The sequence below is a fragment of the Ranitomeya imitator genome, chromosome 1 (genome assembly GCF_032444005.1).
Source record: "Ranitomeya imitator isolate aRanImi1 chromosome 1, aRanImi1.pri, whole genome shotgun sequence".
Lineage (NCBI taxonomy): Eukaryota > Metazoa > Chordata > Amphibia > Anura > Dendrobatidae > Ranitomeya > Ranitomeya imitator.
Window position 1 is genome coordinate 762,536,805 of NC_091282.1, and position 288,358 is coordinate 762,825,162.

Below are 288,358 nucleotides of genomic sequence, written 5' to 3' on the forward strand. Positions count from 1 at the left end.
GAATACAATATCACATAAGGTAAGTTATTCTATGGCATGATATTATGTAGTACAGTAAAATATATGGAAGGATATGGCAGAATATGATACAATACAATATGATATATGGTATGATATGGGTGATAGAGCATTATATCATATGATATGATAGACTGTACAATATGGCATGAGGGTTTCTAATGTGATATGATATATGACGTAATATGAAATGATATGATATAATGCAACATGATATATGATATTCAATTGTCTAGTTGATATGAGTTAATACAACATGATGAATGGCACGATGTGACATAATATTATACAATACAGTATATGAGTTATTCTATGGCATGATATATTTTACTGTAAGATATATGGAATGATATGACACGGTCTGGCCTGGCTACAGTATAGTATATGGTACAATATGGCATAATATTATATAATATGATATATAGCACGGTCTGGCACAAATTTATATTATATAAAACAATATGATATATGGTACCACAGGTCATGACCTTAGAGATTACAGAGTGACATATAGAAGTATATGGCAGAATATGTTACATACAATATGATATATGGCACAATATGCTAGAATACAATGATATATGGAAGGATATGGCACAATATGATATAATACTGTGATATATAGGAGGATACGGCAGAAAATGATATATGGCACAATATGCTATAATACAGTGATATATAGAAGGATATGGCAAAATTTGATACGTACAATATGATATATGACAATATGCTAAAATACAGTGATACATAGGATGATGTCACAATATGATATATGGCACAATATGATATAATACTGTGATATATAGGAGGATATGGCAGAATATGATATATGGCACAATATGCTATAATACAGCGATATATGGAAGGATATTGCAGAATGTGATATGATACATACTATATGATATATGGCAGAATATGCTATAATACTGTAATATGTTGAAAGATTTGGCAGAATTTGATACAAAAAATATGATATAATACTGTGATATATAGGAGGATACAGCAGAATATGATACATACAATATTATATATGGCACAATATGATATAATACTGTTATATATAGTAGGATATGGCAGAATATGATGCGTACAATATGATATATGGCACAATATGATATAATACTGTGATGATAATAATATAGAGAAGGATATGGCAGAATATGATACATACTATATGATATATGGCAGAATATGCTATAATACTGTGATATATTGAAGGGTATGGCACAATTTGATACATACAATATGATATAATACTGTGACATGTAGGAGGATATGGCAGAATATGATATATAACAAAATACAATAATATGATATATAGCACAATATGCTATAATAATGTGATATATGGAATAATACGGCATATTATATAACACTGGCATACATGATGATATCCGGTATGATATGGCACAGGATGGGAGATATGGCATGTGATATAATGTGGCATGGTACGGATTACCCAGAAGTATATAAGGGTACAAGATTTCACAATATGAGAATGTAATCCACCATCCCTTCCAAAATTGGCACCCAGAACTATAAGACACACATATATGGAATAAGAAAAAAAAAATAACTATAGTAATAAAAAAAAATCACCGCCTCTATTATTATACTGTATTTGACATGCAACCCCCAAAATGCAGCAAAGCAGCACAAGAGAAACTAATGTGCACCATCAGGGACTGAAACCACACATCTCCCCAGACCAAAGTACTGAAGAAGACATCTGCAAAACACGACCGGCCTTTTTTATTTTATATCAATCGTCACAATGAAATGAAATAAAAACATTTCACGTCAATCTGTTTCCGTTTTTGAAAAAATAAAAAAAAACTGAAATATTTAAAATATATATATATATATATATATATATATATATATATATATATATATATATATATATATATATATATATATATATATATAGAAAAATGAGGTAAAATCTAGAAAAAACAAAGCAGTGAAGAGAATAAACAGATGGAGGGTCGGGCGCGGACATTATTTTGTGTGTATTTAAGATGAAGTGAAGCGATGCAGGCGGCAGAATCACCCGTTCCTAGTTCCACTTTCTACTTCATCATGTGTGACTGCTCGGGTAATGGGCAGACTTGGATGTAATAATTAAAAAAAATGAATGTTTCCACGTAGACGACAATATTGCAAGTGGTTCCGAGCGTCTCTAATGTATCTGAATGCGCCAACGACAATTAAGCAGTTTAACCTCTTGCAGGATGGAGACAGTAGGATGTCCTCCGAGGAAGGGAAAAGCTGCGCCTCACTGTCTAATCTGCTACTTTGTGATGTATATGACGCCGCCGCCATATATGAGCATTATTACCATATACATATTCATGGATGGCATCGCTCGCAGTAGCTGTAGGCTCGGGCACGCCATTAATTGCTATTTTACATGTATTTCCAACGGTTAAGCCTTTGCCGGTTACTCAGATGGCACGGACAGATGTTGCCGGAGCCGGCGCCGTCCTTTTTTTCTTCTTTTTTTTTGTTTCATGTCATAAATTAGGTAAAGCAAATATTAATCTAAAGTGAAGGAATATAAAGAGTGAGGTTTGCTGCTACTGTATGGGGAGCACAGTCATGTGGAGCCCGCCTGGAGGATGGGAGGATGGAGCTGAGCAGCTCACTACTTTACAAGATGGGCAAAGAACGCAGCAATGGAGGCGGGTTAACCCCCTTTATTCCAGATGACGTCTACAGTACATAGATATTATCATACGCACACATGACATTCCCGCTCCTCTCTGGTAGATTGTAAGCTCTCCAGGACAGGGTGCCTTAGGTATGGAGCGTGTATAGTGCGGAGGAATATGAGGCCGCTGTGCAAATCACTGGACAGATAGATAGATAGATAGATAGATAATAGGTAGATATAGATAATATAATATATAGATAATAGATAAATAAAAGATATAGATAGATAATATAATATATAGATAGATAATAGATAATAGATAGATAGGTGGATAATATATCGATAATAGATAGATAATAGATGATAAATAAATTGATAGATAATAGATAGATGATAGATAATGGATAGAGGAGATAGATACTAGATAGATAGATAATAGATAGATGATAGATAATAGATAGATAATAGATAGATAAGATAGATAGATAATAGATAGATATATGATAGATAGAGAGATAATAGATGGATGATAGATAAGATAGATAATAGATTTATGCTAGATAGATAATAGATGATAGACAGATAATAGATAATAGATGATAGGTGATAGATAATAGATAGATAATAGATAGATAATAGATAGATAAGATAGATAATAGATAGATATATGATAGATAGAGAGATAATAGATGGATGTTAGATAAGATAGATAATAGATTTATGCTAGACAGATAATAGATAATAGATGATAGACAGATAATAGATGATAGATAATAGATAGGTGATAGATAATAGATAGATAATAGATGATAGATAATAGATAGATAATAGATGGATGATAGATAAGGAGCCCCATTCATCTTTTCCCCCAGCTCTTCCTTTCACAAGTGTTAACCCTTCACCAGCTGCCACTTGGGTTATAAAGGGTTAAGCCATGTGTCAAACAACAAGTGCCATCTCCCCCTGGTTTCTCTTGCTTCCCTGTTCACAGCCATTAACCCCCTCCGCGCCAGTGCCTAGTGCGGGGCAGCGGCTGGCCGCAGGGTGGGCACAGGCCAGGTGCGGGGCAGGCAGCAGGCATCATGTGCTTCCTCTGCTCCTGCCTTGTGTAGATGCAGGCAGGGTACAATGTTAAAGAGCCACCACTAGTCGCCCCCAGTGCTCCTCAGTCTCTGGGTCTTTTTGTCTCTGGTGCAGATTAAACGTCACGTCCGTACTTGAACTTGAATTTTATCCCATTGTACAGAGGCAGCCCCAGCCATAGAGAGACAGAGAGCTCCCAGAGAACCAGGACTCCGCCATCTTCACCATGAAATAGTCCTCCCCCCAGTGCCAGCCAAGTGGAGCAGTGCAAAGTGCTGGCCAGTCAATTGCAGGGCAGTGCCAGGCTGACTGCTAGCAGCAGCAGGGTCAGCTCCCCCTCTGGCATTCTTCTTCTTTTTTTTTGCCCAGTGATTATTATTATTTTGCATTTTTTATTTTCTGTTTATTATTCTTTTTTATTTTGCATTTCTACCATTTTTGTGTGCATTGCTCTTTTTTGTTGTTGCATTGATGGGAGAAGTGCCATTGGAGTGGGCACCGGCATTTAGTAACTTGGAGGAGAAGTGCTGCTGCTGCTGCTTCCTGGCACAGAGGGGGCACCCAGGGCTCCTGCTCTCCTGAATTTTTTTTTTTTTTTTTTTTTTTTTAATTTTAAAAAGAAGAAGAAGAAGAAGGCACCAGGAGGAGGAAGAAAGATCAGAGAGCAAAGGAGGAGGAGGAGGAAGAAGGAGACGAAGGTGCTGGGAGAGGAGGAAGGAGTCCCCCGGTCGGCTGCAGATCTCCGGGCGATGCCACTGTAAATGCCACTGCAATGTCCCGTCGCAAGCAAGGGAACCCTCAGCACTTATTACAGAGGGAAATCATTACACGTAAGTGCCTGCATGGGCAGGGGGCACTGCCAGGCTGCACGGGAGCCTGCAGGAAAAAGTTTTGCACTGGGGGCAGAGGAGCTGGGAAGTTGGGAAAGTTGCAGGAGGACGCATGTGATTCGCTTTTCTGACAGTCTCACATTCCCAGGTCCTCTCTCCATTCATTCTGATGCCTTTCCCCTTGTATTTTCACCCCAGAAGCTGCAGATCTGATGAAGCCCATTGGCCTTTGTCCCAATCAGATTGCACCAATGCGATCGGATGCCATTTACCAACAATTAGCATTCTATCTGTCTGGTAGTGTTGTATGTGGTGACTCTTGGCACCTAGGACTTCTACTGTCATGGCCACATTGCTTGTATCACTTTCTACAACGCATTGATTATTATTATTAACATCCATGCAATCAGAGCTGTGCGTCATTATGCAATATTTGTGATGCCACATGGGGTCAAACCTGGCACTGGCACAACCTGGTTGGTTTTCGCTTAGATTAGACTGACCAGATTGCATTTATCGCTGTGTGATGCAAATGCCTCGAAATTAGGGATTTGATGCAGGTTTTGGGCATCTTGTATAGGACCAGATTGCACAGATCACAATCTATTACAATTATTAAAAGATTGCACTGATCATTTCATGCAATGCAGTCTATTACAGTTATTGATAGGAGAGGGCACAGATCACTTTATCCAATGCAATCTGTTCTAATTATTTAATGATTGCACAGATCACTTTATCCAATGCAATCTGTTCTTATTATTAAATGATTGCACAGATCACTTTATCCAATGCAATCTGTTCTAATTATTTAATGATTGCACAGATCACTTTATCCAATGCAATCTGTTCTTATTATTAAATGATTGCACAGATCACTTTATCCAATGCAATCTGTTCTTATTATTAAATGATTGCACAGATCACTTTATCCAATGCAATCGTTATACTTATTAAATGATTGCACAGATCACTTTATCCAATGCAATCTGTTCTAATTATTAAAAGATTGCACAGATCACTTTATCCAATGCAATCTGTTCTAATTATTAAAAGATTGCACAGATCACTTTATCCAATGCAATCTGTTATACGTTATAAACGATTGCACAGATCACTTTATCCAATGCAATCTGTTCTAATTATTAAAAGATTGCACAGATCACCTCATGCAATTCAATCTCTTACAGTTATTAATAGGAGAGTGCAAGGATCAGATTGCACAGGTCATTTTATATACAATAAATCAATATCATTATTATTCCTGCCTGCCGCAAAGAATATTGGAGGATTGCACAGCACTGAGGGGCTGTGCAGTACAAAGTTGGAAGGGTAAAGGAGGGGATCCTAGGGAGGTAGGACCTGGGCAGGACAGGCTGGGGGGAAAGCTAATGACAAACACATGGTTATAACAGAATTACAACTGCCTGGTTGTAAAATGGAAATGCAACCAAACTGGCAGCAGAGTCTGGGGAGGGAGAGGAGGGAGCGAGGAGGGGTGCTGGATCAATTTATTAGGAGGGAGGGAGACTGCACAGTGGAGATGGGACAGAGATCTCTCTCCCATGGAGCTGGCACTCGCTTGTCCTGGGCGCCCACTATGTGAGTGCCGCAGACCTGGCAGAATAAAGTCACCGGACAAGAGACTGTAATGGGGCCCGTGTGAAGAATGCGGGGAAGTGGGCTTCTAAACTTTTCCTACCAATCGTCTGCAGCCCATGTGTGTGCCATGCCACCTACAAAAGGGCGTAAGACACCTGGAATGGGATAAATTGGCGCACTTTTTATATGCGCGACGTCGATTTGCTAACTATCAATGCGGTGAGCACGGTTACAATTAGGATAAACGTATATTAGGAAAATATCCATGCCCCATATGTAACCACAGCGAAAGACCCAAATAATGCAGGGAGACCCCCGAGCCACCAGCTTATCTAATTGGGACTTGAAAAGTAGTAAAACCCCCATGTATGCGAGCGCAGAGGCGGCCTGGCGTCATGTATGGCCCGTCACAAGTTTAGGCTTGGTGTTTCGTCATGTCGTTGGTGCGGTGTATAGAATGTAAAATAAAAGGCAGCACATGTTAAAGTGTGACTGTCATGTATTAGTATAGTGCTGCACACATGGAGGTGTAGTGCGGCATCGCATGTAGTTAGCTTGGCTTTATGCTATATGGCCAGGCATCGAGCAGTAATGTTGATGTGTACCTGCTGGGACGATTAACATGGGGAGATGGCAGGTCTGTAATGGCGGATTGTAGTGAATAAATTCGGTGGTTGGTTATTGGGGTCATGTTCATTCAGGATGGGGGACATGGGGACAACATTGAGTTCATACATGTGGACATGGTGGGGTTCATGCAGGATGGAGAACATGGGGACAACATTGAGGTCATACATGTGGACAGGGTTGTGTTTATACATATGGTACATTGGGCAACATTGAGGTCATACATGTGGACAGGGTTGTGTTCATACATATGGTATGTTGGGCAGCATTGAGGTCATACATGTGGACAGGGTTGTGTTCATGCAGGATGGAGAACATGGGGACAATATTGAGGTCATACATGTGGACAGGGTTGTGTTCATACATATGGTACATTGGGCAACATTGAGGTCATACATGTGGACAGGGTTGTGTTCATACATTTGGTACGTTGGGCAGCATTGAGGTCATACATGTGGACAGGGTTGTGTTCATGCAGGATGGAGAACATGGGGACAATATTGAGGTCATACATGTGGACAGGGTTGTGTTCATACATATGGTACATTGGGCAACATTGAGGTCATACATGTGGACAGGGTTGTGTTCATACATTTGGTACGTTGGGCAGCATTGAGGTCATACATGTGGACAGGGTTGTGTTCATGCAGGATGGAGAACATGGGGACAACATTGAGGTCATACATGTGGACAGGGTTGTGTTCATACATATGGTACATTGGGCAACATTGAGGTCATACATGTGGACAGGGTTGTGTTCATACATATGGTATGTTGGGCAGCATTGAGGTCATACATGTGGACAGGGTTGTGTTCATACATATGGTACATTGGGCAGCATTGAGGTCATACATGTGGACAGGGTTGTGTTCATGCAGGATGGAGAACATGGGGACAATATTGAGGTCATACATGTGGACAGGGTTGTGTTCATGCAGGATGGAGAACATGGGGACAATATTGAGGTCATACATGTGGACAGGGTTGTGTTCATACATATGGTACATTGGGCAGAATTGAGGTCATGCATTTGGATCTGACTTGGTTTATACTTGAGATACATTTTCATATCTGGTCTACATGGGGAAAAAACTGTCCCTACATGTGTACATGACTGTGTTCCTACATGGACACTTGACTGCCCCTGTGTTGTTACTCATTCATTCTTGAGGGTCCATGGGCTCGGGATTGTTCTCATACACAGACTTGGGATTGTGTCCATACATGGTGCACAAACCGACAGGACCGTGTTCATACATGGGGTCAGGGTTGTGTTCATACATGGGCAAAATAGGGACAAGGATCCGGAGGCTCTGAGTACCAGGAGACAGGAGCCTAGGGTTCAGCTCATTTTCCCGCCCCCTGCTCGGGCTTCACAAGCGGCTGCATCTTCTCCTTTTCATCCTGGCCCCTTCTACCTTTCAAAAATAAAAGTGTAAAGACTCCCATGGCCCCTGTCTTCTCTTACAAGCATCCCTTAGGTGTCTGCTGTGTCTGGGGGACTGTAGCGAGGGGAGAGCCGGGGACGGCAGAATATTTATGGAAGATTTTAACAAATTTAAATAAATAAATATATATAGGGATATATAAGGGACTCTCTCCCCTCCCCTGGCTTGCAGGGGAGAGCTGCCTGCTCCGCTACCATCCTTTCCTTCTCTCCCTGTTCCATATTTCTTGCCCTCTTATTTGGATTATTTTTTTGTTTTTATATATTGCAATATATATAGATTCTAGATATATTTTTGGAGATAGGATTGTTTCTCCTCCGTGGTGGATTTTTGCACCTCTTGGTGTAGAGATCTGCTCATTCATTCCTGGGTGCAATATTTGGCTTTAAATTGTAACATTTTTCATTTATTATTTTTGCAATTTTTTTTTTGTGTATTTAAATTTTTTGATTTCTGGATGGTTTCATAGATGGAAGCTTTGAATGCACAGGCCTGTCATTGTTTATTGTTTTGTTTTTTTAAATTTTTATTAAACCTCCCCACCAAATATGTCTTGGATGCAGGAGGACGTGAATCAGGTAGGCACATATTTTGCTGTTTACATCTCTCCTGATCTTAGGACTATTGATCAGTGATCCAGAAATGACATCATTGGAGGTATTTGAATATTCATGAAGTTGGCGTTGGCAGACGGCGTAACCCCTTCTTTGCCACAGTCAATCATGGTGCGTGCACCCTTGGTCACGATCTAGGTTAATTAATTCTGCTCTTGATTGAAAAACATTAAAAAATATATGCAACATTGTTGCAAAATTTTGAGTGATTTTTTTTTTTTGCACATTTTCTCCAAATGTATCTTATATCCCTTTTTCCTGTTTATATGATATTTGATATAAGCTTTTTATCCTATATGAGTGCAAGTCTTTGCATTGGCACTGTAGTTTTGCATAGGCATGCGTGAAGATTTTTGCAAATTTAGAAATGGGTTAAGTGGAGTTGGGGTTCCCCCCCACTCCAGTCCCAAGGGATTAACAAATTATGCAAAAAAAAAAAAAAAAAATGACAATGGAATCTGCGTACCTTATGTGGAGTCCTAATTGAAAAAAACAAACAAAAAAAAAAAAGACGTGTTGGGGTTTGTGATACATTTACAAGTTACTGAGACTTTTAAAGGGACCTGCTAGGTGGGATATCAGGAGCTGTAGTATATTGATTGTATACGGCGTACGCTGCTGCCTGGCTCCCTTTATTGGATTCTGCTGTGGATTAGCTTGACATCTCCTGAATAAACAAGGCAGCGTTACTTACTGGCCAGAAACCTGAAAACAAGTGATCCCAAGCAGCAGGCGGCCGGCCCTACTGGTGCAGACCCGAGCGGCAAATAATATATCACCAGACCGATATGTAATAATCATAATAAGAAATAAGAAAGAAATCTGAAGGGGTGAGCGAGGGAAAGCGTCCATGTTGTAGCATGAAAATACCTGCAGATGTGGTGGAGAGAGAGTAGTCAAACCAGTTTTTATTGTTTATTGTGTAAAAGCCCTCTGGTTTGTGTTATATAGGAATCTGGTGACTGGGACGAGCGCACCGCATCAGATGCCTATCACCTTATAGGCTCGCAGTGAATATGCACAAAAAAAGAACGATCTTCTACCTGCATACGATGGGGATGGCGGATTGTCGTGTTTCGTAGTTAAGAACAGCAAACCACAGGGGTGAATGGTGACCTATCTGCAATAATCGCTGAGGAAGGATTTTTGTTGATACTCAGGCCTACGTCCTCATCACTGCACTGAGCACAGATCGGCCTGGATGATAACAAACAAGTTATGAGCAAAGTTCCCTAGTTTACATTACACATATGACGTGGGAATAGGGCAGTTTATATGTGGTGTATAGTGTGTAGATGTGTACGGTACATGTGCTTGTGTGTGTAATGTGTGTAAGGTACATGTGCTTATGTGTGTGTGTGTAATGTGTGTAAGGTACATGTGCTTATGTGTGTGTGTGTAATGTGTGTAAGGTACATGTGCTTATGTGTGTGTAATATGTGTACGGTACATGTGCTTATGTGTGTGTGTGTGTAATGTGTAATGTGTGTACGGTACATGTGCTTATGTGTGTGTGTAATGTGTGTAAGGTACATGTGCTTATGTGTGTGTAATATGTGTACGGTACATGTGCTTATGTGTGTGTGTGTGTAATGTGTGTAAGGTACATGTGCTTATGTGTGTGTAATATGTGTACGGTACATGTGCTTATGTGTGTGTGTGTGTAATGTGTGTAAGGTACATGTGCTTATGTGTGTGTGTGTAATGTGTGTAAGGTACATGTGCTTATGTGTGTGTGTGTAATGTGTGTAAGGTACATGTGCTTATGTGTGTGTGTAATGTACATGTGCTTGTGTGTGTGTGTAATGTGTGTAAGGTACATGTGCTTATGTGTGTGTGTGTAATGTGTGTAAGGTACATGTGCTTATGTGTGTGTAATGTGTGTAAGGTACATGTGCTTATGTGTGTGTAATGTGTGTAAGGTACATGTGCTTATGTGTGTGTAATGTGTGTAAGGTACATGTGCTTATGTGTGTGTAATGTGTGTAAGGTACATGTGCTTATGTGTGTGTGTAATGTGTGTAAGGTACATGTGCTTATGTGTGTGTGTAATGTGTGTAAGGTACATGTGCTTGTGTGTGTGTGTAATGTGTGTAAGGTACATGTGCTTATGTGTGTGTAATATGTGTACGGTACATGTGCTTATGTGTGTGTGTGTAATGTGTGTAAGGTACATGTGCTTATGTGTGTGTAAGGTACATGTGCTTATGTGTGTGTGTAATGTGTGTAAGGTACATGTGCTTATGTGTGTGTGTAATGTGTGTAAGGTACATGTGCTTATGTGTGTGTATAATGTGTGTAAGGTACATGTGCTTATGTGTGTGTGTGTGTGTGTGTAATGTGTGTACGGTACATGTGCTTGTGTGTGTAATGTGTGTAAGGTACATGTGCTTATGTGTGTGTGTGTGTGTGTAATGTGTGTACGGTACATGTGCTTGTGTGTGTGTGTAATGTGTGTAAGGTACATGTGCTTATGTGTGTGTGTGTGTGTGTGTAAGGTACATGTGCTTGTGTGTGTGTGTAATGTGTGTAAGGTACATGTGTGTGTAATGTGTGTACGGTACATGTGCTTGTGTGTGTGTAATGTATGTACTGTACATGTGCTTGTGTGACTAATGTGTGTAAGGTACATGTGTTTATGTGTGTGTGTAATGTATGTACTGTACATGTGCTTATGTGAGTGTAATGTGTGTACAGTACATGTGCTTGTGTGTGTGTGCGTAATGTGTGTACGGTACCTGTGCTTATGTGTGTGTAATGTGTGTATGGTACATGTGCTTGTGTGTGTGTAATGTGTGTACAGTACATGTGCTTGTGTGTGTAATATGTGTACAGTAGATGTGCTTATGTGTGTGTAATGTGTGTATGGTACATGTGCTTGTGTGTCTGTAATGTGTGTACGGTACATGTGCTTGTGTGTCTAATGTGTTTACAGTAGATGTGCTTATGTGTGTGTACAGTACATGTGCTTGTGTGTGTAATGTGTGTACAGTATATGTGCTTGTGTGTGTACAGTATATGTGCTTGTGTGTGTGTTCAGTATATGTGCTTATCTATGTGTATGTGTGTAATGTGTGTACAGTACATGTGCTTATGTATGTGTTTAATTTGTGTACAGCATATGTGCTTATGTATGTGTGTGTAATATGGGTACAGGACATATGTTTGTGTGTGTAATGTGTGTACAGTATATGCGCTTATATGTGTATGTGCGTACTGTACATGTGCTTATGTGTGTGCAATGTACGTGCTTGTGTGTGCATAATGTACATGGGCTTGTGTGTACAGTACATGTGCTTTTATACTGTGTGTACAGTATATTTGGCTTATTTATGTGTGTGTATGTACAGTTGAAGACGTAAGAAATGTGAAGATTGTTGCAGCTCCTTTCCGATTAAAAGTCCTTTATTGATCCATATCCTTAAAAATCATCCCTGCACAAAAGGGAATGTGAACAGCGACAAAAACCTGCTAATAGCAACGCGTTTCGATCTAAACGATCTTCATCATGTACAGTACATGTGTATATGTACATGTGTACATGTGTGTACAATACAAGTGATTGTATATGCGTATGTGTGTACAGTATGTGTCTGTGTGTACAGTACATGTGCATATCTATGTATGTGTGTGTACAGTACATGTGATTTTATATTGTGTATGTGTGTACAGTATATGGGCAGTAATGTGTATATGTACAGTATATGTGCATACATGTGTGTACAATACAAGTGCTTATATATGTGTATAATACATGTGATTTTATATGTGTGTTTATCTGTGTACTGTATATGTGAATGTACATGTTTATGAATATCCATGCGTATAGTATATCGATCAGTCTACTATTATAACTTTCAATCTTTATTTTTCTCTACTTTTTTTCTTTCCTTTCTTCCTTCACTCTTTCTTATTTTTTTCCCATTTTCTTTATTTCAAGTCTCTCTTTCCTCTATTTCTCCTTTTCTTTCTTTCTTTCTTTCTTTCTCTTTCTATATTTCTCTCACGCACTTTCTCTCACACCTTTTTTTCTTACGTTTTTTTTTTCTTTCTTTTACCTTCTCTCGCTCGTTCTCTCACACTTTTTTCTTTCTTCCTCTTGCCCTTTCTCTTTATTTCTTTCTTTCAATCTTTCTCTCTCACACTTCTCTTTCTTTCTTTCACGCTTTCTTTTCCTCTCTCTTTATTTCTCTTTCAATCTTTCTCTCTAATTCTTTCTCGCACATTCGTGTTATACCAATGCTACCTCTCGACAAGCCATTAAAGGGCCCCGTCTTCCTTTCACTCCTTCCCTCTTTATTTAATATAGACTCAACACTTCAAGTGTTCTAGTGTATAAATGACATAATCTCAACCATAGGATTTCATCAGTCAGTGCGCGAAAAGATGGCAGATCTTCCCGTGAGATGACAGGTGGCAGGCGTTCCACTGTGCGGTTTGCGTCATGTGAACTCCACGCGTTTCGTGTATTAACCATATATCCTAATAGTCGTTTTTGGTGAAAAAAAAATGATAAATCAAACAGCCGTGAGAAGCGGATTATGAAGGTCGCTAACCCTTTAGTTGCCAACAGGTAGCGTTGCACAGGAAAATGATTGTGGTTGGGCGTCTCTTGCAGTGCAGGAAGGAACCTCACTTGTACGCACTAAATATCTATGCACAGATTAATATTTTACGTCTGAGTGCCCTGGTCGCTCGTACTTTACAGAATCATATTTTCAGGCCTTGTAAGATTTTATATACCACCCGAAAACATTCTCTGAAATTTAGAAAAATCATTTTTATCATTATTTATTTATGTAATTACCAATTTGCAAGGAGCTTATTCTTTTAAAGGGGCCACAGCAGGGTTCTGCGTCACAGTCTCGGCGTAGTTTTTGAGACCTAATTTATTTACTATGGCGTGCAAAAATGTGACTTTGCGTAGTGAGATATAGGCAGATGGGGGTTTCGATGATAGAGATTGGTCTTAATGCAGCGCTATAAGGAAGTAGATTTTTTTTTTATTTTAAGGGTCAGCACTTGTTTGTGGCTCTTGCCCAGGTATGCAGCATTACCGGTGACAGCGCACAGGCCATATATGTTGTTTTTTCAGATCAATTTCTGTAAAATAAACTTTTCTCAACGACTTATGTTTCTTTTTAAGCTGCACATTTCAGCAGTGCCCTGAAGGCAGACAAGTGACAGATTCTGGCTACTAGGGGGAGCTCCGAGCCTGCAGGATGGGGAGTCGCTGGTTGCAATTCCTTCCTAGTATTTTAACTGTGAAACGCTGAAATCCACATACAAGTCTGTTTACTGCTGCAGCATCCGAGGCACAAAGGGAACATTTTATTTATGCAAATCTTTAGAGGCTTTTGTCCGTACCTTTAATAAGTCCACTCACCTCCTATGTTAGTGGTTATGGGGGGTGCGGCTGACGTTCATAAGTACGTCTCAATCAGCATAGGGCAGATTCTGCGGATAGGTTTATCCAAGTATGTTCAAGTTCACGCTATAATAATTTTAGGGGTTTTTTAATTTGTTTTTAAATAACTGTTGATTATTTATTTATTTTTTTAAATATTTTATTACTTTAAAAAAAATTCATTTTTTTCAATAGGCCGACCCTTAGTTTGGGTTAGGTTTAAATTCACTCATTTTTCAAGTTTCCGTCTTATGATGACCCATGATAAACTTGCTGGCTTGTGGCAGGTTACAAGATGCTACAGCCCTAGTGCATTGCAAAGTAGACGCTCTCATGGTCAGTATCCCGTAGGAAAAGAGTAGTATGCAGTCTCACGTGCACTTTATGCTATGGATAGGCAGGAGTATGCAGTCTCACGTGCACTTTATGCTATGGATAGGCAGGAGTATGCAGTCTCACGTGCACTTTATGCTATGGATAGGCAGGAGTATGCAGTCTCACGTGCACTTTATGCTATGGATAGGCAGGAGTATGCAGTCTCACGTGCACTTTATGCTATGGATAGGCAGGAGTATGCAGTCTCACGTGCACTTTATGCTATGGATAGGCAGGAGTATGCAGTCTCACGTGCACTCTGCTATGGATAGGCAGGAGTATGCAGTCTCACGTGCACTTTATGCTATGGATAGGCAGGAGTATGCAGTCTCACATGCACTTTATGCTATGGATAGGCAGGAGTATGCAGTCTCACGTGCACTTTATGCTATGGATAGAGAGGAGTATGCAGTCTCACATGCACTTTATGCTATGGATAGGCAGGAGTATGCAGTCTCACATGCACTATATCCTATAGGTAGGCAGGAGTATGCAGTCTCACGTGCACTTTATGCTATGGATAGGCAGGAGTATGCAGTCTCACGTGCACTTTATGCTATGGATAGGCAGGAGTATGCAGTCTCACGTGCACTTTATGCTATGGATAGAGAGGAGTATGCAGTCTCACATGCACTATATCCTATAGGTAGGCAGGAGTATGCAGTCTCACGTGCACTTTATGCTATGGATAGGCAGGAGTATGCAGTCTCACATGCACTTTATGCTATGGATAGGCAGGAGTATGCAGTCTCACGTGCACTTTATGCTATGGATAGGCAGGAGTATGCAGTCTCACATGTACTATATGCTATGGATAGGCAGGAGTATGCAGTCTCACGTGCACTTTATGCTATGGATAGGCAGGAGTATGCAGTCTCACGTGCACTTTATGCTATGGATAGGCAGGAGTATGCAGTCTCACGTGCACTTTATGCTATGGATAGGCAGGAGTATGCAGTCTCACGTGCACTTTATGCTATGGATAGGCAGGAGTATGCAGTCTCACGTGCACTTTATGCTATGGATAGGCAGGAGTATGCAGTCTCACGTGCACTTTATGCTATGGATAGGCAGGAGTATGCAGTCTCACGTGCACTTTATGCTATGGATAGGCAGGAGTATGCAGTCTCACGTGCACTTTATGCTATGGATAGAGAGGAGTATGCAGTCTCACATGCACTTTATGCTATGGATAGGCAGGAGTATGCAGTCTCACATGCACTATATCCTATAGGTAGGCAGGAGTATGCAGTCTCACATGCACTTTATGCTATGGATAGGCAGGAGTATGCAGTCTCACGTGCACTTTATGCTATGGATAGGCAGAAGTATGCAGTCTCACGTGCACTTTATGCTATGGATAGGCAGGAGTATGCAGTCTCACGTGCACTCTGCTATGGATAGGCAGGAGTATGCAGTCTCACGTGCACTTTATGCTATGGATAGGCAGGAGTATGCAGTCTCACATGCACTTTATGCTATGGATAGGCAGGAGTATGCAGTCTCACGTGCACTTTATGCTATGGATAGGCAGGAGTATGCAGTCTCACGTGCACTTTATGCTATGGATAGGCAGGAATATGCAGTCTCACGTGCACTTTATGCTATGGATAGGCCGGAGTATGCAGTCTCAGGTGCACTTTATGCTATGGATAGGCAGGAGTATGCAGTCTCACATGCACTATATCCTATAGGTAGGCAGGAGTATGCAGTCTCACATGCACTATATCCTATAGACAGGGCCGGACTGGCCATTTGGCAATTCTGGCAAATGCCAGAAGGGCCGGTCTGGTTGTGGGCTGCCTTGTGTGCTACGTTGTTAACAGAATCAATGTTCTCAAGACATGCACTATATCCTATAGGTAGGCAGGAGTATGCAGTCTCACATGCACTATATCCTATAGGTAGGCAGGAGTATGCAGTCTCACATGTACTATATCCTATAGGTAGGAGTATGCAGTCTCACATGCGCTATATCCTATAGGTAGGCAGGAGTATGCAGTCTCACATGTACTATATCCTATAGGTAGGCAGGAGTATGCAGTCTCAGGTGCACTCTATACAATAAGTAGTAGTCTTCAGACTCACGGGCACTCTATACAATTAGTAGTAGCCTTCAGACTCACGGGCACTCTATATAATTAGTAGTAGTCTGCAGTCTCACGGGCACTCTATACAATAAGTAGTAGTCTTCAGTCTCACGTGCACTCTATACAATAAGTAGTAGTCTTCAGTCTCACGGACACTCTATACAATAAGTAGTAGTCTTCAGTCTCACGTGCACTATATACATTAAGTAGTAGTCTTCAGTCTCACGTGCACTATATACATTAAGTAGTAGTCTTCAGTCTCACGGCACTCTATACAATTATACAATAAGTAGTAGTCTTAAGTCTCACGGGCACTCTATACAATAAGTAGTAGTCTGCAGTCTCACGGGCACTCTATACAATAAGTAGTAGTCTTCAGTCTCACGGGCACTCTATACAATAAGTAGTAGTCTGCAGTCTCATGGGCACTCTATACAATAAGTAGTAGTCTTCAGTCTCACGGGCACTCTATACAATAAGTAGTAGTCTTCAGTCTCACGGGCACTCTATACAATAAGTAGTAGTCTGCAGTCTCACAGGCACTCTATACAATAAGTAGTAGTCTGCAGTCTCACAGGCACTCTATACAATAAGTAGTAGTCTGCAGTCTCACAGGCACTCTATACAATAAGTAGTAGTCTTCAGTCTCACGGGCACTCTATACAATAAGTAGTAGTCTTCAGTCTCACGGGCACTCTATACAATAAGTAGTAGTCTGCAGTCTCACGGGCACTGTATACAATAGGTAGTAGTCTTCAGTCTCACGGGCACTCTATACAATAAGTAGTAGTCTTCAGTCTCACGGGCACTCTATACAATAAGTAGTAGTCTTCAGTCTCACGTGCACTATATACATTAAGTAGTAGTCTTCAGTCTCACGGCACTCTATACAATTATACAATAAGTAGTAGTCTTCAGTCTCACGGGCACTCTATACAATAAGTAGTAGTCTGCAGTCTCACGGGCACTCTATACAATAAGTAGTAGTCTTCAGTCTCACGGGCACTCTATACAATAAGTAGTAGTCTGCAGTCTCACGGGCACTCTATACAATAAGTAGTAGTCTTCAGTCTCACGGGCACTCTATACAATAAGTAGTAGTCTTCAGTCTCACGGGCACTCTATACAATAAGTAGTAGTCTGCAGTCTCACAGGCACTCTATACAATAAGTAGTAGTCTGCAGTCTCACAGGCACTCTATACAATAAGTAGTAGTCTGCAGTCTCACAGGCACTCTATACAATAAGTAGTAGTCTTCAGTCTCACGGGCACTCTATACAATAAGTAGTAGTCTTCAGTCTCACGGGCACTCTATACAATAAGTAGTAGTCTGCAGTCTCACGGGCACTGTATACAATAGGTAGTAGTCTTCAGTCTCACGGGCACTCTATACAATAAGTAGTAGTCTTCAGTCTCACGGGCACTCTATATAATAAGTAGTAGTCTGCAGTCTCGCAGGCACTCTATACAATAAGTAGTAGTCTGCAGTCTCACGGGCACTCTATACAATAAGTAGTAGTCTTCAGTCTCACGGGCACTCTATACAATAAGTAGTAGTCTGCAGTCTCACGGGCACTGTATACAATAGGTAGTAGTCTTCAGTCTCACGGGCACTCTATACAATAAGTAGTAGTCTTCAGTCTCACGGGCACTCTATATAATAAGTAGTAGTCTGCAGTCTCGCAGGCACTCTATACAATAAGTAGTAGTCTGCAGTCTCACAGGCACTCTATACAATAAGTAGTAGTCTTCAGTCTCACGGGCACTCTATACAATAAGTAGTAGTCTTCAGTCTCACGGGCACTCTATACAATAGGTAGTAGTGTGCAGTCTCACGGGCACTCTATACAATAAGTAGTAGTCTTCAGTCTCACGGGCACTCTATATAATAAGTAGTAGTCTGCAGTCTCGCAGGCACTCTATACAATAAGTAGTAGTCTGCAGTCTCACAGGCACTCTATACAATAAGTAGTAGTCTTCAGTCTCACGGGCACTCTATACAATAAGTAGTAGTGTGCAGTCTCATGTGGACTGGATCCTATGTGAAAGTAGTAGTATGCAGCACTGTTCTATCGCTGACCTATGTATTCATTTTTTAGGGTCCGAGTAATAAAAGGAGAGGTAGACGGGGGGAATTATCTTTTGCATAGAATTCATGCTAATCTGCAAGAGAAATAAATTAGGTCAGACAAAAGACCATTGCTGTCAAAGGAGCTCTCAGCCTTAAACATAGGGTAGCAGAAATGTATCCGACAAGTCTTGTACTTGCGTTTTGCAATAGTGTACGCTGGAGACCTGCAGTCAGCGTTCACATCTTTCATATGGGAATGGTGGGGGTTCCTTTTCCATCACACAAGGAGAATATTGTAATTTTGCTCATCACACTTAATTCCTCAGTGTGTATATAATGTGTACGGGATGATTGCTAAAAAAAAATAAATAAGATGAATGACTCCATCCTTGCATTTTTGTAAGCGAATCACGCTGCCCAGCCATGAAATAGTTGAAAGAAGTTGTTCCAAATTGTATCTTATAGTATATATTTCTGAAAAGCAGTTACCAACTCGTTGAGTTACATTCAATATTTTCAAAACATTATTTTTTTCTTAAATTTACTTTAAAAAAAAAATTGCATTTCTTGTGTGCAGAACTATAACAAGGTATCATTTTTTTCCCTTTCTTGGTGGATCGTGTCTTTCACGATTTGCATTATTCCCCCCCACACCTCCTGAATATTTATAGGTTCAATAAACGCTTCTCAATAAAGTATATTTATATTTTCAATAAACCTTTAGATGCTCCAGCAACTGGTCCCAAACTGTGAGAGAGACGAGACCCTTTTATAATGCATCGCACTAAATCACCAGATCTCATCACCGATTACTTATACAGATATTTTTCTATGTAAAAATGAAAAAAAAATGTTTTAATTAATCCAAAATAAAGAAATAAAAAGAAAAGAAAATGTAAGTGCATAAATTAAAATTGATTGATCCAAAATTTGGGGGGGTAGAATTTTTGTGAATTAGTGAAGAATAAGATTTGATATTCAGCTAGAAAAAAAAAGAAAGAATAACGGAGGAATATAAATTAGGCTTTGTTATTTCAGATGAAAAAATTGACTCTAGTTTTATGTTACCTGTGAGTATTAAAAATTTTCCCAAAAAATAAAATATATATTACATATACCGTTTGTGTGTATCTGTGTGCATGGTATATCTATGTACCTGTCTAGAATAACAAAAAAATAGTATTATTTTAATATTTTTTAATTATGTTTTTTGTATCCGTACCCAATCGTCGTATTTACCTCTTTTTTTCTGCTTTATACAATGCGTCTAACATTTCATCCGCCGCGTTCTGGGCTTCGATACCTGTGAAGCTCATGTGACATTTTTCTTCTCAGGTATTAGAATTTGCATTTATTTGGCTTGTCTACGTTGCGGCAGCTCGTACTGGCATACATATGTACTGATATTTGTTTTATTTATTTTATTTTTTTCATTTTTTATTGTACTTTTCAAAAATATCCTTATTTGCGATGACAATGTAGGAGAGAATGGAAATAATTAGACTTGGTGCGACTTAATATTCCAGATTTATTACTTTTCTCTTTTTTTTTCCATCCTCTTAATTGGTTAAGTGGCGTGCAGTATATTGCTCGGTGTAATCTGCGACAAGTCCTTCAAAGCCTGAAGTGGTCAGGAGTCTCATTTTTCAGGCAAAGCAGTGGAAAATGACTTTTTTTTTTTTTTTACCACGTCGACTGCATTCTTTATGTAGATTCCTGTATTCCGATATATCCCCCCTCCGCGTCACTTGTCTGTGAGCGACTTGGGCTTATAAAACAGTTTTACCTCAATGCACTTGGATCATGCAGCGTGTACAGTATCTGGGGAATGGGGCTGATCTATTATTGGAATGTGTTCAGGTGTCGGAGAGCTGGGTTTGCAATGTGTAGTAGAGCTGAGTTTGCAAGGTGTAGTAGAGCTGAGTTTGCAAGGTGTAGTAGAGCTGGGTTTGCAAGGTGTAGTAGAGCTGGGTTTGCAAGGTGTAGTAGAGCTGGGTTTGCAATGTGTAGTAGAGCTGGGTTTGCAAGGTGTAGTAGAGCTGGGTTTGCAAGGTGTAGTAGAGCTGAGTTTGCAAGGTGTAGTAGAGCTGGGTTTGCAAGGTGTAGTAGAGCTGGGTTTGCAAGGTGTAGTAGAGCTGGGTTTGCAATGTGTAGTAGAGCTGAGTTTGCAAGGTGTAGTAGAGCTGGGTTTGCAAGGTGTAGTAGAGCTGGGTTTGCAATGTGTAGTAGAGCTGAGTTTGCAAGGTGTAGTAGAGCTGGGTTTGCAAGGTGTAGCAGGGCTGAGTGTGCAAGGTGTAGAAGAGCTGGATTTGCAAGGTGTAGTAGAGCTGAGTTTGCAAGGTGTAGAAGAGCTGGATTTGCAAGGTGTAGTAGAGCTGAGTTTGCAAGGTGTAGTAGAGCTGGGTTTGCAATGTGTAGCAGGGCTGAGTGTGCAAGGTGTAGAAGAGCTGGATTTGCAAGGTGTAGTAGAGCTGAATTTGCAAGGTGTAGTAGAGCTGAGTTTGCAAGGTGTAGCAAAGCTGGATTTGCAAGGTGTAGCATAGCTGTGTTTGCAAGGTATAGCACAGCAACGTTTGCAAGGTGTAGCAGAGCTGAGTGTAGCAGAGCTGGTGTAGCAGAGCTGGATTTGCAAGGTGTAGTACAACCGAGTTTGCAAGGTGTAGCAGAGCTGAGTGTAGAGCTAGATTTGCAAGGTGTAGCAGACCTGAGTTTTCAAGGTGTAGCAGAGCTGGATTTGCAAGGTGTAGCACAAGCATAGCTGAGTTTGCAAGGTGTAGCACAGCTGCGTTTGCAAGGTTTGGATATAATGTGTTATATATATATATATATATATATATATATATATATAGATTTACCTAAGACTGCACCAGTAAGTATTAGGCCCCCTTTTAAATAGCCTGATATCACATTATCCTAACGTAGGAGTTAAATGACAAATTCAGCTCAACTACATGTGTGAAAATCCAGTGTGCGAAACAGGAGAAAGCTCTAAACGGTCAGATTCTTGGTGCAGGGTTGGGGTAAATTAGGGTAAATGAATAACGACTTGGGCTTAAAACCAAAAAAATAATTCAGGTTTCTTGGATACCCGAATTAGCCACTTTTTTTTTTCTGACCTGTGACTGATAAATTACTGATAAATTACTGATAAATTACTTAGGATATAAGTAAGAATATAATGCGAGCGGCTTAAACCTATGAACGTCTTTGGAGAACACGGCGCCGGGATACCAAGGTGTAGCAGCGCTGAACTTGTCATTTAACCCGTTTGTGCATGGATGCGTAGAACTACAATCAGTCCTATGTAAAACAAACAAAAAAAAAGAAACACACTCTGCTTCATGTATAGGAAGCGTGCGGTGAGGTGTGGGGGGGGTACACCTCTCTTTTTCAGCTCATCCTATTAGCAAAGATTTTATTATGCCGAGAGCAACCATCTGATTGGAAGCTGAAACTGGCAGCAGTTTTTTTTTACGCTTTTTTTTTTGCATATTATCGAGAGGAGGGATTGCGTTACTATATCATCAGCTTATACTGTTAGTAATCAATCAGCCCTTTACATTTCTGTAGGGCCCAATAAAGCATTATTTTTATTTATTTATCCCAATTAAATCTAATTATTTCAGTTATTCATGTTTTTTTAATTCCTTTTTTCCCCTTTTTTTAGCCACTTTTCGAAAAGGTGCGCGGCAACCAATTTCTCTGGCTTTCTTACTATACGAATTTGGAAAAGCTGAGTGACTAGTGCTGACTACCCCTGCCTAATGGCGGGCCTATAGCATGTCACCCAGCTTTCCTAGAGCCAGATACATCCAGGGAGCAGCTGCTGCATTATATAATACTAATGAGCCCGGTGATATTACATGACATATTGATTGTATCCGCCATGAAAACTAAACTTGTGAAGCACCTTGTCTGCCTCGTGTGAAAATATGACATATATTACCAACATGGGAGCCACACTTTACATTTTTTTTTGACAGTTTTGTAGGAAATATGTTCAGAAAAAAAAACAAAAAAAAAAAACCTACAGCGCAGAACGGGGTAAACAAAACCTTATTTCCGGGAATTTTTTTTTTTAAATAATTAAAAATTATTTCTTAGGCAACCTGTCAAAATTCTTTTCCTAACAATTCATTTAAATTTTCGCAATGTGAGCCTACTAATATATGTTTGGTATAACGTTCTCACTTAAACTGCAAAAAAAAAAAAAAAAAATAAGATAAAAAATAATTTGCATTTGCCACATTTTTCTACTTTTCCTTGCAATTAATTACAACCCTGCGTAATCTCGCCGGCTGTTTGTTGCCTGGTACAATACACGTTACAGTTTGCAGAGGACGTGGCTATGGTTGACATTTTGATGGCTGACGCAGTGAAATTTTTAAAAATATTTATTTTTTCCTTTTTTTTACAATTTTATTTTATTGTGATTTTTAATTGTTATTTTTTTTTTTTTTTAATACAGTGAGACATAGTGGATGTATATAATTCATCCGACTGAGAGGATACAGGTATGATCTGGAGTGATATGTACCGCCAAGGGCAAGCTGCATCTCCTGTGATGGGCAGGATGGAGCGGGGGAGGGGAGCGTTACAGGAATCAGCGTAGTTATTAAGAGACGTTATCTGTTTTTAGACTTGTTTATGCCATTGATAGCTTTAACACAAATATCCTCAGGTGCGCTTTATGGGGAAAAAAAGGTTCAGTTTTTCCTGGGTAGGTTAACACTCAGGTATCTAATACGCAGAGGCTGAATCTGTAGCTGTTAAACATTTAATAGGTTGTTTCCCTTTAAGGATATATACCTGGCAGCTATGATGGCTGTCACCCAGCTTTCCAAGACCTCTGGGTGATAAATCCACTTAGATATAAGAGGGTAGAGATGTATAAATGGGCGGCTATGATGCCTATACAACTTTGTGATAAAGCTCTGTTCACATCTGCTTTGTGATTTCAGGGAATAGACACTAGTGGAGCCTGACGTACCCGTTTGAAATAATGGGGCCCTTCAGGTTCCTTCAATCTATTCATAATTGTAAGGGGAAGATTACAAGAATTCCGATTGCAACACTATTTTTCCCATCAAATATGCCAGAATTAATGATGGCCTTAAAGCAATGAGCACATGGCCTAAAACGGAAGGGAACACACCAATGAGAACACGGCCTTACACCAATGAGAACACGGCCTTACACCGATGCGAACGCGGCCTTACACCGATGAAAACGCGGCCTTACACCGATGAAAACGCGGCCTTACACCGATGAAAACGCGGCCTTACACCGATGAAAACGCGGCCTTACACCGATGAAAACGCGGCCTTACACCGATGAAAACGCGGCCTTACACCGATGAAAACGCGGCCTTACACCGATGAAAACGCGGCCTTACACCGATGAAAACGCGGCCTTACACCGATGAAAACGCGGCCTTACACCGATGAAAACGCGGCCTTACACCGATGAAAACGCGGCCTTACACCGATGAAAACGCGGCCTTACACCGATGAAAACGCGGCCTTACACCGATGAAAACGCGGCCTTACACCGATGAAAACGCGGCCTTACACCGATGAAAACGCGGCCTTACACCGATGAAAACGCGGCCTTACACCGATGAAAACGCGGCCTTACACCGATGAAAACGCGGCCTTACACCGATGAAAACGCGGCCTTACACCGATGAAAACGCGGCCTTACACCGATGAAAACGCGGCCTTACACCGATGAAAACGCGGCCTTACACCGATGAAAACGCGGCCTTACACCGATGAAAACGCGGCCTTACACCGATGAAAACGCGGCCTTACACCGATGAAAACGCGGCCTTACACCGATGAAAACGCGGCCTTACACCGATGAAAACGCGGCCTTACACCGATGAAAACGCGGCCTTACACCGATGAAAACGCGGCCTTACACCGATGAAAACACGGCCTTACACCGATGAAAACACGGCCTTACACCGATGAAAACACGGCCTTACACCGATGAAAACACGGCCTTACACTCATGTGAACACGGCCTCACAGCGATGCGAACACGATGTTCTCACAGTCTTAAACCGATGTGAACACTCCCTTATACAGATATGACAACGGCCTTAAAGGGGCTGTCCGAGACTTACATTGATATCCGGCACCCCTGCTGACCAGCAGTTCTCGATGTCAACAGCAGCTGGAAGTATTTAGGTGCACAGTTCTGTCAACTGTATAATGGCCGCAGTCGGGTAGTACACGCCGCCGCCAGCACTGGAAACAGCTGATCGATGATCAGATATTGATGGCCTATCTCAAGGAAATTGGTCAGCGTTTCATGAGTGTTTTTTTTTATGCGTTATTAGTTTTGTCAGCGTGAACAGCCCCATTCACTACTATAGGTGCAAGCGCTGTCTGTGAAAAACATGGATAGCACTTGTACGAGAAAAACTGATGTCTGAATAAGACCTTATTTATTTATTATGCATTGCTTATATAGCACTATCATATTCTGCAGCACTTTACATACATTATCATTGCTGTCCCCAATGGGGCTCACAATCTAAATTCCCGATCATCCCTTAAACCGATGTGAACACAGCCTTAAACCGATGTGAACACAGCCTTAAACCGATGTGAACACAGCCTTAAACCGATGTGAACACAGCCTTAAACCGATGTGAACACAGCCTTAAACCGATGTGAACACAGCCTTAAACCGATGTGAACACAGCCTTAAACAGACGTGAACACAGCCTTAAACCGATGTGAACACAGCTTTAAACCGATGTGAACACAGCTTTAAACCGATGTGAACACAGCCTTAGGCTATGTTCACACTTTGCGGATCTTGCTGCGGATCCGCAGCGGATTTGACCGCTGCGGATCCGCAGCAGTTTCCCATGAGTTTACATTCCAATGTAAACCTATGGGAAACAAAAAACGCTGTGCACATGCTGCAGAAAAATCCGCGCGGAAACGCTGCGGATTACATTCTGCAGCATGTCACTTCTTTTCTGCGGATTTTCACCTGCTCCAATAGAAAACTGCAGATGAAAATCCGCAGAAGAAAAAACGCAGTAAAAACCGCGATAAATCCGCAGTAAAAACCGCAACGGGTTTTCACTGCGGATTTTGGAATTCTGCTGCGGAAAAATCCGCAGTGGAATCCGCAAAGTGTGAACATAGCCTAAAACCGCTGTGAACACAGCCTTAAACCGCTGTGAACACAACCTTAAACCGATGTGAACACAGCCTTAAACCGATGTGAACACAGCCTTAAACCGATGTGAACACAGCCTTAAACCGATGTGAACACAGCCTTAAACCGATGTGAACACAGCCTTAAACCGATGTGAACACAGCCTTAAACCGATGTGAACACAGCCTTAAACCGATGTGAACACAGCCTTAAACCGATGTGAACACAGCCTTAAACCGATGTGAACACAGCCTTAAACCGATGTGAACACAGCCTTAAACCGATGTGAACACAGCCTTAAAAAAAAAAACAAATTGGTCACAGTTTATTTAGAAAAATGTTTTTAAAACAAAAATATTCTCACGATTTCTCATTTGTTCTATTTCAGCCGAACAGCACCATGTCCAAACGGTAATCACGGATGAAGACGACGGGCTTCCCATCCCAGAGCTGGGGACCATTAGCCTATCCGGCAGCGGGAACGATCCAGACTTGTTAACATGTGGACAGTGTCAAATGAACTTCCCGCTGGGAGACATCTTGGTTTTTATAGAGCACAAGAAAAAACAGTGCGGAGGTCCGAGCGGAGGCTGCTATGAAAAGAGTCTGGATAAAAGTAGTCCTCCGCCCCCATCTCGCTCCGAGCTCAGGAAAGTGGCAGAGCCGGTGGAAATCGGTATCCAAGTCACGCCCGATGAGGAAGACCGTCTTCTCACACCTACGAAAGGAATTTGCCCGAAGCAGGAGAATATTGCAGGTACGGTGCCATTTTTATTTTTTTTTCAGCGACCCAAATAGATGGACATCCAAGACCAGATATGGTCAAATGTTATAAACATCTTACATCGTTTTTTTTTTAAACATTATCATTGATAGATTTATAATTTAATAAATTAGAAAATTCTATTATTTTAGGATTTGGCATTTTCTGTAGTGATGAGCGAGCATGCTCGGATAAGGTGTTATCTCAGCATGCTCGTGTCTTCGGCATGTTTGAGTTCCTGCGACTGCATGTCTTGCGCTGTTTGACAGCCGCAGCACATGCAGGGATTGCCTAAGAGACAGGAAATCCCTGCATGTGCCGCGCTTGTCGAACAGCCGCGGGGACCTGAACATATTTTTCGAGCACTCGTTGGGACCTGAGCATGCTCAGATAACACCTTATCCCAGCACGCTCGCTCATCACTAATCTTCTGCGGCCATAAACACCGCCTATATTCACAGATTACCATGGGCCATAGCGTTTGTAACACTAGAAAGAAAGGCTGCACCCCAACAGGAGTGTACAGGTGAGAGTGCCCCCTAGTTCTCAGTCTCGGGGTGGGATTACTGAGCGTAGTCGGAGGCACTGACCTCTCCTCTTCTCCGTAGTTATATGTAATAAGCAGTCGTTTAATCATCAGATGAAAGCGTCGCTATCTGGGCTGCTATCATGTGAAGTTGCCGCTTTCATCTGCCTGGCGCGGAGCCGCTCGCCACCTTATGAGTCTGAAGTTGCATTGATTTGCATGTTAGAAGTCGGAGGATTAGCGCTAATCCTAAACCTATTTATCCTGAAGTCGGTGTGAAGGAGAGATCCTTTTTAACGTTTTCCTAGAATGCAAAACTTGTCGTCTTCTCCTCCGCGGCCTAGGAAGCGATTAACCACAGGTAATTGGAGATAATTGCCCCATACAGAGAGCTCGTGGGGAAACTACAACTCCCAGCAATCCCTCACCACTGCTGCGCAGTTCATTACTTGGGATACAAGTTGGGAGTCGAGGGTTGCAGACTACTTATGACGTCTCATCTTTTTGGTCTGCAAATCATGCTGGGTGTTTTAGTTCTACAAAACCTGAAAAAGTCATAGTTTTCTGACTACTGATTACAACTCTCCTGTTCTGACATGCTGGGAGTTGTAGTTCCGTAAAATGAGAAAATCATCACAAGTTGCTGATTATAACCTCGTCTGATCTCCGCATGTTGGGAGGAGTAGTTGCACAAAACTAGAAAAGTCCCAAGTTGCAGATGGCATGTTATAACCTCTCCTGTTCTCAGCATGCTGAGAGTTGTAGTTCTAACACAGCAGGAGAGCAGAATGCGGAGCCCTGATTCCAAGTCCATGATGGGAGTAGTTGTACTACAATAAACAGAAAGCTAAAACAGGAGAGGTCGTCCTTATTCGGCAGCTTTTAGCAGGCTATGCTAGGAGTGGTAGTTCCGGACCAGGAGGAGGTTGTAGTTTGCAGACTACTCTTCGCATCTAGTTTACAGTAAGCCATGCTGGGAGTTCTAGTTCTCCAATATTAAAAGGTTATTAGGGAGCGGAGCGATGGCGGTGCTGGGATTTTCCACATCCGGAGGTGCCGCAGCAGCAGCACAGTCTATCAGGACTCGCAGCTGCGGTGACAGCGGAGCAGAGGGGTCCGCTCTCCCAGCGCGCTTTTTGCAGATTACTATTGTTAAGCAGCCGCCAAAACACAGCGTCAGATAATAGAGACGTGCATTAGCGAGCGGTATTATTTGTGCTCGCATATGACGGATATTCTGATTTCCTCACCGTACTGTCTGGGGGTCTTGGCTTCTCCCTCCTTCTCGGAAGCAAGAACCCGCCATGTGCTCACAACACTTTATTTTTTTTTTTCTTTGTCAGGAGTTTTCTGGCAACGATTTGCTCACCAAGTTTTAAAGCAATTATAGGTTAATCCCGAAAATAGTAGCAGGGACTTGCTGCGTCAGCCGGAGGGAAAGTTTCTCTTCGTTTTTTTTTTTTTTTATGGAAAGTGCAGAGAAATTGCAGTTTTCCTATGGCGGGAGGAGCAGGTCTAAAGCAGCATCGCATGTAGCAGAGCTGGGTGGGTGAATTGGGCAGTGTTTCCTCTCTTATGAGTTGACTACATTGCAAACTCAGCTCTGCTACATCTGCAGATGTTAGGGTTGGGGTTTTCGGCAGAGGATGTAGGTTGGGTTCACATCGACGCTATCATTTCATAAGAATAGACACCCGCAAATGAGAGCCAGTGGGGTCTTCTAATATTTTTCCAGCAAATATGTTGAAATCTGGAATAGAACCTTAAAAAATAGGTGTAGTTAGATGTAGCAGGGCTGTATATGTTAGGTAGTAGCAGAGCTGTATATGTTATGTAGTAGCAGGGCTGTATATGTTAGGTAGTAGCAGAGCTGTATATGTTATGTAGTAGCAGAGCTGTATATGTTATGTAGTAGCAGAGCTGTATATGTTAGGTAGTAGCAGAGCTGTATATGTTATGTAGTAGCAGAGCTGTATATGTTAGGTAGTAGCAGAGCTGTATATGTTATGTAGTAGCAGAGCTGTATATGTTATGTAGTAGCAGAGCTGTATATGTTATGTAGTAGCAGGGCTGTATATGTTAGGTAGTAGCAGAGCTGTATATGTTATGTAGTAGCAGAGCTGTATATGTTATGTAGTAGCAGAGCTGTATATGTTATGTAGTAGCAGGGCTGTATATGTTAGGTAGTAGCAGAGCTGTATATGTTATGTAGTAGCAGAGCTGTATATGTTATGTAGTAGCAGAGCTGTATATGTTATGTAGTAGCAGGGCTGTATATGTTATGTAGTAGCAGAGCTGTATATGTTATGTAGTAGCAGGGCTGTATATGTTAGGTAGTAGCAGAGCTGTATATGTTATGTAGTAGCAGGGCTGTATATGTTATGTAGTAGCAGGGCTGTATATGTTATGTAGTAGCAGGGCTGTATATGTTATGTAGTAGCAGGGCTGTATATGTTAGGTAGTAGCAGAGCTGTATATGTTATGTAGTAGCAGGGCTGTATATGTTATGTAGTAGCAGAGCTGTATATGTTAGGTAGTAGAAAAGCTGTATATGTTATGTAGTAGCAGGGCTGTATATGTTATGTAGTAGCAGAGCTGTATATGTTAGGTAGTAGCAGAGCTGTATATGTTATGTAGTAGCAGAGCTGTATATGTTAGGTAGTAGCAGAGCTGTATATGTTATGTAGTAGCAGAGCTGTATATGTTATGTAGTAGCAGAGCTGTATATGTTATGTAGTAGCAGGGCTGTATATGTTAGGTAGTAGCAGAGCTGTATATGTTATGTAGTAGCAGAGCTGTATATGTTATGTAGTAGCAGAGCTGTATATGTTATGTAGTAGCAGGGCTGTATATGTTAGGTAGTAGCAGAGCTGTATATGTTATGTAGTAGCAGAGCTGTATATGTTATGTAGTAGCAGAGCTGTATATGTTATGTAGTAGCAGGGCTGTATATGTTATGTAGTAGCAGAGCTGTATATGTTATGTAGTAGCAGGGCTGTATATGTTAGGTAGTAGCAGAGCTGTATATGTTATGTAGTAGCAGAGCTGTATATGTTATGTAGTAGCAGAGCTGTATATGTTAGGTAGTAGAAAAGCTGTATATGTTATGTAGTAGCAGAGCTGTATATGTTATGTAGTAGCAGAGCTGTATATGTTATGTAGTAGCAGAGCTGTATATGTTGGCTAGTAGCAGAGCTGTATATGTTATGTAGTAGCAGAGCTGTATATGTTATGTAGTAGCAGAGCTGTATATGTTATGTAGTAGCAGAGCTGTATATGTTATGTAGTAGCAGAGCTGTATATGTTATGTAGTAGCAGAGCTGTATATGTTATGTTGTTCCTGGGTGTACATCATTTATGTACAGCATAGTTTAGCAAATAGATTTGCAGGACCCTGGCCCAGCAGTCACGCTGGTGGTCTGAGGTCACTGGGCCAGAGCACTAAGACCCTCCTCCTTGGCGCCTCTAATATGGATATATTATGATGCAATGACAAACTCAGCCCTGCTACATTTGTATTTTTTTTATGCTGAGTTTTATGGAATAGGATTTGGAGTGGCTTTGTTTCTAGATGTAGATGTAGTAGAGCTGAATGTAAGGCTGAGGACACCTGCAGTCCTATCCACAATATTGAGATATTATGACATATGACAAACTCAGCTCCGCTGCATTTTTGTACATTGTAGACAGAGTTTTGTTTGAAAGAGTGTATATATTGATTTAGCAGAGCTAAATATGTTACTCTGGTTCGTGGTCTACATCTGTAATAGGTGTACTGGCTTTTTTAATGGAGAATATTGAGACATTCTGATAAGATGGAATATGACTAACACATCTCTGCTTCATATGCTGAGGCTGAGTTTTGTTGGAAATAATGACAATGGTTGTATATATGTAGCAGAGCTGAATATCTTATTCACATCATGTAATAGGTTAACTGCAGTCCTGTGTAGATTATTAAGATAGGATGATATATGACAAACACAGCTCTGCTGCATTTATACCTTTTAGGTATAGGCTGAGTTATATTAGAAAGAAAATAATACAATTATTTTTAGATGTAGCGGAGCTGAATATCTTACTCAGGTCCTGGGTCTACGTGGGAATACTTGCATTTATGATAAGATGACGCATGACAAACACAGCTTTGCTGCATGTATACATTTCAGGTTGAGTTTTACCAGAAACAATTAAGAGGACGGCTGTATGTAGGAACAGCAGAGCTGAATTTAGTTAACTGCAGTCCTGTGTAGAATATTAAGATATTAGGATAAGATGATATATTGCAAACACAGCTCTGCTGAATTTATACAGAATGGATGTATATATTGATGTAGCAGAGCTGAATATCTTACTCAGGACTTGGATCGATATATATATATATCATAAGCATACCTGCTTTTTATGCAAAACATTGTTATAAAATGAAATATGACAAACACAGCTCGGCTGCATTAATATATTTCAGGCTGAGTTTTATTGGAAACAAGAGAACGGTTGTATGTAGATGTAGCAGAGCTGAATGTTCTCATTACATCACCACTACTGACAATATATGGTCAAATTCCTTTAATCTGGCATCTGATTATCCAGAAATTCTGATCATTTCCAGGAGTATCCCGTTAAATGACCCAGAATATCCGATGCCGGATTATAGGAACTTTTAATTGATTGATGTTAGATATTATCCATCCTGCGTTTTTAGGAGAAATGATCTGATAGTGGCGGGATGGCGGTGCAGAGTGGTGGCGGGCATTCTGGGCACAGGAGATAAACATTTGCCACTAGCGCATAGAAAAGCGTTTTTAATTATGTTATTACAAATGGAGATTAGTTAACGCTGTTTATAGCCACCATTGATTGTTGAATGGGACGGCCGGGATTATTGCTTTTTTTTAAAGTTATGACAGCTAATTATCAACGCTGTCATTGGCTACATATGTCCCCGTCATTGCTGTATACCACGATGGGCTTTACTTGTAACAAGGCAGCTGCCTGACACTCCTTGCATCCGCTTAGGACTCTTCTTCGGTTCCTCTTGCTTCGCCTGTGGAAGGTTTGCACAGTCATCTGCAGGAGAAAAGCTGTGGTGACACCTGCGGTCTAATCATCGGAAGGGCAGATCACCGAGAACAATTTATTGCTCTCTGTTATCAGCCATTTCAGGTTGGAGAGAGGATGACTGGCTAACAAATCACTAAGAATGTGTGCTACATTTTCCATTTCTCCAAACTTTTAAAAAAGCTGTTTTAATAGGTAGAGCGCTTTAAACACTGCTGACATTAATTTTACCGTCCCTTTAAGGGGGCGATTACAGGTACATGGGGCGAATCCGTAATGACCATACATTTACAGTTGGCCACCATGGCTGATCATTTGTGCTGTGATCTACTAAAATGACCTTTTTTTTACATGATACAAATGGTAGAAAACATGGCAAACATTTAAAGGGGAAGTGGCTCATTATCAGCGTTTCGGTGAATGCGCAGGCGTGTACTACGGAGGACAGAGAATGAACTTCAATCCAATATTGCGGCCAGCATGCAGCCAGTGGGTAAGGAAAGGGTGAATCAAACACCCGAAAACTCCGCCCATATGACCCAAAACCAGTCCCGCCAAATTCAGGTGACAGGTTCCCTTTAAGATGGTCTGAAGAACCTGGTTTCTCGGTTCCAGAGCCCTGAGGAGGAGTCCAGTAGTTAGACCCATATCTATGAGGATAGGATATAACTTGCTGATCTCTTGGTGGGCGCTGCGCTTGTTTTTTTTTTTTCAGCAGTCTCATAGACAGTGAATGGAGCGTATGACAAGTGTGTGCACCTCTGCCCTATTGAAGACGAGTCCGTAGAGTTTGGCTCCTCCATTCCAGAACACTGAGGATCCCAGTAGTTAAACCCTTATTGATCAGGATAAGAGATAACATGCTGATCTCTGGGTGGGCACTATGCTCTGTTTTCTTTGGCAGTCCCATAGACAATGAATGGAGCGTATGACAAGTGTGTGCACCTCTGCCCTATTGAAGACGAGTCCGTAGAGTTTGGCTCCTCCATTCCAGAACACTGAGGATCCCAGTAGTTAAACCCTTATTGATCAGGATAAGAGATAACATGCTGATCTCTGGGTGGGCACTATGCTCTGTTTTCTTTGGCAGTCCCATAGACAATGAATGGAGCGTATGACAAGTGTGTGCACCTCTGCCCTATTGAAGACGAGTCCGTAGAGTTTGGCTCCTCCATTCCAGAACACTGAGGATCCCAGTAGTTAGACCCTTATCGATCAGGATAAGAGATAACATGCTGATCTCTGGGTGGGCACAATGCTCTGTTTTCTTTGGCAGTCCCATAGACAATGAATGGAGTGTATGACAAGTGTGTGCACCACTGCCCTATTGAAGACGAGTCCGCAGAGCCTGGTTCCTCCATTCCAGAACCCTGAGGATCCCAATAGTTAGACCCTTATCTATCAGGAGAGGAGATGACTTGCTGATATCTAGGTGGGCACTATGCTTTTCTCCAACAGGCGAATACCAACGAATGGAGTGTGTGCACCTTCATTCTATTAAAAGATGGTCCGCAAAGCCTGGTTTCTTGGTTTCAGAGACTGGAGGCTTCCAGCGGTTAGACCCCTATCTATCAGGATTGGAGATCATTTTCAGATCTCTGGGTGGGCGCTACTCTCCATTTTCTCCGGCAGTCCAATAAACAATGAATGGAGTGTTTGTGCCTACGTTTCATTCAAGATGGTCCACAAAGCCTGGCTATTCGGTTCTAGAGCCCTGAGGGTCCCAGCGGTTAGATCACTAGCGACTAGGATAGGGGATAATTTGATATTTTGGGAATAGCCTTATCTATTCACCTGCAGAGATACATGAAGATAGATTAGAGTAAAGGCTTAGTGAACCCTTTAAATGTGTGGCCCTAATAGGTGTTGTTACAGATCCCCAAATTTTTTTTAGATCCTATTTAAGAAATTATTTTTAGAAGTGACTTTCTGGCCACCCTGTACAGTCCAGTAGCCAACCACTTACATATGTTTTCGCCAAAGTACTGAAAAGCTGACATTCCTGGTATATTTAGAGTAAGGTATGAGGTGTGTCAGCGGCCATCTGTCACACTTTTACAGTTCAGTTCCATGGAATAGATTAGATAAGGGGCCCGGGTCATCACAAGACAGCATTCTTCACAAGGAAATAACTTGGGCTGGATGGTCACTGTTCATCAGGAAACATCTCACAAAGTAAATCCAGTTTATATGCTCAGTTGCTCATGCTGGTATTTTTGTAGCCGGGTAATATAGTCATCGTCCAGAGATCAAGGACAACGCGAAAGTTCACTATATCTTCTCTTTTTTTTATCATGGAGGGACTGAAGGTATTTTAGCTCTTTTCTAAGCTACAAACACCCTCTAGTGTCCTATATGATATATATATACTAATTTACTTTGGAAAAATTTTGGTAAAATTTTGTCAAATCGTGGAAGAAAAATAAGACCTCAAACAACCCTGTCTTGGCTTGAGTGAAGTCCATGGCAGGATGACTGAAGGTAGAGATGGCATTCGAATCAGGTCTTATTGGAGTTTGTGATGCCTCAAGAGGTTGAGTAGAAACATTGACCAGGTTGGGTACCCACAAATTTTCAATTTTGGTAGAAATTAGTGAATTGGGTAGACAGATAGGAAATCAGATATGCTCCGGTTAGAATAGATAAGGTGGTACCTAATGTCCGCTACTCAGTATCAAAAATGAGATTCCCACTCGACTTTTCTCATCTCCCACAGTCCGACTTTCTCTTCTTGGGAAATAGGAACTGTTTTTTGAGAAGGTCCTGGTAGTCATGTTACATGGAAAACTTAGAAGACAATGGGAAAAATGTACAAAAACTAGAAAGTTTGCTACTGATTGTCCAATCTCACCATTTTCCAGGAGCTTCATATACGCTACGTAGATGTCCGACCAAACATTAATGGGGCCAAAAAATTATCAGCGATAGGGACCATGTCCAAGAACTGTAAGCTCATAGTATTGCTCTCGGAGATTATATAGTCTCTGAAAGCGCCGAACCAGGGTCTTCACTTTAGTTTTTTACCACTTAAAAGGTCAACGGATAGATGTCTCACAGCGTCTCCCCTTCTTGTCTACCTTCACCCTTTGTAAAGTTTTGTCCATTGTTTTTTTTTTTATTGTCCAATGCCCATTAATCCTGTAAAAGAATCGTGTAGAGCTATGTTACATTTCGTGACTACACCTCTCCAGGATTTTAAGGGCAGGGGTTTCTGAAGGGGCCAGAGTGGAAAAGAATGTAGCACATGACGTGTTATTACTGATACGAACCACCTGCACATTATCTATATTATCTGAGTCCAGTCCATTTTTTTAAATTATCTTTAGCAACTATTCAAAAAATGTACTGTGTTATTGTAAAAATACATTTCACACAGATTCTGAGAATGTATTGTTTACAGCAAGGTCAGAGCCGGGCAGAACCTCGAAACTGTACAACTTTGCTAAATCCCTCCGGCCGGATTAACCTGTTGAATACACTGTACCGGTTTCAGGTGTTTGTGCGAATTCGGGAAATAGATTGAATTTTGGTTGAAGTTCATGAGCCCAGACCTAAAAAAGTTCTTTTAGAACTACTCAATGCAAATATAAAAATAAGGCCCCTTTCAGCAGCTGCCTGACGCTACCACCTCGACAGGAAGTTATGGTGCACCACATTTCACGTTCATGACATAAGTACATTTTCTTCGACCTTGTTTGCAGCACCAGTGGAGAACACCTGCCAACGTAGGTTCTCACTACCCACTAACATGGAGACAAAGCCAAACTGGAATGGTCCTACTGTCTCCAAAGGCCTAATAGCCAAAGACTAAGCAGGAGGCAGGCATGCCCTGGGGGGCAACAGACCAATTTTGTAAATGTTATCATTCGCTGCTTCTACTGCAAACTCCAGCATGGTTTCGTTTCCCACATGTGATATCAGACTCAGAGGTTGCAGTTAGTGTTTCGCAGGGTGAGAGTCATGGGTTCCTGTCTTACCAGGGCAATATCTGCATAAAGTATGTGTTCTCATGGGTTCCCTACGGTTGCCCTACTTTACTTTCAAACCCAAAAACAGATTTTCCCGTGATGTGTGGGAAAATTAGATGGTGAATTCGTCCAACTGTTGGGATTGACTGATGTTGGAACATTGATAAATCCTCCTCTCATGGTACACTAACGCCAACCCGCTTCCTGCAGCATGGTGCCACCTTAACGCTTCCTGCTGTACAGCATTGGTTTCCTACTCTTTTCGACACCCCGCATTTTGTTACTATCAAATTTCATCTGGGCCTTGTGCTGGTGCGACCATGCAACATACTGAAACATTATCACACCTTCTGCTGTCTCCTACTACACCAGCATCACTCCTCCTACAACACGCCAGGACGAGCAAGATTCACGCCTACTACATGCCAGTGCCTGCCAGCATCACACCGCCTGTTACCAGAGCTCTAAGCCAAAAGATAGCACCGCACCGCCGTCACACCCTGTACGGCAGAGCCTGGACAGCTACTGTCACATGTCAAACTACACACCCTGAGATCTCTGTCTGTACAGGGTCATCTACCTAACAAGCAATGCCACTACTATCCGTCACTTATCTACACTAGTACAGTAACGATCTCAAGCCTATTATATCCTATCTATCTATTATCTGTCTATTATATATCAATCTATTATCTACCCTATTATCTATCTATTATCTATCAAACATCTATCATCTATCTATCATCTATCTATTATATATCTATCTATTATCTATTATATATCTATCTATTATCTAGCTATTATCTATCTCATCTATTATCTATATATAAATATCTATTATCTATCTATCTATCTATTTTATATATATATATATTATCTATCTATTATCTATTAATCAAATATCTGTTATCTATCTATTATCTATCTATCTATTATTTATTATCTATTATCTATCTACCTACCATCTATTTATTATCTATCTATCAAATATCTATTATCTATCAATCATCTATCTTTTATATATCTATCTATTATCTATCTATTATCTATCTATTATTTATTATCTATCTACCATCTATCTATTATCTATCAAATATCTATTATCTATTATATATCTATATATTATCTATTATATATCTATTATCCATTATTTATCTATCTATCTATCAATCAAATATCTGTTATCTATCATCTATCTATTATCTATCTATTCTCTATATATTATCCATCTATCTATCAAATATATATTATCATCTATCATCTATCTATTATATATCTATCCATTATTATTATTTATTATTATAGCGCCATTTATTCCATGGCGCTTTACATGTAAGGAGGGGTATACATAATAAAAACAGGTACAATAATCTTGAACAAGACAAGTCACAACTAGTACAGGAAGAGAGAGGACCCTGCCCGCGAGGGCTCACAATCTACAAATCTATCTATTATCTATCTATCTATCTATTATTTATCTATCTATCATCTATTATATATATATTATCTATCTATCTATTATTTATTATCTATCTATCAAATATCTGTTATCTATCTAGTATCTATCTATTATCTATCTATTATCTATTATCTATCTATTTATTATCTATCTATCAAATATCTATTATCTATCTATTATATAGCTATCTAGTATCTAGCTATTAGCTATCTATCTACAGGATACAATTCAAAGTACTTGTTCTCACCCACAAAGCTCTCCACAGTGCGGCACCCCCATACATCTCTTCCCTCATTTCTGTCTATCGGCCTAACAGACCGCTGGGCTCTGCAAATGACTTTCGACTAACCTCTGCACTAATCCGTACCTCCCACTCCCGACTCCAAGACATCTCCCGTGCTGCGCCAATCCTCTGGAATGCTCTACTCCAAGATATTAGGACCATCCACAATTTGCATAGTTTTAGGCGCTCCCTCAAAACACATTTGTTCAGAGCGGCCTACCACGTTCACTAATCAAAGTCATTTTATGTTTGTGTGTGTGTAGCCCATTCACTATCCCCATCTATTCCCCAACCCCTGAAGATGGCTGGACCATCATTGTAAATACATCATTGTAAATACACACCTGTGCTTTGTATCTCCCCCACCTCATTGTAGATTCTAAGCTCTCAGGAGCAGGGTCATCTTATTTTGCTTTAATTATTGTATTGTTAACGTTGTTACTTATGACTGTTGTGTTTGAAACTGTTAAACTGTAAAGCGCTGCGGAATATGTTGGCGCTATATAAATAAAGATTATTATTATTATTATCTTTCCTTTTTCTTTCTTTCTTTTTTTCTTTCCTCTTTCTTTTTTATTTTCTTTTTCTTTCTTTCCTTCTTTGCTATTTTTCCTCTTTCTTTCTTTCTTTCTTTCTTTCTCGCTCTCTCTTACACTTTTTTCTTCTTTGTACTTTCTATTCCTCTTTCTTCTTTCCTTTCTTTTTCTCTATTTCTTTTATTTTCTTACCTCTTTCTTCTCTTTCTTTCCTCCCTTCCTTTATTTGTTCCTATCTATCTATCTATCTATCTATTATTATTATTATTATTATTATTTATTGTTATAGCGCCATTTATTCCATGGCGCTTTACATGTGAGGAGGGGTATACATAATGAAAACAAGTACAATAATCTTAAACAATACAAGTCATAACTGGTACAGGAGGAATGAGGACCCTGCCCGCGAGGGCTCACAATCTACAAGGGATGGGTGAGAATACAGTAGGTGAGGGTAGAGATGGTCATGCAGCGGTTTGGTCGATCAGTGATTACTGCAGGTTGTAGGCTTGTCTGAAGAGGTGGGTCTTCAGGTTCTTTTTGAAGGTTTCGATGGTAGGCGAGAGTCTGATGTGTTGTGGTAGAGGGTTCCAGAGTAGGGGTGATACGCGAGAGAAATCTTGTATACGATTGTGGGAAGAGGAGATAAGAGGGGAGTAGAGTAGGAGATCTTGTGAGGATCGGAGGTTGCGGGTAGGTAAGTACCGGGAGACGAGGTCACAGATGTATCTATCTATCTATCTATCTATCTATCTATCTATCTATCTATCTATCTATCTATCTATCTATCATACATTTTCTATCATCTATATATTATCTATCTATCTATCTATCTATCTATCTATCTATCTATCTATCTATCTATCTATCTATCTATCTATCTATCATACATTTTCTATCATCTATATATTATCTATCTATCTATCTATCTATCTATCTATCTATCTATCTATCTATCTATCTATCATCTATCCGCAGAGACCTTCACATTTGATGTGGTTGATTAAGGTGGTATTATTCATGTTCTACCTCTCAAAATCTAAAACTAATCCCACAGTATATAAGGACCAGTACCCCCAGTATTTCACCAACTTCTTTTGTATCCTCTTCTCTAGAGCTAATTACGTCTCCATCGCACAGGGGAGAAAGCTAAAAAAGTGGGTGGAGAATCTGGGGATTTGGAATCCGGAAATCCCTGAGATGTAATGAAAACAGAACGGACTTTTCACTCGCGCTGTGTCTTGCTGGCAGCGAGTTCCCTTTCACGAGCCAATGTTTTTATTGTTGGTGTGCTCTAGACAAGTAGTGGAAACGACTCGTTAACCCTTCTCACTGGCTTAAAAATAGATCTATATCGCCAAACGTAGCAAATTTATAAAAAAAAATAAAAAATGAGCATTTAACCCTTTGGCCACGTGCACACGTTGCGGAAAGTGGTGCGGATTTTTCCGGACTGATTTTGGTAAATCCGCAGGTAAACCGCACTGTGGATTACCTGTGGAATTACCCCGTTTTTTTTTACAGATTTTGTGCGGATTCCACCTGCGGTTTTACACCTTCGGATTCCTATTATGGAGCAGGTGTAAACCGCTGCGGAATCCGCACAAAGAATCGACATGCTGCGGAATAAACAATGCTACGTTTCCGCGCGTTTTTTTTTCCACAGCATGTGCACTGCGGATTTTGTTTTCCATAGGTTTACATGTTACTGTAAACTCAGGGAAAACTGCTGCAGATCAGCAGCGTCAAATCCGCTGCAGATCCGCAGCAAAGTCCGCCACGTGTGCACATAGCCTTTATGTCCAGACCGAATCTGCGGTGCATTGTGGGTCCTTTCAGTCATGCAAAGGGTCAGCCATATGCACAGCAGATGTTAAAGCCTGTGCGGACAAGGCTTCTTTTTTTGCAGCCATTAAAATACTGGCCGTGAGGACTGTCACAGTGTATCACCACTTTGCAGGCATAATTGGTATATGAATATATTAGCATATTTTACCGAGACGCTGCTAAAAATAAAGTTCCCACGATGTCATTTTCACATATTTATTAACTTGTTCCAATTGCTGGACGTCCATTCCGCTCGTTATATATATTTTTTGTGGTCTGAAACTTATTGTTGTGTTTCTGCATTCAGGATAGACTCGACCGTCATCGGATTCATTAAGGGCCGGAGTCCATCTTGGTCCAGGATCAAAAGATGAGGAAATTACCCAATGGGTCTTATGGAGCTCAAACCGAAATGCAACAGCTTAGTCAGTAGCAGAAGCGGCATCTTTGGGTCATGGTTTAATAAAAAGCCAATGCAATGTAAGGGAAATGTCTGTGTGGGTGTAAAGGAACTCAACCTGAAACGCAACAGTTCAGTCAGTGCCAAAAGCTGCACTTTTTGGGTCTTGTTACAGCAAAAAATACAATTATATTTTTGCGTTTAGGGTAAGTTCACACAGGGCGTTTTTGCTGTTTTTTTTCTGCAGCAAAACCCGATCTTCTTGGCAGGAAAGAAGCTGCGTCAAAAACCCAGGTTTAGGTGCGTTTTTTGTTGCATATTTGATGCGTTTTTGGTGCGTTTTTTTTCTCTTTGTCCATGCTAATGTCCTCCAATTTTCAGCAGCAAATAATGATACCTGCTTTTTTGCTGCGTTTTTGCAGCGTTTTTTCAACACCCATTCAAGTCAATGGTTACAAAAGGCTGAAAAAACGCAGAAAAAACACTGAAAGAAGTGACATGCTCTATGTCCATAAAACACAGCACAAAATACTGATCACACAAAAAACCAATGTGTGTGCATGAGATTTCTGAAATCTCATAGGCTTTGCTGGTATTGTAAAAAGCAGCTGAAAATTAGCATAAAAAACGCAGCAAAATCGCCCTGTGTGAACTTACCCTTAGGTTAATAGACAACAGATCAATAGGAGCTTAGATCCAAATGCAACAATTTTATTCGTTCCAACCATTCTTGTTAGGCCGGTTTCACACGTCCAGATAATTCCGGTACCGGAAAAAAATCGTTGGCTGTCGCTGCTTCCTGTCCTGGCCGCATCTTCTCTTGTATGCGGTCACGTGGGGCCGCCGATTACAGTTATGAATATGGGGCTCCACCCCTATGGGAGGTGGAGCCGCATATTCATTACTGTAAATGAGCGGCCCCACGTGACCGCATACAGGAGAAGATGCGGCCAGAACAGGAAGCAGCGACAGCCAACGAGGGAGCTTGGTGAGTATTTTCAGATCTTTATTTTAAACACTAATATTCATATCTTCTCTGCAGCAAACGCTGCTGCAGGGAAGATATGAATGGGGCTTCAGCACCAGTGGGGGGGACAGCGCTTACTGTAGCGCTGTCTCCTGCACGGCACACGGACCACGTCCGTGTGCGGTACGTGTTTTACACGGACCCATTGACTTTAATGGGTCCGTGTAATACGTGCGCTCCCACGAACACTGACATGTCTCCGTGTTTGGCACATGGAGACACGGTCCGCAAAAAATCAATGACATCTGCACAGATGCATTGATTTTTATGTGTCAACGTGTGTCAGTGGCTCCGGTACGTGGGGAAACTGTCACCTCACGTACCGGAGCCACTGACGTGTGAAACCGGCCTTACAAATAAAAAGCCATTTTTTTTTAGATATTTACGTCAGTGAACAACAGATTGGACCCAGGTTCGCAACTTCTATTTTTCATCATGTTGTATAGACATGCATTTTCTGTTAAGTTAGCCAACTGACCCTAATGACCCTGTGAGCCTAATGGGGCTGAAACCGAAATGCAACAGTTCAGTTAGTTCCCAAAAAACAATACATTTAGAACAACAGATTGGACAACGGATGCACAAAAGACATCGGTTTTGTAATCAATCGTCCAATCTGTTCCATTGGGGGAAATATTGATACAATGGATTTTTTTTTTTCCCAGTGACTTTAATGGTAATTTATTTAAATTATGATATAGGTTTTTCAATCTGTCTGAATTAGTTATTAAAAAGGCTATTTTTTACATTTTAGTTAACGGTAGACAGATTGGGCAACTTCTATTTTTGTCATCTTGATGTTTTGACATATATTTTCCAAAATTAGGAAAAAAAGCTAGGGAGAAATGATCTAACGAGGCTCCAACCAAAATGCAAGTTTGAAAACTGTCTTTAAAATTAAAAAAAAGACTTTTTTTTTCTTACATTTAGGTCAACGGACGACAGATTGGGCGATGGATGCACAAATGAGATCCGTTTTGTAATCAGTCTTCCAATCTGTTCCAATGGAGAAAATCTCAATTCTTACAATGGATGTTTTTGAGTTTTTTTTCCCCATTGAGTTTAATGGTCATTCTTTTTCTTACTGATAATGTTTTTCAATCTATTTGGATTAGTAATTAAAAAAAAAAAAGTGTGATTGAACCGAGCCTAATCTTGTCTTTCAAATCCGAAAGTTGCAATTAAAATCATTTACACCTTTCTCCGGATCCCATAGCAAGCTGGCATCCTGGTAAGATTCCTGGAATGTTCAAGTCTGCGCATAATTTGGGGATAATTGCACAGCTGCTCTTGGGGTCTGCATCTCTGTGTTGACCTTGGTCAGTGCGTCTGCCCCTGAATACATGTTTGCCTTCTCTTCCCCTTGTCTTTTTGTTTCACTTTGACAACCCCCCCTCCACCTCCTCCTCAACTCCTTGTCTGTTCTCATTCCATAAACACTGGGATCATTGCAAATCAGCTCCCATAGTAGAGCGGCCAGCTCCTTTGTGATCCCCCCTGTCCTCTGTCTCAGAGCTAAAGGATGCTAACAAAATAAAAAATCCCCTCCAAAAAGTCTGCAAACACCAAATGTAGAATTACTAAGTGTAGGGTGGGGGCATGTGATAGGACAAATTATTACAATATCGCCGCAGACGGATTATGGGAACTGCTCCTCCCCCACACTAAAACCTACTAAGTTAATTACTGTGTCATTTCCATGTCTGAGAGCATCAGTGAGACACGACTTCCTAGGAGACACAATGCCATTTTCTTTTACACTCCTAGAAAGCCGGAGTACTCCATCCACATGGACAGATTTATGTATTAACACCAGGGAGGCAGCAGCACCAAGTCACTCAATATTATACTTCTTTCTGTCTTTTTCTTTCTTTCTTTCTTTCTTTCTTTCTTTCTTTCTTTCTTTCTTTCTTTCTTTCTTTCTTTCTTTCTTTCTTTCTTTCTTTCTTTCTTTTTCTTTCTTTCTTTCTCTCTTTCTTTCTTTCTCTTTCTTTCTTTCTCTCTTTCTTTCTTTCTTTCTTTCTCTCTTTCTTTCTTTCTTTCTCTCTTTCTTTCTCTTTTTGTCTGTATTTCTCTCTTTAGTTTTTTCTCTCTTTCTCATATTTATCTATTAAATATCTATCTATCTATTATCTATATATTATCTATCTATCTATCAATCATCTATTATCTAGCTATTATATCTATTTATTTATTATCTATTTATCTAAAAAAAAGCAAAAAGCAGCAACAGGCAACAGTACCCCCAAGGCAACAACCAAATCTCTATGTAGGAGATAAAAAAATGGAGGCAGCACATCATTTAAAGGTGAATAAGGTGCTTATTTAATAGCCCAAAGTGGCGATGTTTCAGCTCAAAACTCTGAGCCTTTCTCTTTCTTTTCTTTCCATATTTATCTATTAAATATCTACCTATATGTCTTACTTTCTTCGTCCTTCCTCACAGCTTTGTTCATCATAGGGTCTCTCTCGAAGACCTGTTGATCTGATTGACCCACCTCCTGTGTATTACACAATTTTCATTTGCTTTGACTTGTTTGTTCTTGTCACTTTGGTCCAATCCTTTTTTGTAGATTCACACCTTCCAGCAACATCGTGCTAATTAAATCTTTGGGCCCTATTCATTATTGCACTTTCACTTTTTGTTTCTGTCTAGTGTTTGGTGGCTTTTCACCTGATTTTCATTTGCTCCTATTCTTTTAATTTGAACCTTTTTTTGAGGGTATGTTTCCATGGGGCATATTGGCAGCGCTTTGAACGCAGCGGATACCCCGCTCTGCCCAAACCGCCGCCCCCTGTTGTACGCACGGATGTGTTCATTGAACACATGCGGAATCACAGCATCATATTCATAGACCGGGTTATTTATCTTGCGGAGACTGAGTGTCTCCACCAGATAAATAGACATGTGCGATTGGTAAAGACACGCCACGGCCCTGCGCGCATAGTGGAAACAGGATTTCATAAAATCCCCTCTACTATGCTGTAGCATCTGGCCGCTGCAAAAACTCAAGCAAAACGCCCCATGGAAACATACCCTAAGGCTTCTCATATCTGTTTGCCTAACCTTTTTTTTTCCTGTTTGCCATTTTAGGCAGGGTTTTTGATTTTCTCATATTTTCAGCTGATTTATCAATTGTGACTTTTTTAAAAAGTTCCAAAGTTTGGTCAAAGTGTACTAAAGTCCCCCTTCCCTAAGTGATTTTCTGTATGCCAGGTGTTTTGGCAAAAATGATGAACCATTTGGCAAAACATTTGTGTTTTTGAGCTAAAAAGTCTCAAAACAAGTGAATGTCAAAATGAAGACCATTTTTGATTTTGTGCAATAGTCACGAACTGCGTGCTCCACTTTGAAGAATTTTGGCGTAAAAATACCTGACAATGACTATCACAAGGCAAAAAGGTAAAGGAAAAGTGGCTTATAAAACCCTGCAGACGATAACTTGGTTCCTGCAGATGATAACTTGGGTCCTGCATGATTCCTGCAGATGATAACTTGGGTCCTGTATGGGTACCTTTACTCATTCTTGCTCGGAAAACCCGAGCAACGAGTACACTCGCTCATCACTAGTCAGGACGGTGAAGTGTCAGCCTGAGACTCCTGCAGCCTCGGCCTTCATTGACTTTCTCGGGTGGGCTGTTACCAGCTCGTAAAGAATGGATATTGAAGGGAAGTTTCCGAAGCAGGAAGTTTTGTTTATTCTTTTTTTTCCCTTTCTCTTTCCCCAGTTTCACGGGTGGCAGCCAGACTTGGCACCCAGCCATAGTATCTTTTGAAGGAGCAGAGAACTATTCCAAGTTGAAATTTATAGAGCGCAGTGTAGTAGGTTCAAGGGCTGGAAACCGCCAACAACTTCAGCCTCTTTTGTTACTAATCAGTCCTGCGAGCGGTTAAGCCGGTTTGCTCACTTGTACCTCATTTTACCCAGCAGACACATTTTGTTCCTTTAACAATTTTAATTCTGATATTTAACACCAACAAAAGTTAAGACATTCAGGGTTGTGGGCCAAAAATACATCCTTGGGCTTCCTATCAGTGCATTTGCCCCATAATAAAATATCTAATATATGATATTTATACAGTGGGTACGGAAAGTATTCAGACCCCTTTCAATTTTTCTTTCTTTGTTTCCTGACAGCCATTTGGTAAATTCCAAAAAAATCATTTTTTCACATTAATGTACACCCTGCACTTCAATTTGACTGAAAAAAAAACAAATGTAGAAATTTTTGCAAACTTATTAAAAAAGAAAAACTGAAATATCACATGGTCATAAGTATTCAGACCCTTTACTCAGACACTCATATTTAAGTCACATGCTGTCCATTTCATTGTGATCCTCCTTGAGATGGTTCTACTCCTTCATTGGAGTCCATCTGTGTTTAATTAAACTGATAGGACTTGGTTTGGAAAGGCACACACCTGTCTATATAAGGCCGGTTTAACACGTCAGTGGCTCCGGTACGTGAGGTGACAGTTTCCTCACGTACCGGAGACACTGACTCACGTAAACACATTAAAATCAATGTGTCTCTGCACATGTCAGCGTGTTTTCACGGACCGTGTGTCCGTTTGGAAAACACGGAGACATATCAGTGTTCGTGGGAGCGCACGGATCACACGGACCCATTAAAGTCAATGGGTCCGTGTAAAACACGTACCGCACACGGATGCTGTCCGTGTGCAGTCCATGTGCCGTGCAGGAGACAGCGCTACAGTAAGCGCTGTCCCCCCAGCTTGTGGTGCTGAAGCCCCATTCATTTCTTCTCTCCAGCAGCGTTCGCTGGAGAAAAGGAATGAAAAATCTTTTTTTTTTTTTTTTGTTGTTGTTAAAATAAAGTTCCCGGTAATCTCCCCCCTCCCTTCCCCTGTGCGCCCGCCCGCTGGCATTACAATACTTACCCAGCTCCCTCGAAGCTTCCTCTCAGCGTCGCAGCTCTTCCTGTATGAGCGGTCACGTGGTGCCGCACATTACAGTGATGAATATGCGGCTCCACCTCCCATAGGGGTGGAGCCGCATATTCATCACTGAAATAAGCGGCACCCCGTGACCGATCATACAGGATGAGCTGCGAAGCTGAGAGTAAGCTTTGAGGGAGCTGGGTTTGTATTTTAATGCCAGCGGGCGGGCGCACAGGGGGAGGGAGGGGGGAGATTACCGGGAACTTTATTTTAACAACAACAAAAATGATTTTTCATTCCTTCTCTCCAGCAAACGCTGCTGGGAAGAAGGAATGAATTCTGGATACAGCACCCAAAGCAGGGGACAGCGCTTAACTGTAGCGCTGTCTCCTGCACGGTGCGTGTGCTACCCAGTCGGCACACGGCTGCCGCACGTGTGCCACACTGATGTGCCACGTGAGCACACGGACACGGAAAACTCTGGTACCAATTTTACCGGTACCGGAATTATCTGGACGCGTGGGACAGGCCTAAGACCTCACAGCACATGTCAGACAGAATTATGGCAAGGCACAGATCTGGCCAAGGTTACACAAGAATTTCTGCAGTACTCAAGATTCCAAAGAGGACAGTGGCTTCCATAATCCTTAAATGGAAGAATTTTGGGACCACCAGAAGTCTTCCTAGACCTGGCCATCCAGCCAAACTGAGCAATCGTGGGAGAAGAGCCTTGGAGAGAGAGGTAAAGAAGAACCCCAAGATCACTGTGGCTGAGCTCCAGAGATGCAGTAGGGAGATGGGAGAATGTTCCACAAAGTCAGCTATCACTGCAGCCCTCCACAAGTCGGGCCTTTTGGCAGAGTGGCCGACGGAAGCCTCTCCTCAGTGCAAAACATGAAATAGAGTTTGCTAAAAATCACACATGGAAAATAAGATTCTCTGGTCTGATGAGATGATAGACCTTTTTGGTGATAATTCTACGTGGTATGTGTGGGGAAAGCCAGGCACTGCTCATCACCTGCCCAATACAATCTCAACAGTGAAACGTGGTGGCAGCATCATGCTATGGGGTGTTTTTCAGCTACAGGGACAGGATGACTGGTTGCAACTGACTGAAACATGAATGCCGCCAAGTACAGAGATATCCTGGATGAAAACCTCTTCCACAGTGCTCTGGACCTCAGACTTGGCCGTAAGTTCACCTTCCAACAGGACAAAGACCCTCAGCATACAGCAAAAATAACAAAGGAGTGGCTTCAGAACAACTCTATGACCATTCTTGACTCGCCCAGTCAGAGCCCTGACCTAAACCTAGTTGAGCATCTCTGGAGAGACGTGAAAATGGCTGTCCACCAACGTTCACCATCCAACCTGACAGAACTGGAGAGGATTTGCAAGGAAGAATGGCAGAGGATCCTGCATCATTCCCAAGAATATTCATGGCTGTACTACAGAGGCGTAGCTAGAGCTTTTGCCGCCCGGGGCTGTTCCCGAGTTTGGCGCCCCCCCCCCCCTCCCCTCCCCCGGCTCAATACACACAAAGGTTACCAAAAATGGTTTTCCTGTTTTGTAGAACTTAAACTGGGCCTAATGGTGTCACCCCCACATGCCAAACCTGTGACTTAATACCACCACACCATGACCAGGCCACATAGTGACCGAATAATACTACATACAAGGGACAAATACCACAACACCATTTCCAGACCACATATTACCACCACATAGTGACTGAATACTACAATACTGATCAGTAATAAAAAACAACAACACAATACTATCACCATAAGTGCCAGTATTCACAGGAGATCTGTACTTAGTATGCAGTGTCTGTGTAGAGGTAATACAGAGATCACTGGTGACATTATACACAGGACCTCTATATAGTATACAGCAGGGGTGGGCAATTAATTTTGCCATGGGGCCGCATGAGAAATTTGGATGGTTTTAGAGGGCCGGACTAATATAATTAACTAATTTTTACCCAATACTGTAGTATACATATGCTATATTTTCATGAACAAACAGTATGTTAAACAATGCAGAGATTATCCAGGCCCCATAATGTCCAGATTTCATTAGTGCCCCCATAATGTCCAGATTTCATTTGTGCCCCCATAATGTCCAGATTTCATTCATTAGTGCCCCCATAATGTCCAGATTTCATTAGTGCAGATAATAACCCAGTGCACAAGTATAGAGGAGCAGATAATAACCCAGAGCACAAGTACAGAGGAGCAGATAACCCAGAGCACAAGTACAGAGGAGCAGATAACTCAGAGCACAAGTACAGGGGAGCAGATAACCCAGAGCACAAGTACAGAGGAGCAGATAACTCAGAGCACAAGTACTGAGGAGCAGATAACTCAGAGCACAAGTACTGAGGAGCAGATAACCCAGAGCACAAGTACAGAGGAGCAGATAATAACCCAGAGCACAAGTACTGAGGAGCAGATAATAACCCAGAGCACAAGTACTGAGGAGCAGATAACCCAGAGCACAAGTACAGAGGAGCAGATAACTCAGAGCACAAGTACTGAGGAGCAGATAATAACCCAGAGCACAAGTACTGAGGAGCAGATAACCCAGAGCACAAGTACAGAGGAGCAGATAACTCAGAGCACAAGTACTGAGGAGCAGATAACCCAGAGTACAAGTACTGAGGAGCAGATAACCCAGAGCACAAGTACTGAGGAGCAGATAATAACCCAGAGCACAAGTACTGAGGAGCAGATAACCCAGAGCACAAGTACAGAGGAGCAGATAACTCAGAGCACAAGTACTGAGGAGCAGATAACCCAGAGCACAAGTACTGAGGAGCAGATAATAACCCAGAGCACAAGTACAGAGGAGCAGATAACCCAGAGCACAAGTACAGAGGAGCAGATAACCCAGAGCACAAGTACGAGGAGCAGATAACCCAGAGCACAAGTACTGAGGAGCAGATAACCCAGAGCCCAAGTACAGCGGAGCAGATGACCCAGTGCGCAAGTACTGAGGAGCAGATAACCCAGAGCCCTTACCACCGACCACCGGCACCGTCCGACTCCACAAGTGACCTCAGTACAGCGCTGCAGTGCCACACAGAACACCGGCGCAACGGAGCAGAGCAGCAGCATGTGTCACGCTGAGGGACGTCACCTGCTGCTGGCGCTTCCCTGATGCGGAAGTGCCAGCGGCGGTCAGCGCCTCTCAGCGGACAGGAGTTTGAATGCAGGGCGCACAGGCGCAGGCGTGGCTGAAGGGAAGGGGAGCCGAGCGGTGCCTCGGGCGGCAAGGGAAGGGGAGCCGAGCGGTGCCTGGGGCGGCGGGCGGCAAGGGAAGGGGAGCCGAGCGGTGCCTGGGGCGGCGGGCGGCAAGGGAAGGGGAGCCGAGCGGTGCCTGGGGCGGCGGGCGGCGGGCCGTTTACAACCGTCAGGCGGGCCGGATGCGGCCCGCGGGCCGCATCTTGCCCAGGTCTGGTATACAGTGTATAGTGTCAGTGTATAGGTAACACTGACTCACCAGTGACGTCTCTAGGTGAAGTCCTTCATCTTTCATCCAGCACAGACCGCCATCATTCCTTCCAGCCAGGACTCGTTTCTGCTGGAAATAACACAGTTATCTCGAGCTCCGCTTGCAGAACACATTACTTAATTTTTCACAACTTCTACATTACATCACATGAAGAAAAAAAGGTGATATAGTGTCACTCTGCACAGTAACAGGACCGCCCCCCCATTTAAAACAGTATACTCAAAAAATAAAATAAATACATCACTGCAGTAATAATATCCCTTAATTAGCCCCTATGGTAATACTATTCCCCACCCTGGCCCCGTTTATCTCATTCCTGGCTCCAGCCATATGTTCTCGCATCCTGCCCTCATGAGTATCCATTCTACCCCATATGATCTCCCCATCCTGCCCCACCAGCCTCCATCGTATCCGTCCTGCCCCATGATCCAATCCTGCCCCGTGTCTCCAATCATGCCCCGTATCTACATTCTGCTCATGCCTCAAGTCCTGCCCCCAGTGTGTCCAGCAATCTGCCCCAGTGTGTCCAGCATATTACCCCCATGTTGTCCAGCAATCTGCCCCAGTATGTCCAGCACTGCCCCCAGTGTGTCCAGCAATCTGCCCCAGTGTCCAGCAGTCTGCCCCAGTGTGTCCAGCATATTACCCCCAGTGTGTCCAGCATATTACCCCCAGTGTGTCCAGCATTGCCCCAGTGTGTCCAGCATATTACCCCCAGTGTGTCCAGCAATCTGCCCCATAGTCTCCTGTATTGCCCCAGTGTGTCCAGCATTCTGCCCCATGGTCTCCAGTATTGCCCCAGTGTGTCCAGCAATCTGCCCCATGGTCTCCAGTATTGCCCCAGTGTGTCCAGCATTCTGCCCCATGGTCTCCAGTATTGCCCCAGTGTGTCCAGCAATCTGCCCCATGGTCTCCAGTATTGCCCCAGTGTGTCCAGCATTCTGCCCCATGGTCTCCAGTATTGCCCCAGTGTGTCCAGCAATCTGCCCCATAGTCTCCTGTATTGCCCCATTGTGTCCAGCATTCTGCCCCATGGTCTCCAGTATTGCCCCAGTGTGTCCAGCAATCTGCCCCATGGTCTCCAGTATTGCCCCAGTGTGTCCAGCAATCTGCCCCATGGTCTCCTGTATTGCCCCAGTGTGTCCAGCATTCTGCCCCATGGTCTCCAGTATTGCCCCAGTGTGTCCAGCATTCTGCCCCATGGTCTCCAGTATTGCCCCAGTGTGTCCAGCATTCTGCCCCATGGTCTCCAGCAATCTGCCCCATAGTCTCCTGTATTGCCCCAGTGTGTCCAGCATTCTGCCCCATGGTCTCCAGTATTGCCCCAGTGTGTCCAGCATTCTGCCTCATGGTCTCCAGTATTGCCCCAGTGTGTCCAGCATTCTGCCCCATGGTCTCCAGTATTGCCCCAGTGTGTCCAGCATTCTGCCCCATAGTCTCCAGTATTGCCCCAGTGTGTCCAGCATTCTGCCCCATGGTCTCCAGTATTGCCCCAGTGTGTCCAGCATTCTGCCCCATGGTCTCCAGTATTGCCCCAGTGTGTCCAGCATTCTGCCCCATGGTCTCCAGTATTGCCCCAGTGTGTCCAGCATTCTGCCCCATAGTCTCCTGTATTGCCCCAGTGTGTCCAGCATTCTGCCCCATGGTCTCCAGTATTGCCCCAGTGTGTCCAGCATTCTGCCCCATGGTCTCCAGTATTGCCCCAGTGTGTCCAGCATTCTGCCCCATGGTCTCCAGCAATCTGCCCCATAGTCTCCTGTATTGCCCCAGTGTGTCCAGCATTCTGCCCCATGGTCTCCAGTATTGCCCCAGTGTGTCCAGCATTCTGCCCCATGGTCTCCAGTATTGCCCCAGTGTGTCCAGCAATCTGCCCCATGGTCTCCAGTATTGCCCCAGTGTGTCCAGCATTCTGCCCCATGGTCTCCAGTATTGCTCCAGTGTGTCCAGCATTCTGCCCCATGGTCTCCAGTATTGCCCCAGTGTGTCCAGGAATCTGCCCCATGGTCTCCAGTATTGCCCCAGTGTGTCCAGCAATCTGCCCCATGGTCTCCAGTATTGCCCCAGTGTGTCCAGCATTCTGCCCCATGGTCTCCAGTATTGCCCCAGTGTGTCCAGCATTCTGCCCCATGGTCTCCAGTATTGCCCCAGTGTGTCCAGCAATCTGCCCCATGGTCTCCAGTATTGCCCCAGTGTGTCCAGCAATCTGCCCCATGGTCTCCAGTATTGCCCCAGTGTGTCCAGCATTGCCCCCAGACAGAGTCAGACATAAAGAAAAAAAAAAAAAGTTAAATCCTCACCTCTCCCGTTCCTAGCGCAGGTCCGTTGCAGCCAGTCAGCGTCTCTCCGGCTCTGCGACGCTCAGGACAGAGAGGCTGAGCAGCGCGCACAGTAGTGACGTCATCGCGCCCTCTGCTCTGAGACGTCGCAGAGTCAGAGGACGCTGAAGCCGCAGGAACCAGGAGAGGTGAGTATAGAGCGGGGGGCGGGGGCCCGGGGGTGGGGGGAGCCTGGTCGTGGCGGCGGACGGCGCCGCCCGAAGATTTAAAGGGGCGTCTTTTTTTTTTTTTCTCTTTCTCCTCCTGCAGCGCCGGCCGCCCCCCGCATTGTGCCGCCCGGGGCGGACCGCCCCCCCCGCACCCCTCTTCCTACGCCACTGCTGTACTATCTCAAAAGGGGGCTTCTACTCAATACTGAGCAAAGGGTCTGAATACTTATGACCATGTGATATTTCAGTTTTCCTTTTTTAATACATTTGCAAAAATTTCTACATTTCTGTTTTTTTCAGTCAAGATGGGATGCAGAGTGTACATTAATGAGAAAAAAAATGAACTTTTTTGTATTTACCAAATGGCTGCAATGAAACAAAGAGTGAAAAATTTAAAGGGGTCTGAATACTTTCCATACCCACTGTAATTACATAATTCATACTATGTATATTATGATGAGGACAACCCCTTCCTATAGGCCCTTTTACAACATATGATTGACATATTGGATGGTTGGAGACCCCCTCCATTAGACAGCAAGTAACACCTCTGGAAGACCTGGTAAAGACGGGCCCCAATTAATTAGAATGGGCACCATGTAACACTACATTTCCCATACAGGGACAACTGATTAATAAGAGTTCTAAGGCTATGTGCACACGATGCGGATTTGATGCGGATCCGCAGCGGATTTTTCCACGCAGAAACGCTGCAGATCCGCACTGATGTACAGTATAATGTTATTCTATGGGGAAAAAAAAGGTGTGCAGACGGTGCAGAAAAATCAGTGCGGAATTGCTGCGGATTTCAAAGAAGTGCATGTCACTTCTTTTGTGCGGATCTGCAGCGGTTCTGCACCCCTCCATGTTAAAATTCCGCAGTGGCCCCAAACCGAGGCAAATCCGCAAATGCGGATTCTGCCAGGAGATGCGGATTTTGTGCAGAAAATTCTGCACCTCTTTTCCTACGTGTGCACATAGCCTAAGAGTTCTTCCCTGATCTGCTTAGGAGAAAAGTCAAGATTGTGATATTGAGCAGTGACACTTAAGGTACCGTCACATTCAGCGACGCTGCAGCGATATAGACAACGAGCCGATCGCTGGAGCGTCGCTGTTTAGGTCGCTGTAGAGACGTCAAACACGGCAACACCAGAACGATGCAGGAGCGATCCAGTGACGTAACGGCGACTCACTTATCGTTCTCGCTGGTTGTTAGCTCCATGTAAAAACATTTCTGGCATCATTGCTTTTGATATCAAACATGACGAATCACGCCGACCTGACGACCAAATAAAGTTCTGGACTTCTAGCTCCGACCAGCGATGTCACAGCGGGATCCTGATCGCTGCTGCGTGTCAAACACAACGAGATCGCTATCCAGGACGCTGCAACGTCACAGATCGTTGTCGTTCTCGTTGCAAAGTTGCTGAGTGTGACGGTACCTTTAATAGTGACTGACATTTCTGTGAAACTAGTGATGTCACAGCGATAAGTGTCACTTTGTGATTGTTTGTGTCCTCTCACTCAGGGGACACTGGTACAACTAGTTATGAATATCTTGTGTCTTCTGTAAGTAATAGTCTAATCAAATAGACTCAAATTGAAATTTTATTAGACTGGTTAAAGGTTAAAGTTAGGGATCATCCATATCCGGTCACCTTGGTGCGGTTGGATGGCTTTTATGCTTTTTGATAAAAATGTTAACAAAATATCTCACATTTTATATGAATATAGCAATAATAGAAATCATATATTCATTAATCACAGTAATATTTATCTAAATCCCAACCAATCTTTCTAACATCTGTCCACGATCCATCAAATATGTCTATTTCCAAATACGTTTCTTCCTTCGCCTTGACTTTTTTAATTTCTTTGCTCTTTTACATCATTTTTTTGTTTTGCTCTTCCATCCACTTCATCCATCCCTCCCAGCCACGCTTCTTCCCACCTTCCCTTCCTCCCACTTCAATATCCCATCTTTACTTCTTCCTTCCTCTCTCCCCTTCCTTTCTCTCTCCCTTCCTCTCTTACCTTCCCTATTCTCTTTCCTTCCTTCCTTCCTTCCCCTTTATATCTCCCTTACTTTTTTCTTTCTTGCTAAACCTAGTTCTTTAATTTCTTTGCTCTTTTACAACATTCTGTGTCTTGCTCTTCCTTCCACTCATCCTTCCTCTTTCCCTACCTCCCTTCTTCCTTCCCTTCCTCCCACTTCCCTTCCCATCTATACCTTCCTTCCTCTCTCTCCCTGCCTTGTTTCCTGCCTTCCTTCTTTCCTCCCTCTCTATTTACTTCCTCACTCTCTTTCCTCCCTCACTCTCGCTTTCTTTCCTCACTCTCGCTTTCCTTCCTCGCTTTTTCTTTCCTTCTTCACTCTCTTTCCTTCCTTTCTTTCTTTCCTTCCTCACTCTCTCTTCCCTTAATCACTCTCTTTCCTCCCTCACTCTCTATTTCCTCCCTCACTCTCTATTTCCTCCCTCACTCATTATTTCTATTTCCTCCCTCACTCTACTTTTCCTCCCTCACTCTACTTTTCCTCCCTCACTCTCTATTTCCTCCCTCACTCTACTTTTCCTCCCTCACTCTACTTTTCCTCCCTCACTCTCTTTCCTCCCTCACTCTATTTCCTTCCTCACTCTTTTTCCTTCCTCAATCTCTCTTTCCTCCCACACTCTATTTCCTTCCTCACTCTTTTTCCTCCCTCACTCTCTCTTTCCTCCCTCACTCTCTCTTTCCTCCCTCACTTTCTCTTTCCTCACTCTCTCTTTCCTCCTTCACTCTCTTTCCTCCTTCACTCTCTCTTTCCTCCTTCACTCTCTCTTTCCTCCTTCACTCTCTCTTTCCTCCTTCACTCTCTCTTTCCTTCCTTCACTCTCTATTTCCTTCCTCACTCTCTTTTTCCTCCCTCACTCTCTCTTTCCTCCTTCACTCTCTCTGTCCTCCCTCACTCTGTTTCCTCCTTCACTCTCTCTTTCCTCCTTCACTATCTCTTTCCTCCTTCACTCTCTCTTTCCTCCTTCACTCTCTCTTTCCTCCCTCACTCTCTCTTTCCTTCCTCACACTCTCTTTCCTTCCTCACACTCTCTTTCCTTCCTCACACTCTCTTTCCTTCCTCACACTCTCTTTCCTTCCTCACACTCTCTCATTGATTCCTCACTCTTTCTTTCTTTCCTTGCTTCCTTCCCTTCCCTATTTTCTGGGGTCTTTTGCTCAGCATGTGACACACAGAATCGCTAGTGGTGTGCCCGGTCCTGCATATGAACTTGGCCATCCTTGGTAATTGGACATTTGGGAGAGACACACAAATACTGTAATCATTTGGCAAGAAAATGGAAGAGTGTGATATTAGCAGTTTTTTAGTTTTTTCTAATTTGAGCGTTAAAGGACGGCAGTGCGCCTCTCCAAGAGTTTCACATCTGCTGGAGCTGTGCATCATTCCCTGGGGTCCCATTTATAACAATCTAACAAGATAGGATTTGCCTTTGAATATCTGTAAATATGGCTTAAGATCACAAAACGAAACTCATCATTGTTGAAGACTAAAAGGCAGAAAAGCGTCGTTTGATGAATGTGCATATTGTCGCTTCCTTCACACACACACAGGAGATAAAACACTTAGGAAAGTTGCTCTTTCCCTCAAACATCTGCATTTGCACACATTTAATTGCCGCTTTTCTCCGTCCTGAGAGTTAAGATTTGTCGTCGGGCAGCTGTTTTTATTAGACTTTATCATTTGTTAACATTACAAGGAGAAGCGTAACCCTTTTTGTGCCGAGACAACGTGGACACCTTTTTGGACCTTTTTTTCCCCTAATCCTTTGATTCTAGCTACTTATGGTATGATTATTTTTATATTGGAAAGCACAATTATTTAGGCACTGTATGACAGCATTACTTAAGCACTGTATGGCGGTATTACTTAGGAATTGCGGGGGTAGTATTGCAATTTATTATACGTATTTAGGCACTTCATATCAGTAATATTTGTATACTGATGATACTAACATTTGGCTACTGTATGAGAGCATTGTTTAGGCACTATATGTCGGTAATAGTTAGACATATCGGTCACGGGTATTTGATTATTTTTTTATGTATATTTTGGCAGTAAAAGACACTTTTGTGGTATCATATGACAATATTACTGGCATACTGTATGGCGGTATTATTTAAGCATTGTTTTGCACTAATATTTGGGTACTTATTACATGTTTTTATTATGCATAGTTGGGACAGTCATGAGAGCATTATTTTTATATAACAATATTTGGGCACTTAGTTGTGACAGAATTACCTTGACACTGTTTGTCAGTATTATCTGTCACTAGCATTGGGGTATTTGTGCATTTTATTATGCATAGTTAGATAGTGGTTATGTCACTACGTGACAATATTACTTGGGCACTGTATGGTAGTATTATTTTCACATAGCCTGGCACTAGTATGGGGGTAACTGTGCATTTTATCATGCATATATTAGCAGTTTATGACACTATTAGTTGTGTATTAAATGTAACTAATTTGTGGGTGCTGTTTGACAGCATTGCTTAGGAACGTTATGGCGGTGTTATATAAGCATTGTCCGGCACTATTATGGAGGTAGTTGTACACTTTATAATACATATTTGGGCGGTGTATGACACTAATAGCTGGGTTCTCTGAGATAGTATTTCTTAGACACTGTATGACAGCATTATTTGATCATTGTCTGGCACTAGTATGGAAGTACTTCTTTATTTTGTAATGCACAAATTTATCAGAATGTGAAAATATTATTTGTGCTTTAAATAATACTAATGATTTCACACAAAATTACAGTGTTGCAGTATTTTTATGTGTTGTGAGGCCCTAGTATTTGTGCTATATATTATCCACATTTGGGTAGTGTATGAGGCCATTATTTGTATGTTAAATTACTCCCAACATTTGGACACTATATGACAGTATCACTTAAACACTGTATAGTAGTATTCTTTAAGCATTTCCTGGCACTATTATTTAGGCATTTTATTATGCATATTTTGGCAGTATATGATGCGATGATATATGTATTAATTTGAGCCAATATTGAGCACTGTATGGAAGTATTACTTATGCACTGTATGGCAGCATAGTGAAAGCATTGATGTATTTTCTTATGTGATTTTGGGCAGTGTAAGCCAATATTATTAGTGCATTAGTTGATGCTAATGTTTGTACACTACATGGCAGTATTATGTAGATGCAGTATGGCGGTGTTATTTGGACCTTATATTCCACTATTGTTTATGAAAGTAATGATTGCGCGATGTGTGGTTTATTATTTGAACACTCTGTGGTAGTATTATTTGATTAGTTTGTGGTGTAAATCTTTGAAAACCAGGACTATATGGCAGCATCAGGCTGCCTTCACACATTACTTTTTTGCCGTCAGGCCGGCGTCACACTGGCGTTTAAAACGGCCGAGTGCAATGCGATAAAAAATCACATTGCACTCGGACCAATGTTAACATATGGGGCCGCTCCCAGCAGCCGACTTTTTGTCGGCCGTTTTCCTCGGTCCGAGACACTCGCAGCATGCTGCGATTGTCTCGGACCGAGGAAAACTCTCAGCTCACTCGCCCCATATAAGCCTATGGGTGCGAGTGAGACAGCGCACACCACTCGGATATCATCCGAGTGCTGTGCATTATAAGCGGACCCCAGCAATGGAGGAGATGGAGAAATTCATTTCTCCGCCTCCTCCGCAGCTGTGCTCCGATCCTCCCTGTGCGAGAGAATCGGAGCACAGACGCATGACACTGGGCTCCTGTTCTGCTGCGAGCAGGAGCCGAGTGTCATTAGCATATCGCATCCAATGATCTCGCATCGGATGCGATACGCCAGTGTGACGCCGGCCTCAGGCATAATCCGGCAAATTTTGGAAAAAACGGATCCATCACAAACTGTGAAAAACTGATGCAATGGATCCGTTTTTTCCCCGGATCCGAGTATGTGGATCTGCCGCCTATTTTGGATGAGAGAGAGACCCCAGAATGGAAAATGCAAAAATCGGTGCATGCTCAGTGTAAAAAAACGGAATCCGTCGCCCAATTCCATCATATGACAGATCCGGCGCCATAGAGTTCCATTATAGCAAACGACGGACGGCGCCGGATCTGTCGCTGTCCGTTTTTTCGACGGACACAAAAAACGTTCCTATGTCCGTTTTCTCCGGCCGCCGGAAAACAAATTTTCGACGGATCCGGCGAAAAACGGATGAAACATGAGGCTATTTGTTGCTAATACAAGTCTATGTAAAAAAAAGGATCTGGCGGTAACTTTTGCCAGATCCGTTTTTTTTTCAAAATTCGCCGGATTGTGCCTGATGGCAAAAAAACTGATGTGTGAAAGCAGCCTTATTATTTGTACATTGCATGGGACTGTGCTTAAAGTAGCCGGGAAGATATTTGCATTTATAAATGGCTTTTATCCTCTTTCTTCCTAAGCCACTACCTTCACATGCCGTAAGATCTCTTTACACCCTGTGCTATCTCCATGAGTTGTGTTTAGCTGGGCCAGCGTGTAGAAGCCGAGCTTTAGTACAACAGGCAAACTCAGCTCTGCTGCACTTGTACACGTCGACCCGCCACGTGTTCAAATAATTGCCGAATCCTTGTATCTGATTGGTCGCTGCGGGTAATTATTATTATTTTTCTTCTATGCTTTGCTTATCAATCAGCACTAATTTGGCTCACATCAGCCTTTTCGACGGACGCCCATGTGGATGCAAGACCCCATGTGCGTGTGCGGTTAAATAGCGCCGGAACCACATAAGTATTGTTTTTATTAGAGGGACCCTTCATCCTTTGTTTGCTGTGGTATAATTCTCAGCAGATTATTTGTATACGGGTGATTTTTTTTTTTGTTTTTTGGCTACGAATCCCATAAAATGATGGTATAAATACTCCATGATCATTTCTTTTTCTTTATATGGCCTACTTTCTTCTAATTGCTCCTCTCGTTCTAGAGTTTGGTTGCTGATCTATTAGACGAAGGTAAATAAATCAGATTTACATTTGGCATTCCTGGTAGTGGAAAGAAAAAAGAAAAAAAAAAATCACTTGGCTGTTTTTATTTCCTCATTTCTAAGCATTTGCTTCCTACCTGTTTTTGAGCGAATGCCCAGAAATAGTAGTTTTTTTTTTTCTGTGAAAAGAGAGGATAATGCCAGGCTTCCTCACTCCTGCCAAAGAAACTGCTGGATTGCAAAACTCTGTGACGTTCTTCAGCTCAGTTCGGATTTCCTGAGAAGTTTTTTTTTCTTTTTTTTGCAGATATTTGAGGTTGGTGAGCTAAGGAGCATTGTGGATTCTGGAAGCCTATATGTGTGCTGTCTGATGTAGACCACCCCTGGATTAGCCTCTTTGGGGTGTGCTCTTTTCTTCTAGTTTTTTTTTCCCAATCTAGTGAAATATTAGATTTTTTTTTTCATTTGTTTTACGTGTTCAAATATTTAATTGACTTCATTTTTAATTATTTTTTGTTTATTATAGTGTTTTTTTGTAATTTCTTTTACATATTTAGGCATTTCATAATCCACTTATTTCTATTTTTTTTATTATATAGTGTTTTTTTGTAATTTCTTTTACATGTTTAGGCATTTCATGATCAACTTATTTCTATTTTTTTTTATTACATATTGTTTTTTTTTTGTAATTTCTTTTACGTGTTCAGATATTTCCTAATTGACTTAATTGTTTTAGTTTAATTTTTTTTTTTAGTTATTATTATAAAGTGGTTCCTGAGATTTTTCTAGTTCTATGTGGCCAATCTGCCTAGAAAATGAATGCTTAATTCTAACTTTTATTTTTTACAATTTTTTTTTTTTATTTGATGTCTCTGAATCTTCATAAAACTAAAGAAAAAAAATGGCTATAAAGTCATTAATCTTTTTCTTTTAAAAGGGAAAAACATCACAAGTGCAATTAAACAAAAACAAATAATATTTCAATTTAATTTACTTTTTTTGGGGGGGGTCAAATTCCAGCAATGTGCGAATGGACTCTATGGCCCCCGAATTATCGTTTGCGTTTTTTTAATGCTTTTTTTTACGCTGATGGCTTTTTCATCAATGTTATCAAAATGGGCACGGAATACTGGACGCATTGGTGCAGATTTTTAAGTAAAAAGTCACATTGTCATTTCAATCAGTCTCACGTCAATATTAAATATAAAAGAACATGCAAATTAAATACTTTAAAAAAGTCCCTATTGGAGCATTTTTGCTCCAGAAAAAGGCACAAAAGCAATGATGATCCAGCTCCTGAGTGTCTGAAATCTTTTTTTGGCCCCCAGGCTAAAGTATAGTGTCTGCGCCATGTTTAGGCTGTTTTTAGGTTGAAACACAGGATTTATTTTTTATTTTTCTTAGAATTGTATGCATTTCCTTGGAACCTGTTGATAGTTACAGCTATTCTTTGTGCCGACCCCTCAGCATCTACATGAAAAAAGAAATAGAAATTACATAAAGATCGATCACAAGGCTCCACCTTCATGTTTAGGGAATCTGTCTGCAGGAAATGACTGTTCAAAGCTAGCACAGGCCTTAGGTGCTTTTTTGGCATGGCTGAACAGTTCGGTGCAGCTTCCTAGTTACCGTACTTGTTTTACATCTATCTCTACCTTTCTCAGGCGCCTAGTAGGATGGAGTTTTCAATTAATGAAGAAGGAACAGATGTAGATAGAAACCAAGAATTAAGTAGGTGGCAAAGTGCGCTGAGCTGCCACGCAGAGGGTGCGCTGAGCTGCCACGCAGAGGGTGCGCTGAGCTGCCACGCAAAGGGTGCGTTGAACGGCCACGCTGAACTGCCACGCCGAGGGTGCACTGAACTGCCACGCCGAGGGTGCGCTGAACTGCCACACCGAGGGTGCGCTGAACTGCCATGCCGAGGTTTCGATGAACTGCCATGCCGAGGTTTCGATGAACTGCCGTGCCGAAGTTGCACTGAACTGCCGTGCCGAGGGTTTGCCGAACTGCCATGCCGAGGGTGCTATGCTTCCCTGTGCTTGGTTTGAAGAGTATTTTTCTGCTGACAGACTCCCTTTAACCAATAGAAATTTTAGATGAGATCTAATAGGCTGTAAGTAATGCCCCTATTTTATGTCAATAGTCACTTGTGTACATGGAGTCCTTAGCTTTTATGTATTTGAGGTGTGACCATATTTTATGGGCCAGTTTTATTTTTGTTTTTCATATTCACACAAGCCTCATGGCTTCCTTACTTAAAGGAACAGAAACATTTTCAAATTGATCCCAATGAAATCTGAAATATTTCTTGTGACACTTACCTGACGTCAAAGAAATACTTCTCTGGGCGTCCTATGTGTTTCGTAACAGCCGTTAACGCCGCATTGCTAGAGCGCTGCTCTGTATCTGCTTGCTTTCGGGCTATGCATTTTGGCTGTGTCCTCAAAAGATTTTCTTTTTTTTGTGCCAATTTATCAAGGTTTTCCAGATGCAAACCAAAAGAAATGTTTCCTTTGATATATTGAGTAATACATTTTATCTCGACGGTCTAGTGTACAGTTGAGCAGTAAGATTTGCAGGTCCAGCGGCCACATTGGTACTCTATGGCTGCCGAACCTCCTACCACCTGCCGCGGCTGATTGTCATTATTGCGGTGTGGCGCACATGTGACGCCACAGCGTGCTACTAATCAGAAGAGGTGTCGGGGATGCCGGTGGGTAAGAAGAGGTTCGCAAAGGTCGGACTACCGATGTTGCGCTGGACCAGAATCTATTTTTTTTCCAATCTGCACCATTCTATGAAATAAATGGAATCAAAATTGTGCTGAATGCCAAATCCTACATTTTAGATATATTCATATTATGCCGCTTCGTCTAAAACGATTGTAATTGCGGACAATGTAAATCGCTGTATGGAAAAGCCCCACTGTCCAGACAGTTTACCGAGACTCGGCCTTTATGGTGACTTGATCCAACCAGACAGTCCCCATTTAATGTGAATATTGCCTTAAGCTCGCTGAACGTCGCCTCATCCTCTCTATTAAAATCTGACTCCCGATCTTATGACTCCTTCCCGGCGTTTATAACACCCCTTCCCTTCCTCATTTCCTTGGCGGAGTATGTTTATCATCATCTTTTTCTTATTTGTAGTTAATAACCTATACCGGTAGACACGATACGTTCACGTCTGGTAGACCGCCACGCCACCTCTTCCTTTTCTTTTCACATGATGATGATTTCCGGCAAGAATTATGCCAATGAGGTTTTTTCTTTCTTTTTTTTTTTTTTTTGTTTTAATAGATTTTTTTGTCAGGGGTGGGAATAAAAGAGAGCAGATGTGGCGGAAAAAAGGCTGATGTGTTATATATTGTAACTACATCTCGTGGTTCATAGGAGATGAAAATGTATCATTGAGGCGTTTACGGGCTGCTTGTAATATTGCTCTTCATCTTGATTGGGATTAGAGTCAAATTTAACTACTGCTAAGCCAATTAGGGGAAAGGAGTTTTATTTTTTATTTTTCACATTTTTGAAACAAAAACAAAGGATTACAAGATGCCTTCACATCGGGTTTTCTTTTTGCAATGATTTTGCAAAATCGGGGTAGTTTTACAGCAAACGTGATAATGATGGAGTTGACCGATCGACAGGTTTACTGCTTAGTCTGCTGCAAGACTGCAAGCTCTTGGGGCCAAAATAATGGCATTTACTTTACTCTTTACCTAATAAGTAAATGCCAAAAAAAAAGTCATCCCCTCTCCCGTCAGCTCTTTATTCACGGATCGCTGTATACTTCATTAGCATTTACACAATGCCTTGGATGTAATTATAAACAAGGGCAACGACGAATCTAAAATTAGACGTGAACCAATAATTATTTGACAGTCGTTGGAAGCGTCTTATTCCTCGAAACAAAAGGAAATTTAGAAAACACTTTTATATTTTCATATATTATCCTGTTCCCCCCCCCTCTCCCCCACCAATACACAAGGTGCACTATTTTACGGGCAGATCGGGGGCGATCTATCGGGGGAAAAAAAAGAAATCTGGCTCCTTGAGTGACTCCCAAACCTTCGTCGCGTCTATTTCCACTGCTGCATGCTTGTTCTCTGTTAATCACTTGGCAAGCGCTTATTTGAATATTAAAAATTTCTTTAATCATCAAAGGCAGGAGCGCTGCTTCATGAATATTCATATTTCTCTTCTCAGACTAGATTCTAGTTCATTACCCTGCAGTAAAGCCAAACAGTCATCAATCGCGCTCATTACAGCCTCTGGCGTTTTGATTGGCTGCCTGCTGGTAGGAGCTTGTTTTTTTTGTTTTTTTTGCTTCCCCCTCCTTTTTTTTTTTTTTTTTTTTCTTTTTACCCCTTCCTACTTTTTAGTGCAAGTTTTTCTGTGTACCTGCCAAAAAAATAACAACAAATACAAAAAAAAAATTTGCCATTAGGTTAATAGCAGTAATAATAAATAAAAATAATAATAAAAAAAAAACTTTACAAATTTGGGCAAGTGTAAAAAAAAAAAACACATATAAGGGAAAACGAGCTTTGTAGAAGAATATTTGTCAAGAGAGTTGACGTAAGTTTCATTTGCATAATGACTTTGTACTTCTGCATTAATAAAATTTGCATATGAAGCCATGTTAATTACTCCTGATCATGCTTTTTGCATTCATGCATAGTAATTTTCTCCGACTTGTGAGAATTAATGTCTTGGCTTTGGGGGTGGGGGTTGGTGTTGGAGGGACACAGTACAGTCGGTAATATGTTTAGCGACTATCCCCTTTGTAACCCCTGCGATTCTGGATCAGACCGAGAGGGGTCAGGGTTTGCTGGTAATCAATAATGGCGAATTTAAAAAAATCTAAATAAGTTGGAAAATCTTTTACAACTTTTTTTAATAAGGCTGTAATTGGGTGGGTCAATTAAGCAGATGTTTATGCATGTATTTATTTATTTAAATTAGCAAGGGAAGAAGCTTCACTTTTTTTTTGTTATATGATGAATTAGAGCTGTTCAAAGTAGGCAAATCGTTTGTGATTCATTCGCTGACCACTAGGGGGCTTCTGGGATTTTGGTGCATGAAAAAAAAACAAAAAACACTGCCCACCGCCTTAATTTTTTTTTTACCAGCACATGCCCAATAAAAGAGCAAGCAGGGCGCTCTCTTACTGATTCAATTTTATTTATTTTTTTTTTGCCATAATTTTTGAAATTTTGGAAAATTTTCAATTTTTTTTAACTCTTTCTTTAATTGTTATTTATCTTTTTTTTTTTAAATACAACAGTACAATTTGATTAAAAATGTTGGTGACTCTTTATCGGTTGTTCTTATCCCCAAATACATATAAAGGCGCCCGGCCGATGATTATCTCTAATCAATAATCGGGCCTGACTGATAGAAATCTATTTTCTGTGCCTATGGCCTCCTCCTATCTATACTGCCCTACTAAAGAGCATCATAGTCACCATCAATACCCTCAAAATGCCTGATAACAGGGAACAACAGATTTACTGCCCTGCGTCTCTGGATAGTCCAGAATCTATACTTCAACTTCATCCCCTTTTTTTTTGCAAACAAGAAAAACTGAATAATTTTTGGTCTGTGTGTGTTTTTTTTTTTTTTTTTTTTTTTTTACCATGTGGCATTCATTTTTTTTTCTTATATGCAAAAAAAAAAAAAAAAAAAGATACAATCCAATCCTCTCATAGCCATTAATTATTAAAAAAAACACAGCACTCTTGGGACTGGAATATATTTGAGCCAAAAAATTAGAGACTTAAAAAAAAAATAAAGAAGTCACAAATAATATATCGGCAGCAAACATCTGGATTACAAAAATCGAGGCCGCAGTGGAGATGAAGAAGTAGAAAATAGACTTCAGAAAAGAATGTGGCACAAAAAAACTGCTAAAAGAGGAAAAAATAGACAAAAAAAACCCCTAATGAAATAAAGAGAGGGGTCCTTAGCTCTGCTACATCTGTCCCCAGGACTTTCATGGCAGCTGTATTCAGGTTGCACATAAAACCACTGGGCCTGCACCCTCGGCACCCTTCCTTTTTTTCCCTCCTGCGTTACTGCTGTGTTGCTCCTCACATTTTTCTTCCTGACCTCTTTATTTCACAACTGGAAAATCCAGGCAGATCTTTTGCTGTGAGCTGTGTCACCTCTGACGCTCTACTCGACTGTTTTGACAGGGACTCGTTCTGTCTCATAAAAGTTGCACAGAAGGTAACATCACCCAGAAAACTCCTGCCGGGGACCAACTTATTACAGGCTGACGGCAAAGCTGATTTTTTTTTTTTTCACTTCTCCAAACTTTTGCAAAAAAAAAAAAAAAAGCAATTTCTAAGGGTCATTTGCCATTGCGACTCACACTGGGCTGTTTTCCTCCCTCTGATGTCTAATTGTGTTATCTGGAGATGTAGCAGAGCTCAGTGTGTCATTTAGTACTTGCTACATATCTAATAATTCTGCAAGGTCATGTAATTGCGGCCGGTTTGTTTCCAGCCCTATAGAAAATTACATATAGTACATACATAAACCATGACTGTTGTCAAGTGACAAATTCAGCTCTGCTGTGTAAGCAGAAAAATGCAGAATATGACCCATGATATCCGTGACGTAACTTATAGGTCATGCGACTGAAGGCAAAATCTCCAATAGGAGGCCCAACTATCCGATTTTCTTATTGGGGCCCCTAAGCTGGGGGCTCAGGTGTGAATGCGCCGCTAAAAGTCTAGATTTCTTCCACATGCTGGATATAAATTGCAGATTCATATATTATTAATTAAGTTGGGTCAATGACCTCAACTACAACTCCCAATTTTTATTATGATGGGAGTTGAGCCTATCACATGGCAAAACTATATCTCCTCGCTTGTGCCAAGTGACAGTTTCAGCTCTGCTACATAGCTGTATATCTGTCCCAGTATTTCATGTAATTTGCCATAAAATTACAACCCCCTCGCTTGAATTGGGGGCAAGAGATAATCTCAGCACTGCTACATCTGTAGCTAAACTGTCCTCATTGATTTTGCAAAACTACAACTCTCCATATCAGCTCTGCTACATCTAAAGTTTGGCCTAACTAAATGGCCTTATTGTATGTCACTGGACTTAAACCCGTGGCTCTCCATGCCTTGTAAAACTACAGCCCGTCTCTTGGTCTGCGTCAAGTGACAAACTCATCTGTGCTACATCAATAAAACAAACCATAATCCTATTGAATATCAGTGTTTCAAACCTGTGGCCGTTACAAAATCGCAACTCCTGACTTGAGTTGTGGCTAGTGGCAGTCTCAACTCTGCTACATCTACAGGCTAATAGAGGACCTGTCCCTTACCATAAATTTGTCCTTTTCAACCTGGTGTAAACGCCGCTCTTCTCCTGAATCCGGCGCTGTTTTTCTTTTTTTCCTGCACCTCTCCATTCCTGAGGTATGGCCTGCATGTAATTCTAGTTTTTTTCCAAGTGGGCATGGTCCTCAAGAACACACCCACAGAGAAGAGTTGAGAACCACACCCACTTGACTAACAAGACTTGATTTATGTACGGGGAACAGAGGGCCATATCTCAGGAACGGAGAGGCGCAGGAACAAAAGAAAAACAGCGCCGGATTCAGGAGAACAGCGGCGTTTACACCAGGTAAGAATTACATATATATAGCAAGAGGCAGGTTCTCATTATCTATCCAATATCCTTACACAAGTTTTGGCAATCTCGGCTCTGTTATGTCTATAGTTGTAGAATTAATTAAATCTAACTTTCAGTTGTCAGGACATGCTGGGATTTGTAGTTTTGCAACAGCCGAAGAGCCACATGTTGTAGATTTCTCCCTAATAAAGAAGGATAGTCCGGACCTGTTTGTTGTGTTGCGTAGCCTCTAATGTGTTAGATTAGGAAGTGGATCAAAAATGTTGATGACAGGAAATGAGCTTGTGCGTAAACTTCCCTTGAAGATCAGACCTCACAAAAGAGCACTTAGTGTCGACTTTTTCTCCTTCTGCGCACAGCCCGAGTATTTACATAGGGAATTTAGACTCCTTTACTTGTGGTTTTGGCAGCGTCTTCACACAAATGTTTTGCACTGGTGGTCTCGTAGCCATTTAAGATAAACGACAAAATCAAACGCAGCCCTTCCGAGATGAGGAGTGGGTCCCGTGCCAAGGATGAAGTAGTATTCCTAGTTGGTTTGCAAGTGGAGACGACAAACCAGTCCATCAGTAAATGAGGTCTACTATATGTATAGAAATAGATTTTATTAAAACATGTGTTATTATTTTTTTTACAATATATTTATATTTTTAAAGCAATTATTATAATATTTACATTATTATTTTTTTTTACAATATTTCACTATATTATTATTTTTTTACTGGTTTATTTTTTATTCTAGCTACTTTGAAACAAGAAATACATAAAAAAGGGAAATATTATTTGAAGGTTTAAGGGGTAACAAACTGGCCAGTTTCCTACAGCTCCTATTTCCTAGTAACCCCCACAAACTGGACCTGAAGGAGTGATGTCAGGAAACACTGTCAATGGAAGGCTGGTGGTTCATAATAGGGATTCCACAGACAGGCTTTGCGCTAGCTACTCTGTCTAGCAGATCCTAGGGAGTGCCATGGCTTTCACCGTTTAATCTCTATGGAGATCTCTCTCTCTCTTACACATATATATATATATATATATATATATATATATATATTCCCCTTAGTTGGGTCTTTGGAGTGGCAGAAGATGATCAGAAAGTCGGGTCCATACAAGTAGGTCAGAGACAAGTACAGAATAGGTCAGTTTGAAGAATAGTCTAATCACGGGCTGAGGTCAGAAACCGGAATTAAACAGACTGAACAACAGTTGACATCAGGAGTTAACCAGACCATGTATAAACTATAACTGGCAACGTTCAATAGTATGCTGGGAGTTTAAGTAGGCTGTGGTGCTGTCACATTGGCCACAGCAGGGAGCTGATTACTGCTACTGGACTTACCTTGACAAGCTAAAGCTGGTATGTCACTCTCCATAAGGAGAAACGTTACCCCTTAGACCCCAGTCCAGAGCCTCTCACCTAGCCAAATCAGTTCTCATGCGTCGCACTGACGAGGGCCAACAGCCCGAAACACCGTGTCTGCGAATTGAGATACTGATTTGGCTTTTATCCTAAGTCATATTGCACGACTCGTTAAAGAGTTGATTGTGACTTGTAGGATCGCTACTTCCAATAGGTGGCGCTATAGAGTTAAGTCCTCTTTTTCTCAGAAGAGGCAATTTGCATACTGGACAGTACACACCCATACCCATACTGCCAGATGAGGGCTTCTGTTAATGACGTTTCCTTCATCACCAGCAACACCCAAAGATTGAATATGGCGGTGCCTGGTGACAACAGTCACTGCAGCAGGTCCAGGTGGATATGTGACAAGCAACTTTTGAGCAGAATATGAAATTGAAGAACTAAAAACTGTCTTCTACTTATTCGCATGGACCAATTTTTAAAAAGTCAGTAGGTAACCCAGCAGCAGGCAGATGCTCCATCTAATTTATGGAGAATCTGAATGGGAAACTTCCCTTTATTAAAGGAGTGGGTCCGGTGCCTCATATATGCTGTCCCACATCTGGGACCTGCATGATGTCCGAAAGGGGGTCCTAGAATCTCGTCTCATCAGGTGAGGTGGCTACCAGAATACCCATAATAGGATGCCTATTTTCTATTTCGGACAACCCATAGTGTACAAGTGAAAGAAAAAGTTCAATTAAAAAGTCTAACAATAAAAATCTACATTTTAGCCCGTATTGTTGTGGATCCGTCTGTGCATTGTGTGTAGTGGGCCTGTGTAAATATGACCAAAGTGTTGTGTTTGATTATTTTTTTGGAGAGGTACTGTACATTGGGACCCTTGTAGAGAACGTCATTGCACATTTTGTTCCTAACTTCCATGTCCAGGAATGGATTGCGTTTTTGGGTCTAGTGATTGCATTCTGCAGTATTTTGGGTAAGGGGCCCTGGATTGACACGCAAAGACATCTGTTTGGGTGTTTTTATCTTAAGAAAACTAAGCCGGGCGGCACCCCCTCATGTCCTGTCTTGTCCTCCAAATACCAATAGAATCCCACCACTTATCCACCTTCTTCTTGACAATTATTGATTCAGCGGAGTCCGGTTTACTTCCTGATTCATGACAAAGGAGACGGCCGAGAGCGCACACCTGCATTTTTCACCTTCATTCTTCTCACACAGGCGACACAAGTATGGGATAAATGTCTCATCGCGGACATTTTTGGATTGTAACCAAGTATTTGTTTTCTGATTTTTGGCATGGTTTTGGTGTTTGTGTTGGGTGTGGTAACTGGACTTTGTTCTGAATGGTTTCAGCAGCTTCGAGATGACGAGTCTCCATCCCATAATCCCTGGTGAATTCCCAGAAGGAAGGTACGCTGGGATTAGAGTCACACAGGCGTGCACTATTTCTTCATATTGTTTCAATCTTCTGACATTTAAAAAAACAATTAGGAAGTCATCATCATCAATACTGTATTTTGACCCCCCAAATTGGATACTGACCTGACCATGATTTTCCTATCATCTGATACAGACCGGTTGGTATGAAAATGCATTTTAGAAACTACATTGAAAAGTGCTTACTTGCTACGCATTATGTTCCTAGCAACCAAGCTGTCAAACAAAATTCTGATGATCTTCTCATGAAGAACCCCTGCGGTTCCAGCGCAGTGCTTTTCCGCAGCGGCTCCGGAACCAGTGTAAGTCACAGCGCAGGTGACTATAGGATCGGCTCGTTGGATGATACTCTCTAGTCACCTGCCCGGTTTAGCTCATTTCAGACGTGGCTTTTGGAGCCACCGCAGACTTCTTGAGTGGGGCTGTGTGGCAACCGTGGTGGACTTGGAAGACGAGTATACCTACATTTATTATTTTTAATCAATCCATGTATAAAAGAAAATTACTGTCGGAAAATCCTTTTAACATTAAAGCCTTTAATTTTCCATTTTCTCCATTTATCTGGCGGCGCCACTACAATGCTTCATTTTGTTTTTCAAGTTCACCTTGTGTCCAGGTTCTCCTTGGATTTACATAAAGTGGAGCAGCCATGGCATAAAGTTGACCAAGATGGTGTTAAGGGAGTTTTTACCCCTTGACATTGGCGGCGAGTGTGTGCTGAAACGTCTTACCATTTTTGTTTAAAAACATTTTTAATTAAAAACCTGTCACTTGCCAGAAGTACATACTTTTTAACCTGATGTAAAAGCCACTGTTCTCCTGAATCTGGTGATGTTTTTCTTTTATTCCTGCGCCTCTCCGTTCCTGAGATATGGCATCTTCTTCTCCATATGTAATTCTAATCTTTTTAGCCAAATGGGTGTAGTACTCAACGCTTCTCGGTGGGTGTGTTCTTGACGACCACTTCCCATTGGTTAAAAATATTAGATTTCTATTCAGGGAAGAGGAGGCCGTATCTCAGGAAAGGAGAGGCGCAGAAACAAAAGAAAAGCAGTGCTGGATTCAGGAGAACAGTGGCAATTACACCAGGTAAAACAATTATTTACCATATGTACCAAGACACAGAAACATGGGCAAAAGTGGAGATAGTTCAAAATAAAAAAACAACATTTTTCCAATCCATTAATATTCAAATTTGCAAAGTTATTTGGACATGGAAAATCATGTCAGTGTCCATTATTGCGAGCCTGAGTCTTGTTTTGCCATGATATCTTGCGCTGAGCGATCTCCCATAAGGACGCCTTTTCCACCTCTCTCCACGTTCATCCATTGCCTTCAGACCGGATTGGAGTAGCTTCATTAAAAAAAAAAAAAAAAGTAACGAGGAAAAAATATTTTTTTAATTTTCTCTGGTCTGGTTATTTTTTCTCCTGTTAGTTCTCAAGTGGTCTGTTCCCTGGAAAGTGATGCCAGCTTTGCGGAGAAATCGACTTGTTATCATGACTTTCCCATAATTACTGCTGCAGTCTACAGCACTTAGAGAATAGGGTATATCAAAGAGCATGTTAAGTGTTTATGGCAGTGTTTGGCCAAGTCCTGCCTGAAAGAAACATTATCTTCTCTTCGAAAGTAAATGAAAACGCGCTTAACCCTTACTATGCCAAAAGGAAATCTTCTGCCACGGTTTATGCTGATGTAGAAAAAGTCAAAGCGAAACGGGAAGTAGATGTCTATTGCGGCCATCAAATTTCAAAGAGCATCTGGCTGATATGTGCAAAAAAAAATAAATAAATCTGTTTTATCTTCTGTGCTGCCGACCTCCATAAACAGCGCCACACCGTCCGCAGGTCGTGTGTGGTATTGCATCTCAGCTCTATTCACTTTAATGGTGTTGAACGGCAATGCAGGACTCAACCTGTAGACAGATGTGGCGCTGTTCTTGGGACAAAACAACCATTATTTTTTTACTTTTTTAGATTTCTGAGTACGGTAACTCCTTTTAGCTGAATCTTGAGGATTTCTAAAGATCTTTTTTTTTACTTGGTAAGAACATTGACCCCTATTTACATTCATTGTTTCCCCGGCATTTATTTTAGCATTACTAAGGGTTTCCCATCTTGTTTTTGGAAGCTGTGGACTTTGATGATATCCCCTATTTATGCAGGTAGAAAGTTCAGCTTTTATTGTGAGCTAAGATGCCCAGATAAGAGCGCACACCTCCAGGTTGCGCTTCGGTGGTCAGCGAGTACAAAGATATCAGGTAGCACTTGTGCGAGGTGCGGTTGTACCTTTTTGTTTTTTAGGGTTTGCAAATACAGAAAAGTTGAGAAATCTCATTGAGAAGCTTCAGTCTGCTGTGATGAATTGGGGACATGGCACCACCTAGAGCTTCACGGCCTAACACCGCAACACAAGAAAGCAGCGCCCGTAGCTCCTGGAAGGCAAAGTACCTCTTATTGAAGGAGGCGTCTCCATTTACAAGTTGCAGCTAACTCAAAACTGTATCTTCTGAACAAAGGAACTAGGGTCTTCCGTAATGGCAACTTTCTTTTTTGCTCTTTTATTTTGTCCCTCTTTTTCTTCCAAGAGGCAGAACTAGGAAGGAACTAGGGTAGTCTGACAGCTGAAAAATGTAAATTCTGACCTTCCAATTTTCTTTTTCCGTTTTACCTTTATGGGTTAAATAATTTTACATTTTGGTAAATTAGACTTTTAAGAATGTGGTATTACCAAATTTGCTTGATTTTTTTTAATTTTTTTATTATTTCTTTATTTTGGATGGTGAAAGAAGAAGAATCAATCTTTTATTTTTGTTATATTTTTGAAAACTTTTTTTTAAACCTCACTTTTTTTTTCAAAGGAATGTCCTAACAAGGAGAAACTGTTCAAAGTAGAGAACATCCTTTTACACTGATGGTGCAATATCAATTTATTTCAGCAAAGGTGGACTTCTTTTATTTGCTCCCCTAACGTGCATTGACTAATGTGAAGATATGGCTTCACATTAAATCACTTCTTCATTAAAACAGACAATGGGATTTATTATTTCCTGAGATGAGCAGACATTAGTGATGAGTGAGCGTGCTCGGATAAGCATGCTTGGGTGCTGAGTGTCTTCATTGTGCTCGAAAAATGTGTTCGAGTCTCCGCGGCTGCATGTCTCGCGGCTGTTCGACAGTTGCAACACATGCGGGGATTGTCTAACAAAAAGGCAATCACTGCATGTGTTGCGGCGGTCGAACAGCTGCGAGACATGCAGCCGCAGAGACTCGAACACATTTTTCGAGCACGCCTAAGATACTCGTTTTTGACAAGGCCTCATTGATCCTTGTTGTTAGAATGGTGACCAATTCCAGCTCGTTGATGCTTCTTCTAGGCTCTTGTAATGAAAAGATGTGATAATCCAAATGGTTTTTAGCATCATCATTTTATGAGACAGCCCCACATGGGGTTAACCAGACTCCACCATTGGTAGTCGAGAGACCTTATGGGAGTAAAATCAAAGTCCCTTTATTCATATTTTATATAAAATGTTCTTGTTTTCCGTTGACATTTGAAGCAGTAAGATGGGCTTTCTCTTCCAGCTCTCCTCTTTTTTTTTTTTTTTCTTTTTTTTATGGCCGTCTTATAAAAGAGTTTGGATATTTAGCACAGCTGGTGCTCATTACATTATGCACTATCAATAAAATAACATGTGTAATTAATTTTTAATGCAATGCTGTATGCATCTATTTAAAGTAGTGGATGATGGGAGCTGACACTGGTCATTACTATATGAAAACCTGTAAACAAGATCCTTTGATATTGAATTTTTTTATTCAATCCTAGTAGACTTGTCTAATAAAGTTGTTGTAATGATCATGTAATGTACAGTCATCTTGGACTATGAATCAATAGAAATATTGCTATCTTCAATTGACCCTTATCCAAAGTCCACGCCACAGTGTCGGCTACAGCAATGGTGGTGACTTAGACGTATTGTGTGATGTTTTTGACTACCTCGATCTTTTTGGTTGGTATAAATTTTAGTGCGGTTTTTGGAATAAATCTTAGTTTTGATATGTCTATGGGAAGATTGGTCATCTATATCAAGATCTATGGAAGTAATTATCTTCTGAAGAGAAGAGGTGATGGAGAGAATCTATATCAAGACCTATGTATGGCGTCACCTTCTACAGAGCTGAGGTGGTGGAGGGCATGCATATCAAGATCTATATGTGTAGTCACCCTCTATAGAGACGATGTGGTAGAGGGCATCTATATCAAGATCTATTTATGTAGTCACCTCCTATAGAGATGAGGTGGTTGAGGGCATCTACATCAAGACCTATGTACATGCGAGATGGTGGAGGGCACCTATATGAAGACCTATGTATGGAGGGCATCTGTATCAAGACTTATGTATGGAGTCACCCTCTGTAGAGACAAGGTGTTGGAGGGGTTTGTGTTTTCTTAGGCTTCTTTCACACTAGCGTCGGGCTCGGCCCGTCGCAGTGCGTCGGGCTGAGGTTACCGACGCTAACGTTGTAAGCGCCGCACAACGGGTGCAGCGGATGCAGATTTTCATTGCATCCGCTGCCCCATTGTGAGGTGCGGGGAGGTGGGGGAGGAGTTCCGGCCGCACATGCGCGGTCGGAAAAAGCGGTCCGTCGGCAGCAAAAAACGTTACATGTAGCGTTTTTTTGTGCCGACGGTCCGCCAAAGCACGACGCATCCGTCGCACGACGGATGCGACGTGTGGCAATCCGTCGCAATGCGTCGTCAATACAAGTCTATGGGGAAAAAATGCATCCTGCAAGCACTTTTGCAGGATGTGTTTTTTCTGCAAAACGACGCATTGTGACGGATTGCAGTTAACGCTAGTGTGAAAGTAGCCTTATATGTATGGTATGCCATAGCCAACAAGGAGAGATTATCATAGCCTGTATAAAAACTAAGGTAGGGAATGCAAGAGTTGTTTTGTGGTGAATCTGGATAGAGATGGGAAGAGAAAGACAAAAATCATTGTATAAACATTACAGATGCGTGTGACCGAAGAGCAGTGATAAACCACTTCCATCTACAACGCGTTCACTTTGACATGACCAAGGATGCATTTGTGTTTAAAAAGCTTACCTCAAAGTGTTTATGGAAGTGTTTTCAAAATTTGCAGAAGCTGGCAAATTTAATCTTCAAAAGATTTGCTCAACTTGTGTCTTGTTTGAAAAAGTGTTTGCCTCCTTCCTGATTTCCTATTCTTTTGCATGTTTGTCACACTTAAATGTTTCAGATCACCAAACAAATGTAAATATTCGACAAAGATAACACAAGTAAACACAAAATGCAGTTTTGAAATGAAGATCTTTATTATTAAGGGAAAAAGAAATCCAAACCTACAGAGCCCTGTTTGAAAGTGATTGCCCCTAAACCTAATAATGGGTTGGGTCACCCTTAACAGCAACAACTGCAATCAAGCTTTGGCGATAACTGTCAATAAGTCTTTTGCAACGCTATGGAGGAATTTAGGCCCACTCATCTTTTGCAGAATTGTTGAAATTCAGCTACATTGGAGGGATTCCAAGCATAAACCACCTTTTTAAGGTCATGCCACAGCACATCAATCTGATTAAGTTCAGGAGGACTTTGACTTGGCCACTCCAAAGTCTTAATTTTGTTTTTCTTAAGCCATACAAAGGTGAACTTGCTTGTGTGTTTTGGATCATTGTCCTGCTACATAACCCAAGCGTGCTTCAGCTTGAGGTCATGAACATATGGCCTTACATTCTCCTCCAGGATTTTTTGGCAGACAGCAGAATTCATGGTTCCACTTACCACAGCAAGTCTTTCAGGTCCTGAAGCAGCAAAACCGTCCCAGACCATCACTTTGCCACCACCATATTTTACTGTTGGTATGATGTTCCTTTTCTGAAATACTGTGTTACTTCTACGCTAGATCTAATGGGACATACACCTTCCAAAAAGTTCAACTCTTGTCTCGTCAGTCCACAGAGTATTCTCCCAAATGTCTTGGGGATCATCAAGATGTTTTCTAGCAAAACTGAGACAAGCCTTTATGCTGTTATTGCTCAGCAGTGGTTTTCACCTTGGAACTCTGCTATGCAGGTAATTTTTGCCCAGTTTCTTTCTTATGGTGCTGTCATGAACACTGACATTAACTGCAAGTGAGTCCTGGAGTTCTTTGGATGTTGTTGTGGAGCCTTTTGTGACCTCTTAGATAAGTCGTTGTTGCGCTCTAAGGATAATTTTGGTCAGCCGGCCACTCCTGGGAAGGTTCCTGACTGTTTAATGTTTTCGCTATTGTGGAAAATGGCTCTCACTGTGGTTCGTTGGAGTCCCAAAGCTTTAGAAATGTCTTTATAACCTTTTCTAAACTGATAGATTTCAATTACTTTGTTTTTCATTTGTTCCAAAATTTCTTTGGATCTTTGCATGACGTCTAGCTTTTTAGGAACTTTTGTCTACTTCACCTTGTCAGGCAGGTCCTATTTAAGTGATTTCTTGATTGAGAACAGTAGTGGCAGTAATCAGACCTGGATGTGGCTAGGGAATTTGTACTTCCCTTCCCAAAGATGTGATAAACCACACTTGATTTATGTTTTAAGGGGTGGGGGGCAATCGGTATTTCACACTGTGCCTTTTAGGTTTGGATTTCTTTTTTCCCTTAATAATAAAGACTTTCATAATATTTAAATTTGTTTGGTGAACTGAAACATTTAAGTGTGACAAACGTGCAAAGAATAGGAAATCAGGAAGGGGTATATATATATCTATATATATATCTATATCTATATATATATCTATATCTATATATCTATATATATATATATATCTATATATATATATATCTCCTGCTGTAGCACTGGCTTCCATTTTGTTATTTTGAGAAATTATTTTCAGATCTCTGTGACTGGCGAGGTGATGAATACAATGTTTTCATGAGTATTTCGCCTCTGCTGTGCTGTGCTCCATCTGTTCTAAACCAGGAAATACATATTGTTCCCTGACTCTTCCTCGAAGACTTGTTGCATGCATGTGTCATTGGCAGCGGCTCGTCTTTATATAGCTCCTGAAGGCAGCAAGTAACTACTTTTAATTCTATAAAAGCAAAATGAATCACAGCTCAGAAAAGTTTTTAAGATGGGGCGGAGAAAGTGTGTTATGAAGAGCTGTGCAGCTATACGACATGTATAGATTCCTTATACTATGTGTCTTCCCTATAGTGTCTGCATGCACAGTGTACCCACACACATAGACACGCTGTGTACAGACCCTTACTCCACAGACATACACAATGCCATCTGTAGAGAGTGTGTGTACAGTATGTTCATGAATAATATGCTTGTGTGTCTGTACAGATTCTGTCTAAAGGATACATTTTTCAAACAACTTGAATTTGATTTTATGAAAACAACATGAATTTTGTGGATATGCTCAGATTTTTATTTGTGAAGCAGCCATAAACTAAAAGAGACAACAAATAAACTCATCCTTTGCTTGTATTCCCACCTATCACCAATGGCTTCATCTCCAAAAACCAGTGATGTCATCAGAATGTATTTAACTAAGAAACAGTGATGTCATCAGAATGCACATAACTAGAACCAGTGATGTCATCAGAATGTACATTACTAAGAACCAATGATGTCATCAGAATGTACATAACTAAGAACCAATGATGTCATCAGAATGTACATTACTAAGAACCAATGATGTCATCAGAATGTACATAACTAAGAACCAATGATGTCATCAGAATGTACTTAACTAAGAACCAACGATGTCATCAGAATGTACTTAACTAAGAACCAATGATGTCATCAGAATGTACTTAACTAAGAACCAATGATGTCATCAGAATGTACTTAACTAAGAAACAGTGATGTCATCAGAATGCACATAACTAGAACCAGTGATGTCATCAGAATGTACATTTCTAAGAACCAATGATGTCATCAGAATGTACATAACTAAGAACCAATGATGTCATCAGAATGTACATTACTAAGAACCAATGATGTCATCAGAATGTACATAACTAAGAACCAATGATGTCATCAGAATGTACTTAACTAAGAACCAACGATGTCATCAGAATGTACTTAACTAAGAACCAACGATGTCATCAGAATGTACTTAACTAAGAACCAATGATGTCATCAGAATGTACTTAACTAAGAACCAATGATATCATCAGAATGTACATAACTAGAACCAGTGATGTCATCAGAATGTACTTAACTAAGAACCAGTGATGTCATCAGAATGCACATAACTAGAACCAGTGATGTCATCAGAATGCACATAACTAGAACCAGTGATGTCATCAGAATGTACATAACTAAGAACCAATTGTGTCATCAGAATGTACATTACTAAGAACCAATGATGTCATCAGAATGTACATAACTAAGAACCAGTGATGTCATCAGAATGCACATAACTAGAACCAGTGATGTCATCAGAATGTACATAACTAAGAACCAATGATGTCATCAGAATGTACATTACTAAGAACCAATGATGTCATCAGAATGTACATAACTAAGAACCAATGATGTCATCAGAATGTACTTAACTAAGAACCAACGATGTCATCAGAATGTACTTAACTAAGAACCAATGATGTCATCAGAATGTACTTAACTAAGAACCAATGATGTCATCAGAATGTACATAACTAGAACCAGTGATGTCATCAGAATGTACTTAACTAAGAACCAGTGATGTCATCAGAATGCACATAACTAGAACCAGTGATGTCATCAGAATGCACATAACTAGAACCAGTGATGTCATCAGAATGCACATAACTAAGAACCAATTGTGTCATCAGAATGTACATTACTAAGAACCAATGATGTCATCAGAATGTACATAACTAAGAACCAATGATGTCATCAGAATGTACATAACTAGAACCAGTGATGTCATCAGAATGCACATAACTAGAACCAGTGATGTCATTAGAATGCGCATAGCTAGGAAACTGTGATGTCACTTGAATCTGTATAACCAGGAACCTGTGATATCACTAATGCACTTGATTTTTAGTGACTGTGCCCTTTTGTGTCTGAACTGAGCTTTGTGTGTTGTCGTTTTGAGCGCCAATACTTTGCCATCTCCTTACAGAACTTCAAAACGGGGCCATTATCACCACCTTTGCCTTGCATGAATGTTGTGATATTTATGCATTATCCAAACCCTGGAGAAATCACAAAAACCCCATGAGACTGCAGCGTCACTTTTTAATTTCATGTTGAAGCAAAGCCACGAGTAATTTTCTCCTTGTCTATCCCATTGCATCCGCCACAATGATTTTCCAGGCTTCGGAGATCAGGATAAAAGGCTATTTTTATTGCATTGCAAGATATAAAAGCAGACACATGAACTGTCAGTGGTGCCCCGTCCTCCGCCCCTTGAGGAATGATTATTTTGTGGCACTAAGCTTAAAGTTTTCAAAGAAAGCTTGTTGTATGACATGACTGGAAATAGGATTGTAGCCATTTCTAGGCAATGTGGGCCTGTTATTACAGCATTGTATGAATTCCTCATATTATAAAGGTATATTAGGACTTGCGGTTTATCGTCAGACTTAGTGACTATTCGGGTCCACTTAAGAGATGCTTTTTGTTGGAAAAGTCCTTGAGTGCGTGCAGTGAGTGCGTGCCGTGAGTGCGTGCCTTGAGTGCGTGCCTTGAGTGCGTGCCGTGAGTGCGTGCCTTGAGTGCGTGCCTTGAGTGCGTGCTTTGTATGGATAAGGGGGTTTGAATTGCAGAAATTTTCAATTTGAGATGTGAAAATCAGGTGTCAAAGATCTGTAGTGGTGGCGGTGGTAAACTGTCCCTTCAGAATGGGACTACCAGAGATAGCCAAGTACAGTGTACCATTCCAACAAGGCACTGCTGTAGCTCCATGGGGTATTTTGGAGCACCGTTCTCCTGTAACATGGCACGGGGCGGTAGCCATGGGCGAGGTGCTCATCTTCTACGCCCAAGCACGCTACATGAAGATGCGGGTCCTGGCTGGGTGTGTGGGCTTTGTCTACGGAGGCGCTATTCCTTTGCAGGCTGCATGATGCCGGTGACTTCGGCTGGCCAGGACCAGATGGTGTAACGTTCAATGAGAACGGCCACTAACCAAGCATCTTCACACACGGTCTCTCTACCTCTACCAGGCTTGCTGACAACCCAAAACAGTACTACAGTCCAGTAAGTGGGATTCCTGTCCTCAATCCGCGGCTCTGTGTCCTCATTTCCCATAGGGGAACTACTTTGTCACTTGCTTCTTCTTTGCTTGCTGACACCTTGGAATTACTGCTTGGGGCACTTTCTTCATCTCACTTTGCCTTTTCCGTCCTGGCCTGTTCCCTCTCTGTCTTGCGGACTCGAGACCGTACTACTAGGCGTTCTGTCCCAGGAAACATCTCCGATGAATCTCTCCATCCTTCTGTCACTTTTCCTTTCTCTACTCCGGACATCCCTATCCACTGCCTTGGTCTCCACTCGCGTCAGGGACACTCACATCACGCTGCTCTGTTGATTAGTCGGGCCTTATGTTTGCTTCTGTTGCATGCTGGGCCCAATCTGACTTCCTGACTGGAAACTGTCTCTGTTCTGCTACTTTACCCCTCCCACTTTGGGCTACTCCCAAACATTAACCATAACTCACCCTACTGTCGGGCAAAATACAATCTATCACTAATAAAGCATATCACAATACACATTACACAATACAGCAATATGCATGTCTTTCAAGGGGGAACGTGGGCAGTATGTCCATCTCCTTCCACTCCGGACCGGTGACAGTCCCAGTGGTCTCGGATCCGCAAGTTATCTCCTATCTTTGGGTAGGTAATAACTTTTAATGTTGAAATTAACCTTTTAAAAGGATGAACCCAGACACTTGCTCAGATCTTTTTGTAACCCCCATAGATATCACCTCTGGTGGCAGGGGTCAACGGGGCTTTCAACAGTCCCATAAAAATAGGCGATGGCAGCACATGTGCATCATTGCTCCATTCATTCTCTAGGAGACTATCGGAGATGACTTGATACATTGTTCCATTCCGAAGGGGCACCATACTAGTCCCATTGAGGTATTTCATAACCCCCGTTCTTAAGATCAGTGAGGGTCCCAACCCATCCAGAAGTGGGATCACTTGCCCAGTATGTAACTCGCACTTGTCTTATGAGGGTCACCACACTCTCTTTCTTCCTACAGGTGGGACACACACCAGTCATCCATTTATGGGACATCCTGTGGATATTGGAAAAAAAACAAACAAACAAAAACTCCTAGGAGGCAATTGAAACTTTTTTTTAATCATTAGGAGACTGGATTTGTGTCTCTATGTAAAGTTTTTGGTTAAACATTCAGATCCTTAAAATGCCTGTCCTGCTGCCACCCTCTCAGCTCCATCCCATTTCAGCAGCAGATGTTTTTGTTCCGAAGAGTCTCCAATATTGGAAAGAGAAAAAGGCTGCAGAAATAAGAGCGCTGTTCCTTTAATGGACACTTTACTGGCAATTTTTACTGCGCCTGGTTTCATTTACAGTGGAGCCAGTCGTACTGTGTAAGAGCCGCTCGCATGCTGAAATTAGTCCCGAGCCCGCTTCTGTGGCCATGCCAAATTTCATGTTTGTGTTCTGTTCCGAATTCTTTTCACAGCCAGTCAGCTCCGTCCAGGCGCACATACGCGCTGTTGTACCCCACGATGAAAATAAGCAATGGTTGGATTTTCTTTGGCAAATAGATTAGCCACAAAAAAAAAAAAAAATTGTGGTATGTATAAAAAAAAAAAAAAAAAAAAAAAGAGAATTTTTTTCTCCTTTTTATTAAAAAAGAGGGTATTTTAATCAATAGCACATGTACAGAACAAGCTGCGCATGTCAGCATCCCACATTTTTAATTAAAAAATAATTACTGCTTAATGGGTTACTCTCTACAAATGTGGATGAATGGTGGGTGACATTATCTTAGCATTACTTCATTTTTTTTTTTTCCTTCTTGGCTGACTGAACAGATAAAATTAAAAGAAGATGCAGATCGATCGGGAGGGATGTGGCGGCTTTACAGAGACTTAAAGGCTGTATTTATTTATTTCATACTATGATTATGGCAAGTGTAGACTGCTTTGTGTGGATGCAACAGATAATTGTAAATAATTGCGATAAAATTTTCTTTTTTTACATTATTTTATTGTCATTTTATAATTTATTTAAAAAAAAAATTAAGGCCATTGTGAAAAAATTGTCTAACTTAAAAAAAAAAATCGCAACGTATTCAAACAAGTTCACATCACAAGCACGATGTGTGAAGGATAAAATATATTTTCACTAATATTTTGGTTTTGCATTGTGTGAAAGTGACACTAATTTTTTTGGGGGGATCTAATAACCCAGAACTTGCAGAGTTAAATCAAGTCTCATTTCACCGTGGCGCCGAACCACGCAGCCATACGCCCCTTTTTTTTTTTTCTGAAGGATATTTGGGAGCGATTCAGTTTTGGGCATCAGAGAGGAATGTTTGGCTGAGGGTATATTTGCCGTTGGCACTCTCGCCTCTTGCCTCCCTCTGGATCAATCTGCTTGATAACAACATATTATATTCTAGATTTAGTCAACAGATTGAACCTTATTGATAGAGAGTCTTCTGCTCGTGAACTAAGCTGCAGAGGGGGCCGATGCCAAATTTTAAGCACGTACCAAGTTCGGTACTATGGGATTGTCTCTGCAGCACTCTGGTATCGATGCGAATTTGATAATAGTGCCAACTACTTATGACGCCCATTGGAACTCTCACCCGTTTTTCCTTTAGAATGTCGTGTAAATCTGCAGCCTTCATTGTGGTCCGTTGCGTCCTGAACCAGGAAGGTCAGGATGAACACAGCCATACGCCCTATTTATTTACACCCTATATATTTTTCCTTGATTTTTTTTTTCACTTAGAATAACTTCAGTTGTGCTAATTAATTGATTTTTTAAATTTATTTATTATTTAGTCATCTAGAATAAGTTCACTTTCGCGAGTGATCTCCTTGCTTTGATTGCTGCGAGTGAGGCTATAAATGAGGCTAGAAGCCATGGCGGACTTCTAATATTTGTTCATCCAGAGCCACCTGCTGCCTGGAATATATAAGTTATGTTCACACTTGCATTCTTGTTTCTGTTATGTATGGAAAATATGATAAAATGACTTCTTCGCATGACAGACCCCAGTGACTTGGGGTCTTGATGGGAAAAATATTGGAGCTGTAGCCTAACACCCCTACTAGTCACCTGCTTCTGCGACTCCGTCTTTGGCAAAACCCTCCCATTCTGTTGTAGTTATTGATTGAGAGCTGCAGTGTGCAGCCCCCTTCTTGGAGAAGCCCGGCTGATTTTGCAGCTCCACGTGGGGATATAATACCGTCTGCAGGATAAATCCGCGCGGCTGACTGTGTGTGTGTGTATTATTGCAATATGTTATGCTCGGAACAGTACAGCTGGAATTGTGCAGCTAGCCAGATATCAAAAGGGCTCTTGTATTCCCTTGTTGTGTCTGCCAAAACCGATCGCAGTTACTGTGTATCTGTTGCCTATTTTTAATGTAGCAAATCATGTTTCTCACTTGGCACACACAGTCTCCCGCTTGCGCCCTCCCTCCTTTCACTCTCCTCTTTTTTTTTTTTTTCATTCCCTCTTGCCCTTAAAAAAAAATCCAGTTCCTAAGCAAGCTAGGGATAAAGTCATAAAACCTATTAAGGTGGGTAGATCTATAAAATAAAATCTTTGGTTCAGCATTAAAGGGGGCATTTCTCAAGATTTTTAAATGCAAACTCAACGCCCCCTTCTGATTCTGGGACCATTATTATTTTTCTTTTGCGCCACTCCGTTCCAAAGTTATGCCCCCGGGTAATAATGGTGTACACTTTTTTTTTCCTACAACCAACTGGGCGTGTACCATAGAGCTTCCCTATGGGTGTTGTGTTTTTTTTTTTCAAGCTGACAAATCAAAACAGATCCACGCCCACGAGGACGTTTTGTGGTATACACCCAGTTGGTTGGTTGAATAGTTGCTTCTTTATTGTTAGGGGACATAACTTTGGAACAGAGGGTCATAGAAGAAAAAGAAAAACCGTTCCAGAATCATTGGGACGCTGGCAATTGGAAGAGGGACTCCAAAGGTCTTCTTTAATAGATCAGCCAGCATTGAGTCCAGTATATATAGGAGAGCAGGGTCTATGCCTTGCTAATTAGCATGGGTGACTCTGTGACAAAACCATAGCACCATAGCTGTTTAAAATGTCAGTTATAGTACAGCAAAAATGGAAAGGAAGTGTTCCAGTAAAGCTGGATTTTGATTTAGGAGCCCAGACGTACTTAATCACATACACCAACTCTGTTTACAGTAATGTAATATGTGGCCCAAGCTGTAGCCTTGAGCTGGGACGAAATATCATTATATACTCAAATTAATTTTACCTATATTTAATTATAGAGCCATTCATTAAATTAGTCCTGACACCTGCCAGTTCATTAGTCCGCATACACCGTGGTGTACTTTATGGCGCGGCTTCGAATAGTCTGACTTTTTGTCTCGTTGCTTAGTCTCCTGCTAAATTGAGAAATTAAAAATGAAGTGTCTTTTGGGGGTTTAGGCCTGCAAGGCATAAGCCACACCGTTATGGATCGTGTGGATCATTGGGATGGTCAGATGACTGATGGCACTGTTCTATGGGACTAAACAGGTCCATGTTCAAAAGTGATGTCACCAGAAATTATACAGGGCCCAGTTTTTTGAGTTTCCAAATTGAAGGATCTGCGCAAAGATTTCCTGAAGTTCACTACCCAAGCGAGCCAATCTAACGAGTAGGGGACCACTTTGGGAAAACAATTTTTTCAATATTTATCTTGTTTTTCATTGGTGGGTGCATCTAATGGCAGCTGTGTATTGGCCATTATCTCATAAACATTGAAGGGGTTCTCCCCTTCGCACATTTACTACTAGTTAAGAATTCTTTAATATGAAATATGCTTTATGATATTAATGACTTTTCCATAGGATGGGGTTTGGGTGGTGGGTGGCGTCCAGATGGAAACAATGAACGTGGCTGGAACAGCAGCTCCACAGATCAGATGTTTTCAGCTCTGACTAAACTGGATGTAAACAGCGAACGAGGCCAGAACAGCACAGCTCCGACACCCAGCACTCTCACCAGTCAGTGTCACCTTTCAGCTCCAGCTTCGGTAAGGTATAGACAGTGAATGGGACCAGAGGAACGCGACTATGACACCCGGCGCCCAAACCAATTAGCTGTTCTCAGCTGCGGCCTTATCTGGATAGTGAATGGGGCAGGAGCAGTTCTGTGCAAACACCCAGCACCTCAACTCATCAGCTGTTCTGGCTGGAACAGCATGCCTCAGAAACCCAGCACCAGCCCTGGCCAGAACAGCATGCCTTAGATACCAAGCGCCAACCCTGGCTGGATGAAAACAGTGAACAGGGTCAGAGCAGCCCAGCTTCATATGCCGGGTAGTGCCCCTTGCCAAAAAGTGCAGCTCATCTCCTATTCGATTGAATACAGTTGATTGGTTTGGGAACCGAATCACCACTGATCTGAAACTGATAACCTATCCTAAAACCGAACAAGCTTATTAAGTTGACCACTATGTATCCCAATAATGTATCCATTATGTATCCCATTGTGAAATTCCACACGTTCAGGCATAATCTATTTGCAATCCTGGCAGTGTTTAGTTTCCCTGCAGCACACCCACAGGTGAAATGAAGAATTACAGAGCGAATATTGATTTCAGTGGAATGTCTTTGTAATGCAGGACAGGATAGGTCCTCCAGAGAGTGAGACGCTCTTGAATGGAGGATTTCCCTACAGAGTGTATGAAAATACGTTATCTATATCTTTATTTTTTTTTTATATAGCGCTAACATATTCCGCAGAGCTTTACATTTTGCACACATTATCATCACTGTCCCCGTTGGGACTCACAATCTAAATTCCCTATCAGTATGTCTTTGGAATGTGGGAGGAAACCGGAGTGCCCGGAGGAAACCCACGCAAACACGGAGAGAACATACAAACTCTGTGCAGATGTTATCTATACTGTAAAACCCCTTTAAAGGCCTATGTGACTTTTATATTACTACTTGGTAATTGCCCAAAAGATTTCTAACATGGTCAGAAGAACTTGTTTGCTTTCCCCTAGATAACAGGACTTTTGGGACTATTATAGGCTCACTGTTTGGATATATACAGTATGTACAGCTGCCGATGTCCTTGTAGTGTGAGCTGGACCAAATTGTCACCAGGTTAATATAAAAAATGTTCTGCTCTTCCTATTCTGAGTGAAATGACGGCCATTTTTTTCCAAAAGACACCCCTATAAGACACTTTGCATTTGCTCAGTGGTTTATGGAAATTCCCCTAATATTGTTTTGTTCTTATGCTAATAGCCCTTTGCCTAGGCCATTTGGACTAATTACATTTTGATTAGCAAAATTCTTCGACTTTCAGAGTAAATGGCTCTGCGAAAGCACAAATGTACGGCGGTAATATGATGAAATTGGGTTGCCGCTGACATTTGAAGTGGACTCTTATATCATATTTTCTGGGTTGCGTTCGGAGATTAATACAGATTCCCCTATCCGCGGAGGTTTATTGAGGTTTACAAATGATCATTTATCGGCCTGTGGCCGCCGCATTCTGTTGCTCTCTCCAGTTCTGTCGGGAGCAGCTATTTTTTTTTTCTTCTTCAGTCTCGAATGTTTCCTCTGAATGTTCTGACATTTATTGTCTCGACACAACATTTTTATTTATACAGCACAAGATTATTTTATGCAGCGAGGAAGCAATATTGCGTGCAATGCCACCGCTCGCAGGGCCTTACAAAAACGGTGGCGTCGGCATTCTATTTCAGGGGACGTGATACGATTGTGGAGGTGGACGGTCATTTTTTTTTTATAAACCAATAATGTCAATCAATTATACATGAAGAATATCTTCTGGTTGTGATGTATCTAAGCTTGTTAGGTGTGATACCGCCTTTTTTTTTTCTCTCAAGAAGTGAAGTGACTAAAAACAGTGATTTCTCTTTCACCTCAGCAATCACCACATGGGACAAATATTATGATATTTTAATACTACAGACAGTTACTGACGCAGGGATACCAAATATGGTGTGGCAAAATGGAGGGTTAGGGGGTTGTATGAACGTTTGTAGGTTTTTTTTATTTTAAACATTTTCTATAATTTTGAAAAAATGTTTGCATTAGTTTCCTCATGGGACGTGTACCTGCGATCACTTCTACAATGCATTGCAACATTGTAAAATGACCGATCTGTGATGAAGCTCGGTTACAAGCATACAAACATGTTAGGTATATAATAGTATGCAGGTACTGAGTGTGTCACCACGGAACAGACAGACCAACAGTTGAGGGGTTTAATAACAGGAATCAGGTTCTCCTCGCAGGGAGGAAGCAGTAGAATATAACTAACAATAAAACAGTGCAAAAATATGGGAGTCAAACAGTGTAACAGAAGTAAGCAGGATTTCTTGAGAAAAAGACACTTATCAGTCTAATGAGGACTTGCTTGAAGGGTCGTCTTCTCCAACGTAGGCACCGGACAACAGAGGACGTCCCTCTGTTGTCCGTGGGCTGAGTAGTATGCACAGGCTTTGAGTCTTTTAGCTTTTACAGCACAGCCTATCCCGGGGAAACGATGGTCAGTCTATTATAAAGTCTCTCACCAGGAATCAGGGGCTCTGCACTGATACCGTGGGTACCAATGGTCACAGTCACTGTACTGATACCGCGGGTACCAGGGGGTCGCAGTCTATGCACGGGCCAATTTCTCTGCACAGGTCTCAAAGCTCCCCTCTCCAGTCACAGCAGAGTCCGCTTTCAAGTACTAACAAGATGCAGTCTTTCTGGGCAATCTCCCTGTATTTGTCCTCTGACCGTGAGCCCTCTCTCTCTCCCGGAGCGCAGCTTCACCCTGCTCTGACCGCTGCTTACGCTGCTCTGACCCTTGCGCGTGTGCCTTTCCTGCTCTCTGCCTGGCTTCCTTCCTGTCCCAGTCTCTAAGTCTGCCCCCTGGGGAACCTGTAGCACAGCTCAATGGTTCCAGGCACGGAGTCGAGAAGGTAACCGTCCCCGGACTCTTCTTGTGCTTCACCTCCTTACAGGTATACAAACATCGCGGGCACGTGGGCCTTCAGTAGGACCCTGGCTGTCATGAAAATGTCATCGGCACCCCGCAATTGTGATGGGCTGTTGCTCATTAGAAGGGAAACCTCACCGTTTTCTACTCATTAAATATTGTCGCAATTGACAGCGACGTCCACGGGTGTGTTCACAGTAAGTCTTTTTGCTGCATTTTTGGAGCTGAAGCTCTCCAAAATCCTCCTCAAAAATTCAAAGTTCCTCAAAAACTAAGGGTATGTTTCAAAGTTCAGAAAACTTCAGCGTCCAGATTTTATGAAATCCCGTCTCCACTATGCATTAAAAGACGCATGCGGCACACCCGCAAAAACCCACATGCGGCGCGTCTTTTAAGAACGCAGCATGTCCTTACATTGCAGAAAAAAACCCAAGGACAGCGCAGGTGACCTGCCAGTGACCTCGGGTGCAGATTTGGTCAGGATTTTACTTGCATAAAATCCTGACCAAATCCTGATGCAATCCTGAATGTGGACACATACCCTTAGGGTACCGTCACACACTGCCATTTCGATCGCTACGATGGTACGATTCGTGACGTTCCAGCGATATCGTTACGATATCGCTGTGTCTGACACGCAGCAGCGATCAGGGATCCTGCTGAGAATCGTACGTCGTAGCAGATCGTTTAGAACTTTCTTTCGTCGCTGGATCTCCCGCTGTCATCGCTAGATCGGTGTGTGTGACACCGATCTAGCGATGCGATCTAGCGATGCGTTCGCTTGTAACCAGGGTAAACAGCACATACTTACATTCCGGTGTCCGTCAGGTCCCTTGCCGTCTGCTTCCCGCACTGTGACTGCCGGCCGTAAAGTGAAAGCAGAGCACAGCGGTGACGTCACCGCTGTGCTGTGCTTTCACTTTCACTTTACGGCCGGCAGTCACTGAGTGCGGGAAGCAGACGGCAAGGGACCTGACGGACACCGGAATGTAAGTATGTGCTGTTTGTTTTTTTTTACGCTGGTAACCAGGGTAAACATCGGGTTACTAAGCGCGGTCCTGCGCTTAGTAACCCGATGTTTACCTACCCTGGTTACCCGGGGACCTCGGCATCGTTGGTCGCTGGAGAGCTGTCTGTGTGACAGCTCCCCAGCGACCACACTACGATTTACCTACGATCACGGCCAGGTCATATCGCTGGTCGTGATCGTAGGTAAATCGTATAGTGTGACGGTACCCTTAGGGTACCGTCACACTAGACGATATCGCTAGCGATCCGTGACGTTGCAGCGTCCTCGCTAGCGATATCGTCCAGTGTGACAGGCAGCAGCGATCAGGCCCCTGCTGTGCTGTCGCTGGTCGGGGAAGAAAGTCCAGAACTTTATTTGGTCGCTGGACTCCCCGCAGACATCGCTGAATCGCCTTGTGTGTGACACCGATTCAGCGATGTCTTCACTGGTAACCAGGGTAAACATCGGGTAACTAAGCGCAGGGCCGCGCTTAGTAACCCGATGTTTACCCTGGTTACCATCCTAAAAGTAAAAAAAAACAAACACTACATACTTACCTACCGCTGTCTGTCCTCCAGCGCTGTGCTCTGCACTCCTCCTGTGCTGGCTGTGAGCGTCGGTCAGCCGGAAAGCAGAGCGGTGACGTCACCGCTCTGCTTTCCGGCCGCTGTGCTCACAGCCAGTACAGGAGGAGTGCAGAGCACAGCGCTGGAGGACAGACGGCTGTAGGTAAGTATGTAGTGTTTGTTTTTTTTTACTTTTAGGATGGTAACCAGGGTAAACATCGGGTTACTAAGCGCGGCCCTGCGCTTAGTTACCCGATGTTTACCCTGGTTACCAGCATCGTTGGTCGCTTGAGAGCTGTCTGTGTGACAGCTCTCCAGCGACCAAACAGCGACGCTGCAGCGATCCGGATCGTTGTCGGTATCGCTGCAGCGTCGCTAAGTGTGACGGTACCTTTAAGGTACCGTCACACTTAGCGACGCTGCAGCGATACCGACAACGATCCGGATCGCTGCAGCGTCGCTGTTTGGTCGCTGGAGAGCTGTCACACAGACAGCTCTCCAGCGACCAACGATCCCGAGGTCCCCGGTAACCAGGGTAAACATCGGGTAACTAAGCGCAGGGCCGCGCTTAGTAACCCGATGTTTACCCTGGTTACCAGCGTAAAAAAACAAACAGTACATACTTACATTCAGCTGTCTGTCCCTTGCCGTCTGGTTCCTGCACTGACTGCTGGCCGTAAAGTGAAAGTGAAAGCACAGCACAGCGGTGAGTCACACAGCGGTGACTCACCGCTGTGGCTGTGCTCTGCTTTCACTTTACGGCCAGCAGTCAGTGCAGGAACCAGACGGCAAGGGACAGACAGCTGAATGTAAGTATGTACTGTTTGTTTTTTTACGCTGGTAACCAGGGTAAACATCGGGTTACTAAGCGCGGCCCTGCGCTTAGTTACCCGATGTTTACCCTGGTTACCAGTGAAGACATCGCTGAATCGGTGTCACACACGCCGATTCAGCGATGTCTACGGGGAGTCCAGCGACGAAATAAAGTTCTGGACTTTCTTCCCCGACCAGCGATCTCCCAGCAGGGGCCTGATCGCTGCTGCCTGTGACACTGGACGATATCGCTAGCGAGGACGCTGCAACGTCACGGATCGCTAGCGATATCGTCTAGTGTGACAGTACCTTTAGAGTTTCTGCTTAGTTTCCTCTCCAAAAGCTCAGCAAGAAGACTGAGTGTGAACACACTCCTTGGGAGTTAAATTGATTCAATCAGAGCTATCTAGATTCAAGTGTCATGTGTATAAGGTTACGTACACACACAGTTAATTTGATTTAGTCAAAAATGGGTTTTTCAGGAGGAAATGTTTCCTAGACGCTTTTTTAAAGTCTTGAAGTGTTTTGTTAATATTTCTCTGAAGTGTTTTCTGTGACCTTTTTTTTAATCAATGAATAAAGCGCTAGTGTTTTATGAGGCAAAAATGCCTTGAAAATACGCCCAGGCCTCAAAAACGCTTGCAAACCACTAAAAAAGACCATGCATCTTTGTGGCATTTTTGTAGCCTTCCAATTGCCATTTATTGTAAAGTACTAGATGGTGGCCCGATTCTAACGCATCGGGTATTCTAGAATATGTATGTATATAGCAGCCACATAGTATATAGCACAGACCACGACATATTCTTGAATACCCGATTCGTTAATACAGGCCACGCAGTATATAACAGTGGACACGCAGTATATAACAGTGGACACGCAGTATATAACAGTGGCCATGCAGTATATAACAGTGGCCACGCAGTATATAACACAGGCCCAGCTGTATATAACACAGGCCCAGCTGTATATAACACAGGCCACGCAGTATATAATATTGCCCACATAATATAAACACTGGCCACATAGTATATAGCAGCCATGCAGTATATAACGCAGCCCACACAGTATATAACACTGCCCACATAGTATATAACACTGCCCACGTAGTATATAGCAGCCATGTAGTATATAACGCAGCCCACGCAGTATATAGCATTGCCCACATAGTATATAACACTGCCCACGTAGTACATAGCAGCCATGTAGTATATAACGCAGCCCATGCAGTATGTAACACAGCCCACGTAGTATAAAGCAATGTGGGCACTATATGCGTGGTTAAAAAAGACTTAAAATAAAAAATAAACATATTCACCTTCCAAAGGCCAATTGAAGTCCTGGCGCCTGTGTGCGGTTCAGCGGCAGGGTTGGTATGAGCGCAGGACCTGTGATGACGTCGTGGTCACATGACCGTGACGTCATGGCAGGTCCTTCTCGCATAGCATCCTTGGCATCGGAACCTGCCGCTTGCACTGCCGAGGACACCGCGCCACGTCGAAGGGTGAGAATAACCTTTTTTTTTTTTATTATTATTATTATTTGTAACATTAGATCTTTTTACTATTGATGCTGCATACGCATCATCAATAGTAAAAAGTTGGTCACACGGGGTTAATAGCTGCGTTAATGGAGTGCGTTACACCACGGCATAACGCGGTCCATTAACGCTGCCATTAACCCTGTGTGAGGGCTGACTGGAGGGGAGTATGGAGCAGGCACTTTTGCCGCCGGACTGTGCCCGTCGCTGATTGGTCGTGGCAAAACGCCCATGACAATTGCCACGACCAATCAGTGACTTGGGTTTCCATGACAGACAGAGGCCGCGACCAATGAATATCCGTGACAGACAGACAGACAGACAGAAGGACATACGGAAGTGACCCTTAGACAATTATTGTAAAGTTTGGAGCGACTTTTTAACCCTTTGCACTTTCGGAAACGTGAAGCGGTTGAGAAATGATCAAAATGCCTGAACATATGAATATCGATGGCAATGAATAGGAAGAGTCTTTTTGAATGATGTTTCAGGCGTTTTTTTAGGGGGCCCACTCACATAGTGCACATAGCCTCACACAGCTGACACCTGTGGGCTCTGCTAAAATTTCTATGAACACACCGACCCTCCTTGCACATTCATTTCATTAATTTGGGGTGAGTAGGGCGGGACGCCATTTTATTTTTTTTGCCTCGGAGGGAGTGAGGGGTTTATTACAATAGAGTAACAAAAGGATGTTTTGTTTGTCTTTTCTCGATATTATCGCTTTATGAAAAATAATTTTGAAGCCGTAGTCTCCAGACCACAGTCGCTGAAAATGCCGGAAACCAGGAGCCATTTTACTTTGGTGTCCTTTCTGCATATGTGAGCGTGTGCATTGTAAGATGGGGTTTCTTTTCATGGGTGTGTTGTTTCCTTGTGGTGAGGTAGATTGAGGTTACTTTCATGCGTCTGCTCAGGTGAATTTCTCTGTAAAATGTCTGTATAACACATTGTGCCCTTAGAGACTGCAATAAACAACGTCCTATTCGACTCCTAGAAAGAGTCACATTGAATAAGTAGTATCTGCTCAGGCCTCGTCTAATAAGTAGGCCTCATGTAATGGAGGCAAAGAGGTTGCCCCTAGCAACCAATCATAGTCTAGCTTTCATTTTTCACTGAAAAATTGCATTAAAACTTTATTTATAATATGGCGTACAAAAAATAAAAGGCATAGGGACAAATTCATGTGTAAATGTCTCAGTGGTTCAATATTTTTGTGGGACTGAGCCACCATTAATCATATCTCCTCCCACCATTGCTTTTAGGCCGGAGTCACACTACAGCGACATATGGCCGAGTCTCGCAGGTTAAAAACAAGCTCTGGCACCGGCACTCCGGAGTGGAGCGTGCGGCTCCATGTATTGCTATGCGGCTGCACGCTCCGCTCCGGAGTGCCGGTGCCAGAGCTTGTTTTTAACCTGCGAGACTCTGCCGTATCTCGCTGTGTGTGATCCCAGCCTTACAGTGCAACTTAGGAATTGAAATGAATGGAAAGCAATGTTGTCCATTAGCACTGGTGCCTGCGGTGTTATGCAGCTGGCACCTCAGTCTAACTACTGTGATCAGAGCTAGCTCCGATCATAGCAAGTTAATCCCCTAAGTGCCAATGTCAACTATGACAATGGAATTCATGAGGTTGGAAATGATGGAAAGCATCCCCTCTAACACTCATCGATACCCCTGCAACATGATTGCCGATAGCATGTCATTGCAGCTTTGTGGGAGGTCTACTGAAGACCCCATGTATCAGATGTGATCATTAATTTTCCTACATTATTTCAGTGTATTGTACAAGCGATCATAAGGTCAACTCTCCTAAGGAGACAAATAAAACAATGTAAAAGAAAAATCTGAAAAAAAGTATAAAAGCCCATATTACTCTTCACTATGCAGAACATATCTAAAAAAATAAATAAAAATAACTGACATATTTGGTGTCTGAATTAATAAAATATCAATGTATTTATCCCATAAAGTGAAAGGTTGACATTAAAAAACATCTTCAGAATCGCTGTTTAATGGTCACTTTACCTCCCCAATGATATAAACTACAGCTCAACAGCTTGTACTGCAAAAAAAAAAAAGCACGACTTATAGAACGCTATTGATTTAAAAAAAATGTATAGGAAAGCAAAGAAACTTAGAAACAAAATTCCTGGCTGATTTTGAGTGAATTTTTTTTTTCTAACATTTATCACCTTAAAGATTCTGAATGTTTCTGACCGGAATACTTCTTTACTATAAATAATTTTTTTTAATTAAAGGGGACCTGTTACTAGGTCCGAAGTGAGTAGTTTTTGCTATTCTCACTCCTGTTCTGAGTATTCTGGTTTTTATTTTATTTAGATCCACCATTCGGTTATAGAGAAATTGGGCTTTTTATTTAGTGCAAATTTTTATGGCCTCTATTAGGAGGGCGTGGCTCACTGGACCCTCTTGGGGCGTGTCTTGTGTGATGTGAGCCACGCCTCTTTGGTAAAGACCATTAAAAATTAGAGCTAAATAGAAAGGTCAATATCTCTGGGTCTGTATGGCGCATTTTAAAGAAACTAAAAAAGGATTACTCAGGCGAAAAGTGGGAATAAAATAAGAACAAGAACTGACCACTTTTAACCTGATGGAGGGTCCTCCTTGAAGAGTTAAATATTTACAATCCACAGCAATTTTCTCTAAAGTCAGGGCCTAAATGAAGCTATATGACTTCTGATAATATAGGCTAGTTGATGTCAGTTGCCCCCAGACTCAAACTGTGGAGCCAGATCACTTTGTGACCTCCTTTTAATCGTTAAGGTTCAGCTCATAAGCGAGGTTAGATAGGATTTCATTTGGAGTAACGAGCTGACCCGCCATCATTGCCCCTCTAAGTACGTGTAAGCAGATAGTGCCCGGCCCGGGCCATTCATTTTATTGACAGCAATCATGATCCGAAGGCTGTTGAAACTTCCCCTCTAATTGAACTGGGTAAGGTAAACCAGTTTCAGGGCTCTGCACACTGTAATTGCAATAATTTAATTTAGCTATTTAACCTGTAATTCAGTGGTATTTATTAAAGTGCATGGAAGAAAATGAGGCCATTAGGAGCCCGAGATGAATACATTGAATTGAAAATGAACACTTCTCGCTGCTAGTTGACCTTCGTTTTGTCGCGGTTTTTATTAGGCTGGTCATGGTAATTACTAGGAAGTGAATCATAGGGAAAAGTGAATAATTCTGTAATGAATGATTTTTATTATTTAACGTCGCTTTCCCAAAGACTCTGGCAGGAGACTACAGGCTGCCGGTTTGTGTTTTAATTTTTGGACCAACCGTAATCGGTTGTGGATATTCCCAGGAACTTATGATTCGTATGGATGGATTGGGAGATCGGCTAGGTGGATTACAGCACTGGGAATGATAATATGAGTAGAGATGGATGAATTAATAGGTATATAGATAATATGCTGACACATACTTGTGGGCTGGAAATGTATGTCGACTGATGGATATATAATGAGATCAGGTACGGACTGGGGCTGAAATTCAGCCCTGGCATTTGAAATCGCACAGGCCCATGTTATCCCCATCCCCATGAACCAGATGGGATATAGTACTAATATTACCTCGGATGGAGGAAAGGAAGATTTACTACAAGACCAATATTTCTAATGATACTTGTGACCAGTTGGGGTAAGTGATGGAGTCAGCGACTTTGTGCTCCATCACAACTCTTAACAGTATGTGTGTCTTTAGAACACCAATTCTGCTAACAATGTTAACAGACAAGGCGGCCCATGACCAAACAGGCCCTTCTGGCATTTGCCAGAATTGCCAGATGGCCAGTCCGGCCCTGAATGAGATGGATATAGAATGTAAACATATTGTCTGAGGAAGAGAGGAGGGGAAAGGGAAAAGTTGGAGCTTGACACGCTGAGACATGCATTTGTGAGCCGTTGCCAATGAATATAGCTGGTGGGTGCCGTACCTGCTGGTGATTTCAGCTGAAGTGAGAAAGGAGGAAGGGAATTTCCAGCACGTCCATCCAGTGTACGTAAAATTTCCAAGTGTATTAGAACATTTTAAAAAAACAGTTTTTAAAAAAGAAGAGAGAAAGACTCTCTGCCTGACGCGTTTCTGGTGCACCACGGAGCCCTTAGTCATAGGAGCTAATACAAAGTGAATGGACAGGTTTATATATGACAAGGAACCAATCACAAGCATGGCAATTAATTACATTGGAAAAACTGCAGCTGAACAAACATAACAAAATTTTCTTCTTGATATGCTTTCTCTCTTCTTTTTTTATACAACATATTAGATGGACGGATAGATCATTTGTTGAAACATTGGTAGCTACTGTAAGTAGAAAGAGATTGATTTGGAAGTAGACTTGTATGAGATTGATTGTTAAAAAGATTGGCCAATAGATCAATATAAATGGGATTGATAGTAGATATAAGATAACTAAATGCATAGACAGAAAATGATGAGATAGAATTGGATGGTGGAACAGTAGATGGATGGATAGGTATGGATAAATAGAGAAATAGAAGTTGGAAATATTGATCAATGGATAGATATATAGACAGATGATTGATACGTAAGAGAAAATAGATATAAGATACCGATAGTAGATAAATGGATAGCTAATGAACGTTAGATATGAGTCATAGATAGCTGATAGATAATAGAAACATTGATGAGTTGAACCAATAGATAAATAGGTAAGTAGATAGATATGAGATAAATAGATTGATAGGTAGAATTGGAAAAATAGATGCAAAGCCTCCCCGATGCTGCTTTATTTTTTAAGCTTGAGGAAGGTTCACTCACTTGAAGTGAAACATTGCCATAATGGGCCTTAAAATAAGTAATTTTTCGGTATTTTTCGTGTGCTTCCACAATGTCATTTTTTTTAGATAGATAAATATGAGAGTCTAAACATTGCATATCGGTGAATACAGAAACCTGTGTTGTTTGTTGTTGTTTTTTTTTTTTTGGGGGGGAGGTGATGTTGATGGTGACTGCCTTGGACCAGAGGACTGTACCCAAATTATTGCTTGACAGGTAGGAATAGAGATAAATGGTTAGATAGCTAGCTAGATAGATAGATATGTGATAGATAGATAGATATGTGATAGATGATAGATAATAGATAGATAATAGATATTAGACACATAGATATGTGATAGAAAGATAATAGATAGATAGATGATAGATAGATATTAGATACAGTAGATATGTCCCTGATAGCTAGACACTCAGTTTGCCATACACGGTACAATTCTAAGAAACAAGTACTAGACAGCCTTGAGTGTAATACAAAGAATAAGACGTTTAGTACAGGATACTGACTCCGGAATGGGGTCTCTTCGCTGTCAGTGACGACATGGTGCTCCCCCCATGCACAGGCGTCCTGTTAATTTTATTAATGAGCACAGCCTGGATCCCGGGTCCGCCGCTTTGTCCCTAAATGATCTAGAGGTAGAGACATCGCCTTGTGCTGGAACTTTAAATCCCCTCATCTGCTCAGTTGCTTGGAAACAGGATCATTTGTCATGTATTTTATAAAAAAAAGAAAAAAAGGGGAAAAAAATTGCATGTTCTGTGGAGAATTACGCCGAATACATTCGATCCTATCTAATTCCCATTCCTATTGCCGTGGACATCCTCACTGCCCAGCTGCCCTCTAAAAGACTCCGAGCTGTGGGGATTTTGTCACGGATGAATGAATACTGGGATATGGGCCAGGCCTCTGCTTATAAGCCTCTTCATCATTTATTACCTTCCAGTTTTAATTGTTTTCCTAGGGTTTTTTTTCCCTTCGATATTTATCTAGCAGAAATAGGCCTTGCTGGCGGTGCCCACACACTTTCTACAGCTAAGGATGAAATGTGATGATTACGTCGAGCAACGAAAGAAAAAAGCTTATCGAGTCATTAAATCAACATAAAACGGGGATATTTACCATTGCATCTGCATTGTCGAGCACCCCAGCTCACGGGCCTGTATCTGAGGTTGGCATGTCGACATGAAAAGAACGCTAAATGATGGATTTCTTTCTTCTGTCATCTTATTCATTTGTAGAAAAAAATAAAACAGCCATAACCCAGGTGAACCACGCTGGAAGACTTACAGTAAATAGCGACTTTATGGCTCTGACCTTCCCTGCTCGGCACATAAAACTCAAACGGCTTTCGTAAAAGACGTCCTGCGATCAATGCAATGCTAGGAAGTACATCAAGGCCCATCTTAGGTGGAAGCTGAAAGAAGAAATCTAACAGCTTCATTTTTTTTTACATATTTTAAGGAACAGAGACTGGATGTCCATTGATGTTAATGATGATCCTTCCTTATTAGGGAGTTCAGGGTCTTATATCATTTTTTATTGTTTTACACTTTTTAGCACATCAGGGCTTGCAATCAAAATCCTGCATCATACATGCCCCATTGTATTAGAAGTCAGCAAAAGCTTAAAACAATGTACCTAAAATGGCAAACATGACCATGTAGAGAATGTACAATTAGGTGATAAAATGGTTGGTCTCGAACCCATGACCACAAGGTTACTACTAGGTGATGGCCTCATCGTAAGTCCATATCCACGCTACCATCATGTACTCTGTCGACCACCGGTTAGATTTGTCACAGCCCGGTGATCATTTCGATTCATTGAGCCCCAGAGTTGTCACAGATGGGTGATCATTTGGATGTAATTGGTGACCGAGTTGCCACAATTTAGAAACCATTTTGTTCCATTGGGCAGTAGACGTGTCACAGCCCAGTGATCAATTTGATCATATCGGCAACTGAGTTTTCACAGCCTGATGAGAATTTCACTCAGTTGGGTGATAGATAATCTATCACCCAACTGAGTGAAATTCTCATCAGGCTGTGAAAACTCAGTTGCCGATATAATTCCAATTGATCACTGGACTGTGACACGTCTATCGCCCAGTGGACCAAAGTGACTTCCAAATTGTGGCAACTCGGTCACCCATTAGATCCAAATGATCACCGAGCTGTGTCAGCTCTGTTACTCAATGCATCAGAATGATCACCAATCTGTGACAACTCTGGGGCTCAACTAATCGAAATGTACGCCATGCCATGACAACTCTGTCACCTAATGGTTCAAAATGATCACCAGGCTGTCATATCTCTGTTGCCTAACAAATCAAATTGATGACCATACTGTGACAAGTTTGTTGCCCAATTAATCAAAATGATCACTTAGCTGTGACAACTGTCATCTGCAGATCAAAATGATTACAAAGTTGGGACAACTCTTAAACTCATTAGATCCAAATGATCATCAGTTTGTGAAACCTCTTACCAAATGGATTGAAATGATTACTGGGCGGTGAAAATTTTGTCTCCCAATGGGTCAAAATGGTCACTGAGTTGTGACAGCTATTTCTCCCAGCCGAACAAAATTACCAAACTGTGAAAACCGTCACCCATTGGATCCAAATGATTACCGGTCTGTCAAAGCTGTTGCCAAACAGATCGAAATAATCACCAAGTTGTGAAAAGTCATAAACCCATTAGATCCAGATGATCACAAATCTGTAACCCTATGGACTGAAATGATCACTGAGCTGTGACAACTCTGACACCCAATGAATCGAAATAATCGCCGAACTAGGAGCTGTCAGAACCCTGTTGCCTTACTGATCAAAATGATCATCAGGAATTTTCTACCCTGTCATCCCACCAATGAAAATGATCACTAATTGACCCCATTGACTCTACGAAAGAAACTAAACTGAAGACCTTGTAGACCTAATATCTACCTAAATAGTTTTTGTAAAGGCCTTGAAGACCAAATTAGGATCTAAACTGATCACAAATCTGAAAACCTAATACAAAATGAAAACTGTTCGTGTGGCACGCACAACAGCTTTTGCATGAGGTTCATTGTATAGAAAATATAGAACAACAATGGTGAGTGAGACCTCTGTCTACGTTTAGCCCACTTGGGGTTTACTGTTTGTGAAAAGGGAGATATAATAATCTCTTTTGCTAGTGGATCCATTGTTGTGATGCCACACATATATATGTGGTGTTCCTGTACGTGGCGGAACCTCTTTTTAGGAACAGAGAAGAAACAAAGGGTAAAACTAAAAACGAAAGCCGATTAGGATGAGATAAATAATATCTGGTAATGTAAAATTACAGGAGAAAAAGTTTAAGATGGCATTGATCGCCTGTAATGATGGAATTTAGAACTGGCAATGCATCCTGAGAAATTTCTGTCTCTTCGTTTTTTCGTTTTGTTGTCACCATTTGTTTATCCCGTCTTTTTAATAGTAAAGTTTTCGAGGGCATCGTCTATCTCAAAGATAAATCCGTATAAATATTGTATGGCGCAGATTGTACAAACCACCAGCTGTGATCCTCTATGAACCGCAGAAATCCAGAGATTCACAGGATTGTCAGAATATTTTATAGTTTGGCCAGAAGGCACACGATTTGCTTCATAACTGTGGTGGAAAACCCCCAGCAAATAAAAAAAAATTGAGACGGGAACATTTGCCAAGAATGGCGCTGTTACATTATAAGAGAAGAATGGTTCTAGATTCCGCTGCTTCCTCGTAGCTCTGCAGCCGTTGACGTTCTGTAGGGTTCTGTCTGTTTGTTTCCTCTCCGGTAAGCTGCAGTCAGGAGGATTTCGGCGCTCTCGCTGTGCTATTAGAGAACGCGTGGCTGGGACGGTTGAAATGAGAGTGCTACTGTATTGCAAGAGAGATATTCACCGTGTGTTATCCAAGGAAAGCCTGCCAAGGCAGTGTATGAACGAGAGCCAAACAAAACACAGGCGCTTTCCAGTGAAAACCGGCGCACTTCTGCAAATAGAGGAAAAATTGACTCTCATTCCAGTGTTTCTATTGCTGCACTGATTGTTTTAAAAATAGCTTTTAGGCAACGTGCTCTCCTAGGACTTTAGATTCTTTGCATTCCTTTATTCTGTCTCTTATGTAATGAATTTGGATCCAAAGGAAAGCATTCTGTTTTTTTTTTTCTTTTTCTTCTTCTGCTTGGATGCTTTTTCCCAATGTGTTTCACAATACAGAAAGTAGAGAGAACTTTGTCCTTTGTGTGCTTCATGTCATTAATGAAGGTGAACATTGTGCTGCCAAAGAGACCTAAATACTGTAGATAACTTTTATATCTACAGCTATCAGACAAATCTGTCTAAAGATCTATCTATCTATCTATCTATCTATCTATCTATCTATCTATCTATCTATCTATCTATCTATCATGTATCTATCTATTATCTATTATTGATTATCTATCTATCCTCTATTATCTATCATCTGTCTATTATCTATCTTATCTATCATCTATTTATCTGTCTTCTATTATCTATCATCTATCTATCCATTATCTATTAATCTTCTATTATCTATCTCTATCTATCTATCTATCTATCTATCTATCTATCTATCTATCTATCTATCCTCTATTATCTATCATCTATCTATTATCTATCTATTTATCTACCTACTGTATCTATTATCTATCTATTATCTATCTTATCTCTCATCTATTTATCTGTCTTCTATTATCTATCATCCATCTATCTATCCATTATCTATTAATCTTCTATTATCTATCTATCTATCATCTCTGTATTATCTATCTATAGATCTATCTATCTATCTATCTATCTATCTATCTATCTATCTATCTATCTATCTATCTATCTATCAGTTTATCCACCATCCATCCACCTATATGTTTTCTGTCTATGTTGTAGGCCTTTTTCTTTCTGTTATATATGCATCTATCTATCTGTTTATCTATCTTCTTTCTTTTTCTCTTTCTTTTTCTTTCTTTCTGTATGTATAGTAAATGTCTTATGTCCAATCTCTCTATCTATCATCTATTATCTTTCTTCTTTCTATGCTGTAGATATTTTTCTTTCTGCTATACATGTCTTTCTGTTTTCTATCTATCTATCTATCTATCTATCTATCTATCAATCAGTTTATCATCCATCCACCTATTCTATGTTTTCTGTCTGTTGTATGTCTTTTTCTTTCTGTTATATACGTATCTATCTATCTATCTTTCTATCGATCTATCTGTCTATCTTCTTTCTTTCTCTTTTTCTTTCTTTCTTTCTTGTAAATGTCTTATGTCTGATCTCTCTATCTGTCATCTATTATTTGTCTTTCTTCTTTCTATGTTGTAGATATTTTTCTTTCTGCTATACATGTCTTTCTGTTTTCTATCTATCTATATCTCTATCTATCTATCTATCTATCTATCTATCTATCTATCTATCAGTTTATCATCCATCCACCTATTATATGTTTTCTGTCTGTTGTATGTCTTTTTCTTTCTGTTATATACGTATCTTTCTATCTTTCTATCTATCGATCTATCGATCTATCTATCTTCTTTCTTTCTCTTTTTCTTTCTTTCTATCTCTTTCTTTCTTTCTTTCTTTCTTTCTTTCTTTCTTTCTTTCTTTCTTTCTTTCTTTCTTGTAAATGTCTTATGTCTGATCTCTCTATCTGTCATCTATTATTTGTCTTTCTTCTTTCTATGTTGTAGATATTTTTCTTTCTGTTATACACGTCTTTTTATTCTGTCTTTCACACACATCTACCTATCGATCTATCTATTTTTCTATCATACTATTATGCATCTGTCTATTGTATATCTATCTCACATACATTTACTCATATTTTCTGCATACACAAACATGAATATATAAATATTCACAAACACAAGCTATATATATGTATACACCCTGCACATACACACACTCCTAAATAATCTGAAAGTGTGATACTTGAGCCCCTTACAGAACATTCATGGGATACATAGACTCGTCATGTACAGAAGCCGAAGGAGACCATTACTAAAAAAAAACATCGTCAACGTAGCGGCGATTCATTGAATATATTAGCTATTTTACATACTATTATCTCCATGCAAAACAATACAACCCCACACACCCAAGTGACACATTCATCTCTGTGACTTCTGTATTACATGGGTTGCGTCACTATTATATGGGTATTTTGATCTGATTCATTTAGAAAATATCTGGCAAATCAATGGCCAGCAATGATGTATTGCAGCTGAGTGAGCCCAGGTTGTGGGATAACTACAGATGAATCCTTTTCCAATTCACTCCAGTGATTCAGTCCCTGCAGGAGCCGCCTTGCACACAGGGACTTGTAGAAGAGAGGAACGCATGCCGGCATTCCTGTAGGATCTTTATTCATTCCATCAGCCAGCGAGCTTTAAATTCAGGCAAGGGTGAAAACGGCAATAACATTCAGCCTGGCGAGATTGACCAGCGCGCCTTTCTATTCCTCAGTCAGTCAGATGAGGGAAGTTGGCATTGTCAGCGACTGAAAGCTCTGCAGAAGTGCCGCAGGTTTTTCATATGGAAATGTGAAATAATGGGGTGATTAAATAGAGCTGTATATTAAAGTACATCTGACATTAGAATTAGCATAATGTGCTCTAGCCTTAGGCAGAGTACTTTATTTGCCATCTGCGTTGGACCAAAATCCCCCAGGGAAGCTCTAAAATATTCTGAATAAACTCAGCCCGAGTTCTTATTGAGAATAAAATACCATTTGTGGCACGTCGTATTGATTCGTCTTAATTGCGGTGCAGGAAAGAACATTCAGTCGCTGATGACTTTTGTGCTCGGTGACAAGTCTACAGGAGTTATGCTTATGCTGTGGTTGGTTAACCTCAACAGACTGTCGTAATTCAGACAAGGTGAAAACCTTACCTCTCCCGACCCACTCTCACGAGATTACCTTGCCATCTCCCTGTTTTTATTTTGTCGCTGGAATTTTTATTATTTTATTTTTTTATTATTGGTCTATAGGCATAGCGGAGGAATCCAAAAGTCCCTGTCACATTTTGGGAGCTGTAGTTCCTTATCTTTCAGAGACCAGGGATTAGCTGTCCCTTCGTTATGGAAGACTAGGTGTTTTTTTTTTTAATTGGTCAACTGATTATTTTTTAACTTTTTGGTCCATAGACATGACTCCTTCTTTCTTATGGATGATTCTAAAAGTCCCAGTCATATGTGGGAGTTGTCATACCACATCTGTCGGAGAGGAGGGATTAGCTGCCTCTATGGTGTGCGACACTTTTTCTTATCTAGTTCCTCAAATTATTTTTTTTTAGTTTGTTTTGTCTTTTTATATTGACCCGTTCCTTGTTTTACATCAAGCTAAAAGTCCCAGCATATACAGTGTAAGTCTACTTGTACATGCTGGGAGCTAAAGTAGCACATCCACCTGAGAGACGTGATTAGGTACCTATTTATTTATTTTTTTACAAATTGGTCAATGTAAATTTTTTTTTACCATTCTATTTGTGCGAATGTGCGAAAACACTGGTAAGAGTAGTTTCAAATGTGTTGGATTATTTTCATTTTTACCTGGAATATTTTTTTTTTTAACTTTTTCACACACAGACCTGATTCACATTGTTCACTGTTATGCACCATTCCCACAGTCCCAGGGTGTACAAAGCATGCTGGGAATTGTAGTCTTATATGTTAGAGAAAAAAAGGATCAATTGGGAGAGAAAAGATTAATTTTTCAAAAGCGTTATTATATATATATGTGTGTGTGTATACATATTTATATATATAGTACAGACCAACAGTTTGGACACACCTTCTCATTTTTAGATTTTTCTGCATTTTCATGACTATGAAAATTGTACATTCACACTGAAGGCATCAAAACTATAAATTAACACATGTGGAATTATATACTTAACAAAAAAGTGTGAAACAACTGAAATTATGTCCTATATTCTAGGTTCTTCAAAGTAGCCACCTTTTGCTTTGATGACTGCTTTGCACACTCTTGATGAGCTTCAAGAGGTAGTCACCTGGAATGGTCTTCCAACAATCTTTAAGGAGTTCCCAGAGATGCTTAGCACTTGTTGGCCCTTTGTCCTTCACTCTGCGGTCCAGCTCACCCCAAACCATCTCAATTAGGTTCAGGTCTGGTGACTGTGGAGGCCAGGTCATCTGGTGTAGCACCCCATCACTCTCCTTCTTGGTCAAATAGCCCTTACACAGCCTGGAGGTGTGTTTGGGGTCATTGTCCTGTTGAAAAATAAATGATGGTCCAACTAAACGCAAACCGGATGGAATAGCATGCCGCTGCAAGATGCTGTGGTAGCCATGCTGGTTCAATATGCCTTCAATTTTGAATAAATCCTCAACAGTGTCACCAGTAAAGCACCCCCACACCATCATACCTCCTTCATGCTTCACGGTGGGAACCAGGCATGTAGAGTCCATCCGTTCACCTTTTCTGCATCGCACAGAACCAAAGAACTTAAATTTGGACTCATCAGACCAAGCACAGATTTCCACTGGTCTAATGTTCATTCCTTGTGTTCTTTAGCCCAAACAATTCTCTTCTGCTTGTTGCCTGTCCTTAGCAGTGGTTTTCTAGCAGCTATTTTATCATGAAGGCTTGCTGCACAAAGTCTCCTCCTAACAGTTGTTGTAGAGATGTGTCTGCTGCTAGAACTCTGTGTGGCATTGACCTGGTCTCTAGTCTGAGCTGCTGATAACCTGCGATTTCTGAGGCTGGTAACTCGGATAATCTTATCCTCAGAAGCAGAGGTGACTCTTGGTCTTCCTTTCCTGGGGTGGTCCTCATGTGAGCCAGTTTCTTTGTATCGCTTGATGGTTTTTGCCACTGCACTTGGGGACACTTTCAAAGTTTTTCCAATTTTTCGGACTGACTGACCTTCATTTCTTAAAGTAATGATGGCCACTCGTTTTTCTTTACTTAGCTGCTTTTTTTCTTGCCATAATACAAATTCTAACAGTCTATTCAGTAGGTCTATCAGCTGTGTATCCACCAGACATCTGCACAACACAACTGATGGTCCCAACACCATTTATAAGGCAGGAAATCCCACTTATTAAACCTGACAGGGCACACCTGTGAAGTGAAATCCATTCCCGGTGACTTCCTCTTGAAGCTTATCAAAAGAATGCCAAGAGTGTGCCAAGCACTCATCAAAGCAAAAGGTGGCTACTTTGAAGAACCTAAAATAGAAGACATAATTTCAGTTGTTTCACACTTTTTTTGTTAAGTATATAATTCCACATGTGTTAATTTATAGTTTTGATGCCTTCAGTGTGAATGTACAATTTTCATAGTCATGAAAATACAGAAAAATCTCTAAATGAGAAGGTGTGTCCAAACTTTTGGTCTGTACTGTATATAAATAAAATATATGTAAAAATTAACAATAATAAAGATAATATATATATATATATATATATATATATATATATATATATATATATATATAACATTTTTATTAGTAGTATTTTTACATATATCTTCTGTACATTAGAGTTAATACTATTTGGCTTATTCTGTACCTATTCCAGGGTAATTAGAAAATAAATTTATCCACAAGGATGCTCATTTCTTGTCATTCATTAAAAATCTGTCTAATCTGTATTTTACTTTTACTGGGAGCTTTATTTTTGGAAATCTGCAGCCAAAAATATGAATGATAGGCACGTCGACAACCTTTATTTTTTTTTTACCGCCAGGGCACGATTGGAATTGATTCAGAATCCAGATTAGAGGCCTTGAGAAAAACAAGGTCTTGAATAGGCTTTTCTTTAGGTTGTGCTGAGACTTGTAGTCCCCGGATGACTTGCTTCCTCTTCTTGGGTATAAGAGCAGGTGGTATGAGAAGAAAAGCTACAGCCACGCGACGTAGATAACTGCTGCGGCATGACGGGGACATGTCTGCGTTGCCACCAGCAATTAGCAGGTCCAGTTTTTACCCTGCAATTTTCTGTTATTATATGCAATTTAAATATTCAAACTTTCTCTGACGACCTCGGCCTATTATGTTTTATTATAGATTCAGATCAAGGGAATAACCTTTAACTTCAGAGACAAGTGAGGGAAATTTACAAGTACATGTCTGCTGTATCCCGGTGTTATATAAATCCCCGCGGAGCCGATCACTTTTCTATAATGCCACTCGGAAACAATATATGTATATTACTTCTTGTTGGTACTGTGCCGCTAATGAGTCCCCTTTGTATTAGATAACCTATATAATACTGCCTCGTGTCAATTATCTCCACACAGCTAAATGTACATTGCATTTAAAGAAGATTTACAGCGTTTGGAAACATGTCCTGGCTTTAAGGAGCCCAGGAACAGACTTGAGACTGTCCACAGAGGAGATGTGTAATACGCACTTAGTTATAGTCCATTTTGGTGACATTTTATAGCACACTGGTTTATTTCTTGCTTATTGATGACAGAAATCTGTGTATGATGTCATAGCTAATAATGAATCAGGTGTCATGTCATTGGGTTAATTAAAATCAACTTGAGTCCTCTTGATCAAGAGTTTCTGCAGCAGTTGGAGTGTATGCAATACACACCTTCCAAATTATTTGTGTGGGTGACAACATCGTAGTACATCCATTAGCTTCACAAAAAGATCCCAGCTATTGCAGAATCTCATAACATACATTGTGCCTAGTGCAGATCCTCATAACACACATGCTGCCTACTATAGACCCTCATAATATAATAATAATAATCTTTATTTTTTATATAGCGCAAACATATTCTGCAGCGCTTTACAGACATTATCATCGCTGTCCCCAATGGGGCTCACAATCGAAATTCCCTATCGGTATGTCTTTGGAATACATCCTGTCTACTATACAATGTCATAATATAGATCCTGCCTACTATATAGTATCAGAATATACATCCTGCCTGCCATGGAACCTCATAACATACATCATGCTTAGTGCACAACCTCATAATATACATCCCACCTAGGGCTGAACCTCATAATACACATCCTGCCTAGTGCAGAACCTCATAATACACATCCTGCCTAGTTCTGAACCTCATAATATAGATCCTGCCTACTATACAGTATCAGAATATATGTCCTGCCTACCATGGAACCTCGTAATATAGATCCTTCCTACTATAAAGTATTAGAATATACATCCTGCCTGCCATGGAACCTCATAACATACATCATGCTTAGTGCACAACCTCATAATATACATCCCACCTAGTGCTGAACCTCATAATACACATCCTGCCTAGTGCTGAACCTCATAATACACATCCTGCCTAGTGCTGAACCTCATAATACACATCCTGCCTAGTGCAGAACCTCATAATACACATTCTGCCTAGTGCTTAACCTCATAATACACATCCTGCCTAGTGCAGAACCTCATAATACACATCCTGCCTAGTTCTGAACCTCATAATATAGATCCTACCTACTATACAATATCAGAATATACATCCTGCCTGCCATGGAACCTCATAACATACATCCTGCTTAGTGCACAACCTCATAATATACATCCCACCTAGTGCTGAACCTCATAATACACATCCCGCCTAGTGCTGAACCTCATAATACACATCCCGCCTAGTGCAGAACCTCATAATACGCATCCTGCCCAGTGCAGAACCTCAAAATACGCATCCTGCCTAGTGCTGAACCTCATAATACACATCCTGCCTAGTGCTGAACTTCATAATACACATCCTGCCTAGTGCAGAACCTCATAATACACATCCTGCCTAGTGCTGAACCTCATAATACACATCCTGCCTAGTGCAGAACCTCATAATACGCATCCTGCCTAGAGCAGAACCTCATAACACGCATCCTGCCTAGTGCAGAACCTCATAACACGCATCCTGCCTAGTGCAGAACCTCATAATACGCATCCTGCCTAGTGCTGAACCTCATAATACACATCCTGCCTAGTGCTGAACCTCATAATACACATCCTGCCTAGTGCAGAACCTCATAATACACATCCTGCCTAGTGCAGAACCTCATAATACACATCCTGCCTAGTGCAGAACCTCATAATACACATCCTACCTAGTGCTGAACCTCATAATATACATCCTGCCTAGTGCAGAACCTCATAATACACATCCTACCTAGTGCTGAACCTCATAATATACATCCTGCCTAGTGCAAACCTCATGATATACGTCCTGCCTAGTGCTGAACCTCATAATACGCATCCTGCCTAGTGCAGTACCTCATAATATACATCCTGCCTAGTGCAGAACCTCATAATACGCATCCTGCCTAGTGCTGAACCTCATAATACGCATCCTGCCTAGTGCAGAACCTCATAATACACATCCTGCCTAGTGCAGAACCTCATAATACACATCCTGCCTAGTGTAGAACCTCATAATACACATCCTGCCTAGTGCAGGACCTCCTAATACACATCCTGCCTAGTGCAGGACCTCATAATACACATCCTGCCTAGTGCAGAACCTCATAATACACATCCTACCTAGTGCTGAACCTCATAATATACATCCTGCCTAGTGCAGAACCTCATAATACACATCCTACCTAGTGCTGAACCTCATAATATACATCCTGCCTAGTGTAAACCTCATGATATACGTCCTGCCTAGTGCTGAACCTCAGAATACGCATCCTGCCTAGTGCAGTACCTCATAATATGCATTCTGCCTAGTGCAGTACCTCATAATATGCATCCCGCCTAGTGCAGTACCTCATGATATACATCCTGCCTAGTGCAAACCTCATAATACACATCCTGCCTAGTGCTTAACCTCATGTTATACATCCTACCTAGTGCTGAACCTCATCATATACATCCTGCCTATAAAGTGATAAAGCATTGGCTGTGTATTTTGAAGTTCTGCAGCAGCAGGCTTGTGTATTTGGAGGCATGAGAATTCCATGAAAGATCACTTTAAATTTAAAACATTACAATGTACACACATTGGTCATTTACAGCAATGGTCCATCTTTCTGGGAAAATAGAATTTGTCTTGGTTCCATGTACCCTGCCAAGGTCCTATTTGCTTATTATGTGAGAAAGGCAATGTTACATATCTGCCACAGAGCGCTACCCCTGTTATTAGCCTTGAAATTGCTTCTATTGAACCCACTGCATCTTTCTACGTTGTACCTGATGTCCTTTCATGACACGAACCGTAGAAATCAAGGCTGTAGACCTGTTCTGCATGTTTTAGAGAAAAGAGACAAAAGATCCGTGCATAGATACATCCATTCAGCAGGGTGACAGGGATCAGGCATTGAAAGGACGAAGGCATGCTCTCGCAGTCATTGTTTTAGAGACATTGCAACCTCTCTGCAGCTGTCATTCTCCCTCCCCCACAAATTTTTTTTATTATTATTCAAACCAGATTTGTCCTCCTCTCCAAGCCTTTATTAGAAGAACCACAAACCATAATGGACTTGGGACGCTGCATCATTTTCCTTCTCATCTTGTGATCCAGTGATCCTGCTACCCTCCTCCAAACTTGATGCCCTACTGATTACTCCTAGTCTTTGTAGGTCCATCCTCATTCTAGCTTTTGATAACCTACAGATCACGAAAAGCAGGTTTATACCAGCTCCCTATAAATATACTTATTTTTTTGGGTGCACTGAATAAGCGCTTACCGTAAGTCATGCACTGTCAGACATCCAAATTAGTCAACTGTGCTTCAGAAATGTTTTGGCAGTGTCCGTGCACTAGGTTTTTATGGATTTTATGGCTATGACTGAATAAAGAAGTTTTTCATCTTGAGTACGGGATAACTCCCCCTACAGATCACTCCCCATCTTTGTAGGTCCACACTCATCCTAACGTTTGATACCCTACAGATCACTCAGTCTTCATAGGTCCATCTTCATCCAAACTTTTGATACTCTACAGATCACTATTAGTCATTATATGTCTATCTTTCATTATACTGCAGATTATTCCTTGTCTTTGTCGGTCCATCCTCATCCTTACTTTCAATACCCTAAAGCTCACTCCTCTCCTTGTCTTTGCTTGTTCTCATCGAATCTTTTGATACCCTACAGATCATTCCCAGTGTTTGGATGAGAATGGACGTACAATCTATTGATACCCTTCAGATCACTCCTAGTCTTTATACATCTATCCTCATCCAATCTTTCAATGCCCGACAGATCATTCCCAGTCTGTGTAGGTCCATCTTCATCCAATTTTTTGATAAGCTACAGATCACTCCCAGTCTTTTTAGGTCCATTCTTTACCAATCTTTCAATACCCTACAAATCACACAGTCTTTGTACGTCCATTCGCATCCATTCTTTCAATAACCTACAGCTCACCCCCAGTCTTTGAAAGTCCATTCTCTTCCAATCTTTCAATACCGTACAGATAACTCCCAGCTTTTGAAGCGAATGCCATAAAAGACATCATCACAGAAGTTCTTCATAAACTTCATAAACATGCGATGACAACCAAACCAGTGGTGGCTAAACCACACGCTCTTCAAAAATAGCTTCAAAATAGGTTACACTCTATAATTTACAATTGCATAGAAATTCAGTCACAGTTTCTCATAGATGTTACTACTAAGGGTGTGAAACCAAAATGCCCTGAATACATCCTATGGTTAGATGATTCCACCAATACTTGAACACAAATGCGGCAGGACTCTAACGAGAGACAATTGTGCGTGATTTCCTACGGGTAGCAATGTACAAACTGTTTGGTACATACTCATAAACTATATTCTAACAAACTCATGTATTTTGCTGTATTTGATGAATCACAGAAACAAAAAAGGCCAGGACAGAAAATATTCCTCCCATCTCGCTCAACCATCTATCAGTTCTATCAATCACATTTAATGGCTCCACAATTCCTCCAGTCTAAAAGTCTCCTGCATCTCGGAAACCTATGATTCTGACCTGTCTTTCAAATCCCACATCCAGGACATTATCACCACCCACTGCCTCCAGTTAAAAACTTTTTTTGTACCGGTGCTTTTCCCAACCTTAAGTCAACAAAAACGGTAGTGCATGTCTTTGTCATCTTTGACTTAGACTTAACGCTGATGCCCAGCTAATCTACCTCTTCCCTTGTTCCTTCCTCAAAAGTGACTTTGTCTGTAATCTATGATTTAATTTCCTTCTACCTCCCCACATGGAATCTCCAGTCCACAACCTATATCCTACAAATATCTCAGACCTAACCTTCTGCTACCTGCCCAAACATAATCTTCTGTCCACAACCAGTTCTCTCAATACATCTCTGACCTAATCTTCTACCTCCCCAAACACAATCTGTACACAGCCTGTCCTCTCCATACATCTCTGAACTAATCTGCTATCTCTCCAAGCATAATCTGTCCACAAGCAGTTCTCTCAATAGGTCTCTGACCTAATCTTCTACCTCTCCAAACACAATCCATACATCTCTGACCTAATCCTCTATTACTGTACCTCCACAGACATACTCTGTTCACAACCTGTCCTCTTCATACATTTGACCTAATCTTCTGCTACCTTCCCAAACATAATCTGTACAATCTATACAGAGTGTCCTCTCCATACATCTCTGAACTAATCTTCCACCACCTCTCCAAACATAATCTTCTGTCCACAACCTGTCCTCTCCATACATTTCTGACCTAATCTTCTGCAAAAACTCCAAAAATAATCTGTCAATAAACAGTTCTCTCCATACATCTCTAACCTAATCTTTTGCTACCTCCTCAAACATAATCACCTGTCCACTCATACATCTCTCACCTAAACTTTAGCTACCTCATTATAATAATAAGTAAAATCTTACAGTAGTTGTAGGATGACCTCAGTTGCGTGTCTTGGTGATAAGTAGATCTATTGGCGTGAATTTGCTTGGTGTTTTTTGGTAATATCTACTGTAGCTGCTTTCATATATTCATGTGACATTTCTTTAGCTTGTATTTGGACTGTCCTGCTATTGTATAGAACAATGCCAAATCTTCACAGGGTGTGTAGTAAAAATTAGCTCCCTTTCCTAATTCCACCCCCCTTTTGATGGTTATATATGACTTTCTGAACTAGAGCTTGTAAATCTCCAAGCTTGGCCTTAGTCTACATTCACTTGTTGCGGCCACGTTGCGTTATTTTGCCAAATCATTTGTTGCAGCAAATTTTTGAAAATCATGGCAAAACTATGTGTTTTTGCTGTCGTTGCGTTAAAACATAACTACATCGTGACCGCAAGGGTGTAAACTAATTTCCGCACCATTAGCACAGCATTTCTTTTTTCCTATTGATTTACATTGTACTGTTAATCACTTTACGGATCTGCAGGGTTTCTGCGCGGAAAAAAAACGCTGCGGATCCGCAGTAAATCAGCATTGTGTGCACATAGCCTAACAGTCACCTGGTGCTGCAGTGGAGAATCAGCACTGGACCCAGGGAAGTTGAGAAACTCCTTGTTTTTTTTCTTTTTTTTAAATGCTTGTTAATGCTGTAAGAATTATATGAATTATTATTTTTTTTTACCAAGTCTGGGGTTTATTTTTTATTATAAATAATAAGAAAATTAAATTATACATCTATTTAGTTCTTTCTAGCTTGTAGTCTTGTAGCTACTCATGTAGGTCTCATGAGTTATATGATCAGAAGACATCAGGTAAAAGAGGTCAAATTCTTCACAGCAAGTCCCAGCGTGTGATTGTGTGCAAACCTGCCATTTAAAACGACCAGTTCACTTGAATTAAATAGCCTCAGTAATCCAGGTTTACCTGAATAGAACTTGTCAAGTATACACAAGTTCTCTGTCTACTAAATGTTCAATGTGCTATAAAAAATGCAGACTCTCTGAGCAATGACCTCACCATAAAGCCTAATAAAACTCTAGAGGCACAGAAAATGTAACTGGGGGTTCCAAAAATCCAGCTTTTCCCGTCTCGACTTACATAAAGGTATTTGACAGTGTTCTTACAAGTCCTTGGGCGTCCAACAAGATCATGCAGGATGAGAATATTAGACTGACCTATCACTTGTACAGGAGGAGAGCTGGATTTTTTTGAGGCAGATCGAATAGAAATTTTACCTTTTAGTTTTCTAGGAATGAGTGGTATAATTGAAGCAATACAGATTTTTTTTATCCTTTGATAGACTATCAATAGAACATCCTAACTTTCCCACATTGCTTGGTCATCAACCTGTAAATGGTCAAGCAGTGTAGACTTTAGAAATCATAGACCACTCCTGGAACCAATGCAGCTAGTTTACTTGACCAAAAACAAGAACTTCTGTAAGCATAAGTGGAAAATATCCCAAAAAGATAGGTGGTAAGTGCCAATGTTCACAGAACTAGCCTTTAAAGGTGTTGTCCACTAATAGGACAATCTTTTGTCACTCTGAATGTTTGCCTCTGTTAAATTAAAAACACCTATACTCACCTCTTGTGTCAGCACTGTCCCAGCGGTGATGACACTCATATCCCCAGGGCTCACGAGGTTGTTATGTTACATGAGCCTTGTACCCAATCAATGCTGGCACCAGTGTCCCGCCTTCGGATGTATGGCCTCTCACTTCCTCTTCATTACTTATACATCCAAAAGTGGAGACAGCGACACTACTGCTGGGCGCAGGGCTCACCTGACGTAACAAGCTCACATGTTCCCCAGGAATGCAAGTGTCGGCATCACTGGAATAGCGCCAGCACGGGTGGCGAGTATAGGTATTTTTATTTTAAGGGGCAAACATTTAAAGTGCGAACGGGTTGTCCTAGTAGTGGACAACTTCCTTAAACTGGCCATACTCAAGTGGGCCAATCCTTTCTTTCTTGAAACATTTGCCGTCATGGATGAGTTGGAAAACCCATCGTATACAATCAACCGATCACTCCATTCACAACAGATTCTGCCAAAATGAGCATGGTCACTTTTACATAGACGATTTCCTTTTTGACAAACATTTCTCTATTGTTTCTTATCTTCTAAATTAATAGAAAAATTTCGAACAGTTGCCACATGTTCGGGTTTCCTTACACATTAGATAGCGATCGCCCATACATACGAATGCTCGTCTTGACTGAGTGCTTCTGTGCTCTCACTGAGAGAGCCGCTGCCTGACTTCTCTGGTGGCATATTTTCTCCAGAGACAAAAAGGGATCATCTGCTTAAATTTAACCATCATGTGTCGAGGAAGAATCGAAAGGCCACTCACATGCAAAGAATCGAACGATTCCGCTGATATCGGAGGATTCCGCTGACTTTAGTCTAATGTTTAACTAGATTACTTGGGAAGAACTCTCATATCTTCTAAATCATCCTAAACGCAAGGTCATTGTACCTATGGGTGATCTCATGTAAATCAAGCGATAAGTATAGATATTTAGTAACAGATAAGCCTTAATGTCGTACTCAACACAACTATACTGTTACAGCCTCCCATTTGTAGCATATTACAAAATCAATACCAACACGTTTCGGTGAAGTATTTTGAAGAACTTATTGATTAGGTATTGTTTTTCTACACACTTATTCATTAGCCTGCCATGCTGTTATAATAGTGTATTACAAGTATATTAGCAAATATTCATTACTGTGTTGTATATTGAGCCGCAGACTGTAAATTTGTACAGAGGCGAATAAGCCGAGTGTTCCAGGACATTAATTACGTGTCGCGATTGAGAAATGTTTAGAAGTTTGTATGGAAAGGTAGAAAATGTAAGACAAATATTGAAACTTTTATTTATAAATGTCATTTTTAATAAAAAAAAAAAATATAGACTTCATAATTTCAATGTTTTTTTCTCTTTTCTTTTTAGGTAAAGATGAGCCTTCAAGCTATATTTGCACAACATGTAAGCAGCCTTTCAACAGCGCCTGGTTTCTGCTTCAACATGCTCAAAACACACATGGATTTCGCATCTATCTGGAGACAAGTCCAACGAGCAGTTCCCTTACTCCCCGAATCACTATCCCTCCTCCTCTGGGACCGGAGACTGTTGCACCATCCCCCCTGATGAACTTTCTTGGAGACAGTAATCCCTTTAATCTTTTGCGAATGACTGGACCCATCCTACGTGATCATCCAGGCTTTGCTGATGCTCGGCTCCCAAACACGCCACCACTCTTCAGCCCACCCCCTCGCCATCATCTGGACCCGCACCGCCTTAGTGCCGAAGAAATGGGGTTAGTTGCCCAGCATCCCAGTGCCTTTGACAGAGTAATGCGTTTAAATCCAATGGCAATTGAATCTCCAGCAATGGATTTTTCTCGAAGGCTACGAGAACTGGCAGGAAATAACTCCACTCCTCCTCCGGTATCTCCGAACCGTGGCAATCCTATGCATCGCCTGCTAAATCCCTTCCAGCCAAGTCCTAAATCCCCTTTTATGAGTACACCACCATTGCCACCTATGCCCCCAAGCAGTACAACACCACCACAAACCCAGGCCAAGAGTAAATCCTGCGAGTTCTGCGGGAAGACTTTTAAGTTCCAGAGCAATCTTATAGTGCACCGTCGTAGTCACACGGGGGAAAAACCTTACAAGTGTCAATTGTGTGACCACGCTTGTTCGCAGGCAAGCAAATTAAAACGCCACATGAAAACGCATATGCACAAAGCTGGCTCAATGACTGGCAGGTCAGATGATGGACTATCAAATACAAGTTCGCCAGAGCCAGGCACTAGCGAGTTAACGGGAGAAGGTGGGAAATCCAACGAGACAGATTTTAGAAATGAAAGTGACCCTTCCTTAGGCCATGACAATGAAGAAGAAGAAGAAGAGGAAGAAGAAGAGGAGGAGGAACTGGAGAATGAGAGCAGACCAGAATCCAGTTTTAGCATGGACTCAGAAATGAGTCGTAATCGTGAAAACGGTGCAAAGTTAATGCATGATGAGAAGTCCCTAGTCTTAGGTAAAGTGATGGAAAACGTAAACTTGGCAAGCATGCAGCAATATAATGACATGCTCAATGACAAACAAAAGAGAAGTCACTTCATGAAACGCTCTTCTGATCCACGAGACCTTTGTCGGAGAATTCCAGGTGACGAAGATGTGGTAGAGAGAGAGATCATTCGAAACGAAGAAGGGACTATCAATGGTAGAAATTTTGGCTCAGGTGAACCCTTTCCAGGCTTACTCCCTCGAAAACCAATGCCCATCTCTGGCAGTGGTCTCAATAACTCATCGAAAAGGATAAAAATTGAGAAAGACTTGGACTTACCACCAGCAACGATAATCCCTTCAGAAAACGTTTACTCACAGTGGCTGGTTGGATATGCAGCATCACGGCACTTCATGAAGGATCCATTTCTTGGATTCACAGACTCTAGACAATCCCCTTTTGCAACGTCTTCTGAACACTCTTCAGAAAACGGAAGCCTGCGGTTCTCCACTCCACCAGGTGATATGCTGGACGGGGGTCTCTCAGGGCGGAGTGGGACAGCGAGCGGGGGCAGCACCCCTCACATAGGTGGACCAGGCCCTGGCCGACCCAGCTCGAAAGAAGGGAGAAGGAGCGATACCTGCGAGTTCTGTGGCAAAGTATTTAAGAACTGCAGCAACCTCACAGTACACCGTCGGAGCCACACTGGGGAACGGCCTTACAAATGTGAGCTCTGCAACTATGCATGTGCACAGAGCAGCAAGCTGACGCGCCACATGAAAACACATGGCCAGATAGGTAAGGAGGTGTACCGCTGTGACATTTGCCAGATGCCCTTCAGCGTTTACAGCACCCTGGAAAAACATATGAAAAAGTGGCACGGAGAACACTTGCTGACAAATGACGTGAAAATTGAGCAGGCAGAAAGAAGCTAAGGCCCCCTATATGGGTTAATTCATTTAATTTGTACAGATTTAACTATTGCCAACTGAGAAAGCCGACCTTACTTGCCTCCTTAAACATAACTTAGCGTAAACATGTTAGGTGTCACAAAGTGGCACTTAAAATATATCCTGTGTCTGCAGTTCTTTAAACCTGAGGGTTGAATAAGGCAGTAACAATTGTGGAGCCTTTTAACTGTGCAATAATTTCTGTATTTATTTGGGTTTCATTTGTCTTTTTTTTCTTTTTTTGGCATGTGCAGGTATTTTTTTTTTGCTGTTTTTTTAAGTTCCTTTCTATATTTTTTATATTTTTTTTTTGTTATTGCGCATCTTTGTTTTTTTTTTTAAAAAACAACAAAAAGGAAAAACCCTCTTGTGCTGCGGGGACTGATAACTTGTTATAGGCAACAATCATTTTTCAGTCCCCTTCAGGACAAAAAAAAAGGGGGGTTAATCCCACCTCTCCCCCTCCTAACCCGTAGTAGTAGCCCCTCTCCTTCTCCCCTTCCATCCCTCCCGTTTCCCCTGTTGTCTTAGTGGAGAATTGTATTTTAAATTATCATTTTTGGGCTGCTACATTTCTGGAATTTAAGCTAAAACTTTTTGTAATTTCTTGCAAAGAAGCCATCAGCTATTTGATTTCATTTGTTACCGATTTTTTATGTTGTATGGCCATTCTAAGATGGGGTCAGGATTGTTATATTTACACAGCGGATTACAATCTTTTAAATATGTTTAGCACTTAATTTTTTATTTTTTTTTTAATTGCATGGTAGGATCTCATACGCAACAGTTAAAATGCAACCTAAAACCCAAGAAGTCTATATTTTAGGAATCTTGGGGGTAGACCTCAAAAAGACCACAAAAAAAAGTAAAAAAAAAAGAAAGAAATTTTTCAAAAACATAGTCCCAACTTTTAACATAAGTGGGAAATTTTGTCAGAGGCATATCTCGAAGAAGTGTCCCAGATTGATAATTGAGCAATCTGCTTCACGTACAAATTGTTTTTGCTGCTTTAAGTGGTCTGCAACCCCAGCTCGGTGGGCTTCGCGTTGCGAGTCACTCTTGGCCGGCAAATTTCAGAGAGATGCACGGTTATTCTTGAAATTCTGAACCCACCTGCAGCGTTTTGCAGGTCACCCAGTGCTGAAAGGCTGAAGGGTCATCATTGCAGTTCATTACCGTTATGTTATTGTAATATTGTGGACTATATATTTGAACTTGTTATTTATTCTAAATATTTGCTAAAATTCCGAATAATGACACCTGCCTTTAAGATCCTTTTTCCATTTTTGTTTTCTTTTTTTCTTTTGCGTGCATCAGGAGGACAGCAGAGATCAAAAGGTTACCCGTTTTAATTTTGTTGACCGCACTTTAAATCAAAAACAAAAAAAAACATACAAATACAAAAAAAAAAGCAAAAACTTGAGTTTTCCATGGCTTCTGAACAAGAAATTACAGCCTATTCTCCTACGCAACCTGATGGCGGGTTGAACTCTATAAGGGAACACCTGAGATTAAGTGCCAGCGTTGCTAAGCATGGCATTCACAATGCTGGCACTATAAAAAAAAAAAGAATATATATATAATTTATTGGACGGTTTGTCTACTGCCATTCGAATTTGTTGTGAGTGCCTTGAAAACTGATCTTCCTATGTGAGTCTCTTGAGACAAAATGCAAAACTTTTTTTTTTTTTGTGAAACGAAAAAAAAAAAAAAAAAGGACTTTTAACATAGTAATACAAGAAAAGTACATTTCTTTTTAAAAAAAAAACAAAAAAAGTCAAAAGCCACATTTACTTATTAAAAAAAAAAAATTTCTGGTTGACGATAGTGTGGACTCGATAATGCCATAAGACCCCAAATCTAACGAAGATGTTTACTCAGCACAAGTTTGAACCTTCTACCGGCTGATTTCTTATCAGTCAATGTTTCTTTTCAGGACGACGCTGCTTAGAAAATAAAAAATGGAAGCGAAAATTATTTACTGCTGAATTGAAAACGGAAAAAATGACGCAACTTACCGGTTATCGTTGAATGGGAAAAAAAACGACAAAAACAATTCAGGAACAACTGCTATATTTTTTGTTTTTGTTTTCTTTAAGTTCAATTTAGTGCACTCTGTCTTAAAATACGTTTACAGTATTCAATACGTACAAGGGTAAAAGAAAAAAAATAATTGTGTGTATGTGTGTTTGGACGATCATTTCTTTTCAAGGTTTGCTTAATAGGTTTTAAAAAAATAATGCCATAATGGCCATGTGTATATTGTTTATTTTTGAATTTTTTTTTTTTTTTTTTGGTGACGGGGTTTTAGTATATATTATATATATTAAAATTTCTTGATTACTGTAAAAGTGGACCAGTATTTGTAATAATGGAGAATGCCTGGGCATTTAAATAAAACCAGAAAAAAAAAATTTCCTTGAAAAAATGTTGCAGTAAAACAAAAAAAAAACTTTAATGGTGGGTCTATAACATTGTTCTTGTCACTGTAATTGTAAAGTCTGAGTTTTAGTACTTATTTTCCTGCCTTGGGTGTTTTTTTTTTTTTTTTTAATTATTATTATTATTATTATTTCGGAACTGTATAGAAACTTGTATTTGGGGATTAAAAGGTGATTGCTACACCATGTAGAAAAAGTAAGTAGAAAAAAAGTGCTTAATATTGTTATTGCTTTGCAGACAAAAAAAAAAAAATCACGTTTCTTAACTGTGCTTAATTTTATTCCCTTTCCTCTTGCCCCTCTTTCTCCTTTTTTTTTTCTTCTTTCTTCTGGAATGGATATTGATATTGATTGGTTCACATGATGTAGGCACTTGCTGTATTTTTACCGGAGCTTGTAATTTTTTAACTGTACGCTTGTCCTTTTAAAAGGATTAAATGTACCTTTTTGTTAGTGAATTTGAAAAAAAAAATAAATAAAAAAATTAAAAAAAAAACAAAACATGCTGCCATAATATATTTTTTTTAATTTGGCAGGATAAAATATTGAAAGAAAAAAAAACAAACAAAAAAAAAATACAAAATAAAATAAAAGCATTTGTAATTTAAAGTCCTACTGTACAGAAAAATTAAAAAAAGAAAAATTAGAAAGTTGTTTAACAGCTTTCGGGGTAATAAAAAAAAAAAAAAAACAACTTAAATATTTTGTTCACCGGTAAATATGAGTTGTACATTTTTTTTTTTTTTCATTATTAGCCTACAAAAGAAGTACTGTTCCTACAGGGATGAAACAATCTATAGGGTGCCTGGACCTTGTATCAAGGCCTTAGCAGGTATTGAATGAATGGTACTGATTACCAGTGTAAAATAATAGAATTTTTTTTGTATAAAAAAAAAATAAAAAAATTACAGGAACATTCCACAAACTGTAACCTGTGACGTTTTCTGGAAAAAAAACCTCTTATAGAGAGTTATGCTCCATCCTACATCCTATCCTTTCTCCCTATATGTTGTACTTAAGATAACTGAAACCAGTTAAAGGAGAACACAAAACCTACTGTATTATTATGCTATATGGTCCAGGCACAACCACGCCATCCCCCTGTCAGAACAGGACGTAACATGAACCCAGGTCTTGCCAGTCCATTAGCATCTGCTTTGCTTTTCAATCCTTTTTGTACATTCCATAAAACAAAATAAAAAAAATTCCTGAATGTTTGATGGGCTGAGATGAAATTCTGATTTTTCTTCTCCAAAATTCCCCAACACTAAAATTGGCATCTCGATTGTTTGTTTTTTCGTTTTTTATCCAAATTGCCCAATCAATTTGAATATCCCTGTAACATCACCAGCAAATGTGGACTCCCCTCCTTTTTTCCCCCAACATGGTACGTTCCACTTTTAATCTAAAGTCATAATTAAAAGCCAACAAGCACAAAAGTCAATTTTTTTTTCCGATAAATTTACTATCTCCATTTTTTCAAGCACAATTAGCAAGCTCTTTCGTACATTTTTCTGGCATCCCTTTAAGCGGTCAATAGCATTTCATCACAGCCCATGGTAAAAGAAAAAAAACAAAAAAAAGACAGTCCGCCAGTTTTGTGTATTGCCGGCAGCCTCATCATAATGGTGCTCTTTGTAATTTCCGAACTGCAAAGCAAAATTAAATGTTGGTTAAGTTGTTTGCATTTGTACGGCAAGGCGAAATATTTTTATTACCTTTTTCTATTATTGTATGAGCTTTTGTTGTTTTGGAGGTTTTTTGTCTTTTACTACAAGTTTGAAACTATTTATTATTGCTTGGTATTTGCGCTCTGTTTGAAAAACGAGCACTTTTTTTTTTTATTATGGATAAAATGTTGGGACGGCTAGAGGTCTTTTCAACATGGCTAGGTGAAATATTTATTGTTTCTTTATCTATCTGTACAAGAATATGGTCTTTCTTTAACCGTACTGTCTCATTGTTGAGTTCAGCATGTGTCAGCCATTTCATTTGTACGCTCGTTTGAAACAAAGCTTGTTCCAGTTTTCAAGTTATAAAAAAGAAAAATAAATTGGACATTAAACTTGACGAAATGATGCTTCTTCCTCTTCTCTTTTCTTCACCTTGCGAATTCGAAAAAAAAAGGATATTGTGTTTATCGTTGCCTCTTCGTCAATAAAGCAAAATGTGTGAATTTAAAAAAAAAAATCTGTATAAAACACAATTCAGTGAATCCTAGAGATGAGCGAATCGATTTGATGCAACATTAATTTGTGACACCTTTTTAGGAAAATCGATAAATTTGGCGAATCTGAACAATTTGCAATGGCCGCTGCTGTTTTACACGATGCAGAATATTGCGTCATCCAGAAAAGGCTCAGATGACGCTGGGTGGGCTTCCTAATAATTACATCACACCATTATAGTTTAGCCAATCAGATGGAACTATCATAGCCTGTATAAAAGCAGAAGCAGGGAATGGAGCAGCCATTTTTGGATGAATCTGGATAGTGAACAGCTTAGTCATAGTGATAAGGAGAGAAAGCCATAAAACACTGAATAAACTGCACAGATAGTGTATGACAATGCAGAAGTGAGGAACGGTTTACCCATAGTCTTAAAAGTCATTTTGATATCGTTAAGGCTTTGTTTGCATTAAAGAGCTCGAAAAGGATTGGATACAGTCCTTAGGAGACCTCCCAAGTATTATACATGTATTTTCAGGTCAATTGGAGTACTTGCAATTTTTTGAAAAATTGCCAAAGCTGTCGGATTGGAACTTCAAAACATTCACTCATCTCTACTCTTCATCAAAAAAGCAAAATAGATGAATAAAAAAAAATAAAGCAAAATGTAGAGACAGAAAATTTCTATAGTCCGGCATTAACTAAATCAAAAAGTTTCATCATCTAGATATCTGATTTCAAACCTGTCTGATCTCAAGACAAAAGACTTGATTTACAGTTACTGTCTTCACGCATTTTTGGGTCCTGTTTTTTATGCTGTATTTGACCAAAAAAAGGATCCAAAATAGAAAATTTAAAGGAAAGACTTACTGTTTATTTGCAAGGAAGAGAAATGCATTGAAATTGCATTAAAAAAAACAATCACGAAAAAATTACATTAAAAACTGCAACAAAAAGGCACAATATACTAACAATCCAGAAAATATAACTTAAAAACCCAAGGCCAGATTCATAGCAGTAGTTTTTGGTGCTGTTTTTGATTAAATTTTTTGTGCCTTTTTTAATGCTTTTTTGTAGTCAAAGACAGAAGTGAGCTTCACTGTTTTTTTTTTATGCCATTGCAGTTTTTTGTCCAAAGCTAGAAGTAGACTTTTGGCGTTTTTATACCAGTTTGCGACAGTTCCGACAAAATGGATGGTGATGTACAAGAGCCGGGACGACGTCAGTTCCAGCAACAGTGCCCGCGTGTCTTACACCAGAAATGTTATTCCAATCTTTGACCAGAGTAACGTTTCTGGCAATGTGCACAAAAGTGGATGCCAGTGATAAGATGTGACAAATTCATTAAGTGTTGCGTATCTCCGAAACTTTGAATTTGGCGCATCTTATTCCTGCATATCCCTCATTAAGCCTGACATACGAATAGCCAGTCTTGTGTGAAATCACTTGGGGGAAGGGATTTACACTTGCCGTCTGTCACATTTGGGGTCATTCTTGGTTTAGGTTCAAAAATAAAAAAAAAACTGCATAAAAAAAGTATCTAAGATTGCAACAAAATTTGCACCTGTTGGGTAATAGTAGCTGTGTATTTGATCTTTTCATTGTTTAGTGCACCTTTCGCTGCATTTTAATCTATTTTTTGGGTGCAAAAAATGCACCAAACATTGCATCAAATACTACAGAATTTATATAAAACATGTTTTTTATGTTGTTTTATCCAATTTCGGGATAGTTTTTGATACAGTTTTTCCTCGCCAAAGACAAGAGTACATCTAAGCCAAAAGTATAAAGCTTTCTTAACATAGAGGTCGATCCGTCAAGCAGTTTTTGCTTGAATTCTGCAGTAAAATTGCTTAAAATAGTGAAAAATTTTGACACAACTCAACACTGCCAAAAAGTGATGTGAATTTTGCCTTTTTTACGCCTTTCCTGATCAGCTCCACCAACCTTTTGAAAAGTTGTCAGAACTTGCATCTTTTTTTATTTTTCTTTAGCAAAAAAATCAAATTAAAAACTCTTATTTGTTTTGTACAAATAATTTTTTTCTGTCTGGCTTGAGGCTCTCTAGTCTTTGGCTTTGTTTGGTGCAGTTTTGGGGCATTTTTAGGCAGTTTTTAATGCTTTTTGTTTTAGGCAAAGTCAGGAATGGATTTGAAAGGGAAAAGCTATTGTAGTTCTTCTCTATTTTTGTGTTAGGTTCCAAAAAATGTGTCATACTTCTTTATGACTATCCAAAAATACCCCCAAAATTGATAAACAAAAAATGATCAAGTTCCATAAATGCCGGATTTCAGAAATTTTAATATAAGTGAAGACACGCAGAATGTTGTCAGAAAAATATATATATATCTTAACACAGCTGCTCAACTGTTGGAAAGAAATGTCACACGCCCTGACAAAGAATTGAGTTTGTCGAAGGGGAAAAAAAGGACGAGAAAAGTTAATTTCTAACTGCTAATTAAGTATGGTTTGGCGTCAGTGTCACTTTCATGGTGTGAATATATTCCGGACGAGTTTGGCTCAATGGCGTTAATCTGCTGACTACTTTAAACCGGAGAAAATCACTCTTGTCCCCGAACATGTCACGGTAGTACCAGCAGCTTCCAATCAACGGTGTGAAGAAATTTTGACTAAAAATGGCATTCTGGTTTTATGCAGGTCTTGGCATACTGGGGCAGATTTAGAATCAAAGAATGTTAGAGTTGGAAGGGACCTCCTGGGTCATCTGGTGCAACCCCCTGCTCAAAGCAGGATTCACTAAATCATCCCAGACAGATGTCTGTCCAGCCTCTGTTTGAAGACTTCCATTGAAGGAGAACTCACCACCTCTCGTGGCAGCCTGTTCCACTCATTGATCACCCTATAGAATCATAGAATGGTAGAGTTGGAAGGGACCTCCATTTGATTCGACATTTACTAATGTCATTGTGTATTTTAGGCAAGGAAGTCGGAAAATGCACTAAATCTATCAGAGCTGTGCATGCGGTGTCAAAGTTGGTGCACATTGGAATCTGCTTCTTTATGCCACCTCTTGGGTTAAACTCAGTAGACCATTGATTGCTTTATAAAAAAAAATGGCACACATCAGTAATAAATCTTCAGCATTTTCGGACTTTGCTAAAACTTTTGAAAAGTGCCTATCAAAATGTAGAGGTGTCTAAAAAAGAAAAAAGTGACTTATAGTATGTTTGCTATCAGCAGAAAATGACCTACTGTTTACATTAGGTCATGTTACGTGTATTTAAACTAAAATTTTGGTGATTTTGTTTTCATATTATAATCTTTAAAAGAAAAATAGTAATCTTGCAATATTAACAAAGACTACCATGGTTTTTTCAGACTCCTATTTCCTGTCCTTTCAGGAAGAGTTTTCACAAATGCTCCTCATCATCAGAGGCAGGAGTACAAAGACAGAAAACACCTGTATGCACAGCTGATAACACAGGATCCACCAATCACAATAGTCAAAGTTACAGCTCACCTCCTCATCTTCTTATGCAATGATAACTCCTCTATATGTATATATTAGATAATACAAAATCTACCGTTCACAATAGGTGATGTCACAGCTCACCTCTTCCTGGACAATGACTGATAACACCTCTATATACAGTAGATAACACAGGAGCCACCATTCACAATAGGTGATATCGCAGCTCACCCCCTCCTGTACAATGACTGATAATACCTCTGTATACAGATAACACAGGAGCCACCATTCACAATAGATGATGTCACAGCTCACCTCCTCCTGTACAATGACTGATAACACCTCTATATACAGTAGATAACACAGGATCCACTATTCACAATAGGTGATATCACAGCTCACCTCCTCCTCCTGGACAATGACTGATAACACCTCTATATACAGTAGATAACACAGGATCCACCATTCACAATAGGTGATGTCACAGCTCACCACCTCCTCCTGTACAATGACTGATAATACCTCTATATACAGTAGGTAACACAGGATCCACCATTCACAATAGGTGATGTCACAGCTTACCTCCTCCTGTACAATGACTGATAACACCTCTATATACAGTTGATAACAGAGGATCCACCATTCACAATAGGTGATGTCACAGCTCACCTCTTCCTCCTGAACAATGACTGATAACACCTTTCCATACAGTAGATATCAAAGGATCCACTATTTATAATAGGTGTTGTCACATATGACCCTTCTCCACCTCCCATCACTTTAAACCTTTGCACAGAAAATACAGGGTTGGGGTTTGACCATTGTGGCTCACATACATGTATTGTTTCCTGAAACAACAAGATGTTAGAGCCTGGCCCAAGTGGCCAGTGTGAAAATGACAATATTTCTATTTTTTTATTTTTAATACAGATATGTTCAATATTATAAAAATTTCCAAAAATATTTAAACTATACGTTTAACACAAAAGTCTGATTTAAGCATTAAGTCATTTTCTGATGATTCGCTTTAGTAGCTAGATTTCTGGCACCCTGGCCTTAATAATTCTGACCCACTCTGTCTGACGATACCACAAAAACTCCCAAACACTTTCTACATACGAGTGATTGATTCTTCCATTTGTGCGCAACGGATACCAAAATGACAAATTTTAGCCTTCATTTATTGAATGGAGTATGGGTCCAAATACAGGCTCCTATGTGATCTGAACACCTTACATTGGCCAGAGAATTTCTTATGTCATCTTTCAACGAGAAAAAAAGAATGACAAACTTTTGCCAACAGATGTGATGCACACACAAGCTTTGTCTGATTATGTAAGAACCATGTTTGGCCGCAATTGTCTACAACTTCATTGGCTATAAATGGGTTGTCCAATGAAAACACGTAATTGCCTATTTACAAGATAGGTAATAACGTGGATTAGTGGGGTCTGACCGCTCATACCTTCAGAATGGGGAACTTTTATCCCCATTGTGCAACCTGTGCTCCATTCAGCACTATGGTGCTGCTGAGCTCCTTGCTTGGCATTTCCAGCAGCTGCGCCATTTTGTAATGGAGATAAATGTTCCAATCTGCCGGGTGGGGCAGCTCCCAGCAGTGGGTCACCCACCAATCAGTAAGTTATCATCTATCCGTTGCATATTTTACTTGTTTTCACTGGACAACTAAAATAAGGTCTGGAATACTTGCATCAGGTGTTTGCCGATATATACTCTATATATTAAGGTACTTCTGCAGACGTGTATAGAGTATGTATTTACTATATATTCTGCACACATGTATAGAGTATGTATTCGCTATAGATTTTGCAGACATGTATAGAGTATGTATTCACAATATATTCTGTAGATGTGTGTAGAGTGTATTCACTTCATATTCTGCAGATGTGTGTAGAGTATGTGTTCACTTATTATTCTGCAGACCATTCTATAGATTGTATCCACTATATATTCTGCCGATGTATATAGAGTATGTACTGTATTCGCTATAGATTCTGCAGATGTGTATAGAGTATATATTCACAATGTATTCTGCAGACATGTGTAGAGAATGTATTCACTTCATATCCTGTAGATGTGTATAAGGTATGTATTCACTAAATATTATTCAGACATGTATAGAGTAGGTGTTCACTTCATCTTCTCCAGACATTTTTACAGTATACATTAACAATATATCCTGCTGATCTGTATAGAGAATGTATTCACTTCATATTCTCAGACATGTGTGTACAATGTATGCATTTCATGTTCTCAGATGTGTGTAGAGTATATACCCAATATATTCTGTAGATGTGTGTACAGTATATTCACTTCATATTCGGCAAATGTGTGTAGAGTATGTGCTCTCTATGTATTCTGCAGACGTATAGAGTATGTATTCATATCCTGTAGATGTGTATAAAGTATGTATTCACTAAATATTATGCAGACGTGTGTAGAGTAAGTGTTCACTTCATTTTCTACAGACGTTTATAGAGTACTAGATGGTGGCCCGATTCTAATGCATCGGGTATTCTAGAATATGCATGTACACGTAGTATATTGCGCAGCCCACGTAGTATATTGCCCAGCCACGTAGTATATTGCCCAGCCACATAGTATATTGCCCAGCCACGTAGTATTTTGCCCAGCCACGTAGTATATTGCCCAGCCACGTAGTATATTGCGCAGCCCACGTAGTATATTGTGCAGCCCACGTAGTATATTGCCCAGACACGTAGTATATTGCCCAGCCACGTAGTATATTGCCCAGTCACGTAGTATTTTGCCCAGCCATGCAGTATATTGCCCCAAAACGTAGAATATTGCCCAGTTACGTAGTATATTGCCCAGCCACGTAGTATATTGCCCAGCCACGTAGTATATTGCCCAGCCACGTAGTATATTGTCCAGCCACGTAGTATATTGCCCAGTCACGTAGTATATTGCCCAGTCACGTAGTATATTGCCCAGCCACGTAGTATATTGCCCAGCCACGTAGTATATTGCCCAGGCACGTAGTATATTGCCCAGTTACGTAGTATATTGCCCAGTGACGTAGTATATTGCCCAGCCACGTAGTATATTGCCCAGGCACGTAGTATATTGCCCAGCTACGTAGTATATTGCCCAGTAACGTAGTATATTGCCCAGTCACATAGTATATTGCCCAGTGACGTAGTATATTGCCCAGCCACGTAGTATATTGCCCAGTCACGTAGTATATTACCCAGCCACGTAGTATATTGCCCAGCCACGTAGTATATTGCCCAATCACGTAGTATATTGCCCAGGCACGTAGTATATTGCCCAGTTACGTAGTATATTGCCCAGTGACGTAGTATACAGCACAGAGCCATGTAGTATATTGCCCAACCACGTAGTATATTGCCCAGTCACGTAGTATATTGCCCAGTTACGTAGTATATTGCCCAGTGAAGTAGTATATTGCCCAGTGACGTAGTATATTGCCCAGCCACGTAGTATATTGCCCAGTCACGTAGTATATTGCCCAGGCACGTAGTATATTGCCCAGGCACGTAGTATATTGCCCAGCCACGTAGTATATTGCCCAATCACGTAGTATATTGCCCAGGCACGTAGTATATTGCCCAGTTACGTAGTATATTGCCCAGTGACGTAGTATACAGCACAGAGCCATGTAGTATATTGCCCAACCACGTAGTATATTGCCCAGTCACGTAGTATATTGCCCAGTTACGTAGTATATTGCCCAGTGACGTAGTATATTGCCCAGTGACGTAGTATATTGCCCAGCCACGTAGTATATTGCCCAGTCACGTAGTATATTGCCCAGGCACGTAGTATATTGCCCAGGCACGTAGTATATTGCCCAACCACGTAGTATATTGCCCAGTCACGTAGTATATTGCCCAGTGACGTAGTATATTGCCCAGTCACGTAGTATATTGCCCAGTCACGTAGTATATTGCCCAGTCACGTAGTATATTGCCCAGCCACGTAGTATATTGCCCAGCCACGTAGTATATTGCCCAGCCACGTAGTATATTGCCCAGTCACGTAGTATATTGCCCAGGCACGTAGTATATTGCCCAGTTACGTAGTATATTGCCCAGTGACGTAGTATACAGCACAGAGCCATGTAGTATATTGCCCAACCACGTAGTATATTGCCCAGCTACGTAGTATATTGCCCAGCCACGTATGTCACAGGTTAAAAAATAAACATATACTCACCTTCCGAGGGCCCATTGTAGTTCGGTCACATGACCGTGATGTCATGGCAGGTCGTTCTCGCGCAGGCGCGCAGGGCCTGTGATGACGTCGCGGTCACATGACCGTGACATCATGGCAGGTCCTTCTCCCATACCATTTTTGGCACCGAAACCTGCCGCTTGCATGGAGCGGTCACCGGAGCATCGCGAAAGGTGAGTATATAATGATTTTTTATTTTTTTTATATTATTTTTAGCATTAGATGTTTTTACTATTGACGCTGCATAGGCAGCATCAATAGTAAAAACTTGGTCACACAGGGTTAATAGCGGCGGTAACGGAGTGAGTTACCCGCGGCATAATGCGGTCCGTTACCGCTGGCATTAACCCTGTGTGAGCGGTGACTGTGGGGAGTATGGAGCGGGCGCCGGGCACTGACGGCAGGAGAGTAGGGAGGGACTAATCGGACTGTGGCTGTCGCTGATTGGTCGTGGCAGCCATGACAGGCAGCTGGCGAGACCAATCAGTGACTTATTTTCCATGACAGACAGAGGCTGTGACCAATGAATATCCGTGACAGACAGAAGGTCAGACAGAAAGACGGAAGTGACCCTTAGACAATTATATAGTAGATGTTTTCACAATAAGTCCTGATGTGTATAGAGAATGTATTCACTTCATATTCTCAGATGTGTGTTGACGATGTATACATTTTATATTCTCAGATGAGTGTAGATTATACACAATGTATTCTGTAGATGTGTGTATAGTATGTATTCATTTCATATCCTGTTCACTTATTCATTCTCGTCTGGACTATTGTAACTCTCTACTAATCGGTCTCCCTCTTGCAAAACTCTCCCCGCTCCAATCTGTCCTGAATGCTGCAGCCAGGATCATATTCCTCACCAACCGTTACACCGATGCCTCTACCCTGTGCCAGTCATTACACTGGCTACCCATCCACTCCAGAATCCAGTACAAAATTACTACCCTCATCCACAAAGCACTCCATGGCTCAGCACCACCCTACATCTCCTCCCTGGTATCAGTCTACCACCCTACCCGTGCCCTCCGCTCCGCTAATGACCTCAGGTTAGTATCCTCAATAATCAGAACCTCCCACTCCCGTCTCCAAGACTTTACACGTGCTGCGCCGATTCTTTGGAATGCACTACCTAGGTTAATACGATTAATCCCCAATCCCCACAGTTTTAAGCGTGCCCTAAAAACTCATTTGTTCAGACTGGCCTACCGCCTCAATGCATTAACCTAACGATCCCTGTGTGGCCTATTTATAATAAAAAAAAAAAAAAAAAAAAAAAGGTTCCTCGCATCATGTTCTCATACACTTTATGCAGTATTAGCCCTCTGTGTCTGTACTGCTACATACTTAGGCAGGTAACTGGTTCATGCAGCTTTACATGAACACCCGAGCCTTACACTATGGCCGGTCCGAATAACTAAAGCAATTGTTACCATCCACCTCTCGTGTCTCCCCTTTTCCCCATAGTTTGTAAGCTTGCGAGCAGGGCCCTCACTCCTCCTGGTATCTGTTTTGAACTGTATTTCTGTTATGCTGTAATGTCTATTGTCTGTACAAGTCCCCTCTATAATTTGTAAAGCGCTGCGGAATATGTTGGCGCTATATAAATAAAATTATTATTATTATTATTATTATTATTATTATCCTGCAAACATTTCTGCATTATTTATGTAGTTCTATAAATGTGTAGCGTATGTGTATCTGCAGACGTATGTAGAGTATGTGTTCACCACATATCCTTTAGATGTACATCAAGAACGGTATGTACTCAAAATACATTCTTCCTATATGTGTATATGTATTTGCAAATATTCTATTGATGTCTTTACAGTTTGTATTTGAAAATAATTAGATAGATATATATTATGCACAGATCATGTGCTCAATCACATTGATATCTGTCCTTCTGGGACATACAGTCTAATTGGCCTAGGGCAAGCACTTAAACAGTGAAAAGGGCCAATTTGATAAGATACAAAACCTTTTGGCCCACTGTATTTTTAGAATGTGTAAGGAAGCCAATGCAGATCTTCCTGCCCAATTACTGCATGTCCAGAATATGCACCAGAGCTCAAGGTGAGCAACCAAACACAATACCTGGTTCATTTGTCACCAATGCTACAAGACTGCATAAATGTCACCAAGTTTACGAGAGAAATCTTACATTATTCTCAGTGTCCAATTGTTGTATCCTAAATCCTACATTCTTCCAGGCAAAAATGTTCACGGTTTTTGTATGACTAATTTATGTAAAATTTCAAAAAAATATTGGAAGGGTGTTTTGTTTTTCAGTTTTATGCTAAAGATATTTAGTCTATGAATCATCAAAAGTTCTGCAACTTATTATTTTTTGTGTTTTCCCAAGATCTCTGTTTGGTACCCATCAAAGGCAACATTTGTTTTTTACACAGGATATGCCATTATACCAGGGATTTTACCTATGGATAGGGAGAACAGGGGTCTCTATATAGTTTAATAGTTTTAAGGTTGAATAAGTCCATTGAGTTCAACCTAGAGTCGAACATGTTGATCCAGAGGAAGGCAAAAAGCCCCGGGTGAATGCATGGTCTAAAAATTATCCAAAAGGTCTCCAGAATCCTATTCTTCTGATAAGTGTGGGTCCTACTTCAGCCATTTATGGCATTTACATAGAATACTTCCATACATTTGAATAAGTTGAATGTGATCAGAACAGGTTTCAGGTTTAGGGCTCATACTCAATTGCGAGAAACTCGGATGAGTCTCGCATGTTAATACCCGGCACTCAGGAGCGGAGCGTGCGGGTGCATGTATTGCTATGCGGCCACACGCTCCGATCTGAGTGACGGCAGCAGCGCCGGGTATTAACATGCGAGACTCATCCGAGTTTCTCGCAAGTGAGTATGAGCCCTTACAATGAATATTTCCTTTTGTTGACAGCAAGCAGAGATCTTGACTAGCTGGAATATGACATATGTCAGAAATACAAGAATCTCTTTATATAGGATTTGGCTTGTTGCACATAAAACTGCAGAACCCCGAGGTTTTCATATGATATGTTGTATTTTTAAGGTTTTGTAGGTAAGTTTGCAGAGCGGTTTACCGTTTTGAGGCAGTTGACAACTCAGGTCTTCTCGTCTGGCATCACTGGATTATCACTTCCACCAAGACCTTTAAAGCTCGATTTTTGTAACTTGCTCAGTTGACTAATAAAGGTATCACAAGATCCTACATCTTCCGACCTGCAAATTGCCAGTGATAAGATTGAATCTGAAGCCAAGGCTCGCTCAACGGTGACTGTAAACTACTGCCGGATTTTGGTCTTGATGGAAATATCGATAAGGTCATGTCATGCGTTCACATTACTCTGTAACACTTAGCAACATAAATCAATGTATTAAAGGCTGCACAGCACAAAGCCAATTGTGTGAGGAAAAGTCAAACTGATTATACACGTCAAGCCGTTCCACGCTTCACACTTTTGTGAAATCGTAAGGCATTACGAATCAATTATAAATTATAGACTTTGCTCAGACACTTAGAAACACAAAAATTGTCTATATGTCTTTCTTGGCTACAGACATGTCTTTATGGATGATAGATACCCAGCATGAATAACACAATTGAAGAAAAACCTTTGATGTGAGGAGGAGCTTGCGGTATGATAAATCTTAAAAGATGGACCCCTTTTCAATTTTCAGGACCGCACGACTCCTCGGCCTCCTGGCTTCCTGCTCGCTGGAGTGTGGTTTTCTTCTGATGATTGACAGCTCGGGCCAACGACATAGTAGAGCCGCAGATCTGAACTGTGCCCTCTTACATGCGGCATGTTTTGCATCTACAGCATCAGAGAGGCTTGATGGCACTGAAGTCGGCCAGATCCAGCAATCCGACCAACTTCAGCAACAGCTTGCAATCATGCTCTCCTAGCCTAGAAAAATGTCCACCTCTGAAGTGGCTGGAAACTTTGGCAATGAGGAGTAAACTACACAATTAAAAATACCTTAGTTATTGTATACAGAGTAGATTTTTAGTAAGAGGTAAATAGCAAATTAATTGTTTTTACTATCACTTTGTAATTTTAGCCATTTATGTTACTTGGAGTTGGATGAGAATCCTCTATACTATGGGGCAAGATGTAAAGGTGGACAACATTAAAAGTGATCATTAGAACTTGACCCTAAAGAATAACCAGAGATCTTCCTACTTCAGGCAGTGTTATGACACATCTCTGAACTCCTGGTACCTAATATGAAGGTCCAATACTTTATAGAAAACTATTAGAACAAGTTCAGTTTTAGTGGGGATTCTCTAACACTTTACAATAATTCAAGTGGCTTTTCAAAAAGCAACAACAAAATGAGACTTTGGGTACCTTGTTGTTCCTCTGGTGGTCACACAGTGTAGAGATGAAGACATATCTTCATAAGCAGTGGCAGAAAAACTAATATCTAACTAGCAAGATGTTAGTGTTGTACAAATTTTGGTATTTTTGCCTCTAATTTTTTAACTTGTGCTTGGATTTGCTTTAAAGCGACCCTAAACCCTGGCACTGAAAAGTGACTATACATTTGTCAGGTATATAGTCACCCAACCTGGTGCCCTTTATTTCTCCTTCTATGCACCTTCTACTGAAATTGGTGTTTTGGTCCACCTTCACCTAAGATGCCCATTGCAGTGGCATTTTGACCACAATGGTAAGTCTAAAGCATGTCTTGCATGCCTTTTTCTTTGGTGTGGAGGCATGGTTCCGATTTACCAAGGCTTCCTATACCACTGGGGTGGTAATCTTGGATGCAGGAGAACCAGAACATCAGAAGACAATGGAAGTCCACAGTTTGGGTGACTATATATGACAAATGTAATTTGTCACTTTTCAGTGTCAGAATGGACGGTCGCTTTAAGAGTTTGTACAAATTTGGTAAGTTATTCTCTATCCATAGTGTAGAACATAACGTTCAACCGATGAAGCCAATCCTGAGAATGGGACCCAACTGAAAACTGCCTCAAGGGGGTGAAGGATGCCTTGCTCAACTTCTGTCCATTTACATGACTTTGCAAACCCCAGTTCTCAGGATGAGTTGTTCGATCCACAACAATCAGTAAGTTAGCCCCGATTCTATGGATAGAGGATAGCTTAAAAAAGTGCAACAGACCCTTTATATCTAATGGAAGGAATTGGTCTTGTTTGTACAACTTCAAGGCAGGCAATAGATTATTGGCTGTACATTCAGCACATGAATAGTAATAGTCCACCCGTGTTGGGAGATCTCTCCACCTGATAGAGCATGTTGCCTTAATTTACTTGTTATGAGACAAGCCCATTAAGAACAGTTTGCCATCCATTACTTTTTTGCTCACCTTTAATAATAAATTGATATATTTTCCATCACCCTATTACGGCACGAGTCTTTCATTAGAAAACTCCAACTAAATGAGACAAGCAGCCTTGTAGAGTATATCTTGCTCAGGAGGACCCAACATATCCATGCATTACATGGATACATGTAATGCTTCATTTTCCTGCGGAAGTCCTGTATGGAAATATGACAAGTTTTCCTGCACATTGTGGCAATCCTAGCAGCACTGATTTATAAATTTGTAACCTCTATAAGCAAAAATATCAAACAGGGAGGTACTTTTTCTGTCCCAATGGGCTATTAACCCTCATGATATTTTAAGTTAGGACATGGCACTTTTTACGACTGCAGAGATATCACTACAGTGGGGAGGGCACATATTATTTTACATTCTGCATTCATTTTACGTGTAGTCTAGAAAATAATGCAATGGAAATAGACCCTAAATTCTGCACAGATACAAACAAGCTTAGGCTTTATTACTGCTCCAGTCTGCTGATTCCTTCCCTCGCTGTTGTTATTGAAAAGAATAATGAAATCACTGTGATCGTGTCGTATTTCGCTATGCCGCTCTCATTTGCAGTTATATTCTCATTAGGCACAAATCTAAAGCGCCAGTTCTGAACAGATCAAGGGCCGCATATAAAATAGTGTTATGCTACAAAGTGTATTGAACAAATGAGTGGAACATTTGTAAATATTTCCGTGATGCCCTTTTATTTTATATTGCCACTGTTATGCTACTTTTCTAGATTAGGAAGATCGGATACGAGAAATTCTATTTGTTGGTGGAAAATTGGAAGACCTGGAGATGTCGGTCAAATATAGTGGTTTGCTTTAACTGATTATTGCTCTAATACATTTATCTGTCTGACTGCCTGTCTATCTAACCAGACCCAAAAAAATGATAAACATGGGGTGATAAAAAAAATCAAAATAATCACCTTCTCCTCACTTGTGCTACCATTCCAGCCCCCCCATCATGTCCTGCTTGTAGCTTTCTCCACCATATTTCTTACTGTTCTACCTTTCGATGACTCCTTCCTCCATGTTAACTCTGCATCGGGTAGGACTTTGAAGCCATTAAGAATATTGTGACATCACGATGTGCATCATGATGTCAAAGGTCTACTTGGCATTGGATGTCACAGTGTTGGCTGGCTAGGCATTGGGTGGTACATGTTGTGATGTCAGAGGCCTACTTGGCACTTGAACCTCTGATGCCAGGCTGACTAGGTCTTAGGTGACACAACGTGTCACGTCAGAGCCTACCTTAGCACTGAAAGTTCCGATGTCAGGCTGGATAAGCCTTCAGTGACACAACTTGTGACATCAGAGGCCTATTGATTGGCAATGGAAGCTGCGGTGTCAGGCTGGCTAGACATTGAGTAATGGGTAACACATGATGTGATGTCATCAGCCTATTTGGCACTGGAAGTTCCAATGTCAGGCTGGCTAGGCCTTGGGTGATACATCTTGTGACATCAGAGGCCTACTTGGCACCGAAAGCCCGGACACAGAGTATACATTGATGAAGAGGATGTTGCATATGGTGGAGCAGTAAAGAGGTCAGAGGATCTTCACCGAGCATAAGCACCCTCGCCAGAAAAAGCTGAGTGCTCTACTTGGTCATCTCTAGCAGTCTAATAATGCATTGGGTGGTACAAGGATGCTTGGCCACCATTCCTTGCAGAAGGGACATTTTAGAGAACCATTTTTTGGATTCCTTGTGATCAGATTCCCTACTAATCAGCAAATTATCATAGGAGACAAATTAAAATATTGGTGCTAACCTTTTGTTGCATCAAAAATGGATAATTTTTCGATGTGCGTATATATCAAGCCTGAACGTAATCCTCCATAATACAGGCTCTTGTGACAAAGGTCTGCGGCCTTGCTGTTGAGGATCCGTCTATTTTCCCAGTAACACATGCTTATCTCCCGTCTGGATCCCCATCCAGTGAAACAGCTTTGTCCTAATTACCTCAGGACGAGGCGATGCCCCCGAAGCAATCATATGTGTTTGTTAACACCCTATCCAGTGCGTTCCTCCCCATAAATAAAACATTACTGAGATTACAATGTTGTGTTCCTTTGGACTCCAGACCCCGCTATCACCGTGGATGGAATTCACAAAATCTCCCCTCGCAGCCGGTTGCTTACTAGAAAAAATGTTATCAGCGGTTTGTATGCTCCGAGAAGGGTGACCGTGGAGGTGATGTTATAGGGCTACGTATTAACCTTCCCTCACCATATTAATAATGTAAGGAGTGGAAAGAGTTAACAAGTCTTTAATTTTTAAAGTGTACCTGTCTTACAGACACCCCCCTCCTTCTTTTTGCCTATGGCTGAAGCATGCAGATTAGATGCCTGTCAACCACGGTGAGATCTCATGTGAACTGACATTCAATGCTTTTTTTTTTTTTTGAGTGCACACAAAAACTTATTTTTTTAAGGTGCATTTGCTAGCCGTCAAATTACCTTTTTGTCACAAAGGTGCAGGTCTGTGTTTTGTCAAGAGAGTCATCTACAACAAGGGATTGCATTTACGCTAACATGTTTTGTGGGGGTCTAATATCACAATTGCTCTATTTTCGAGAGAGAAGAAACAAAGGCAGCACTGGTAAAAATCAAATATTCTGGGATGTTCCTGCAATCTATCAAGTTGTGATGGACTTGCAGGTTGATTATAAGGAGTGTTCGCCTCATTGATTTAAAGGGGTTATCCCAAATTGGCATGTTGTCTATAGATGATAACTTGCTGTGCGTTGGAGATCCTAACCCTGGGACCGTTACCATCCCAAGAATGGGAACGGACTTAATTACAAAAAAGGGATGGCCACTCATGCATGCAACAACAATATTCATTGGCTATGGTACTGCTGGAGATTACCAAGAGCTATGCTATCTCCACCAGTCCCAAAGATAATAATTGGAGTGATGGGGCGCATGTCTAATGAAATACTGGAGATACCAGAGATGTTCAGATAAGAGGCTGCTCACATTGCTGTCCACCCTGTATATCTGATCTCATCGGAGATATCAGGGGTGCTAAGGTAAGAACAGTTTGCACACACTGCTGTCAAGTCTGCATATCTGATCTCATCGGGGATACCAGGAGTGCTGAGGTAAGAGAATGCTCAGGCTGCTGTCCACCCTGTCTATCTGATCTAATACTGGAGATAACAGGAGTGCTGATGTAAGAAGAGGCTGCTCACACTGCTGTCCACCCTATCTGATCTAATACTGGAAATATCAGGGATGCTGGGGTAAAAAGAGGCTGCTCAGACTGCTGTCCACCCTGTCATATCTGGAGATACCAGAAGTGCTGAGGCAAGAAGAGGCTGCTCACATGGCTGCTCAAGCTGTCTATCTTGCTTAAAGAAGCACTCTAATAAAAGTTTTCATGCACTTTATATATTACAATCATCATATGATATGTCACTGTGTGCTTACAATTGCTCGTTTTGGCTTTCTTTCCAGCTAAATCTTCTCTTTTCTCTGCTCTATGTAGAAACAGGAAGTCTGTTATCAGTGCATTTATTATCCCCTCTGCAACTCCTGTCCTAGTTTCTCCACTCCTCCCCCTGCTAAGGACTTTCACAGTGACTTTTGACTCATACAAGGAAAATTGATCTCCTGTTCCTATATAGAGCTTAGAAGTATTCAGCTAGTCAGTTTTTACTGTGATGTCATAGACCTAATAGAAAAGAAAATAAATAGTTGGGTAGAAAGACAAAATGACCAATTGTAAGTGCACAGTGCTATATGATATGACTGCAATATATTAAGAGGGATAAAATTTTTGTTGGGAGCACATCTTTAATATTAGAGATACCAGGGATGCTGAGATAAGAGGCTACTTACACTGCTGTCCACTCTGCCTGATCTAATACTGGAGATAACAGGAGTGCTGATGTAAGAAGAGGCTGCTGACACTGCTGTCCACCCTATCTGATCTAATACTGGAAATATCAGGGATGCTGGGGTAAAAAGAGGCTGCTCGGACTGCTGTCCACCCGGTCTATCTGATCTCATTGGGGACACCAGGATTGCTGAGGTAAGAGACTGCTCAGGCTGCTGTCCACCCTGTCTATCTGATCTAATGCTGGAGATATCAGGGATGCTGAGGTAAGAACAGTCTGCACACACTGCTGTCAAGTCTGCATATCTGATCTCATTGGGGATACCAGGAGTGCTGAGGTAAGAAAAGGCCACTCACACTGCTGTCCACCTTGTCTATCTGATCTCATCGGGGATACCAGGATTGCTGAGGTAAGAGGCAGCTCACGCTGCTGTCCACCCTGTCTATCTGATCTAATACTGGATATATCAGGGATGCTGAGGTAAGAAGAGGCTGCTCAGATTGCTGTCCACCCTGTCTATCTCATCTCATCGGGGATACCAGGATTGCTGAGGTAAGAGACTGCTCAGGCTGCTGTCCACCCTGTCTGTCTGATCTAATACTGCAGATATCAGGGATGCTGAGGTAAGAAGAGGCTGCTCAGATTGCTGTCCACCCTGTCTATCTCATCTCATCGGGGATGCCAGGATTGCTGAGGTAAGAGACTGCTCACACTGCTGTCCACCCTGTCTATCTGATCTAATACTGCAGATATCAGGGATGCTGAGGTAAGAACAGTCTGCACACACTGCTGTCAAGTCTGCATACCTGATCTCATTGGGGATACCAGGAGTGCTGAGGTAAGAAAAGGCCGCTCACACTGCTGTCCACCTTGTCTATCTGATCTCATCAGGGATACCAGGATTGTTGAGGTAAAAGGCTGCTCACGCTACTGTCCACCGTGTCTATCTGATCTAATACTGGAGATATCAGGGATGCTGAGGTATGAAGAGACTGCACACACTGCTGTCCACCCTGTCTATCTGAGCTAATTCTGGAGATATCAGAAGTACTGAGGCAAGAAGAGGCTGCTCACATGGCTGCTCAAGCTGCCTATCTTGCTTAAAGAAACACTCTAATAAAAGTTTTCATGCACTTTATATATTACAATCATCATATGATATGTCACTGTGTGCTTACAATTGCTCATTTTGGCTTTCTTTCCAGCTAAATCTTCTCTTTTCTCTGCTCTATGTAGAAACAGGAAGTCTGTTATCAGTGCATTTATTATCCCCTCTGCAACTCCTGTCCTAGTTTCTCCACTCCTCCCCCTGCTAAGGACTTTCACAGTGACTTTTGACTCATACAAGGAAAATTGATCTCCTGTTCCTACATAGAGCTTAGAAGGATTCAGCTAGTCAGTTTTTACTGTGATGTCATAGACCTAATAGAAAAGAAAATAAATAGTTGGGTAGAAAGACAAAATGACCAATTGTAAGTGCACAGTGCTATATGATATGACTGCAATATATTAAGAGGGATAAAATTTTTGTTGGCAGCACATCTTTAATATTAGAGATACCAGGGATGCTGAGATGAGAGGCTTCTTACACTGCTATCCCTCTGCCTGATCTAATACTGGAGATAACAAGAGTGCTGATGTAAGAAGAGGCTGCTCACACTGCTGTCCACCCTATCTGATCTAATACTGGAAATATCAGGGATGCTGGGGTAAAAAGACTGCTTACACTACTGTTCGCCCTATCTCTCTGATATAACACTGGAGATAACAGGGGTGCTGAGGTAAGAAGAGGCTACTCACACTGCTGTCCACCCTGTCTATCTGATATAATACTGGATAAACCAGTAGTGCTGAGGTAAGAAGAGGCTAGTCACACTGCTGTCCACCCTATTTGTTCTAATACTGGAGATATCAGGGCGCTGATGTAAGAAGAGGCTGCTCACACTGAGGTCTACCCTGTCAATCTGATCTAATACTGAAGATACCAGGGATGCCGAGTTGAAAGAGCCAGCTCACACTGCTGTCTGCTCAGTCTATCTGATCTAATACTGAAGATACCAAGTACGCTGAGGTAATAAGAGGCCACTCACACTGCTGTCCATCCTGTCTATCTGATCTAATACTGGAGATATCAGGGATGCAAAGGTAAGAAGAGGCTGCTCACACTGCTTTCCTCCCTATCTATTTGATATAATACTGGAGATATCAGTGATGCTGAGGTAAGGAGAAGCTGCTCACACTGTCCACCCTGTCTTTCTGATCTATTATTGGAGATACCAGTATTGTTGAAGTGAGACTGCTCACACTGCTATCTACTCTGGCTATCTGAATGACAATACATGGTGTAGATATCTCTACAGCAGATAAGATTCCTACTGCACATGCTAAGAGGTGCTTGTCCTAACATTCCTGGACGGGTTTCTCTTAGAATTAAAATGTCCATCGTCTTGTTACACTGTCGTGATTACTTCTTTAGACAAAACAATTGTTATTTGTTGATTAAATGTCTTTAGAAATTTATTTATAATTACATTTTCTTTAGATATTTTTTTCTATTTCTGGAGAACCCATTTAAACATCTGAAGGCTTAGACCTGTTACTTTATTTTAAGGACCACAAAGGTTCTTCATCAAAGTCTATTACCAATGATATTTTCATATCTGAAGATGAAGCTTACTTATGATGTTTTTCTACTATGGACATGACCAATTTGTGGTTAGCATGGTTATTTCTATAAGGAGCCACCAGTGCATAGTACAGTTACTTGGTGCCATGGAAGGAACCAAGAAGTTCATTCCTTGGACAGTACATAGAGTTCAAATCCTGGGAGCCTTGGATAATCTTAAGAATTGTCAAAAGTACTGTACTGGTACTGTTAGCCAGTTATATTATGGGGGTTGATGAAGTACAAAACGTTATTGTAATGTGGTTTCAGTTTTACTCATCTCTTCACTTTTGAGGTTACATAATCTTAAGCAGGAAGCATCTGGCTGGTGAAGTATGTGACTGGTCTGTGACAATCAACAACGTAGATTTTGGAGGTCCTTGGTATGTCCTCTGATGTTAACTACAGAGTAGATGATTCTCACGTATCTTACTTATGGCTTCAACATACAGTATCTTCTCCATAACAAGATGAGGGTCTCTGTTTCTTAAGGTACTCTTATACATTAGATGGAAATCAAATTCCCTGATCTTGGTGGGATTAACAGATTATCTAATGTAAATGGGCAAATTACTGTACTTTCATCGTCCAAATTTGAAGGAAAATAGGGTTCGGATTTGGATTGGATCTGGCTAGTTTCTCTCTTTCCATTGAAGCTGAGACCACCATCTATCAGCAGGAGCAGGGCTCAAGAGTGATCTATTTGGGTGAAGGTTGAGGATATATATAGTCACTCCATTCAAAGCCTAAATAGCATCGATGAGCAAAAAAATCAGCAGGATCCTAATCCAGGGGCCACATCAGTAGTCCATGGCCAGCATTGAGAACCACCAACATACCTGTGGCATCAGAGAGAAGAAGGGAAGAAAAGGGAAAATGGATGGAGCTCACCGTACTGCAAAATAATAGATGTCCGGGATGGAGACACATGGAGGGTGCCGCTCCTGCTGGTGAGGCACAGCCGTAGAGAGGAGGAGGAAGGAAGGAACCCGGCACAGCCATTCAGCGTTAAAACCCAGTTTATTCACAACCCATTAAAAAAACTATTGCAAAGGATAGAAAAAATCTGTTTCCCTACCACATGTTGTGAATCACGTCCTAGAATATTTCAGCAGTTGTGATTCCCACCATGTTGCTTACAATATTGAATGTTGCTTGTGCAATGTCGGGTACATTGGCTGAACGATAAGGAAGCTTAAGAAGCGAATAGCAGAGCACATAAATAATATTAGCAATAACAATAGCCCCTACTTAGGTGTGGCCAATTACTTTGCTACCACTCACAATAGTGATTTATCACATTATAGAAAAGGTGTCCGCCCAGAGGGGGTAATTGGCAAAAACATTTGGCACTAAGAGAAGCCTTTTTGATTTTGAAATTAAATACAAAGTTCCCCAATGGGATGAATTCTAAAAAATGATTTATATTATATTTCTTAATTCAATATTATGTGTCAATTTGCTTGCTATATGATAGTCAGTATTTTCTTGCTTGTCTTTTTGAAAGTTATCATGCTCAATCAGCATAGCACGCAGCTCTTGTTTCTAAATGCACGTGATTGATATTTACCGGTATGTATATCCTGTGCGAGTTGTAAACCTATAGCCTATGACTAAGGGCACCTGCATTACACCAGAAACGCGTCAGCTTTTTACATGGTTTCCTTGGATCCTTGTTTTTAATGGCTTATGAATAAACTGTATTTTAATGCTCGATGGTTGTACCGGATTCCTCCTCCTTTTCCTTCTATCCCCAACGCCAGATCTAATTAGTAGAGCCAGAGCAACTTCATGTGAGTTGTGCCACAACGTAATGATGTTGCGAAGTATGCTGATCAGAGAGACGCCTGGGATGCTGCAGGTTTTAGGAAGTTCTCCGTTCTCTGGTCTGTCGACCATGGACTACTGAAATGGCCCCTGGGTCAGGGTCATGTTAATCTTTTTGCTCAACTGTACAAGAAAGCTAACTCGGCTATCTCTGTGAGCGACAATGTGCATGCTCCATCATGACTTCATTCAAGCTGGGGACATTTGACCCCCATTCTTGTGATCGGTGGCGGTCCCAGTGTTTGGATCCTCATCAATCAGCAAACAGTATTGTCAGTAGGTGATAACTTTTACCAGTGGCTTGACTTGAAGTTCATGGGCCTCCAATTATTGTAAGTCTTTAATAGTATTGGTCTTAAGCAAAGGTACTTTTTGGGCCCTTGGCTCCAGCACTTGGGTGCACTTGCAACCCCTGCACCTATTTTAGTTTTGCTTCTGACTTTTACTCTTGGTGCAACCTCTTTCCATTTCCTGACATTCCATCTTTGTCAAGTTTTTACTCACTTGGATCAATAGTCAGAGCCATTTATTTTGGGAGTGGGCATCCTTACCTATATTTGTCATATGTGCTGATTGTGGGATACAGCTGATAAGGTGATCGGTTTGCTTACATCCATGCCCAACATTGTACCCCAGAACTTTGACACCGGTCATTTTGAACCATACAAGACTATCTTCTGCACAGGGCCTATTTCTATTAGGTCATCCACATAGCACAATTTTTTTTTCTTAGACGGTTCCCTTGATAGCAACCTATTTAAAAAAAGAAAAAATAATGTCCCATTGATGAGACCTCCAGAGATCAGAAACCTGTTTAATTTCCCTACAGCGCCACTGTAGGGGAAATGAAGTATTACAACTTACTGATTAAAATGAATCTACTGTCTAATTGGGCACTGTTGTGAATTCTGTGGCAGAGCTCCCTCCTGTGGTCACAAGTGGTACTTCGGCTGATTCTCTCTGGGAGCTTCCGTTTGTGGAGGAAACTGGTACTGCTGCTTCTGAGTTTCCTCCCTCAGGTGATCTGGTGAGGTCGTTAGGTGCTTCTCTACTTAACCCCACCTAATGCTTTGATTCATGCTTCCTGTCAATGTTCCAGTGTTGGACTTGTGTTTCTCTGGATCATTCCTGTGGCCTGCTGCTCTGCATAGCTAAGTGCTTCTTTGCTATTTGTTGCTATTTTTTCTGTCCAGCTTGTCTATTTGTTTTGCTGGGAGCTCTGGGACGCAAAGGGTGTACCTCCGTGCCGTTAGTTCGGTACGGAGGGTCTTTTTGCCCCTTTGCGTGGTTTTCTTTAGGGTTTTGTGTAGACCGCAAAGTTATCTTTCCTATCCTCGTTCTGTATAGAATATCGGGCCTCACTTTGCTGAATCTATTTCATCCCTACGTTTGTCTTTTCATCTTACTCACAGTCATTATATGTGGGGGGCTGCCTTTTCCTTTGGGGTATTTCTCTGAGGCAAGGTAGGCTTATTTTTCTATCTTCAGGCTAGTTAGTTTCTCAGGCTGTGCCGAGTTGCATAGGGAGCGTTAGGCGCAATCCACGGCTGCCTCTAGTTGTGTTTGTAGAGGATCAGGGATTGCGGTCTGCAGAGTTTCCACGTCTCAGAGCTCGTTCTGTTATTTTGGGTTATTGTCAGATCACTGTGTGTGCTCTGACCTCCATGTCCATTGTTATACTGAATTGCCTTTCATAACAGGGCACGCAGAGGCCAACTTTTGCAGAGCAAAATATTTTAATTGTAGCCACTCTCTAAATTTATTAATTAGTGGTGCCTTTTTTTATATCATAGGGTTTATAGAAACTGGATATCTTGATCCAAAAAATCTCTAAGGGCTTGTTCAGATGTCAGAGATTAGACCTCTAATGCATGGACTGACCGTGGATCTCCTGACCCAAGCATGATAGCTTTATGTATTTCTATGAGGCAGTCTCGGGTTGGGAGGGTCGTGGCCAGTCCGATGCATTGTGATCCTTATGTTGTGGTCCGATCTCGGACTGATTTGCATAGATGTCTGAATGAGCCTTAAGGAGGGCCTGTTTTTCTCCTGATATGTCAATTTTAGTAAATACTAATTAGCATCTTTCCTATGAACTCCGTTCCGTGTTACTTCTCTATTATTTATCCTAGAAATCTATGGCTGAAATTGTAATTGGGTATTCCTATATGACCTTTGTCATTGGGACATATCTCATAAGACGCTGTCCAATCGGTGGTGATTGTATAGGGACATAGCTTATTAACAAGCGGAAATGGTAATGCCCAGTTGTTAATTAATTCATACATTTCCGTTAGGAATAATAACAGGCACAATGTATTTTGCTCCAGAATTGTTGGATTTCATGGTTACTTCCGAAACAGAGATGTCAGGAGAGCAGCCAGGTCCTCTTTAAAGCAAAGCCTATCTCTATCCCGTCTACCATGGAAGGCAGGAATATTTACCGTCCCATTGATGTTAATATCAATTGTAACTGGGATTGCTCTTTAATGCCATGAAGTGAATTTCTTCCTACGATGTGAAAAAAGTGAGACGGTCTTATCACTCGATGAAAAATGGCAGCAGCACATTATAGAGATATGATGTGAATCTTTGATACAGTAATGGAAAAAGAAGTCTGGAGAAGGATACCTGATCCATGAGATGTCTGCATATTTACAAATCAGGACACAGGATGAGTAGATCCAACACATCTTACACCCTTTACTGCAGGGATTTTGAATATTGAATGAAGTTTTGCCTTGCGGATTATACTTGTCCACTAATCCTTTAATATTTCTGAGGCCCCCTATCATGATTTCACTTTTAGATTTGCTCCCAGCATGCTGTAAATTGCAAATTGCCAGGCCAAAGTATTTTTAGTGATTGCAGATCTGCTGTGCTCATATGTATTGGGAAGAAAATTAACTAAAATAGGTCTGAAGTTATCGCCATCATGTGTAAAAAAGTTGGTTTGGGAACCAGTGGAGATGAGCGAAGCTTTTGAAATTCAAATTCCCCAGATTCGCTTAATTTTTCTAGGAAATGTGTCTCAAATCAAAAGTACTCAAAAGATTCTAATTGTACTGAAAAAGCAGGTATTCTCTTCTCCTCACACACTTCTCTTCTTCATTGCTGTGCTGTCACACACTACCTGTGTGGCTTGTTTAGTGTTTTTTGGCTTCATCGTCCTATCTCTGTGGCTAAGTTGTTAGTTGTGACGTATCACTATCCAGATTCACCCTAAAATGGCTGCTGCATTCCCTGCCTTTGCTTTTATACTGGCAATGACAGTCCCTCCTGATCGGCTTTGCTATACCATGTGATGTGATATCTGCTAAGCACTATGAGGAGGTCTTAATCCTTCTCTGGCTGGTGTAATCTTTTACAGTGTGTACCAGGGGTGGATTATAATATTGTCAATCTGGGCGGTAGCCTAAGGCCCAGTGGTGTGGGGGCCCTGGGCTACGGCTCAGATTGCCCGCCGCCATCAGGGCATTACTGCCCTGACTGGCGTATTGGCCTGGTGGGCAGAGGGGGCCCGCATCGGGCCCCGTCTCATCTGCTCACCGGGCCCCTACCGGCGCTGCAGCAGTTTCACCTATTGACGTGTGGGCGCGCACCTGCACGTCAATAGTTAACAACAGCCGCCAGCCAATTGGAGGCTGGCAGCTGAAGTCGGCCGCAGGTGCAGCGCACACGTCGCCAGTGTCTGACGTCATTGTCAGTCACCGACAAGTCCGTGCTGCTGGAGGGAGCTCGCCGCTTGAGCGCCGGTCAGGTGAGGAGAACTCGTTTTTTTTAGTTTCTTTTGCGAACGGCAATTCGGGGAGCCCGGGGCAATATGCTGGACACACTGGGGCAGATTGCTGGACACACTGGAGCAGATTGCTTGACACACTGGGGGCAATGCTGGAGACACTGGGGCAGATTGCTGGACACACTGGGGGCAATGCTGGAGACAGTGGGGGCAGCAGATTGCTGGACAAACTGGGGGCAATGCTGGACACACTGGGGCAGATTGCTGGACACACCGGGGCAATATTGGAGACACTGGGGCAGATTGCTGGACACACTGGGGGCAATATTGGAGACACTGGGGCAGATTGCTGGACACACTGGGGGCAATATTGGAGACACTGGGGCAGATTGCTGGACACACTGGGGGCAATGCTGGAGGCACTGGGGCAGAATGCTGGACACACTGGGGGCAATATGCTGGAGTCAGACACTGGGGCAGATTGCTGGACACACTGGGGCAATATGCTGGACACACTGGGGCAGATTGCTGGACACACTGGGGCAGATTGCTGGACACACTGGGCCAGATTACTGGACACACTGAGGGCAATATGCTGGACACACTGGGGCAGAATGCTGGACACACTGGGGGCAATAAGCTGGAGACACTGGGGGCAACATGCTGGACATTTTGGGGGCAAAATGCTGGACACATTGGGGGCAGGATGCTGCACACACTGGGGTCAGGATGCTGGACACACTGGGGGCAGAATGCTGGACACATTGGGGGCAGGATGCTGGACACATTGGGGGCAGGATGCTGGACACGTTGGGGGCAGAGATGCTGGACACATTGGGGGCAGAGATGCTGGACACATTGGGGGCAGAGATGCTGGACACTGGGGGCAGAGATGCTGGACACATTGGGGCAGAGATGCTGGACACTGGGGGCAGAGATGCTGGACCCTGGGGGCAGAGATGCTGGACACTGGGGGCAGAGATGCTGGACACTGGGGGCAGAGATGCTGGACACTGGGGGCAGAGATTCTGGACACTGGGGCAGAGATTCTGGACACTGGGGGCAGAGATGCTGGACACACTGGGGGCAGGACTGGAGACATGGGCAGAATGTAGATACGGGGCATGATTGGAGACACGAGGCAGAATGAAAGACATGGGGCAGGATTGGAGACAGATCGTGCAGGATCATGGGGCAGGATGGATACGATGGAGACTGATGGGGCAGGATGGGGAGATCATATGGGGCAGCATGGATACTCATGAGGGCAGGATGGGAGAGCATATGGCTGGAGCCAGGAATGACATACATGGGGCCAGGATGGAGGATATTATTATTATTACCATAGGGGCTAATTAAGGGATATTATTACTGCAGTGATGTATTTATTTTATTTTTTGAGGACACTGTTTTAAATGGGGGGGCAGTCCTGTTATTGTGTAGAGTGACACTACGTCGCCTCTTTTTCTTCATGTGGTGTAATGTAGAAGTTGGGAAAAATTAAATAATGTGTTCTACAAGCTGAGCTCGAGATAACTGTGTTATTTCCTGCAGAGACGAGTCCTGGCTGGATGAAGTGGTGGCAGTCTGTGCTGGATGAAAGATGAAGGACTTCACCTAGAGATGTCACTGGTGAGTCAGTGTTACCTATACACTGACACTATACACTGTATACTATATACTGAACTGATGGGTAAATTGACTAGATCAATGGATGTTTGACAGGTTATAGTTTCACACAGCAACTATTTTTCTGGAATAATCTGGTTCAGGTATATGATGACCCCGTTGCATGACCCCTTCACGACCCCATCACATGACACCATCACATGACCCCGTCACATGACCCCGTCACAAGACCGGGGGGCCCACAGTGTCTGAACAGCCCTGGGCCCTGGCTACCCTTAATCCACCCCTGGTGTGTACAATGGCGCTGATCATTTCCAAAGTATTCAAAATTGCTGGGTTTAGAAAATGCCTAAAATTTCAACACAAATTCGATTTGCATCAAATATGTTCTCTCATCCCCCCCCCCCCAAAAAAAACAGCTATTGCAAGACCACTAAAGTTTTTAATGCCGACTATAGCTGTTTTCACACAGATTGTCTTTTTTCAGGAAAACAACGGCCCAACCAATGAGGTGTTTGTATGGACAAGGCAGTTCCATGCAGAATTCTCCACTGTTCAAAGTTGGGATTCTCACCAAAAATGACCAGAATGCCATACTGGTTATGTCGCAAGATTATTACTGCAAAAGAGTGGGGTTTATGCAAGCCAAACAGGGAGTAGTGTGGGTTGCCAACCCTTAAGGCAAGGATAGTATTCTATCCCCTTGCCTGGTAATAAAGTAACTTTCACACGTCCTTAAAACAAATAGCGACCCCTTAAAATAATTCCTTCTACAGAATCTTTTAATGCCCCCTAAATGTCACTGCAAAAAGTAATGATGCACCTGAGTGCCCTATCCCAAAATACTATTGCCACCTTTGTACCACCTTCACAAAAAAATAAGTTTTTCCTTTCCTGATCCAAATGAAGAACTCCTGTTCTCCCCTGCATGCACACAGAGTACTGGGATCCTGACGTCTCATAATCTGTAGCCCTGCAACAGCCTGAGACCTACAGGACAGAGAGTGGTAGGACACTGCTCTGCCACAAGATCCAAGTGTTTGAAGTTGCAATTGTCTGAGGGTATGGGGCACCCATCCAGAAGAATTTTAGACCCACAGCAATTACCCCTGTACCCACCCCACCTTTATATCACCAGTTGACAAATAACAAGCAGAAAATAGCTATAAAAACTGGTAAGTATTAATACACAGAATAAGTAAATGTGTAGGGTTTAAGGGCACCAATGATTACTGATTTAAGAGCCTTGGACAGGTAATAATTAGTGATGAGCGAATATACTCGTTACTCGAGATTTCCCGAGCACGCTCGGGTGTCCTCCGAGTATTGTTTAGTGCTTGGAGATTTAGTTTTCATCGCCGCAGCTGAATGATTTACATCCGATAGCCAGCATAAGTACATGTGGGGGTTGCCTGGTTGGTAGGGAATCCCCACATATAATCAAGCTGGCTAATAGCTGTAAATCATTCAGCTTAAGTGAGGAAAACTAAATCTCCGAACACTAAAAAATACTCGGAGGTCACCCGAGAGTGCTCGGGAAATCTCGAGCAACGATTATATTCGCTCATCACTATTAATAATTGGTCAATATCCCTTTAACTCATGATCCTGACCATGCTTAGTTTACGAGTTCTCAGCAACCTGGGAAAGGAATAGCTAATACCAAAAAAATGTAATCTGAGTAGGACTAGTTGTCTTATGCCACTTAGTCTTCCTGCTCTGTTTAAGCACACCCCCAATCACTGAATGGTAGTTTTCTGTCTATGCACAGTGTACACAGAAAGCTGTGCACATGGAAAGAAACAGACGAATGTTTCTACTGGATGAGCTGAAAAGTTTTTCTGTTTTTCTACACAGAAAGCTGCCTTTCAGTGGCGTGGGAGAAGTTATAGAGAGTTCAGCATTCAGAGCTGTGCTAGATCTGTAGCAGATAAAGCACTGATTTTATCAAAACTCTAGCAGCTAGTCAAGTTGAATCATTGGTCATTGGTGGAATCAGAGCATATGCCCTAGCATCATACTGCTCTCAGATTACATAGCAAAGACCTAGTGACAGATTTCCTTTAATACCAGATGAGTAAAACCCCCACCGATCAACAAGTTCCAAAGGATCCACAGTATCGGTGATAACTTGTTTTCACTGGACATCCCCTTTAACTCAAAATTTACAGAATGTATGAAAAAGGTTTTATAAACTGGACGCCTCTAGATGCTGTGATTGCCTTTTCAGCATGGACAGAGTTCATCATAAAGGTCTAAGCAAAGAACTGTGAAGCTTACCTTGCCCTGTGCTCTGTGCCATCTCTGGTGCCCACACACTTTCTTGATCAGGAGATGCGACCTCCAGTTCATCTTGACATTTGTGAATCGCGTGATTATATACCGTATTTTGCAGTTTGGCTCAGGCTTCCAGCCGTTAAGTGAAGTGGCCACTACACATTTAATGGAATATATCAGTCTGGCCTCTTGTCTCTTCCTCGTCACAGAATCAGCTCAATCCGAGGTAATGTGATGTTCTCCTTGGTTCTCGTTAAAAATGCTGCTTATTCTTTTTTGGCCATCAGCAGGAACCAAACCCATCGATGCCGTCAAGTTCCACATCCCGTGTGTGTCTTGTAGACAGAAATGTGAGATGGCTTGGCTCAATGTACCTCTTTAAGAAATATGCTTTTGGTGAAAAATGTTATCAAATTAAATTTATATTTTTTTAATGGTCCATGAAGGAAAATCGGACGTCCATAGAGAAGGTTGAGGTGGCTCCTCACGGCGATGTGTTCAACGCCCTTAAGTCCTTGACGAGTTATGTTTTTTTCTAATTTACCAGTATGCAGGATTACTAAAGGACATCTCCATTCAAATAACACAACTGGAATACACAAGATTTCACTAATGAAACGCCAGTTTGTGCTCTATTTCTACTCTTCCTATTGTAACTGGGAACAGGAAGTTGTAACTATAGTCGGCCATTTGAAGGCCATGGATAACCCATCACCCAGGCTGCTATTGGTAATCACAAACTGTTGCTTCCCCTTCCTTTCTGTGTTTTGAGCTCAAAGCTGTGTGCATGGACCCCTGCAGTCCTGCTTTATGGACCTGTAGGCCGCCATATAGCACCTCCCTATGTCCAAAGCAATATGTATATATATTCTGCCAAGAATGCCTCTAATAGTGCCCACTTGTGATTCAGGGAATCACCAAAATTGCCAGGATTCTTCCTGAAAAATCAGAACAGTCCTGGCATATCGGCAACTATTCTTATGATGGCTCACTATAAACCTATAGATTTGCATTGGTGACTTGTTATGGATCCTCACCACCGCATGAGCCTTTGTTATATATTCTGTTCCTATTGCTACACTGACAATGGAAGGTGATATAGCACATGCAATGTAAAGGGTCTGTACTTTACGATCATTTTGTGCCTTCATGTCTGTCTTTTGTGTGCTCAAAATCACTTTTTTTTTCACAATCTGTAAAGTAAAATTTCAAACGTTAAAGATGAAACGCAAAACATTAAGGGGAGAGTCACAAAGCCATATAACTGGGATGGGGATCACAACGTAATGCTCCGATTGGCTGTCGGTTCTCCCAACCCAAGCATAGAAATACATGCGGTCACGTTCATGTCGGGAGAGCCAATGGCCAGTCTGAACATTGCGTTGCGATCCTTATCCAAGTTATGCAGTCGTTTGAGTCTTCCCTAAGGAATATTCCAATGGCATATATTAGTGGTTCCAAATACTTGAGCCAAAAATGACTGTTTAAGCCAAGCAAAGGCGCTTGGTGCACCCTTGGGGTGGTCGCAAACTTCATTGCACCTTCCTTCCTTTCCATTTTTCTCCACCCATCTCTTTATTGATTGACAGTTTGGCTTTGCGAAGGTAAAAAAGGGGGGAGATAGATGGGAAAAAAAGTAGGTGGGAAGGTACACTGAACTTGTTGGCAATGCCATGGTTCACCGAGCGTCTGTGATTGGTTTTGACCTCTGGGGTTATCACGCCTCCTAGGAATGGAAAGACAGCACGTGCCCCCATCGCAGTTGTATTCAGCACAGTGGCGTTCCACAGTTTGATTCCATGTAGGTGAATGAAACCAGTTTGTAGTTCGCTTCACACTCGAGTACCCCGTAACACCGATATTTCAGAAAAGGACACGTGCTGAACAGCGCTGTCCCCCCTTCATTCTTCGGATCTGTGAATGTCCCAGCGGTCAGACCCTCACACATCACTAAGTGATGGCATATTCTAGCGATATGCCGTCACTTACTGAGATGGGACTAGCCCATTAATCTGCCTATACATGTTAGAGTATTTCAACATAAACATAAAAAAATAGTAATAGGACCACTGCACTATATAAAATTATTTAAAGGAATTTTATAAGATTGACGAAAAAGTGTGGCTGCCTTGTTCCAAATAATAGCGCCTCAAAAGTTCATTGCCTGGGTTTGATATCCAAACTGAAGTGGATTGAATTGTCATACCCAAACAACCGAAAATGTGCAGTTATTTTTGGCAAAAAGTCATCACCTTTTCATACATAGCTGATGGAGTGGCACAGTGCCTTATTAGTGCTCTTGCCATGTTGTGATCAATGGAGGTCACTGACGTTGGACCGCCACCGATCGCCTAGCAATCTAGCTTTGTGTCAGGGTGTCATTACTGAGATCCTAACCCTTTAAATATTAAGTGATTAATTATTGTAATGGCAAAGACCAAGATCGATGCAGAATATGAATATCATGGAATATTATGTGCTCCAGTCGCCTATTACAGGACAGATACATGGGGCCATCATAAATATTTTAAATATCTCTAATAAATCCCCTTTATTTGTGTCTGAGTTCACTGTCTCACGGACGCATTTGCAGGAACACACTCCAATGAAGTCTTTAATACCTGTGCTAGCGGATGTGGGGAATTAACCTGATATTGGATTTGTATAGACGGAGAACAAGCCTGTGATCTCATTCCATTATTTTTAACTTCATACATTGATAATTAATTTGTCTGACACCATATTGATTTCTTGCCTCTTGTTTCATTGACAATGTCTTCAGTTTAATGCATAAATGGCAAGTTTCCCATTATGGAGGATTTACAAGGAAATTCGGACCTACAAATTATGGACACATGCCGGCTGACCTTCCGAGGAGAGTACAAGTTACACAGAATACTTACAAACCCCAATTTATGGTTTTTTTCATTGTTCCAGTGCATGAAAAATTAACAGACTTTGCTGTTAGTTTTAATGAGAAATGTCCTAATGTTTTGTGTATACAGCTTATATGCAGACTTATAAGTCTCTATGGTAACAGACTGCAAACAAGCCTCATGTAGTTGGATTTTCAAATTGTGTCCGACTTACCGATATCTCACGAAAAGTAATGGCTGGGTGTATGGCTTTTCACACATATTGTATTACCAATGGATTTTTGGAAGGATTTTTCACCTAAATCAAAATAAGATTTATATGAAATCTGCATGTTATTCATCTGATTGGGGTTTCGTCAATTCTAATTAGAGGCATCTGATAATGTCTCCTTGGGATTCTGCTTGCACTTACTATTCTGTACACATGACTCTTCAGTAATCTCATTATCATCTCAGGCAGATATATCACAGACTTTATACCTCAGATAAGGCATGATTCACCATTCACAATAGGTGATGTCACAGCTCACCTCCTCCTCCTGTACAACGACTGATAACACCTCTATATACAGTAGATAACACAGGATTCACCATAATGAGTGATGTCCCAGTTCACCTCCTCCTGTACAATGACAGATAACACCTCTATATACAGTAGATAACAAGACTCCCTAGACACCTCATCACAGCCTCAGATATAACTACCCCTAAAGAAGGAAATAGAAAGCTATCTTGCCTCAGAGAAACCCCCAAAAGGACAGACAGCCCACCACAAATATTGACTGTGGAAGGAGAGGGAAATGACGAACACAGAAATGAAATTAGATTTCAGCAAAGGGAGGCCAAAACTAAACTAGATAGACAGAGAGCAAAGGATACTGTGCAGTCAGTATTAAAAACTACAAAAACCACGCAGAGTTTACAAAAGTGAACTCCACACTGACTCACAGTGTGGAGGGGCAAATCTGCTTCCCAGAGCTTCCAGCTAGCCTGAATAAGACATAGTGACAAGCTGGACAAAAGAGACAAAATACAAGTCCAAGCAAATGGACAAACAAAACTAGCAAAACTTATCTTTTGCAGACAAGGACTGGTCATATGAGAAATCCAAGGGAAGAATCAAATCCAACCAAGAACATTGACAGCAGGCATGGACTAAGGCCCAGAGCAGGTTTAAATAACAAACCCAGGCAAGGCGATTAGTGAAGGCAGCTGCCACAGCTACCTAACGGAGCAGCAGAAACCACCAGAGGGAGCCCAAGGGCAGAACTCGCAAAAATACCATTAGCAACCACAGGAGGGAGCTCCAGAACGGAACTCACAACAGTACCCCCCCCCCTTGAGGAGGGGTCACGGAACCCTCACCAGAGCTCCCAGGCCGATCAGGATGAGCCAAATGGAAAGCATGAACCAAATCGGGAGCATGAACATCGGAGGCAACAACCCAAGAATTATCCTCTTGGCCATAACCCTTCCACTTGACCAGATACTGAAGCTTCCGCCTCGAAAAACGAGAATCCAAAATCTTCTCTACCACATATTCCAATTCCCCCTCAACCAACACCGGAGCAGGAGGATCAACGGAGGGAACCATAGGTACCACATATCTCCGCAACAAGGATCTATGGAAGACATTATGAATGGAAAAGGAAGCTGGAAGGGCCAAACGAAAAGACACTAGATTGATAATTTCAGAAATCTTATAAGGCCCAATAAAGCGAGGCTTGAACTTAGGGGAAGAAACCTTCATAGGAACATAACGAGAAGACAACCAGACCAAATCCCCAACACGAAGCCGGGGACCAACACACCGACGACGGTTAGCAAAACGCTGAGCCTTCTCCTGAGACAACGTCAAATTGTCCACCACATGAGTCCAAATTTGCTGCAACCTGTTCACCATGGAATCCACACCAGGACAGTCAGAAGGCTCAAGCTGCCCTGAAGAAAAACGAGGATGAAAACCAAAGTTACAAAAAGAAGGCGAAACCAAGGTAGCCGAACTAGCCCGATTATTAAGGGCAAACTCGGCCAACGGCAAAAAGGTCACCCAATCATCCTGATCAGCAGACACGAAGCATCTCAAATAGGTTTCCAAGGTCTGATTGGTTCGCTCCGTTTGGCCATTTGTCTGAGGATGGAATGCAGAAGAAAAAGACAAATCAATGCCCATTCTAGCACAAAAGGACCGCCAAAACCTAGAAACGAACTGGGAACCTCTGTCAGACACAATATTCTCCGGAATACCATGCAAACGAACCACATGCTGAAAAAATAATGGAACCAAATCAGAAGAGGAAGGCAACTTAGGCAACGGCACCAAATGGACCATCTTAGAAAACCGGTCACAAACCACCCAGATGACAGACATCTTCTGGGCAGCACGGTGGCGCAGTGGTTAGCACAGCAGCCTTGCCGCGCTGGAGTCCTGGGTTCTAATCCCACCCAGGACAACATCTGCAAAGAGTTTGTATGTTCTCTCCGTGTTTGCGTGGGTTTCCTCCGGGCACTCCGGTTTCCTCCCACATTCCAAAGACATACTGATAGGGATTCTAGATTGTGAGCCCCATCGGGGACAGCGATTATAATGTGTGCAAAACTGTAAAGCGCTGCGGAATATGTTAGCGCTATATAAAAATAAAGATTATTATTATTATCTTCTGAGAAACAGGAAGATCAGAAATAAAATCCATGGAAATATGCATCCAGGGCCTCTCAGGAATAGGCAAAGGCAAAAGCAACCCGCTGGCACGGGAACAGCAAGACTTAGCCCGAGCACAGGTCCCACAGGACTGCACAAACGAACGCACATCCCGCAACAAGGAAGGCCACCAAAAGGACCTAGCCACCAAATCTCTGGTACCGAATATCCCAGGGTGACCAGCCAACACCGAACAATGAACCTCAGAAATTACCCTACTAGTCCATCTATCAGGAACAAACAATTTCCCCACAGGACAGCGGTCGGGTTTATCAGCCTGAAACTCCTGAAGTACCCGCCTTAAATAAGGGGAGATGGCAGAAAGAATCACCCCCTCCTTGAGGATCCCAGCCGGCTCAAGAACTCCCGGAGAATCAGGCAAAAAACTCCTAGAAAGGGCATCAACCTTCACATTCTTAGATCCAGGAATATATGAGACCACAAAATCAAAATGTGAGAAAAACAAAGACCACCGAGCCTGTCTAGGATTCAACCGCTTAGCAGACTCGAGGTAAATCAGATTCTTGTGATCAGTCAAGACCACCACGCGATGCTTGGCTCCCTCAAGCCAATGTCGCCACTCCTCAAAAGCCAACTTCATAGCCAACAACTCCCGATTGCCGACATCATAATTACGCTCAGAAGACGAAAATTTTCTGGAGAAGAAGGCACAAGGTTTCATCAAAGAGCCATCAGAATTTCTCTGAGACAAAACGGCCCCTGCCCCAATCTCAGAAGCATCAACCTCAACCTGAAAAGGGAGAGAAACATCTGGCTGACGCAACACAGGGGCAGAAGTAATACGACGTTTAAGCTCCTGAAAGGCCTCAACAGCCACAGAGGACCAATTCACCACATCAGCGCCCTTCCTCGTCAAATCGGTCAGAGGCTTCACCACACTAGAAAAATTAGCAATAAAGCGACGATAAAAATTGGCAAAGCCCAAAAATTTCTGAAGGCTCTTTACAGATGTAGGTTGAGTCCAATCATGAATGGCCTGGACTTTAACAGGGTCCATTTCAATAGCCGAGGGAGAAAAAATGAAACCCAAAAAATAAACCCTCTGAACTCCAAAGAGGCACTTAGACCCCTTCACAAACAACGCATTAGTACGAAGGACCTGAAACACCATCCTAACCTGCTTCACATGAGACTCCAAATCATCGGAGAAAACCAAAATATCATCCAAATACACAATCATAAATTTATCCAGATAATTCCAGAAGATAACATGCATAAAGGACTGAAATACCGATGGAGCATTAGAGAGCCCGAATGGCATTACAAGATATTCAAAATGGCCTTCAGGCGTATTAAATGCTGTTTTCCATTCATCACCTTGTTTAATACGCACAAGATTATACGCCCCTCGGAGGTCGATTTTTAGTAAACCAACTAGCACCCTTAATCCGAGCAAACAAATCAGAAAGCAAAGGTAACGGATACTGGAATTTGACAGTGATCTTATTGAGAAGGCGATAATCTATACAGGGTCTCAAGGAGCCATCCTTCTTGGCAACAAAAAAAAATCCCGCTCCCAACGGTGACGAAGACGGGCGAATATGCCCTTTCTCCAAGGACTCCTTTACATAACTCCGCATGGCGGCATGCTCTGGCACAGACAGATTGAAAAGTCGGCCCTTAGGGAACTTACAGCCAGGAATCAAATTAATGGCACAATCACAGTCCCTATGAGGAGGCAGGGAACTGGACTTGGGCTCATCAAATACATCCTGGAAATCCGACAAAAACTCAGGAACTTCAGAAGAAGGGGACGAGGAAATGGACATCAAATGAATATCACTATGTATCCCCTGACAACCCCAACTAGTCACAGACATAGATCTCCAATCCAGCACTGGATTATGTTCCTGTAACCATGGAAAACCCAGCACAACAACATCATGCAAATTATGCAACACCAAAAAACGAATATTTTCCTGATGTGCTGGAGCCATGCACATGGTTAACTGTGTCCAGTACTGAGGTTTATTCTTGGCCAATGGCGTAGCATCAATCCCCCTCAAGAGAATAGGACTCTGCAAAGGACATAGATTCGCTCAAACCGGTAGGCGTAGGAAAGCCCACCATAACATCTTTAATGGTTTCAGAAAGACCTTTTCTGAAAATAGCAGCCAGCGCCTCTTCATTCCATTTAGTGAGCACAGACCATTTTCTAAATTTCTGGCAATATAACTCTGCTGCTTCCTGACTCTGACACAGGGCCAACAGTGTTTTCTCAGCATGCTCTACAGAGTTAGGTTTGTCATACAACAATCCGAGCGCTTGAAAGAATGCATCTACATTCAATAATGCCGGACTCCCTGTTTCAAGAGCAAATGCCCAGTCTTGAGGATCACCACGCAGTAAGGATATGATGATTTTCACTTGCTGAATGGGATCACCAGAAGAACGGGGTTTCAAAGCAAAAAACAATTTGCAGCTATTTTTAAAGTTCAAAAACTTGGATCTGTCCCTAAAAAGCAAATCAGGAGTAGGAATTCTAGGCTCTAGAGCCGGAGTCTGAACAATATAATCTTGGATACTCTGGACTCTTGCAGCAAGTTGATCCACACGAGAAAACAAACCCTGAACCTCCATACCAGAGCATATATCCAGCACCACCCAGATATCAAGAGGAAAAAGAAGACAGAACAGAGCACAGAAAAAAAATGGTTCAGAACTCTTCTTTTTTCCTTCTTTTGAGATGCATTCAATTCATTCTTGGCCTGCTGTACTGTTATGACCTGGTGGTTAAGAGGCCACACTGAGATGACCTGGTGGCTAAAACGCAACATGGAACGAGCTCTGAGAAGGTGGTATCTCTACTGACCGCAGTCCCTAATCCTAACAACACAACTAGATATAGCCGTGGGAAGTTCCTGACACTCCCTAGACACCTCGTCACAGCCTCAGATATAACTACCCCTAAAGAAGGAAATAGAAAGCTATCTTGCCTCAGAGAAACCCCCAAAAGGACAGACAGCCCCCCACAAATATTGACTGTGAAAGGAGAGGGAAATTACGAACACAGAAATGAAATTAGATTTCAGCAAAGGGAGGCCAAAACTAAACTAGATAGACAGAGAGCAAGGATACTGTGCGGTCAGTATTAAAAACTACAAAATCCACGCAGAGTTTACAAAAATGAACTCCACACCGACTCACGGTGTGGAGGGGCAAATCTACTTCCCAGAGCTTCCAGCTAGCCTGAATAAGACATAGTGACAAGCTGGACAAAAGAGACAAAATACAAAGCAATAGAGTCCAAGCAAATGGACAAACAAAACTTGCAAAACTTATCTTTTGCAGACAAGGACTGGCCATATGAGAAATCCAAGGGAAGAATCAAATCCAACCAAGAACATTGACAGCAGGCATGGACTAAGGCCCAGAGCAGGTTTAAAGGGACACTGTCACCTGAATTTGGAGGGAACAATCTTCAGCCATGGAGGCGGGGTTTTTGGGTTTTTGATTCACGCTTTCCTTACCCGCTGGCTGCATGCTGGCTGCAATATTGGATTGAAGTTCATTCTCTGTCCTCCGTAGTACACGCCTGCACAAGGTGCAATCACCGAACCCTCACGAGAACCACCAGGGCGACCAGGATGAGCCCTATGAAAAGCGCGGACCAAATCATCAGCATGAACATCAGAGGCAACCACTCAAGAATTATCCTCCTGACCATAACCCTTCCACTTGACCAAATATTGGAGTTTCCGTCTGGAAACACGAGAATCCAAGATCTTCTCCACAACATACTCCAATTCTCCCTCCACCAGCACCGGAGCAGGAGGCTCAAGCGAAGGAACAACAGGTACCTCATACCTCCGCAACAACGACCGATGGAACACATTATAAATAGCAAACGATGCCGGGAGATCCAAACGAAACGACACAGGGTTAAGAATTTCCAAGATCCTATAAGGACCGATGAACCGAGGCTTGAGCTTAGGAGAAGAGACCTTCATAGGAACAAAACGAGAAGACAACCACACCAAGTCCCCAACACGAAGTCGAGGACCCACGCGGCGACGGCGATTAGCAAACTGCTGAGCCTTCTCCTGGGACAACTTCAAATTGTCCACCACATGACTCCAAATCCGATGCAACCCATCCACCACCATGTCCACTCCAGGACAATCAGAAGGCTCCACCTGACCAGAGGAAAAACGAGGATGAAACCCCGAATTACAAAAGAAAGGAGAAACCAAGGTAGCAGAACTAGCCCGATTATTAAGGGCAAACTCGGCCAGCGGCAAAAAGGTAACCCAGTCATTCTGATCAGCAGAAACAAAACACCTCAAATAAGTTTCCAAGGTCTGATTAGTTCGCTCCGTCTGGCCATTCGTCTGAGGGTGGAATGCAGACGAATAGGACAAATCAATGCCCATCTTAGCACAGAACGTCCGCCAAAATCTAGACACAAACTGGGATCCCCTGTCAGAAACGATGTTCTCCGGAATCCCATGCAAACGAACCACGTTCTGGAAAAACAGAGGGACCAACTCAGAGGAGGAAGGCAACTTAGGCAATGGTACAAGATGAACCATTTTAGAAAAGCGGTCACACACAACCCAGATGACGGACATTTTTTGAGAGACAGGGAGATCCGAAATAAAGTCCATGGAAATGTGCGTCCAAGGCCTCTTCGGGATAGGCAAAGGTGACAACAATCCACTGGCTCGAGAACAGCAAGGCTTAGCCCGAGCACAAACCTCACAAGACTGCACAAAAGAACGCACATCCCTCGACAAGGAAGGCCACCAAAAAGACCTGGCCACCAAGTCTCTAGTACCAAATATTCCAGGATGACCTGCCAACGCAGAAGAATGGACCTCGGAGATGACTCTACTGGTCCAACTATCCGGAACAAACAGTCTCTCAGGCGGACAACGATCAGGTTTACCCGCCTGAAACTCCTGCAAAGCACGTCGCAAGTCTGGGAAGACGGCCGACAAAATCACCCCATCCCTAAGGATACCAGTGGGCTCAGAATTTCCAGGGGAGTCAGGCACAAAACTCCTAGAAAGAGCATCCGCCTTCACATTCTTTGAACCTGGCAGGTATGAAACCACAAAATTGAAACGAGAGAAAAACAGTGACCAACGAGCCTGTCTAGGATTCAGACGCCTGGCAGACTCAAGGTAAATCAGATTTTTGTGATCAGTCAAGACCACCACACGATGTCTAGCACCCTCCAGCCAATGACGCCACTCCTCAAATGCCCACTTCATGGCCAAAAGTTCCCGATTACCCACATCATAATTCCGCTCAGCGGGCGAAAACTTCCTAGAAAAGAACGCACGTGGCTTCATCACCGAGCAATCGGAGCCTCTCTGCGACAAAACCGCCCCCGCTCCAATCTCGGAAGCATCAACCTCAACCTGGAAAGGAAGCGAAACATCAGGCTGACGCAACACAGGAGCAGAAGAAAACCGGCGTTTAAGTTCCTGAAAGGCCTCCACAGCCGCAGGAGACCAATCAGCAACATCAGCACCCTTCTTAGTCAAATCCGTCAAAGGCTTAACAACACTAGAAAAATTAGTTATAAAACGACGATAGAAATTAGCAAAGCCCAAGAACTTCTGCAGACTCTTAAGAGATGCAGGCTGCGTCCAGTCACAAATAGCCCGAACCTTGACGGGATCCATCTCAATAGTAGAAGGGGAAAAAATATACCCCAAGAAAGAAATCTTCTGGACTCCAAAGAGACACTTTGAGCCCTTTACAAACAAGGAATTAGCCCGCAGGACCTGAAACACCTTCCTGACCTGCTGAACATGAGACTCCCAGTCATCAGAAAAAACCAAAATATCATCCAAATACACAATCATAAACTTATCCAGATATTCACGGAAAATATCGTGCATAAAGGACTGGAAGACTGAAGGAGCATTAGAAAGTCCGAAAGGCATTACCAAATACTCAAAATGGCCCTCAGGCGTATTAAATGCGGTTTTCCACTCATCACCTTGCTTTATTCGTATAAGATTATACGCACCCCGAAGATCAATCTTAGTGAACCATTTAGCCCCCTTAATGCGAGCAAACAAATCAGTCAACAAAGGCAAAGGATACTGATATTTTACGGTAATCTTATTCAAAAGACGATAATCTATACAAGGCCTCAAGGACCCATCTTTTTTGGCCACGAAAAAAAAACCTGCTCCCAAAGGGGACGAAGATGGACGGATATGTCCCTTTTCCAAGGACTCCTTAACATAATCCCGCATAGCAGTATGCTCTGGCACTGACAGATTGAACAAACGACCTTTAGGAAATTTACTGCCAGGAATCAAATCTATAGCACAATCGCAATTCCTGTGAGGAGGAAGCAAACTGAGCTTAGGCTCCTCAAAAACATCCCGATAATCCGACAAAAATACCGGAACCTCAGAAGGAGTAGATGAAGCGATAGAAATCGGAGGTGCATCATCATGAACCCCCTGACATCCCCAGCTTAACACAGACATTGTTTTCCAGTCAAGGACTGGATTATGAGTTTGTAACCATGGCAGACCAAGTACTAGAACATCATGTAAATTATACAATACCAGGAAGCGAATCACCTCCTGATGAACGGGAGTCATACGCATGGTCACTTGTGTCCAGTACTGAGGTTTATTCATAGCCAAAGGTGTAGAGTCAATTCCCTTCAAAGGAATAGGGACTTCCAGAGGCTCAAGACTAAACCCACAATGCTTGGCAAATGACCAATCCATAAGACTCAGGGCAGCGCCTGAATCTACATAGGCATCGACGGAAATGGATGATAATGAGCAAATCAGAGTCACAGACAGAATGAACTTAGACTGTAACGTACTAATGGCAACAGACTTATCAACCTTTTTTGTGCGTTTAGAGCATGCTGATATAACATGAGCTGAATCACCACAATAAAAGCACAACCCATTTTTCCGCCTATAGTTTTGCCGTTCACTTCTAGACTGAACTCTATCACATTGCATTGTCTCAAGTGCCTGTTCAGAAGACACCGCCAAATGGTGCACAGGTTTGCGCTCCCGTAAACGCCGATCAATCTGAATAGCCATAGTCATAGACTCATTCAGACCCGTAGGCACAGGGAACCCCACCATAACATCTTTAATGGCCTCAGAAAGGCCATCTCTGAACTTTGCAGCCAGGGCGCACTCATTCCACTGAGTAAGCACTGACCATTTCCGAAATTTTTGACAATATATTTCTGCTTCATCTTGCCCCTGAGAGAGAGCTAATAAAGCTTTTTCAGCCTGAATCTCCTGGTTAGGTTCCTCATAGAGCAAACCCAATGCCAGAAAAAACGCATCCACATTAAGCAACGCAGGATCCCCTGGTGCCAATGCAAATGCCCAATTTTGAGGGTCACCCCGCAGGAAAGATATAATAATCTTAACCTGCTGAGCAGGGTCTCCAGAAGAGCGAGATTTCAAAGAAAGGAACAGCTTGCAATTGTTCCTAAAATTCAGAAAACTAGATCTATCTCCAGCAAAGAACTCTGGAATAGGAATTCTAGGTTCAGACATAGGAGCATGTACAACAAAATCTTGTATATTTTGAACCTTAGCAGCAAGATTATTCAAGCTGGAAGCTAAACTCTGGACGTCCATGATAAACAGCTAAGGTCAGAGCCATTCAAGGATTAAGAGGAGGAAAAAAAAAAATCAGCCAGGCTGCAATTAAGGCTAGGCAGCAACCTAGGAGAGAGAGAGAAAAAAAAAAAAAAAAAACTTAGACTACTTTTCCTCCTACTTCAGCCCAAACATTTGGGCCGGCTATCCTGTCATGATTCCAATGGCAGGGAATCACAAAAGGACAAGCACCAACGAGCTCTAGGGTGATGGAACCTGAGCTGACCGCGACCCTAAACCTGAACACACAAATAACAATAGCCGGGGAACGTGCCTACGTTGATCCTAGACGTCTCGCACCAGCCTAAGATCTAACTTCCCCTATTAGAAGAAACACAGACCTCTCTTGCCTCCAGAGAAATTCCCCACAGAAATAGCAGCCCCCCACATATAATGACGGTGAAATGAGAGGAAGGCACATACACAGTATGAAAACAGATTCAGCAAAATGAGGCCCGCTAAAACTAGATAGCAGAGGATACAAAAGTAAACTGCGCGGTCAGCAAAAAACCCTTCAAAAAACCATCCTGTAATTACTTGAACTCATGTTCCAACTCATGGAACATGAGGAGCAATTACAGCCCGCTAGAGCAACCAGCAGCAAAGAAACAATTATATGCAAGCTGGACAAGACAAAAAATAAAGCAAAACGTGGAACAAGAAAATCAAAAACTTAGCTTGTCCTGAAGATTACTGAAGCCAGAAGCTGAGGTAACAAAACACTCTGATAACCTTGATAGCCGGCGGGGAAATGACAAGAAAGCCCGGTTAAATAGGAAACTCCCAAATGCTAATAGAACAGGTGGACACCAGAGACAGCAGAACACAAATCACCCAGTACCATCAGTAACCACCAGAGGGAGCCCAAAAACAGAACTCACAACAGATAACACAGGATCCACCATACACAATAGATGATGTCACAGCTCACCTCCTCCTGTACAATGACTGATAACACCTCTATATACAATAGATAACACAGGTTCCACCATTCACAATAGGTGATGTCACAGCTCACCTCCTCCTCCTCCTTCTGTACAATGACTGATAACACTTCTATATACAGTAGATAACACAGGATATACCATACACAATAGGTGATGTCACAGCTCATCTCCTCCTCCTGTACAATGACTGATAACACCTCTATATACAGTAGATAACACAGGATCCACCATAATAAGTGATGTCACAGCTCACCTCCTCCTCCTGTACAATGGCTGATAACACCTCTATATACAGTAGATAACACAGGAGCCACCATTCACAATAGGTGATGTCACAGCTCACCTCCTCCTGTACAATGACTGATAGCACTTCTATATGTAGCAGATAACACAGGATCCACCATTCAAAATAGGTGATGTCACAGCTCACCTCCTCCTCCTGTACAATGACTGATAACACCTATATATACAGTAGATAGCACAGGATACCATTCACAATAGGTGATGTCACAGCTCACCTCCTCCTTCTGTACAATGACTGATAACACCTCTATATACAGTAGATAACACAGGATCCACCATACACAATAGGTGATGTCACAGCTCACTTCCTCCTCCTGTACAATGACTGATAACACCTCTATATACAGTAGATAACACAGGATCACAATAGGTGATGTCACAGCTCACCTCCTGCCCCTCCCTTTATGATGTCCTTTGCCGTGATGATAACTTGCTCATTGGGTAGTTCTAGCAATTTCTGGCAATATCCAGATTTTTTATTTATTTATATACATGTATGTTATGTTATGTATGTAAATATAGCTATTATAAAAACCTAATTCAAACAAGACATTACTCTTCCGTTGACCCGCTTTCTTCTCTTTAAGACCATGTGAACTTTGCTTGTATTTTTAAATCATTCCCATCATTGCTGGATTGGAAATGAATTTTCCATTCATCAAATTACGGTACTGCTAATAAACCAATCTAAACAAGCAAAGCTGCAGTATAAAGCATGAAGGCATGACAGCTCTTGATAAGATGAGTTTCAAATGCCCAAATACTCTGGGGACAATAATCACAGCACACCCTTGTGGAGGAGGCCTGAAAGGCAGCCAAGCTGCCATCACTGAAGACAACATGTAGCAGGTGAGTACCAACAAGCCGGCCACGTGTTCTACGTGTGCGCCATGGTGGACGGATCGTCTGCAGTATAGGACTGGGTTAATCTGCGAGATGTGTCTCATTTGACTGACGGCTTTAATTTTACTAAAAATCCATTATGTCATACTAAGTGGATCCTGGGCCGCATCCCTCATCCTCTCTCCAGTTTCTTATTTAGATGCTATCTTATCCTGTCCCCAGTAACACTACATTTGTCTCTGCATTCCAGATCATCAGCCCTATCAATCACTCCGCTTCCCTATCAAACAGCTGAGAAATAAAGCAAAGTATGACAACATTCTTCTTCCTGTACCTCCATCTGTAAATGATGGATTAAGTAATTTTTGTTCTCCAGCCCAGGAACACAAGACATTGCTCACGGTCTAAGCTTTCAAGAATCCTTATTTCTTTTCAACAGGGGGGAAAAAAATAAGAAAAAAAATAACAAAACAAAAAGCAAAAAAAAAAAAACAACAAGTACAGGCTCTAAAATAAAATACTGTCAGTGGCAGGGAAGTCTATTAACATGGGAAACAGTGAGAATTGAAATAATCTATTGAAACAGTGGGGAAGATTTACATTTTTCCATATCTCCAAAGCAGCTGTAGGCTTTTCTATATCCAATCATGTAAAAACCATTTATTTGTCTGATAGCCCACCAAAGTCACACATAGTACTATGAAAATACATTAGTTTGTGCCACCACGTAAATCTTTGATCTATATCAACGGGGGAAGTAATATAACGGCGACATTAGGATACCTGCGGTTGTGACATCCATGGTTGGTGGCATTGCAGACAGTACTTAAAATTGAAATTCTCCTGGTATCTGGACCTCATCTTTCTCTTGTTTGTTTTCGCTTATTTTAGGTTTTTATCAATTGCGTTGACACTTTTCTTGGCTTTTCTGTATATTATTTTTTAATCTAAGTCAGACTGCATTTTTGTGCTGCTTTAACGCATTTTAATATTTGTCGGGAGGGGCAATTCTGTCCCCAGATATACTTATAGGAGGACTGGTAGTGTGGAGAGTGTTACCCGAAGCATTCGGTCCCTAATAAAGGCGAGTGAACCTGAACTGTAACGTGTGGGGTTCCTACCGGACACCTAGTGTCTGGTGGTGCTGAACTCCGAACACGGGTTTCTCCCGTAAGTCCGTTTTAGAGTTCGGAGTTCGAGTAGGAGAAAGAAAGAGCGAGAGAGACCAGTAGCCCTTATTATGACTATTTTATGGCACCAAAGTTCGAGTCCCCGTTGATTTTTATGGGGTTCAGGTTCAAGCTCGGGTAGACTTCTGCTACTGGAATCGATCTTTGGACTAAAATTCGGTCGAACAAGACAAACCCTAACACCCATGGGTCCTCTCATAATTAGTCCCTAATGGTGAAGATGGAGGGACATCGTTAGCCGATGGAATGCCACATTATGCCATGAGTGGAGTTGGTCACCATGGGGGGGGCTGCTGGGTTACTGGATTAACCACTCCTAGATGCATGTGGACATTCTTGCCCCTTATAAGAGAGGAGTAAGAGCCAATATAAAAGAACCAAATAGACCTTAAAAGCGAGAGTAAGGTACAAAAATGCTCATAGGGCATGCACCCAACCAGGCAGAGGTGCACATGACAGAACAAAGAAGTGGCACCTGCAACTTGAAACACAGCAAATGTGTGTATTTGTGGACGCAGGAAGGGTATTTTACTTGTTATTCAGCTATGAATTCTGCTTTTTGCTATCATGTATGAACCAAATAAATTTATGTATTGAATACCTCTATTCACAAAGCCTATACATTTAAGAATACTCTGGAAAAGCCCATGGAGATTGTTGTAAATCACATGCCTCTGTATTTATTCTATTTTTTTGCTGGCTGAAATCTGAAACCTAGAATCTTCTAAATTTCTACCAATCTACTTGCCTACTCCAGGTTCTGCCATTTTATAGAAAACATAATGGAGCAACCATCAGCTCACCGGGTTGAGAAATTCCTGGAATTAAATAAACTGAAGAAAATGGGAAAATCCAGCACCCGCAAATGTCATCAAACTTCACATTTATTAGTAGATTTAAAACATGAAAAGGAAAAATTTAAAAAACATGATAACGGTCGACGCGTTTCGAGCTACACTAGAGCTCTTAATCCTGACCTTTATCATGTTTTTAACATTTTTCCTTTTCATGTTTTAAATCTGCCATATTATATCTCACTATTAGACAACCCTCCTTCAATTTTCCCAGCAAATTAGCTCATATTATGTAATTCCCATTTTTGTAATCAGTTGATACTGGAAAAGAATGTAGCACAATGAAGCATTGGACATACATTTTGTAGACAGTAGATGACAATAAATTACAAGGATATTTCTGGTCCAAACAGTAACATTTCACTGAGTAGGTGGTGTCTCAAGGGAGGATCTCACTATATCAAGACCATATGTGTTAAAAAAAAGATGTCCAAAGTGGACAGTCCCATCAAGAAGTCCCTTTATATGGACTTTTGCACTATGACGCAGGTGTTCTATAAAAATGAAATGACAACCCCTATGGGATCTGCACAATGTACCAGTGGTTGACATTTTCTTAGTTCATCCTCCTGTGAACTCCTGTAATAATAACCATATTGGTTACTTACCACTGAACTTCTTTAAAAAAAAAAAAAAACTACGTAGAAGAAGACAATTCATGCACAGGAAGGGTCTTTTATTAGAGGTTCAGTGAGAAATTTGTAAGCTACCATTTGTCTGACCTTGTTTGCTTAGTAAGAGCAGTTTTTCACGTGGTAAGAAAGGGGTTCAAAAGGGTGCACTTGGAAGTATGGTTCATCTGTAATTTGGATATGCAGGCAAGGTTGGGGGTTTCTACCTCCAAAGACCCTTTTTCTGTAAGGGGCTCTAAGGACTGGTATTCGCCCCTACCCCTTTAAGAACCGACCTGGTCCTCGTTATAATATATGGAAGTACTATATTATTGTAATTGCTGTTATGTTCCTGTATGCTGCTATGTACCGTATACACTCGAGTATAAGCCGACCCGAGTACAAGCCGAAATCCCTAATTTTGCCACAAAAACTGGGAAAACTTATTGACTCGAGTATAAGCCTAGGGTAGGAAATGCAGCAGCTACCGGTGAATTTCAAAAATAAAAATAGATGCTCCATACCGTTCATTATGGCCCCATAGATGCTCCACATAAAGCTGTGCCATTTAGAATGCTCTGCACCGTTCAGTATGGCCCCATAGATGCTCCACATAAAGCTGCCCCATATTTAATGCTCTGCACCGTTCATTATGGCCCCATAGATGCTCCACATAAAGCTGCCCCATATATAATGCTCTGCACCGTTCAGTATGGCCCCATAGATAATCCACATAAAGCTGTGCCATATAGAATGCTCTGCACCATTCAGTATGGCCCCATAGATGCTCCATATAAAGCTGTGCCATATATAATGCTCTGCACCGTTCAGTATGGCCCCATAGATGCTCCACATAAAGCTGTGCCATATATAATGCTCTGCACCATTCATTATGTCCCCATAGATGCTCCACATAAAGCTGTGCCATATAGAATGCTCTGCACCGTTCATTATTGCCCCATAGATGCTCCATAGAAAGCTGTGCCATATATAATGCTCTGCACCGTTCATTATGGCCCCATAGATGCGCCACATAAAGCTGTGCCATATATAATGCTCTGCACCGTTCATTATGGCCCCATAGATGCTCCACATAAAGCTGTGCCATATATAATGCTCTGCACCATTCATTATGGCCCCATAGATGCTCCACATAAAACTGTGCCATATATAATGCACTGCACGGTTCATTATGGCCCCATAGATGCTCCATAGAAAGCTGTGCCATATAGAATGCTCTGCACCGTTCAGTATGGCCCCATAGATGCTCCACATAAAGCTGCCCCATATAGAATGCTCTGCACCGTTCAGTATGGCCCCATAGATGCTCCATATAAAGCTGTGCCATATAGAATGCTCTGCACCGTTCATTATGGCCCCATAGATGCTCCACATAAAGCTGTGCCACATATAATGCTCTTCACCATTCATTATGGCCCCATAGATGCTCCACATAAAGCTGTGCCATATAGAATGCTCTGCACCGTTCATTATGTCCCCATAGATGCTCCACATAAAGCTGTGCCATATATAATGCTCTTCACCATTCATTATGGCCCTATAGATGCTCTTTATAAAGCTGTGCCACATATAATGCTCTGCACCGTTCATTAGGGCCCCATAGATGTTCCATAGAAAGCTGTGCCATATAGAATGCTCTGCACCGTTCATTATGGTCCCATAGATGCTCCATATAAAGTTGCCCCATATAGAATGCTCTGCACCGTTCATTATTGCCCCATAGATTCTCCACATTAAACTGCCATATAGAATGCTCTGCACCGTTCAGCATGGCCCCATAGATGCTCCACATAAAGCTGTGCCATATATAATGCTCTGCACCGTTCATTATGGCCCCATAGATGCTCCACATAAAGCTGTGCCCCATATATATTGCTCTGCACCGTTCAGTATGGCCCCATAGATGCTCCACATAAAGCTGTGCCATATAGAATGCTCTGCACTGTTCATTATGGCCCCATAGATGCTCCACATAAAGCTGTGCCATATATAATGCTCTGCACCGTTCAGTATGGCCCCATAGATGCTCCACATAAAACTGTGCCGTATATAATGCACTGCACGGTTCGGTATGACCCCATAGATGCTCCATAGAAAGCTGTGCCATATAGAATGCTCTGCACCGTTCAGTATGGCCCCATAGATGCTCCACATAAAGCTGTGCCATATATAATGCTCTGCACCGTTCAGTATGGCCCCATAGATGCTCCACATAAAGCTGTGCCATATATAATGCTCTGCACCGTTCATTATGGCCCCATAGATGCTCCACATAAAACTGTGCCGTATATAATGCACTGCACGGTTCGGTATGACCCCATAGATGCTCCATAGAAAGCTGTGCCATATAGAATGCTCTGCACCGTTCAGTATGGCCCCATAGATGCTCCACATAAAGCTGTGCCATATATAATGCTCTGCACTGTTCAGTATGGCCCCATAGATGCTCCACATAAAGCTGTGCCATATATAATGCTCTGCACCGTTCATTATGGCCCCATAGATGCTCCACATAAAACTGTGCCATATATAATGCACTGCACGGTTCGGTATGACCCCATAGATGCTCCATAGAAAGCTGTGCCATATAGAATGCTCTGCACCGTTCAGTATGGCCCCATAGATGCTCCACATAAAGCTGCCCCATATATAATCCAATCAATGAAGAGAAAAAAAAGTATTGCTGCACAGCCTGAATGTAACGTACTGGTAAGAACACAGTCACTTGTGGGTGTAGGGCTTCAGTAACTGGAGGTGCTCGCATACGAAAAAAACAAACAATCCAGTATAAATATGAAAAAAGAAGAACTGCGGCAGCACTCACCAGATTGCGTAGATCAAACCTTTATTGAAGGTAAAAAATCCATCATGACGTGTTCACGGCTCGGGGGAGTGCGGACATAGTGAGCAGGGGAAGACTTCCCCTGCTCACTTCCACTATGTCCGCACTCCCCCGAGCCGTGAACACGTCATGATGGATTTTTTACCTTCAATAAAGGTTTGATCTACGCAATCTGGTGAGTGCTGCCGCAGTTCTTCTTTTTTCATATTTATGCCCCATATATAATGCTCTGCACCGTTCATTATGGCCCCATAGATGCTCCACATAAAGCTGTGCCATATATAATGCTCTGCACCGTTCAGTATGGCCCCATAGATGCTCCACATAAAGCTGCCCCATATATAATGCTCTGCACCGTTCACTATTGCCCCATAGATGCTCCATATAAAGCTGTGCCATATAGAATGCTCTGCACCGTTCATTATGGCTCCATAGATGCTCCATATAAAGCTGTGCCATATAGAATGCTCTGCACCGTTCATTATGGCCCCATAGACGCTCCATATAAATCTGTGCAATATATAATGCTGCTGCTGCAATAAAAAAAAAACGACATACTTACCTCTCTTGCTTGCAGCTCCTCAGTGTCCCGTCTCAGCGTCTCTCCGCACTGACTGTTCAGGCAGAGCGCGGTGCGCACCCTAGTACGTCATCGCGCCCTCTGACCTGAACAGTCACTGCAAGAGGACGCGAAGACGGAGCAGCACCCGGCGTGTGGAATGCAGACAGGTAACTATGACATACTTACCTGCTCCCGGCGTCCCTGGCTCCTTCTACCGGACAGCTGGTCTCCGGGTGCCGCAGCCTCTTCCTCTGTCAGCGGTCACCGTTACCGCTCATTAGAGAAATGAATATGCGGCTCCACCCCTATGGGAGTGGAGTCCATATTCATAACTTTAATGAGCGGTACCATGTGACCGCTGAACAGGGGAAGAGCTGCGGCACCAAAGACTGTGGGACAGGCAGGGACAGCGCCAGGACTAGGTGAGTATGCGACACGCTCTCTCCCCCTCACCCGCCGACCCCACCGCCAACCGTGACTCGAGTATAAGCCGAGAGGGGCACATTCAGCCCAAAAATTTGGGCTGAAAATCTCGGCTTATACTCGAGTATATACGGTATATTCATTGTGTCTTGTTATGTATTATAGGGACAGTGTAGTATTGTAGTTTGCCCACTACATGGGGTACCTTAAAATAGTGCACATAGTTTTCTAATAGGAGGAGTCTGCTCTGGTTAAACCAGGAAGGGCCAGGGAGACCCAGGGCTTAAGAGCCCGGGACAGTACAGCAGCTCCGCAAAGTTTTATGCAAAGGGCCCAGCCGTTCAGTGCCAGTGAATCAGAAGGTTACAGCTAAAGAATTGCAACAGTAATAGGATGCAGGTCGCTCCAAGATGTAGCAGCTTATCGCATTGGCTGATGCCCTCAGATCCGATGTGTAACGGCTGAGGGAACTCCAAAGCCCAGTGAGTTTGTACAGGCCTGATGCTGCAGTACCAAACGAGTCGGTACATCCTGTGGACACCCTGGGAGGAATAAGTGAAGACACAGGGAAAGTAAAGGATCTGAACGATGTCGTAATCTGTGTTGATGCTGTAACTGATGTGGATGTGCTGCGAGTTCTTCAGTTAAAGTTTGAATTGGACTCTGTCTCTTTGTGCTCAACAACACCAGCAGCCGAACTTCAGCAGCCCCGATGGGGCCCTGATGGTGCAGAAGGTGCAGCAGAAGGTATGCAAGAAAAGGGACATTGTTTTTGTGTCACAGGAGGCCAGGGCACGGCTAACAAGATATACTCAGCTACGACTACGACCCTGGCCCTCCCTCACATGTACATTACATTTATCTTATCTCAGGAACCTTTTAAGGTAGGGTGGTCTTGTTGGAAGAGTGTAGACCAAGTAGAGGATTGGATTACAAAAGGGGCCAAATGCATTCACTGTAGATGTTATATTCACTGAATTACAGAAACTCATATCAGTCGTGAAGCATGTTCCCAGGATACAGTGATTCGGAGTCTTGCACACTTTGTCTCTTAGTGTCTCTTTTATGGTGGTTGTTTCCTTGCGACTCGGGATCACAGCACTTGAATGTTCATTAACCATCTGGTAAATGGGGCAAATTTATAAGGTTTTTCAACTTTTCAACGCATTGACAATTCCAACGCAATTGACTTGCAGGACGTATTTGTAGCTTTTATGCAAGACTTAATCAAGACAACAGTCTACTGATGACTGAGCTGATATTGTGTTTCCTGCTCAACTACAGTGTATTCTGCACCTGACCTCTTCAAATACTTGTGGCTTCCTAATAATCTATGCACCGTTCCCCAGGCACCTCCTTTCTGCTCATTTCAGCTACTATCTACATTCTGATCTGGGTCCACACCCTCCAGCACCTGACCATGGGGAGGGGGTGCTGTCTCATTCCTCTCTCCCTCTCGACTGCATATCTGTGTTAACTCATCTGACCTGTCCTTGTTATTTTTCACTTGTTTGTACATTGCTTTATTGTTCAGGCAAATAAAATCATTTTATTTCATTATTCCTTTTTTTTCCCCTAAGAGTCAAGGTTTTTCTATATGCAATTGCATTGCACTTTGCTGCAATGACTGCTCATATTCTTCTGAGAACAATTAACAGCTTCTTTACATTTATTCATTGGGATTGAAGGATTAAAATAAAAAATAAAAATAAGAGGAAAAACATGGTTAACTGCATAATATGGTTGTTTCACCTTACTGACATGGTGACAACCTTGGTGATCTTGAGCAACAAATTGTCCATGTGTTCGCCAATCACTACAGGTATTATTTTAGCTACTGTCAAGGTATGCAGAGAGTTGCCAAAGTTGGGGTGGGGGTCACTTGGGGAATAGTGATCACAAAATAATAACTTTTCATGTATCCTTTAATAAGATGTGTAGTAGAGGGGTTACAAGGACACTAAACTTCAGGAGGGCAAATTTCCAACGGATGAGAGATGATCTTGGTGCAATTAACTGGGACGATATTCTGAGACATAAAAATACACAAAGAAAATGGGAGATGTTTATTAGCATCCTGGATAGGACCTGTGCACAGTATATACTGTATGGGAATAAACATACTAGAAATAGGAGGAAACCAATATGGCTAAATAGAGCTGTAAGGTGCGCAATAAGTGACAAAAAGAAAGCATTTAGAGAATTAAAAGAAGCAGGTAGTGATGAGGCATTAAATAAATACAAAAAAATAAATAAATTCTGTAAAAAGCAAATCAAGGCAGCAAAGATTGAGACAGAGAGACTCATTGCCAGAGAGAGTAAAAATAATCCCAAAATATTCTTTAACTACGTAAATAGTAAGAAACTAAAAAATGATAGTGTTGGTCCCCTTAAAAATAGTCTGGGTGAAATGGTGGATGAGGATGAGGAAAAAGCCAATATGCTAAATGACTTTTTTTTCATCAGTATTTACACAAGAAAATCCCATGGCAGACAATATGATCAGTGATAACAAAAATTCCCCATTAAGTGTCACCTGCTTAACCCAGCAGGAAGTACGGCGGCATCTAAAAATCACTAAAATTGACAAATTTCCAGGCCCGGATGGGATACACCCCCGAGTACTGCAGGAATTAAGTACAGCCATTGATAAACCATTATTTTTAATCTTTAAAGAGTCAATAATAACAGGGTCTGTACCACAGGACTGGCGTATAGCAAATGTGGTGCCAATATTCAAAAAGGGGACAAGAACTGAACTCTGAAATTATAGGCCAGTAAGCTTAACCTCTACTGTGGGTAAAATCCTGGAGGGCATTCTAAGGGATGCTATACTGGAATATCTGAAGAGGAATAACCTCATGACCCAATACCAACATGGGTTTACTAGGGACCGTTCCTGTCAGACTAATCTGATCAGCTTCTATGAATAGGTAAGTTCCGGACTGGACCATGGGAACGCAGTGGACGTAGTGTATATGGACTTTTCAAAAGCTTTTGATACGGTGCCACACAAAAGTTTGCTACATAAAATGAGAATAATGGGGATAGGGGAAAATATGTGTAAGTGGGTTAAGAGCTGGCTCAGGGATAGGAAACATAGGGTGGTTATTAATGGAGCACACTCAGACTGGGTAGCGGTTAGCAGTGGGGTACCACAGGGGTCAGTATTGGGCCCTCTTCTTTTTAACATATTTATTAATGATCTTGTAGGGGGCATACAGAGTGGAATTTCAATATTTGCAGATGACACTAAACTCTGCAGGGTAATCAATACAGAGGAGGACAATTTTATATTACAGGATGATTTATGTATACTAGACGCTTGGGCTGATAAATGGCAAATGAGCTTTAATGGGGGTAAATGTAAGGTCATGCACTTGGGTAGAAGTAATAAGATGTATAACTATGTGCTTAATTCTAAAACTCTGGGCAAAACCATCAATGAAAAAGACCTGGGAGTATGGGTGGATGATAAACTAACATTTAGTGGCCAATGTCAGGCAGCTGCTACAAAGGCAAATAAAATAATGGGATACATTAAAAGAGGCATAGATGCTCATGAGGAGAACATAATTTTACCTCTATACAAGTCACTAGTTTTACCACACTTAGAATACTGTGTACAGTTCTGGTCTCCGGTGTATAAGAAAGACATAGCTGAACTGGAGCGGGTGCAGAGAAGAGCAACCAAGGTTATTAGAGGACTGGGGGGTCTGCAATACCAGGATAGGTTATTACACTTGGGGCTATTTAGTTTGGAAAAACGAAGGCTAAGGGGTGATCTTATGTTAATGTATAAATATATGAAGAGACAGTACAAAGACCTTTCTGATGATCTTTTTAATCATTGACCTGAGACAGGGACAAGGGGGCATCCTCTTCGTCTGGAGGAAAGAAGGTTTAAGCATAATAACAGATGTAGATTCTTTACTGTAAGAGCAGTGAGACTATGGAACTCTCTGCCGTGTGATGTTGTAATGAGTGATTCATTACTTAAATTTAAGAGGGGACTGGATAATGTTACAGGGTATATATACTAGATTCCTTGTTAGGGTGTTTGTTAGGAGTCGAGTTTCCTCTGCTGCACAGGGGGAATCTCGATCCGTGTCTGCTGCGGTCTCCCATTCTGCATCGGCCGCAGTGGGGTCTGCTCAGCGGAGACGTCGCTCCCAGCGTCTCGCTGAGGCTGATTCTGTGCATAGAGTCACTACTGCCTTTTCTGGCTTTCCTATGGTACCCTGCACTGATCTGCGGCGAGCAGGCTTCTCTGGGGCTAAGTCCTTATTTACACACACTGAGCATGCCCAGGGCAAGATCTCCCGTTGGAGGTCGAGGGTCACATGCTCAGGTACTGCAGCGCATCCCATTGGTCCTCCAGGAAGGTCCTGAAAGGGCAAAACTTCGGTAGCAGCTTCCTGTGCTGCAACTATATAAACTGCGCATGACCGCACGGCCATGCGCTAGTATTGTTTTGATATTATGTGTGTGTGTAGATGGATGTATGTCGAAGGATGAAAGCTCCTAAATATCCCATTCCTAGTGTTGATGTCTGTTTGTGAATGGAGGTAGCTATCTAGCGCCCGACTAGCCATCAGCACGTAACACACATCACAGCGTCCAGTTGCTGTGTCCGCCAGTACGGCGCCGTGCGCTTTCTCTGCGCTTTCCTGACCCAAGCCTGGGTGGTTAGTGGCGTCCGTCAGTGCGGCACCGCACTCACTCTCGTGCCTTTATCTAATATATAATTGCCTAGAATACTACTTCCTGCAATTTGTGCCAACTTCCTGTCCGGAGCTAATGTCCGGAGCTAATGTCCGGAGATAAGTGACGTCAACAGTGTCCAGTGTCTGATTGGTTGCCGCCTGCTGCGAGCGACCAATCAGAAACGTGCCATACTGTGACACACTCCGCCCGCCATTTTGGTGTGATTTTTGAATTTTTACCTCACAGCAAGTTTCTACTGCGTGGAGGCGGGCCCAGTGACGTTGCTCTTCAAGCTCCTGCCGAATTTCGTCAAAAAAATGATAATACCATTTACCAAAACTATATATATTTAGTTGTGAAGTGGTTCAGTGACATTTTCACACCAATTTTGAACTTTTGTTTGGTGTTTTCTCCATATACTGCCTATTATTTTTGTTCTTTCTTACTATTATTTATTAATTGTATTATTCTTACATTTGAATAAATAAAGTATATATGGATTCTAGACTCCCGATTCTTTAGAATCGGGCTGCCATCTAGTATATTATAATTTATGTTTCTCTGACACCCCAGTTGTGGTGTCGAGCGCATGAGGTCTTCTGAACTCAAATCCTCAGTCTCGGGTTTGAGATTAGAGACTCCTTGCTTGCGCTCTATGTGCGGTACCGCGGTCCTGTGACGCAACAGGGTCGCTTCCTTCACACAGGGTGAAGTTAACCCATGTGTGTATTCTTATAGTACCGCCATATAGTCCGTCTTTACTAGCAGCAGGGTTTTTACCTGCACGGTGGACCTCGGACTGCGAACACACCTAGTTCCATATCATCCTATACTTGGTGCGTTCCGCCAGTCCTTAACAGTGTTGATCCAGGGAACTAGTCTGATTGCCGTATGTGGAGTTGGGAAGGAATTTTTTTCCTCAATGTGGAGCTTACTCTTTGCCACATGCTTTTTTTTTGCCTTCCTCTGGATCAACATCTTAGGGCCTGTTAGGTTAGGCTATGGGTTGAACTAGATGGACTTAAAGTCTTCCTTCAACCTTAAAAACTATGCTACTATGTTACTATCACCAAGGACCACAGTGTTGAGTAGTGTCAAAAAATTGCAAAAAAAAATCATCATTAAGGGCATTTTAGTATTAGAATTCATGGAGATATTTATTGTTGGTCCTTGGCTTACTCATATAATTGGCACCATTACATTTGTTGGGCATTTACCATAAAATATGGTTTTCATGGGTCGTTGAGCACCGTGGGATCTGCACCTTCAATGAGAAACCCACTGACTCTCCATATAGCCCTGTGTAAATTGATAGAATATGACAAACTAACACAATACTGAAGCCTGATTGAGCTACTGGACTTGAAGGAAACCTGTCCTCAAGATATACCTAACTCCCACCACTGGCTGTGACCTGAAAAGATCAGTGTTAACGGGTGATGTAGGCAACATGGTCAATAATTGGTAACTGCAGCTCTAGTCCATGACATACAGCTAAAATAAAGATTTTAATCTGTGCATGCGCCGTTCTTAAAGTTGACATTGGGACCGACACACGGCAGGCCAAAATGAATTACTCTGCCATATTAAGTTAAATACTGTGCACATCTGCCAGTTTTCAGCACCACTACCCAAGTACCAGATTTGGGGCTTATCATGGATGGCACTAAAGATGTTGTCTAAGTCAATCAAAAGACTATTGACATGATTGATGTGTACGTTATAAAAAGCACTGTGAAACAACCCTTTGCCGTACACAACTGAAAACTCTGATGTCTACCTGGTGTATTCACACTGTATAAGCATCCCAGTATGTTTTAGCTAAGCCCATGCTTGGTCCATTGATTGTAAATTTTTGCAAAACCCACGTCTGGTCCATTGATTATACATTTTCACAAAGCCCATGTCTGGTCCATTGATTGTTAATTTTCCACTAAGTGAACGTTTCCTCCATTGATTGACTTTGGTGACGCCTTCAACAGCATTCTTGAGCTCTTATAAATGTGGCACTTGCGTGGCAAAGCCAATAACTGGCAAGTGCCCACAATATTTGTCCTTGTTTGCACTAATTTGGGCTCATTTTTCAGTGACCGGCGCATGGACAGATCAAGATTTACTTGTTAATTAAAGTAAAGTTGAAGTAAGAAATAGCTGACCCGTTGACTATTCCTAAAACCTTGTATAAATTGTTGGAGTATGACAAATTAATATAGAACTGAAATCTGATTGACCAACCTTAAAGCAAACCTGTCAACAAGATTTATTCAGCTCCCACCACCATTTGTGACCTGAAGAGATCAACTGTAATGGGTCATATGGGTGTCCTGGTCAATCGGTGTTAAATTCAATCCATGTCTTTTGATTAAGAGAAAGAAATAAAAAGTTTGGTCTGATGTTTACTTCCCATTGGGACCAGTGCCAGTGCAGACCAAACCTAAGTACACATGGTCAAACATTGTGCCAGTTTTCAGCTTTACCATACTAGTGCCAGATACTGGGCATTACGTGGATGACACCGAAAGTGTCTGTTAAGTCAATTGATAGACCAGGGGCGTTAATTAACATGATTAATGCTTATGATATAACAACATACTTTGAAAAAATCGTGTCATGTGCACTTCCAAGCTTTCATATCCAAGCTTCACTAAGTCAGCTCCTGTTCCAGTGATGGACATTGAAGCCTTCAACATCATTCAAGTGCTTGTGGGTGGAGCTAAAAACTGGCGCATGTTCGCAACGTTTGCCCTTGTATGGTCAAGGGAATTAATTTAGGCATGCGCATGCCCTAATCCCAGGATCTCTTCAATTCAGGACCAGCAGATCCATATTTTTTATTTTAGCTGTACGCCAAAAAAAACAAAGATTGACGAGGAATGTCTGGGACACACAGGCAATCGGTAGAGGCTCAGTGGGCACTTGATCTTTCAATGGTGGTAGGAGCGGTTTATAGGAGTACATCCCTTGAATTATAAATTGCCTTCAGTAAGCTCTGAAGCTCCCTGTAGTGATGGCTACAGTCACGCAGAATTTTATTACTTAACTCTATGGCTGTGTGAAGGGAAGCAGGGGATTTAGAGCTTTATAGCAGAAAAATTGAGTCCTATAAACATGTATTATGAAGTTAATAAAAAGTTTAATGAAAAAAATGATTACGCAAAGGCAAAAAAAATCATAACAACGGCAATTCTGTTCTAAAGAAGCCTCGTTCTTTGCACAAATGACCACATCGAGCATATTGTCAAGATCTGAGTATCGGGAAGAGCGCAAGAACCAGTGATGTCATCAGAGCGGTTCTTGTAATGAATTGTGAAAAGCAAACACACGTCATTTTGTTTCTTCGCCATCTCCGAAACCGTCACCCAAAGCCTTTCAGACAAATAGATCAAATCAAATTAATTTACTGCACTTGTCAAAGTCAATATAGCTGCGTGTATCTGTATAATCACATAGTGAGAGTCTGGCTGCCTAATGCAGATGTAATTAAGATGTGTAAAACTCCACGTAAAAGATGGCGCCAGTTTTTAACAGGTTTAAAGGGTTTTTTTTAGCAAGAAAAACCTATCACCTATCTATAGTAGGTCAGACCACTGAGACCATCAATGTTCCCTTGAATGGGGAACTCGTCACTCGTTTGGATAGAGTGGAAGTGCGCATGCTTGACTACTGCTCTATTTAAGCATACGAACTGCTACTCTAAGGCCGGGATCAAACATGCGAGAAACACGGCCGAGTCTCACATGTTAATACCCGGCACTGCACCCGTCACTCGGAAGTGGAGCATGCGGCTCCATGTATTGCTATGCGGCTGCACGCGCTGCTTCTGAATGCTGGCGGCAGTGCCAGGTATTAACATGCAAGACTCGGACGTGTTTCTCGGATGTGTGATCCCGGCTTAACGCTCATGGGTTAATCTGCTGTCTCTGGCCGTCCAATAGAATAAATGGAGAGATTCTCAACTACTTCTCTCTGTTGCCCAATTAAGGGGGACAACCTTTTAAAGTGGTGACATTACACAACCCAAGGCGGCAGATAACGCAGTTACTATGGAGCCCATGAATTGGATATCTGCCCGTATCCACCAATTTCTCAGAGTATATTGCTGTTTTATGAAGCAGGCTTACACATTGAGACCACTTCATACATCGGGGGCACTACGGTAGCTATTTTACACGGGAGACACAAACTGGTTATTGCTGTTATTGAAGCAAGCTTTGATTTCAGCAGATTAACCCCTTAGATGCTGGAGTGAACAATGGCCATGGCATCTACGGTTAAGCCCCTGTGAAACCTTTGTGGGAACATGATGGTTTTTGTAATCAAAGCCCATGCCCATGTAGAAGGGGCACTTTGAACCTTTGCTATGAGGTTCTAGGACTTCTATGCAGTCTTTTTGCCTACTGGGTTGCTTTTTTGTAGTCATGGATTATTATCCAATATTTCATCTTTTGATTCCTGATTAAGGCTACTTTCACATTGCACTTATGTCCACGTTTATTGGACCCTTCGGAGCTTGAATCCGAACCCCCCACAAAATGGGCTTCAGAAATAGTAGACTGCGTCTGAGTGTCGGCCTCCAGTACGTATATACACCTGAAAATGATGCGCGTCAGAGGACACGTTCACTCTGTCGGCACTATTATAGTCTATGGACCATTTGATGTATACTCCCAAATCCTGTTTTGCGAGGGGTTTGGACATAATCTCTGATGGGACCAAAGAGCATGGACAAAAGTGCAATGTGAAAGCACTCTAATAGTTATGGAGCACTTACATATTGCATGACTTATAATTGTGAACCTTGCACCCTGCTCTATATACACTGTGTGCAGAATTATTAGGCAAGTTGTATTTTGATCACATGATACTTTTTATACATGTTCTCCTACTACAAGCTGTTCAGGCTTGAAAGCCAACTACCAATTAAGTAAATTAGGTGATGTGCATCTCTGTAATGAGGAGGGGTGTTGTCTAATGACATCAAAACCCTATATAAAGTGTGCTTAATTATTAGGCAACTTCCTCTCCTTTTGCAAAATGGGTCATAAGAGAGATTTGACAGGCTCTGAAAAGTCCAAAATTGTGAAATGTCTCGCAGCAGTCTTGAAATTGCCAAACTTATGAAGCAAGATCACCGAACAATCAAGCGTTTTGTGGCAAATAGCCAACAGGGTTACAAGAAGCGTGTTGGGCAAAAAAGGCGCAAAATAACTGTCCGTGAATTGAGGAAAATCAAGCGTGAAGCTGCCAAGATGCCATTTGCCACTAGTTTTGCCATATTTCAGAGCTGCAACGTTACTGGAGTAACAAAAAGCACAAAGGTGTTCGATACTCAGGGACATGACCAAGGTAAGGAAGGCTGAAAAACGACCACCTTTGATCAAGAAACAAAAGATAAAACGTCAAGAATGGGCCAAGAAATATCTTAAGACAGACTTTTCAAAGGTTTTATGGACTGATGAAATGAGAGTGACTCTTGATGGGCCAGATGGATGGGCCAGAGGCTGGATCAGTAAAGGGCAGAGAGCTCCACTCCGAATCTGACGCCAGCAAGGTGGAGGTGGGGTACTGGTATGGGCTGGTGTCATCAAAGATGAACTTGTGGGACCTTTTTGGGTTGAGATGGAGTGAAGCTCAACTCCCAGACCTACTGCCAGTTTCTAGAAGACAATTTCTTCAAGCAGTGGTACAGGAAGAAGTCGGTATCGTTCAAGAAAAACATGATTTTCATGCAGGACAATGCTCCATCACATGCCTCCAACTACTCCACAGCGTGGCTGGCCAGTAAAGGTCTCAAGGAAGAAAAAATAATGACATGGCCCCCTTGTTCACCTGATCTGAACCCCATAGAGAACCTGTGGTCCCTCATAAAATGTGAGATCTACATGGAGGGAAAACAGTCCACCTCTCGGAACAGTGTCTGGGAGGCTGTGGTGGCTGCTGCACGCAATGTTCATCGTAAACAGATCAAGCAACTGACAGAATCTATGGATGGAAGGCTGTTGAGTATCATCATAAAGAAAGGTGGCTATATTGGTCACTAATTTTGGGGGGTTTTGTTTTTGCATGTCAGAAATGTTTATTTCTAAATTTTGTGCAGTTACGGTATATTGGTTTACCTGTTGAAAATAAACAAGTGAGATGGGAATATATTTGTTTTTAATGAAAGGGAACCTGTCACCCCAAAATCGAAGGTGAGCTAAGCCCACCAGTATCAGGGACCTTTCCTGGCGCCTGCGCACTGCAGTACTTTGCTCTGCCCTCAACAGGGGAGACAAAGTACGCCTGCGCCAGAGCCGCAGCATGAATACAAGAAGAGGACGTCATCTTAAGAAGATGGGAAGCCCGGACCGCGACGCCCATTGGACCAGACCGCCCCTGGGTGAGTATAATCTAACCTCTTTTTCTCATCTTTCAGGATACATTGGGGGCTTATCTACAGCATAACAGAACACTGTAGATAAGCCCCTGATGCTGGTGGGCTTAGCTCACCTTCGATTTTGGGGGTGACAGGTTCCCTTTAAGTTGCCTAATAATTCTGCACAGTAATAGTTACCTGCACAAACAGATATCCTCCTAAGATAGCCAAATCTAAAAAAAACCCAGTCCAACTTCCAAAAATATTAAGCTTTGATATTTATGAGTGTTTTGGGTTGATTGAGAACATAGCTGTTGATCAATAATAAAACTAATCCTCTAAAATACAACTTGCCTAATAATTCTGCACAAAGTGTACATGTTCCATCTAGAATCATTCGTGGGCTCTTTATTAAGGTTCAGTAAATCAAAAGTAGCAATTTGATTGAAAAACATGTAAATTGCTTCCACGTCCAGTGTTTCTCGCTGTTTGTGCACTCGGTGCATGGGAGGTTTGAGTCTGTGTTCAAAAAAATCGACTGTGAAGGATCATTCATTGGTGTTTCTTTGAAGTCTGGGCATGGTCTGCTAAATTAAACTCGAGTGCAATTACAGTTCTGGAGTGAAACTCAATCTTTAGAGAAAGAAAAAATGCTTAACTTGTACAGGACGGATCATTGATTGGATAACAGCAACTTTGCAGCCCCATATGGAGGCCCCTCTTGAGGGCTACCTTTACAATAAGGTGATCTGTACAATGGCACTGTACTTATACCTAAAGCTTGCTGAGCATTATTAGGTAATCAGGAATACGTAATTGCTGGGATCTGCCATTTTTTTTTAATGGAGCACACAGTCTTGCGATTAACTACAATCAGCAGTAGGGGTTTCATTTTCCCTATGGCGCCCCCACTGGGGAGATAAATCAGTGCAGTAAGTGCTCACTTTAACATCGGTGCCCCCACTGGGGAGATAAATCAGTGCAGTAAGTGTTCATTTTCCCTATGGCGCTCCCACTGGGGAGATAAATCAGTGCAGTAAGTGCTCATTTTCCCTATGGCGCCCCCACTGGGGAGATAAACCAGTGCAGTACGTGCTCATTTTCCCATCGGTGCCCCCACTGGGGAGATAAATCAGTGCAGTAAGTGTTCATTTTCCCTATGGCGCTCCCACTGGGGAGATAAACCAGTGCAGTACGTGCTCATTTTCCCATCGGTGACCCCACTGGGGAGATAAACCAGTGCAGTACGTGCTCATTTTCCCATCGGTGCCCCCACTGGGGAGATAAATCAGTGCAGTAAGTGTTCATTTTCCCTATGGCGCTCCCACTGGGGAGATAAATCAGTGCAGTACGTGCTCATTTTCCCATCGGTGCACCCACTGGGGAGATAAATCAGTGCAGTAAGTGTTCATTTTCCATACAGCACCCCTACTGGGGAGAAAAAGTAGTGCAGTAAGTGTTCATTTTTCTTTCAGTGCAGCCACTGGGGAGATAAAGAAGTCGGCAAGAGTTCATTTTCCCTGCAGTGCCCCTAATGGGAAGATAAAACAGTGCAGTGGATATTAATTTCCCCTTCAGCGCCCTCACTAGGAGATAAAGCAGTGCAGTAAGTATTAATTTTCCCTGCAGCGCCCCCACTGGGTAGATAAAAGTTTGTGAAATCGTCCATATAGTGCAAGAACGTGCCGGGTCCTCCAGACTGGGAGACTCTCTTGATGACCACTCTTTAGCTAACAAATGGGAATCCTGATTCAAATATCTGATTCCTTTACCCTAACAGTATATTAAAAAACCTTCAGTGAGGTGTCTGGGAATAGATATTTAACCACAATCTGAAAAGTTGGTAGGGATATCAATCAGGGTGATATATATCCACCCCCACTTAGGATGGTTGTTGGCCAAACATTCATTGGTTGAATCAAAAGGAGGACTTGGCACAACTGTCTAATGCATGGCTGTGCCAGGTCCTCCAGACCTGGAGTCACTGTTGATAACCTATTAGTATGTGGTTGGCCACTTAAAAATCATTTTTGCAATTGGATTTTATTAAAAACTAGATTGTGGCCCGATTCTAACGCATTGGGTAGTCTAGAATATGCATGTCCCAGTAGTATATGGACAATGATGATTCCAGAATTCGCGGCAGACTGTGCCCGTCGCTGACTGGTCGAGGCAACCTTTATGACATCATCGTCGCCATGGCAACCATTATGACATCTACGTCGATACTGTGCCCGTCGCTGAATCAGAAATGTGGGATTTCTACGTCCTTTATGACATCATCGTCGCTGTGCTCGTCGCTGATTGGTCGAGGCCTGGCGGCCTCGAACAATCAGAGAGGCAGGATTTCCTGGACAGACAGACAGACAGACAGAAAGACAGACAGACGGAAAAACCCTTAGGCAATTATATATATATAGATGTTTGCATTGTTTGCTTTCTGTAGTCTCTGTGTGCTGCCTGTTGTTAACTGCAGAATGGGTTAACTGAAAATCTGTCAGTGAGCTCATTCTGACTATCCAAGGGTATTTTTTTTCTCTCTCTTTTTCTGGGCTCCTCTCAGTTGATTTATGACCTCAGGCCACAACAATGTTGAATGTGGAGGGAAACAAAGAAAGGTGCAACATTCTTAATGAAACCAAATTGCAAAAATATAATTTTAGCCCCAAATATGTGCATTTCAGTAAAAACAAAAGTCCTCAGAGGTGGAGAGCATTAATTGAGTATATATGTAGCCTCACTGAGAAACATATGGATATCTCCGTGGGTGACTGATATCCTTCCCCTCTTAAGATGATACTCATCCTGCTATCTCTACCAACTTCCTCATAGACACGCATGCTTGTCTTGACTGAGCGTCCATGTTTTATCAATAGGTTGTGGCTTAATAATATTGTGATTTCCAACCCGTTGATTGAGTTTATAAACTATTGTTGACTTATTGAGCAGTGAAGATTGTAGGCCTCATCGATCAAAACAGTATCATAGTCTTTGTTGCCTATGGCAACCAATCATCGCTCGGCTTTCATTTTTTCAGAGCAGTTTTAAAAATGAAAGCTGAGTGCTGTCTGGTTGCTACGGGGCAACAATGACAGTTTTATTATTAGGCAGTGTTTTGATAAATGAGGCCTATAGTACTGCTACAATAGTACACAAGGGGTTACATTTGGGGAATGAACAGTGATGAATCTTCTGGAAAAACTGTATTTTTTTTCTCTCCACATAGCTTTATTGATAAGAATGCAGAAAAAGACGGTTCTGCTTGACTTGCAATCCCCAGAATGCTCTGAGGCCTAGTCGAACAACATTGAACTGTTGACCCATAGCAAGGAAGAAGAGACTTGTTCATACAAGTGATAGGATTGCTGGTGTTGAAAAACTTCCCCCATTAGACAGAGGATATAAGCCGGTATGTCCAATGGTGAACCAGCATGAAGGAGGCTAAATCCATGTCGTACAGGTGATGGTAACATCGCCTGCAGATAAGGAGGAAGCATTCATCATCATAACAATGTCAGATTTTTCCTCCTCTTTTGTTGGGAACAAAAACTGCAACCGAAGAGCGACAAAAGCCTCATTCCACGACCTCGAGATGTCATTACTCTTAAAGGGACAGAAGAAAGAGCCATCGAATATCACTGTCACTCCCATCTGAGCGCTCATGTGCATGTTATAAACAGAGCTGTGAAAAATATTGATAATACAGGGTGGAGCGCGGTAATTTGCTTTTTTGCACTGCATGCTGTGGCGGCACTGTCGGTCGAAGAGAGGGGAGAGTGGGTGTGGCTTACAGTGGCTGATGGGAGATTTGTATTCCTCTGCCTTTCAGTTGCCATCATGCAGTGGACACGTGAGGAGAGGTCATTTTGTGTTGAAGCGTATTTTTCAAATGCCCACTCGATTATTGCAGTGCAGCGTGCTTTTCGTCTATTTGACACGGCGGACCTCTTGTGAAGACATGTTAGCAACGGTACCCCGTGACGCAATTGTGTTTTTTTCTGATGAGGCACATTTTCACCTCAGTGGGTGTGTAAACAAACAAAATATGCGTTACTGGAGTGAAACAAACCCCAGAGAAGTTCACGAGAGACCTCTGCATTCGGACCGCGTCACTGTGTGGTGCGCCATATCACGAGTAGGCATCATTGGTCCTTACTTTTTTCAGGATAATGGTCGTGCCATAACTGTGAACTCCGAACGGTACTTGTCTATGATACAGGATTATTTTCAGCCGGCTCTTGAGGCAATGGAACTAGAGGCTACATGGTTCCAACAGGATGGTGCCACTGCACACACAGCGAGGGTTACCATGAATTGTTTGAGGCAAATGTTTCCTGGACGGCTTATCTCTTTGAGGGGAGATGTGAACTGGCCAGCACGCTCACCAGATTTAGCCCCATGTGATTTTTTCCTTTGGGGTTACCTGAAGTCTAAGGTGTATATCAACCGTCCCAACACCTTGGAAGACCTAAGGAACAATATTGAAGCTGAAATTGGCAGAATACCAGTGGACATGCTTGTTAGAGTTCATGAAAACTTCAGAAAACGTATGCAGCAGTGTGTGGATAGCGAAGGTCGACATTTGCCAGATACACTATTTAAAACCATGTAATTTAAAAATTCCATTACTGTTCAGTATAATTAAAATATAAAATAAATTTTTCTAATGATCATAATTTTTTTATTTCATTCCCAAATCAGCAAATTACCGCGCTCCACCCTGTACTTCTATAATCTTAGATTATCCAAGCACGCCTGGAGAAAGTGAAAGACACGTCGGCGGAACTTTCTGTCTGGCTTTAATCCTTGGGATGGAAGGAGGATATCATGGAAAAGTGTCAGAAAAAAAGGTTCTTAAAACTATCTTACAAAAATTATAGCGAAATGTATATGTAGTCTGAGATGTATCGAATATTCCATTACATAAAAAACATATCTATATTTTAGGGGTATAAGGGGTCCTATAAGGGGTAGTACCAAGTTTGGTAGTTATCCCCTATCTTTATCCGACCACTGGAGGTCCAACAGCTGGAAAACCCACCAATTCTAAGAGCAGTGGTAGATCATTTGCGCCTCAGCTCCATTCATATGTAATGGGAGCCCCAAAGACTTGCTGAATGCTGCTGTTATGATAGTGTTGCAACTCACTCAGGAAAATCGGTAGCACACTAAAAAATTGCCACTGACTCTGCCAGTTCCTGTACAGACTAGAGATCCTTAACCCATATTCCCTAATGGTTCCTGCGTGAGCAGGATTATGGCAACTCAGACCTATACTGCCTGAAAGGTTGTCGATGTGCTTCACGTTCCTCCTAAAGAATCGGAGGGCAGAGCAGAGTGTGAATTACATACAAAAGGGAAAGTGTGATGAAATAGAAAAAGATCCCAGATTGAGTAGAATACACCACGAAATACAAAATAAAGGATTAAGTACTTACTGTTAGAAAATAAGCCGCCTACTTCCTAAAAAAAGAGAAAGAAGATAGGTGCAGGGTAAAGATCATAAGCAGCAAAGACATAAACCCTAGCTGGTCTTTCACTGACTGGCTTAAACTACAGCAGTATGGCTGGACATCCAAAGGAGACTATCACCAGCATGAAATACCAGAAGGGGAAAGTATATAAAGCCGCACCCTAAAGGTGAAAGGGCAGACAAATGAGTAAATGAAAACACCTGTTACCCTAAAAAGACTGCAGCAGGGATAACAAATACTAAACAACTGGAGAAAAGATGTATCTGCTATGGTTTGAACCCAGACGCATGACAGCTGCACTCAGTTATCTCCATCAGTCTCGTAGAGAATTAATGAAGCATAGATGCACACGAATGACCACTGCTCCAATCACACGAGCCCTGGATCTTGGGATCATTGGGTGTTCCAGCGGCTGGAACTCCCATGATCGAAAAATTATCTATTGGATGGATAGAGAATAACCTCCAAACTTGGTACAACGACTTTAAAGCTCCCTTACACATCAGATAGCTATCGGGTGATTATTTGTTTGGCTGGCAGCCTTCTTCCCCGACTCACCCATACTCTAGAACTCATGGCTCAACTGAGAATAATAAATAAAATATTAAAATAGTAAAAATAGAGAGAAACCTACAGATCCTCTAATAACTCGCTAGTTGGCTGCCATTTAGTTTCTCAAACAAAAAAATTAAGAATATTTACTGGAATTTCTTCTTTTATGCATACCATTTTTTTTGCATAAACCATACTAATGTGTGATGCCATGAAAGTTAGGAGACTGTTTCTTCGGTTTCAGATGGAACTTCACCGCCAAAGCCAATCAGTGGCTACTCAATGTCTGCAATAGTCATGCGATGTCCTCCGCATGCAGATGAAGCGGAGAGACAGGCAGGTGACATGGAAAGTCGTGTACATGAATGCAGGCGTTGGGTAGGTGAATTTTTTTTTTTTATTTTAAGACCACCCATGGGTCTATTTTTAAATTAAAAAAATAGTGAAGAACTCCTAAATATGTGCAGCTAAATTCCCTTTACCTGGCATAAATGGAACCTGATATGTCCTGGATTATCAAAGAGCCATAAAAGAGTAAATAAATATTGGGTGTATGGTACAGAACCATTATGTCTGGTCCTGGTCCTGCAGTTCCAGGAATACAGTGTAACTGTAAGTACCAGTTATTCAAACTTTCCAGATTATTGAAAGTCAGACGAAACTACTCAATGCAAAGCTCTATTTTTTTCTTTTACTGAAGTTTCTCTTTTAAATAGCAAGTAGAAAAAGTGGAAATCACCAGTAAGCTACAGAGAGTTCGGCCAGTCAATTGAGAAATAATATCAATTACTTCTGAATGTGAATCAAACATTGGCGTTCCATGCACTGAACAAATAATTCATTTTCTGCTCTTTCATCCTAAGTGATCGTGTTGCTATCTTTAATTAAAGAGATAAGAGGTAATCAGAAAATAAAAAATAAGCATTCATTTCCCTCTAGAAACAAACAAAAGTCAAACGTTGCGGGTGACTGAAGATTTCCCAGAAATCTGATTGCATATTGTTTGGCGGATCTGTGGTGCTGTTCTGTTTTGCACGCAGGTCTCCGGGACAGAGAAGGGCAGGACTGTCTTAAAGAGGACATTTGGAGGAACGTCTGCAGAGATGCTTTAAAAAAATTTCAGCTGGGCGATGAAGCCCATGTATTAATCATTGTACATATGATATCATATCTTATAAAGTTCAGTTCTTTACCATTTTAAGCTCTCTGCTTTCTGTCAGGGATTGAGAGTCTCAATATTGCAGAGGCTGACCTAATTCAATATAGGCTATCCTCTCTAAAAAGGAGTATGGTTGAGCGAAACGGATCGGTCATTTTCATAAATCCGCGACTTTTAGGCAAAGTCGGGTTTCATGAAACCCGAACCGATCCTACAGTGGGATCGGCCATGCGGTACTCGATCAGAGCGCCAAAGTCGCCGCCGTTTTTCATCCAATGAAGGAGGACGCAGAGTGTGGGCAGCGTGATGACATAGGTCTCGGTACCCACCATCTTTGAGAAGGGCATGGCAGTGATTGGCTTGCTGTCTGTGGCGTCACAGGGGGTATAAAGGGGCGTGCACGCCGACCGCCATCTTACTTCTGCCGATCTGAGCATAGGGAGAGGTGTTGCTGCAGTTAGTCAGAAGCAGGGACAGAGTTAGGGAGGAAATATAAACCCCCAAACCGCTTGTGCTGGAGCGATTTTCACTGTCCCACACCACCTTTTTGTGCAGGGACAGTGGAGGTCGTATTTTAGTGCAGCAGCTGCATAGCTGTGTGCACGGTGCTGTGCAAACCAACTGGTTTTTTTTAAAGCAAAATTCCTGTTGCTCCTTTCTGCACAGTTACCTATCTTGTTTATTTGTCCATATTTTTGTGTTAAGCAGTCCTTTTTATTGCTGCCATACTTGTCCTGAGCTCATTGTAGGGAGCTTGTTATTTATTTATTTTTTAAATAATAATTCCAGCCACTTTCTGGCACGTTCATAGTGTTGTGTTATACCACTGGGCCAGAGTTGTGCTTCTGTGTCTCCCCCCCAAAAAAAGGGAGATTAAAATTTGCACACAGTGTATATTCTGCTGTACTGCTAGTGTGTCGTATATATCAGGCAGCCACTTTCTGCCACGTTCATAGTTTACTGTTATACCACTGGGCCAGAGTTGTGCTTCTGTGTCTCCCCCCCCCCAAAAAAAAAGGGAGATTAAAATTCGCACACAGTGTATATTCTGCTGTACTGCTAGTGTGTCGTATATATCAGGCAGACACTTTCTGGCACGTTCATAGTTTACTGTTACCACTGGGCCAGAGTTGTGCTTCTGTGTCTCCCCCCCAAAAAAAAGGGAGATTAAAATTCGCACACAGTGTATATTCTGCTGTACTGCTAGTGTGTCGTATATATCAGGCAGCCACTTTCTGCCACGTTCATAGTTTACTGTTACACCACTGGGCCAGAGTTGTGCTTCTGTGTCTCGCCCCCAAAAAAAGGGAGATTAAAATTCGCACACAGTGTATATTCTGCTGTACTGCTAGTGTGTCATATATATCAGGCAGCCACTTTCTGCCACGTTCATAGTTTACTGTTATACCACTGGGCCAGAGTCGTGCTTCTGTGTCTCCCCCCCAAAAAAAGGGAGATTAAAATTCGCACACAGTGTATATTCTGCTGTACTGCTAGTGTGTCATATATATCAGGCAGCCACTTTCTGCCACGTTCATAGTTTACTGTTATACCACTGGGCCAGAGTCGTGCTTCTGTGTCTCCCCCCCAAAAAAAGGGAGATTAAAATTCGCACACAGTGTATATTCTGCTGTACTGCTAGTGTGTCGTATATATCAGGCAGCCACTTTCTGCCACGTTCATAGTTTACTGTTATACCACTGGGCCAGAGTTGTGCTTCTGTGTCTCCCCCCCCCCCCCAAAAAAAAGGGAGATTAAAATTCGCACACAGTGTATATTCTGCTGTACTGCTAGTGTGTCGTATATATCAGGCAGACACTTTCTGGCACGTTCATAGTTTACTGTTACCACTGGGCCAGAGTTGTGCTTCTGTGTCTCCCCCCAAAAAAAAAGGGAGATTAAAATTCGCACACAGTGTATATTCTGCTGTACTGCTAGTGTGTCATATATATCAGGCAGCCACTTTCTGCCACGTTCATAGTTTACTGTTATACCACTGGGCCAGAGTCGTGCTTCTGTGTCTCCCCCCCAAAAAAAGGGAGATTAAAATTTGCACACAGTGTATATTCTGCTGTACTGCTAGTGTGTCATATATATCAGGCAGCCACTTTCTGCCACGTTCATAGTTTACTGTTATACCACTGGGCCAGAGTCGTGCTTCTGTGTCTCCCCCCCAAAAAAAGGGAGATTAAAATTCGCACACAGTGTATATTCTGCTGTACTGCTAGTGTGTCGTATATATCAGGCAGCCACTTTCTGCCACGTTCATAGTTTACTGTTATACCACTGGGCCAGAGTTGTGCTTCTGTGTCTCCCCCCCCCCCCAAAAAAAAAGGGAGATTAAAATTCGCACACAGTGTATATTCTGCTGTACTGCTAGTGTGTCGTATATATCAGGCAGACACTTTCTGGCACGTTCATAGTTTACTGTTACCACTGGGCCAGAGTTGTGCTTCTGTGTCTCCCCCCCAAAAAAAAGGGAGATTAAAATTCGCACACAGTGTATATTCTGCTGTACTGCTAGTGTGTCGTATATATCAGGCAGCCACTTTCTGCCACGTTCATAGTTTACTGTTACACCACTGGGCCAGAGTTGTGCTTCTGTGTCTCGCCCCCAAAAAAGGGAGATTAAAATTCGCACACAGTGTATATTCTGCTGTACTGCTAGTGTGTCATATATATCAGGCAGCCACTTTCTGCCACGTTCATAGTTTACTGTTATACCACTGGGCCAGAGTCGTGCTTCTGGGTCTCCCCCCAAAAAAAAGGGAGATTAAAATTCGCACACAGTGTATATTCTGCTGTGCTGCTAGTGTGTCGTATATATCAGGCAGCCACTTTCTGCCACGTTCATAGTTTACTGTTATACCACTGGGCCAGAGTTGTGGCTCTGTGTCTCCCCCCCAAAAAAAGTGAGATTAAAATTCGCACACAGTGTATATTCTGCTGTACTGCTAGTGGGTCGTATATATCAGGCAGCCACTCTCTGGCACGTTCATAGTTTACTGTTATACCACTGGGCCAGAGTCGTGCTTCTGGGTCTCCCCCCAAAAAAAAGGGAGATTAAAATTCGCACACAGTGTATATTCTGCTGTGCTGCTAGTGTGTCGTATATATCAGGCAGCCACTTTCTGCCACGTTCATAGTTTACTGTTATACCACTGGGCCAGAGTTGTGGCTCTGTGTCTCCCCCCAAAAAAAAGTGAGATTAAAATTCGCACACAGTGTATATTCTGCTGTACTGCTAGTGGGTCGTATATATCAGGCAGCCACTTTCTGCCACGTTCATAGTTTACTGTTATACCACTGGGCCAGAGTTGTGCTTCTGTGTCTCCCCCCCAAAAAAAGGGAGATTAAAATTCGCACACAGTGTATATTCTGCTGTACTGCTAGTGGGTCGTATATATCAGGCAGCCACTTTCTGGCACGTTCATAGTTTACTGTTATACCACTGGGCCAGAGTTGTGCTTCTGTGTCTCCCCTCCCAAAAAAAGGGAGATTAAAATTCGCACACAGTGTATATTCTGCTGTACTGCTAGTGGGTCGTATATATCAGGCAGCCACTCTCTGGCACGTTCATAGTTTACTGTTATACCACTGGGCCAGAGTTGTGCTTCTGTGTCTCGCCCCCAAAAAAAGGGAGATTAAAATTCGCACACAGTGTATATTCTGCTGTACTGCTAGTGGGTCGTATATATCAGGCAGCCACTTTCTGGCACGTTCATAGTTTACTGTTATACCACTGGGCCAGAGTTGTGCTTCTGTGTCTCCCCTCCCAAAAAAAGGGAGATTAAAATTCACACACAGTGTATATTCTGCTGTGCTGCTAGTGTGTCGTATATATCAGGCAGCCACTTTCTGGCACGTTCATAGTTTATTGTTATACCACTGGGCCAGAGTTGTGGTTCTGTGTCTCCCCCCCAAAAAAAGGGAGATTAAAATTCGCACACAGTGTATATTCTGCTGTGCTGCTAGTGTGTCGTATATATCAGGCAGCCACTTTCTGCCACGTTCATAGTTTACTGTTATACCACTGGGCCAGAGTTGTGCTTCTGTGTCTCCCCCCCAAAAAAAAAAAGGGAGATTAAAATTCGCACACAGTGTATATTCTGCTGTACTGCTAGTGTGTCGTATATATCAGGCAGACACTTTCTGCCACGTTCATAGTTTACTGTTACACCACTGGGCCAGAGTTGTGCTTCTGTGTCTCCCCTCCCAAAAAAAGGGAGATTAAAATTTGCACACAGTGTATATTCTGCTGTACTGCTAGTGGGTCGTATATATCAGGCAGCCACTTTCTGCCACGTTCATAGTTTACTGTTATACCACTGGGCCAGAGTTGTGGTTCTGTGTCTCCCCCCAAAAAAAGGGAGATTAAAATTCGCACACAGTGTATATTCTGCTGTGCTGCTAGTGTGTCATATATATCAGGCAGCCACTTTCTGCCACGTTCATAGTTTACTGTTATACCACTGGGCCAGAGTTGTGGTTCTGTGTCTCGCCCCCAAAAAAAGGGAGATTAAAATTCGCACACAGTGTATATTCTGCTGTACTGCTAGTGTGTCATGTATATCAGGCAGCCACTTTCTGGCACGTTCATAGTTTACTGTTATACCACTGGGCCAGAGTTGTGGTTCTGTGTCTCCCCCCCAAAAAAAAGTGAGATTAAAATTCGCACACAGTGTATATTCTGCTGTGCTGCTAGTGTGTCGTATATATCAGGCAGCCACTTTCTGCCACGTTCATAGTTTACTGTTATACCACTGGGCCAGAGTTGTGGCTCTGTGTCTCCCCCCCAAAAAAAGTGAGATTAAAATTCACACACAGTGTATATTCTGCTGTACTGCTAGTGTGTCGTATATATCAGGCAGCCACTTTCTGGCACGTTCATAGTTTATTGTTATACCACTGGGCCAGAGTTGTGGTTCTGTGTCTCCCCCCCAAAAAAAGGGAGATTAAAATTCGCACACAGTGTATATTCTGCTGTGCTGCTAGTGTGTCGTATATATCAGGCAGCCACTTTCTGCCACGTTCATAGTTTACTGTTATACCACTGGGACAGAGTTGTGCTTCTGTGTCTCCCCCCAAAAAAAAGGAGATTAAAATTCGCACACAGTGTATATTCTGCTATACTGCTAGTGTGTCATATATATCAGGCAGCCACTTTCTGGCACGTTCATAGTTTACTGTTATACCACTGGGCCAGAGTTGTGGTTCTGTGTCTCCCCCCAAAAAAAGGGAGAATAAAATTCGTACACAGTGTATATTCTGCTGTACTGCTAGTGTGTCATATATATCAGGCAGCCACTTTCTGCCACGTTCATAGTTTACTGTTATACCACTGGGCCAGAGTTGTGCTTCTGTGTCTCCCCCCAAAAAAAAAGGGAGATTAAAATTCGCACACAGTGTATATTCTGCTGTACTGCTAGTGTGTCGTATATATCAGGCAGCCACTTTCTGCCACGTTCATAGTTTACTGTTATACCACTGGGCCAAAGTTGTGCTTCTGTGTCTCCCCCCAAAAAAAGGGAGATTAAAATTCGTACACAGTGTATATTCTGCTGTACTGCTAGTGCGTCGTATATATCAGGCAGCCACTTTCTGGCACGTTCATAGTTTACTGTTATACCACTGGGCCAGAGTTGTGCTTCTGTGTCTCCCCCCAAAAAAAGGGAGATTAAAATTCCCACACAGTGTATATTCTGCTGTACTGCTAGTGTGTCGTATATATCAGGCAGCCACTTTCTGCCACATTCATAGTTTACTGTTATACCATTGGGCCAGAGTTGTGGTTCTGTGTCTCCCCCCAAAAAAAGGGAGATTAAAATTCGTACACAGTGTATATTCTGCTGTACTGCTAGTGCGTCGTATATATCAGGCAGCCACTTTCTGGCACGTTCATAGTTTACTGTTATACCGCTTGGCCAGAGTTGTGGTTCTGTGTCTCCCCCCCAAAAAAAGGGAGATTAAAATTCGCACACAGTGTATATTCTGCTGTACTGCTAGTGTGTCATATATATCAGGCAGCCACTTTCTGCCACGTTCATAGTTTACTGTTATACCACTGGGCCAGAGTTGTGGTTCTGTGTCTCCCCCCAAAAAAAGGGAGATTAAAATTCGCACACAGTGTATATTCTGCTGTACTGCTAGTGTGTCATATATATCAGGCAGCCACTTTCTGCCACGTTCATAGTTTACTGTTATACCACTGGGCCAGAGTTGTGCTTCTGTGTCTCCCCCCCAAAAAAAGGGAGATTAAAATTCGCACACAGTGTATATTCTGCTGTACTGCTAGTGTGTCATATATATCAGGCAGCCACTTTCTGCCACGTTCATAGTTTACTGTTATACCACTGGGCCAGAATTATGCTTCTGTGTCTTTCCCCCCCCCAAAAAAGGGAGATTAAAATTCGCACACAGTGTATATTCTGCTGTACTGCTAGTGTGTCATATATATCAGGCAGCCACTTTCTGGCACGTTCATAGTTTACTGTTATACCACTGGGCCAGAGTTGTGCTTCTGTGTCTCCCCCAAAAAAAGGGAGATTAAAATTCGCACACAGTGTATATTCTGCTGTACTGCTAGTGTGTCGTATATATCAGGCAGACACTTTCTGCCACGTTCATAGTTTACTGTTATACCACTGGGCCAGAGTTGTGCTTCTGTGTCTCCCCCCCAAAAAAAGTGAGATTAAAATTCGCACACAGTGTATATTCTGCTGTACTGCTAGTGTGTCATATATATCAGGCAGCCACTTTCTGCCACGTTCATAGTTTACTGTTATACCACTGGGCCAGAGTTGTGGTTCTGTGTCTCCCCCCAAAAAAAGGGAGATTAAAATTCGTACACAGTGTATATTCTGCTGTACTGCTAGTGTGTCATATATATCAGGCAGCCACTTTCTGCCACGTTCATAGTTTACTGTTATACCACTGGGCCAGAATTATGCTTCTGTGTCTCCCCCCCCAAAAAAAGGGAGATTAAAATTTGCACACAGTGTATATTCTGCTGTACTGCTAGTGTGTCATATATATCAGGCAGCCACTTTCTGGCACGTTCATAGTTTACTGTTATACCACTGGGCCAGAGTTGTGCTTCTGTGTCTCCCCCAAAAAAAGTGAGATTAAAATTTGCACACAGTGTATATTCTGCTGTACTGCTAGTGTGTCATATATATCAGGCAGCCACTTTCTGGCACGTTCATAGTTTACTGTTATACCACTGGGCCAGAGTTGTGGTTCTGTGTCTCCCCCCAAAAAAAAGTGAGATTAAAATTCGCACACAGTGTATATTCTGCTGTACTGCTAGTGTGTCGTATATATCAGGCAGACACTTTCTGCCACGTTCATAGTTTACTGTTATACCACTGGGCCAGAGTTGTGGTTCTGTGTCTCCCCCCAAAAAAAGGGAGATTAAAATTCGCACACAGTGTATATTCTGCTGTACTGCTAGTGTGTCATATATATCAGGCAGCCACTCTCTGCCACCTTCATAGTTTACTGTTATACCACTGGGCCAGAGTTGTGCTTCTGTGTCTCCCCCCAAAAAAAAGGGAGATTAAGATTCGCACACAGTGTATATTCTGCTGTACTGCTAGTGGGTCGTATATATCAGGCAGCCACTTTCTGGCACGTTCATAGTTTACTGTTATACCACTGGGCCAGAGTTGTGGTTCTGTGTCTCCCCCCCCAAAAAAAGGGAGATTAAAATTCGCACACAGTGTATATTCTGCTGTACTGCTAGTGTGTCGTATATATCAGGCAGCCACTTTCTGGCATGTTCATAGTTTACTGTTATACCACTGGGCCAGAGTTGTGGTTCTGTGTCTCCCCCCAAAAAATGAGGAAGTCTGGTGGAAGAGGCCGTGGGCGTGGGTTGTCAGCTGGTACTGATGGTGGTGCTGCATCTGGTGGTAGTGGCAAAAGCACAATAGCACCTAAGGCTGTAGGTGTTGAGCCTGCGTCATCGTCTGGCTACACAAGGCCTCGAAGGCTCCCTTACCTGGGAGTAGGAAAAAAGCTTTTAAAGCCGGAGCAGCAGGAAAAAGTTTTGGCTTTCCTTGCTGACTCCGCCTCTAGCTCTTTGGCCTCCTCTTCCCAAAGTTCAAAATGTCACAGCAGCCAGTCGTCAGTGGATGCTCCCGGTCAGGAACAAGACGTTTACTTGTGTCCTTCTCCCAAACCAAAAGTGAAGGATGTGTCAGGCAACACAACAGGTTACTCCATGGAGCTCTTTACACATACCGTGCCTGGGTTAGAAAGGGAAATTGTACCCTGCCCATTACAAGAAGAATCGGACATGGAGTGCACTGATGCACAGCCACAGCTAGATTATGATGCTGTTCCCTCGAGTCAGATGACTACATTGCCCTCGCAGTTTGCTGAGCCAGAATCTGACCCTGATGAGACTATGGTGCCCTGTCCCGAACGCTATAGCACCTTACACGGTGACACTGAGGAAGGTGCACATGACATTGAGGAGGAGGAGGTGATAGATGACCCAGTTGTTGACCCAGATTGGCAGCCATTGGGGGAAGAGGGTGGAGCTGCCACTAGCTCAGAAGCGGAGGAGGGTTATCCACAGCAGCACCAATCTACATCGCAACTGCTGTCATCTGGCAGGCGCGTATCAGGCAAAAAACGTTTGACAAAACCAGTTTTAGGACACCGTGGCCATCCTGTGAAAGTTGCACAGCGTGCAATGCCTGAAAAGGAATTCCATAGTAGGAAGAGTGCAGTGTGGCATTTTTTTGACCAAGATCCCAATGATCAGTCAAAAGTGATCTGTAAAAAATGCTCAAAGACCTTTAGCAGAGGGAAGATTCTTAACAATTTAAATACAACGTGCATGCGTAGACATTTAAACAGCATGCACTTGCAAGCCTGGACTAACTAACGTCCCGTACCGTTGGTGCACCAGGTCTGAATGAAGGTAGTCAGCACTGCAACATTGCTTCCCTCACTGTAAGCCCACCGGTTAGGACACCAGCAGCAAATATGGAGGGATCGTCGCTAGGCCAAAGCAGTCAGGGAGTCAGAAGGTTATTGGTAGGAAGCACTGTATGTAGGCCAACATCACCAACTCACTCTCAATCTGCCATGTCCACAACCACCACCACCGCTAGTTCCACCATAGGCAGCTCTCCAGTCCAGCTCACCCTAGAAGAGACTCTTGTTAGGAAACGAAAGTGCTCATCCTGTCATCCGCGTGCAAAGGGTTTGAACGCCCACATTGCCAGACTTATCTCGTTAGAGATAATGCCCTACCGATTGGTTGAAAGCGAAGCTTTCAAAGCCCTGATGGCCTACGCAGTACCACGCTATGACCTACCCAGTCGCCACTTCTTTGCGAGAAAAGCCATCCCAGCTCTCCACCAGCATGTCAAAGACCGCATTGTCCATGCACTGAGGCAGTCTGTCAGTGGGAAGGTGCACCTCACAACAGATGCATGGACCAGTAGGCATGGCCAGGGACGTTATGTGTCCATCACGGCGCACTGGGTTAATGTCGTGGATGCAGGGTCCACAGGGGACAGCAATAGTGGGACAGTTCTGCCTAGCCCACGATCTAGGAAACAGTTGGCTGTAGACGTTCGCCACCCCACCTCCTCCTCCTCCTCCTCCAAAAGCGAAAGCTCATCCACAGAGCGCTGTCGCACGACCACTCCATCCGCAGCTGACAGTGTTGCACACGAGGTGTCCCATTACGGAACAGCTAGTGGGAAGCGTCAGCAGGCCGTGTTTGAAATGAAGTGTTTGGGCGACAACAGACACACCGCGAAAGTTCTGGCCGAGTTCTTGCAGCAAGAAACTCAGTCATGGCTGGGCAGTGTACATCTTGAGGCAGGCAAGGTAGTCAGTGATAATGGAAGGAATTTTATGGCTGCCATAGCCCTTTCACAACTCAAACACATACCTTGCCTGGCTCACACTTTGAACCTGGTGGTGCAGTGCTTTCTTAAAAATTATCCAGAGTTACCGGCCCTGCTCCTGAAGGTGCGAAGACTTTGCTCGCACATCTGCCGGTTGCCCGTACACTCCAGCTGTATGATGAATCATCAGCGATCGCTCAATCTTCGACAGCACCGCCTAATTATCGACGTTGCAACAAGGTGGAACTCCACATTGCACATGGTTCAGAGGCTGTGTGAACAGAGGCGTGCTGTCATGTATTTGTGGGAGGATACGCATACACGGGCAGGCAGTTGGATGGCAGACATGGAGTTGTCGGGTGTGCAGTGGTCCAAGCTACAAGACCTCTGTCAAGTCCTTCAGTGTTTCGAGGAATGCACATGGCTGGCAAGTGCAGACGACGCCATCATAAGCATGAGCATCCCACTTATGCGTCTGCTGATGCAAAGTTTGACGCACATCAAGGAGCTGGTGTCTGCAGCCGAGGAGGAGGGAATCCTTGATGACAGTCAGCCATTGTCTGGTCAGGGAACTGTCCAGGACGAGGTGGCAGTCAAAGAGGATGAGGAAGAGGATGATGGGGATGACTATGTATGGGAGGAGGATGGTTCTCAGGGGCCACTTGAAACTGGTGGCGTTGCAAGGTCAGATACAGGTTTCTTGCGGGACACTTGTGATGTGAATTTCCAAGAAAGTGCTCCTCAACCCAGCAGGACCAGTGAATTGACACCAGGAACATTGGCCCACATGGCTGAGTATGCCTTGCGTATTCTAAAAAGGGACCCCCGCATTGTCAAAATGATGACCGATGACGATTACTGGTTGGCTTGCCTCCTGGATCCACGCTATAAAGGGAAAATGCAAAACATCATGCCACATGAGAACCTTGAGCAAATATTGGCTACCAAACAAGCAACTCTTGTAGACCGTTTGGTTCAGGCATTCCCAGCACACAGAGGTTGTGATGGTCCTCACACTTGCCGTAGGGGGCAACATGGCAGAGGTGCTAGAGGTGCAGAAATCCGAAGTGGCGTTGGACAGAGGGGTTTTCTGACAAGGTTGTGGAGTGATTTTTCAATGACCGCTGACACAACAGGGACTGCTGCATCTATTCAAAGTGACAGGAGACAGCATTTGTCCAGTATGGTTACAAACTATTTTTCATCCCTTATCGATGTTCTCCCTCACAGGTCATTCCCCTTTGATTACTGGGCATCTAAACTAGACACCTGGCCCGAATTGGCAGAATATGCATTACAGGAGCTCGCTTGCCCTGCTGCCAGTGTGCTTTCAGAAAGTCTTCAGTGCTGCTGGTTCAATACTGACCGAAAAAAGGACACGTCTGGCTACCCAAAATGTAGATGATCTAACCTTCATTAAAATGAACCAATCATGGATTGCCAATTCTTTTGCCCCACCTTCCCCTGCTGACACGTAGCTTGGGTGATAAATGACTCGCTTTTGCCCTCCTCTTACTGACTTTGCCAATTCCTCCATTTGCAGCTGCTGAATGTCCACCATAGGCCATTTTTATACCTCCCTAAATGGGCTGACTCCTCCCACAGGACCGTGGTCACCACTTGGCACAAGCACCCGTGCAAGTGCCGTTTGCCTGGACAGGTGGGTGCGCCCACTCTACCTCTACTAAACAAAGCTGAGTTTCAATCTACAGGCTTTCGGCCTCTATCAACAATATGAAACTGCATTTGGCCTGGTTCTTGGTTTGGGCCTAGTGACGTCTGCTGCTGTCTCTTGGTTTCCTCAAAGAAACAAAGCTGAGTTTGAATCTACAGGCTTTCGGCCTCTATCAGCAATATGAAACTGCATTTGGCCTGGTTCTTGGTTTGGGCCTAGTGACGTCTGCTGCTGCCTCTTGGTTTCCTCAAAGAAACAAAGCTGAGTTTCAATCTACAGGCTTTCGGCCTCTATCAACAATATGAAACTGCATTTGGCCTGGTTCTTGGTTTGGGCCTAGTGACGTCTGCTGCTGCCTCTTGGTTTCCTCAAAGAAACAAAGCTGAGTTTCAATCTACAGGCTTTCGGCCTCTATCAACAATATGAAACTGCAATTGGCCTGGTTCTTGGTTTGGGCCTAGTGACGTCTGCTGCTGCCTCTTGGTTTCCTCAAAGAAACAAAGCTGAGTTTCAATCTACAGGCTTTCGGCCTCTATCAACAATATGAAACTGCATTTGCCTGGTTCTTGGTTTGGGCCTAGTGACGTCTGCTGCTGCCTCTTGGTTTCCTCAAAGAAACAAAGCTGAGTTTCAATCTACAGGCTTTCAGCCTCTTTCTACCTCTACTAAACAAAGCTGAGTTTCAATCTACAGGCTTTCGGCCTCTATCAACAATATGAAACTGCATTTGGCCTGGTTCTTGGTTTGGTTTGGTTTAATGAGCGGTACCATGTGACCGCTCAGTACAGGAAGAATCTGCTGCTGCCGGCGCTGGGGAAGCCAGGTACCTGCAGGGACCACGCCAGGAGTAGGTAAGTATAATTTCACAGCCCCCGCTCCCCCTCCCCTGCCGACCCCTGGGTATGACTCGTGTATAAGCCGAGAGGGGGACTTTCAGCCCAAAAAAGTGGGCTGAAAATCTCGGCTTATACTCGAGTATATACGGGTACATCAAATTACAGATATCACTTACAGTAAACAAACTAACAATGGGGAGAGGACCCTGCCCTTGTGGGCTTACATTCTACAGGATTGTGGGGAAGGAGACAATAGGTTAAGGGTTGCAGTTGCTCCGATGGTGTTGAGATGGTCGTGTGGTCATTACAGGTTGTAAGCTGGTCTAGTACCTGAGGGGGGCTGTGTTATAGAGGAAATACTTGACAATCCCATACACTAAAGGCGGTCTTCTCATTTAGTTACGTGATGGCATAGTTGTCTCAGGTGTTTCAGAGGCTGCAGACAGTCGCACTACATCTGACTGCAGAATGTCTCAGCAGTTGGCCTTGCAGACTAGTTGCAGGTGGTATTTTCTATTTGCATTTCCCTGTTGAGGCTTGGAGCTGCAGCAGTCGGCTAGCATTCTCTTGGATTCTCTTTCCGTGTCTACTCAAAATAAGTGTTCCCTTGTTTTGTGTTTCTTAGTTGTCTTTAGGGGTAGTGAGGATTGACTATCATCCTGTCCTTCCCGATGCAGGACTTATCACCAGGGTCAGGCAGGGATTAGGTATCCTGCTTGTCGATAGATGTGGAACCTATATAGGGATGATAGGACAGACAGGGTGATGTTAGATCTGTCTAGGGGTCTCCACTCCCCCCTTCCCTAGTGTTTGGTTCCCTTTCCTGTGATCCCTTGGTGTTGCACTTAGTCTGTCCTGCACTGTGCGGGACAATAGTGCTATGATTTGGTCTCTGTCACCAGTGGCGATCCTGGAGATTTAGGGGCTGCAGACATGGGTTTACTAATGAGGTTTTCCTGATCAGCGATGTTCACAGCTAAATGAGCAACTGACAAGAGTCCAAATGAAGTGCCTTAATTTGTGGGTCAACCTAAAAGTAAGTGTAAAGTAAGTTTTATCTGCAGAGTCAACACAGGAAAAACTAAAGTGATCACTCACATCAATGGCCAAGACATGAGAACCCTAAATAGAGGAACCCCCACTAGTCACTAAATGTATGTAAAAATGGGTTGTCTAAATTACAAAAATCCCTTAGGAACTGTAGAGAAAACTTGCTGCCAAACTCCAACCGGAAGTATTTGAGTATCCAGCATGTAAAGAAAAAAACCTTCCATCACAAAGTCGCCTCATTAACAATTTTTGGGTTACTGATTATTTTAAAAGGATAGGAACCCTTAGATTGATTACTCCACCTTTGAGAATGACATGTACCAACTTGTGATATCAGTTCTAAGAAAAGTGGAGCTAATTCTCTCTATAGGTATTTCTTTTCCAAAAAAATTTAATCATCAATCAATCACTGTGTCCCACGCCCAATGCTGGCCCGAGACAGGTCACAGGCGATGACACTTTCATAGGTACATTCAGAAACCTGATGAGTACAGGTATCAGGCGTCTCATGTTCCATGGCACCGCTTTGTCACCTGGTGAATGGTCTTCTTGGTTTTGTTGACCCGTTCAGTAAAATGATCACTTTGACCTGGATCCAGTAGGTATGGGACTAGTTTCTGTACTCGTAGGGTTAATAAGATCCTGTGAATGGATTGCTATCTTAGGCAGGTAGAAAGCCAGTCCAACTTGTTTTTTTTTATGCTGTCTACTTTGCCTGAGGTTGAAGTGAATGGAAACCTGAGAAGAACCTTGACAAAAGGCTGGAACCTCTGTACGCCTTTTGTTTTTCCTGAGGTCTTTGGCCACTAACATTACTTCTTTACACTGCGGCCACATAATATGCCCTCATCTCGGGAGCAGTAAAAGCTCTTTTACATTTTAATGTGACCTTAGTGCTTTTCAAAAAAAATCACAGGAACATCTGACTACACTTGAGCCTGAATTGAGCTAATGGCATTCACCTCATCTTTAGATGCAAAATTGGGAGATAAAAAGACCTTGATGTGAAAGGGAAAGAGAGAGGGGAGGGCGGGAGGGATGAAGGGTGGTGGTGGGGGTGCATCAGGGAGGTAGAGACAGATTAGAGATATTGCAAAAAAAAATCTTATGATTGGGAGTTGATAGTAAAATGTCTTCCTTTCTTTTTGTAAAAAGGAAAAAAATAAAAAAATTCCAGTCCTGCGAGATGTCCTCACGCTTTTATTTTTAATGATAGAATCTTTTTTATTCCCTCAGCGAGGAAAATTTCAATGTAGCTGCATATGTGTGTCCAATGGATATTTTGACCTTTAGCAAATCTCACTTTTGAAATCAGATGGAGCGGTTATTGCAATATTCTTGGCCCTGTAAGATTAAAAAAAGAGCTTTCTTCCGCAGTAATCAGACCTGGATTACATTTATTAAAAGTGCATCATCTACATTTAAATGACACTTGTCATTCTAGCTGAATTATATTAAATCTTGTGGAAATGCAGAAGAACGTCTGGATTTTAACCCCAGGCAAACCTTTTGAAATGTACTGAAAGGGCATTGTTTATTCTCAAAAAGTTTTTTTTTCTTGCTGATAATTATAAAAAATTGATAATAATTTCACATTTGGAAAAGCACATGGTGATATTGTATTTTGGAAACTTCTTAGGAGTTGATATGCTGGCATGTTCCATGTTCTAAGGGATGTTCAAGCGCTTGTGAAGCTTGGAGACACTAATTGGTCAATTAAGCTTGGTGATGTGTGGTCGCTGAGTCGATAAATGGATAAATAGGACTTGGTAAGCGGACAAAGCCAAGGTCAGAACAGGAAAGGAGATACAGTAATGGAACCATCAAAACAAGGGCTCTAAAGGCAACAAATTACTACATAAATCTTTAATACAATAATAAACCCTTGAAAAAACCCTCAAACCCAATATGGACTCATAGAAGCATATTTTTCCATTGGAAAACTGTTTAGATGAGTCCACTATTCTCTAAGACTGAAAACCACATAGACAACTCGGACATGATCATCGGATATGGTATCGTTGGCCACTAATTTGGAAATTGAAATAAAATTATGTAGTCACTAAATAAGAAATTTGACTTTGTGTGATAGTGTTGACATTTGAGTTTTGCGAAGAAGGTCTTTACAATAAAAGTGCAGAACATAGGTCTTAAATGACCAGAACTAGTACCAGATCCCAGAACTACTACTTAGGTACCCAGTTTAAATTCGGTGACTTTCCAATTAAACTTTTATGGAAGCTTGAAGCAGAACTCTTCGACCTCGATCACCACAGCTCTGGCTTATGTGACAGACGTTAACGTAGTCAAACAGTCCATCTAAGTGTCAATCAATATCACCCTCCATGTTAATAACTTTTATGTATCAATATAAATCTGAATTTTTCACCTGCTGACCATCACCATCTATGTGGAAGGGCAGAAGTAAAAAATCCTGGAGATGATAAATAATAGTACTTGCTTGTCATCATGAAAAGATCTTTCCTTCTCATTTGGTCATAGATCTTATTATGAATGGCCTTCTGCTCCATCTCGAGTCATGGCGAATTGATGGATGAATGATCTGTAAGAAGATCGATCCTGTGCAAGCCTAGGTAGGATCACCAGGGTCTTCTCCATAGTAAAAGAATAAAAACTGAAAATGTAGGCCCCTTAAAAAATAGTGAGGAAAGAATGGTTGTAGATGACGAGGAAAAAGCTAACATATTAAACACCTTCTTCTCCACGGTATTCACGGTGGAAAATGAAATGCTAGGTGAAATCCCAAGAAACAATGAAAACCCTATATTAAGGGTCACCAATCTAACCCAAGAAGAGGTGCGAAACCGGCTAAATAAGATTAAAATAGATAAATCTCCGGGTCCGGATGGCATACACCCACGAGTACTAAGAGAACTAAGTAATGTAATAGATAAACCATTATTTCTTATTTTTAGTGACTCTATAGCGACAGGGTCTGTTCCGCAGGACTGGCGCATAGCAAATGTGGTGCCAATATTCAAAAAGGGCTCTAAAAGTGAACCTGGAAATTATAGGCCAGTAAGTCTAACCTCTATTGTTGGTAAAATATTTGAAGGGTTTCTGAGGGATGTTATTCTGGATTATCTCAATGAAAATAACTGTAACTCCATATCAGCATGGGTTTATGAGAAATCGCTCCTGTCAAACCAATCTAATCAGTTTTTATGAAGAGGTAAGCTATAGACTGGACCACGGTGAGTCATTGGACGTGGTATATCTCGATTTTTCCAAAGCGTTTGATACCGTGCCGCACAAGAGGTTGGTACACAAAATGAGAATGCTTGGTCTGGGGGAAAATGTGTGTAAATGGGTTAGTAACTGGCTTAGTGATAGAAAGCAGAGGGTGGTTATAAATGGTATAGTCTCTAACTGGGTCGCTGTGACCAGTGGGGTACCGCAGGGGTCAGTATTGGGACCTGTTCTCTTCAACATATTCATTAATGATCTGCTAGAAGGTTTACACAGTAAAATATCGATATTTGCAGATGATACAAAACTATGTAAAGCAGTTAATACAAGAGAAGATAGTATTCTGCTACAGATGGATCTGGATAAGTTGGAAACTTGGGCTGAAAGGTGGCAGATGAGGTTTAACAATGATAAATGTAAGGTTATACACATGGGAAGAGGGAATCAATATCACCATTACACACTGAACGGGAAACCACTGGGTAAATCTGACAGGGAGAAGGACTTGGGGATCCTAGTTAATGATAAACTTACCTGGAGCAGCCAGTGCCAGGCAGCAGCTGTCAAGGCAAACAGGATCATGGGGTGCATTAAAAGAGGTCTGGATACACATGATGAGAGCATTATACTGCCTCTGTACAAATCCCTAGTTAGACCGCACATGGAGTACTGTGTCCAGTTTTGGGCACCGGTGCTCAGGAAGGATATAATGGAACTAGAGAGAGTACAAAGGAGGGCAACAAAATTAATAAAGGGGATGGGAGAACTACAATACCCAGATAGATTAGCGAAATTAGGATTATTTAGTCTAGAAAAAAGACGACTGAGGGGCGATCTAATAACCATGTATAAGTATATAAGGGGACAATACAAATATCTCGCTGAGGATCTGTTTATACCAAGGAAGGTGACGGGCACAAGGGGGCATTCTTTGCGTCTGGAGGAGAGAAGGTTTTTCCACCAACATAGAAGAGGATTCTTTACTGTTAGGGCAGTGAGAATCTGGAATTGCTTGCCTGAGGAGGTGGTGATGGCGAACTCAGTCGAGGGGTTCAAGAGAGGCCTGGATGTCTTCCTGGAGCAGAACAATATTGTATCATACAATTATTAGGTTCTGTAGAAGGACGTAGATCTGGGTATTTATTATGATGGAATATAGGCTGAACTGGATGGACAAATGTCTTTTTTCGGCCTTACTAACTATGTTACTATGTTACTATGTTACTATGTTATCTTGATAGTACCAAGCCATTGGATTGCTGGTCTTCCGCTTTGCCTTCTATTCTTCTGAGCATGCTGTCCTTCTCCAGTGATTGCTCTCTTTGTATAAATTGTCCAAAGTAGGCAAGTTGTAGCTTGATGATCCTCGCTTCGAGTCGCATGTCTGGTTTGATTTGTTCCAAGATAGATTTGTGCGTTCTTCTTGCCATCCATGGTATTGATAACATCCTTCTCCAGCACCACATTTTGAAAGTGTTGATTCTTCCTCTGTCTTATTTCTTTATAGTCCAGGTTTTGCATGTATGCGTTACTACAGAAAAGACCAGACTATGTATGAGCCATGTCTTCGTTGATTTAACAGTTACCGTACTTAAAAAAAGTGTTCAGGACTAATGTTGGCCAAGCCAGCCGATATCGACTGCTTCTGTCAATGATCTAATGTGTATAGGGCACTGGCCGACTGATAGTCAGGAGAGATGTCGATCTGACATGTCTGATTTAGGACTGCCAATCCCATTGTTCTCCAAAGTTTGAATGATGTCATAATATGGCACCCAAAGTTTTCGTGATCTTATGTCTCCAATTCCCTTATGGAGGAATCTAGATGTTTTTTTCCCCTCTCATATTCATGCAGAATATCTTACTATGGAGGTATGTTTCTCCAGCAGCATTGCCTACATGGGAGAAAACCAACGTTATATGGCGCCATACAGAGGTGCCATATGACGTTGCACTGATTGCCTATGGTTCCATAGTACAGAGCTGTAGAGACTCTTTGTGCTGCCATCCTGGCTTTGCGGTGTAAATAAAGGCTTAAGCAAGATTCTCTATACTATATCGTAGCAGACTTGTAAGACCAGTGATATTTTCTTCCTGACCTAGAACCCTTTTTGGCATTTTAAACCCTTAATATTCCGCCGAGACTTTATTTTGTTAATTAAGACAGATCCTGCCACAAGTCTCTGTAAGTTAGGATTTGAGATTACCGTACTAAGTAAGATTAAAGAATCTGATGAACACAGCAAGGTGGTGCATGTCACTCTTTGAAGAGGTTACCTATGTATTAAAATAATTTCTCCAGCACTTAGATTAGTGTCAGGGGAATTAAATGTGGTGTTACCAACGCAACATTTGCAGATATTCTACAACTTTAACCTTTCCCTGATAGGAAATCTTGCTCGGCATTACAGCAGAGGCCATCGCTCTTTCATGTTGAAAACAACCCTTTTCAGATATTTAAACCATTGATGGCATCCAAGGAGACATTTTCCATAAAGTATGCAGCTCCAATGCAGAATTATGTGCACTCACATTGATGACTTTGCTGCGACTATAGCCATCCAGCACTCATACGTTACGTTCATGCTTCTTGATAACCCATTCCTGGACATTGGAGAGTAGAATAAAACACTTTATATGAGATGCCAAAAAAGAGTGGGGGATGGGTAGTGACAACAAATCTGAACATTTTTTAAGGCTTAGATGGTTGTCACTTTGCACACCTGAGCCTTTATTCATTGGACTGTCACTGTTATTCCATACAGCTTAAAAAAGTTATACTTGTCTGACTGAGTCCAATAAACCATTATCTACCAATGTCCTTTTTTGGGACGCCTAATCTTTAGCTTCTAGCAACTAAGATTTTATAATTTTTATAATTAGGTCCAATTTTTTGTGTTGTGCTTGTAAAATGAATGTTTTTCAAAATAGGAAATCTTGTCATTGTCATTTTTAATTGAATATTGGGACGCCCTTTTCTGAAAAATCCGCACTTGGTTTCCATTAGGCCAACAGGGGCCTATAGGTATGTTTCCTGCATGACCTGGGAGCTTTTGATTGTACATGGTTGGACCATATCACCAATCCAGATAAGGCCTAATTGTGTCAGATCAGCCAGAAGAAAAGGTTCTGAAATCTATGGATTCCAAAAAAAGTGATGTTTGGAAGATGAGGTGTAAGATAAAAATGTATTCTTACCCATAAATACATTCTACAATGGTGTTCTGCTATGAAAAATTTACCTATTGCCTAAATCAAGTTCTTATGTAAATTTTTGCTTTGCTTTTTTGATCATGTTAACACAAGATAACACAGGATCCAAAAACACCAAAAAAGGAAAAATTCAAGAAAACACACCAAAAACAGGCAGAGATGCTTACCTGTCTAAATGGGCCTCAATACAAATGCACAAGCAGGGTGCAGCGGACCCAAATAAAATAGCAAATGCACAGGTGCAATACCTAATGAAACAGCCAGCCTTCAATAAGGGTTTGGCCGTGTGGTACACCAATGCACTAAGATATATACTCTGTATGTGGCGTGTTCACACAAGGAATGCAGAGCATCTGGCTCCAGCCTATTAATAACGCCCTATGGCGGGCTGCCCAGTGCTAAAATGCATCCCATGTGAACAGAGGCCACAGTGTACAGAACCATTTGGGCCCAACTGCACCCTGCAAAAGATATACGTGCAAAACAAAACATATAAATATATGTAAGGTGTTAGTTGATATTCTGTCCATAATATGCAAGCCGGCAACCCGCGCCAAGGGTCCTTACGTATTGCCAGTCCTACTCTAACATGAAAAACACCAAAAAAGGAAAAATTCAAGAAAACACACCAAAAAACAGGCAGAGATGCTTACCTGTCTATATTTTTTGCAGGGTGCAGTTGGGCCCAAATGGTTCTGTACCTCCTCCTCTTACTGTACAATGAATGATAACACCTCTATATATAGTAGATAACACAGGATCCACTATTCACAATAGGTGATGTCACAGCTCACCTCCTCCTCCTGTACAATGACTGATAACACCTCTATATACAGTAGATAACACAGGATCCACCATTCACAATAGGTGATGTAACAGCTCACCTCCTCCTGTACAATGACTGATAACACCTCTATATACAGTAGATAACACAGGATCCACCATTCACAATAGGTGATGTCACAGCTCACCTCCTCCTCCTGTACAATGACTGATAACACCTCTATATACAGTAGATAACACAGGATCCACCATTCACAATAGGTGATGTCACAGCTCACCTCCTCCTCCTCCTGTACAATGACAGATAACACCTCTATATACAGTAGATAACACAGGAACCACCATTCACAATAGGTGATGTCACAGCTCACATCCTCCTCCTTCATTACAATGCCTGATAACACCGTTATATATAGTAGATAAGTTGTCCAATTTATACTTCTTAGCAGGTAAATAAATAGGGTCCGAATCAGTTTATTGCTGCTAATTTCCATGGGAAGAACAGGAGATAAGGAGTCAAATATAAGGCTTAGTGGACGGTGTGAAAGTTACAGTGTAGGTTGTCATATGAAAAAGCCCCACATTTATAAAACATGAAATTTCACGTATAAGCCTGATTTAAACAGTGTTATTTTTTAATGATTTTCCTTATAAATCTAAAATGCAGAATAGAGGACGGCCTTTTGACCGGTCCTATACATCAGTAAGAAGGGTTTGAATGTTGAGAGTACGGAAAAGAAGAAAAATACATCCTAGAGTAACATCGTTCAATCTGCTCCATTTGTAAGGATGAGAACTGTACACAAGTCGCCTTCGTAGTACAGGCACAATTCACGGACGGAGCGCCGCAGAGCCGGACAGATGAAAGCCTCCGATGTGCTGCAAAGCTTTGTCTTGCTTTGTTCTTCCACTTATCTGTCCCTGCAGATTTAAAGCTTTAGTCCTCTGTGTTTTTATTAGAACACATACATGTATCCCATTTTTTTCTTCCTCCCCAGCCCGCCCTGTCAGCCCTCCCAGACCCACCATGATACAATCTGGCTGAATAATAACTAGCCTTTGATTTGTGAGAACCAGTACAGGTGCACCGAGGCCATTAAGAGCTTCTCCTACCTCAGCTATTTTTATTTCTGGACCACAATAATAATAGTAATAATAATAATACCCCCAACCCCTCCCCCCACTTTCAATACGATAAATGACCCAGCTCCCAGGCACGATACTGGGCTAGTTTGTAAATCAATTATATGTAGACGACCGACCTCTATGAGTCATTGTCCACGGCTGTGCTGATATTTTCCTGGGCCAGCGCAGCCACGCAGGTATGAAGATCTCGCTTTCAAGTAACATCTTCTGCATAATTCCCTCTAATTATACCCTTAACTCCTCTTGTTATTGAGTCCACAATCTGTGGCATTTTCCATGCATGTATCGGGAGAATAATCTCATAACAGAAGATGTGACAGGCTTACTTATTTTCTCCTTGTTCCATCAGAAGAGTGCAAATAATAGCATCTTTTTTTTCTCCTAGTACATAATAGTAAACTGGCAATCTAACCATGCTCTTTTGTGCATAATGGTCTTTAAATACGTGAAAATACACCTGGATAGTGGAGATGGTGGACCTGATACATTGTCCATGTCAGCGGTCAAGTGGTCACTGCATAGGAGCCCTGAGAACTGTCTCTTAACTGATCGCATCCACGGCTCTTCTTTAGACTATCCGGCCTGGCGCGATACCGTTGTTGCGATATGATGTACCTGTGACTAGGGTTGAGCGAAACGGGTCGTTCATTTTCAAAAGTCGCCGACTTTTGGCAAAGTCGGGTTTCATGAAACCCGATCCGACCCCTGTGCGGGGTCGGCCATGCGGTACGCGACTTTCGCGCCAAAGTCGCGTTTCAATGACGCGAAAAGCGCCATTTCTCAGCCAATGAAGGTAAACGCAGAGTGTGGGCAGCGTGATGACATAGGTCCTGGTCCCCACCATCTTAGAGAAGGGCATTGCAGTGATTGGCTTGCTGTCTGCGGCGTCACAGGGGCTATAAAGGGGAGTTCCCGCCGACCGCCATGTTACTGCTGCTGATCTGAGCTTAGGGAGAGGTTGCTGCCGCTTCGTCAGAAGCAGGGATAGCGTTAGGCAGGGTCCATTAACCACCAAACCGCTTGTGCTGTAGCGATTTCCACTGCCCAACACCACCTTCGGTGTGCAGGGACAGTGGAAGCTACATTTTTTTTTTTTTCCCCCTCAGCGCTGTAGCTCATTGGGCTGCCCTAGAAGGCTCCCTGATAGCTGCATTGCTGTGTGTACACCGCTGTGCAAACCAACTGCTTTTTTCAAAGCACAAATCCTCTTGTTCCTTCCTTTCTGCACAGCTATCTTGTTTGTTTGTCCACACTTTTTATTTCATTTGTGCATCAGTCCACTCCTTATTGCTGCCTGCCATACCTGGCTGAGATTACTGCAGGGAGATAGTAATTGAAGGACACTCCCTGTTTTTTTTTTTTTTTTTTGTGGGAGATTAAGATTGACATTTCTGCTAGAGTGCCATCCCTGTCTGTGTCATCTCTCACTCAGTGGGCCATAGAAAGCCTATTTATTTTTTTGCTTGATTTGGGTTATAAAATCTACCTGAAAAAATCACTACATCAATCAGTGGGAGAAAAATATTGGCCTCAGGGCTTGTGTGCCACTCTTGACTCCTGTGTGCATCATCACTCACTCAGTGGGCCATAGAAAGCCTATTTATTTTTTTGCTTGATTTTGGTTCTAAAATCTACCTGAAAAAATCACTACATCAATCAGTGGGAGAAAAATATTGGCCTCAGGGCTTGTGTGCCACTCCTGACTCCTGTGTGCATCATCACTCACTCAGTGGGCCATAGAAAGCCCATTTTTTTTTTTTTTTTGCTTTATTTGGGTTCTAAATTCTACCTGAAAAAATCAATAAATCAATCAGTGGGAGATTAATATTGGCCTTTGGGCTTGTGTGCCAGTCCTAAGCGTGCCATCTCTCTCTCTCAGATAGTGGGCCATAGAAAGCCTATTTATTTTTATTTTTTTTTATTGGGTTTATAAATTTTCCCTGGAAAAAAAAAAAAGTGGGAGATTAATATTGGCCTCTGGGCTTGTGTGCCAGTCCTGAGCGTGCCATCTCTCTCACAAATAGTGGGCCATAGAAAGCCTATTTATTTATTTTTTTTTGGTTTTATAAATTCTCCCTTAAAAAAAAAAGGGAGATTAATATTGGCCTTTGGGCTTGTGTGCCAGTCCTAAGCGTGCCATCTCTCTCTGTCTCTCAGATAGTGGGCCATAGAAAGCCTATTTATTATTTTTTTTATTGGGTTTATAAATTTTCCCTGGAACAAAGAAAAAAAAGTGGGAGATAAATATTGGCCTCTGGGCTTGTGTGCCACTCCTGACTCCTGTGTGCGTCATCTCTCACTCAGTGGGCCATAGAAAGCCTTTTTTTGTTTTATTTGTTTTCTAAATTCTCCCTGAAAAAATCATTTTATTTTATTTGGTTTCTAAATTCTTCCTGAAAAAATCATTTTATTTTATTTTTTTTTTCCTAAAGTCTCCCTGAAAAAAAAACAAAAAACAACAAATCAGTGGGAGATTAATATTGCCCTTTCTGCTTGTGTGCCAGTCTTGACTCCTGGGTGTGCCATCTCTCTCTCTCTCTCCAATTGTGGGCCATAGAAAGCCTATTATTTTTTTAGCTTGATTTGGGTTCCAAAATCTACCTGAAAAAATCACTACATCAATCAGTGGGAGATAAATATTGGCCTCTGGGCTTGTGTGCCACTCCTGACTCCTGTGTGCGTCATCTCTCACTCAGTGGGCCATAGAAAGCCTTTTTTTGTTTTATTTGTTTTCTAAATTCTCCCTGAAAAAATCATTTTATTTTCTTTGGTTTCTAAATTCTTCCTGAAAAAATCATTTTATTCTATTTTTTTTTTTCCTAAAGTCTCCCTGAAAAAAAAAAACAAAAAAAACAAATCAGTGGGAGATTAATATTGCCCTTTCTGCTTGTGTGCCAGTCTTGACTCCTGGGTGTGCCATCTCTCTCTCTCTCTCTCCAATTGTGGGCCATAGAAAGCCTATTATTTTTTTAGCTTGATTTGGGTAACAAAATCTACCTGAAAAAATCACTACATCAATCAGTGGGAGATAAATATTGGCCTCTGGGCTTGTGTGCCACTCCTGACTCCTGTGTGCGTCATCTCTCACTCAGTGGGCCATAGAAAGCCTTTTTTTGTTTTATTTGTTTTCTAAATTCTCCCTGAAAAAATCATTTTATTTTATTTGGTTTCTAAATTCTTCCTGAAAAAATCATTTTATTCTATTTTTTTTTTCCTAAAGTCTCCCTGAAAAACAAAAAACAAAAACAAATCAGTGGGAGATTAATATTGCCCTTTCTGCTTGTGTGCCAGTCTTGACTCCTGGGTGTGCCATCTCTCTCTCTCTCTCCAATTGTGGGCCATAGAAAGCCTATTATTTTTTTAGCTTGATTTGGGTTCCAAAATCTACCTGAAAAAATCACTACATCAATCAGTGGGAGATAAATATTGGCCTCTGGGCTTGTGTGCCACTCCTGACTCCTGTGTGCGTCATCTCTCACTCAGTGGGCCATAGAAAGCCTTTTTTTGTTTTATTTGTTTTCTAAATTCTCCCTGAAAAAATCATTTTATTTTATTTGGTTTCTAAATTCTTCCTGAAAAAATCATTTTATTCTATTTTTTTTTCCTAAAGTCTCCCTGAAAAAACAAAAAACAAAAAAACAAATCAGTGGGAGATTAATATTGCCCTTTCTGCTTGTGTGCCAGTCTTGACTCCTGGGTGTGCCATCTCTCTCTCTCTCTCTCCAATTGTGGGCCATAGAAAGCCTATTATTTTTTTTAGCTTGATTTGGGTTCCAAAATCTACCTGAAAAAATCACTACATCAATCAGTGGGAGATAAATATTGGCCTCTGGGCTTGTGTGCCACTCCTGACTCCTGTGTGCGTCATCTCTCACTCAGTGGGCCATAGAAAGCCTTTTTTTGTTTTATTTGTTTTCTAAATTCTCCCTGAAAAAATCATTTTATTTTCTTTGGTTTCTAAATTCTTCCTGAAAAAATCATTTTATTCTATTTTTTTTTTTCCTAAAGTCTCCCTGAAAAAAAAAAAAAAATCAAATCAGTGGGAGATTAATATTTACATTTGTGCTTCAGTGACAGTCCTGCGTGTGTGGCATCTCTCTCATTTGTTGCCACCAACAACAGAGTGTGTAACATTGTGCCTGATTTTCGTTGTGGTCTCACTCACCTGTAAAGGGGTAGCTAAATCATACTGAAGTTATAGCTCACCGTGTAATTTGTGTGACAGCAACAAATACCGTTAGTTTGTTTACGTTTTTAAAACAATGAGGAAGTATGGTGGAAGAGGTCGTGGCCGGGGGCGTTCATTGTCAGCTGGTAATGAGGGTAGTGGTAGTGGTGGAGCATCAGCTGGTCGTGGGAAAAAAAATATTGCACCTAAGTCTGGAGCTGTGGAGCCAGGTTCGTCGTCTGGCTACACAAGGCCTCAAACGCTCCCTTTTCTGGGAGTAGGAAAACCGCTTTTAAAGCCGGAGCAGCAAGAGCAAGTTTTGGCTTATCTTGCTGACTCAGCCTCTAGCTCTTTTGCCTCCTCTCGTGAAACTGGTAAATGTCAAAGCAGCGCGTCGTTAGTGGATGTTCACGGTCAGGGACAAGTCGCTTCCTTGTCCTCTTCAGCAAAAACAACAACAGAGAAGAATGCAGCAGGCGACACAACGGGTTACTCCATGGAGCTCTTTACACATACCGTCCCTGGCTTAGAAAGTGAAGCAGTTAACAGTCCATGCCCATTACAAGTTGAATCTGACATGGAGTGCACTGATGCACAGCCACAGCCAGACTACTATGCTGGTCCTTTGACTCAGACCACAACATTGCCCTCGCAGGGTGCTGATCAAGAATCAGACCCTGATGAGACTATGTTGCCCCATCACGAACGCTATACCACCGACCGACACGGTGACACAGACGAAGTTGCACACGAGCTACAAGAAGAGGTAATAGATGACCCAGTTCTTGACCCCGATTGGCAGCCATTGGGGGAACAGGGTGCAGGCGGCAGCAGTTCTGAAGCGGAGGAGGAGGGGCCGCAGCAGGCATCAACATCGCAACAGGTTCCATCTGCCGGGCCCGTATCTTGCCCAAAACGCTTGGCAAAGCTAAAACCTGTTGGAGGACAGCGTGGCCATCCGGTTAAAGCTCAGTCTGCAATGCCTGAAAAGGTATCCGATGCTAGAAAGAGTGCAGTCTGGCATTTTTTTAAACAACATCCAATTGATCAGCGCAAAGTCATCTGTCAAAAATGTTCAACTACCTTAAGCAGAGGACAGAATCTGAAAAGTCTCAATACAAGTTGCATGCATAGACATTTAACCACCATGCATTTGCAAGCCTGGACTAACTACCAAACGTCCCTTAAGGTTGTAGCACCCTCGGCCAATGAAGCTAGTCAGCAACGCAACATCCCTTCCGGCAGTGTAGGACCACCATTTTCCGCACCACCTGCAGTATCTGTGCAGGTTTCTTTGCCAGGCCAAAGCCGTCAGGGTCAGGGAATCACCAGTTTCGTAGTAGGAAACACTGCATCTAGGGCACCGGTGGCAACAATACCATCTCCCACCGTCTCTCAGTCTGCCATGTCCACCGGCACCCCCGCTAGTTCCACGATCTCCAGCTCTCCAGTCCAGCTCACCCTACATGAGACTATGGTTAGAAAAAGGAAGTACTTAGCCTCGCATCCGCGTACACAGGGTTTGAACGCACACATAGCTAGACTAATCTCGTTAGAGATGATGCCTTACCGGTTAGTTGAAAGCGAAGCTTTCAAAGCCCTGATGGACTACGCTGTACCACGCTACGAGCTACCCAGTCGACACTTTTTTTCCAGAAAAGCCATCCCAGCCCTCCACCAGCATGTTAAAGAGCGCATCGTCCATGCACTCAGGCAATCTGTGAGCACAAAGGTGCACCTGACAACAGATGCATGGACCAGTAGGCATGGCCAGGGACGTTACGTGTCCATCACGGCACACTGGGTAAATGTGGTGGATGCAGGGTCCACAGGGGACAGCAAGTTTGGGACAGTTCTGCCTAGCCCACGGTCTAGGAAACAATTGGCTGTAGCCGTTCGCACCCCCTCCTCCTCCTCTTCGTCCTCCTGCAGAAGCGAGAGCTCGTCCACAGACCGCAGTCGCACAACCACTCCATCCGCAGCTGCCACTGTTGCACACCAGGTCTCCCATTATGGGGCAGCTACTGGCAAACGTCAGCAGGCTGTATTGGCTATGAAGTGTTTGGCCGACAACAGACACACCGCGGAAGTTCTGTCCGAGTTCTTGCAGAAAGAAACGCAGTCGTGGCTGGGCACTGTAGATCTTGAGGCAGGCAAGGTAGTGAGTGATAACGGAAGGAATTTCATGGCTGCCATCTCCCTTTCCCAACTGAAACACATTCCTTGCCTGGCTCACACCTTAAACCTGGTGGTGCAGTGCTTCCTGAAAAGTTATCCGGGGTTATCCGACCTGCTCCTCAAAGTGCGTGGACTTTGCTCACATATCCGCCGTTCGCCCGTACACTCCAGCCGTATGCAGACCTATCAGCGTTCTTTGAACCTTCCCCAGCATCGCCTAATCATAGACGTTGCAACAAGGTGGAACTCAACACTGCACATGCTTCAGAGACTGTGTGAACAGAGGCGGGCTGTTATGTTTTTGTGGGAGGATACACATACACGGGCAGGCAGTAGGATGGCAGACATGGAGTTGTCAGGTGTGCAGTGGTCGAAGATTCAAGACATGTGTCAAGTCCTTCAGTGTTTTGAGGAATGCACACGGCTGGTTAGTGCAGACAACGCCATAATAAGCATGAGCATCCCCCTAATGCGTCTGCTGATGCAAAGTTTGACGCACATAAAGGATCAGGCGTCTGCAGCTGAGGAAGAGGAAAGCCTTGATGACAGTCAGCCATTGTGTGGCCAGGGCAGTGTACAGGACGAGGTAGCGGGCGAAGAGGAGGAGGAGGATGAGGAGGATGATGGGGATGATTATATTTTTAATGAGGAAGCGTTTCCGGGGCCACTGGAAATTGGTGGCGCGGCAAGGCCGGGTTCTGGTTTTTTGAGGGACACAAGTGACGTGGATTTGCCTGAAACTGCCCCTCAACCAAGCACAACCGCAGATTTGAGAACTGGAACTTTGGCCCACATGGCGGATTATGCCTTACGTATCCTCAAAAGGGACACACGCATAACTAGAATGATGACTGATGACGATTACTGGTTGGCCTGCCTCCTTGATCCTCGCTATAAAGGCAAATTGCAAAATATAATGCCACATGAGAACTTGGAACTAATATTAGCAACCAAACAATCAACTCTTGTTGACCGTTTGCTTCTGGCATTCCCTGCACACAGCGCCCGTGATCGTTCTCACACGAGCTGCAGGGGCCAGCAGACCAGAGGAGTTAGAGGGGCAGAAATCAGAAGTGGCGTTGGCCAGAGGGGTTTTCTGACCAGGTTGTGGAGTGATTTTGCTATGACCGCAGACAGGACAGGTACTGCAGCATCAATTCAAAGTGACAGGAGACAACATTTGTCCAGTATGGTTACAAACTATTTTTCATCCCTTATCGATGTTCTCCCTCAACCGTCATTCCCATTTGATTACTGGGCATCAAAATTAGACACCTGGCCAGAATTGGCAGAATATGCATTGCAGGAGCTTGCTTGCCCGGCAGCTAGTGTCCTATCAGAAAGAGTATTCAGTGCTGCAGGTTCAATACTAACAGAAAAAAGGACTCGTCTGGCTACCCAAAATGTAGATGATCTAACCTTCATTAAAATGAACCACAACTGGATTTCGAAATCTTTTGCCCCACCTTGCCCGGCTGACACCTAGCTTTCCTATGAAAAGGTCTTGCCTGTGGACTATTCTGAATGCCTTTTCCAATCTCGTAATTTTCTGCACCTGATTGTCCAGCATACGACATGTTTACACCTCACTAAATGGCCAAACTCCCCACACGGGGCCGTGGTATCGACACTTGGCGACAGCACCCGTGAGAGTGCAGTTTGTCTGAAGAGGTGGGTGAGCCCGCTTTTGGTCGACGGCACTGCCACTGGGTCCCTCCTAGTACAATAAAGTGTCTCTGGCGGTGGTGGTGCGCACCCAACGTCAGACACACCGTTGTAATATGAGGGGCCCTGGGCCTGTACCGCCGGCCACAAGACAGTTTCCCCCCACCCCAGCTCAAACAGTGCTCTACCACTTGCAAAATTATCTCACAGCTCCACCAATGTTTAGTCTATGCGCTGACATCCTTCAATGCCTGCCACTGACAATACCATTGTATTGACATTTTTGTTATGTTAGGCCTTCGATGCCTGTCTGCGGTGACTCCTTCCACTAGGCCTCCACTGACCACACCACTGCTGCCCGTGTACCCCTGGAACCAATTTAAAATTGCCTACAGCCATGTGTTATTATTTTAGGCCTTCGATGCCTGTCTGCGGTCACTCCTTCCACTAGGCCTCCACTGACCACACCACTGCTGCCCGTGTACCCCTGTAACCAATTTAAAATTGCCTACAGCCATGTGTTATTATTTTAGGCCTTCGATGCCTGTCTGCGGTGACTCCTTCCACTAGGCCTCCACTGACCACACCACTGCTGCCCGTGTACCCCTGGAACCAATTTAAAATTGCCTACAGCCATGTGTTATTATTTTAGGCCTTCGATGCCTGTCTGCGGTCACTCCTTCCACTAGGCCTCCACTGACCACACCACTGCTGCCCGTGTACCCCTGTAACCAATTTAAAATTGCCTACAGCCATGTGTTATTATTTTAGGCCTTCGATGCCTGTCTGCGGTGACTCCTTCCACTAGGCCTCCACTGACCACACCACTGCTGCCCGTGTACCCCTGGAACCAATTTAAAATTGCCTACAGCCATGTGTTATTATTTTAGGGCTTCGATGCCTGTCTGCGGTGACTCCTTCCACTAGGCCTCCACTGACCACACCACTGCTGCCCGTGTACCCCTGGAACCAATTTAAAATTGCCTACAGCCATGTGTTATTATTTTAGGCCTTTGATGCCTGTCTGCGGTCACTCCTTCCACTAGGCCTCCACTGACCACACCACTGCTGCCCGTGTACCCCTGTAACCAATTTAAAATTGCCTACAGCCATGTGTTATTATTTTAGGCCTTCGATTCCTGTCTGCGGTGACTCCTTCCACTAGGCCTCCACTGACCACACCACTGCTGCCCGTGTACCCCTGGAACCAATTTAAAATTGCCTACAGCCATGTGTTATTATTTTAGGCCTTCGATGCCTGTCTGCGGTCACTCCTTCCACTAGGCCTCCACTGACCACACCACTGCTGCCCGTGTACCCCTGTAACCAATTTAAAATTGCCTACAGCCATGTGTTATTATTTTAGGCCTTCGATGCCTGTCTGCGGTCACTCCTTCCACTAGGCCTCCACTGACCACACCACTGCTGCCCGTGTACCCCTGGAACCAATTTAAAATTGCCTACAGCCATGTGTTATTATTTTAGGCCTTCGATGCCTGTCTGCGGTGACTCCTTCCACTAGGCCTCCACTGACCACACCACTGCTGCCCGTGTACCCCTGGAACCAATTTAAAATTGCCTACAGCCATGTGTTATTATTTTAGGCCTTCGATGCCTGTCTGCGGTCACTCCTTCCACTAGGCCTCCACTGACCACACCACTGCTGCCCGTGTACCCCTGTAACCAATTTAAAATTGCCTACAGCCATGTGTTATTATTTTAGGCCTTCGATGCCTGTCTGCGGTGACTCCTTCCACTAGGCCTCCACTGACCACACCACTGCTGCCCGTGTACCCCTGGAACCAATTTAATATTGCCTACAGCCATGTGTTATTATTTTAGGCCTTCGATGCCTGTCTGCGGTCACTCCTTCCACTAGGCCTCCACTGACCACACCACTGCTGCCCGTGTACCCCTGTAACCAATTTAAAATTGCCTACAGCCATGTGTTATTATTTTAGGCCTTTGATGCCTGTCTGCGGTGACTCCTTCCACTAGGCCTCCACTGACCACACCACTGCTGCCCGTGTACCCCTGGAACCAATTTAAAATTGCCTACAGCCATGTGTTATTATTTTAGGCCTTCGATGCCTGTCTGCGGTCACTCCTTCCACTAGGCCTCCACTGACCACACCACTGCTGCCCGTGTACCCCTGTAACCAATTTAAAATTGCCTACAGCCATGTGTTATTATTTTAGGCCTTCGATGCCTGTCTGCGGTCACTCCTTCCACTAGGCCTCCACTGACCACACCACTGCTGCCCGTGTACCCCTGGAACCAACATCAGAAAATATAAAAATAAGTATTTTGCTTATAAAAAAGAAAATACTGGAGAGATATCAAATGCAGACATTTTAACATTAAAAACAAACACATACAACAAAAATCTGGTACAGTACTAAAAATGGCCACCAGCTACAATAACTTTCTCCTGCAAGTAGTTAACTGAAAGGTTTTTTCAATTTTAAACACAGATATGGCATCCACCGAGTGTTGTCCTGTCGCGTCTTCTTTATATTATTGCCAAGAAGATGCAAAACAATGAAAATAATAAAATCATTATTTACCAAAAAAATAGAGTAAGTCAAAACCACATTGCAAATAAACATTCATTACAAATAAAGAAGCAGGGCGCGTCCGAGGGTGAGTATATACCTAATAAGAATATAATCACCCTCGGACGCGCCCTGCTTCTTTCCGACAGCCTTCCTTCCTAAGAATCAGCCCTTCCGTGGTGTAGAGAGAGGGTTTGTTACACTCCAAGGTGTTCCCCAGGTTGCCTTTCCTGAGCTTCGATCTTCCGGCTCTCGTTTAGTAGTTGTTGGAAACTACGCTGCATTGGGCCTACAAATTGGGTATGGGGTGTAGAGAGATGGTGTGTTCCACTCCAAGGTGTTCCCCAGGTTGCCTTTCCTGAGCTTCGATCTTCCGCTCTCGTTTAGTAGTTGTTGGAAACTACGCTGCATTAGGCCTACAAATTGGGTATGGGGTGTAGAGAGATGGTGTGTTCCACTGTAGAGAGATGGTGTGTTCCACTCCAAGGTGTTCCCCAGGTTTCCTCTCCATTGCTTCGATCTTCCGGCTCTCGTTTAGTAGTTGTTGGAAACTACGCTGCATTAGGCCTACAAATTGGGTATGGGGTGTAGAGAGATGGTGTGTTACACTCCAAGGTGTTCCCCAGGTTTCCTCTCCATTGCTTCGATCTTCCGGCTCTCGTTTAGTAGTTGTTGGAAACTACGCTGCATTAGGCCTACAAATTGGGTATGGGGTGTAGAGAGATGGTGTGTTACACTCCAAGGTGTTCCCCAGGTTTCCTCTCCATTGCTTCGATCTTCCGACTCTCGTTTAGTAGTTGTTGGAAACTACGCTGCATTAGGCCTACAAATTGGGTATGGGGTGTAGAGAGATGGTGTGTTACACTCCAAGGTGTTCCCCAGGTTTCCTCTCCATTGCTTCGATCTTCCGGCTCTCGTTTAGTAGTTGTTGGAAACTACGCTGCATTAGGCCTACAAATTGGGTATGGGGTGTAGAGAGATGGTGTGTTACACTCCAAGGTGTTCCCCAGGTTTCCTCTCCATTGCTTCGATCTTCCGGCTCTCGTTTAGTAGTTGTTGGAAACTACGCTGCATTAGGCCTACAAATTGGGTATGGGGTGTAGAGAGATGGTGTGTTACACTCCAAGGTGTTCCCCAGGTTTCCTCTCCATTGCTTCGATCTTCCGGCTCTCGTTTAGTAGTTGTTGGAAACTACGCTGCATTAGGCCTACAAATTGGGTATGGGGTGTAGAGAGATGGTGTGTTCCACTCCAAGGTGTTCCCCAGGTTTCCTCGCCAATGCTTCGATCATCATGCTCTCGTTTAGTAGTTGTTGGAAACTACGCTGCATTAGACCTACAAATTGGGTATGGGGTGTAGAGAGATGGTGTGTTCCACTCCAAGGTGTTCTCCAGGTTGCCTTTCCTGAACTTCTATCTTCAGGCTCTCATTAAATTGTGGTTAAACGGAACAACTGCATTTGGCGTACTAGTTGGTTTGGGGCCTACTATCGGTGTCTGCCGCTCCTTGCTGTTCTCCTGGTTTCCTGTCCTGAAATTCCGTTTTCAGGCGCTCGTTAAGTAGTTGTTAATGTTAGACTGCATTTGGCCTACTAGTTGGGTTGGGGCCTACTATCGGTGTCTGCCACTCCTTGCTGTTCTCCTCCACTGAACAAAGCTGTGCCGCCTGTTTACTACTGTTGCCAATTTTGAACTGCATTTCGACTACTTACTGATTTGGGCCTACTCTCTGTGTCAGCCTCTCATTCCAGTTGTCCTCCACTGCAATGCCCCCTGATTAGTCCTGTGTTACCAATTTTGAACTGCATTTAGCCCACTTTATTCTTTGGGCCTATATCTGTGTTTCCTCCTCATCCTGCCCATTGCCCAGCCAGTGATAGATGAGTCTGCTGGTATATTGACCCATAACGCAACATTTCCCGTGCACGCTACACTGCAAGATTGTGACCCTGCTGAAAGTCAGGTCCCCCTTCCCGCATACCATACCACCTTACACGGGGACAAACAGGAAGGTGCAGATGAAAGTGCAGGTTCCTTCATCAGGTGGGGGGAGGAATACTAGTTGGCGACGTCACTGGCACAGGGCCTCTCATGGTACGCAAAAGTGTTGCTGCTGGTGGGAGGCGCCCCCGCCGTGCAAACACACCGCTGTACTTTGAGGGGCCCTGTACCAGTGCCAATGCCAACGAGTGGGCCCCCCCTGCTTGCTCAGGTTCACAGCACTTGCAAAGTTGAAATACTTACCTCTCCCTGCTCCACTGCCGTGACGTGGTCCAGATTTCCTGGGCCCACTAATTACTTGAACCAGCCCTACCCACCACAACTTTAGCCAAATGACCCCCAATTTCAAATGCCTTCCAATTATTATAAGGTAAATTACGCTTGACAAGCTTCATTAAGAAGAATGGATGGTTTTGACATTAAAATGGGCACTCTAGGTGTTTTCCTGGCCCCCACTCACTGCCGACTATGCTGCCCCAGTGACTTGCATTGGGTTTCGTGTTTCGGTCGATCCCGACTTTACGTCATAATCGGCCGATTTCACTCGACCCGACTTTTGAGATAGTCGGGTTTCGCGAAACCCGGCTCGACTCTAAAAAGGTCAAGGTCACTCAACTCTACCTGTGACGTCCCTCCAGGCTGGTTAATCAGAAGAAGAGCCGCAGATGCTGGAAGTTGGAGGCGGTTCTCACAGCTCTGGTCCAGCAGCCACGGATAATTAATGTGGTTAGTGGATTGGGTCCTGCAAATTGATTTCCGCCAACTCTACTGGAGACACTTCAAATTAGAGATGAGTGATAAGATTCACACTACCCTGATCCAACCTTGTTTTCAGTACTTCATGGCAGCCGGACTGGGGCAGTGTGTACTTCCTTGGCCGGCACTTGAATAACTGAGATTACCAGACCCCAGGATGATATGACATCACATGACGTCTCATGACATCACAACGCGACTTGCGTCATGTTGTGAGACCTAGTAACTACGGTAAACTTTACGCAACGTCATGACGCAAGTGTCTAGTAGTTCCAAGAGGCGCCCTCATATCTACATTGGAATCTCTGCTCTGATCAGGCAATTAGCAGTTGTCATTCATTGGATAACCCCTTCAAATGGTTTTTCCAGGATTTTTATAAAGTTGACCAAGAGTAGGGAATGTTCTAACAAACCCCCAAACTTAACTATATAGTGAATCCTCTTCTGATCCAGCAGCCCCAATCCACTGATCCTCAATGGTCCTACACTGACGACGTCCCGATTCAGCATTCACTTGACTGCTTTAGCCAATCATTAGTTTCTTCGGTCTTGTGCCCTAAATGCACATACATAATGTATAGCATAATTATTTGCTATAAGATGTCACTGAATGCTATGATAGTATGGAGACATTATAAAGAATCCAACTGAATAAAAAGCTTTTTAGGAAATATCTCAGCATACACAAGCACAATAAAAGTATATGGACTTGCATTATGGAGCCATACATATATATAACCATTATTAAAAAAAATAGTTTTTGGAAAAACAAATAATCATCTGTGTTGTATTAATGAGAGATTAAGATTTGTGAGCTATCGCTACAAGAATATTTTTTCTCTATATTTTGCCTCACCTATTTTCTCATTCATTAAAAAATGCCTCTACCTTATTTAGTAGTGATCAAAAACATTCACCCTGGTAGAGAGTGGTGAGAACCGGTGTTAAACACAATAGATTGGCAGACGTCCCTGCACAGCTGGATTCAACACCACGGGGGTATTCTGCGTTTCTTTTATCTATAGAAACATACAATTATAGCATTTAAACCTATACGGACTCTAATTGGCACTTGCACTGATCTGATGATCCGAGTAGACTCCTGGGACTGGTAGACTCATACCTTGTTACTAATGAGATTATGGTTCGTAAAATCCTCTAATAAAATGACAATAATATCATTTTGTCACTACTGAGTTGTGGTGAAAATTAGGACAGCTGTGATAGTATGTGTCTCAACCAATCACAATTTGGCTCAAATTTTTTGAATCGCATACCAAAATGTGTCTTAAACTGATCGATAATTGATGGTGGATCATCTACAATCATACTATACTATGCTATACATGTGTTTGGGTTGCACATTTTCCTTTAAATCGCAGGCATAAGTAGCCAAAATTTCAACAAACCACAGATCTCAGTGGCCAAAACTTGATTAGACCCAGACTTCAGTAGCAATGGCGTTATTAGACCAAGATCTCAGTTCTCAAGTCCTCGTCAGTTCAAGACCTCTATTCCCAAGACTACATCCAACCCCAGACATAAGTACCAATGTATTCATGCAACCCGAAGTCCTCAGTCAGTGCCCAAAATGCAATCCAATTCCAAAACTTAGTACCCAAGAGCTCATCAGACTCCAGATTTCAGTACCAAAGACTTAATCCAACCTCAAATCTCAGTAACCAAAACTTCATCAGACCCCAGTTTTCATTACCTAAGACTTAATCAAAACCCAGATTACAGTATATAAGACTTCATCCAGCCTTGAACCTCAGTGTGAGAAGCTGGCCTTGGATTAAAAACTATTGGACCGATGCACGTAGAGCAGAATCCACAGCTCTTATGGATTCTGACTGTTTCCATCATGGAGTACCGATAACGTTGATCTTATTGTTGTGTTTTATTAGAGATTTGAATGCTGTGTTTTATTAGAGAATTGCTTGCTCGTCAGTTTAAGGGCAAAAATCTCTCCTGGAAAGTGTTCAGCCTCAGGAATCAATGTTTACATTCAGTGACAGTAAACAGAGGAAGACATGCGGTCTGGATCTTATGCATACATAAGACCAGACACAAGATTGGTAATAAGGTAAAGCAATCATTCCATTACGCTCGTTAGTGTCTCAGTGGCCTCAAATCATTGTTCTCCTAGCCAGTATTCCCATTATGTGGATGGGGATAGTAAACCCAGTGGAATTGTTACCACAGGGGGTCTCACGTGCAGTCCCAGGTGATGGGCTTGGCATCAGGCAAAAACCTTCAACAATGCACAGTTAAGGTACCGTCACACTAAGCGACGCTGCAGCGATACCGACAATGATGTCGATCGCTGCAGCGTCGCTGTTTGGTCGCTGGAGAGCTGTCACACAGACAGCTCTCCAGCGACCAACGATCCCGAGGTCCCCGGTAACCAGGGTAAACATCGGGTAACTAAGCGCAGGGCCGCGCTTAGTAACCCGATGTTTACCTTGGTTACCAGCGTAAAAGTAAAAAAAAACAAACACTTCATACTTACCTACCGCTGTCTGTCCCCGGCGCTCTGCTTTCCTGCACTGACTGTGAGCACAGCGGCCGGAAAGCAGAGCGGTGAGGTCACCGCTCTGCTTTCCGGCTGACCGACGCTCACAGCCAGTGCAGAGGAGTGCAGAGAAGCTGAGCGCTGGGGACAGACAGCGGTAGGTAAGTATGAAGTGTTTTTTTTTTTTTAACTTTTACGCTGGTAACCAGGGTAAACATCGGGTTACTAAGCGCGGCCCTGCGCTTAGTTACCCGATGTTTACCCTGGTTACCAGTGAAGACATCGCTGGATCGGTGTCACACACGCCGATCCAGTGATGTCAGCGGGAGATCCAGCGACGAAATAAAGTTCTGGAATTTCCCCAGCGACCAACGATCTCCCAGCCGGGGCCTGATCGTTGGTCGCTGTCACACATAACGATTTCCTTAACGATATCGTTGCTACGTCACAAAAAGCAACGATATTGTTAACGATATCGTTAAGTGTGAAGGTACCTTTAGCTTTGAAAGGGAATGATCAATACTGAGAGGGGCAACTTGGGGTATTTACAACACTGACCAGGGAATAAGGACTGTTGTTGCTGGCTGAATCTGGATGCATGTGCTATGGTCATAATATATGTTGTCTGGATTTGAGGAACTATCCTAAAGTCTGTTGTTGCTGGTTGGAGCTGGATATATGTGCTACGGTCGTGGTATCTGTCATCTGGATTTAAGGAACTATACTAAGGACTGTTGCTGACAGCTGGAGCTGGATACATGTGTACGGTCATGGTATCTGTCGTCTGGAGAAGCATGGGCTGTGACTATACTGGCGGGGGATACAAAAGCTCTTGGCCAACCAAAAGATGGAGACAGTGGGTATCGCCCAGTATGGGTTGGGATCTTGTGGACTCGGGGCATTGCATTGTGGCCATCTACCCAGAGTTCCTGTAATACCATGGGCATACGGAATAAAAAATAGTTTCATTGTTAACCTGCCTAGGTGATTATTACAATACACAACCTCAGATTTTCACACTCAGTATTCAAGATTTCATCACACACCAAGACCTTCATCTAACCCCAGACCTAAGTAATTAAAACTTCCCCCAACCCCTGATCCCAGAATCTAAGACTTCATGCAACACCAAACCTCAGCACCCAAGACTCCATGAAACCCCCAACCTCTGAACTTACTTCTTCATCAAACTCCAGACCTCAGTACTCAAGACTTCATCAGGCTTATGCCCACGCTGCAGATTGGTGTGTGGATTTTTCCACACCGTTTTTGAAAAATCCGCAGGTAAAACAGATTAACTGCGGATTTCCTGCGTTTTTTGTGCGGATTTCATCTGCGGTTTTACACCTGCGGATTCCTATTAAGGAGCAGGTGTAAAACACTGTGGAATACGCACAAAGAACTGACATGCTGCGGAAAATACAACACAGCATTTCCGCGCTGTATTTTCCGCACCATGGGCACAGCGGATTTGGTTTTCCATTGGTTTTCCATAGGTTTACATGGTACCGTAAACCACATGGAAAACTGCTGCGAATCCGCAGCGTCCAGTCTGCTGCGGATCCACAGGCAAATCCGCAAAGTGTGTGCAACACCCCAGGGAACCGGTTGTTGCAGTGATGTTACCTTCCTTTCAGGGAGGGTGATGTCACGCTTGGAGGCAAGGGAGATTCTCTCTATCAGGTAAGTCACTTACATTCAACACATCTGAATCTAGGCCAGGAGGGGGAGCTCAGGACCCGGATTCAGGGGAGCTTCCTTACACTTTATGTATCCTGGTCTGGAGGAGTAGCCAGTCAGTCTGAGCAAGTCTGAGAGAGGAGAGTAGAAGGATGTCTAGAGCAAACGTAGGGGCCGAGCAGCCACAAGGGAGCTGCTACCCCTGGAAAGAGGGAGAATCCGAAGGAGAGTTGAATAGTGGAGGAGCTTAGAGGGAAGATGCACAGAGGAGGAAGAGGCTCAGCAAGGGAACAGTGGAAGGACATCCTGGGAGCTGGAGCGCAGGAACCGGGTACCGGGCGCCCTTGCAATAAGCTTCAAGCGGCAGGGACCTAATCAACTAAATAGCGCAAGCAGGAAAGGCTTACGGACCTCACCTAGAAGAGGGATCTCCTATTGCCTCCAAGCCAGCCGGACCACAGCTACTCTGCACTTGGTACCCTGGACTGAGGACTACTACCATCAGTAAACCAGGTAAAGACTGCAAACCTGTGTCTTCGTTCTTTCCTATACCATCCACCACATCATCGGTGCCATTCACTTGGGAAGCCCTGGGGACCCCGCTTCACCTGTGGGAAGCATCACCATCTAGCGGCTCTACCATCACCCCAGAGGACCCCTTTAAGCAGTGTCGGTCCCCACTGACCGAACACCAAAGGTGGCGTCACAAACAAAATACATTATTTATAATTCCCTTTAAAAGACCTGTCCCCTTTAATTGGGCACCCAGGGCCACGGACTGGGTCGCAGTCACCATGACATTCCCTTTAAGACCGGACCCGGTACTGAGTACCCCGCTGCCCTGGTTGGGCGACTCATGTGCACATACCCTAAACCTAGTCGGTACCTAAGACTTCACATATGTAACTATCTAAGACTTCACCAAACCCCAGTAAGTACCCAAGGCTTCATCCAACACTAAACCAGTGCTCAAGACTTAATCTCACTTCAGACCTCAGTACTCAAGACTTTATTACACCTCAGACCTCAGTCTCAGCTATGGTACAGATTACTAATGTTTTCTGTTTTAGGTTTTTACAGAAGTAAAAATGCTCAACAGTCATCCACACCTAATCAATGTCCTTGTTCCAATTTTAATGACTTGTTATTGTTATTTATTTTTTTTCCATTTTTCTAAAAATAAGCACTATTGTGCAATTCCTCCTCCTATTTTTAAGTGTCTTAATATTGTGATATGTACAGATTATGCATACATTTTCAAGACTAGTTAATTTTCCTTCTTGGGGGAAATTTTCCCTTTCAGTGGGACTTATCCGGACAGTGTTGAGTCTGTACAATTTTGTTTTCACATATGAATTTGTTAGGCTGTTATTATATTGTTATATAATGAGGGAATGAATGGAAAGCAGGGAAACGTAGCTACCTAGACTTGCGATGCTGCGCTCCCTGCTGGCATAACCTCAGATGAACTCGAGCGTGGGAATTTTTCTGAATATTTTCTCACGCTCGAGTTCATATGAGTTTATGCCAGCAGGGGGCGCAGCATCGCAAGTCTAGGTATTCCCCAGTTTTTGCTGGCAGGGGCGGCTGCATTAGCAGGCTCCAGCTTGTAAAATTATTTAACCCCTTCAGATGGATTTACAGCGTGGCACAAGACTTAACGACGGTAGGTATGGGATATTGTTGTTTTTTTATTTTAACTTTGTTTCAGGTGACAAGGGTCTTCAATTGGATTGAGAGTATAATAAACTGTTACAACACCATGTGTCTTTATTTCAATAAAATACTTTTTTCCTAATGTGTGTGTGTTTTATTAACCATTTACTACTATTGGATTAATAATGGATAGGCGTCTTATTGACACCTTTCCATTATTAACCAGGCTTAGCGTCACCTTACAATAGCAAGGTGACATTAACCCTTTATTACCCCATATCCCACTGCTACATGGGAGTGGGAAGAGAGAGGCCAAGTGCCAGAATAGGCACATCTTCCAGATGTGCCTTTTCTGGGGTGGCTGGGGGGCAGATGTTTTTAGCCGGGGGGGCAATATCCATGGTCCCTCTCTAGGCTATTAATATCTGCCCTCAGTCACTGGCTTTCCCACTCTGGCGGAGAAAATTGCGCGGGAGCCCACGCCAGTTTTTTCCGCGATTTAACCCTTTATTTTAACAGCTAGAGCCCCCAAATTTTGCACACAGACAATTTGAACATTATTAGTGAGGGATATGTTATAAAATAAGGGATATGAAATGGTTTACTGTATGTAAACCATGTCTCATATCCTATCGGATTTGGGAAGGAGATAGCAAAAGCCGGCAATTGAATTACCGGCTTTTCTGCTATCTAGCGCTGTATGAAATATACATATATATATGTGTCTCACTGACATATATATATATATATATATATACTAGATTGTGGCCCGATTCTAACGCATCGGGTATTCTAGAATATGCATGCCCCCGTAGTATATGGACAATGATTATTCCAGAATTCACGGCAGACTGTGCCCGTCGCTGATTGGTCGAGGCAACCTTTATGACATCATCGTCGCCATGCTGTGCCCGTCGCTGATTGGTCGAGGCCTGGCGGCCTCGACCAATCAGAGACGTGGGATTTCCAGGACAGACAGACAGAAAAACCCTTAGACAATTATATATATAGATATAGACTGTATATATGTTTTAACGAATATTTGAGCCCATGGATCCATTGTATGTCCGTTTTGCAAGCCGGCGAGAAAATCTCCCTGTACAGATGCCATACGGATTATATACGGAGGATGACATGCGCAAAATACGCTGCCACACCCTGCCTACGGATGACATACGGATCACTATTTTGGGAACATTTCTGCGTATTACGCATGTAAAATACGGACCGTATTTTCATACGCCTAGTGTGACGCCGGCCTCAGTCACACCATTTTTGTACACCATTTACTGATCCCTGTGAATAATCTGATAGCTGTATCATCAACCAAAAAGATAAGTAGAAATGGATGGCACTAGAGCGACATAATGTAAACAGGACTTAAAGCGGAATCCCAAATTGCCAGGTGTCACGCATGCTGGGGGTAGTGGTGCTCTGCACGATAATAAAGCATGAAGAGTTCATATAAGCAGTAGAAAAGAAATCTGCGGCACTCACCCCAATTGTAGCAGTGAAGACGTGAAACTTTAATGGAGAAAATACATCAATATTACATCCATCTGGACATAGGGTAAGCAGGAGGGTGCGGTAATGGAGCTTGGACGACGGCCGTTTCGCACGTAATGTGCTTCGACGGGTCCAGGTCGAAGCACATTACGTGCGAAACGGCCGTCGTCCAAGCTCCATTACCGCACCCTCCTGCTTACCCTATGTCCAGATGGATGTAATATTGATGTATTTTCTCCATTAAAGTTTCACGTCTTCACTGCTACAATTGGGGTGAGTGCCGCAGATTTCTTTTCTACTGCTTAATCTGATAGCTGTGTTGTGCGGCTTGTTATGATTATAGGGACACCAAATATGTCCATGTTATTTGCTGATTTGTGATGTTTATTATTTTTTAAAAGACATTTAAAAATTACCATATTTTTCGCTTTGTAAGACGCACTTTATTTCACCCAAATTTGGGGGGGAAATAGGGGTGCGTCTTACAAAACGGATATACCGCTTACTGGTACCGTTGCAGGCTGGGATGAGGGGGCGTCCGCCACCGCTGCCGCGGGTGTCCGCCGCTGCCCAGGGTGATGCTTGCGTCTCTGGTGCTGCGGGGGGCTCTGCCGATATTTTGAGAAAGGCCAGAGCCCCCGGCAGTTCGTCCATGCTTTCCTGTGCGATGGACTTCGGGAAAATGGCCACCAGGAGGCGGCGCATGCGCAGATAGAGTTCTCGGCACCAAGATCTTGGGAGATGAGCTTTCAGCACTGAGATACTCCCCAATGGGGAGTATTTAACCCCATATCTTTGGAGGTATCACTGTAGGGTCCACTTGGGGCCTGTCCTTGTTAGGACAGGACCAATATTGGGGCACGACAGGGAGTCTAGGAAATCATTACATACTGCTTATGTCTCTCTCCCCATATATATCCCCCTTTTTCTTGTGTGGATCCATTTCTCGGCGAGGTACTTCCAGAAGGAGGCCGAGATCTTTTGTCCGTCAACAGTGGTGAGACCAAACCATTTTTTAATGAGTACTGGTTTGCACGAGCACTTTATTTGGTTTGTTTGTGATATTTGTCCTTTAAATAATTGATTAAAGGCTATGTTTTAATATTTGTGGACCCCTCCAGGCTATATTTGTTAGTTAACCCCTGAGGGTACTTTGAATGGTAGTGAGAACCTCACGCTATAGCTGACATCATATCAGTATAATCTGCTTGCAGAGTCAGAGCCTGCAATACAGAGCAAGTACACAAAATTCTCCTCATAACATCACTAGTGCTTGTGGCTCAGCAGCTTAAGTTCCTGCCTGTAATGACAAGTTTTTGGGTTTGACACCGGAAGTGTTGCAGAATTATTTTTTTTTACATTTTTGCAATTGGTTATTATTTTTACTACTTTTATAGAAACAAAAAAAAATTATTTCTACACCTCAATATACAGGAACCATAAAAATACATTGTTGTACACAATGGATCTCTATGGACAATAGAGGTCAGGATGACTAAATTGTGAGTGAGTAATACAATTTAATACATGCACTGAGCAGAGAGCAGCCCTACCCCACAAGGAGAAGGAGCTATGGAGGGAGCCATGAAGACGAGTGTAGGAGAGGTGAGTATAGAAGCCAGGAGAAAAGCTGTGATGTGAAGGGATGCGGGACTGAACCCTCAAATTGGGACAGTCCCGCCGAATCCGGGATGTATGGAAGCAATGGTGTATCCATATCTACAGCTTTATCCTATTCCTATACCTATGTCCTAATTTCTTACCCTAATACTTTCCTTAGTCTTAGTACATTAACACATTTTGACTTCTACAACATTGGGCATTTAAAACATTCAATAAAATTGTTCATATTACACCACTCATATAACCAACATAAATTAGTTTACATTAGTACCCGTGATATTCTATGCACTTGAAATACATCTTTAATACACAAAGCGCATCTGTTTTATTAGAGATGAAAAATAGCATCATTGTCCCTAACATTCTCCTACAAGAACACAGCCTTAGGGTATGTGCACACGTTCACGATTTCTTGCAGAAATTTCCTGACAAAAACCAGACATTTCTGCCAGAAATCCGCATGCGTTTTTTTCCGGAGGTTCCCAATGCATTAAATAGCGGGAAAACCGTGAAAAATCCGCAAAATTAATGAACATGCTGCTTTTTTTCACCACGATGTGTTTTTTTTGCGGAAAAAAAACGCATCATGTGCACAAAAATTGCAGAACACGTTAAAAATGATGGGATGCTTATTTATGCGTTTTTTAAGCGTTTTTTCTGAGGAAAACGGACGAAAAAAAGTGAAAAAAAAAACTCGAAAAATCCTGAACGTGTGTACATACCCTTAGGCTGCCGTCACACTATCAGTATTTGGTCAGTATTTTACATCAGTATTTGTAAGCCAAAACCAGGAGTGGAACAATTAGAGGAAAGTATAATAGAAACATATGCACCACTTCTGTATTCATCACCCACTCCTGGTTTTGGCTTACAAATACTGATGTAAAATACTGACCAAATACTGATAGTGTGACGGCAGCCTTAGGATATGTGCACACAGCATCTTTTTCAGACAGATTCTGTTCGGAATCTGCCTTGAAAACTCCTGGAAAACTCTTCCCATTCATTTCTATGTGAAATCCACTTTACCTCCCTTATGAGATTTTTTAAAGTTTTTTTTTCCCTGAAGAAGTTTTTTGCATGTCACTTCTTTGAACAAGATCCTGAAGGAAACCTATCCAAACCAGGCACAGACTTATCAAAGGCCTGAAAGAATGCTACAGGAGAAAGAAAAATCTCTGTGCACATGTGCAGTCTTTTTGGTGTTTCTTTTTTAGTGCTTTTTCAGGCCTGAAACAATGGTGCAAATACTAAAGCCACTAAAAAGGGCCTCACAGTTAGTTTTTTGAGTTTTGGAGCAGAAACTCAGTGGAATATCTCCAAACACACTTTGCAAACTCACAAATTTGGAATTTCTGCTCAGTTTCTGCTCCAAAAACTCAGCAAAATGACTCGGTGTAAACACAAAAACAGCAAATTAATCCAGAAAACTGGGGAAATGGCAGTGATGAAATGGGGCTCAAGTGCCGTAAGGCAACGTCGCTTCTATTGGGCCAAGGCTGGTTTCACACGTCAGTGACAGTGAGGTGACAGTTTCCTCACGTACCGGAGCCACTGACACACGTAGACACATTGAAATCAATGCATCTGTGCAGATGTCATTTATTTTTTGCGGACCGTGTGCCAAACACAGAGACATGTCAGTGTTCGTGGGAGTGCACGGATTACACGGACCCATTAAAGTCAATGGGTCCGTGTAAAACACGTACCGCACACGGACGTTGTCCGTGTGCAGTCCGTGTGCCGTGCAGGAGACAGCGCTACAGTAAGCGCTGTCCCTCCCACTGGTGCTGAAGCCGCGATTCATATCTTCTCTGCAGCAGCGTTTGCTGTAGAGAAGATATGAATAATCGTGTTTAACATAAAGATCCATGTCCCCACCCCCCTCCCACCCCCTCATTACTGTAAATGAGCGGCCCCACGTGACCACTCATACAGTAGAAGGTGGGGCCAGGACAGGAAGCAGCACCAGAGAGGGAGCCGGGTGAGTATTTTAATAACCTCGGGCAGGCGCACAGGGGGTGGGAGGGGGGTGGGGACATGGATCTTTATTTTAAACACGAGAAACAAAAAAAAAATGGAATATTCATATCTTCTCTACAGCAAACGCTGCTGCAGAGAAGATATGAATGGCGGCTTCAGCACCAGATGCAGGGGACAGCGCTACACGGACACGGATAATTCCGGTACCGATTTTTCCGGTACTGGAATTATCTGGACGTGTGGGACTGCCCTAAGAAAGCGTGCCTTTTTTCTTGGAGTTTGGAGCTCCACCTTTTCTTTATATATTTATGTGGGTCTTTATAGTGTGCATCTATGAAGTCTTGTTGCAGTCTGAATTAATTTAGAAGGTTGGGGTCTGGGCTTGTTTAGAGGGTGCAATCTGGGGTATAGTTTATAGGCTTTGTATTTATTTTGGCACGCATTATTTGTAAAATGAAAAATGTGAAAAATTGCATACAGTAGTTTAGGGGTATGAAGCCCTCATCTTGTACAATACTGATCTTGCATGTATTCGAGGGGCCTCTAGGTGTTTCTTATAACATATATACTAGATGGTGGCCCGATTCTAACGCATCGGGTATTCTAGCATGTGTACAGTTGTGGCCAAAAGTATTGACACCCCTGCAATTCTGTCAGATAATACTCAGTTTCTTCCTGAAAATGATTGCAAACACAAATTCTTTGGTATTATTATCTTCATTTAATTTGTCTTAAATGAAAAAACACAAAAGAGAATGAAGCAAAAAGCAAAACATTGATCATTTCACACAAACTCCAAAAATGGGCCAGACAAAAGTATTGGCACCCTCTGCCTAATACTTGGTTGCACAACCTTTAGCCAAAATAACTGCGACCAACCGCTTCCGGTAACCATCAATGAGTTTCTTACAATGCTCTGCTGGAATTTTAGACCATTCTTCTTTGGCAAACTGCTCCAGGTCCTTCTCCAAACTGCCATTTTTAGATCTCTCCACAGGTGTTCTATGGGATTCAGGTCTGGACTCATTGCTGGCCACCATAGAAGTCTCCAGTGCTTTCTCTCAAACCATTTTCTAGTGCTTTTTGAAGTGTGTTTTGGGTCCTGCTGGAAGACCCATGACCTCTGAGGGAGACCCAACTTTCTCACACTGGGTCCTACATTATGCTGCAAAATTTGTTGGTAGTCTTCAGACTTCATAATGCCATGCACACGGTCAAGCAGTCCAGTGCCAGAGGCAGCAAAGCAACCCCAAAACATCAGGGAACCTCCGCCATGTTTGACTATATGGACCGTGTTCTTTTCTTTGAATGCCTCTTTTTTTCTCCTGTAAACTCTATGTTGATGCCTTTGCCCAAAAAGCTCTACTTTTGTCTCATCTGACCAGAGAACATTCTTCCAAAACGTTTTAGGCTTTTTCAGGTAAGTTTTGGCAAACTCCAGCCTGGCTTTTTTATGTCTCGGGGTAAGAAGTGGGGTCTTCCTGGTTCTCCAACCATACAGTCCCTTTTCATCCAGATGACGACGGATAGTACGGGCTGACCCTGTTGTACCCTCGGACTGCAGGGCAGCTTGAACTTGTTTGGATGTTAGTTGAGGTTCTTTATCCAACATCCGCACAATCTTGCGTTGAAATCTCTTGTCAATTTTTCTTTTCTGTCCACATCTAGGGAGATTAGCCACAGTGCCATGGGCTTTAAACTTCTTGATGACAGTACGCACGGTAGACACAGGAGCATTCAGGTCTTTGGAGATGGACTTGTAGCCTTGAGATTGCTCATGCTTCCTCACAATTTGGTTCCTCAAGTCCTCAGACAGTTCTTTGGTCTTCTTTCTTTTCTCCATGCTCAATGTGGTACACACAAGGACACAGGACAGAGGTTGAGCCAACTTTAATCCATGTCAACTGGCTGCAAGTGTGATTTAGTTATTGCCAACACCTGTTAGGTGCCACAGGTAAGTTACAGGTGCTGTTAATTACACAAATTAGAGAAGCATCACATGATTTTTCGAACAATGCCAATACTTTTCTCCACCCTCTTTTCTATGTTTGGTGTGGAATTATATCCAATTTGGCTTTAGGACAATTCTTTTTGTGTTTTTTCATTTAAGACAAATTAAATGAAGATAATAATAACAACAAAGAATTTGTGTTTGCAATCATGTTCAGGAAGAAACTGAGTATTATCTGACAGAATTGCAGGGGTGTCAATACTTTTGGCCACAATTGTATGTATGTATATAGCAGCCACATAGTATATAGCACAGGCAACGTAGTATATAGGAGCCGTGTAGTATATAGCAGACACGCAGTGAATAACAAAGCCACGTAGTATATAACACAGCCCATGCAGTATATAAAACAGCCCACACAGTATATAAAATAGCCCACACAGTATATAACACAGCACACGCAGTATATAACACAGGCCACGCAGTATATAACACAGGCCACGCAGTATATAATACAGACCACGCAGTATATAACAGTGGCCACGCAGTATATAACACAGGCCACGCAGTATATAATACAGGCCACGCAGTACATAACAGTGGCCACGCAGTATATAACACAGCCCACGCAGTATATAACACAGGCCACGCAGTATATAATACAGGCCATGCAGTATATAATACAGGCCACGCAGTACATAATACAGCCCATGCAGTATATAACACAGCCCACGCAGTATATAACACTGCCCACGTAATATATATATAGCACAGCCCACACAGTACATAACACAGCCCACATAGTATATACTGTAACACAGCCCACGTCATATATAACACTCGCCACGTAGTATATAGCAGCCACGCAGTATATAACACAGCCCACGTAGTATATAGCAGCGTGGGTACCATATCCCTGTTAAAAAAAATATTTAAAATAAAAAATAGTTATATACTCACCTGCCGGCGTCCAGCGAAGCTATCCCGATGCGCGTGCTGCTGCCAGCTTCCGTTCCCAGTGATGCATTGCAAAATTACCCAGATGACTTAGCGGTCTCTCGAGACCATTAAGTCTTCTGGGTAATTTCGCAATGCATCTCTGGGAACGGAATTTGGCGGCAGCCGTGCGCGCATCGGCGGACGACGGAAGGTGAGAATATCAGGTTTTTTTATTTTTTTTTATTTTTGACATTAGATCTTTTTACTATTGATGCTGCATAGGCCACATCAATAGTAAAAAGCTGGTCACACAGGGTTAATAGCAGCGTTTACGGAGTGCGTTACACCGCGGCATAACGTGGTCCATTAATGCTGCCATTAACCCTGTGTGAGCGCTGACTGGAGGGGAGTATGGAGCGGGCACTGACTGGACGGAAGTAGGGAGGGACTAATTCTCGGCCAGACTGTGCCCGTCGCGACGCGGGATTTCCGTTACAGACAGACAGACAGAAAGACAGACAGACGGATGTAACCCTTAGACAATTATATAGTAGATAAAATATAAAGCCCTTTTTTGTTCTCTAAAAAATCTTTGTCCATTTGCACAAGCCCGTACAGAAATGGAGTCGGGAACATAAGAGAAGGGGGGGAGGGGGGAACAGTCAGACTGACGAGACTCTGAATTAATATATGAATAATATATTCATGTCAATGAAGACACGGCAATTAAAGCGATTCTCTTAAAGTGATAACCGCCCCATTAAATCAAGAGGTTAAATTAGACAAGGCAGAGGGCGTTTTCTCTCCTTTATGCCATCCCAGTATATGCACATATACATTCAGAGGCAGGAGAGAGTCTTCCAGGGCCCGAGTCCACCATTTTTGATTAGATAAAGGCCTCATTGTCATGTGATCACCTGTGCAGTGACAGATGGCTAAAGGAGACCCTGAGAACGTGTTAATTGCTCTTTTTTTTTCATTTTCTCGATTCTAAAAGCTGAAGAATGCCCCCTTTAATTAAAGTGTCTGCGACAGATCTGGGCATCTGGCCTATGTCATTTTAATCACAATTACAATATGAAAAAATGGTAACACACATCTCGCACTTTGACAGGACAGAGACCCAGAGTAGAAGAAGAGATTATCTTTTTTTTTTTTCCTCTGAACACGATATACAGTATATGAATAAACATAGACATTATTTGCTAAACATTGTTTTTAAAGTAAATGTATAAAATTTATATTGAGTGTACACTTTTTTCCATAAAAAACAAACACAAAAATAAACAAAAAACAGTTCTAGAAAAATTTTCATTGAACTAATTCCCATAGAAAGCCATAGGCATGCAACATACATGACATACCGTGAAAAAAACTTTTTTCTTTATTGTCTTCTTCTAAAAAATATCACATTGAACTATGGGGTTTGAATTATTTATGGAAATTACATGTATGGTCACATTTGACCTGAGTTTGATCAGTTTTTCTCATATGTGGAGAGACAAAAAAAGATTCTCCATTCTGGCAGTTGATGTCATCCGAGTGCAGTCCAATTTTTTCATGGACCCATTGACTTGCATTGACAATTTTGATCTGACACTCGGATCAAAATCAGACAAGCCTCTGGAATTTTTCACGGAGCACTCAGTCTGACGAAAAAGTCAGACATGTGAAAAGCCCCATAGAATATCAGACATGTGAAAAGCCCCATAGAATATCATTGGCGCAAGTGAAATACGTGAAAAAAACAGATAGCATTCATAAGAGAAAAACTGATGCGTAAATCAAATATTTTTCAATAATTTCTGGCCATTACAGTATATGACTTTTATATTGATGTTTTCCCCACTGCAGGATGAATCTCTTTTTTTTTCGGTTGTTTCTGAGTTGGTGAGTGGAGGCTAGCTGCTACAATGTCTCTCATACACAGCAGACACAGACATGAGGAATTTCTGCTCTCCTGTCTCTATGTAGTGCATGTTCAGAAGCAGCAGCATGGTGGACATTATACAGTAGTTCTGAGTAGTTTACATGTGAATCCAGCTCTGGGATAAAAAAAAAAAAAAACACTTACTGGATAGCAGCACTCAACTCCCTTACTCGTTCTACCAGAAAATGGTTCATAATTCGATATAGAAGCATATTTCTGTAGGAGTTTGAAGGAGGACTTTAGTCACCATTTTCCTGGTTAGGTAGTTGTTGCTATGCTGGTTTGTTCCCCTTATGATTTTTAATTGTTTTTTTTTTCCCACTGTTTCTATATACCATTGTATTCTATTGCCAGATCACAGCAGGACCAGAGGAAGATGATGGTCTGTATGTTTCCAGCTCTCACATGGACGTATGGTCATTGCATTTGTCCATGTTTTAGTTGCCTGTGTCAGTTGCTGAGTGCTTGTGTCAGATGTAGAGGGCCTGTGTCAGTTGCAGAGGGCCTGTGTCAGTTGCAGAGGGCCTGTGTCAGTTGCAGAGGGCCTGTGTCAGTTGCAGAGGGCCTGTGTCAGATATAGAGGGCCTGTGTCAGTTGCAGAGGGCCTGTGCCAGTTACAGGGGAGTGTATCAGTTGCCGACGGCCTGTGTCAGTTGCAGAGTGCCTGTGTCAGTTGCAGAGGGCTTGTGTCAGTTGCAGAGGGCTTGTGTCAGTTGCAGAGGGCTTGTGTCAGTTGCAGAGGGCTTGTGTCAGTTGCAGAGGGCTTGTGTCAGTTGCAGACAGCCTGTGTCACTTGCAGAGGACCTGTGTCAGTTGCAGAGGGCCTGTGTCAGTTGCAAGGGGTTTTTGTTAGTTGCAGAGAGTCTGTCTCAGTTGCAACATGCCTGTCTCAGTTGCAGCTTGCCTGTGTCAGTTGCACCTTGCCTGTGTCAGTTGCAGGGGGCTTGTGTCAGGTGCAGAGGGCTTGGACAGTTGCAGGCAGCTTGTATCAGTTGCATGGGCTTGTGTCTGGTGCAGGCGGCTTGTGACAGTTGTAGAGAGTTTATGTCAATTTCTGAGGCCCTGTGTCAGTTGCAAAGGAGTTGTGTCAGTTGCAGAGGGCTTGTGTAGTGAGAAAGAGGACTATTTCTGAGTGGATCTTGCACCAGGCTACAGACAGGAGTTTGCCTCTATGACTGTCCCAGAGGTAAAATTCTAAAGGTTAGGATTTAGTTAACACTCTGATGGGCCTTAGAAGCGGATTGGAAACCAGGAGGGGACCTTCCGGTTTTGCAAGAGAGCACTGTGAGGATGAGAGCCTGAGCTGCATAGACAGGTACATCATTTGATGATGAAATCAGTAGCATATACTGGTGACAGCATGGGCCTCACTGGAACCAAAACAAGAGATGAAACCATGAATAAGGCTCCTTAGCCTAAACGCATTGGTCAGTGTGCTGCTGGTGAATCCATTTCTGTTTTTTAATTTTACTCATTTTTGATAATAAAGATTTTTTCTGAATTTTACCACATATGCCTCGCTGGATTTCCAATCCCTTTCATATTGAATGCTGAAGACAAGAAATGGTGATGTGAGCTCAGGCCCTAGGAGAGGTATTGATACCAGAGACTGTATAGACAGTACCTTTTGGAAAAAATAGCTATTGCGGATTCTTAAAAGTACAAGTACCTCCATATTGGATGACTAAAGTTGAACTGATTCTATTGGTTTCTTGTTGGGAAGCCATTGTATTTTTGGTACACACTTCAGAGGACACGGACTTCCAGTTTGAAGCCCCCTTTCTCCATTTTTATGATGTATTACAAAGCACCTATGTGTCCTCCATGGATAGATTTGTATCCACTGGAAGTTGATAATGAAGCTGTTTACTAACAGCAAGTAGAGATCTTATAGGAAAATATATGAGAACATTTCGAGGACTGATTTAACAGAGAGACATTGAACACTAATTCCCAGTGCGAGGGAAAACAAAGACAGTGGAATCCAGGCTTTGATTAGATGACTTACTTAACTCACTCGGACCCTCTGATTTGCTCTTGTGGCTACTGGTGCGCTCCCGTGGGCAGTGGGGTACTTGGTACCGGGTCTTTCGGTTCTCAAGGGGGATGTCACAGTGGATTACCCGGTCCGTGGCCCTCGGGAGGTCCGTTGTAAAAGGAAAAGGTCTTTAAAGGGGAAATGTTTGTGATGCCACCTGTGGTATTCGGTCAGGGTGACCGACGTTGCTAGGGGTCCGCTGGGGTGAGGTTATGGAAGCTAGATGGTATACCTTCCCACAGGTGAAGTATGTCCCCAGGGCTTCCGAGTGTATAAGATGGTGGATGGTATGAGGGGCAGTGAAGAACGAGGACACAAGGTTGCAGTCTCTTTAACTTTTACTGAAGGCTTCAGCATCCACTGTCCAGAGCACAGATCACAAGGCAGGCAGAGTTCGGCTGGTTTGGAGGCAAATCCAGAGTCCTCTTATCCAGGTGGAAATCAGTAGCCTTCCTCTAGCGCCTGGGGGTTGTAGTACCTTATTGCTGAGCCTCTCATAAGGTCCTCACAACTGTCGTAGATGTTCTAGATGTTATGTCTCTTTCTGTCCCCCAGATGGATAGGACAACCCATATGACCGGTGGCCTGAGGCTTTTTACCGGGACTCTAGCATGCCTCGGCCTCTCGTGGGTGCCACCTTGCCTCCTGGGTATAGGGCGGATCAGTAACTTGCAATTAGCTGTCCTGACGGTCTCTGGAGCAAGGCATAAAGGACTGTTGCTCCCTCGGTGTTCCGGCTACCGGATTCTGCACCTCAGAAGGAGGCAGCCTGTGCAGGGCAGAACTCCTGGTTTCCACTCCTTTTGCTACGACTTCTTTCTCACTCTCTACAATACAATTCTCTGTGTCCTTTCTTAGGAACTGCCGCACGTGGGGCAGGCGCAGCTCCGTGTCCTTCTGTCTAGGCCTCTGACAGGATCCCACCCCTGTCAGGGACCAACTACCTGAGCCGAAGCTCAGCCAGCAACTGCCTAACTTCCTATCCAGGCCACCAGTTTTACCTAAGTATGAAGAGTGCCCTAATAAATAGGAGCATAGCTCCCCCTGGTGGGCTGGAGTATGAAATGTGTTGTATGTTTGTGGTACCTGGTAAAGAGATCTCCTTTATTGCCTCCAAACAAAACATCACTCCCCCTAGAGGAGAACGATATTACTGCAAAGACCAGGAACCTGGGGCGCTGCAGCTACAATTCTGCATTATTTACAATTGTCCCTATCACGCCGCCGGCTGGCAAACCGTCAATTTGAACTAACAAAGAGAAGTATTTTCTCATGCACATATAAGGCGCACAGTTATATTATTTACATGCTGAGGAAATTACTTCTCAATCATTTAATACGGAGATATTCGCTTTGTTTCCTCCCCGCTATATTGTGCGCCCGAATTGGGGTTCTGACCTTCATTATCCTGCCAATAAACAACGGTCATTTTTTTTTTTTTTTTTTGCTGAGTGGGAAAGTCTTCTCCTAAAGTATCTATTAATTCTATTTTATTAGAATAATTATTACACTTCCGTAACCTCGACGGCTCAGATTGGATTCAAATTATTATGTTCATTATTTACTCAGATCGAGTCTACCATGAAGACAAAAATATTATTGGTAAAGCTGAGTTTCTGTAACAATTGGGGAGTATTATTATGTTTAGCAACAATTTGATTATGATAACTGAGTACTGTTTTTTAAAAACCCAACAAAAAGGTGCACCATATTTTGATGAATCTGCAGGAAGCAAATGATAAAAATTGAGAATCCAAAGTTTTTGTAAAATTCATGGCGAAATTGATTAATCTTTTGCTCACCTCTACTCCTAGACATTTCAGGGGTATGCACTACTACAGTCTATTGAGCAGACAGCAGAGAACAACACATTCCGTTAACTTTAACAGCGAAGATGATAGACTTGTAGTTCTGCGACTCTTGAAAGCTGTAGCGGGATCAGAACTACACTTGCTCAAGGGTTCCAAGTTGGCAGCTTTATGAGCAGAGGTAGCGCCATTGTTATGGATTGCAGAGGGATGGAAAATGGGTCCTGGTGTCTAAAAAGACTCAAAGACCCCTCTTCTTCTTAAGATGAAGCCAGCGCTACAAATAATGCATGGTAGATGGGGTCCTACTACAAATTTTTCAGTAGGGCCCAGGAACTTGTAGTTACACTTCTGACAGTTTTTGGTGAACATCCCATCAATGTCTCCATTCATGACCTTGGACTTCCATGTGTCTAGACGAGACAAGGAGTGTTTTGTGCACTGTTTGGTGGCATTACTTGAGCTCTGTATGTCATATAATATTATAGCACTATGCAACAATATTACATAAGCTCCATATGGTGAACTCAGTCACATGATGTTTCGATCTACTCGAGAACCGCTACTATGCTACTATCAGCCAAACAGACCCACCAAAAAAATCCAAGATTCAATTGACAATTTAATGGGTTAAATGCAATTTCAAGTCTAATCACAGCAAAGCTGATTGGCTGGTAGAGCATCTTTCATCTCTTCAATGGAAATGTTAAGTGTTCCGTTTCAGAGACCTCTCCGCCGAATGCATTGAATAGCAGATTTTGAAACAAATCCCAGGCGCTGTGGAAGAAGGTCACACTTTTTACATTAGCCACCCTACTTTTGTCACCACTGTACATCACCCGTCAATACAATTCTTTCAGCACTAAAAGGTGTCAACGAAAGCTTGCTCTTCACTGCGATTTTCCCTTCTGCAAGAAATGAAGAATAAAATGGTCAGGGGTTCTAAATGATCTAGCGGCAATTATAAAAACAATATTATAAAACACATTCTCTACAACATGTCTGACCTTGTCTCTATGTTCCCTTTCCTTTTGTCAATGTACAAAGCGCAGGAGAGCCTGGCAAGGTTTGCTGTGTTCCTTAAATCACTGTTTTCTTTGGCATAACCCATATGTCTCACTTCACCGTTCGGATAAAATAAAATAAATGCCAGACAAATATCACCCCGTTGCCTCTATTGACAGGATATTGTGAACCCTACTGCGAAACTGCATCATGAGCGCCGACAAAGAACGACAATGTGGAGGAGAAAAAAAAACAAACGAGACGCAAACACAAATCACCTTTTATCATTTTGTCTTTTTTTTAAATTTTTGGGAGATACATTTAATTTTTGAATAGTCGGCAAAAGAAAGAAGATTATTTAAACATTCAATTGTAAAATAATTGCAATTTACAGTAAAACGAGGACTTTTTACTAACGTGATCTACATTATTATTATTATTTATTACTATAGCACCATTTATTCCATAGCACTTTACATTTGAGAAGGGGTATATATAATAAAAAAGTACAAGTACAATAATCTTAATCAATACAAGTCACGACTGGTACATGAGGAGAGAGGACCCTGCCCGCGAGGGCTCACAATCTACAAGGGATGGGTGAGAATACAGTAGGCAAGGGTAGAGCTGGTTGTGCAGCAGTTTGGTCTATTGGAGGTTACTGCAGGTTGTAGGCTTATCGGAAGAGGTAGGTCTTCATGTTTTTTTTTAAGGTTTCCACGGTAGGCGAGAGTCTGATATGTTGGGGTAGAGAGTTCCAGAGTATGGGGGATGCGCAGGAGAAATCTTGTATGCAATTGTGGGAAGAGGAGATAAGAGGGGAATAGAGAAGAAGATGATAGGAGATGATGAGGGCATGGACTAGGGTTTTTGCAAATTCTTGGTTGAAGAATGTACGGATTTGGGAAATATTTTTGAGTTGAAGTCAGCAGGAAGTGGAAAGGGCTTGGATATGTGGTTTGAAGGAGAGATCAGCATCAAGGATTACACCGAGGCAGTGAGCTTGTGGGACTGGAGAGAGTGGGCAGCCATTTACTTTAATGGATAGGTCTGTTGGAGGAGTCAAGTGAGATGGGAGAAAGATCATGAATTCTGTTTTGTCCATGTTAAGTTTTAGAAATCTAGCGGAGAAGAAGGATGAAATAGCAGACATTGTGTGATTCTGGTTAGTAGGGTGGTGATATCTGGTCCAGAGATGTAGATCTGTGTGTCGTTGGCATAGAGATGATACTGAAAGCCATGAGATTCTCTGAGCTGTCTTATGTCACCGCTGTGCTCTGCTTTACGGCCGGCCGGCGCTGACACAGTCAGTGCGGGAAGCTGACGCCGGGGGACGTGACAGACATCAGAATGTGAGTATGTACTGTTTTGTTTTTTTTACTTTTACAATGGTAACCAGGGTAAATATCGGGTTACTAAGCGCGGCCCTGCGCTTAGTAACCCGATATTTACCCTGGTTACCCGGGGACTTCGGCATCGTTGAAGACAGTTTCAACGATGCCGAAGTCTTTCCCCTGATCGTTGGTCACTGGAGAGAGATGTCTGTGTGACAGCTCCCCAGCGACCACACAACGACTTACCAACGATCACGGCCAGGTCGTATCGCTGGTCGTGATCGTTGGTAAGTCATTTAGTGTAACAGTACCTTAAGTCCCTTTCTCAGTATCTTCGTGGCTTCACAAACTAGCACAGAACAGCCACCTTTGCTGTACCCGGAAAAGTCTTGCAAATTTCACAAGTAAACTTCGTCCCAAGCTGTGGGACCTTTCTTGTAGCAAACAGCACACAGTTCTCAGTCTCTAGCAGCTTCAGCTCACACACACAGTTCAGGCTCAACTCCTCCCCTCATCCTAGGGCAGTTTATCTTCACCGTCTATCGCAGGGGGAAGCAGGACATTCCATCGCACCAGACAAGGGGGTGCTGTCTCTTAAAGTGGCAGCGTGTTACTGTCCATAACAGCACTACCGTCTTACATGTGAATAAAGTGAAAATGAGCATGTGCAACCACTGGTCTATTTCCTGTCTATAGAACTGGTGGTCGCACATGCTCACTACCACTCCATTCACTTTAGTCTCCAGTTCTTGGGATCACTGGGTTTCTCAGCAGCCAAACCCAATATAGTTATACATTTATTTTATATCCTGAGTGTGGTAAAATAAATTTTCTTTATGTAACAACTGCTTTATTTCCTCGAAAAAAAAGTGATTTCTTCTAGATATTTTTAAAGGGAAAAATAACCTCCCCCCTCATCTCTAGCACATCAATGGTGTTCTCCTGGTCACAAAGTTCTATCCACATACTGACAGGGAGCCACAGGAAAGCTTTTTCTTTAAATTTTTCTAAAAGTTTTTTTTTTTTTTAAACAATTACAGATTTTACTGGAAATTAAGGAGCAGAAAAATCTGCAACAAACTGATTTTTTTCTCATTACATTCACCAGGAAAAGCTACAATTCTGCAGCCTAGGTGTAACATGATTTGACATTCTGTGGATTTAAAATCCACATTACATGTCAATTTGGAGAAGATTTTTTTTCCCGTAGTGTGTGTGTATGTGATTTATTAAAAATCTTGTTTACTTTGATATTATTATAATAAGCTGTGGATTTTTTTGCTCACAAATTTGGTGGCACAGCTTCACTGTATCCATACTGTGTGAACAAGGATTGTAAAACTCGCCCAAAGGTACTGTAAGAAAGGGAAACTGAACATTTGTGGCCTAGGTCGCAAACCCACTGTCACGATCCATTTTTGGATTCGTGGCAGCTCTGGTTCCACTATAATTTAAATATAGCTTTTTTTCCTTTCTTGCCAGCAGGGGTTAATGTCAGTTTCCCTTGCTGGCAGTGTGCTGTAGCTGCTGAATTGCTAGGTCAGTTGATGTGGGTGGTGACCACTCCCACCATCCTTTAAATTGTCACCTGATGCATCAGCTGACTGTTGGTGATAGAGTTATTCTATGGAGACCATCCGTGCGGTTGCAGCTTTCTGGTGTCAGCTACTTTGGAGTCCTATTTCTGTGTCCTTTGCAGTGTGGAGCTTGGCAGCGGAGTCTGGAAGCTAAGTGTGGTGCTTTTACCTTGTCTGTCTTGTGCTTGTCACCACCCCCTGTGTTGTACCATCTGCAGTGGTGAGGCTAGCGCCCTTGCTGGCCAGTGCACTAGTCAGGGCAGAGCAAGGTGACAGCGAAAGACGAGGTTTCTGATGGCGTGGGGAAGAACCTGCTTAGGGTGTTAGGGGAGTGCAGGGTCAGGCTCAGGTTGGAGCTCAGGAGGTGTCCCGTCCATCATTCCCTATTGGTAGGGCCTTCCTCTCCCCATTTCCATCCTGTTGTGTGTGAGTCATGCCGTCCGCTGACTAACTCCCTGGTGGGATCTTGACATTATCACCAAGCAGTACTTTTTCCGGTGAACCTATGGCTCAAGCTCAGGCTTTTGCTCACCTAATCCAGACCCTCACGGATGAGGTTAAGGAGCTGTGGTGTCAGATGGATCAGCAACTTCAGCAGCTGTCGGGGATCTTGATCTCAGCTCATGTCCAGGCTCAACCGGAACCCAAAATATCTCTCCCTGACAGGTTCTCTGGAGGGAGAGATAAGTTTATTTTATTTAAAGAAGCCTGTAAATTATATTTCAGGTTTCACCCTAGTTCTTCAGGGAGCGAGGAACAGCATGTGGGGATTATTGTCTCCCTTCTCAAGGGTGATCCCCAATTCTGGGCCTTCTCCCTGCCAACCGATTCACCATTTTTGTGGTCGGTGGACGAGTTTTTTGCTGCATTGGTTCTGATGTATGGGGTTCCTGATGGCGTCTCCATGGCTAAGTCTAGACTATGAAAAATCAAGCAAGGGGGTACTGCTCAGAGTTTAGGAGATGGACCACTGACACACAGTAGAACCTTAGGAGCCATTTTTGTCAGGGTCTGTCAGCTAGACTTCAGGATACTCTGGTTCTGTATGCTTCTCCTGGGTCGTTAGAAGCCGCCATTGCCCTTGCTATCTGGGTAGATAGTCGCCTCAGGGAGAAACATACATAAAATCTGCCCCCTGTTGTTCTTTCTAGGGAGGAGGACACTCTGGTGCAGACAGACGAACCTATGCAGGTGGGAAGAGTCTCTTCTCAAACTGGGTTGCCTGCGGTTTGCCATGGGATGGGTGCATGTTTCTGCTGTGGTCTTATATGTCATTACATTAATCTCTGCCCATCTCGCGCCAAAGTTGGTACTTCATGTACAAAGCCGCGTTCCCCTGGTCTTGTGGAGGGAGGCAACCAGGGGGTGTATATTTCCTCCATTTTTTCATCTCAGTGTACCATTCCTAATGAAGTGGTGGTTGGCAGGGTTACTGAGACTATACCAGTGCTTGTGGATAGTGGAGCTGGAGTCAGTTTGGTGGTTTCTCACTTTGTTCAGACCCATGGCCTGATTAGTAGGATGCTGGCGAGACCCATTAGTGTTCAAGTAATTGAATCTGTCCCTTTCAGCCAGGGGAGGGTGACCCAAGTCGTAGATAATATTAACCTGCATATACAGACTCTTCATGAGGAGTCCCTGTTCTGCTATGTCTTGGAGGGTATGCCAACTCCCATCGTCTTAGGCCTTACTTGGTTGAAGAAATGCAACCCAGTCATAAATTGGCGGTCCAGAGAAGTAGTCAGCTGGCACGAGTCGTGTAAAGACTGCTGCCTGGGAGTTACAATCTCAACCGTCCTTCTCAAACCTACCCATTAGTCTCCGGTGGGGGCACCAAAGCTGCTATCAAGGAGTAGGGGCAGGATTCAACCCTCGCCACAAGTAAACCCTGTGTCTTGGTGCCCTCTCAGGAGGAGGGATCAGGAGAGGGTGGTGGTTTCCTCTGTATGTAGTGAGGGTATGAGTTTGGTGACACAGGGGGATACCTCTGTTGCCTGTTCCACAGGGAAATTACCATCATTGGCAAACGCATGCGTGGAAAGAAAAATGTTCAGGTCCGGACCTGTGTGTGAATGAGTACGTGTGGGTGTCCACCAAAAACATCAGGTGGAAGTACGCGTCTGGGACCTGGAGTTCTAGGGTGACCAGATTCTATCGGGTGTCGGCCATTCTCAGCCTCGAGACTTTCCATCTGGAATTACCCCCAGTAATGTACGCACACAACGTATTCCACAGGTCAGTGCTCTGAAGATTTGTTGTGCCTCCGAGCTTACGTTATTGCCATCTCGATTGGGTTGCATTTGCCGTAAACCTGAGGATCAGGTGACTGCAGAGGTGAATCCTAGTTGATCAATGCATCCTCACCGTACCTCGTTTCAGGTGAGGTCCGGTGTTGAGGGTTCCAATCTATGATCGTTGGTGATAGAATTATTCTATGGAGACCAGCCGTGTGGGTGCATTTCTCTGGTGTCAGCTACTTCTGGAGTTTGGAGTCATATTTCTGTGTCCTCTGCGGTGTTGAGCTCGGCAGCGGAGTCTGAAATCTAAGTGTGGTGTTTTTACCTTGTCTGTCTCATGCTTGTCACCACCTCCTGTGTTGTCGTGGAGAGGCTAGTGCACTATCCAGGACAAAGCGAGGTGACTGCAAGAGATGAGGTTTGTGACGGCAGGTTAAAGGACCCTCTTAGGGTGTTAGGGAGTGCAGGAACAGGCTCAGGTTGGAGCTCAGGAGGTGTCCCGTTCATCATTGCCTATTGGTAGGGCCTTCCTCTCCTCATTTCCATGTGTGTGCGTTTTGCCATTCGCTGACCAACCCCTGGTGGAATCGTGACACCCCAACAGCTGATAATGTTGATCTTTACTATGGGGACCCATGCATTGAATGCATGCCAGGGATGAACGTTTTATCTATCTATAGACTAAGTGTGCCAAAAGCCAAAAATTCTGGTGTGAGTCTATTATAGTCCAGCTCTGCAAGTCATACTCTCAGTGTCTGAGATACCGAGAGCTGTTTGCAAAATTTATTTCCAACTATTATTAGAACAATGGTTTTGGGCCACTTAATATTGCCTCCATATCACAAAGTGTGAGGACGCTACAAACAGCTCCATATTATTCTAAATCCTATCAACCAAAATGTGAAACAATCATCAGAGCTAGTGCGAAACTGGAGTCAAAAATTAGTTGGAAAACCATAATTATAAAAAAATAAGACAACTCTCCACTCTACGTTGTCACATGATACACCCCTAAAGTTTCCCCATATAATCAAGATTTTTCTTTTCTTCACCTGGAGAAAATGGTCTTAGATCTTGTACATTTTTCATGTTGTTGACTAAACGCACTTGTTTGATGGACTTAACTTATGTACCACTCGGCTTCCTTTAAGAAATTAATTAAAAAACAGATTCAGCATAAAACATTAAAAACAAAGGCATGCAGTGCTAAAACCTAATCCAGAGTTTCGCCTCACCACCTCATCAGGGACATTCTACTGGGAAGTCACAGAAGAAACCCTGAGACGAAAGGCTCAGTTAGGCTTGTGCAAGTTGTACTGCTGTTTTTACTGTTTTATACTGAATGGGGATTTTAATTTTGGGAGACTATTGAATACTAGATGGTGGCCCGATTCTAACGCATCGGGTATTCTAGAATATTCATGTCCACGTAGTATATTGCACAGTCCACATAGTATTTTGCCCAGCGACGTAGTATATTGCCCAGCCACGTAGTATATTGCCCAGCCACGTAGTATATTGCCCAGCCACATAATATATTGCCCAGCCACGTAGTATATTGCCCAGTCACATAGTATATTGCCCAGCCACGTAGTATATTGCCCAGCCACGTAGTATATTGCCCAGCCACGTAGTATATTGCCCAGCCACGCAGTATATTGCCCAGTCACGTAGTATATTGCCCAGCCACGTAGTATATTGCCCAGTCATGTAGTATATTTCCCAGTGACGTAGTATATTGCCCAGCCATGTAGTATATTGCCCAGTTACGTAGTATACAGCACAGAGCCACGTAGTATATTGCCCAGTGACGTAGTATATTGCCCAGTGATGTAGTATACAGCACAGAGCCACGTAGTATATTGCCCAGTGACGTAGTATACAGCACAGAGCCACGTAGTATATTGCACAGCGACGTAGTATACAGCACAGAGCCACGTAGTATATTGCCCAGTGACGTAGTATATTGCCCAGTGATGTAGTATACAGCACAGAGCCACGTAGTATATTGCACAGCGATGTAGTATACAGCATAGAGTCACGTAGTATATTGCCCAGCCACGTAGTATATTGGCCAGTCACGTAGTATATTGCCCAGCCACGTATGTCACAGGTTAAAAAATAAAAAATAAACATATACTCACCTTCCGAAGGAGCCCTTGTAGTCATGTCGCCTGTGTGCGGTGCACTCGGCGGCTTCCGGTCCCAGGGTTGGTAGCGCAGGACCCATGATGACGTCGCGATCACATGACAATGACGTCATGGCAGGTCCTTCTCGTTCAGGCGCTGTGATGAGGTCGCGGTCACATGACCGTGACGTCATGGCAGATCCTTGTCGCATACCATCCTTGCCACAGGAAACTGCCGCTTGCATGGAGCGGTTACCGGAGCGTCGCGAGGAGCGGGAAAGGCGGCGGACGGTGAGTATATAATGATTTTTTCTTTTTTTATTATTTTTAACATTAGATCCTTTTACTATTGACGCTGCATAAGCAGCATCAATAGTAAAAACTTGGTCACACAGGGTTAATAGCGGCGATAACGGAGTGCGTTACCCGCGGCATATCGCGGTCCGTTACCGCTGGCATTAACCCTGTGTGAGCGGTGACTGCAGGCAGTATGGAGCGGGCGCCGGGCACTGACTGCAGGGGAGTAGGGAGGGACTAATCGGACTGTGGCCGTCGCTGATTGGTCGCAGCAGCCATGACAGGCAGCAGGCGAGACCAATCAGCGACTTGGATTCCATGACAGACAGAGGCCGCGACCAATGAATATCTGTGACAGAAAGACAGACAGACAGAAAGACGGAAGTGACCCTTTGACAATTATATAGTAGAAACCTTGATGGGACCTGCACATATCCACAAATTTCCTGGGTGAGTGTGACAATAGAGAGTAAAGTACTGGGAAAAACAGCAGTCACTACAACAATAATATTTTTTCACAGTCATCACATGGCAGTTGAAAAGGTGAAAGTTGCAGCCACAACATTGGCCAGGGTCCTTGCCTTCTCCATTTTTGATTGTGCAAACAGTGAATGGAAATGATTATCCATATGGCAGGCCTTGTTACAACTTGCTTTTTTCTAGATATAGGTAAATGTTCATTGCTTGTTTGTGAATAATTTTGCTTCAGACATTTATATTGATTTGTTATTTTCATTGCTGAAAATAGGATTCCACAAAAGATCATGTATTACGGTGCAGCTTCCCGTCAATATCACTGTGCCTCGTGGTTTCAGCTTGTTTAAATAGATTTTTTTTATGCACCGAGCTGTTTTACAGTTCAGGGGACCCTGGGTTTTGTGGTTTCCATTATTACATGGTAAAAGCAATGCACATAAGATGCAAGTCACTTTGTAATACTGAGAAATATTCTTGGCTTATGTCCATCTTGTAAAATTATTAAAGGTGCCAGTCAATTTTGGATAGTTCCTTTTAGTAAAAAGACCACCCAAAAATTAACTGACCATAATGATTAAATCTTATGAGAAAGAGTATTACCTTTAGTAGCAAGTGTTCAATTTCACTGCAGCACCCCCACAGGAGAAACTAAACATTACGTTGCAGTTACTGAAAACAGAGTCCTCCAAAGACAATGGCTTTCTTCACAGCTTTTTTACTGCTCTGAAAGAATCTCCCTCTAATAGATAAAAAACTTAAAAATTGGTTTTCTAATCCAGATAAACTCCTTTATGTGTGTATGAAGGCAACAAAGTCCACACTTATTAATAGATTAAAATTAAAACAAATTATACTCACCTTGCCTCTCCACATAGTCCCGCTCTGGTTGCCTTCTTCGGTCCAGTCATTGATAGAGCTTTTACTTGCTCTTCTTCGTCATCTTTCGGTATCCGGTATCTGCAGTGTTTTCTGGCTTCCAGTATCTTCAATGTCTTCCGGCACCTGATATCTTCTTTGTTTTCTTGTGACCGGTGTCTTTGGTGTCTTTCGGCACTTGACTTCTTCAGTATTTTGTTGGTTCCGGTATCTTCAGTGTCTTCTGGCACCCAACATCTTCTGTGTTTTCTACTGCCCAATATCTTCAGTGCATTCTGGTACTTGACATTTTCTGTGTTTTCTACTGCCTGGTATCTTTGCTGTCTTCTGGCACCCAACATCTTATGTGCTTTCTGGCTTCTAGTATCTTCAGTGTCTTCCAGCACCTGACATCTTTGGTATTTTCTTGCTCCATGTATTTTCAGTGTCTTTTGGCACCTGACTTCTTCTGTACTTTCTACTGCCTGGTATATTCAGTGTCTTCCGGCACTTGACATCTTCAGTATTTTCTGGCGCCTGATATCTTAGGTGTCTTCTCGCACCTGACATCTTCTGTGTTTTCTGGCTCCCTGTATCTTCGGTGTCTTTTGGCACTTGACATCCGCTGTGGTTTCTGGTGCCCAGAATCTTCAGCATCTCCTGCTTGGACTAGGCTATGGCATTATTACTTCAGGCCTGGTCAGCCTGAAGATGACAAAGACACCAGTTTCTGAAAGACTACTTAAGCTGGCCAAGTGAAAACCACATACAGTAAGTGATTCGACTGAAGAAGACTATCAAATTGGGGCTTCCTGGTGAGACATCTGAGGGCTGTGTGAGAATTTTTATACATTTTTTTAATTTTTTTAACTCCGTCCGGGCCCTTTTGAATTCAGCAAAATGGTTGGGCACCAATTTTATGGATTCCCCCAATATAAATCTACAAAAAAAATCAGATTCTGGTGAAATTTAAAGTTTATTGTGCAATTCGAGACAAGTTTTACTCCCTTAGAAATGATTTGCTCACCTCTATAGCTATGTAGAAGATTTGAACCTAAACCTGCTACTAGTACTATTTTACCATATTTTTACCAACCTTTAAGACATTGACCCCAGTGGAAAGTGCACAATTGCCAACATTCCTTAATTTTGGGGTAATTTGCTGATTTTTCCCCATGTAATATCAGGCTTTCCTGAGACACAAAGAGTGAGGGTTATGGAAACTATCCCAAAAATTGGCAGTCTCATCCAGTTTGGAAGCATTGGAAGCATTTCTGAACATCTTTGACCAGTTATGCTATGTCTATATATACCACAATCAGTGCAAAAAACAGGGACAGAACCTCATCATCTCCCCACTTTTTCCTTTATCTATGAAATATCAACTCATCTGTATAACATATCTCTTGGAAATCTCTCCCTTTAATGTTTTGGCCTTTGTATAAAAAGTTTGTCAATTGCCTTTTATGCCGCGGTGGCGTCATTGTGTCGTTAAGTGTTTTTCCCCATTATGCTTGCAGCAATGTTAAAGAATAGAAAATGGAAAAAATATAGTGAATTGTGTGGGTTTACTGTTCAAATCGCAGCCTCATTCTTTAGCTAAGTGGTCACCGGCGACTTAGGGGGAATTTACATAAACAGTTCCCGACTTTGTGCCATTTTATATCTTTAGTAAGTGACAGATTTTGCAAATTGCCAGTGAAGGTACTGCAATGTCTAATTAAAATTTCCCGAGATGTAGCAAGTTTTGAAGATGTTGATTGATGTTCCTATAGGTACCGCTCTCTAATGGAGTCCTCCTGACATCATCCGCAAAGCCCACTTTGAGGCTGATGTTTTGTTTTGATCCGTGTTGTCATTTTTTCATTGCTGATTAAAATTAAAAATGTGCCTGGCAAATCCATTGTAATTTTTTTTTTTTTCAGGACGAATTGACGGGTACAAATTATTTTGTCAATCTTGTAGCCATCAAAATGTGACTGGAAACTCGTTACCGGCCCATTTTTCTCTCTTTTGTTGTTCTTCCACGCCATCGTCGGATATCGACAAAACTTTTTTTTTTTTAAAGATACGCAATACTAAATAGCTATTTTTTGAAATGATGTCTGTAGCTTTTATTTAAAACATTCATCAAAAAGTTGGTAAAGAAGAAGACCGCTTTGCAGGCTGCAAAAATCTGAGATTTATTAAAGAATTCAACCAATTTTGCATTTTTTAAATTCTTTTATTTATTACGTTCCCCTGATGCTAGAACTCTGGGCAGTCAGGGGGTCTACTGACACTGATCTCTTCACATTAATATATTTTTTTGTTTATTTAATTTTTATTTATTTATGCATTTTATTTTATGATTATATATTTATTTTTTACTATTAAATATATATAAAGTATATATGTATGTATATATATATATGCATATATATATATTATATATTTTAATATTAAAAATATTAATAATAATGATTATTATATATATATATATATAATGTTTTATTAATAATTTATTATACATATATATATATATATATATATATATATATATAGTTAATTATTAAAATTTGACTTTTTTATATAACGCTTTCCTGACATATGTTTTCAGAAATATCTTGAAATAACAATTTTCTTAGAACTTCATGTTTATTTTGCAATCTATATTTATTCATTTATTTTTATTCCTTTTTTTACTTTATTTTATTTTTTTAGAAATACATTTTTATTTTCTTTATAAAGTACTCCTCCTAACGTCTATTTTAATAAATATCTTGAAATAACTATTTGGGAGCATCTTTTCAGTTATTCTGTTATTCTTCCTAGAAATATGGGAATACTTTAAAAACTAGTTGCTACAATTGCCCCATTATGATTTGTCCAAAAGCACTGATTGGACAATATCGGACTGTGAAATGCCGCAAACTAATTCACGTATTTCCAAGATGAATAAAAGAGGAAGGGGACAATGCAGATTTCCGGATTAAGGTCTGTGCACACGTTGCAGTTTTGTTACGTTTTTATGCGCAGATTTGCCATAAAACCTGAAGGATTTCCTCCTAACAGCAAAGTTAGTGAGATCTCTGAAGTCTCATGCACACGTTGCTACTTTATTCCTTGCAGATTTGCAGCAGACTTAAATAATTTTTGCAGCAGATTTCACCCATATTAATGGTGAAAAATGCATCGAAAACGCATGTAAAAAATGCATCCAAAAAGCATCCAAAAAAAGAATCAAAACGTACGGTATGTATATTATGCTGCGTTTTCCTGCTAACACAACAGTATTTGCAACAGGTTTGCATCAGATTTTTCTGCACACTAAAAGATACTTTTCTTTTTTTCACTTATTTTTGCTCATCTCAACCTAAAATTAATCAGACCCCAGAATAAATTCGGACATACGACCACTCCGTAAACTAAATATGGACCCAAAAATCCTAAATAGTCACAAATACCAGATCTGTTCCTAAAAGCTTGTCAACGTCCAGGAGGAATAAAAGAGAAACAATACAATGCAAAATTAATGTAAATTAAAAATGGAATTACGGTAAATTAAAATAAAAAAAAGCTCCAAAATAATGTAGATTCCTTTGTTATGATTTAATTATTAAGGACAAAATAATTATGCCCCAAAATAATGCAAACAAAAATAGTAGATCCATGGCACAGACCAGCGGCTTGTATGCTTCACAGCATCTTGGCCAGGAAAGTGTTAAAACCAATTTTCTGCTCCGTCTAGTGTTATGCATATCACATTATACACATTCGGCCCTTCAGACGGTCCCTTTTTTTTATCCGGAGAAACTAAAATATCTTTTAATATAATCTTCAGGTTTATTATTGATTGCAATATTTCGCCTCATTGTTACATCCTGTATTGTACTTTTAGCCAGAGTTATTAGTTTCTGGCGCGCGTGTGTGCGATGGATGAAGTACCTCCGAGTTATTAATAAGCCTCACTAAATGCGAAGGTAAATATTGCCGGTAATAATATAAAGATGTGGACGATTAATACCAGTTTATTTTTCTTTTTCTTAATGCAAGAGGAAAATGATTATTTGAATAATGCTCCACGCGTTTCATCTCCATTCAGAAGCAGGTTATAATGTAATGGGCTATGAAGAATACAGAATACTTAATCCAACGCCGCTCTATTAGTGCAGGGGAAATGCTGGGGATCCTAGATATTCAACATTTTCATTATGTACCTATATATGTATAGATATAGAACAAAAACAGGGCAATATATAAAGTAAGATAATAGTAAAATAATAAAAGAAAGACGAAAGAAAATGGGAACAAAAAATATAAAATTTACATTTTTTATGTCACTTTCTTTGCAAGCGTCACCAAGACGATGTTTGCCCATTTGACCCATGAACATCATAAATCAGGGGTTGTCCAGATGCTGAAGGCCTGATGCTGAGGGACATAGATGTAGCCAGAGTAGGTGCAAAGGCAGCGGTCGCGCTTAGGAGCCCTGTTAGAGTTTGGCCATAGCTTAGAATGGGTGGGGGTCTGATGCTCAGCACCCCTAGTGATCAGCTGATAGACGGTCCCATGATCGCCAGTAGTTTTCAGTATATGGAGCTGGAATCACACTGTAATTAAAGGGTTATTTCCAAAATAGGAAATACGGAAAGGCGATAACTTACTGATCGCTGGGTGTCCGAAACCCTGGGAACCTCAGAAATCTCCAGCTTGAGGCTCTGGAACTTGAGGGTTGGGGCTTTGCAATGTCCTGTCTTGAAAGGTGCAGAAGTGTACTTTCTCCCAGCAGACCCAAAGAGAAGAAATGGAGTGAATATGGAGTATATGCACCTCCACTCCGCAGCCTGGTCTTTGGTTCCACATCCATGTTCTTAGGATTGCTGGGGATCTCAATGGTCAGACCTCCTGTGATCAGTAAGTTATCCCCTAACCATTTTCTTTATTTTTCTTATGGATAGAGAATAACTTCACATGGTGGGAATAAAGTGAGTGGAAGCTGAGCTACAGTAGTAAAAAATGGAGCTGTGGTGATCCAGCTCTGTACACTGCGAGCCTCCAGTTGCCCAGGGACCTGTCAACAGACGATCAGTGGAGGTGCCTGGTGTCAGAGTCCCACGGATCTAATATTGATGATCTAAAATCAAAAGCATAGTCAGTGACAAACCCTTTCAGCTCCCCCCTCTCTGAGTCTGAGTAGAGAACCACTATTACAGAGCAGCCTCCATTTGGTAGTGGTCATGATGTAATACTACATTTCTCCTGCAGGGACAATGTGCACCCAGCCAGAGCTTCTGTTCAGCCGATCACTGTACTGGCTTCACTTAAAAAGGGACGGAAATGGTAAAACAACACTTTATTTCCATGAGAATGAACGGGTTAAAGGTATGTATGAGATTAGAAAGAAATGGAATTTGTTTTTCCCACAAACAGTGCAACCTTTGTTTTTGGCTGTATCTTGCAGTTTAGCTCCATTTAAATGACTGCTACACTGCCAAAGATAACCCATTTTCCAAATCTTATTGTGTCCCCCTACAATTATCCATTGTATTCTACATGAAGAAGCGCATGATCATAGAGTCATAAGGGCCATTTTGAACACAGTGCACAGCTGGACCGGTCTGCAATTAATATTTTATTTATTTAACATCCTTTGCATTGATCTCAAGCCATGGTGACTTGATGGATGAACGCTTTATAGGACGATCAAACTTGTGCAAGCCTAGATAGGTCCACCAGGTCTTCTCTGCTGTAATCTTGATAGTATCAAGCCATCGGGTTGCTGATCTTCCTCTTCACTTTGTTCTTTCTATTCTTCTCACCATGATGTCCTTCTCCAGTGATTGATCTCTTCATATGATGAGTCCAAAGAAGGCAAGTCATAACTTGGTGACCTTTGCTTACAGTGACAGATCTGGCTTGATTTATTCCAAAATTGATTTGTTTGTTCTTCTTGCCATCCATGATATTGATAACATCCTTCTCCAGCACCACAATTCAAAGATGTTGATTTTTCTTCTGTCTTGTTCTTTTATCATCCTGGTTTCGCATCCATATGTTACAATAGAAGAGACCAAACTATGTACAAACTGTGTTTCCTTCGCCAGTAAAATGTTCCTCGGTTTGAAGACCTTGTCCAGTGACTTCATTGTTGATTTGCCCATAGCTATTCTCCTATTGAAATCGGGTGTTGTCGATGCATCTTGAGTGATCATTGATCCGAAAAGGTCGAAGTCCTTTGCAACTTCCAGTTCTTCGCTGTCCATGTCAAATATGTCATGGTCGTACCTGGCAGTAGTCAATATCTTTGTCTTCTATGTGTTCGGTTGCAGTCCCATGTTCGAGCTTTCTATCTTGACATTCAGTAATAAGTCCTTCATTCCATCCACACTTCTTCACAGTCTAGATATTTCTCTTTTCCCTTCAAATCACTAAGTCAAAACTTTTTTTGTTTTAATAGTAAAAAGGCACCCAATTGCCATCTACTTTTTATCTTCCAATTATCAAAAAATGTGCTACTGACCAGTCATCATGCTATATACTGTACAATTCTAGGTGGAGGTATTTCCAATATTTACCAAACTTTTGGGTATCTTGTCCACAAGCATCTGGGTAGCGGTTCACAAAGCCATATTATTCCCCCTTTTCTTAGTCACACCTCTTCCACACATTGCTCATACCTTTTCATGTCCCTAAATATATATTGGGATCCCACCTAAGCCTTCTGAAAGCTCTTACTGGGAGGTCCAGATCCCTTTTTACGGAGAGAGTTGGCAAGAATGGCAGCGTCTGAGACCAGCCTATAAATGAGAGTGGCATTGTTTTTAACCTTAAATAATCCCTTTAATGAACGGCATTGTGGGTGATGTTATCCACTTTGTTCGCATATCATGAGCAAGGGGATGCATATTTGTACTCAGCTAGAATACCAGCTCCTCATCTTAGGGCAATAAAAGAGGCCACCTTTTCCCCCAATTCCATGAAAAATGTGGGTTAATTTTGTCTCATCGAGAAAATGAAGAGAAACGGGAAGAGATTAAACAAAGCTTGGCAGCTGTGAGACTGGGGAATCTTGTGTCATGCACAATGTATTGTTGTGCGGTGGGAGGGCCATGCACTTTGAAGAGCGACTGCAGAACTGGTGCGAGGAAGGACAGGCAGGAGGATGTAGGCACAAGGAGCACAGAAAGGAACTTGATTGCACTGCATGTCATTCAAGTCTTAATTACATGCAAATGACTCCAGAAAGGAGTGGTTTATGTAGATTTTGGTCTTTCCAGGCACAGTAATTAAGAGAAAGGCCTGTGAAAATCAGGTGCAAGAAGATAAGAGCGTTAACCCCTGGTGCTACAGAATCCAATGAGGCAAAAAGAGGGATAGAACTGTGGTACAGGTGGGTTCAGGAGGCTCAAATCTGGATATCACAAGCTAAAAATGTACTCATCTTTGTTGTAGGGGTATTGCTAATGAAGACTGTGGCAATAGGAAAAGAATTCTGGAAGATGCTTGCTTCTTCAATTTTTGGGACCAGCATCTATATCGGTACCAGGAGTTGAGAGACTTTGTCTGATGTGGTGGCCAACATCTGCTGCATCTAGGCAGATAATGCAATAAGAGGTAGCTTTTCATATGGAGGATTTAAGAGAGCATAGCACAAATGTCTCCATAGTGTGAGCAGAGATGCGCCTAGACTGCCTACCTTATATGTTTCTATACTACCTTCCACAGTTGCCCATAGAGTTCTTTCCTTCGATGCCACCAGTGTGCCTTACTTAGATGCTCCCATAGAGCCTACAACGGATGCCTTCAGACTGCATGCCTTAGACGTTCCAGATGACCTACCTTTTAGGTTTCCATAATATCATCCACTGATGCCCAAGAGTGCTTGTCACAGATGTTCCAGAGTGCCTACTTTTGTTAAACCAAAGTGCCTTACTCAGATGATCCTAGAGTGCCTGCTTTAAATATTCTCATAGTTTCTACCTTACATGTCTGTATATTGTCTGCCACAGATGCTCCTAGAGTGCTTTCCTCTGATGCAACTAGAGTGCTTTCCTCTGATGCCACTAAAGTAATTTCTTCTGATGCCCCTATAATGCCTGCCACAGTTGACCCTAGAGCGCTTTCCTCTCATACTCCCAGAGTCCATGCTAAAGATGTTGCCACATTGCCTCATCGAGTGCCCAAGACTTTTTGCCTTATATGCATCCATAATGAGTGTCATCGTTGCCACTGACAGTGCCGACATTTGATGCTCTTTAGCATTTTCCACAGATGGTCTCAGAGTGCCTGCTATAGATACTCTAACGATGCCTTTCCCTGATGCCCCCAGGGTCTCTGCCCTAGAAGATTCCAGAGTGCCTGACTCCAATGCTTCTAAGAGTGCTTGCCAATTGTGATGAGTGAGCATGCTCGTTACTCAAGTTTCTCCGAGCATGCTCGGGTGGTCTCTAAGTATTTCAGCGTGCTCAGAGATTTAGTTTGTGTCAACACAGCTGCATGATTTGTGGCTGGTAGAAAGCTTGAATACATGTGGGGATTGCCTAACAAACAGGTAACCCCCACATGTATTCAAGCTGTCTAGCAGCCACAAATCATGCAGTTGCGTCAACATAAACTAAATCTCTGAGCACGCCAAAATACTCGGAGGCCACCCGAGCATGCTCGGAGAAACTCGAGTAATGAGCACACTCACTCATCACTACTTGCCACCCATCACACATGACAAAATCCAGCCTTGACCATGTTTGCTACTGGCCCAAAGATAAGACTGTTATTGTCTCCAAACATTGCCGGACAGACTGAGTGAGAAAATGGCTGGGTTCCCATTGCGTTATGGGACCGCGTTAAACGGACAGCAATGCACGGCGAAATTAACGCCGTGCAACGCGGCCGTTAACGCGCCCATTGAAGGCAATGGGAACGTGCTTCACTAGCGCGTGCCATGTTCGGCATGCGCTTGCGACGCGCCGGTGATTCCTGGCGCGCCGCGGACGCTGCTTGCAGCGTCCGAGGCGCGCCCGCGGTCCGTTCCCCGCTCTCGCAGATCGGGGATCTGCGAGAGCGGGGACGTTACCGCGACCCCGACCGCAGCCCCATAGAAAACATTGCGTTAGCGCAATCCGCTAGCGCTAGTGCTAAACGGATTGCACTAATGCAATGTGACCCTAGCTTAACAAAACTACAAAGACTACGTACAGAGGGACATACTAGTCTCTCAGCATTGCAATCTGAACCGAATGGGGGCCAACAAAACCATAGTATATGTGATATATAGGAGAAACTTAAAAGTCCATAGAATGGTGTCGTTCTGCCTTGAAACCACCAAACAAGGTGCCTTTATTGATGTGAAACCATCAAGCAAAGCACAGCCCTTTGTGTGATTAAAGGGTGAGTTTTTTTGGGCATCCTATTCTGATCTCTAGCCTCTTTTCATTCTTCTACAGGGCAGTTAAATACGACGCCTTGCCTGATTGCTGACAACCCATTTGCAGTTTGGCACTTTGTGCAGATACAGTTTGAGGAAAGTGTGGCCCAAGGTGGCAGAGAGGAGGCTCCAGTGACTTTGGTCCCGAAGGTGAAACAGTTGTGCGTACAAGAGAGGTCTATATAGCACTTGTCTTAACAAGCCCATCAGGAGCCTCAAGTTAGAGGTAGAGCTTTTAGGGTGTGGTGGGGAAACGAATCACCAGCTGTGTTGGGCCTATCTGATAACTGAGCAACCATAACACATGCAGACCAACAGCTAGGAAATGTAATCTGCTTCCACCAGCAGAAAGGTTACCATATTTGTTCAAGGGGATGGCACAGACAAAGAGGTCTTCGTACATTGCTAGTCTACCTTCTAGGCCCAGATGACCAGGCACCTACTGGTTGTCTGAAGGGTGCAAATGGAGTTCAAAATCATAAAAAGGATCAGAATGGACTGGGCAAAACAGCTAACCTAAGTGCACAAATGGAGGGCTGGACGAGGTGCCAGCAGCTTTCTCTTCCCACCGAGTCTGCCATGGTAGGATGACTAATGAGGCCTAATTGGAGTCAGAGACTACTACAGGTCAGGACTGCAGGGCACCAGATAGGGGCTGCTCTAGGGACTCTTATATTTCACCGGGTGGATGTGGGACTGAAGGAAAAAAGATTGTATTAGATTTAACTATTGATCCATATGTGAAGTTTACTATCCCAATATCTTCATGCTTCCAATTTCCAAAGTCCCTTTGCCAGCTATTCCTCACCCAGAAACCTCACAAAATAGTCAAAATGGTTCCTCTTATTTCATAATATTATGTACTTATAGAGAATAAATTTCTAATATTAATCATTCCGTATGGAATAAAGACATAATCCTTACGTATAGGGCACTATGCGAAATTGCAAAAATAATAGTTCCCTTTAAGAGCAGATCAGCTCTTTGCTTTAGTTCTGCAGCACAGAAAGTCTTATGGCTTCTGCAAGCCATTTGAGTTTAGGTGTAACTTCCAATTAGTGATCAATAAGGCCTTTAAAGTGATTTATAAAAATGGATTAGTAAAAAAAAGATGTCCTTTCAGAACTCCTGTGAGTAAAACCACTGCGCTCTCCATCATATCGATCTGTCCTTTATGTCCAAACAGGCATTAACTGGGACAGACAATAAAAATTAATCCGCTCCTTCATAAAAAAAAAGGAAGACGGCTGCACTGCGCTCCCTGCGGAGATGATGTCATAGTAAACTGGTATTTATGTATCGCTTTATGTGTTTGTTACTGACATAGATAGATGATAGATAGATAATAGATAGATGTGAGATAGATAATAGATAATAGTTAATAAGATAGATAGATAAAAAGATGATAGATAATAATAATAATAATTCTTATTTATATAGCGCCAACATATTCCGCAGCACTTTACAATTAAGCGGGGACATGTACAAACAATAAATTCGGTACAAGTTAAGACAATTTAAACAGTGACATTAGGGGTGAGGTCCCTGCTCGCAAGCTTACAATCAACAAGGAAATGGGGGACACAATAGGTGAAAAGTGCTCGTTATTTCAGGTCTGGCAATTATAATAAATAGGGATTTTGATATAAAGCTGCATGATCCGGTCATCAGCCCGTGTGTTTAAGTGCAATAGTCAAGTATCAAGTACAGTTATCATGTACATGGAGGGTGTGGAGACAGATGAGTAGTAGGGTGCAGATTCAGAATAATATTTGGAAGGAGGGAACAGGACAAAGTTAGTTTACTGAGTAGTTGATGTGGTAGGCTTGTTTGAAGAGATGGGTTTTTATAGCGCGTTTGAATAGGTCGGGGCTAGGTATTAGTCTGATCGATACATAGATAGATAGATAGATAGATAGATAGATAGATAGATAGATAGATAGATACATACATAAAAAGCCAAAAATTAAGAGCAAAACAAAAAATTGCAAATAGGATGCAAGCAAGGCCCCCCAGGCAGGGAGTGACCAAACCTTATATAGAGATCCAAAAATCGGAGACAGCACACCATTCAAAGTGAAAAAAAGAGCTTCTGTTTGGGCTAATAAATTTGGATCGATAAATAGATAGATATTAGATAGATAGATGATAGATAATATATAGATAACAGATAGAATGATGATATATACAGTTATGTGAAAAAGTTTGGGCACCCCTATTAACCCCTTCATGACCCAGCCTATTTTGACCTTAAAGACCTTGCCGTTTTTTGCAATTCTGACCAGTGTCCCTTTATGAGGTAATAACTCAGGAACGCTTCAACGGATCCTAGCGGTTCTGAGATTGTTTTTTCGTGACATATTGGGCTTCATGTTAGTGGTAAATTTAGGTCAATAAATTCTGTGTTTATTTGTGATAAAAACAGAAATTTGGCGAAAATTTTGAAAATTTCGCAATTTTCACATTTTGAATTTTTATTCTGTTAAACCAGAGAGATATGTGACACAAAATAGTTAATAAATAACATTTCCCACATGTTTACTTTACATCAGCACAATTTTGGAAACAAAATTTTTTTTTGTTAGGAAGTTATAAGGGTTAAAATTTGACCAGCGATTTGTCATTTTTACAACGAAATTTACAAAACCATTTTTTTTAGGGACCACCTCACATTTGAAGTCAGTTTGAGGGGTCTATATGGCTGAAAATACCCAAAAGTGACACCATTCTAAAAACTGCACCCCTCAAGGTGCTCAAAACCACATTCGAGAAGTTTATTAACCCTTCAGGTGCTTCACAGCAGCAGAAGCAACATGGAAGGAAAAAATGAACATTTAACTTTTTAGTCACAAAAATTATCTTTTAGCAACAATTTTTTTATTTTCCCAATGGTAAAAGGGGAAACTGAACCACGAAAGTTGTTGTCCAATTTGTCCTGAGTACGCTGATACCTCATATGTGGGGGTAAACCACTGTTTGGGCGCACGGCAGGGCTTGGAAGGGAAGGAGCGCCATTTGACTTTTTGAATCAAAAATTGGCTCCACTCTTTAGCGGACACCATGTCACGTTTGGAGAGCCCCCGTGTGCCTAAAAATTGGAGCTCCCCCACAAGTGACCCCATTTTGGAAACTTGACGCCCCAAGGAACTTATCTAGATGCATAGTGAGCACTTTGAACCCCCAGGTGCTTCACAAATTGATCCGTAAAAATGAAAAAGTACTTTTTATTTCACAAAAAAATTCTTTTAGCCTCAATTTTTTCATTTTCACATGGACAACAGGATAAAATGGATCCTAAAATGTGTTGGGCAATTTCTCCTGAGTACGCTAATACCTCATATGTAGGGGTAAACCACTGTTTGGGCACATGGTAAGGCTCGGAAGGGAAGGAGCGCCATTTGACTTTTTGAATGAAAAATTATTTCCATCGTTAGCGGACACCATGTCGCGTTTGGAGAGCTCCTGTGTGCCTAAACATTGGCGCTCCCCCACAAGTGACCCCATTCTGGAAACTAGACCCCTCAAGGAACTTATTTAGATGCCTAGTGAGCACTTTAAACCCTCAGGTGCTTCACAAATTGATCTGTAAAAATGAAAAAGTACTTTTTTTTCACAAAAAAATTCTTTTCGCCTCAATTTTTTCATTTTCACATGGGCAGTAGGATAAAATGGATCATAAAATTTGTTGGACAATTTCTCCCGAGTACGCCGATACCTCATATGTGGGGGTAAACCACTGTTTGGGCACACGGCAGGGCTCGGAAGGGAAGGCGCGCCATTTGACTTTTTGAATGGAAAATTAGCTCCAATTGTTAGCGGACACCATGTCGCGTTTGGAGAGCCCCTGTGTGCCTATGCATTGGAGCTCCCCCACAAGTGACCCCATTTTGGAAACTAGACCCCCCAAGGAACTTATCTAGATGCATATTGAGCACTTTAAACCCCCAGGTGCTTCACAGAAGTTTATAACGCAGAGCCATGAAAATAAAAAATAATTTTTCTTTCCTCAAAAATTATTTTTTAGCCTGGAATTTCCTATTTTGCCAAGGATAATAGGAGAAATTGGACCCCAAATATTGTTGTCCAGTTTGTCCTGAGTACGCTGATACCCCATATGTGGGGGTAAACCACTGTTTGGGCGCACGGCAGGGCTCGGAAGGGATGGCACGCCATTTGGCTTTTTAAATGGAAAATTAGCTCCAATCATTAGCGGACACCATGTCACGTTTGGAGAGCCCCTGTGTGCCTAAACATTGGAGATCCCCCAGAAATGACCCCATTTTGGAAACTAGACCCCCAAAGGAACTAATCTAGATGTGTGGTGAGGACTTTGAACCCCCAAGTGCTTCACAGAAGTTTATAACGCAGAGCCATGAAAATAAAAAAAAAAATTATTTTCTCAAAAATGATCTTTTAGCCTGCAATTTTTTATTTTACAAAGGGTAACAGGAGAAATTTGACCCCAAAAGTTGTTGTCCAGTTTCTCCTGAGTACGCTGATACCCCATATGTGGGGGTAAACCACTGTTTGGGCACATGCCGAGGCTCGGAAGTGAAGTAGTGACGTTTTGAAATGCAGACTTTGATGGAATGCTCTGTGGGCGTCACGTTGCGTTTGCAGAGCCCCTGATGTGGCTTAACAGTAGAAACCCCCCACAAGTGACCCCATTTTGGAAACTAGACCCCGAAAGGAACTTATCTAGATGTGTGGTGAGCACTTTGAACCCCCAAGTGCTTCACAGAAGTTTATAATGCAGAGCCGTGAAAATAATAAATACGTTTTCTTTCCTCAAAAATAATTATTTAGCCCAGAATTTTTTAATTTTCCCAAGGGTAACAGGAGAAATTTGACCCCAAAAGTTGTTGTCCAGTTTCTCCTGAGTACGGTGATAGCCCATATGTGGGGGTAAACTACTGTTTGGGCACATGCCGGGGCTCGGAATTGAAGTAGTGACGTTTTGAAATGCAGACTTTGATGGAATGCTCTGCGGGCATCACGTTGCGTTTGCAGAGCCCCTGATGTGCCTAAACAGTAGAAACCCCCCACAAGTGACCCCATTTTGGAAACTAGACCCCGAAAGGAACTTATCTAGATGTGTGGTGAGCACTTTGAACCCCCAAGTGCTTCATAGAAGTTTATAATGCAGAGCCGTGAAAATAATAAATACGTTTTCTTTCCTCAAAAATAATTATTTAGCCTAAATTTTTTATTTTCCCAAGGGTTACAGGAGAAATTGGACCCCAAAAGTTGTTGTCCAGTTTCTCCTGAGTACGCTGATACCCCATGTGTGGGGGTAAACCACTGTTTGGGCACACGTCGGGGCTCAGAAGGGAAGTAGTGACTTTTGAAATGCAGACTTTGATGGAATGGTCTGCGGGCATCACATTGCGTTTGCAGAGCCCCTGGTGTGCCTAAACAGTAGAAACCCCCCACAAGTGACCCCATTTTAGAAACTAGACCCCCCAAGGAACTTATCTAGATATGTGGTGAGCACTTTGAACCCCCAAGTGCTTCACAGACGTTTACAACGCAGAGCCGTGAAAATAAAAAATCATTTTTCTTTCCTCAAAAATAATGTTTTAGCAAGCATTTCTTTATTTTCACAAGGGTAACAGGAGAAATTGGACCCCAGTAATTGTTGCGCAGTTTGTCCTGAGTATGCTGGTACCCCATATGTGGGGGTAAACCACTGTTTGGGTGCACGTCGGGGCTCGGAAGTGAGGGAGCACCATTTGACTTTTTGAATACAAGATTGGCTGGAATCAATGGTGGCGCCATGTTGCGTTTGGAGACCCCCTGATGTGCCTAAACAGTGGAAACCCCTCAATTCTAACTCCAACACACCCCTAACCCTTATCCCAACTGTAGCCGTAACCCTAATCACAACCCTAACCCCAACACACCCGTAACCCCAACACACCCCTAACCACAACCCTAATTCCAACCCAAAGCTAGCCCTAAGGCTATGTGCCAACGTTGCGGATTCGTATGAGATTTTTCAGCACCATTTTTGAAAAATCCGCGGGTAAAAGGCACTGCGTTTTACCTGCAGATTTACCGCGGATTTCCAGTGTTTTTTGTCCGGATTTCACCTGCGGATTCCTATTGAGGAACAGGTGTAAAACGCTGCGGAATCCGCACAAAGAATTGACATGCTGCGGAAAATACAACGCAGCGTTCCCGCGTGGTATTTTCCGCACCATGGGCACAGCGGATTTGGCTTTCCATATGTTTACATGGTACTGTAAACCTGATGGAACTCTGCTGCGGAACCGCAGCGGCCAATCCGCACCGTGTGCACATAGCCTAATTCTAAAGGTATGTGCACACGCTGCGGAAAACGCTGCGGATCCGCAGCAGTTTCCCATGAGTTTACAGTTCAATGCAAACCTATGGAAAACAAAAATCGCTGTACACATGCTGCAGAAAAACTGCACGGAAACGCAGCGGTTTACATTCCGCAGCATGTCACTTCTTTCTGCGGATTCCGCAGCGGTTTTACAACTGCTCAAATAGAAAATCGCTGTTGTAAAACCGCATTGAAATGCGCAGAAAAAACATGGTAAATCCGCCATAAATCCGCAGCGGTTTAGCACTGCGGATTTATCAAATCCGCAGCGGAAAAATCCGCAGAGGATCAGAATACGTGTGCACATACCGAAACCCTAACCCTAACCCTACCCCTAACCCTACCCCTAACCCTACCCCTAACCCTAACCCTAGTTCTTACCCCAACCTTAGTGGAAAAAAATTTTTTTTTATTTTTTTTTTTGTCCCTACCTATGGGGGTAACAAAGGGGGGGGGGGCATTTACTTTTTTTTTTATTTTGATCACTGAGATATAACCTATCTCAGTGATCAAAATTCACTCTGGAACGAATCTACCGGCCGGCAGATTCGGCGGGCGCACTGCATATGCGCCCGCCATTTTGGAAGATGGCGGCGCCCAGGAAAGAAGACGGACGGTCCCCGGGAGGCCAGGTAAGTATAAGGGGGGGGGGAGATCAGGGCACGGGGGGGTGGATCGGAACACGGGGGGGTGGATTGGAGCACGGAGTGGGGGATCGCTGTGCGGGCGGGTGGATCGGAGCACGGGGGGAATCGCTGTGCGGGGGGGATCGCTGTGCGGGGGGGGATCGGAGTGCGGGGGGGTTTGATTGGAGCACGGGGGGTGTGATTGGAGCACGGGGGGAGCGGGCAGGAGGACGGGGGAGCGGAGCACAGGACCGAGGGGAGCAGACCACAGATCGGGGGGATGGGGGGGCGATCGGTGGGGTGGGGTGGGTGCACATTAGTGTGTCCAGCCATGGCCGATGATATTGCAGCATCGGCCATGGCTGGATTGTAATATTTCACCTTTTTTTTAGGTGAAATATTACAAATCGCTCTGATTGGCAGTTTCACTTTCAACAGCCAATCAGAGCGATCGTAGCCACGAGGGGGTGAAGCCACCCCCACTGGGCTAAACTACCGCTCCCCCTGTCCCTGCAGATCGGGTGAAATGGGAGTTAACCCTTTCACCCGGCCTGCAGGGACGCGATCTTTCCATGACGCATATACTGCGTCATGGGTCGGAATGGCACCGACTTTCATGACGCAGCGTATGCGTCAAAGGTCGGGAAGGGGTTAATCTTAAGCTTAATGTTTTATAAAAATTGTTTTTTTTTGCAACAGCTATTTCAGTTTCATATATTATTATTATTATTATTTATTGTTATAGCGCCATTTTGTTCTATATCTAATAACTGTTGGACACAGTAAAGTTTCTGCCTTGAAATGAGGTTTATTGTACTAACAGAAAATGTGCAATCTGCATTCAGACAAAATTTGACAGGTGCATAAGTATGGGCACCCTTATCATTTTCTTGTTTTAAATACTCCTACCTAGGGTCGGCCATTTTCAGAAGTCACCGACTTTTGGCAAGGTCGGGTTTCATGAAACCCGACCCGACCCCTGTGTGGGGTCGGCCATGAGGTCGACGATCTTCTGAATCTGGTATCGGAATTCCGATACCGAGTTCCGATATGTTTGCAATATCGGAAATCGGTATCGGAATCCATATTTAAGTGTAAAAGAAAGAATTAAAATAAAAAATATTGCTATACTCACCCTCTGACGCGCCCTGGAACTAACCGGCAGTCTTCCTTCCTTAGAATCAGCGCTTGAAGGACCTTCGGTGACGTCGCGGCTTGTGATTGGTCGCGCAACGGCCCATGTGACCACTCACGCGACCAATCACAAGCCGCGACGTCACCGAAGGTCCTTCAAGCGCTGATTCTTAGGAAGGAAGGCTGCCGGAAAGAAGCAGGGCACGTCCGAGGGTGAGTATATTCTTATTAGGTATATACTCACCCTCAGACGCGCCCTGCTTCTTTCCGGCAGCCTTCCTTCCTAAGAATCAGCGCTTGAAGGACCTTCGATGACGTCGCGGCTTGTGATTGGTCGCGTGAGCGGTCACATGGGCCGTCGCGCGACCAATCACAAGCCGCGACGTCACCGAAGGTCTTTCAAGCGCTGATTCTAAGGAAGGAAGACTGCCGATTAGTACCAGGGCGCATCAGGGGGTAAGTATAGCAATATTTTTTATTTTAATTCTTTCTTTTACACTTAAATATGGATCACAGGGCCTGAAGGAGAGTTTCCTCTCCTTCAGACCCTGGGAACCATAGTAACCCATTGCAATGCATTGGGTTTCGGGTTTTGGCCGACCCCGACCCCGACTTTTTTATAGGATCGGCCGATTTCACTCGACCCGACTTTTGAGAAAGTCGGGTTTCGTGAAACCCGACCCGATCCTATAAAAGTAAAGGTCGCTCAACCCTACTCCTACCTACTTTTTACTGACTTACTAAAGCACTTTTTTTTGGTTTTCTAACGTCATTGAGCTTTGAACTTCATAGCCAGGTGTATGCAATCATGAGAAAAGCTACTTAAAGTGGCCACTTGCAAGTTGTTCTCCTGTTTGAATCTCCTCTGAAGAGTGGCATCATGGGCTCCTCAAAACAACTATCTAATGATCTGAAAACAAAGATTATTCAACATAGTTGTTCAGGGGCAGGATACAAAAAGCTGTCTCAGAGATTTAACCTGTCAATTTCCACTGTGAGGAACATAGTAAGGAAATGGAAGAACACAGGTACAGTTCTTGTTAAGGCCAGAAGTGGCAGGCCAAGAAAAACATCAGAAAGGCAGAGAAGAAGAATGGTGAGATCAGTCAAGGACAATCCTCAGATCACCTCCAGAGAGCTGCAGCATCAACTTGCTGCAGATGGTGTCACTGAACATCGGTCAACTATACAACGCACTTTGCACAAGGAGAAGCTGTATGGGAGAGTGATGCGAAAGAAGCCGTTTCTGCAAGCACGCCACAAACAGAGCCGGCCGAGGAATGCAAAAGCACATTTGGAGAAGCCAATTTCTTTTTGGAAGAAGGTCCTGTGGACTGATGAAACCAAGATTGAGTTGTTTGGTCATACAAAAAGGCGTTATGCATGGCGGCCAAAAAACACAGCATTCCAAGAAAAACACTTGCTACCCACAGTAAAATTTGGTGGAGCATCATGCTTTGGGGCTGTGTGGCCACCGGGAATCTTGTTAAAGTTGAGGGACGCATGGATTCCTCTCAGTATCAGCAGATTCTTGACAAAAATGTTCATGAATCAGTGACAAAGTTGAAGTTACGCAGGGGATGGATCTTTCAGCAAGACAATGATCCTAAACACTGCTCCAAATCTACTCAGGCATTCATGCAAAGGAACAATTACACTGTTCTGGAATGGCCATCCCAGTCCCCAGACCTGAATATCATTGAACATCTGTGGGATCATTTGAAGAGGGCTGTCCATGCTCGGCGACCATCAAACTTAACTGAACTGGAATTGTTTTGTAAAAAGGAATGGTCAAAAATACCTTCATCCAAGATCCAGGAACTTATTAAAAGCTACAGGAAGCGACTAGAGGCTGTTATTTTTGCAAAAGGGGGATCTACTAAATATTAATGTCACTTTTCTGGTGGGGTGCCCATACTTATGCACCTGTCAAATTTTGTTTGAATGCAGATTGCACATTTTCTGTATAAACCTCATTTCAAGGCAGAAACATTACTGTGTCCAACAGTTATTAGATATATGAAACTGAAATAGCTGTTGCAAAAAAAACAATTTTTATAAAACATTAAGCTTAAAGGGAACCTGTCACCTGAATTTGGCGGGACTGGTTTTGGGTCATATGGGCGGAGTTTTCGGGTGTTTGATTCACCCTTTCCTTATCCGCTGGCTGCATGCTGGCTGCAATATTGGATTGAAGTTCATTCTCTGTCCTCCATAGTACACGCCTGCGCAAGGCAAGATTGCTTTGCGCAGGCGTGTACTATGGAGGACAGAGAATGAACTTCAATCCAATATTGCAGCCAGCATGCAGCCAGCGGGTTAGGAAAGGGTGAATCAAACACCCGAAAACTCCGCCCATATGACCCAAAACAAGTCCCGCCAAATTCAGGTGACAGAGTCCCTTTAAGATTAATAGGGGTGCCCAAACTTTTTCATATAACTGTATATAGATATTAGATAGATTGTAGATAAATAATAGATAGATGATAGATAATATATAGATAACCGATAGATTATAGATAATAGAGAGACAATAGATAGAGAGATAATAGAGAGATATTGGACAGATAATAGATAAATGGATAGATAATAGATAGATGATAGAGAGATGATAGGTAGATAGATAATAGTAACATAGTAACATAGTTAGTAAGGCCGAAAAAAGACATTTGTCCATCTAGTTCAGCCTATATTCCATCATAATAAATCCCCAGATCTACGTCCTTCTACAGAACCTTCTACAGAATAGATAGATACATGATACATAGATCATAGATAGATAAGCGATAGATAATAGATAGATAGATGATAGATAATTTAGACAGATGATAGATAGATAGATAGATAGATATGAGATAGGTATATAAAGTGGACGTGGAATAGAAAGACAAAATAAAATCAAAGCTGCATTTCAAAAAATGTACATTTTACTGGATTTACCACATGACCTTCTCCCATGCCTCCTCTGGATCATCCAGATGGTCATTGGCAAACTTCAAACGGGCCTGGACATGTGCTGCCATGAGCAGAGGACCTTGTGTGACCTGCAGGATTTTAATCCATGTCGGCATAGTGTGTTACTAACGGTAATGTTGGAGACTGTGGTTCCAGCTTTTCCAGGTCATTGATCAAGTCCTCCCATGTAGTTGTGGGTTGATTCCTGACCTTTCTCAGAATCATCACGATTCCCACGAGCCCCAGACCAAGGAAGATTGACTGTCGTCTTGTGTTTCTTCCATTTTCTAATAACTGTGCCAACAGTTGTTGCCTTCTCACCAAACTGTTTGCCTATTGTCCTGTAGCCCATCCCAGCCTTGTGCAGGTCTCCAATTTAGGCCCTGGTGTTCTTAGACAGCTCTTTGGTCTTGGCCATGGTGGAGAGATTGGAGTGTGATTGATAAAGTGTGTGGACAGGTGTCTTTTACACAGGTAACGAGTTCAAACAACTAACACAGGTAATAAGTGCAGAGTAGGGCTTTTTAAAGAAAGACCTAACAGGTCTGTGAGAGCCAGATTTCTTGCTGGTTGGTAGGTGATCAAATACTTTTTTAATGCAATTGAATTATGTAACAATCATACAATGTGATTTTCTGGATTTTATTTTTAGATTCTGTCTCTCACAGTTGAAGTGTACTGATGATAAAAATTACAGACTCGTCCATTCTTTGTAGGTGGGGAAACTTCTAAAGTCGGCAGTATATCAAATACTTTTTTTCCCGCTGTAGATGATAGATAATAGCTAGAGAGATGCTCCCTACCTATCATCCCCACAGTCCCTGTTCCTTAATGTATACTTGCTTTGGCAAAACTAATGTGTATTTAGTCCTGCCAATAAAGCTTCTTTGAATTGAAAAAAGATAAAAAATAGATAGATATGAGATAGATAGATAAAAGATAGATAAATAATAGGTAGATAATAGATAGATAATATGTAGATAATAGATAGATAATAGATAATAGATAGATAGTTAATAGATAGTGTGGTAGAGTGGCTCACTCGGCTGGACACAGAGGTATAACCGGAACACTGTCTTTTTAAAACAATGCTTGGCTTATTGTAGACAGCATAAACCAAGCTTGGGAAAGTAAACATGGCCCTCTGGGCAAAACAGCAAAACAAAGAAACATAGTCCTTTTCCTAGCGAGGATCAGCCCTCTCACAGGCAGCAATGCCCATATAGTTCCGGTTTAGCACACACTTTCCTGGAGTGCTCTCTCTTCAGGCCCACACTGAACAATGAAAACTCTGGCAGTCAGCCATTTAAGCCCAGACCATGTGACTCCTCCATCATGTGATTGATGATATGATCTCAACATCACACAGGTCCTTTCAGGACTATGCAAGAGGAGATTCGGTGGACCCCCTCCCACCCTCTCTATGGAGGTCCACTAAAACCAGCCCATAATATAACTTTCAATAAACCGACCCAACACATAGTGTGCTGGAGGAAACTATTCTGGCTTTACGTCATTGACGCCAATATGCGCAGTGACACGTATCTCTCCTCCATCACTTCACCAGTGACTCTGTCACATATTCCCCCTCTCTGCCCAAAGGCGGGAGTTTTGGCACCTTCACTGGCTAAGCAGGGAACTCTGGACAGGGCATTTGCGTTCCCATGAAACCTCCCTGGCCTGTGCTCCACATGGAAAGTGAAGTTCTGGAGTGCCAGAAACCACCTAGTTTAGGCATTCTTCCCCTTCTTTTCCATCATCCATCTCAGGGGGTGCAGGGGTACCTTCTGCCTAACAGGTAATATCTTAGTGTGTCAATTGGCCACTTGATGGCCAAGCACTCTTTCTCCACAATGGTGTAGTTCTTCTCACAGAAGGAGAGTTTCCTACTCATGTATAGGACTGGGTGTTCGTCGCCATCTATTACCTGGGACAATAAAGCTCCTTAACCGACTTTGGAGGCATCTGTCTGGAGCACAAACTCCTTCGTGAAGTCTGGTGCGACCAAGACTGGCTGTCGGCACAGGACCAGCTTCAACTCCTGGAATGCCATCTCCGCTTCAGAGGACCATTTGACCATTGTCAACTTTGTGCCCTTGAGAAGATCAGTCAGGAGGGCAGCTATTATGACGAAGTTCGGGATAAAATGCCGATAATATCTCACAATTCCAAGGAACGCCCTGACCTGCTTTTTGGAGACAGGCTGTGGCCACTTCTGGAATGCCTCCACTATACTTGCGGCTGTGTCTTTCCTCTTCCAATGATATAGCCCAAGTACTTCTCCTCTTTCCTTAGGGCGCACTTCTTTGGGTTTCCTTAGTGCATCGAGTACAGCCTGGACCTTCTTCAGGTTTCTTCCCCATTCAGGGCTGAAAATCACAATGTCGTCCAAATAAGCATCGGCGTTCTTCTTGTGAGAGAGTAGTATCCGGTCCATAGCCCTCTGGAAGGTGGCTGGGGCTCCTTGTAGTCCGAACTGCACCCGTGTATATTGAAAGCACCCATCAGGTGTAGAGAAGGCCATCTTCTCGTTGGCACTTGGAGACAGGAGAATTTGCCAGTACCCCTTCGTTAGGTTGAGGGTGGTTACATAGTTATTAAGGTTGAAGGAAGACTATAAGTCCATCTAGTTCAACCCATAGCCTAACCTAACATGCCCTAACATGTTGATCCAGAGGAAGGCAAAAAAAAACCATGTGGCAAAGAGTAAGCTCCACATTGGGGAAAAAAATTCCTTCCCGACTCCACATACGGCAATCAGACTAGTTCCCTGGATCAACGCCCTATCAAGGAATCTAGTGTATATACCCTGTAACATTATACTTTTCAAGAAAGGTATCTAGTCCCCTCTTAAATTTAAGTAATGAATCACTCATTACAACATCATACGGCAGAGAGTTCCATAGTCTCACTGCTCTCACAGTAAAGAATCCGCGTCTGTTATTATGCTTAAACCTTTTTTCCTCCAAACGCAGAGGATGCCCCCTTGTCCCTGTTTCAGGTCTATGATTAAAAAGGTCTTTGTACTGTCCCCTCATATATTTATACATTAAAATAAGATCACCCCTTAGTCTTCGTTTTTCCAAACTAAATAGCCCCAAGTGTAATAACCTATCTTGGTATTGCAGACCCCTCAGTCCTCTAATAACCTTGGTCGCTCTTCTCTGCACTCGCTCTAGTTCAGCTATGTCTTTCTTATACACCGGAGACCAGAACTGTACACAGTATTCTAAGTGTGGTCAAACTAGTGACTTGTATAGAGGTAAAATTATGTTCTCCTCATGAGCATCTATGCCTCTTTTAATGCATCCCATTATTTTATTTGCCTTTGTAGCAGCTGCCTGACACTGGCCACTGAATATGAGTTTGTCATCCACCCATACACCCAGGTCTTTTTCATTGACGGTTTTGCCCAGAGTTTTAGAATTAGGCACATAATTATACATCTTATTACTTCTACCCAATTGCATGACCTTACATTTATCCCCATTAAAGCTCATTTGCCATTTATCAGCCCAAGCTTCTAGTTTACATAAATCATCCTGTAATATAAAATTGTCCTCCTCTGTATTGATTACCCTGCAGAGTTTAGTGTCATCTAGTGATTTACTTGGCTGACCCTAGCCTCACAATAAGCTCATCGACCCGGGGCATTGGAAACACGTCAAACTTGGACACCTCATTGAGCTTCCTGCAATCGTTATAGATGCGCCACTCTCCATTTTGCTTCGGCACTAGGACAATAGGGCTGTACCAACTGCTCTTTGACTCCTCGATTGCACCCAGGCTCCACATTCTCTTCACCTCCTGGGAGATCACCTCGCAGCTTCAGGAATTCGATACTGCCTTTGGTTCACCCTCACATGTGTTTTATTCAGGATCTCATGCTCTACCACTTGCGTACATCCTGGTAACTCCAAAAGCAGGGATCGGTTTTGCTGAAGCAGCTTACTGCACTGTTTTTTCTGGGCCTGCGAAAGTGTCTCTGTCACTGTGACATTCTTGACCTTGGCTTCAGGATGGGCCCCTAGGTGCTTCTACTGGATCCCTGCATCGCCAAGGTTTCAGCAGATTAATGTGATACAATTGATATGGCTTCCTTCTCCCTGGTTGGTGGACCTTATAGTTGACATCACTCAACTTCTTGACCACCTCATATGGCCTTTGCCACTTGGGTAGGAATTTGCATTCCATGGTGGGGATCAACACGAGCACCCGGACCCCAGGGCTAAACTGTCTCAGCCTCGTGGCCCAGTTGTAGACCCTCGCCTGGTCTTCTTGTGCTTGAAGGAGACTCTCCCTCATAATTGGCATCACCCTTGTGATTCGGTCCTGCATTAGGGCTACATGCTCGATGACGATCCGGTGGGGTGTAACTTCTGCTTCTCTACTCTCCTTCGCAACATCTAGAAGTCCCAGAGGGTGCCGACCGTGTAACAGCTCAAACGATGAGAACCCCATAGAAGCCTGTGGGACTTCAATGATGGAGAACAGTAGATATGGTAGGAGGCAATCCCAATCTTGACCATCCTTCTCCACAAACTTCTTCAGTATGGGCTTCAAGGTCTTTTTGAACCTCTCCACCAGGCCGTCTGTCTGCGGATGGTACACTGACGTCCTAAGTTGGGTAATCTGGACGGCCTTGCACAACTCCCTCATTACCTTGGATATCAATGGTGTCCCCTGGTCCATCAGAATCTCCTTCGGCAGGCATGTCCGGGAGAAAATATGGACTAGCTCTCGTGCTATACTCCAGGCGGAGGAGTTTCTCAGTGGTAGTGTTGTCCATTACCACCAGGATGTATTGATGACCCCTGGCAAACTTAACTAAGGGCCTGTCCAGGTTCACGGCTATCGGGTCAAACGGGACATCAATTATGGGTAACGGAACTAGGGGACTGTGGAAGTGGGATACGGGGCAGTTAGCTGACAGGTAGGACAGGATTGGCAGAAATGAACAATGTCCCTGTAACACCCAGGCCAATAATACCTCTAAAGAACTCATTCTTGGGTCTTATCTACACCTAGGTGCCCCCTCAAGACATGTGCATGGGCCAGAACTAGTACTCTACATCTATAGGGTCCCGAGACTAAAGGCCCCTTCACATTAAGCGACGCTGCAGCGATACAGACAACGATCCGGATCGCTGCAGCGTCGCTGTTTGGTCGCTGGAGAGCTGTCACACAGACCGCTCTCCAGCGACCAACGATGCCGGTAACCAGGGTAAACATCGGGTAACTAAGCGCAGGGCCGCGCTTAGTAACCCGATGTTTACCCTGGTTACCATGCTAAAAGTAAAAAAAAACAAACACTACCTACTTACCTACCGCTGTCTGTCCTCCAGCGCTGCGCTCTGCTTCTCTGCTCTCCTCCTGTACTGTCTGTGAGCCGGAAAGCAGAGCGGTGACGTCACCGCTCTGCTTTCCGGCTCACAGACAGTACAGGAGGAGTGCAGAGCACAGCGCTGGAGGACAGACAGCGGTAGGTAAGTATGTAGTGTTTGTTTTTTTTTACTTTTAGCATGGTAACCAGGGTAAACATCGGGTTACTAAGCGCAGCCCTGCGCTTAGTTACCCGATGTTTACCCTGGTTACCAGTGAAGACATCGCTGGATCGGTGTCACACACGCCGATCCAGCGATGTCAGCAGGGAGTCCAGCGACAAAATAAATTTCTGGACTTTATTCAGCAACCAACGATCTCCCAGCAGGGGCCTGATCGTTGGTCGCTGTCACACATAACGATTTCATTAACGATATCGTTGCTACGTCACAAATAGCAACGATATCGTTAACAATATCGTTATGTGTGAAGGTACCTTAACAGCTGCTCTAATACTTCCCCTCTGTTTACTGACCCGATATAGCAACTCCCCATTGACTGCAAAGTATGGGATCCATGGTGTTGGCTCTCAGCTCTTGGGAAACCACATTTATCACAGTCACATTTCCCAGTACATTTTTCAAGGTCAAGTCCTGAAATTGGGCAGTCCCAAAATTTCCCCCAGAAACCCCCAGCTCAGTAATTTCAGTCTGACTAATCACCATCTCATCTTCGTCACCAGCCAGGACACATAAGGGGAGCTCATCCATCTCCGACTGTGATGGGGTTTCAACATGGTTAAGCTGGCTCCTGTCTGCGTCCTTTGATATCTCTGCCTTCCCCCACAAGTCCCAGAAAAGGCTGAAGTCCCTCCCGATTATCATGGGATGCAGCAAACCTTCGACCACCCCGACCTCATGGGACTCCGTACCCCGACTTGTTTTAGCTGACACTCTGGCGACAGGATAGTCTTTGGCATCCCCGTTGATACAACGTACACCCACGTGTTTCCCCAGGATCAACTGGTGGGAAAGTGTGGCCCTCATCAGGGTCACCAAACTCCCTGAGTGTAAGAATCCTGGCACCCCATTTATTGACATGGTACATGCCTGCGGCCCCTCACTGAGCTGATCTTCCACACTGCAGGCGGGGTAGGCATAGTAGGAGCAGCACCTCACTAGGCAACAGTCCATCTCTTTGGAGGACAAGGGACAACAGGCAGCTATATGTCCGGGACCACGACATCTCCAGCAAAGCAAGTCTTTACCCGTGGCCTTTGACAGCCCCTCAGTGACCCCCCGGGATCTAGGACTCCCCCCAGTGGTGGCTTTACTACCCCTCTTTTGGGGCTCAGGTTTTCGCTGGGTACCCCAGTATGAGGATGCACCACCCCCTGGCTTTCTTAGTTGCCTCTCGACCACCTGGAACCATCCCACTAGGCCCACCAGTTCATCTGCATTTCGGGGATCTCCCTGGGCAACCCAGTTCTGCACCAGCCTAGGAAGGGAGTGCACAAGCCTGTGCATGACAATGCACTCGACCATCTGGGTGGGAGTGGAGGATTCTGGTTACAGCCATTTTTGCACCAGATGCAGTAGGTCAAACATTTGGAACCGAGGCAGTTTATCCCCACAATATGCCCAGTGGTGATCCCTTTGTGCTCTGACTGACATAGTCACTCCTGCGCATGCCAAAAATTTCAGTTTTTAGTTTGGCATACTCCTGTGCATCCTGCAGTGCCAAATCATAATTGGCCTTCTGGGGCTCACCAGTCAAATAGGAGAACAGCACATCTGCCCACTGCTCCGGTGGTAGCTTCTCACACTCCACCACCCGCTCAAACTCAGTTAAAAAGGCCTCCACATCATTACACGGGGTCATTTTTTGCATGGCTCATCTTACCCTCTTCTGGACGTACGTGTCGTCACCTGGACTTGGGGGAGGGGCTGCCGGCCTTCCACAAATTGCCTCTGCCAGCAAGTCAATCTGCTGCTGATGTTGCTGCTGTATTTATTGTATAAGCCATTTACTGGTCTCTTGTTGCGCCATCTATTGCTGCTGTAATTGCTGCTGATGTTGTAGCTGCTGCTGTGCTTGTAGCAGATGTTTAAGGCTACACATAAACTCTTTGTTGAGCGGGCACCATCCAAATATAAATGCAAAAAGGGGATCACCATATGCATACCAAACAACAATGGCAATAAGCAAGAACAAGTGTATGCATAAAGATAGGGATCACCACAAAGTTTTTAAGAATAACACAAATCTTTATTATGAGAACAACATGCACAAAAACATTTAAAAACATCTAAAAACATACAGCAGAGTACTGGGTCCACCAAAATAACGGGAGAATACCCACAACAATAAGCTTCCCACACAGCTAGTATCAATTCTATCACCAATAGACATAAACAACCACTGATCATAATAGCCTACATACTATATAGGTGCGCTTTAAGCAAGTAACTGCTCCACAACATCGGGCAGACAGGTTGGTGCAGATGAGCCACCAATAACTGTGGACGCACACATATACGGACGCAAGTAGAGGTATGTACAAATCAATAACCATGAAACTGGTAATACCCAGTCCACCCCGCACCTAAGTCCTAAAGTAAATCTTACCCAACCTGACGCATACACCTATAAAAAGAATCCTAAACTGGCAGGCACATCAGATCAGTGAGGCTGTGTGGGTGCAAAGATGTTGAAGGCTACGTTCACATTTGCGTTGTTGTGTGTTGCGTCGGCGACGCAACGCACAATGCATGCAAAACGCATGCAAAACGCATGGTTTTGTGATGCATGCGTCCATTTTTGGCTTGCTTTTGGACGCAAAAAAATGCAACTTGCTGCGTCCTCTGCGCCCTGATGCTTGCGCCAAAAAAGACGCATGCGTCACAAAACGCAAGACAACGCATGTCCATGTGCCCCCATGTTAAATATAGGGGCGCATGACGCATGCGTCGCCGTGGCTGCGCCCGACGCAACGCTAATGTGAACGTAGCCTAAGCAGGTACTCCATCTTGCCTGACATCTATCCTGGCTTGTGGCCGCCACACTTGTTTACTGGAAATGCTGCCCGCACTTCTAACACCACCTGAGGTAGAGTGACTCACTCAGCTGGACAAAGAGGTATAACCGGAACACTGTCTCTTTAAGAAAATGCTTGGTTTATTGTAAAATATTTAGAATTGAGAGTCCTCAGTGGTTGATACCTTTTAATGGCTAACTGAAAAGATGGTAACAAATTGCAAGCTTTCGAGACTACACAGGTCTCTTCATCAGGCAAAGACTAAAACAAGTTCTGAAGAATCACATATTTATGCACAACATAGTATAGGAAAAAAAAAAAAAGGGGAAAAAAACCATGGATAAGCCAGGTGACATGAAGCAGAATTACCATGGGTTTATTGTAGACAGCATAAATCAAGCTTGGGAAAGTAAACATGGCCCTCTGGGCAAAACAGCAAAGCAAAGAAACACAGTCCTTTTCCTAGCGGGGATCAGCCCGCTCACAGGCACCAATGCCCACGGTTCAGGTTTAGCACACACTTTCCTGGAGTGCTCTCTCTCCAGGCCCACACAGAACAATGAAAGCTCTGGCTGTCAGCCATTTAAGCCCAGACCATGTGACTCCTCCACCATGTGATTGATCATGCACAGTGACATGTATTTCCTCTCCATCACTTCACCATTGACTCTGTCACAATAGATATAGTAGATATATAGATAGATACGGTAATTAGATAGAATAGATAGAAAATAGATAAATAGATAATAGATAGATAGATAATATATATAGGTAGATGGATAGATATTGTAAGAAACAAATCTAGATAAATAGATAATAAAACGGATAGATATATAGATATGATGGCTATGGGGTAGATGCTGTAGATGCATTACATCTGTTTCCACACATTGTAGACCCTGGTACTAATATATACTTAGATTTCTTACCAAGCTCAGGATCCCGTTATAATGGAGAAGAGGCCGATAGAGAGAACCAATCGGCTGCCATCCGCCTGCTGCTCCCTTATACCTGAGCATCCAGAGTATGGGGATTTTCTCAGATAGTGCATACTGCTGATGCCTTTATAGAGAAATGATGGGAGCAGTCGTATGGAATATTCAGTGGTCATAAATGAACTTTCTGCCATGGAGGCGATTATCACTTCTATGACTCTCTGTTCGCTTTCTCGTTCCAGCTTTTACAAAGTTCTCGTGGCTGAAGGAAGATGTCAAGAAATGGTCAGCCAGCCGAGTGCATAAAATATTTAATTCCTACCCACCCCTCAGGACTTTTGAGCTAAGAAAAGACAGATCCAGCCGGCAGGAGAAGCTGGAGCGTTTGCTTTGGATGGAACTATCTTGTTGGCAGAGACAAATTGTGTTGCCACCCAAAAGGACATGAATATAGATATTGAAAACTGGGAGAGGGGCACGACTGCGGAACAGCATAATTTGGGGTTAACAGGCTAATATATGTGCAATGCTGCTGATTACATCCTCCTTCCAACAACCAGTTAATGCTCTTAATCCCGGTAATGTAGACATTTTGGCGGCGCCAGAGGTGAAACCCTTCCAAACGGGAATATTACAGTAGATTTGGCTCCCGGCACCCAGCCCATCATGGCTGTCAGTTTGCAGAGAGCCATCAGTGCCCATTTTAATGAATGGGAATTTAGGACAGGCCTATATTTGGAATTCATTCAGTGCAGAGATAGGACAGAAAATATTGGAGCGACTGCAGCGAGCGCCTGAATGTTATTTTTGGAATTGCTAATGGTTTTGATATCAGATTGTAAATTTATTCGAAGTACTGAAATAATGAACAAGGAGGGTGTTCTGTAACTACTAATTCCACAATGCTGGGAGTAGTGGTTGCAAATAGTGTCAGATTGTGGTTCCTCGGGACTAGTGGAGGTGGGTAAGGTCTATTAGACTGTTTTTAATTAACGTGTAAGAAAGTGATTGGCTCCAAAGTCATCCCCAAATTTAGTTGTCTTCCACAAGAACTTTGGGTCCATTTATGTGTCAGAATCTGGCCCACCGGAGGGTCCTCTAGTAACCTCAAGGGTGTGGAATGCGGCCATACGGGTGAATTCCCTGGGTGGTACAGTCTACTCATTCCCATTGTCAAATGCATGCTGCTGCTTCTTTGAAGCAGAGCGCAGCAGTTAAGATGAACTTATTATTAGCAGCTGTGCTCTGCATAGGCAGTAACCAAGATCACAATATGAAGTGAGCTCTGTCTTCTCAGTTACTGCTTATGCACATCACATTCGCTAATGGCTCACTCTTCTTGACCAGTGCGCTCTGCATAAGCAGCAACTTGTAGATTGTTTTATTTTGCTTTAATTATTGTATTATTGTTAAAGGGAACCTGTCACCCCCAAAATCGAAGGTCAGCTAAGCCCACCGGCATCAGGGGCTTATCTACAGCATTCTGTAATGCTGTAGATAATCTCCCGATGTAACCTGAAAGATGAGAAAAAGAGGTCCGGTCCGATGGGCGTCGCGGTCCGGCGCCTCCCATCTTCTTACGATGATGTCCTCTTCTTGTCTTCACGCCGCGGCTCTGCGCAGGCATACTGATCTGCCCTGTTGAGGGCAGAGAAAAGTACTGCAGTGCGCAGGCACCGGGAAAGGTCAGAGAGGCCCAGCGCCTGCGCACTGCAGTACTTTGCTCTGCCCTCAACAGGGGCAGACAAAGTACGCCTGCGCCGCAGCCGCAACAGGAAGCAAAGAAGAGGACGATATTGTATGAAGATGAGAGGCACCGGACCGCGATGCCCATCGGATCGGACCGCAGCGGGACCACCCCTGGGTGAGTATAATCTAACCTCTTTTTCTCATCTTTCAGGTTACATCGGGGGCTTATCTACAGCTTACAGAATGCTGTGGATAAGCCCCTGATGACGGTGACCTTACCTCATATACGATTTTGGGGGTGACAGGTTCCCTTTAACGTTGTCACTTATGACTGTTGTGTTTGAAACTGTTAAACTATAAAGCACTGCGGAATATGTTGGCGCTATATAAAGATTATTATTATGATTATTATAACTGTGATGACAGAAGTTGAGCAGCTACTGAATTAAAACAGTATTGAGTTATGTGCACTGCTAGGGCTAGCACAGCAGTCAGACTTTTTTGCAGTTGATGATGAGGTTTGCGCACATGTCAGGAGGAATTTTGGTCCACTCCTCTTTGCAGATCATCTCTAAATCATTAAGATTTTATGGCCGTCGCTTGGCAACTCGGAGCTTCACCTCCCTCCATAAGTTTTCTATG

The 288,358-nt window shown here is 42.5% G+C and overlaps 1 protein-coding gene across 5 annotated transcripts; it reads left to right on the forward strand.

The window, feature by feature from the left end:
• The first annotated feature begins 3,930 nt into the window (after positions 1-3,930).
• On the forward strand, positions 3,931-120,330 carry BCL11B (BCL11 transcription factor B). 5 transcript variants are annotated; one of them, XM_069735478.1, is made up of 4 exons: positions 3,931-4,587; positions 26,392-26,760; positions 115,924-117,786; positions 119,256-119,444. In XM_069735478.1, exons 1-4 carry the CDS (start codon positions 4,530-4,532, stop codon positions 119,288-119,290), a joined length of 2,325 nt encoding a protein of 774 aa, XP_069591579.1. In that variant the 5' UTR covers positions 3,931-4,529; the 3' UTR covers positions 119,291-119,444. The 5 variants fall into 5 exon arrangements, with proteins under 5 accessions (XP_069591579.1, XP_069591566.1, XP_069591559.1 ...); XM_069735458.1 differs by lacking the exons at positions 3,931-4,587; positions 119,256-119,444 and adding exons at positions 8,427-8,842; positions 119,875-120,330; XM_069735471.1 differs by lacking the exon at positions 3,931-4,587 and adding an exon at positions 8,427-8,842.
• The last annotated feature ends 168,028 nt before the right edge of the window (positions 120,331-288,358 follow it).

Coding starts and splice junctions, on each gene's coding strand:
- BCL11B (XM_069735451.1), top strand. CDS start 8,734: ATGGAAGCTTTGAATGCACAGGCCTGTCATTGTTTATTGTTTTGTTTT. Junction 8,843..26,391: donor TGCAGGAGGACGTGAATCAG/GTAGGCACATAT, acceptor GTTCTATTTCAG/CCGAACAGCACCATGTCCAA. Junction 26,761..115,923: donor GAAGCAGGAGAATATTGCAG/GTACGGTGCCAT, acceptor TTTTCTTTTTAG/GTAAAGATGAGCCTTCAAGC.